Raw genomic sequence first — 209,502 nt, forward strand, 5'->3', positions numbered from 1 at the left:
AATTCCTTTTATGCCTTATTCCTATTTCATTTCTTTCCATAGGCGATGTCATTAAAAACCAGGGCAAGAAAATGACAAAACATTAATAGCCTGTGCCAGTTGTTGTAAAATGACAATCTATGTAGCCAATTCAGTTACTCTAATCACAGTCAAATAAATTTAAACAATAGAATCTCTGTCACTACCAATCATATGCAGTCAAGACGTCGACCAAAAGAAGACACGTAAACCCAATTTCCCAGCATGCCTCTGTGAAAGGTAGCGGCATCGGAGGCGGGACAAAAGTTATCCGTCCGAGTTTGTTGCTCGGAAACAGTTTTGCGCGCTGTGGTTCGTGTGTATGTGTACGTGTGTGTGTATGTGTGTGTGTTTTGAGCGCTGCAGCTCCAGTGAAACGGATTACAAGAGAGCTGCTGCTGTGTGATAATGCCTGCTAACGGGTTAGCCACGTCTACGGCCGATATATTATTCACCACGTAACCGAGTGGAGGGATGAAGAGCAGGAAGCAAAAGTCCGCCAAAGCTGGAATCTGCAAAAAGAAAGGTAAACTGCTGTTAGCTAAGCTAACTTAGCTTAGCATGACAGCTAAGGTTGTTTAGTAGCTTTCTTGTATCTGTTGGCTCTTTTGTTGTGTTACTGGTTAGTGTGTTTTTCGGTTAGCGCTACTGTCTTGACATATATTTTCGATCATTCAGAACCCCCCCAAGTATGTGAATCATGTTATGGTTTTGTCCATAGATGCTAACCGTGGTTAAGCTTGAAATAGCATCTGTTTCTGAAGTCAACTGTGAGATGAGCACATTGAATTTTTGTCCCCATTAATTAGCCCCCCTTTATATAAACTATCCATCAATGTATTTGGAGTGGTACCTTATTCCACTCAAGTGACATGTTGCTCTAATTACCCAAGTGACACAGATGGTTTTAGGTTGTAGTGAAGTTTTTTTTTATTTTTTTTTTAATGAAACCCCTTAATACCCGCGATATTATTATTTGAAATAAGCATTTTTGGTGTTGGTGTTTTCCCTTCTTGATCGTGCTGTCCCCCCTTCAGTCCCCAGTGACGTGTCCCCCTCCACCAGCCTGCCTCCACTGGTGGAGGGTCAGCTGAGGTGCTTCCTGCAGGTGACAGTAAGCCGGGTGTTATGGACAGTCCACAAGCCTCCACCTGCGACATTCGTCAGGCTGCGCTGGTGGGGAGAGTCATCCAATGGGACATACTTCTTTCCAAGAGATGGATCGCAACTGTCACAGAAAACCATCAAGACCACAGCTCGCTTCCCAATCTGCTGTGGCCCAAAACAGTTTACCTCATATCTCGCAGGTAACTGAGATGAGGGATTTTAATGTTATCATTGAGTTTGCTATTTTTTAATTAATGAGTGGTGTAATCTGCTGTTCTTGAACAGACATGGGCTCTTTGGTGTTGGAAGCTCTGACAAAATCGGACCATTTGCCGATTGCACGGGCTCAGGTTTCGTCAATCTCCCGTCTCACTCTGACACACCCCATCAGTGGATTTTACACCCTTCTGTCCCCAAAATCTGAAAAGGTTGGAGAGTTGCAGGTCGGTGGAAAATTTAATTTGCCATTTATTTTTCTTACAGTCTGATGTTTGTGCCACGCGGTTTTCTTCATCTAGAACGGCCACTAAGATTCACTCAAGTGTAGTGAATGTGTTGTCATCAGGGGCCTTTGCCGGCGAGCTTCAAAAACTTTTAGTGAGTGCAAAAGAGGGCAAAAATCATTTTATGTGAAGTATGTACTGTAAAGTTCAAGCCCGAAATGAGACACACAATAACGGTAATAGCAGCTGTAATACCACAGACATTAACAAAAGTGATATTTTCTATGATAAAGATATTCTAGCATTCCCAGTCACAGTTATATCAGTGGCTCAAGCTGTTTTCACAAGAGTTTAGTTTTGGGTGCAGTTGTGATTTTTGTAGAGCGCTGTGAGGAGGGCACGTGAATCAGCCTGACAGATTTCTCTGTTAACTCTTTAGGTTTCTCTAAATTTGGAGCCACTGGTTGAAGCCTATGACAGCAGCTCAGGTCCCAACGCAGATGTCACCTCAGGAGAACCAACAGTGACTACGCTGATGGTGCCACCCAAATCACCGGAGGTTGGCAGTGGGAAAAAGTCAGCTGGGAGAACTGATGGAAACACACCGAGGTTTACTACGGAAACTTCTGGAGTTTATTTGCCTTTCAACAATGGACGGACAAACTGAGTTTGAATTTCTAAATTTCTTTTTAGAGGGAAAGACCACTTATATTTCCGAACTGCCCAGAAAGACAAAGGCAAAGATGAGTCACTGGAGAATCAGATTCCGGCAACAAACAGATCTCAGAACAGGCAAACAGAAGGGAATCCTTCAATTCAGGAATCTCGGGGCCAATTAATCAATGATATCCTCCCAGGTGTGTTATAACAAGAGCATGCATCAGTTTTACATAACTACTCCTGAATGAATGCACATAATTGTCCCTCATCTCAGTCATTCTAGAGCGTGGGAACAAACTTAGGAACGCTATGGTGGTATCAGCGCTAAAATGTGACCTGGATTCTGTACAAACTCTGAAAGACATCCCTCTCCCTCTTCAAAAAGATAACGTCCGACCAATTTCCAAGTGAGTGTAAAAAAATGCTTGGAAAAAAATTGATTGAGTGATTCACAGTTTTTAGAACTTTGTTTTTGTGTCTTCAGGCTTCCTCCACCCCCCTCCGGGATGTTTCTCCAAAATATACTTGAGGCTGATTCAACTGTCAAACACTCAGGAGATGTTCCAGAGTGCAGACGTGACTGTCCTGCTGACATGGATCATAGAGTTTTAGAGCTTCTCCTTGGCCGGTACCTGTCTGCCTTTCAAGTCCAAATTTGATAGAAAATGTAAGTTGTGTGTTTTCCTGAAATGTGTTAACTCTTGTCTCTCTTTTCAGCTTAAATACATCTCCTCCACCTCTGTGGGATGGTGAGACTTCCCTTCCGGAGTCTCTGTCCAGTCATAGCAGCGTTGGTGTGGATAGTGAACTCAACGACCCACAATATGACAAAAGTTTACTGGAGAATTTGTTTTACAAAACCGCTGTAAGTAGGTGTTTTTCACTTGATTTTTTTTTTAAAGAAAAAAACTGTGTGTTTCTTGTGTAAAAGCTCTAAGTTTTCCCCTCATTTTCTCTCTTCTTTGTCAGATTTCAGACACCATACCAGATGACACAGAGGTGGATGTTCAGAAGAGGGAGAAACCACAAACTCATGCTCAAAAAAAATCTAGTGACAAGTAAGGGCTTTGCATGCAACTAAACCTGTGTTCCTTGACTGTTAATCAGTATAAAACTCCTTTCAGTAAAAGAACTGACAGCCTGACCTAAATTACTAGATATATGTATGAATGTATTGGAATATATCACCTGGAATTTGAGAAGTTTGAGAAAAGACCAAATGTAAAACACCTTCAGAACATTTAAACCCACCATTCTGTAACTTTGTCCAGTCCAGGTCCAGAGCCTCATCCAGGTGGGGGTATTCCTCTGAGTGAAGAGCAGCTGACCTTGCTGAGTTTGATCCGAGTAGCGAAAGTGACCATCGATTCGCTGACTGTGCCTCCAGGCAGCACAGCCTCCACACCTCGAACTACTGCTCGCAAGGGGAAACCCCCTCCTCCACCATTAACCAACAAGAAATGGTAGGTCAGATATGCAACACTTAACGGATTTTATTCATAAATAACATTTTCATGATAAATAACTAAAGTGTGATTAAAATGTGCTTTGTTTTAGTTGCACATTTTTTGTCGAGTACGTGTTCCCGATGGCTTCTGCTGCTAGCCGACCTGCTCGGAGTGCAGCTTCAGACGTGGAGGTGACCAGAGCAGTTTCCAATAAAGGCACAGGAGGAGGTATAACCTGGTTCAATCGGCCTTTGTGAAGTCCACCTCAATGGAAAACACACACATTTTTGAAACTATCCGACACTTGTGTGATTTTTTTTCAGTGGTGAAGTTCCATCAGCACTCTGTGTTTCCTGTCCACTTAAGTAAACCAAGAGTTGAACAGTGGTGGGGAACTGACCTCATTTTCAAGATTCACTCTCGAAAACATGACCAAAAGAAGGTAGGTGTAATTCTACAATTAATAGTCGTTATTTTATTACCTTACTGACATGGCTACAAATGTTTCTTCTTCTAAATACCCGGATTTAAGTCCTGAGATGACCTAGACTTCTCTGATTGCAGCCTGTTCTCATCGGCAAAGCGGTTCACCCACTGCGCTGTCTGCTGCAGAGCAAGCAGCTGAGTCAGTGTGTCGCCTTACCAGTGCACAGTGTGGAAGGGAACAAAGACAGGCAAGAAATCGGGCCCCTCAAGGTAAAACGTTGCTTTCAACGAAGCACTGCGGTTTCCAAGCCCCCTGTTAATCATCCAGATGGCTGTCATATATTTATCTTTTTACCTTTAGGTGTCGCTAGAGCTCGCTGCAGACAACAAAGACCCCTATCCTAAAAAAAGCAAAAGCAAGGTGGCTTGGAGAGACGTTTCATTTTCACACACTCTCCCCAGTCCTGACAGAGAGCCCAGCTCCATATGTCATCAGGTTGACACTGGGAGGGAGGAAACACCATATCACTCCTTAGAGGACACCAGATTGAACAGCTCTAGCCCCCAGAAATCTTTAAAAGTATCCTCACCTCCTCATCCCAGCCTCCACACAATTCATCATAAATCACAGCACCAAGTGGAGGAAGACCCAGAAATCTTGTTGCATATGTTACTCATGGTGCCAGATGGGAAGAACTTCACCTATGGGCCCATGCAGGCTCCAAACATCTACTTGAACTGTAAGCTCTTTTGGTGTGATGACATGGCGAGATCTGTCGTCAGCTGGGGTCAGGCAAACCCTTCGTTTAACTTTGTTCAGGTAAATTCAAGAGAGCCTGTCAACCATAATGTATTTTGATTTAATCATGCAGTAGAATGCTGATTTCTGTCAGGTCAAATTGTTTTCTTCCCATCCTGTGTCTCAGGTAACTCCTGTGGCTTTAACAAGGAAGCTGCTGGAGCGGATGAAGAATAACATGATGGTGATTGAAGTGTGGCAGAAAATGGGAAGCTCAGGGCAGGATCGACTCGTCGGCCTTGTTAAATTACCTCTTCACCAGTTTTACATGTCATTTAGGCAAGTTACAACTTTTATTTGTCTTTTTTGAAAGAGATGTGAAAAACACGCACACACAGCAAAGAACATATTAATGAATTTTTTTAATCCTACACACACTTTTAACTCTTTTCTCTTCTTCATCTCTAGGGATTCCAAGATAGCCCACCTTCTCCTCCAGGCGCAGTTCCCTGTTTTAGGGGTGGACTGCTACATACCAGTCGTTGATGTATTCTCAGGTAGTTGCAAAGGAAACCTCAGGGTTGTTTTGGCTATGGGCCGACCAGAGCAGATACTTGCCCTGCAGCGGACAAGAGATGAGGAGGCTGATTCTTGGTGTCATCCCGTGCGACCAGTTCATCTGCTTGATCACCAGCCACACACACAGACAAAGGTCAGAGTTGGCTACAGCTATGTAGTGTATTTCTTGTGATATTTTGTATATTATGTCAAACAGATACTTATAGGTGGTGAATGGTCCCCTTTTGGAGTTTTAAGAGACAATCTTTTATCTCCACCATTGATTTCAGTCAAAGAATCTTGTGCATAATGTCAGTGCTGACACCTCCTTTCACCATGATGTCTCTTCCCCAGGGGAGTGCAGCACAAGAGCAATCCTTTAGAGAGCATCTCTTTATAATAAGGGTTGAGAAGATCAGTGGGCTGACACCACTGCAGTCTACAGTGTGGGGTGAAGCGGACTGCTACGTCCAGTACAGTTTCCCCTGCCAGGAAGGTGACTCAGCTGCCGAACTTGATGCAACCCTCTACGAGAGCAGTGAGGACACTTAAGTGTACAAATGTGTCAACCCAAGAAGTTTTTCCTTCTCTGTTTATCACTTAAACCTGTACCTCGTGTCACTGTAGGCATGAACCTGAAGCCTTTTCGCACCACCACCACTCTCTGTGTTCCTGATCCGTTATTTGGCCATACAGAGACTCATGTGCTTTTGGCACCCGAAGGAGTGCCTGTCCAGCAGCTGCTGCTCAGCTCTTTCTCAAGTCAAGGCCCAAGCAGCAGAGGTGGTGTCACATTTGAAGTGTGGTGCAGGTTTGTGTTTTTTTTGTTGTCTAACCTATCTAAAACAATGTTACTTGACAAATCTTACATCTTAAACCTTAATTATAAGCCTGGAGTTGAGAAACCTGACTTCCTCAGAAACATAACTCAGCCATTAGACATACGCGTCTCTGCAAGTAAGAAATACTACATGTACAAAATGACAGGTTCAATCCGTGTAACTTTATGGGGCTTGAATGTTAAGTGTTTGTGTCTCTGCAGATATTATTATCCGAATGTCCGTGATCAGCTTGTGGCCAAAGGCTTGCTCCCGTTGTCCAAGCTGTGTGCCATGGTCACCATGCAGAAACAGCATCCTGATGAAGCCCAAATGTTCTCCCTGTCTCTGGTCCCAAGGACAGACAGTCCCTCGGGACATCAGCCTCAGCCCTCAGGTACACACACACAACTGGGGTAATGGTAATATGTTACCGCGTGGACACCAGTGTAGTAGCTATGATTTTGTGACTCTTTTGTTTTTCTCAGGCCTGCTAGATGTATGCATTCGTTACAAACACCGACCTGTGAGACCTGAAGGACAGACTGGCAGAGGAGCTGCCTCTCGTATCGTGACACTTGTGGCTCAAGTGCACAGGGCGTGTGGTCTGCAGGCAGCAGCGAGGTACATTACTCCCTTTGTCCACTTGATGGAGCTGCAATTGCCTTAATATGTTGCTGGAAAAATACAAGCCTCAATCAGTCAGGATTGATGATGGATGATGGATTCGGGGACGACTACTCTATCACTCTTGCAGTGACTAGTGGCAAATGCACAGCATTCAATAAATAAGCCAAGAACAATCCTTGTTGTCTTGGCTGTCTGTCGTGTGGCTGAGAAGACTACTGGTTCCTCTTTTACATATTTACAGACGATGTTACTGGTTTGCCTTCTGTTCCAGGTCCTTATCTGAACAAGATGAAAGGTTCAGCTACTTTGCTGAAGTTGGAGTCAACACGTATATCACAGTCCAGTTTTCGTTTTTGCCTGAGAATGAGAAGCGATGCACCCGTGTTGTTGCCAGGACCTTTTGCCCGGAGTTTGACCACCATATGGAGGTGCCCTGTGATATGCTGGTTCAGAGAAGCAGTGGAGAGAGCTGCAGTCTGGCTGAGCAGCTGGAGGAGGCCTCTGTTGTCTTCACAGTCTGGAACAGAGACAATCGGAAAGGTTCATCAGAGCAGATCATTTTGTGCTGTCTTATTATTTACAAAAAATGTTTTATGTGCATAAATGCCTAATAATTAGTGATGTTGTTTTCAATAGGTAGTGTTACTGTTCTACCCTTTTATTTTTCAATATGAACAGTAATCAGTCTAGGGGTGGTTTATTATGAACAGAGTTAATGCAAAGATCTGTTTTCTGTCGCAAAAAATATTAAATTGCAGAAGCTTTCTTGAGAATTTCTAGTTTTGTCTCTATTATCTGTTTGTATTTGCCTATATTTTTCATAATTTTTTTCTTTTTCTTTTGGCAGCAAGTGCTTCCAAGCCAAAGGATGTGATTTTGGGCACAGTGAAAATTAGACTGGCTGATCTCACGCGTAAAAGAACAGGTATGCTCCACTATACGGCTGCAGTAGATATCAGTAGATATTCTGACGATCAACAAAATCATTGTTTCTTTGTCTGCCTCAAGGTATTTATGGCTGGTTTGGAATCCGTGCATCTCAGGACCAGCTCATCTTGGTTGGGGGTCTTGAGATCTCTGTCAGTTTCACCCACCCCTCAGACAGAGAAAGAGTCATTAAAGCTGCTCAGGGCTTGGGTTGGGAAATGCCGTACGTTGACTGTGAAAGGCTAAATTATGAAGAGGAGGACGTGTGGAAAATGCTCCTGACCTTGTCCATGCCCAGAGCTTGGATGCCTGTTCACTGCTTGCTTCTTCCGGGACATACTGAGCTCCAGCGCTCCACCTACTGCTATTTGAGATACAAATTCTACGACCAGGATGCTTTCTGCTCTCAGCTGAAACACCCCTCAGTCATTGAGAGTGGGGAGGAAAGCCAGGCTGTAGTGAGTTTTGAAGGTAGTAGGACTGTTGAGCTGATGAGCACCCAACCTTTAATGTGGTACCTTCTAGAAGAACGGCTGGAGGTTCAGGTGTGGGTTGCTTTTAAGAAAGATAAAACCCAAAGGCCCAGTGACACCGACCGCTTGGTGGGCTCTGCGTTCATTGATCTGTCCTCTCTTGCAAAGACAGAAGACCAGAAGTTGACTCTCAGTGGTACGGAATATTTAAATTTGCTATACTTAAGCAAACATTTTATTCCTTACTGACGTTTTAAGTTGTTTTTTTTTGTGGGTGCAATAACAGATTTGTTGTTTGACAGGAGTGTACCCGCTGTTCAGACGCTCGGCAACAAACCTGCAGGGGGCTGCTCTCCGAGTGCACATCACCCTGACCTCCAGTTGTGTCCCCAGGAATACAGCTACTGTCCACCACAATGAGGTGGACTCTGACAGCCAGGGGGAGCAGTTTTTAGAAGCGATAGAAGCCGCAGATGAAGCCCCTTCACCCACTCCACCTGCAAAATCCCTCACACAAAGCCTGCACCAGGAGACGTCACCAAGAGCACCTCAGGACACCACATCCTCGCAGCACACAGAAACAAGTGCAGATGAATCCTTCCCTGTGACCATCACCGTGGACAGAGCTATGCACCTGAATCTGAAAGGTGAGCCTGCGACCAGGAATAATTTTGTCTGAATTAAAAAAAAAAAATTATTTATGTTTTTTTTTTCAAACAACAATAATGTGCGTTATCCTTTCCTGGCAGGTTGCCCATTAGCTGAGCGCAATGACGGGACACCATGCTGCTGTGTGTCGTACGTCACCGCTGATGCTGCTGAACCAGTATCCACAGCTATAGTAGCCAATGCTAACTGCCCTGTGTGGGACCATCAACATGAATGCAGGTTAAAGCCATATTGCGGACGTCATGGCACATGAAATCACTATTAACAGATATGAGACTGATATATTCTGTCAAATTAACAGGCTTTCCAGGGAACTACTGGTTGACCCACAGCAATCTCTTGTGTTCAAAGTGTGGCACAAAGGAGGTAGAGTGAAAACGTTCTCTTAACGACATGTGTCACATTGATCTTTAAGATAAATAGATTCAGCCTTGGTTTTGTTTACCCCCCATAGAAATGGAGCGGGTGATTGGATTTGCCTCTGTAGATCTTTCCCCCTTGCTCTGTGGGTTCCAGTCAGTGTGTGGTTGGTATAACATCACGGACTTCAGCGGGCAGTGTCACGGTCAGCTCAAAGTGTCCATCACTCCTCTAAAATGGGTTCAAGACCTCCGCGGGCAGAGAAAAACTGTCAGTGAAGAAGCTGTCAGCAACTCATCAGTAAGACAAATCTGACACCCTATGCTGTGTTTTCCTGTTCTCATTTGGAACAAAGGACATCTTCAGACTAATAACTACAAATGTGTGTCACTAACAGACGTTATTCCAAGCCTTCCCTCTCAGCTACCACACCACGGCCACATACAGCACCTTCCCGTCCCACATCAGTCGATACCCTGAGCAAAAGATCTCATCCCCTGCCCGTATGAATATGCTGTTTTCTGAAAGGTTTGTACAATGTTTCTCAAATATCTTCATTTAAAATGTATCCATACGTGCTTAAATAATCCTCTCACTCTTTTACATCTTCACAACTGTCCCTGGTCCAGTGAGAGTGGTCGTCATAATGAGCACATGGACAAAGTGCGCCATTACCACCAGAGTCTGCAAGAGCAAACAGCATCTCAGTCTGTCTGTAGCAGCATTGCTGATGACATCAGTCCCTCCAGCTCTGTGCTGTTCTCAGCACTCAGGTAGCCGTCCACATATTGGCAGTCCTGCTTTGTAGATTGAGTTCTTTCAGACATTAAACTGAGATGCTTCTTCCAGGAAAAAGCTGAGCGAGCTGGACAACATCCAGAGATATTTCAACTGTAAGCTTTCAGCTCCCATATTCCCAGCTATGAGTGAGCAGGAGTGTCATAATAAGCAAGAGGAACATCAGCAGGAGTCAGAAACAGACACTTGCCAGCTTTTTCTCAAATCCAACCAGTTAGTTGGAGAAGTCAACAATATTATTAGTGGTGAGTTGGAATTTCCAAATGTAGAAATACAGAATAATGTTGCACTTGTGTTGAAACAAAAAAACCCAAAATGTTACTGCTCTCCTCTTCTAGGTCTACGGGGTCAACACCTAGAAACAATTCCCTCAAACTCAGGCAGCAGCACAACAAGTCCCCCTGTTGGAGACGACAAACCTCCCACTGTCCCTGGGAGTGTCTCCAGTCTACACATACCTTCAGTTCCTTACCAAGAAGACGCATCTCATCCAGACTCACCACCTCCACAAATGTCTGAAGAACATACTGACTCAGAAGCTGACGAAGAACAGGGCAGTCAGCATGACCCGGCCACCGGGATCGAGGATGAAAATCCAGAAGGAACAGACGATGATGAAGATCGACAGATATGTGGAAGTGAGGAGGAGACAGATGATGATGAAGATTATGAAGAGGTGGTGGTGAAGCCAAGGGCTTTAAATGAGGTGACCTCTTTAACTGACAAAACTAGTCCTTGGACCAGCATCCTGTCAGATCCTGATCTGGTTTCTCTGGAGAGTCAGGAGGTCCAAGAGGAGCTGGAGCTGGACAGGAACCAGAATGAGGAGAACAGGAGTCCCCTAACATTAAAGACTAAAAAGCTGCATACTCTGGACTCTAGTGTGAAACATGAATGCACCACGAGAGAGGCGAGTCATCAACATCAAACTGACAGTTTTAATGGATCATCAGATGACTCTTCAGACAGAGAGGGTGATGGTGATGGGACGTTGCGCGATGTAAATGAGGAACACGGAGAAGAGCCCACAAACGCAGAGCCTGAGGATACATCCACATCCGCTGATGATACTTCATATTCCGAGGAGACTCAAAACCCAAAACCTCCACTGTATCCTTGATCATTTCTCATTGTTACCTTTCCAAGCAGGTAAATGCTAGCATACGCCAAAGATTCATGGTGCAGCTTCTTGCCGAGTCTCTACCATTCTGAAGCTTATGTGCTTTACACTGCTGCAAGGAGACTAGACGTTGTATTGTTGCTGTGACAACAACTCTTAGCATTTTCCAATGCATGAATTCCAACAGCGATTAATCAGTTACTTGCTTGCAGCTGCAGCTGTAGCAGTGGCAAGAACATGAAAAAAGAGGGTCATAAATTTGGAGCAGTTCTTGGGTGCTTGGGTGAAACAGCTGGTGATAAGTTTGAGGTAATTAGCATCAGGTCAACGGCAGCATGTAGACACTAAAAACCACGATTCACTTTAACACTTCATTTAGCCTGAAACGACTTTAGCAGCTGAGTCACAGGTGATGCTGACGGTACGAGTCAGCCTGAGAGGCGCCACTTTACAGCACTGCCACTGATATTGGTATTTCAGAACAGAATGCCACTTGGAGCTCCCTGCAATGCAAACCTGCTCACGGGAGAGCTTGTGGACTGATTTTAATTGGTAGCTTTGAAAAAACAACTTCAAATTCATTTGCCGGATCAGCTGTTGTTATTGTTGTTGTTGCCCTCTTCAAAATTTGACAGTCAAGTCAGAGTCGATGATTGTTACAAATTGCCGCAACATAATTCCAGCCTGTTAATTACATACATTTATTTATTTTCCCTCCATTTGCTTCTCCAAAAAAAAATCAACTGGTTTTGTGTTGGATATCCACTCATCATGACATGAACAGCTGCAGGAAGCCCTGTACAGTCAGTAACTCAAAAGAACAGTGTCAGCTCTGGGCCCCCAGCTCGTCATGACAACTGCCCACTTGTGTGAGTGTCAGTGGTTTGATTTATCAGCTCCTCATTTTTGTATTAGGTATTTGTCAGATTCAAGGCATCTGGTGAATATTTGATCATCACTCGTGTGTTTTTTTTCTTTAACCCTCCTCGTCAAGCTCGGTCCCTAATTTTTTCCTCCCCTCTCACAAACTGGAGGCGTCTTTGAGGGCCATACGTTTAGCTCCATCTTTCTCCCAGCTGTCCAGTGACGCAGTGAGTATTTCTACTCATTCAAGCTCTTTCCAGCGAGTTCATTGTGTGTCTTTATTGTGTACATAAACAGAAATAATTCTTAATGCTAAGCAAATGACTTTGGGATAAAGCAGTTATTAATGCAGACCCAGAGCACAACCAGACTTTACTCTAGTTCAGCTTTTGCAACGCATAAGTTAGCATGCAACAAGCTGTGTCCCTACCAAACAGTGAACTGATATCCAAAAACCATCGCCATAGAAAGACTCTTTAAGAAGAGAAGGCATCGAGTTTGACTCATTGACTGCCATTTGACTTGTGTCTCGTGGGAGAAAGAAAAAGAAAGAACATGTCTACACGGATTTTAAGTCCAGTTTTACACCCACTATCATATGATCCACCTAGTATTACAAAGACCTCAAAGAGACGTGCACACGGCTTTGCCGTCACACAAATGATCAGTTTACACTGTGAGATGAAGTCACGCCGCAGTCATCCGTCATATTTGTTGACTGCACAGAGGAGAGCAGCTCATCTATCCATGTCCCAGAGGTTTGTAAAAGGTGTGACGAAATAGTTTAAACAGATCAAAGGGGCAGCATTTATTTGTATCCCATCTGTCACCGTCTGCGAACTATTTATGAGAAACGGGTATGCACTGAAAACACTCCTTTCCCCCGACCCTGACCACTGTGGGTCTCATCTGGAGCTTTTTAAAGAATGTAACAGGCTGGGTTTTTTTTTGTCTTGTTTTTTTACTTGAATATGTGAGTTTTGGGAAAGTTTCATTGCTCTCCATTGTTTCACATTGGTTTATTGAATTTAAAGTGATTCAGGTAGCTTCAGTGAACCATCAGGCTTTGTTTGTAGTTACCTGATTATAAAATAATTCTAATGTGTGACTAAAGTAAGACTCATTTCTGCGTTCTTCAAACATTCATGACATTATCTGCTTTATACTGTGATGAAACGGCACATCTTACAGAGGTAAGGAAGCACACGTATTGGGAGCTCACACACACACACACACAAATGGAAAAGTATGTGGTCATCACACCAATGTTGACGGGCCCAATTTCGATGAGTGTGTGGAGATTAGAGATGGTAATCTGCAGTTCAGGTGAGGTTCCAGAGGTCAGAGTTGATGCGCTGCTGTCACCAGGAAGGACATTGCAAAGAATCAATCCTGTTTCACTGCTGGCACGACAGCACTGATCCGTGAGACTGGCCTGTTGACATCGTTGACATTTGTAGACATGAAACAAAAACTGGTTAGATCTGTTTGAGTGGTTATTCATCTGACTGCACACTGCAGAGTATTCAGGACGTCATTGTTGGTGTTAATTTGCCTGTTTGTCTTGAATCTTAACCATGCTACAAGGGATTCCATTTTTATTTCCGCAGATTTGATACCACAGTTGTAATTGTTTTGATCTTGTAGGAGCAGAGCGCTCCAGTTCACAGTGTTCCTGGCAGAGGTCCTCGGCCGCGTCCCAACATGTCGCCATCATCCATGAAGAAAGAGACTGAAAGAATAGCAAAGATATTTGCTGCTCAGTTTGATGACGATCGCTAGTGTATCGTAGTTTAGGTTGGATAAATGTTCAAGGGTAATAACTCCTCTCTTTAATTCCCCTTGTGTAGCAGTTATAAACAGAATGCCTAAACAAAGACAAGTCAGAACTCTCCAGGTATGGACACCTGCTGGAACAGTTGCATTTCTGGCAAAGACATGAATAAACATAAATCCTCCAGCATTATATGTGAAGAAGCATTTTAAATGCACTGCTTGTATACTCTGCTAGGGGAATAAGGAGTCACTTATTCCGGGTAAACTCTACTTCTGAAAAGACCATGTAAATTAGTGTAAAATGCATTTTTATAAATAAATATTTTTATGTTTTTAATTTTTTTCAGCGTTGTCTTTTTACTACTTTGTCTCTACCTGGAACTGCATTCCTCTCTCATGTGTGACTACAGGTGGAATCATTACGCAGCAGTTGTGCAAGTGTGTGTTTGTTTGTGTGTGTGTGTGTGTGTGTGTGTGTGTGTGTGTGTGTGTGTGTCTCCCCCAGGTGTGTGTTTGTATTCCAGGTGTGCCGAAGGCGCAGCTCTGCTCTACCGCGTCTGCTACAGTCAGGCGTCATCGTTACATTTCAAGAACGAATCAACAGTTGTTTTTGTTTTTCTTGGTTTTTGGGTGTGTGTTTTTTTTTTTGGTGCTTTGTTTGGTGCAGATGGGGCAAGAAAAAGACTTTCAAAACTTTCCATTACCTGAAACTTGACGGAGCGAGTCTGCCGGTGAAGTCGTGATGGGGCGATCCAGACGTTTGTACCAGTCTTAACCGGGAGAGCACGCGGCTTTTGTCTCTGTCCTCTCTCTTTTTGTGTACCTGTTCTCTATAGTAGTTCCTCAAACCCCACCCCGCTTTTGACTCAATCATGGTCGGTGGAGGAACAGCTGATTTGGCCATTGCTGTTCCCGTCAAGCTCTTCTCAGCGGGAACAGCTGGCTGCGTGGCCGACTTGGTCACCTTTCCTCTGGACACAGCTAAAGTCAGACTGCAGGTGAGGAGCGTTGACTGTCAGGTTCATAGTCTGGAAGCAGGTACTTAGTGGAATAATAAGATTCCGATATGTGTAGTGTAGAATATGGTTACTACTTATTTACTTTATTATCTATTTAAATATGCTGAAGCACCAATCAGACTTTTAAATGTAATCATATTTTACTCTTAAGTATATCCAGGCAATAATTCTGATCGTCTGCACAGACACCCTGGAGAGAAACTGTTGTGCCGTGTTTACTGTGACCTCTCAGTTTGCTGACCAAATGTGATGTGGATGACATCAGAATTTTTTTCTGCTCATTACTGGGACACCAGTCTCAGTCCTAGATCTGGTTTTGTTGGGCTCTTCTGTCATTTCCATGTCATTGAAGGCATCCTCAACATAATTTGTTGTGCGTTCATGTTTACTTTAGATCCAAGGTGAATCCAAGCCACCAGTGGAGGGCCAGCGGCCCAAATACAGAGGTGTGTTCAATACCATCCTCACCATGGTCAAGACTGAGGGGCCGAGGAGCCTGTACAGAGGACTGGTGGCTGGTCTGCAGAGACAGATGAGCTTCGCCTCAGTCCGGGTCGGCCTGTATGACACCATGAAGCAGTTCTACTCCAGGGGGTCAGAGAGTATGTGTCCAAAATGTTTGGTCAGACTTTCAAAAGTGTTTAGCCGAGAGTTGACTTATTCTTCAGTAATTTACTACTTCATCCTCCAGTTGTATGTCAACAAACATATGCTAAATACATGGGATCATATGGTCTCTTTACATTGCAAACATAAGGAATGACAAACGTGTGAAATGCCTGAAAGCGTCAGTCTAACCAAACACACAAGCAAGCTGGAATCAGTGGGGCCTAAACACACACGTCCTGAAGACCAGGCTCAGATAACATGACGATGCGTCCACTGCAGCCGGAGTTTGACTGTTGCTGAGACAGAGTTACTTTATCAACATTGCAATGACTGTTCTAGACATGTTTCTCAAAGCTAATGTGAAATCTTTATCCAAAAGAACCAACGACAGTATTGTTTCTCCAGATAGTAGTATGTGTGCCTTGTAGCGCCTCCTGCTGCCCAGCGCTTGCTGAACCTCTAAAAATACCTGATTCATCTTAATGTATCCATCAATCATCTACTACTGCGTTCATTCAAGACTCCCACAACTGTGTTCAAACATAAATACCATGAATATTACAGGGAGACTTGATCTAATGGGGTGGACTGAAAATGCACAGAAAGCCTGACATCAAACTGCAAGATGTGCATTCTTTGAACTCATTGCTGGAAAGCAGCTCTGGGATGTAGGTCACAAGGTAGATTCCTCTCTCTGCATGCATGCTGGAGGCAAGAAGCTCTTTACCGGATCGTCAGCGTTGACAGCTAGAGAGAATTTTTCCTTTCCAAACAGCAGCGTCAGTTTCATGGTGCTGCTTGTTTTTTTGTTTGTTTTTTGCTGTCTCGTTGTCTGTGGTACTGGAGGAGTTATTGTTAATGTCATGAGAAATATGTGGAGTTCCCTGCATGAAAAGTAGACGTGTCTGCTTGTTGACGCAGATGCTGGAATCGTGCCTCGGCTGCTGGCTGGCTGCACCACGGGCGCGATGGCAGTGGCCATCGCTCAGCCGACTGACGTGGTGAAAGTCAGGTTCCAGGCTCAGGTCTACCTGCCTGCAGGCGGGACCGTGAAGAGATACAGCAGCACTATTAATGCCTACAAGACCATTGCCAGGGATGAGGGGGTTAAAGGGCTCTGGAAAGGTCAAATATGATAAGAGGTTTTATTATTGCAATGTTATTTTAGTCCCATTTAGCTGAAATATTCCACATTTTGTCAGAGATGTTTTGTTTTTATCGGTTAAAATGAAACTTTTAGGTCTTTTTTAGGCTGTCTGCCAAATATAACTCGTAATGCCATCGTGAACTGCTCGGAGCTGGTGACCTATGACATCATCAAGGAGTTCATCCTGAAGTACAGACTGATGACAGGCAAGTACAAACACTTCAAATGGAAATCTTCAGCACTGCAGGCGCCTCCCTGCCCCTCAGTACTGTTTCCTGCCCGGTCCTTTAAGTAATGAGGAGAAGGGAGCTCAGCGCTGCCAGTTAAAGCGCAACCCAACTTCCTCATGAGGGCTTAGTTTACTGTTGTAAAGCAGCAAACGTAATCCAGTTCCTGTCTGTAATATTTAATAGCTGAGCTGATAAATGATGTGGTGTGTTTTTTGTGTTGTTACATTCACTGATTTTGCTGCTACTGGTAATCTGGTACTACTAGTACTCCCAGTTAACTTTAATCTTACTTCTACATGTTTAAATAAGGTAAGAAGTGAACGTGTCAGTGTTTTTCCTCCACAGACAACATGCCGTGCCACTTCACAGCGGCCTTCGCAGCAGGTTTCTGCACCACTGTCGTAGCTTCCCCGGTAGACGTGGTCAAAACTCGCTTCATGAACTCAGGGCGTGGGCAGTACAGCGGTGCTATTAACTGTGCCTTAACCATGCTAATGAAAGAGGGGCCCACGGCTTTCTATAAGGGGTGAGGATACGTGTCGGAATAAATATAGTGCAAATCTGTGACAAAGCATAAAGCTAATGTTCCTCAATTCATCTGATTCTTGTTTCAGATTCATGGCCTCGTTTCTGCGTCTTGGCTCCTGGAACATTGTGATGTTTGTGAGCTACGAGCAAATTAAAAGAGCTGTGATAAGATGTCAACGGCATTGGGAGTCTCCACTCTAATCTGGCACAGTCTGGCAGCAGGTTGGTGCCACGGTCAGGGAATGTTGCTGGTACAGCTACGCTGAGACAGTGATTCACAATCCTCCTGGAGACAGACACAAACTGGTTTTGACAGCCACTGGTCCAGACCTGCTCCTCAAGATTAAAAGTGCAGCTTAAAGAGGTGGTACCTCCAAGACAAACTGCTGGGATGACAAATGCTGGAGTTTTGTTTACAGGAGTAGGTGGTTTTCCAGAATAGCATCTTCCTGTGGGGATGAAGGTTTCTGTCATTAACGGAACAATTAATTTCTTTTCTTTTCTTTTTTTTTGGTATATCTGATGTCAGGGGACAGTCTGTCTTTTACGGGAAGCTTTAGGCATTTAGTGCAGCAGCTTATCAATTATCTGAAGGCTGTTTTACAGTCAATGAATTAGTCGTTTGTAGTTTTGAAAAAAAGCTTTCCTGAAGCACAGCGGTGATGTCATTAGAAGGCTTGCTTTGTCTCACCAACGTCACCTCAGAAGAAAAGCAATATGTTTTTGCAATTTTTGGATTGAGGGAATGTGTACCAAATAAAATTGAAATTTAAAGAAAACTTTTACAATTAATCAGTCGTCACAATATTTGTCGGATCTTTTCCAGTCAGTCCGATAATCAACTCGATTTTTTTTTTTTTTTTTTAATCTCTATAAGGAATCAGCCATAACAGCCAGGTACATTTTAAGGTGAAGAAAATCATTGTCGTCATGAGAGTTTAATTTATCTTTACGGTTTATATTGTGTTTTATATTTTCTCAACTTATGTGAGTAGTGAGGTGGAGAGTGTGGAACTGGAACTGTTGTCATTCAGGGGATATCTGGTTCTCAGTTATAATCCATATTGTTGTACTGTATGTTCATATCAGCATCAATACAGCGACATCCTTCAGTTGCATTGTTGTCATCCAACCTATGAATGTTTCCTGATGTCGAGATGTTTGAGTTGTTCATTTGCTCCGTCTCTGAGGTTTAAATCAAGCTCTGTAACTTAGCCCCTATTCGTGTTTCCCCACACTTTTCTCTTGTGAATTTTAAATTTTTTTTCTGTAACTTATCATATTCAATCAATTCAATTTAAGTCTTTTAATATATATTATATATTTCATTTTACTCTGATGCTGTTTTTTGTTTTTGGTGAGGAAGTTCCTTGTTGTTAAAAGGTGCTATACAATTAAATGTTCTATTCCTTGACTCAGTAGTGATTCATACACTGGATTCACGCCAGCAAGACATTCTCCAAACACATGAAAGTGTGAGGATTATAAACCGCCCGACTGCTGCAGTTAGACATGCAGGCTTATTGTGCGAACACGTCAGAGAGTGCAGATCTCCACAACAGATCAGGTACCTGTCAGCCTGCAGTGGCTTTGCTGTGGCATTTTGATAACTTCAAATTTGGAAGCCATTTGAAATGTAAATAATGTCCTGAACAACATGAAACTATGCAAAAATGACTACTTCTCTTTTAGATATTGCAAAAGGTGAAGCACAAAACAACGGAGAGGAACATTCATAGGTCTGTGGGTGTAATTAAATACTTGTTAACATGCTCCACCTTGCCTGTCCCGTAGAGCCAGAACAAGAGCATCTTGTCCGGGGCGAATCGGTGTAGCAGCCTTTATCGTGATTTGTGGTACTTTGGCTAACCCTAAAAAGAGGTTGGCTGAGTTGATGTTGAGCAAACTGGAGTTACCCTTCAGGAGGTTGCTCGGTTCGGCTTACCGAGTTTGTCCCGACTCATTAGACACTGGGTGTGGTGCAGACTATTAACAGGCATTACTGACATGATAGTCTACATGGTTTCACATTGACCTTTGACCTTTTGGGTATAAAAGGTCATCACTTCGTCATTTACAGCTTTTTCAGATATTTGTGTGAAGTGCTGATATAATTGTGAGTTTGCAAATTCTTCAATCATGGTGAGAAAAATTGTTTGTTTGACCTCTGACCTCTTTTGAGTTCATTCTTAAGTCCAGGTGGATCTTGGTGTGCAGAAATTCCCTCAAGAGGCTCCAGAGATTTCTTGTTAACAAGAATGACACAATCAAACAGCCCAGAAACATGATGTCTCCAGCAGGAAGCTCTGTCACAAGATATTATGACTGCACCGGACGAGCAAGACCAACGAATCAATACCAGATGTTAATACTCGACCGGGAAAAGAAGACACACCTCTTTTTTTATTGCATTGTATTTCTCTGTTGATTTTATATTTGAATGCAAAATTCAAGGTTTTCATATCAAGTGATCCAGAGACTCAAAATCAATACCAGATATTATTAGTGACTGAACTAAGAATGCACAGCTCTTTAAAAAGTCATATTTTTAAATTTTTTTTCATAAATGGATTGATTTCATCAAGCCTGTTTTCTTTGTGTGCCATCAAAATATTTGGTCACAAGATGGAAAAAAAAAGTCCGCAAGATTACATTTTGACTGCATTCAAAGAAGCTACTCATGATTCTTTCAAACCAGCTTCCTTGCGTGGTTGCTTATGTGGGTACTGCGATCATGAGCTCTGCAATGTGTAGAGAACTATTTCAAAATATAACCATGGCCCCTTTGTCACAGATTTATGAAAAAACATTCATATCCATACAGCGTAGACAGACTGATGAGCTGTCATTCCAGGATACCTGTAGTTTATTACACCTGTGGTGTTTGTGATGGTCCTGACCAGGGTGACGCTTGTCAGCACAGCCTACTCTTCTGATGCCCTCCGCCCTCGGGATAACGCTCCCTGGCTCGGCTATATGTGGCCTCAGATAATCCCTGAGGCGAGTGCTGCTGAGGTCCCTCCCAGCTCGCCAGTGAAAGTCCTGCGCTGAGACACAAAGGAGTGTCCCCCCACCCCCCGAGAGCAACATGCAGATTAACAACCCTAAACGCCGGACAACCCCCCTCTGTAAGTAAAGCAAACCATTTTTATTGTATTTGACCTTCATTCATGTCATTTGTAGCACTGGACATCAGGCTTGACCTGCATTCTAGTAAATCTGAAGAAATATAATATATCAGTTTCAATAATACCATTTTTTAATAGTTTTATGTTTTACACAGAAAGCACAGGCTTATTTTCATTTTACACTTACCTGCAAAAGTCTTAAAACAAGGTCTTGCGAATGTGCTTTGAATGTTCAAGCTCGTTACATAAGAAGCTTTTCAGTTCTGCATTTTCAGTAACAAGGTGTCCTGCAAGCCAGGTTTTCACTGGTAGCCACAGGCTAGCGTGATGTTATTGTCTAAGGCCGGTTTCATCCGTTGATTTATTGACAATCACTCATTTGCCTCAAAAGGAGTAAAATCCAACAGCTTTTCACTTTGGTTCGGCAGAAATGTGCTTAGGGTTTAATTAGAGGTGTGATTACATTGTTGTTGTTCAATAAAAGTATCTGAATTAATCACATGAAGTCAACAAATTGATTGGTGTAATGGAGACTTTAAATCTTTATAAATCTTTAAAACAAATTACTGCATGTATTTTCCTTTGTATCTTCCTTTTTTCCATTGCGGGCCGGGGGCGGAGTTACATTTTCTATCTCATTCTTGTTAACGCAATATCTTTGAGGGGATTTCTTCAAATTTGTCACTGAAATTCAAGAATGAATTACTTTGGAGGTCAAAGGTCGAGGGTCGCTTTGACAGGCGCACATGACGGGAGGCATGCAACTGTAAAGTGGTATTTCTAGTCATTCGTGTGGTCGGATGATCCACTTCAAATGATCAACACAAACATGACAACAGCTGTGTCTCTGCTGCTCCCCTCAGCGCAGTGATGCTTCCTCAGGGACGGTGAGTGATTGACAGCCAGCCATCATGAGCGCCGACACCGCCTGCAGGACCGAGCCGGACTCGGAACACCACATCGAGCTGGCCGACTTGGTGGCGGCCATGAATGTGGCCACCAACCGCTTGACCCCGCCTAATGGCTACAGGTCAGGGGCTTCGAGGGCCGTCAGCTCTCACAGAGCACGACTCTCTGACAGGAAGTTGTCGCTGCAGGAGAGAGGAAGCCGCATGACCCGCCAACCGACCATTGAGACCAAACGAGTGTCCATCACAGACGCTGAAGTGAGGAGTCTTTCTATGACACTGGAGACTTGAGCTAAATGATTATGTAGAGGACACTGAGTGAATTCTCCCTCTCCTGCAGGACTGTGTCCAGCTCAACCAGTACAAACTGAAGAACGAGATTGGAAAGGTAATCAGCATCAGCCAGTAAAAGCAACGTGATGATGACAACGCTATTTATATGATACACGTCTGGTGTTAAACTCACTAGGGTTCTTACGGAGTGGTGAAACTGGCCTATAATCAAGACTCGGAACAGTATTATGTAAGTTTAAACTCCTATTTTGTGCATTCACAGTTTTTGCCGTCCCATTAACTCCCGTTTTTCTAATGTATGCAGGCAATGAAAGTTGTTTCAAAGAAGAGACTGATGAAGCAGTGTGGATTCTTACGTGAGCGAACCCCCCCCCCCCCCCCCCAAAAAAACATTTAAATGACTTGTGTCCGTTCATTCGGTGGTGATATGTGTTTTGTGTGTGTGTGTGTGTGTGTGTGTGTGTGTGTGTGTGTGTGTTGGTGTGTGAATGCAGGCCGTCCGCAGCAGGATCAGTTCCCTAAAGCTGTTATGCCTCTTGAGAAAGTTTACAGGGAGATCGCCATACTGAAGAAGCTGTACCATCACAATGTTGTGAAATTAGTGGAGGTCAGTGAGACGATTTAAGACACACACACACACACACACACACACACACACACATTTGGGTTTGGGTTGACAAAATATGTTATTTGACAAAAGCTGAAAAACACAACTTACATGGATTTTTCTCCACAAACATGATGAACTCTTTTAGGTATTGGCCAGTTTGGCTTTAAAAATAAAGGTGTGTAAGATGTGGCTGAAAGTGGAAATGTGTCCGCAGGTGCTTGATGACCCTGATGAAGATGGACTTCACATGGGTACAGACTTATTTATTCTGTAGATTAAATGATCCCATATCAGTACAAATCGTCTTTAAATTCTGATGATTTTTCTTCAAGCTTTCGAACTGATGACAAAAGGGTGCGTAGTTTTCTTGTTATTCTGTTTTCTGTGGGGTTTTGTGTAGTAGATACTGGTCCTGTGACGCGTGCTCTGTGTGAACGTAATTCTCGCCTCTTTCCGCCTCTCAGGCCAGTGATGGAGGTGCCAACAGACCACCCTTTCACGGAAGAGCAGGCCCGGTTTTACTTCAGAGACGTCGTCCTGGGAATAGAATATTGTAAATCCACGCTGCTCATACTGATAACATTTATACAGAGTCAACACATTTCACAATCAATCCACTCACTGATTTGTGTAGAATTTAAGGATTCTTTGATGAATTGAACAGTCTAAACATCTCATGTAAGTCTTTTTGATTAAATAGTTAATTAAAATTGAACTAGTTGGCTTGTTTGATGATTTGTTTTGTTATTATTCGAAATAAACTGATCATATTCTACTCCTCGAAGTATAAATTTGATCGACAAACAAGGAGTAAGAATCAGCAGAGGCCCAGCGTGTTTGCATCTCTGTGTGTTTTTATCATCCAGTGCACTACCACAAGATCATCCACAGAGATATCAAACCATCCAACCTGCTGCTGGGAGACGACGGCCACGTCAAAATAGCCGACTTTGGTGTGAGCAACGAGTTCGAGGGAACGGACGCCCTCCTTTCGAGCTCGGCGGGGACGCCGGCTTTCATGGCCCCTGAGATGATGACTGAACATGAGCAGAGCTTCACGGGAAAGGTGAGAAGAAACATGAGCACAGAATTGTTTACTTAGATTCCAAAATCCATTTTATCAATCTGTTGAATTGCAACGCATTCTTAACAGATTCTGTCCAAACCCCTACTGTGAGCTTTTCATTAATCCTGATAATAACGGTGTTTGTTTGCAGGCATTAGACGTGTGGGCGATGGGAGTTACCCTCTACTGTTTTGTCTATGGGAAGGTACGCATGGTCTCAATGCTTTTCAAACCAACAGAAAAAAACCCTCAAACACGACATAGAGCTGCTGAATTCTCTGTTCCAGTGCCCCTTTTATGATGAATACATCGTATCTCTGCACAACAAGATCAAGAACAAACCAGTGGAATTTCCTGAAATGTAAGAAAACACACACACACACACACACACACACACATACAAATACATTTCACACACTGACATCAACTCTTAATGTTTGTTTTCGTGTTATTTCAGAATAGTGTCAACAATACTCTCAATCAAGGTCAAATATTTTGAATGATAATAATTGTATATTTGGTGTCAAACGGGGGGGGGAGGGGTGCAGCATATAATCAGTTTGAAAAATGAATCACGCTGTGGTCCAGCAGCCGGTTTTGAAAATGATTTATGCCCGCATCTACACAAAATATGCATGCGTCTAAATATTACTTATATTAAATGAAATTATAATTGCATATGAGTCATCCTTCCTGTTAAAGAATGATACCACCTCCTGTTCAGAGGAATAATTCTTCATCCATGCTGCCAGTAGACAGTCATTATTTTACTTTCTACCACATTTGAATGATAAAGGAAAGTGTCATTTGTTACTATTTGTCTTTTCCTTCTTCATGCAGGCCACTGATAAGTACCGAACTGAAGGAACTCGTTGAAATGATGTTGGATAAAAACCCAGAGACAAGAATCACCATCCCAGAAATTAAGGTGACGAAATCTCATTTTTTTTATAGAGGTGATGGATTACGCTGCGGAGGAAAACCTCCGGGGCGCACGGTCAATCCAGTAAATTCAATGGCTGACATTTGTGCGTGTTATCACAGCTTCACCCTTGGGTGACGGAGAACGGATCAAATCCTCTCCCTCTGGAGGAGGAGCACTGCACGGCGGTGGAGGTCACAGAGGAGGAGGTGCAGAACAGCGTCAAACTCATCACCAGCCTCTCCACCGTGGTGAGTGAACACACACGTAGAAGACCACCGCCTCTCTAATTAGCCGCCAGTTTGACATTTGTCACGAATATTTTCGAAGCAACATTGACATCGATGTAGCCTTAGAGTCGATGTTCCTCTGTAATTCTCTATTTTTCTCCACCTTGTTCGAAAATGTAGATGTTTAACATTCTGCTGTATTTTTTCATACAACTTTTTTTTTTCTTCTCATTGGGTTGAATTAAAGGGTGTGAAATCTCTTCCAGAGTTAGAAACCATCGTGTATCCATTCCTGGAAGCTAAATAATTGGATTGGAATTCAATTTTTGTCATAAAAGTCCAAACACTGCTGTGGAGAATGTCTGTTCTCATCAGTTTCTCTGTCTGATCTCTACTGTAGATTCTGGTAAAGTCGATGCTGAGGAAGCGGTCTTTCAGTAATCCCTTTGAGTGTCAGGCCAGACGGGCAGAGAGGTCCATGTCGGCCCCTGGAGGTCTTCTTACGTAAGTAGCCTACTCTGCAAATCCTGTGCGCTCGGCTCTGCCAAACTGCCAGCTCTGCGATTAGACTTCTAACAAAACAAAGCAGCGAGCAGATGCTTGGATAAAAATAGATTCATTTGGTTTAAAAATACGACCATTCTTATGTATCAGATAGCAGAAAATAAAACCCATCTAATCTACCAAAGAATTCATCTCTGAACACCGCAGTTCTTATTGAGCACTTGCACTGTTCTTGTCCATAAATTAGTCGATAAAAGCATTTGTCCTCTCCTGATGAGCTAGCGGCCCCTGCAGCAGTAATGGCTCAACTGTTTTTGTCTTCCATTAAGAAGTCAGTCCTGTCTGTGGGGTGCCGCTGGCACAGCTAATTACACCGAAGAGATGTGGAGCTGCAGTTATTTCCTCCTCCACACTTGCCCAGTCACCAGCAGGACTCCCACACACTGAGAGCTGGGGAGAGACAGTATGGAGCAGGCTGACTGTCCTCCTGTACGGAGGACGAAAGCTGCCGCGGTCATAAGATTCAGTTATCAAATGAATGTGCATGTAAGGATGGAAACGCAGTACAGAAATAAAAAAAAACAAACAAATATTTTTATGTATTTGACAAATTATGTGTTTCTGTTTTCTTGTCATATTCAATGAATTATTCCTCAATTCTTTGTTTGTCTTTTTAATACCATCAAAGAAATTGGTTAATTAATAAAAACAGAAATAAATCTAAAGAGAAACTAAAAAATTGGGGGTCGGATAACGCGATCAATAATGCCAAATAGATAAATCTATTTGAATACAAGTTATTATTCTATATTTTTGTGTATTCATTTGTTTTTAGATCAACCTTGAAATTAATTTGATAATTAAGTACCTTATTTTTTACATTCGTTGCTTTATTTATTTCTAATGGCTGTCCCCGGTGCTCCACATAAAGTTAAAGAGGATCGTGCTTCGGTTTTTGAAGGCTCTTCGGTGGACTTGAGGATGATCAGAACTCGTGGCGGGAGGTTGTTATAGCATGTATGATACTTGGTTTCTATTTTTTCAAAAAAACAACAGTTTTACAGGTTATAGCAAAGTTAATGTTTACTCTTAATTCAAGTTTGAACTCTGTTTAGACAGAAATTGGAGGAGGTTTTCCTCTCGTTCTTTCTATGAAAGCGACGTTGATCATCTCGCTCTCTCCCTCTCGAAATGTATTTGCTAAAATGACACTGTTATTTTAACCACGCATTTTATTTCACCGCGTCACCAGAAACTATTCTCTATCTCCAATTCCTTGCAGTGGTTCTTGGGACATTTTGAGGTCTTCGCCTCAAGTTCATCCTTCCTTGAGGTAAATATTTCATGAGCGTTTAGGTTGAGCTCGTATGCTTCATACTCAGCAAAGCTCATCAGTTGTTTGTTCATCCTTAAGAGGATTTAAGAGATGCAAGACAACGCAAAGCTCTCAACAACGAGCTGTACCTAAAATAAATGGACACACAGTCGTTGAGTGCCGGCTTCCCCATCTCCCCTGAGTCCTCTTGAGGCTGATGTGTATGTAAAGCGATGAGCAGTACTGTGGAGGACATGTACTCTTTCACTCCAGAGTTGACCCTTCCTCCACTCCCTCCCCTCCACTTTTTTTCAATCTTCAACGAGGTGATCCAACGTTTGTCTCCCCCAGGAACGTCAGCAACGACGGGAGCAGAGAAGGAGAGCTGGAGGACTTGTATGAGGACGAAGCATTCACAGAATACACCGATGAGGCAGAAAACATGAACGCAGGTTAAAGAAAGTGTTCATTTTGTACATACGTCTTTGTTCCATACTTGTACAGTCGTTTCTGAACGTAGAGACCGTAGTTTGTGGAACATCCTATAATGTCAGATTACGAAGCTCCCCGAGTACAACCAGGGATGAGAACAGGATCTTTTGTGATATTCTAAAATCTGAAAAGGATAGACGTGCGTTGAGTGAACTAAATCCTTTCATATCAAGTTAGATTTTATTCTTTTCATTCTTGACTGTAATGTACGATTACCTGGATTGTTAAAACTTTCAAATATGCTCTTTGCAGAAGATATTTTTACATTTTCCTACAGCTGTTGAAGATAATAAAAAAATGACGTTGACACATTAATTGTAATGGTTTCATGGTAGCAAAAGACATTTTTGTGTAAATGCAACCCCAAATTACATTCAGCGTCATAACGGTTTTCTTGTTTTGGAGTGAAACAACCATGGGCGATTGGTCATGAACACAAATTAAATCAAAATTTCAATCCTTTGATAAATAGATTAATTAAAAAAGGAACAAATGTTGAAAAAAGCCCTAGTTACCATATGTGCACACTGCAGGTCAATTTAAAAATAAATATACGCAAGAATAACAGTACTATGTATGTATATGTGAATATATATATATATATATATATATATACATATACGTGTATGTATACACATATTCACACTAATATGATTTCTGTTACCATATTTAGCAGTTTTCCCACGTGCTTTTGAACCCACCCGTCAAGAAGAATTCAAGAATTAATTAAAACAGAAACACAGAAATAGATGAGAAATGAATGCATAGGGAAATAAACACAAACAAAACATATATACGGATAGAAAAGAATAAATGAATACAGAATTGACCAAAACATACATATATTGTTCAATGATAAAATACTCATTTTTTCAAATTAAACATTTTTATGAGATTTTTTTTCTGAGTCCCTCATTTAGGCATTTTTTGTTGTTGTTGTTTTCAAAAAAGTGTGATATTTTCGACCTCCGTAAGGCTTACATTCTTACAAGCACATTAACAGCATTAACAGCTTAATGGTTTTTGAATCATAACATTTTGAAATGTCCTCAAGTCAAATCTAATGCTATGCAGCCACTGTAGCCCGAAATCACTTCACGGCTCTTATCAATGTCGAAGCAATTTGTTCTCCGGACCACCAGAGGGCAGCATGTTGTTGTAATTGAATAAGAAGCAAGCCGTTCGTCTGAGCTCATGTGAAAGCAGTCAGCAGCTCTGAAAACTTGGTTACGTTGTCAGAGCAGAGAGTTGTTCGACATTTAGGTCATTTTCTTCACATTTAGCTAATTTTCACACACATTTAAGGCATCTGTTTAAATAAAAATTCCCATGTGAGAGAGAATTAAATGTCAACTCTAAATGCTAGATTTAAATTGAATTTTCACTACGAATCTAAATGTTGACTGTAGATGTCGATGCTGAATCTAAATGCAGAATCCAAATATTAAATGTGAATGTGAATCTTCAATCTAAATGTTAAATGCACTGTGAATCTCAACTTTAAACTGAAATCTATATGGTCAATGTTAAATCTTAAAAATATGACAATGAAGATGTGAAACTGCACCAAAAGGAAACATTACAGTCCAAAAAAAATAAATAAATAAACAACCCAAAACAAAACAGCACCTTCCGGTCACTGCTATGCTATTTCAGTGCGAACTGAATGTATCCCAGCACTTCCCTCTTTCTCTCTTCTTCCTTTGATTGAGCTGCAAAAATACACCACTGAGTTCTGAGGAACTGAGGAGGCGACGTGATGTTGCACAATGTAAAATCCCTGCGCAGGAGCCCACTGCCAGTCACCATCATCACAGTTTACTGTCCATGAGGCGCCCAGATCAGCAAGGCGCGGTTGATTCGTGGACGGGGACCGCACCTTGACGGGTCTCTGGAGGTGTGTGTTTTAGGTGGAACTATGTGGAAAAGAAACAATGGCAGCCAGCAGGAAATCAGAATCCCAAATACTTCATTGATCCGCGGGTTGCAGTGCTTTTCCCATGTTTTCCTAATCAGATATGGAAATATTCAAGCATGAAAAATGATAATGAACATAACTTACACGTGTAAAAATATAAACATTGCACAACAGTACATAGCAAGAGCAATATACTCCAGAAATACTCCGAAAATCTCCAGTGATTTGCTGTTTGTTCTTAATAATTCCTATCTAAATCGAAAGGTAATTATTACAGAGGTTAAATTGTTCTGCTGGTGAGGACAGAAAATGAAATTGTGCTTACCAGATCCATCTAAAAGCAGGTTACAGTTAAACTGATGTACACGTGACTGAAACGGCGAATAAAAGATAAGATAAAATTGATAAAACAGGGCTGAGTAGCCCGCCCTGGTACCAGAATAAACAATCATATTCATCCAGGAACCCAGGAACAAGATTGTTCCAGCACCTGAATGGGCTCTTTGCTGGTATATTGTTCACCATGTTGCATGCTGACATCAGTCAGTCACTGATGACAGCGTTCAGCCGAGGCTGATGGGAAGGCAGTTGGGTCCGAAACCAAATAGCTGCCAGCACCACAGTTAGAAGGCTGATGTCACCTTTTGATTTTGAGGGGCTGTGAGTGTCCATCCAATCTTTAAACGCTATTTTTCATGGCCATTTTCAACGAAAGGACTGTGCAAAAACCCTCTATGAATTACATGAAACACAAAAACACTCGATCCACTCTATCCCAAAATGTCAAAATAGAGCAAGAAAGCCCTCATAATACCGTTTGTATTCCTGCAGTCAGCCCATTTTTCTGCCGCTGCAGTTATGTGATGGCCAAAGAGGAGTGTTTCTGAGCAAAGATTTCTGTGGAAACTGTTGCCATGCAACAGCACAATACTGCACTCGTGCACTGTAGTAACTTCACTGTATGACTGCTCTTTTTCCTGAGCTCTCTGCCTCAGTCGTAATGCAATGCAGTATTCTGTCCAATTCTGCTGTATTCATAATCATGGTTCCACACCCAGACTGCTGCGTTTCCACACCCAGAGCCAGCTCCAGTTCGGCCTCAACTAAACCCTTGGATCACTATTAACCTTCTATTCCTGTTACCACGCCACGTTTCACTCCTCCGGCTTCAGCCAGATCCACGTCAGCGGCCCCTCTCTCTGTCTGTGCTTGATACTCAGCCATGACTGACCCCACTGGCCCACTGTCAGCTCAGCTGTACAGTACATCCCCCTGCAAAGTAGAGAATGTTTTTTTCTTTCTTTATTTATTTTTTGCCTCTCCTTGTCTGCACTGTTGGGAATCCCCTGTGCCCACATACATAATGACTCACCAGCACAGACCTACAAACACTTCAAGGTAGAATTTTTCAACCAGTTGGAGGAGCTAATTGTATCACGGTGGAGTAGTGGAGGTAAAAGAAGACACTGACCCCTCACAGCGAGGAGCAGCCTTGGCACTAAAGGAAAGAGATCATCAACCTTTTATTCCTGAATACAAATTCATGATAATAATAATTCAAAATAACTAAACTGAATGCTAAAACTTGTTGTGTTATTTATCACTGGCTACTTTATGTCAAGGTTTTATATTGAAACTGTTGCAATGAGCCATGTTCATCGGATGAGAGTCTTTGTGCTTGGAGTTGTTCTCGCACCTCCTCACGACCAGGCAAAAACAATGATTTTGTCTTCAGATGCCCTACTTGAACAGCATCAAGGGTCCTTGGGAAAACCAGAGCAAATCAATTTAAGGAGGGGGGAAAAAAAAGTTCTGATTCAAATGATTAAAAACCACACCCTCGTCCCCTCAATAATTTTTGGTGAGATCATGATGTCAAGCTCCCACCAACGCGCCGCCATTCCTGTTGCTTACCATTTACAGCGTGGTTGAAAAATGGGATTCATCTGTGTGGAGAGCGGTTCTCCAAGAGCCAATGTGCAAGAGCCCAGCGACGGCTGTTTGTGTACCGGACAGAACTCAGGTTGAGGACTCTGTCGGGATTATGATGTTTTAGCTTGTTTCTGTGGGCGCAGAGACCCAAACCAGGCACGGTCCCATTGTTGTTGTCCTCCTCATGATAAAGAACAATCTCATTTTCTGCCACATGTGTTTTTCAACACTGGATTTTTTTTTTCAGAGCCTGTAGCTGGATGCTGGGTATCAATAACAAGAGCTGACGCGAAGGGAACGGTGGGACGTTCCTACAGCTTGAACACGTACAGCGGGATATGTATAGCAGTCAAGTGTGCAGTTGTTGTTTCGTTTCACGCAACATTAGGTGTTTCACCGTGTGTGGCCTTGTTGCAAAGGTCAGAGGTCAGCAATCCGTTTGACCTCCACTGAAAGTGAGCGGACGATGGAGGATCCTTCGACTGCGGCGCCGTCTAGGGAGGAGTCTGACACAGGAGGTCACCACCCCGCCATCGGTGAATCCTGTCAGTATCAAAGCAGCATGCTCACATTCAAACTGAAAGAAAAGAATTCATCTGTTTATAATTGCGCCCACTTATTTTGCCTCACGCGCTGCTTTGAGGGGAAAAAATAGAAACAGAAGAGAATCGCACAACGTGTTTGGAAGGAAAAGAACTGCCAGAATCCAAAAATTAGGGAGGATAAATTGACATATCATATACTGCACTAAAGATGCTGTCAGAACAAATATGGGCATTGATGAGTTTTTGTTACATTAATATTTCTCTTCTGCTTAATTTTATACTGTGTTAATTAACCTTGGTTTAAAATTCCCCATTCACTTCTAAATTCGTTATTTTATTTTATCATGTATTTGGTTTTTATTTGTGCTCTTTTCTTTCTTTCTACGTAAAGGCTACTGATTATTCATCTGCCTAAATTCAGCCAATTTCTTGTGTTTATTTTCAATGTTTTTGATGCATTTTTATTGCATTTCATCAAATTTACGGAGTCATTTGAGAATTAATATTTATTTTTAACTGTGGCAGTTCTGATCCTCCATAAGGAAGGGCCATTGTAATTAATACAGGCTGCATGTTGCACCAGTTGTCATCTAAATGTCATGCTACCAATCATTTATTTTCCTTTTAAAAATCCACCCTGATGCTTCTTCATTGAGCTGCAAAAAAAGTTATTTTTATATTCACTCATACTTTCAGTCAAGAGGTGTTTTTATTATTTTATAGGTTTAAGATCACGCCGGCACTTTTAGGCAATGTTCAGTTTTGTAAAGAGGAGCACCAGGCAGCTGAGGAAAGAATCTCCCGTGGCTCCGGAGGAGAAAGTCTTGAGAGAATAACCCCGCTGATGTTGTCAAGGTTGCTGTTAGAGACAAAAGAAGACCTGAGCTTTAAGCTTGGTTTGTCATTATGAAATTGAAGGGTTTGAGAAACCAAACGTCAGGACATCTTTCTGCTACACTGAGCATTTTTTTTCAGCCTCATCTAATTTTCATAAAAATGCAACACTAAATCACTGCACATCCTTGCCATAGGCAGTTATTCCAGGATATTAATGGCTTCGTAACTGTGACACAGAACCGTTTCTTTTCCAGCACACTCTGGGTTTCAGGTTGTCTTCTTGGCAGTTTCATTGTAGTGTCGATGGCGTAATGGGCCAAAAAACAATATTTCAAGCATTGAGAGTAATTTTGAGACTCTCAGTGAGCATCTGTTTGAATAATAGGTGTGAGCTTAGGTGTTTTTCAGATAATGATATTATTTTACCAGGGAACATGGTGTCGCTCTGATTCTCCTGATTCGCCTTGAAAAATCATGCAGAGTGACGTAGATGTGAGGGAGGCGGGGGGGAGGGGGGGTGCAGGGAGAAGGACGGTGGGGTAATTTTAGACTCACTTTTTACAAACTTCTCTCCGTCAGACAAGTCTCTGTAGTTATGAATAATCACTTATTCTGTGATCGTCAAAAATGGCAAATGACAGCGGCGTTGTGTGTTGCAGGAGGCCAGATGGAGAACATTTGTGTGTGTGTGTGTGTGGGGGGGGGGGGGCAGACTCTCCAATGTGATGACACATTCCCAACGCCTATCAGATGCAATGTATCCTGGAATGTTTTGGGACAAGTGCTCCCTAAAATAGTCTCTTAAAACCTTCAGTGGAACATTGTGGCACTTCTTGATAAATAATACAAAGTTTAAATGTGAGCTTGAATAATTCATGTGGCAGCAGCCATGCATAACAGCTGTCTCTGTGCCTAAAAGAGTTCACGGCGATCTTTGTCTCATCATAACTTTATGCAGTGGGGAAAAAAAACAGCCTACAAACGTGCCTGGTTGCGCTTTTAAGAAAATGGCTGATTCTTGACTTGATTAATTGCATTGTCCACATAATTTCACGTGTTTGCTCAGCTGGCGGTAAAACTGATGAATCACAAACTCTTTAACCAATATGAAGACATGAGTTCTCGCCAGCCATACAGAGACTGGTCTCTATAGTGGCGAGGCTGTCACATTGATGTCTTTGGTCTACTTACTGTCTACTCACAGGCTGCAGGGAGGCCTATTTATAGATCTGTCTGTTCTCTACTTCTACAGCAGTCCCTTTCTTCCCTCCATCTCTCTTTTCTTCCTCAATCCCTCCCTCTAATGGGTTGATATTTCTGGAGTTGTACACCTATTTTCTCCTTTGCATCTTTGAGGCACAGATCACGTTGTACCACATCATAGACTTTTCAAAATCCAACGTGTCTCGTTTTATCTCAGCTGCGTTGAACAATCATCTTATCATGACCGGTATCAGTTCTGATTACAACAGATTTGAGCATGTTTTATTCCTGTCATTATGATGTGTAACGGTAGGTCGCAGACAAGGCGATCGATTTCATTTGTTTTGGAATAAGACCAAATATTCTCTCTGGGAACACCTGAAATTTAGTTAAACTTCAGCCAGTTTGTTCTCATGCTGCTGCCATCCAGTGTCCAAGACAAAGAGCTGCCACCTCGGCCCCACAGCGCCCACATGAGCCACAGTGTGGGTGCTGTAGCCTGGTTGTGTTTTGCATGTTTTAAATGACTTAAACCCATTAAAATAAAAACCTTTGACTCTTTATATTACAACACAGCGATCGTTGTGTCGACAGGGAAAAAAAACACAGCACTACAAATATGGACCTTGCGTATAATAGCCGACCCAGATCACGAGAATGGTTATCTGATGTTTGATTTCTTTTTTTGAATGAACAATTGATGAGGCAAACCTTCATATTTTAAGTTTGCATTCAAAGTTTTCATCAGGCAAGAGGCCAACATGTCCAAGAAGGTCAAACTGTTGCCTTTCTTTAATTGTATAGTTATGTTTCAGAGTCTTAAATCAAGGATGGGAAGTCTCTGTTTCAACCCTCTTTGAAATTTAGCACATTCATCAATCGTCCACCACGAAGAGATGCTACAGTCTCTGGTGCCTGACACTCTTCATTAAAAAGATGGGATATTTTGATCTACGGTTGATCAAAATCTCATCCTTCATACTAAACCCAAATATTGTCAGGGTTCTTCGCTGTCTCTCTGTACGGCTCAGCGTTGGTTGCCAAGTCCTGCTCATCACAGCTTATATTAGGGGCTCAGTGCCTGGGGGCTCACTCGCTGTTTTCTAGTTTTTAAATTTTATGTCATTGTCAACATAATGCTGGTGAAAAGCATTGTCACTGCGACCCATCAGCCAACACTCGAGGGGAATTCGATCCAGTTATTTAGGGAATTTGCCTGCAGGGTGACAGTTACGCCGATCTCTCGTCTGGACGGCGGGCCTGAATGCCTCCCCTCAGGGAGGTGCTGCCTCACGTGATGAAGTCACCAGATAAAACAGTTACTGAGAAAGTGAACAATTTCCTGATTTGAACGTAGCCTGTAGATGTGACCTTTAAAACATCAATCTCCTCAGCAGGCCGACTGCATCAGCTAAATAACTGGTGTAATTAGAGATGAATGTTTCATGTAAGCGGCATAAATTACACATTAGGAAAGAAACACATTTTGTTTTTACTTTGATTTAACAGAAATGTGCCGTGTAAACTGCAAAATTGAATTTGTTATTGCTTGAGATTCAATTCCATGTCCATCAGGAGCCTCCCGTGTGTTTTGGGGTGTGTGATGGCACCGACGCTTATCAATAAAGACGACACCGGTGTCCCTGAAAGTGTAGCAGTGCATTAAAACACCGGCTAGAGGAGGCTTGTGCTGAATCCTAATGCCTCCCGTGTGCTTTCATTTTTTTTACAGGATGCAATAGGTGTCAGAGCAGTGCAGCATGGAGCCAGGCTAATAGGGGGGGATACTTATTATAGCCCTAGCAACAGGACTGGGATTGGTGGCTGCGGAGAGCTAGCCCATCAGCTATTGGCTGGCGAGGGCAACCGTTCAAAGCACAGAATTTCATCTCATGAAAGGTTCAGTGCAGCAAGCTGCAGCAAGAGGCTGCAGTCTGAGGGTGGGTGATCCAGCAGTTTGCCACCTCAGCGTATCAATCAGTGGGGAGGCTGAAGCACAGTTTGATAGAAAGAAAAAAGACATGCATCTGTTATTATTACAGATAAACCTTTTGGCCACAAATGGATTGCAAGCAGAGAGACAAGATTCACTGTGGACCGTGAGATGAAGGGTTCTATTTTATTGCAGTGCCCCGCTGCCACGATCATAAAATCTGTTGCCTTTCAAACAATATTCTTTGGTCTATACCCTAATTTGGTTAAAGATTAATAAAGTGGCCTTAAAGGGGCCTCATGTAAGACAGTGTGTGAGCTGATGGCATCTCTGCACTGCAGCTTACACCGACTCCATCTCACTCATTCACCCAACATTCAACAGATGCAATGATGCAGGCATATGATACACAACATCCCATTCAAATATGGTGTCACACACACACACACACACACACACACACACACACACACACACACACACACACAAACACAAACACACGCCATTTATGTTTCCCACGAAAGGTTACACGAGGTCACATTGACTCCTGGTCTGCTCCTGTGTGTTCTGTGCTGTAAAACTTACAGAATGAGGAATGAGCTGTAAATGGCTGCGTTACAAAGAGAAATGAAAATATAGAAAAAATACAGATAAACAAATAACTTTAATGGGCAACAGATGGCAACCAAAAAACTCCTCATAGCATACAGTTTTTATCCCATTTTCAACTATCGTCCCCTCCCTTCTTAATAATTCCCAGGTCAGCTTCTTTCGTCTAATTGAAAAAAAAAAATGTTTTTTTTTCTCCCCAGTTTGTATGTTCTCATGTCACAGAAACAATGATCAACATTCAAAAAAAAAAAAAAACATAGAGAAATAAACCAAAAAAAATCAAATCAAGACAATGCATGTATTTTTGACAATGAGTGAAAGTTTCCTGACATCTTTCCCCAAAAAATTTAAGAAAGTTCAGTCTCTGCTTGCTGAAACCTACACATACACACACACACACACACACACACACACACACACACACACACACACACACACACACACACACACACACACACACACCTTGAAAACAGAAGTGTAGGATTTGACTGGAGTACGTATAAGCTGTGTGAGCAGTCGCGCAGAATGGCATTAGGACTTCATGTGATTTTTCCTGGCGAACCTTCATAAACCATCAACTTTATACTACACTTAAAAATAAACCCAAGCAGCTGTGACATAAAGTGTGAGCACACGGAGGCTGAGTCATGATGGTGACATAATTGGCACGCGTGAACAAGGTTGACTGGCTGACCTTAAGGCTTTTGGTTTTCTATCTTTAAGCCATCAACATCTATAAATAAAAAGATAAATCTGTATGTACTGTATATATTAATTTAATAATCTATAGAACTAGCAGCATTATGAACCCATTCAGCAGCTTTCTGTGCTCTTAAGCAGCTTCCTAGTGTCTAAAATTTGTTCTGAAGATGTGCTGAACTGACTATGTTTTCCCTGTGACTCTATTTGTGCATTCTTAATATTGAAATATTTATGTGCTGTACAGAGAGCAGTACTGTCCCACACTTAAAATATTACATCTCGCACACATGCATTCAGGAACTTAAAATTCTGGCAGGTAAATCCCTTTTCTGTAAAGGTCAACTTGCAAATGAGGCATATTAAATCATACCACAGGCACAAAAAGAAAGCACATACTGTACTCAGGGCAGAAAACCAAAGTGGTAAAACATCTCTGTATGAAAATGACGTTTTCCTTAACTTGGGTGACGATACAACAATACACTAGACCACCACGGAAATGGTGTATTTATAATTTAGTCATATTCTTTTTTATTATCATAGCTATTATTTCGGTTCTTGTGCAACTGCTACATAATGACTCACATTCAAGATATTTTGTCACTCAGGAACAGCTAAAAGGTATAAAAACAAACAAACCCAAAAAAAAAAAAAAAAAAAAAGTATACTGTCAGAAATAAAATATGGTCCATGTTGTGAATTCATAACAGAAACATTGAGCCTGAAAACGTCACCATTAATAAAACTGGATAGCATGACAAAAATAAATACTGTTCAAAGAACAAAATATATCATACTTCAATGTGACAAACACCAGCTGGTAAGATTAAGTGATCACTGGTGGGTTTTTTTTTTATCTTCCATTTTTTTTTCTTTCATTAACAAATTAAATACACATATTGCATGTCACTATAGCAACGCCCATTACAGGTCAATTTTTACGATCACCATTTTGGTATAGCAAATCAAAAACCATATCAAAACGAAATAAATTAGAACTTAAAATCAGACAAAGCCTCTTTTTCTCAATCATAAGAATACTTAACACCCACAGTATAAGTTAATAAAGTCAAGCTACAGTATATAAATACATCACCAGCATGCACAATATTGAATAATTGATATTATTGTTGTCATCATCTTACACTGAAGAAACAGTATAGTAGGCAAGTGCATTTAATAAAACAAACACAGAAATAAACCACAAAATCTGAAGCTGCTTTATTTATTTTTTTGTCTTTTTTTTGTTTTTTTGTCATTTTATATTGTTAAGTTTCTGCCTTTAGTACTCTCCGCCGCCAAAAGAATCTATGGTTCCAGTGACATAGTCTGTGAAATGCCAAATACATTTTAGACAGAAGAAGGGGAGTCTTTATTTTCTCATCTAATCCTCATTTTTAACACCCATCTTTCAAATTCTTAAAAAAAAAATAATAATAAAAATTAAATAAATAAATAGAAAAATAAGGGAGAATTTTCCTCGTCGAGTTGAGTGAGATGAATGGCTTTCAGGGCCCGTTCTCATCTGGAGACTACTACTGGAACCAATGCAAACTAGTTTAGCGAGGCATTCCCATTCAAGCATTTTCTCTCTCAAGTGACTCAAATGCATCTCTATCACGCAAAAACCTAACTAAGCAGCTTATCTTGACAGAACAAGACCAGTTCCTATGCCAGTGTGAGGCTGCCATTTCAATCCAACAACAACCACTTCAGGCTGATTGACTGACATATCAGTGGTTTTGGCAAATGTCAAAGAGAAAATCAAGAAGACGGAGGCCCTTTCAACTGTATATATATTTCTATATATATTTAAACTAAGATTTAACCTCCTCTCTCACCTCTCTTTTGATTCTTTTCTTTTAACACATGGAAAAATAAAGAACTGCTGCTGCGGTAGTATCATCGGCAAAAGCGGCTGCCAAAGTCCACCGGCCCTTCATATTTTTTCGAAGTGTGGTATCTCTTTAATTGTTGCCCTCCCCTCCCTCGTCATCCTGCTGATCACTTGTCCACAGTGTCAAGTTGTCTCGGAGCAGCTGCATGATGAGAGTGGAGTCTTTGTAGGAGTCCTCGTTGAGGGTGTCCAGCTCGGCGATGGCGTCGTCGAAGGCGGTCTTGGCCAGATGACAGGCCTGCTCAGGGGCGTTCTGGATCTCGTAGTAGAACACGGAATAGTTGAGAGCTAAGCCCAGGCGGATGGGGTGGGTGGGCTGCATGTGCTCCTTGCTGATCTCGTGAGCCTCGTTGTAGGCCTTCTCCGACGACTCCACCACCGTGGCCCTCTTCTCCCCCGTGGCCACCTCGGCAAGGTACCGGTAGTAGTCGCCCTTCATCTTCAGGTAGAACACCTTGCTCTCGTGCTGTGTTTCGCTGCAGTTCTTGATCAGGAAGTTGTCCAGCAGGTTGAGCACGTCTTGGCACACGGCCTCCAGCTCCTTCTCAATCTTCTCCCGGTAGGCCCTGACCATCTCTATTTTCTTCTCATTGCCGTCGGCCGAGGTCTTCTGCTCAATGCTTGAGATGACCCTCCAGGAGGAGCGGCGGGCGCCAACCACATTCTTATAGGCCACAGACAAGAGGTTCCTCTCCTCGTTGGACAGGGCCTCGTTCAGCTCTGTTACCTGGAGGAGGAAGAGCAGGGAGGGAACGTTCATCCACCAGCATCAGCACTTGGTGAAATGGACCCAATCGTATCAACTTTAAATACAGAAAATCTAGCTTATTACATGAAGAATAATAAATAACAAAGCAGTCTACACCACAGGAGATGAGCCATATTTCATGTGTCATGTGCAATTCCTTGTTTCCATGGCAATCTATTAATTCAGTGCACCAGCAGCTCCAGCTGCCACGTGGACAGCTAATGCTAGTTAGTGAGAGACGATATTCAAGATAGTTGGCATGGGTGGGGGTTGGGAGAGGAGGCCCGGAGATGGCTAAAATGTTCCCACGAGCACCCCAGGCAGCTGCACTGTAAAGGAAAACCATCACTGCACAGCCGGTTCACATGTCCCAGTGACCTTCTCTCAGGCTTAAAGTGACCTTTTTACCTGGCTAAATCACCGGGCTGTGACATCACTCTGAGTTTGATCGTTAAATTTAGATTTTGACCGATCCGGGTGATTGCTCAGTCGGTATCAATGATACCGTCATGCGTTTAAAAAAAGGCCATTTTCCTTGTGTGAGTGTCGTTTTAATAACGGCACAATATACGGAGAAGCACTTCAATAAATCCAGCAACAAAATGATCGTTCATAATTGGCTCGTTTGCTCTAAAATGCTTCAAATTGAGGTGCTAGCATTTGTCAGGAGGTGTCTTGACATTCTCAGCTAAGGCAGAAGAGCACAAAGATGGCGCAGGATCGCCGAAGTCTCACACACACACACACACACACACACACACACACACACACACACACACACACACACACACACACAGGAGGATGGAGAAGAGGGCTCAACCTATACAGATGGAGGGCTTTCATTGTGCCTGTTCAAAATACGTACTGATCCAATTCAAATGCAAATGGCATTGTAAGAGAGAGCCAAATTCATTTCTATAGATCAAAAGACTCAATTGTATTTTTTTTAAGGAAACAGCTTGGTCACCTCCTTAAATACGTTTGGTGCCAACAAGAAACGGCCTAAATGCACCACATCCTACACATCTGGGGAAAAAAAAAAAACTCAAGCAATGTTATGATTAATAGGTAAAAATGACATTCATATTCATAAACACTCTGCCGAATTATGATTTATTCACAAGGAACACAGAGGTGATGAGTAGTCATTTGTCATTCCTGGCTACAATGGCAAGGGATTCCCTTTGATTAGAGAGTGTGAGAGCACACACCCCTGCAAAAGGGCCTAGTTTGGACTGCACTGACATGGCAGATTGTTTAAAGGGAAAGGAATCCCTCCCAGCACACACATCATCCCACCTCCTGCAACCAGAAACTCTTGGTGACAAACGATCCAAGGGGCCTCTCTCTCTCTCTCCCTCTCTCTCTCTCTCCCCCTCTCTTTCTCTCTTTATCCATCGTCTCTGTGGAATACAGGACGAAATGTTCCTTGTGTGTAAAGAAAGTGTGGTTCTAATCTTTAAAGGAGCTCTTACAGGCGTAGCTACCGGGACGCCATTCCAGTAAGAGCTGGTGTGACACAGCATTTTCTTACTGGTGAATCCACTTCCCAGAATTACTAATGGGAGCCAAAAAAAAAAAAAGGAGGGGGGGGGGGGGGGCAAAGGCTTTGTCCTTAACGCTGACCGATAATAGCTGAGAAAAATCCTGTGAGGCAGGTCATCCGCTCCTCAACCGCAGCAAATTTTACACTATTTAATCAGGTTCATTAGCAGGAAAAAAAAAAGATTTTACATTGATACTGGATGACATGCCTACATGAAGGCAGCACATGCCCAGACTGAGACGTGGGCATGAATGTGGAATAAGCAAGAGAATAGAAAGACTACTGTACAATCAAATCTGATCATATTGACTCACTGCAATATGACAAAGAATATTCTAGAGAGATTCTACTGCCTCCTACGTTTGTTTAGAGTAAAGAGCAATTCCAGGGCTCTTTGTGGAGTGTTTTTTTTTTTTTAAGCAACCATGCTTCCTAAAAAAAAAAAAAAAGTCTCTCAGTCGGTTATATTCATATAAAACAGCTTCTTCTAGGATTTTAATTAATGTGACAATGAGAGGAAAGAGATGGGGAGGAGGGGGAGGGAGCAACCTCACATGGCTCCCAGCAGCAGTAGCTTTTATAAATTCGGTCTAAAGGAGGGAGGGGAGGTGGGGTAGTAAAGGGAAGGGGGTAAAGGAAGCGGAAAATGCTCTGGAGCAGGGTTATTACATGATCTGAGCCTCTTAGTATCGAGAGATTCAGCTCAGGCCTGTGTGCTTTTCATTGTAATATCCCTTCATTGAACCGCACGGCCGACAGAAAGGCACCGCCCAAGGACCACATCATTTGGAAACATCTCAGGAAAAAAGAATAAGCCATTGAGATGCCTGTCAGCCGGCGAAAATACAATTAACACATTTATTTCAATAAATTCTAATGAAACTACACCAATATTTCCGTGCTGGCCCTGATTTACTACCCTGAATCAAACAGTCGAGACTGCGGGCCGCGCCTTTACGCAGACGGAGCTGCGATAGAGACATTATTCACACACATCTAAGTCATGATCATGATGTTTTTGAATTGACTTACCGATTTCATAGCAGCTGCCATATCATCATACCTCTCAGCCTGTTCAGCCAGCCTGGCTTTCTGCACCAGCTGCTCGCGATCGACCATTTTTAAAAATGATATTTAGTTGCTTTGTCGAGCTGCTCTACTTGAGTTTTTTGGGGGAGATGAAATGATCGATATTTTAAATCGCAATGCAGTGAAATCCTACGCGAACCTGCTGCAGCTGTTCCCTGCTGTCTGTCTGTGCTCGGTGCAGACGGGACACCCTCTCCTCTCCTCTCTCCCTCCCTTCCTCCCCCTCCTCACACACTCTCCCTCGGCTGCGTCATCACACAGAAAGGTGGGTGTCTGTGCCAATGATGTAACACTCCTTACATGGGAGCCAGAGGCCTAGGCATAGAGGGATGAATCCCTGGGCTAAAAGCCTTGTGGGAAATGGAGTCCACTGTATGGCAACGCTGGAGCCAGGGGCGTGTCAAGGCTCATTTTTCATCGAGGGGCCCAGATGTGACACAGCATCCCACTGCAGGGGCAACTGATGGTGCAGGAGGTTAAATGAAGTTAACGGCTCCATTCGTAATGGACGGTTGCTGCCATGTTGACTCACTCATAGGCACAGTTGCAGTGGAGCTGTAGTTTCAGCTATACTAAGTCATTTAATCGCACTACAGCTCTTGTTTCGTTACTGATGAAGAATCAATTCATCAAAGATGGGTACAGACGATGGTTGCGGTCAGATTTGCATCCGGTTCACCTTCTTGTTACATATCAAACAAGTCGGCAAGTTGAGTTTGTGTCAAATAGCGAACCTAAATAAAAGTCTTTTAAAGAAAAAAAAACAGACATTAGCAGCATAACACAGCATAAAACTTGTTTTTTTCATGTCAAGATTCAACTCACACCTCAAAATTCCACAGAAGAACAATTCAATTAAATATTTCAAGGATCGTGGTGATGGGTGGTGCTTAATTTTGGATATTTTCAGATTTGGATATTTATTCTACTCTTGTTTTGTGTGAAGCTGTTACCCTCCACTGTTTCAACATTATAATGTGATGATATTGTATTATTCATCAGTTTTTCACAACTAGAAAACTGGGAGCTAAGCTGTGTTGTTACTGGCAGGGTCCTTCCTTCCCACCGAGCTTCCACCAGTCAATTCTGTACTTGCACTTCCCTCTCACAGTGGAAAGAAAGCAGGAAGCAGCTCAGATATGACTTCCTCTCTGCTGGAGATCCACAAGTTCTGCCAGAATTTGAAGGTTCTCCATGCCAAAACACTAAATAGTGGTTGTAGATTCCTCTTCAGTGTGTGTGTGTGTGTGTGTGTGTGTGTGTGTGTGTGTGTGTGTGTGTGTGTGTGTGTGTGTGTGTGTGTGTGTCTCATTCATCATGTAAGACTAGACAATTATCTTCTCTTTCCTAAATCAATTTTAATGATTGCACAAATCTATAAAGTTCAAAACTTTCTAATAAGTTGTCGCTTGTGTTGTGAGAAGTTCCAGAGCCCAAATCTGAGAAATGTATGTTCATAGGAGGGTGAATTACCCAAAGGTTTGCCTGAAGCTGCTGAACCAAATCTAACCACTAGATGTCACTAGATCCTCCACACAGGGGCTGTAATGTTAGCAAGCTACCGTAATTAGCTTAGCTAAACAAGTACAAACCAAACTTTGACATCTGGTTGTTGTTGTTGTTTTTTTTAATTATTATTTCTTTCATGGCTTTGTTCCTAAAGCAAAATGTGGTTGGATGACTTTCATAGTTTGAGGTTTACAAATAGACTATTTTATTTTATTGTAATACCACAGAGAATTTGATATTTCAAATGACACATTCTGTAGGCTCTTGTGTTCTCATCTTTCCAGCCCTTATTTTGACTTTGGGCTTCATATGTTCACATTAGTACTCATGACCTAATCGTTTTGGGAAGGCAGCTAACAGGGCGTCCCTGAAGTGTAATCGGAGATCCCAGCGTTTCCTGTTCAAGGCCGTATGATGAATGAAGCAAAGGGCAAACCGCTGCTGAGGTTGGATTAGTGCTCTATTCGGTGAGCAAACTCAAGGCAGAACAATCTCATTAGATCACATTTGAACTCTTGGAAAATTGCAAAACAAGACAACAGGTTAAAGTGTGTGAATCATTTTATCCTAGTGTCGGTTTGTTGACATTTCAGAAGGTTATGACTAAAACAAAAAACAAAACAAAAAACATGACGTATTTGCAGTAATCCTTCCTTCTGAAGGGAGAAATCCAGTCCCTCAAATTAGGCTATGAGGGGCTGACAATGGAACCTAAGAGGAGGTTCTGGTTGTTCGAACCACAGGCTCCCACACTCCCTCAGAGGCTCTCGGCATTACCATCAACACAACTTGAACGACTGAATTAAAAAACAGAATCAGCTGTATCTAAATAAGCCTACTTATTGTTGAATTCTAATAAAGATTTAGGATTTTTCCTTATTCTTATGACTTCCTGACAGAGTATTCAAGCAGTTTCTTGGTGTTTTGAAATGATTTTTTTTTTCAGTCCAGTCGTTCCCGTCTTGCAGTCGGTTGACCTCTAGCCAAAAGGTCACAATATAAATCTCAGGTGTAGCATGAACAATGGGGAAGGAAACAGGAGCAATTGTGAAATATAGGATAATATATCTTTATGAGGTTGTGAAAACATTCCCGGCAAATACAATTGCAGAGGCTGGTTATTATAGAACAGTGGTGTGTAACATTTGAGCAGCTGCTGACACCAGTAAAACTGTCCTTTAAGACCCCTGAAACACCTCATCCAGAACAGCGATGACCTGGATGGTTAAGGGGTCGTTCAAGTTCATGTGGACTGAACTCTCCACGTCCTACTCTCTGCTCAGAGTTCCTGTCCCTGTAGGAGCTATCAAGCTAGCATCCTAGAATTAGCTGCTCTATCACACCCCCTGTGGTTCTGATTGGAACTGTCTTTATCCAAATCCTTGTTTCATGTCATGATGCCCGGAGCTCCGCAAAGCTGGTCTGCATCCAGGCGCCTCTCTCTGACAGATCCAGTAAGAAATGAACATTATAAAGCTCATGAATGGAGGATGCGCATGTGTTTAGGGGAGGATTGTTGCATTGCAATGATGCTGGTGCATCTACTGAGTTGTTAACTAGATGTTTAGTGGTAAATACCTCGTTATATTGGTCATATCATAATCTTTAACCTGCCAGACAGGGGTTAACCATTAAGCCTGTACTGGTCTCTTGGTGGATGCCACACATAAACAAGTTGTGAATGTGACTGCATCACATATTTTTTCTCCACATCTCTATAGAACAGAGCCAATGCTTTTCACTGATTCTCAAATGTGCATTCATCTTTGAAATGAGTTTTTTTTTTTGTTTTTTTAGTACTGTAGCTCAACAGTAACAGCTCTTTATATGTGATTGGTGACAAAATGTTCTTGTAGAGGGAACCACATAACATCCTGTGTTCAGGGGGACCTGTCTGAACCGAACGTCAGGAGGAGCTGATCTTACATGTTCCTGCACATGTTTATGGTGGAGTCACTGTTCCTGTTGAAGCTCAAACCAGCTGAGCATCTTTGTAACTGAGGCTCCAGCGAACGCTAGAAGCACTGTAGCATGACTGGATGTTGATGGCTACATTGTCTAATACAGTACATTCACATGAAGGCATCTTCATTTATGACTGTACACGACTGCATTCATTTACTCAGGTTATTTTCTCCAACCTGTCACCATCTCTATCCAAGCAATACAAGCTGCTTGGAGCACTCAGGTTGAATTCAATATCTGCTCCACAGCTCCACCCTCTGGCCAATCCTTTTATAGATTGTGTCAATTAAAGGAAATAGGTCTGTTGTTCTCTCAAGTCCTGGACAAATTATACTATTTTCAGGCTTCCACGTCAAACATTCTGTCTATAAGGGATGATATTTCAGTTTTAAATGAAGGACTAAAGTACAATAAACATTAATTTCATGTCGTATCTTTTACAGACACTGCTTTGTATGTTATCAAAATGAGTCTTTGTGTGAATATATTTGTTATGTAAATGGCTGTTTAGAAGAGTGCAAATGAAATCCACAAGAAGACGAACATATGCAACTTGCATACAGTTTCTTAAGAAAATGATTCATGATAACCTCGACCCCCCACCTTTGAATAAATGCAATCATAATGTATATGTTAGATTTGTGTATGTCTCACCACAATTCTCACTCTTACTGCTTTGTTCTCTCTCATTCTTAGACACACTCTCACACAAACACACACACACACACAGGCATACGCACAAACACACACACACATACACACAGAATAACTGGTCCTTTCGTCCACAGCAGGAGATTATCGCCTGCTGTCCTGGCAAGAGGTCAAAAAGGAAACGATGACTTACAGCAACATGTAAACTGGGTCACGTCATGATAGGATAAGGAGTCATGCCAACTATTAAGGAAAAAGGGGCCAAGATGTTCTTGGTGTACCAAGATGTAACGTTTCAAATAATACAAGTTTTGTCCCTAAGGGTGGTTAAATTATCAAATGTGCAGATTGCTTTCTTCTACATGTGGTCTTAAAAGGCTTTTCTTAATTTTAAAGTGTAGGTGGATGCCAAGGACTCATTTTTCAGACAAAGAACTATTTTCCTGTTATACTTCCACTCAAGCGTTTAAAGAATAATACTAGAGAAGGCAGTTTTTCACAAAATAGACTGACTTCATACTAATGTCTAAAAAACTAGGTTGTTTTGCTTGTGGAGACAGGATGGGTCTTTTTCTGAGTACATACATTATGCACCTGTAAAAAAAAATAAATAAATAAAATTCAATAATAGAATATCACAGGTGTCCAAATGTAAGCTACATCCAGCCTTAGGAAACCCTCATAACATAGTTTGGAAATAAAAAAGTAAAATCCAAATACTTTGCATGGTGCATTCCCACAGTGCAACAGGCTGTGCTGAAGCATTGCATCTATCCAATTCCTCCAAAGAGGATTACTGTACCTGCTGCTTGGCTTAGTTACCTCAAATTAGGATAAGGGTGAGGAGAGCTCTGCTGTCTGCAGCAGCCATCTGTCTGCCGAGTGGACAGTTGAGCACTCACACTGCTGTAAATGGAGACAAGTCTGGAGGTGGATGTTTTAATATACCCAAATGAAGTGAGGCTTGCTACTCCAGAAGACTTCGAGGAATGGGAGCTCGAGACCGCAAGCCAAGTGTCAATACCCACCGTACGACTCTTTGTGGCACTTTACCCGTATAACCCGGCTGCAATGTCACCCAACCACGACACAGCTGCAGAGGAGCTGCCGTTCGTCCCGGGTCAGATAATCAAGGTAAAACCTGCTAGTCTCTTCAATTTGTCACTCCGTAAAAGTGTTCCTATGATCATGATGTACAGTTACGCTGCTTTCTGAGTGCACCGGTGTGCAATACCCTTTTGTCTTCTTCAAAAAGGTGTGGTGGGATGTTTCCTGTTTACACCACAGCTGAGAGAGAGCAAAAATAAGTGTGTGGGATTTTTCTTTATTTCCTTTTTAACATTTTCAACTGATTGATGTGATTTTACCTCACTGAACCTGCAAAACAACACATTTTAGCTAGTTTGGTATCAATGTGCATTCTTTAAACTAGAAAAACACTTACAGTGTACTTTTAATGTACTTACTATAGTAACTGACAGAATTATACTGCGTGACTGTTTGGCTTATATGTGCACTTAAGGTTTTGATTAAAATATAATGAAGAAAATACAATACACTCATCTTATAATGAAAGTGTGTAAATTTTGAGTATCATATTGTATAAATCCATGCTTGATAGAACTGCATTTGCTCCATAAAAGTATATTTTCATGAACAAATAATTTTGTATAAAAGTAACAATATAAGGTCACTTACAGTGTACTTCACATCATGGGTTCAATTGTAAACAGGTAAACTAGTTGTGTACTCAAAATGTAGACGCAAAAAAAATCTTCAAACATGGAGACGTATTACATAATTAGTTAAGTTACTGTAGGGGACCATGCTGTATACCTTAAAGTTCCATGAAAAAGTGAGATAGAAGTAGACTGCAAACTAAATGTGTAAGTTCACTTGTATTATTTGCAGTACAAAGTACAACATATGATGTAAATTAGTTTTAATTCGTTTCTGACATGCTTCAAACAATCTAGTGATATTCTTTGTGTGCGTGTGTGTGTGTATGTGTGTGTGCGTGTGTGTGTGTGTGTGTGTGTGTATGTGTGTGTGTGTGTGTGTGTGTGTGTGTGTGCGTGTGTGTGTGGGGGGGGTGGGAGTGGGTGGGTTAGGGTTGGGGGTGGGAACATTGTGCATGAAAAATATCTGATCTTATATCATTTTAACAACAGTATCATAGGAGAGTGTCATATAAAAACTAATTAGTTTAATTTAAATTAACTTTACAATACATTTTATTATCACACAATGCGCGTGTGTGTGTGTGTGTGTGTGTGTGTGTGTGTTTGTGTATGTGTGTAGTGGGCCGTTTTCCCAAGATAATTGTATTTGTACACTTGTATTTAGGTACTAGTACTGTATTGATTTCACACTGGGCATACAGTACAGTTGTAAGTATAACTAATACTTAAGTTTGCTTCATTGAATTACTTGAAGATGTCCTTAGATAAATAATAAACTTAAATTAGGTGCTGCTGAGCGCAAATGTACACATGCATTTATTAATTTATTCCTAAACCACCTGGCCGACTCTGCTCCTGTTAGGTGTTTGGAGACAAAGACGCAGACGGGTTCTATCACGGCGAATCTGGTGGCCTCTCAGGTTATGTGCCAAGTAACATGGTGGCTGAAATTCCGGTGGACGACGAGTACTTGAAGCATCTGCTCATGCAGCAGGGATTCCTCCCTGTTGACCACAGAGGTAGGAACGACCCTGGAGCAAGGCACTGATGTATCAGACAGGAACAAGTAAAATGCACAAGCCTGTTGGTTGTCTATTTGAAAATTACCAATGATCTCTTACACTTGAATGACTCGGTATCTTACTACTGTGTACTTAGCATCAGCCTTTTTCATTTATTACTGCTTCTTATGCTGCGGTATCACGTGTGCAGTTGTAACGTTTGCATTTGGGCCCTCAGGTATGTCAGTAACGCCAGAGCCGAGTGATACCGGCAGTATCCCTGAGGATGTGGTGGTTCGAAGAATGGTGGCCTTATTTGACTACGACCCCTGGGAAAGTTCACCCAACATCGACAGTGAAGTGAGCACCGTGCCAACGACACTAAACACCGTCTGGCTCCCAAAATTAATCTGTGGTTTAAAAAAGTGTTTTGTCTTCCAGGTTGAACTCGGCTTTCGGTCAGGAGACGTCATATATGTTCTGGGAGACATGGATCAAGACGGGTTCTACTATGTGAGCGTCTACTGAACATCTCCATTTATGTCCACTTTCTTCTTACTTGTTGACTCACAAACTTTCATTTCAGGGGGATCTGAAAGGACGACGAGGTTTGGTCCCATCAAACTATCTGCAGCCGTTACCATGGGATTAGAAAAGAAAAAAAAACCCACCATGTTAGGATGTTTGCTGCCAAAGTCAGTTTATGAACATTTAAATGTGTTACAAAGATGTTTCTCTGTTTTTATATTGTAGTTCAGCACTGCAACACGCTCTCGGTAGCAAATTAGATGATCTGTGGAGGCTGATCAGTGTGTGATCAGCACGCCGCAAAGTGAGAACAATTCTTGGTCAGATGTTCAATGCTTTATTGACAACATGAATCACAATATTTTTGGTATTCCCCCACAAAAAAAATGGAACAAATTACAATTTTTTTTTAAAAATCTGGAAAACAAGAAAAAAAAACAAAAACAAAACACCAGGCCTCATTACGATCGCTGTCAGTGAGCTCGTCTGGACAGTAAAATCACTATTCACATACCTGATATGAATAAATGGTAATTCACCTAAAATCAAGCTTGTCAAAACCTAAAATAAATAAGAAATAAAGTAAACCTCATGGCAAAGGATAGAGTATCTTAGCCTTAAGAGAACACTTCTGGAGTACCAGAGTGTATCACTCTAGTATGTCCATATTTGCCTTATTCCCTCTTGCTGAATGTTCCTCTAGTCGTATCATATGTGGTTATTAAGGTAAATAGTTAATCTTGTTGAGTTTGGGTCTCATTTTTACGTGATTTAAAAAAAAATTAAATAACTTGTTCAGATCAGGGCTGAGTATGATTGTATCAACAGTTCCTTTGCAAAAACAGGTAAAGGCCATTCCAAAAATGGACAAAGAGAATAAAGAATATAAATACACTAAATTAGATTTTATAGATATTTTACGCTTTCATTTATTTGTATTTTACATTGATTTCTGTATTGAAATTAAGTTTTTACTGCTTTCAGTGACTGCTCCTCTCCGTTTTTGCCAATAAGCTGTTTGTGTTTACTGGTATTTGATTTAACCACATTGAATAAAACTACTTTCAAAAAAGTGCTTCATTTTTTTTCCCCCTGTTTGCTAAATATATTTGTAATAAATGAAGAATTTCACAAAAACACATATGTATGCACAAAAGCAGCAGAATAATTCCTCCGGTTTTCAGGACGCACTTGAAGGTTTGAGTCTGTTGGCTTCGTCCGATGGATTCCTCTGCAGCCAACAGTATACTCATCCATAAAGTAGGAAACACTACACTGTGTATTGACGTTTAGTAGTGCTTTCTACTTTATGGGTGACAACACTGTACATCAGAAGCTCCTGGTCGCTCCACCGCTGACGTGTTGACTGAAGTATTCACATATTACACAAGAAACATTTGTGTTCTCTAAAAATATTTCATAACTGAGAAACGTGGAGGGAAAAAAAAACAGATTATTTTTTTTTTTGTTCAAATTTCATGGCATCTGACAATCGATTTTCACTAATCAAGTTCAAACGAAGAAAGATACAGCAGATCAACGGTTTTGAAACTTTGAAACAGTGTCGCTTGCTGTCAGGTTCTTACCGGTGTTTGGAGTCGTCAGAAGAAAGAAACCCAGAAGTGAACGAGATCTTTTTATTAACCCTGTCTGAGCCACGTGGTTCACACAGGAAAAGCTCTAACAGTCACACACACTCACACACACACACACACACACACACACACACACACACGCGCGCGCGCGCACACACACACACATGCATAGTGTGATCATGAAATTTATCAGAAAACTTAATTTAAATTAGACTATCCAGGTTTTTGTACGATGCTCTTCTGTGATTGTTAAAATAATAAGATCATATATTTTTCATGCATAATATTTCAATATTACTGCTAGGAACTGGAAGCATTGTATAAAGATATACGTGGAAAACAAACGACTCACAATTTTAACATTTGCCGGTTTCATCGAATATTTTATTTCTGAATAGAAGTTAGCACAAGTACATGCGTTTTTAGGAAGTGTACCAAACCCCGTCTGCACACACACACACAAACACACACATGCAAATTCAGAGCCTCCACCCATGAAGCACCACTGCCACCAAATGTGAGCTCATCCCTTTTAAGGACATACAAGTTCAGAGATGACTCTTGCTTCTACAAAAGCAGGAAGATATTGATCCCAATAACTGATCCCACCTCTGATGTGAACCACTTAGCAGTATTTCAGGATGTTTTCTGACGCAACACAGAAGTAGGATGTGACTTATAATTAAGATAAGATAAGAAATGTAACGTAAAATCACGTCCCAACGGACTGTCAGGTTGAGTGAGCACACTTCACAATTGAGAAGCTGTGAGAGCTGAGTTTTGTTTTGTTTTTTAAAAACGGCAGTCCTGAACGCTGCCGTTAAATATGTCATTTTATTTATCTTCAATCAAAAAGGAAATTGTTGTCATACTCAAAAGTAACTGCACGGTTAGCGTTCATTAGACCTTAAGAAATGTCTGAAGAAACAGTCGAAGAGTTTAAGACACTGAGGCCTAAGACACAGAGACACAGCTCAGTGTGCAGTGTCGGCTGTGGTTGAAACATCAGATTGCTAGTAAATTCGTAAATAGAAACAGAAAAAAAAAAAAACAACAAAACACTTCCACATAGATTACAGATTGCAACAAGCCAAAACTCATAAAGTATATTGGTCTTTTTAGTTTAAGGATCTAATTACACTTAATGTAAGACAAAAGTACTTAAGTAGCATTTCAGTTTAAGAAGCTTTAATAAATGACCCCCCCCCCCCATCTTAAATGCTTGTTTCATTCGCGGATTGTTTTACTCGCTACAAGAAAGAAAATATAATTTTTTTTACTTCGCATCTTACATTTGACATCTGGTTCTTGTTTCTGAGAACTCATGTACGCCCATATGTTTGTGACAAGGTGTGGGTGGGGGATGGTGCAAGGCCTTCCCTATCCCAGCAGCAAATGTGCAATATGCTTGCAACAACAGAAACTTTGCAAATAGAGGAGAGAAAGGCCTGTGTCCTCCGTTGTCACGGCAACCAAACCTCAGAGTCACACCAAGAGAAATAAGAGGAAGTGGGGGAAGGGCCGGTGTGCACAAGCTGAGAAAAGGCATCACGGGGGGGGGGACACATACAGTAATGTACCAAATGAAAAATGAAAACAGAGGAATCAACTAAATGCAGATATTAAAACTTCTTTCTGTAAGAAGCCGCGTGAGATCCAAGTAGAAATATTAGCACTTCAATCACGATTACGTATTTTTGGCCTAAAATAAGGAACAAAGCACTGCAGCAGGCAAGCATGAGTGTGCATCCTGCAGATTATCTCAGCACTGTTGCACTGTTGCACTAGAGACTGCGCTTGCATCAGACGTCTATTCCTGTGCAACATGGGATTATATCCTGAGTGATCTCCTCCAGTACTTAGTGATATAGATAGCCTTCAGGTGCCAAAAACAAGCGCGGTATCTAATGACAAAAGTAGGTATTATCCTCTAGGACACTGCTTAGGACTGATTAAATTATGTTTTACCTTTGATAATTGAGCTCATCATTGGCAGTGGTGGCTGAGAATGTGCCTGCTCTCTCAGAAATAGTTGTTAAAACTTTTCTTGTGAGGGTAAATTTAAGCCTCCAAGCTTTGCAAAAATGCAAAGTTGGTTGGTTTTAACTGATAAAACGGTTAAACGGAGGCTCCTAAAGATGGAAAAGAAACCTGTGAGGACTCATACGCAGCTGTTACGCTGAATTTAATTGAAGCAAAGCCGATTGAACCTGGTGATCCACAGTGATCGAGTGCTGCCAACCAGTGGAGGTTAGTGGAACCAACATTGCCAGCTTAAGAGGACCCAGGCTTATTTCCATCCATCCATCCATCCATTTTCTACCACTTATCCTGTTAAGGGTCAAGGGGGGGGGGGTTGCTGGAGCCTATCCTAGCAGCCTTCGGGCGAGAGGCAGGGTTCCTACTGGACGGGTCACCAGTACAGACAATTCAGAGTACCAGTCAGCCTAGTCAGGTTTATTTCCTGTCTACCATAGTGTATCATGTCTTTGGAGGCTCTTGAACAACCTGCTCGAAGAGGTCAAGTCACATGAGTGGGCGGAGTCATTCAAATCCCTTCATAAAACATTGATTTTGTTGTCTTTAACCTCTGAACATCATGGTTCCAGTGGTGTTTATCTGGCTCTTTGGCTGTCAAAAAGATTTCTCAAAAACTTGACTACAAATTAAGTGTGACGACACCTTGAAGTAATTTTCTTGTTTTTGGTCAGAAACACCCGTAAGACTTGGTGATGTGTTAGTTAGTTCATCGTTACGAGTGCACCGTGGTGAGGCAGGTGCTTTTCATATTTCATCATAGAAAAGGAAACAGTGGCAACTGGAATCCACGTGGTCAGATCTTTCCTAAACTTCACAAGTTTGATGAGCCCTGGCTTCATATTCCGGAATCCATATTCATGCCACAGCCAAGTGGTTACAGGAAGTAGGCTTGAGGGCAAGGTAATATGGGTTCTCTAGTGCCATCTAGTGGATCAGTCCGTTCCTTCATCCAAAGAGGTGAGGGGGAGAAGGAGGAGGACAGAGGAGTAGAGGCGGATGAGACGAGAAAAGTGCGTCGTCATCGTGGCTCCTAACTGAACGAGCTGCAAGGGTGGGAGTCACTATGGCGACGTCACAGCTGTCACTCATATCATTAATGAAGATTCCATCATCCCTGAATGATGACATAACCTGCGTATCTGCAGAGAGGCGCTCAAGGATTAACTCCCAAGATTTTGATGGTTAAGGTCAAAGGTCACTGTCACCCTCTGAGAGGGCAATATCTCAGGAAACCCTTGAGGGAATTTCATCAAATTTGAAGCAAACATCTAGTGACACTCAAGGATAAGCTGAGAAGATTTTGAAAGGTCAAGGTCAACTCACACAAGCGCAATATCGCAGGAAGTCCTTGAGGAACTCCCTTCAAATTTGAAACAAAGGTCCTGGGAGTGGAGGCTTATATCATACTTTTTTTTTTAGATTCATTCAACCTTTCAGTCCCTTTCATTCTAACTCGAATATTCCCCACTTTTCCAAATCGTCCCTTTTTTAGTCCAATTTAAAATATTGAATTTTTCAAGTGTTTTTAAGGTCTCATTTTTAAACACTATTCACACATTGAGGCGTGAAATGTATTTCAAACTTTCCACTCAGCAGGAAACCAAAAAGAAATGATCTCACACTTTATTTTTTATTCACTGGATGAAGAAGTTTTGAAAACAGAGCAAACTCCGACTCTGAATGAATGATCGGATATCAAACAACCTTAAACCGGAAAACAAGCAGGTCGTACAAATGTTTCTGGGGCAGGAAGGAAAAGCTTCAGTATCACGAGCAAATTAATCGTGATAAGGTATTATACAAGACATCATATAACAGACATCATACAATCATATTTTAAATCATACTGGGTTATGCTATTGTAGCTTTGAATTTAAGGCTTTAAAATAAATGTTTAATACTGACCGCAAACCTCATAGCAATCATTCTGGAGATCAAAAACCGTTCAAACTCTAAATTGTTGGCATGTTAATCTGCTAGAGCATAAATATACAATTTATAGTTGATGCACTGGTGGGAGAGAGCTCATGCACACGAAATCACACAAAATGCATTGTGGATTCAAATCGACTCTTTTATTCCACAAGTCTAATCTATTGTATAAATTATATATCAAGTATTAACAGAACTGACCAACTCTGTGCTGTATATATATATATTTATATATATATATATATATATATATATATATATATATATATATATATATATATATATATATATATATATATATAAAACAAATCAGGACAAGACTTGACAGGAAACCAGCAGTGACGTGATGAGCACGGCAGCGCTGACAGCAGCAAGGTGACTTCCGGAGTAGAACACCTGCCTTCCGTTCAGCGGCTGCACTGGTCTGTAGGTTTTTACCATTTGCTTCCCGTTAGGAAACTGAAGCTGGGAAAACGCAGCGAGCTGAGGAAGAGATGAAAACACAAGCAGACAGGTCAACGAGGTTATAACGCCGCACGTTCAGTTTGGATGCACTTTGATAGAGGAAGATTTAATTTGTTTAATCTGAGTATGATGCTATATTTTATATTTTCTTTATTGTCCAAAAAAAACAACAACAACAACAACAACTGAGTCAAATAGTTTGTTGTCTTTCAGTCCCATCTGCACTCGTCTGGCACTGTGAATACTCACTAACGCACCAAATGAGAGGCAATGAACGAAGAACGTCATCAATTAAACGAAAAACAAATCAAAGCTTATAGGCAGATAAACTTCGGAAGTGTGATTTGTTGGTTTTGAGGGGTTTCAATTAATTTGTTGCTGTTGCTCTTTTTATATTTGCATAGTAATATGTTTGTCTTGAAAAAATATGCATAACAAACATGCAACTTCAAAACTGTAGACTTGAAAAACTTGGTATCTCCAGCGTTGAGGCTCTCAAACACGATGAGATGATTTTAATCAAGATGATGTTTGTCTGAAACAACCTGTCAGAGTTTTGACTCCTCCCCTCTTTTACATATTAAATATAAAATAGATTATCTTCTACTTTGACTATAATAGCTACTGTTTATGCAAGAAAAAAACAATCACCTACTTGTTCGGTTCTTCCACTTATAATATTACCTGTTTCCTGCTGAGGGCGATGGGGTTTTCAAACAGGCTCCAGACGACCGCTTCAGCACACGCGGGTGTCGTGAGGGAACCATCATAGCGGAAATACCTGGTCATGTTCTCCTGAGGCAGGATGAACATCTCCAGGGACACGCCTCCCAGCGTTGTGGCGCTGGCTGTTGATTTTTATGAAATATTAACACGTCAACATCTATTGTTAAATAACAGAGAGGGTCAAGGTGACAAATTCATTAGATTTATTGCAGGCATGTATCAAAACATGTTTTATGACAGTGTCTAATCTCATGACAGTTGTACTTTAGTCGAACACTGCAACATCAGTAAGATAATTAAGCGTATTTACGCTTTTTCAGGGTCAGCGGATTGAACTCACTTGGTTCGGTGATGTTTTTCAGGGCTTTTATAAGAGGGGCAAACTTCTTGTTTGTGGAACTTGATTCCTGAAGGAAAGAGGAGGAAGTTCCAGTGTCTCAACAAGATGAAATCACATTTAATTTTGTTCCACTCCAAACAGAGGGATGCTGAAATTGTGCTGAGCTTTTCATGGTGCCACAGCTGAGGTCACGGGAAATGTGACGCCTCACTGATAATTCCTGTTGTAAGAAACGATTCTTTGGAATATACAGAGATGATAAAACTAATCAAAGATTCCTTTTGCGAAGGTTTTATAGCTGTCTGTTACTTTTAGGGAAGAGGTTTGTCAATTCCCCAGAAACGAAAAATAGATTACAGCAAATGTTTTGTTTGACCTGTGGTTGTTTTTGTTAATGTCAAAGTTTCACTCAAGTATTTATGTAATCTCTCAACAAATTCAGTTCTATGTCGCTTTCCTCCATTCGTCAATCAGCATCTCTCTTGAAGTTTTGATGCATATGCGCAAGCTTAACTACAATTCTTCTTCTTCTCATTTTATTATTATTAATTTGCTGTCTCAAAGAAGCAATAACAGAATCACCTGAAAGAAAAATCCCAGAACAGCCACTCCTGCAGGGTCCCTCAGAGCCTGCGATAAAGAACTGTACGGCTCTTTTATGTGGACGACGTGCATCTGTCGAGGGTGTGAGGAGAGTAATTTTACAGTATTATACATTCGTTATTCTTAATTTACCTAGATGAAGAGAGTAGATCGGCCCTTTGTGATGATTATAACTCACAGAGACAAACATCAGGGTCTATATTTCATACCTCCATAGGAAATCGCTCCCCATCAATCGTGTGCTCAGACCCCGGCCCTCCATCTTTGCCCCAGTGTAAGTGGAGTTGGATTGCCTTGTATGAGCTGGCCAGATTACCATCGTTGATCTTCATACCGGCGGGTAAATCTAGTTGGACTACCAATAAATCATAGTTCACACATTTGTGCAGAGAGGCACCACACCTCTGCACAGCGTCCACTAGAAACTGTGGGAAAGTGGTTGTTTGTTTTGTGTGTGTGTGTGTGTGTGTGTGCATCTCATCATTCCTTTCTTTTTTGTTTGAGAGGAATTCACAAAAGGATGCATGCCAGATTAAAAACGGAAGCAACTATTTCATGACCAGAAACACAAGGCTGCAACACTATAAGATGAACGCTCTTGTAACCAGTTTAGATACATTAATTGTTCAGGCACACTGCATTTGTTCTGAATCACTTGGTGAATTTTACTGCATGTAAAGCAGGTTTCAAGGGCATACCAGTGTGGCCATTGTTTAAGAGGCGACCGTGAAAAGTCTCTTGATAGCCGGTGAAGTGGAACGGAGTGAGACGTTCATCCGGTAACATTCTCCTTGTCACGATGTTAACTGGGGACTGAGATCTGCTGCTGCAGTGATTGGAAATCATTCCCCATTCATCGGGACCTGGAAAATCAAGAATATCTAATCAAATGATGTCCCGCTACTACAGCACTGGAATCTACAGGGTGGTGTTGTTTCGTTTTTTTTAAAGTCTGTGGTTGTTGAGTTTCACCTGAGCAGAAGTGATTGCATGTAATTTCTGACTGGTAGCACCAATCTAGAACAAATAGTTGAAAATAAATTGTTCAATGGCGCATGATAAAACAGAAAAAAAAAACAAAGAAATGCACTTCATTTCTATTGTGTCGTTTAAGCTGATGGGAAAGACCGTTAGACATCAGGCAACTCATTCACAGCCTTCTAGAACATTTGCCTTGGTAAATTTGATATCATAAAATATGACAAAATGTGGAGTTTTTGGTTTGGTGTTGTTGAGTGAACTTTACCTGCTCCAGACACAATCTTAATCAAGGATGCAAACAAAACCCAAACAGGCCTGAGTGGCATTTTAAATCCATCCTGGTCGGCTTGTCAGGCGTCACCCAGCTGGTTAGAGGTTATAAAGGCCAGGTAAGCCCACCTATCAGTCACGCCCACACCACATTCTGTTTTTATGGCGCCTGATTGCACTGATATGAATGCCAATATCTGGAGACTGATTCTTTAATGAATTAATCCATATTTAAAGAGTTTATCCTCAGGAGAAAAAAAAAGTATATTCTTTCCTTGTCTGAGAAATCACTACATTACTGTATGAAATTTTGTCTATTTCTGATTTTTCCAAACAGTTTTCATCTTTTTTTTTTAAAAAGGTTTTTTTTGGGGGGGTTTTGTTTTGTTCATTCTTTTAGATTAATTCTTTTGTTGTTGCTACTATCCACTAAACCTCTTCAAATTTGAACGATACCTCTACATTCTATTCTTTATTCTTTCTTACAGTCTGATTCTATTTAATGTTATTCATTGATTTAAATAATTCTATTCCAACTTGTCTTTTGTTCCTTTTAATATAGCAATCAAAGGCAATCACAACCTAAATTTCTTTTAAAAATGGCATCACTTTTGAAGAATTTTGAAGAAATTCAGGCTGTTTTCATGTGGTGTAACACGGTGTGTGAGTTTATGATGAAATTGCTTTTTTGTTTGTATTTTTATTGCCTTTTCTTTTATTGTTCCTTTTGCTTTTATTGCCTTTGCTTTTATTGCTTGTATGCTTTTATTGCCTTTGCTTTTATTGTTGAATTTTTTATGGTCTTATCTTTTAACTTATCAAGTTACAAGGCACATTTCGAGTTTTATTTCTGTGAAAAATGCTACAGTAAATACATGTAACTTTGTCTTTTAATGATATGCAGCTGCTCACTCGTTGCTTGTTTTCCTTTGCTCTTATCGCGCTTGTTGTAGCAGAAGAAAAACTTAAAAGTGGTTGGTCAGCGCCATCTAGTGGACTGAATAAGACCCTCCCATACTTGGAATCCTTTTTTATTTTAGTTTTTCTGTTGAAAATCGAATCCTTAAATGCCATTGAGTTTTATTTCTGAAAAACTAAATACCGTCACGGAAATTTCTTGAACACACACACACACACACCGGTTACTGGATGTTAGTAAGATGCATATGTGTTGAAGTTTTAATATTATGGTACTATAATATTAATGATTGATGAATGTTATCTAGTAAATACCACGCTACGAGCATGGAAATGTGTGAGACTGGAGGCTGAGAAACTAACTCTAACGGATCGTAGTTGTCCTGAATGCAGCCCCGCGGCGTGCGGAAGTGGGCGGGGCTTAGCTTGCGACCCTGCAGGATCTCTGTCGGACCTCGGAAGTTGACAGAGACAAAAACTTCCTTGCAAACTTCCGCCAGGAATTTTAGTTTTGAGTTGAAGATACTGTGGAGGATGGAGCGCTGGAAGGGCAGAGTAGCTCTGGTCACCGGAGCCTCGGTCGGTATCGGGGCGGCTGTTGCTAAAGAGCTGGTCCGCTACGGGATGACAGTGGTGGGCTGCGCCAGGGACCTGGAGAAAATACAGGTTGGCTGAGATCCATGATAGTAATTCACTAAAACAAACAAACAAACAAAAACAAACACAAGATATTGACATCTGCATATGTGACTTTCTGCTGCTGGAAACGTGAATGTGCTGTATCATTGTTACATAACTTGAGTGAGCGCTACTGTTGAGTTGACCTTTGACCCGGTCGTGTGGCGCGTTCTGGAGGACCAAAATCTGCACGATAATAAAAAGGAAGTAAAGAGATAAAAGCCTCAACTTTCAAGTAAATGCACTTTGTTGAATACTGTTTATTTACATGAGTAATGAATTGTGATTGTTGATTTTCATTTTATTAAACATGAATTTGAAGGCATCTTGTTTTGAACCCAGGTGCTGTGCAGAGTCTTTGTCCTGGTGTGCTGTAAAGCAGCACGGAGCTCTGGATTTTGTTGCCTTAAAATTATAACTCCTTCCGTCAAATCTGATTAATTCATAACCAACAGATGTAACGCGTTGCCTTATTTCAATCATTTCATGACCACGAGATATAACTTTTCTCTCCCTAAAATATGAAATTTGTATTTTGTTACCACAAATTAAGAAAAGCACTAGAACAGGATATAAGTTATAATTCATTTCCAGTCGGAGAACAAATCCATCTCAATTGATTACATCGAGGGAAAAAGTTATTTTTACACTTTGATGATGTGTAGCATGAAACGCGAGAAAAAAAGCAGAACTCAGCGGTGACTTTTTCAGCCTGGATGAACGTCAACAGTTATATAAACAGTAGATATAAATGGAACTATGTATTTCTTGGCTCTGTCCTGTAGTTTTGGTTGGAGGACACACTTTTGCCAGTCTGCAGCTGAGAGGCTTGACATCTTTTGTGTTTCTCCGACAGAAACTCTCGTCTCAGTGCCAAAGCATCGGTCACAGCGGCGTCTTGGTGCCGTTCAAATGTGACTTGACCGTTGAGGAGGAGATTGTGACCATGTTCTCTGCCATCAAAGCCCAGCACAAGGGAGTGGATGTGTGCATCAACAACGCTGGCCTGGCTCATCCCGACCCTCTGCTAAGCGGTAAAACCAGCGGCTGGAGGAACATGTTGGATGTGAGAGAAGCTTCTTATTGTGGTGAAGTGTCTGAATTTAATCAAATGCGTCCTAGTTTTAAAGACGCTTCCGACCAGTAAGTGTATATGAAGGGTAATGTTGCTAATAATCGTCTAAAATCCTCCTGCAGGTGAACATCCTTGCGTTATCTTTATGCACTCGTGAAGCCTATCAGTCCATGAAAGAAAGAAATATTGATGATGGACACATCATAAACATAAACAGGTACTGTAAACTTTACTAATGCTCCTGATATTCCCGCTTTTCTCTAATTAAGATCTTCATTTGACTGTGTGGACCGGTATCTTCTCTGTTGCAGCATGAGCGGACATCGTGTGGCTCCCTACTCTGATGCGCACTTCTACAGCGCCACCAAGTACGCCGTGACGGCCCTGACTGAGGGCCTGAGGCAGGAGCTACGGGAGGCCAAAACCCACATAAGAGCCACAGTAAGACTTGATCAGCCCTCATTTGAAAATTATTATTATTAACTGTGCTTTGATGCCCTAATTTTTGTCACTTCAGAGCCTCCATACACAAACCTTTACAATAAGGAAGTGAGAATGATAAGTCCTTTGTTTCTGCAGTGTATATCTCCCGGTGTGGTGGAGACAGAATTTGCTTCGCGGATGTACCAGAGCACCGATAAAGCTGCTGCACTGTACACTAGTTTCAAAGTAAGACCATGACTTTGACACTCTAAGTATTATTGATATGATCAGCAACTGTAAATGAGCATCACTCTCACGACCCCTGCAGCCTCTGGAAGCCATCGATGTTGCGAACGCCGTCACCTACGTGCTCAGTGCTCCTCCCCACGTGCAGGTACGTGATCGCCCTTCTTACGAATGTGTTGAAGTCCAACGAGATGCATTTCACGGATCTTTTCCTTCAGATCGGAGACGTGCACATGCGACCCGTGGAGCAGGTGTCATAGCGGTGCGCTGTGTGAGCGACTGAATGAGTGTACTGAGGAATCCTGCATCTGGCTGGCAAATTAAAATGGTGACACTTGGATGATGTTCTCACTTTGAAGCATTTAACCCACAGACCATATTTCAGGCATTTAACCAAAAAAACAAATCAAAAATCCAACCGACTTTGAGATTAAAGAGCAATACTCATTTATTTTGGAGTTTTGGACAGAAATTTCCTTTCCTCCAAGTACAGGACATCAGTCTGAGTGAATTCGATAAGGCAACTCCCGACTGGGGAATAAGGGAACAGTTTTTCCTGGAGGACTGAATTGTATATGAGATGGAATCTGATTGGTTCTGTTTTTGTGCAAATGCAGCGCTGAACACAGACCTGTAACATCTGCACTTCCCTCTAATCTGTGTTTTTGCGGCTGCAGCTGCTGTTGTGTACGTCCATGTTTTCGTAAATGATTATTATTGATTGTTAAACAAAATCATATGTAAAGCTATGCTATAACAATGCAGACCATCAGATTTCATTTCAACCTCTTAAAAGAAGCTTTAATGTGTGTGTTTACCTCAGATGTTCTGAAGCGCCAGTATTGGTATTTGGGACGGCAGTAATTTTGCCTTTAAACACTAAATCTCTTATAAATATCCCTGCATATATTCATATTGATGTCAGGAAACAGCAATGACAATTAAAAATACATTAATAAGTGCAACAGCTAATGTTTTGTAAAGCATTTAGCGTTTCTTGGCCATTAGCTGAAGGTCCAAAGCTTCACAGTACTTTCCCCTGATAATCTTGTCATGGTTTAAAATAACCATAAAATAAACTGTCCAGTCTTACTTTTCTAGTTCTTAAGATTTCCTATTTTGTGTAATCAACTGAGTTAGAAGTTTTAGCGTGTGTGCAGTCTAGAGTTCAATCAGATAAATTTCATATAAAGTAATTTCATCAACCTTGCCGAAATATTTGTAATCACAACAGTGTTCCTTCTAGTGTATGAACTGTCCTTAGATGTCCACTAGGTGTCACCTAGGCAGCTGCATGCAAGTCTCAGCGGCATAATCTGATTTACTAAAAGTAAAATGTTTGTGTTTGAAATAAAGTCACTTGATGCAGCACATCTCTGTAAGCGCAGGTTTAACCCACAGATTTAAAGTTAAACTTGAGATTTAACAATTCATGTTCTCTCACCCATGAAGGTATTTGAGATCATTTATGTCCATTGTAAGTACATGTACATGTCACTTGAAAAAGCGTAGTGACATTTTTACATTGGCAGCCTGTGCTTTTGGTCGTCACTGGGTTCTTTTCTGGGAAACTGACTTAAAAGACTGTTGCAGTGATTTATTTTAAATTCCCTTGCAGTAACCAGCTGTTCAATCAAAGGACGCACACACACGCACTTTAGCCCCTTTTATGTCTCTGCTGTTAAAGAACTACCAAGTCCCTGCTCAGGCTCTGGTCCAGAGACCAGCCGGGGCCACCGTGGACAGCGAATCACCAGCTACTCCCTCTCTGATGGTGGCTCTCATTTACAAAGAGTCCACATTTGGCTCAGTGGTTTTGGCTTCTGTGTATCACAAAGGATCTGCTCTTGTGCCAGGCAGCAGCCCCTAAACCCAAACAGAAAATGTGTGTCAAGAGAAGAGGGGGCGGGACTTGGTGTTACACAGGCTGAATCCATATGTCATTGACTTGTATTATGAAACATCGCAAATGAGGCTTATTACCTTTGTTTAAGCGCTTCACATGGAAATACAGTATATTAAACATGCTTTTACTGACTGCAAGAACTGGATATTTCTAGTTCAATATTTATTCATGAATTAATTTGTCGCTTGCAAATGTTTTAATTGTCCTTGATGCTAACTCACCCTGCATGTTTCATTTATTGACAACTGCAAACAGACAGATGTGCAAACAGACAGATGTGCAAACATCCCTCAACAAGAGTGCGTACATGCAGTGCAGATTTCTCCTGGCACAAACAGTCAGGTCAACAAGAAGTAATTCAACACTCTTAGTCATCAGAATCATGGTCATTTTGTAGAGGAACAGTAGAATTGAGCAGCTAATCCCGGAGTGTTCGTATGGTTCACTATTTCAGTTTGAAGGTGAGAGAGTATGACTTAAGAACCTAAACAAAACAATGTAGGGTAAATAAAGGCTGTCTTTCAGAAACCAGAGCAGCTGCAGAACCTGCGCCTCCTCATCCATCAGTGCACGACAGCCAATTCAAACCATTCTGGGTCCTTCTTCTCAATCAATACGTAGTGTGGTGTGGATGAGTTTAATGGATTATTGGATTCTTGCCCTAATAGGAAGTCACAGAGCGTGATGACCCTAACGGTGGAGTGTGTATCCGCCGATCCTCAAAGCCATCGTTACAGACTGATTTCAGAACACCATCAACCTATCGACTGAATTTGTGTGTACAAACATGAACGCACATGAGCAGAAGTCAGTGTGTATTTGATTTGTCCAGTTCTCTTTTTTTGGCTTAATGTTGTACATGTATGTATGAATAACACGTACAAAAAGAAAACACATGATGAAAATGGAAAATTCCTGCTCCCTTCTCTCTTCAGTGGCTCCATCACAGCTGGGTTACTCACTCCCTTTGAATGCCTTCCAAAAATGACCAAACTTGAGCTGCGTCACGCAGATCTGCTCTTTTAACATCTTTCCCACCGTCACCGACTATACCGAAATTCTTCAAAGAATTCTTCTGCAAAGTGCTGCTTCCAATAACAAATGTCCGTTGTGATGGACACCTCATTTGGATCTCTCACCCTTCCAGAATCTCCAGATAAGTGCTTCTTATGAGAGCATGTGAGAGTCAGCTGACCTGGAGCATTTCAGCCTCCGTGCAGGATGTTACAACCCTCACTGGTGAGAGGTGAAAGTAATGTGCAAATTGAGCACCTAATCTGTTTAGAGAATGTGACCCTGCCTTAAATCACACCAGGGGCGCCAACTACAAGGCTAAAGTCCGCCTCGAACAAAAGAGCTCAGTGCATGAAACTTTCTTGGCTTGGTTCCTGAGCATGCTGCATGGAAAGAAAGAGTCCAAAAACTTCAGGATAAGCAGGTTAGAGTTAAGCCACAGAGTTTTCATTATTTCCATTAAATATTTTCGGCTGAGATAGCAAAGGTTAGGTGTAATTTTCATCAGTCATCTGATCTATTCTGATAGATTTTGCCACACCTGAAGCTGATGGAGAAAATTGCCTGGGAACTTCGTCTACCATGTGTGCACCTCGTTATTTTGCCTCGTTTAAACATTTGACATTGTGCGAATCCACTTTTAAAATAATGAATGGACATTATATCAGTGAATGCTCTTGTGCCAACGTTGTATCACGTTCTCTTTCTTTATACCTCACAAAACCCTGCATCTGCAGTATTTGGATTCCAGGAAGATGAGTCATAAAACACATACATATTTAGTTTTGATTTTCTGTAGGAGTTTCAAACATGTCTCGTTTAATCAATCGACAGTCCAGCTGACCATGTGAAGGGTGAGTGTCATCACTCCAGCTTGTTTCTGATTGGAGAAATTAAAGGTGTACAAATATCCCATGTCACAACTGACCTTTGCCTCCCCTACACAAGCTGCATGTAACGACAGGTTGCAGCAAGAATCACCATCCTCACTCATACTGTAACTCCCAGTCCCGCCCTTTTACTACTGTTTTCACTGGACTGCAGAGCGAATGTCACCACTGTCTTCCTCCTATCCCTGAAACTTGTACGCTATCTCAGCCTGAAGCTAATCACTCTCCCATACCTGACAGATCTTTGCAGTGGAGTTATGTTTTTAATTCAGTATGTTGCGTTCATAACCACCTGGGCCGCTCCTCTCACTATCATCACACAGATTTTTCCAGCAGCACGGATCACTTGTGTTGATATTTCTGAGGGCGGAATCAGCGGGCTCAGCGAGGGTTGTTCACCTAACCCTGCACCAGCTCAGTGCTTTTTGGTTTCAACAGGCTGTGAGACTGTTGAATTTCTGATTTAAACAGTGCCGTGCGAAAAGATGGTGTTAAATGAGGCGTGAAAAGTGAGCTTTGTGCTGCCGGGTTGATTTTTATTGAGCTCAGTTTGCCTCATTTCCAACTCCCATGCTAAGTTTACTCGCCACAGGCTGCACATCTTTACATACAGAGCGACATCGGTCCTGCTGTATCAAGCTTGATCTCTTCCAAAGAAATGGATACACATTTTCATTCACCCGTTTTATTACAGACATGCAGAGTAAAGCCCTACAAGACATAATCCTCACATTGCAATCATATAGAATTTCTGTCCATTTATGTGATTTAAATGTTGAATCTGAAGAGAAAAAAAAAAACCCATCAAGCATCAGATTTTACTGGAGCATTGAATCAGTTGTGAAGCAAGCATATCTCCCCGTCAGGGGTTAGCCTAGCCAGCTAAGTTTCAACCCACCCTGCTACGTTTGCAGCACACGGCTCACTGCTGCCTGATACTAAGTGCTGCCTTCCTTCTCTTCTTACGGGAGAGCTGCTCTTTTACTTTCGCGATGGTTAATTGCATCGGGCTCATGTGGCGAGTTGTTGAGGTGCAGGGTTGTGTGGTCTCAGATGTCTGTGGATTCAGATCTTCGGTTGTGGCAGCTTTGGCTGGCGTGGTTGTAAATGTCATTGTTTTATGTTCAGTGAGTTTGGGGATTGAAACGGCTGCAGCAGTTTTATTTCTTTGTCTCCTCTGCTGTCTGATTGTCGACCAGTGTCTTTTCGTGACAATAGTGGGGAGAGCTGTTGTAAAGGGCCGCCATTCACTTTCAGATCCTATTTCCTTGGTAGGCCTGCTCGTTGTAGAAGGATCTCTTAAGTCTGGAATCTGAAGCACATATTCAGAACTGTTCAGAAAAGGCTGATTTTCTCTCGAAAGAAGTGCACCGGTTTTCCTTCTTTTGTTTCTCAGTCCTCTCTCCTTTGACCTTTGCCTTTTCAAAACACTAAGTGAAGGGTTCAGGGTTGTATTGTGGACAGACATTGTCACTCTAGAAAAGTCTGGCCTGTGAGAAACCTGCTGCTCTGTTTTTGGCACGGATGTTACGGTGGGAGCTGAGGTAAGAGGGATCACTCCTAAATTGTCAAAAGAGGAATTTTTGTGGTCAGTGGCCACAATAGAAGAATCTGAGCTGACTTTCCTCCTCTTTTTCCTCCCTTCTCTGTCTCTTCTCTCCTTTGACCTGTTTCTTTTGACTTTGGGGATGACAATGGGGGAACTGGCAGTGCTGATGACGGGGCGTTTTTCAGTCAATCTTTGTAGCTCGGACTGTGTTGTTAGGGGTGTGGAAGTGATGGTGTTGACAGAAATAATATTGTCTGTTGGGTTCATCACAGGCTGAGCAACATGTGATTCAACCTCCTCAGTGGAAGGAGGAGGTGTTTTTGTCTTGGTCCTCCCCTTTCTCAACTGGCGTTTCTTTGTTTTGTGCCGAGAGGGAGTGGTTTCTTCAGCGGCGTTGGTCAGTGTAACAAACTCTTTCTTCTGGACTGTCACAGGTGACGTGAAGGAGACCGTCTCCTTATCTATCGCTGGTTCATCTCTCATGACTTCATTGGAGGGTTCGTCTTTTCCAGCGAGCTCGTATTCACTGTCATTGACTTTGTCTCTATTTGACAGGTCTTGTTTGCGTGACTCACTGATGAAGTTACTCAGCGCGATGGCATCTTCTGATTTCCTGCCAGAGGGCGAAACTGTTGCTCCCCCCTCTAATCTAACAACCGCCTCAACTTTCTGCTTTCTCTTTCTACCTTTTCCTTTTCGCTTTTTGGTGGTTTTCTTCTTCTTCTTCCCCGTGTTCTTCCTCTTCTTCTTCTCTGAGCCGTCTGATACGCCTTTTTCAGACTCGGTAGCGGAGCTCTGAGAGGTGGAGACGGTGGCGAGAACCTTGATGAAGTCCTCAGCAGCTGTGACCACGTTTCTGAGCGAAGGCTCCTCCGTGCCTGACATTGTAGACTGTGTTGTGCTCTCTGGTTTCTCTTCTGCATCGTTTCCCTTGTGGGAGGGTGTTACTTTTGTGTTGGGAGGAGCTATGGTCAGCTCATCGATGACAGCAATACCACCAAAGTCATATGGAACAGCCTCTTTCAGCACAGCGATTGGGAGCTTCTCATGTCGTTTACACCTGCGAGAGAGCAAAGGAACGTTTGTAATACGGCTCAAATGAGGCAGAGCTACTTACAGGCAGAGATACTTACACGCCATACCAGTAGCGCTCAACACACTGCTCCTCATAGACAAACTCAAAGCAAGGAACGCTGATAACATTGAAAAACGCCTGTCCAACAATTCTGGAAGATGTGTCGTTGACTTCCCTCAGGCAACTTTTCAAGCTGCAGACGGTGAAAGAGAGAAATTGTTTACATACGAATGGAGACGATGACAGACTTTGACAAATAAAAGTAATTATACAACCCTCTTGGACAGTAACACACAGGTATTGAGGAGATTTGTTTCCTAAATTCAATATCTCAAGATGAGAGCGTCAGATGATCTTTGGAAGAATGGGCCTCAGTCATGAAATATGCATAAATTTGTTCCTACACATAGGAACTTTTTTTTAAACTCTCAATTTACGGACAGGAAGTAAGACCAGCTGCTCTTAGTAACCCCTGATATCTGTCGTGCACATCTGGTAACGGACAATTACCCAGGCTTACAGAGACTTGTTGCAACTGGTACACACTTGATAGAAGGAGGAAGGGCTTAGCATCAGGCTTTGCTTTCTGTCCACAAAACAAAACCGGGGGTCAAATATTCCTACAATTGTGTTTAACAATAATTCATGAATGAGACCCAGTGTTCTGATCTTCCACGCTTTTGTAATCTAACCATGGCACAGTGACGGTGCAGATTTGTTTGTTCGGTTTGCCCCCCAACCTCCCCCCCCACACACACACACACACACCTACACTCCCACTCCTCTGTTCCCATGAAATGACTCCACCACACCCTTCCTGTCACAAGAAATCATAAATCATGCGAGGGAAGTACCTCACGTGGGCAGGTTGGCATGACTTTTTTTTTTTTTTTTTTAACCTGCCACACCAGCTCAGTTGGTTCTGCTCCAAACCTGTTAGTTTTGATGAGTTTTGCAGTGCAAGAAAACTCTGGAAAGTTTGGTTTCTTCCACCTTTTCTATCAACTTAACTCTGTGTGTGTGTGTGTGTGTGTGTGTGTGTGTGTGTGTGTGTGTGTTGATCATTTTAAGTACTGAGCGCTTAATAATACACAATGATCTAAGTTATTTACTTGATTGTGTAAAGAAAAAAGCATTGCTTCTTGTACAATGAGGTCTATTTTCATCTTTTTTGAACACCTTGATGTCTTCACTCATGGGTTTGGGGGGCTGTGTTATCCTTCTCTCCCACCACAACAACCCAGGGGTGGAGGCAGAGGAGTGTCCAGGGTGGCTCGGGCTGCCCCTGATAGCTGAACCTCTCATTCACTGGTGTCTTTGAGCCCCAGTGCTCCCAGACTGGGTGCTTCAGCCTTGGGCAAGTCAATAATTTCACATGTATTATAGATTTGGTTTTTAATTGGCTTATTTTTTTTATTAATTGATTTTCTGATATATGTTTTGATAAAGCCCAAGTCTCCCCTGAAGTAGCCTTGACCACCCACCAAATGTAAAACTCGCCACTGCGCCTGCCTTTACTTTTGTCTTTTACACAAGCAGTTTCCTATCACTGGCATCGACATCAATTGTATTGGACACATTAACAATAACTTGAGCCTGTATGAAAGAGCAACATTGTCCAGCAAGTTAGAGCTCAGAAGAAGGCTTGTACTCACGCATTATCACAGTCGCAGTGACAGATGGAGTGCCACTTGAAGTTCGTGTGTCCATATTTGGAGGAGAAGGCGTGAATGACATGGGGGCAGTGGTCATGCGTGCGGCAGCAGCTGTCCGTCTCTACAAACTGACCTAATGACGACAAATAAGAATTATTACACCTTGTAACATTTGCAAAAAATGCAAAACAACTGTCTGATTTCCAAACTTACCAAGCTGGTCATAGTGATCAGCCATGTTACCAGCGCCACACCAGAGGGTCCCAGGATAGGTGAAGCCTCTCTTGGTTCTTTTTGCTGCCTTGTCCCGGAGGGCAGAGTGATCCCTACCCCCCTTCTCCCGCCAACCGGAGCGCTCGGATGGGTCTTTAAACCCTTGGCACAGCAGCTTCGCCTCATCCATGCGCGTAAAGCGCGCATTCGAATGCTGCTCGGCTCTCTGTTCTTTCATCCCCAATTGGCACTCATGTATGAAGGATTTCACCCCCATTTGGTTCACTATCACAGAGCAGTTCACGAGTTTCCCGGCGGGGCTGACCACAGAGCGCACCACCTCGGCTCCGTCCGACACCTGGTAGAGCAGGTTCTCCCCTACCGTGGACATTTTTACGCAAAAAGTGCCATTGATCAGAGAGAACATCTCTTTGCTCTCCTTCTCCGCGTCCAGAGCGCGGCTCAGGAAGTCTCCCATGACGAAGTTTCTGTCCAGGTAAGACAGAAAGACAAAAAAGACGGACCACATGATGCTGCGAGTGCTTCAGCACCACGCGTAACGCAGACAGCTCCTCTCGGTTTTCGGGCGCTCACGGAAAGCCCTCCTACTTTTATGGCGAAGCTGAAGTGGTACGATTATTAATACGATAAATGACATCGCAGGGAGGAGTCAGGCGTATTAACATTCTTAGATTTTCGGCCTGGTTGCGCGAATCCTTAAAACCAGGCTGCTGAGCGCTGATACACACTGAGCACTACCGTTTCGCCTCACTCGCTAACCTACAGGAGGAGAGAGGAGGCTAATATGAGGGTGAGTAGAGATTAAACCTCCATCACCCTTCAGTGCGGAGAGAAAATGACCGCGAGTAACCTCCCAACCCCCCCCCCCCCCCCCCCCCCGGCTAAGCCCCCCAGAAGAGAAAGTGGAGATTTACTTTGGGAACACGCATGGAGGAGGTTCTTCCTTTCCGCGCGCTTTCCATGGCAACGGGCATGGGGTGATTGTGCCAACCCGGGAGATTGGACATCATTCAACTGCCACCAAAAAAAAAAAAAAAGGCAAGCGAATCGTTGATGACCTAAATCACAAAGCAGGAACAAAAGTTTTTCATTGTGGGATGTGGCACGCAAACACTCGGAGAGTCCGAACTGATGAATCGCTACAGAGAGAAAAAACAACGCATCCACACAAAAGGAGAAACTGACTGAAAGGCATCCAAGTATCTCTGGTAGTTGGCGTCAACTAACTACCAGCTGGTCCAGATACGCTAGAAGTTGCTGTGACGTTTTATTGTTATTATTATTATTATCATCATCATTATTATTATTATTATTATTATTATTATTAAAGCGAGCTGAAGCAAGCTTGTGCTTTTATTTGATTTCATCCTATTAAAAGTAATAATTGACCTCTCATGGGAGGAAATCTGAACCCCGCATTCAAAAACCATGACCGACCCAGGATCAAAATACACAGGAGCGAAGTGATTCCTCAGCCTCCAAGCCGTGAGGACGTACGGATGATCTGAGCTGCCTGGTTTGTAAAATGTGTTTTACCTAAAACATTTGAGTGTTCATTGAGATTTTCAGATGTATTTCAAACACCCCGACAGTAAAGTCATGCCTTCTTTTTTTTTTTTAAATTTATTCTGATGTCTTCTGTTCTTCACCTTTTTAGATTTACAATTTATAATGGACCAGATATGGAAATGTATGAATTCGCTTTATTTAGATTAATGAATGATTGTTTCACTTATTCATCCCTCCGCAACATCTGAGACGTGTGATTCTTTTTTTTTTGTGGGGGGGGGGGGTAATTAACTTTCATTTTAAATAGAAATACAGACCAAACTCGTCTGCATCCCTGCACAAGTAACTGACCCCGAAGCAAAGGCTCTCTAATCAGCCCAGAGTTTCGTCACATGGCTGGTCTTACCAGAAGCTCTGGAGGCGGAGATCCAGCCTCCTCAAGGCACTGGAATCGGATTGTTGGAAGGCGGAGATAAATGATGTAAAATCACCAGATGCAACATTCGACCAAATCTTGAGGGGAGGGGGAGTGATCTGTGACGGAGGAATTTGGCGCTGATGACCCGGCTGTTCATCAGAAAAGATTTGGAGTCTATGGGGAGTCAGCTTGGACCACCCAGTGACACAGAAAAGGCCACTTCATGAAATATATATTGTATCGATTCCCACTGGCTCCTTCTGGTGCTCCTCAAGACTGACCGGCTGCACTGCAGCGCCCCCTGGAGGAGTCAGTCTGTACGAGCTGAGTCTCATGTCCTGTGACTATAACGAATCCTTCAAGAAAGTATCTGGAACAAGAGTATACAACGAGTTGTTGCAGATAATAAGGCCTAAATTATATATATATATAAAAAAAAACTCTGCATGAATTTTCATTAAATCATTCATCCAATTCTCTGTTAATTTTCCATCATTCAAGTCTGCTCTTGCTGCAGTATAACTGTATTTATATTCGTATATTAGACAGTGTTTCATTTCAGCATGATATTGCCTTTCATTTTGCTATTCTTATGGGTGTTTAAACCATAAAACTAGTGAGACATCTCAGTAGTACAAAAAAAAAAACTGCTGAGGAAATAAACTTGAAGCTCTGGTGGGTTATAAAAATGTTTTTGTTTCTATTTTAAGTTGGGACTTGAGGAGTTCATCAATAACACAAAAACTCCAAGTTAATAATTCTCACGTTACTGTCTGGTTGTATTTGCTTCTGTGGAGAGTTTAGCTTTCATTTGTCTAGATTCTATTTTAAAATGTATCTTTTTAAAATATTAATATTATAAAAAAAAATACATACTTAAAAGTAAGTAAGATAATGTGTTTTTCCGATGGATTCATGGAAGTTCTGTGTAACGTATTCATTCCATCTTCTCATATAGCATTCATGAGGATTTTAAGTGAAAACGGCGTTCAGGTGCAGGGTTCGTGGTAGGTTCATGATACACCTAAAACAAAGACTGTGGGAACGCACAGTCACTGCTGGAGGAAAGATGAACATTTAGTCTCCAGCTCAGCTTGAATTCTGTTGCATAAAATAAGGATGAAATTCCAGATCCATGTTTGTTTCATCGGTTTAATAATCTGTCCAGTCTGCTACGTGAAAGACACACTGGAATCTCCTGTTGACATCTTGGATTTTGTTTCTCCAACATTGAACCTAATCGCTACATGAGCTTATTTGGACACTGATCCTCCAGCAGCTCCAAACGTCTTAAGGTGAAAGCTTGATGACATCAGCTCCGAGAGGCCGCGCTCGCCTGAGGCATGCGCGAGAAACACATGCTTACAGGAACTTTAGTCCCGTTCCAACTGTCGCTACAGCTTGACCTCAGACATATTTGGTTGGAGCACAGACTGAGCTATAAAAAAAAGGATGTTGAACAAGCTAGTTTTAACAGCTGAGCCTGTTGTTAGAGGGAATGTTGAGGATGTCGCATTTCAGTGACCCGTAATGTCCTGTGCACAGCCAGAAGCTGATCAGTGTCTTCATGTCATGTGACCCGGGGCTCCAAACCAGTGCTAGACATTAGCACTGGACTGGAAATACAATACACGCCTGACTGTAATTGCATTTATTGCTTCCTGTATGTTTTATTAATATTGCACTCAAAATGTTTTTCTTCCTGTGTCAATATCAGGTGCCCTACGGACGCCAAACAAGTACCAAATATAAGTAGCAGTCTGGAGAATTAGACCACATCTCTTTTTATTGCAGTAAATTATTAATTTATATGAATTCAAATTCCTTGTTGCATCCATCTTTTTTTCTTTCAGAACCTTCCATGTCCGCCACTGCACAGGAAATAGAATACACCTCTGACTGATATTGTCCAGTCTACAAATGATTATGTGACCGGCTGGTTGCGGGGGGAATATGTAACCAAGTTCAGCGTTACAAACAGGCCCCTCCCACCCACCGCTCACCCCAGTGGAAGCTGATAGGGGCCCACTTGGCTCATTCATGGCCCAGTACTTTCACACCGGTTTCTCCCTCTGACAATACAGACAAGAGCAACGTTTTTCAAATGGACGTGTTTGCCATTCCTGCAGACAGGCATAAAGGATGGTACCTTTCTCTGACGGCACCCAACACAAAAGGACCAAAGTTTGCCTGGCTGGACCCGTCTAGGCTCTACTGCAACTCCCAGGTAGGATTTGTGGGACGACACTGTTGCTTTGCAGGATGTTTCTGCTGCCTTGCTTAAAATGTTGCCTGTAATTTACATTCGAGGGTGGTATTTTGCTCTTTTACTGTCTTGCCTTTGATTTAGGCTCTTACAGACTGTGTCAGAGACCTTCTCAGCCCATTCCACAATGACACCATTGATCTTGTTGCTGGGATAGATGCGATGGGATTCATCCTGGGTAACAAGGAAAATCCTTTTCTCTTTCTTATGAGGTGAATTCAGTTTCAGCTGCATTGGTTTTTTTTTTAAAACACAAGATTACTTTCTTCTTTATTCCCTCAACTACAAAAACCTCGGTGTTGTATTCATTGAGAAATGTTGGCACTGAATTTGTACACAGTAGTGATGTCAGTCCATTTAAGCCTTCCATATCGGCTCTGTGTGTTTCTGCATTCAGATGAACGTGCTTGGATCCTACATGCACAACTGAAGTATAATCTATCTATCTATTCTTCTCTCTGCTCTTGGTGATCCCAGTCATGAGTTGCTTGGCACTCATGTTACCCACAGCTTCTCTTTGCTGCGTACATGTTTGAATGCATTATTGCAGCGTGGAGCGTAAGAAACAGTAAAAAAAAAGCAAAAATGCGAGCAATGCAGGAGTGGCAAGAGTTGCCTTTGCATAGTGCTGACACTGTGGGCCTCTTGAGGGAAGTTATTAGCCTGTTGTTGAGTGTATTTAGGCAGTCAATTTTAAGAGCAATCTCAGGAAAGAAAAGCATAATAAAAAGCTTTTACTTTGAAAGATATTTCAGGGTTTGATGCATGTAGACACGAGGCTTCTTTATATTTCTTTTTGTCGGACATATGGTGTCTCAATGTAAACTTAGACTCATTTACCCTTTTAACATGTGAGGAAACCCGAGCCACTACCAATGATGCTAAATTTAAATTTGGCTGTAAATTTGGAGTCCTCATCATGTGGTCATTTTGGAGTTTGTCCTCTCAGAAAAGACTCAGCCATCTGCTGAAATATGTGGAAGGATTTTGATTATACAAATGTTGTCGCCTTAAGAGTTATTTGTGACTTCTGAATGCGGCTGAATGTGTCGTCATGTGTTTTGCAGGGGCCTCTGTTGCTACAACAATCGGAAAAGGTTTTCTGGCTATCCGTAAAGCAGGACACCTGTGTGTCACAACCCAAAACCAAAGTTACACCGACTACACAGGCAGAGAAAAGACCATGGAAGTAAGGCTGGATGTACTACAACCAGGTTAATGTTTTTTCCACCTTCAACTTTGATCGTTTAACTACCTGGGAATGTTCGGACACTTTGAGTTTGTGCAGCTGTCCTTCACGATTAAAAGGACCATCACTGAGTCTGAACGTTTCCACTGCAGTAAGAAGACATTCAGTCATATTCCTTATTTTTAGGTGTTGCGAAGATCATATGGCACCAAAACTGAGGCCGACACGTAAAACCACACGTCTCCATGGTTTAATGTCTTTTTAAGCCCTGTGAAACAGCGCCCCCCAGTGTTGAATGAAGCAAGTTACACCAAGCTCGCTGGGCAAATGACTCTTGATCTCTTGATTTAGCAAGACGCAGCCCAGTTCAGTCTGCAGCTGCATTCAAACTCTGCAAACATTTTTCACTGCAGCCACTTAGGCAGTAAGAAACAAGTGTTGTGGGATTCTTCTCATGTTCTCCTGCAATCGGACACAAGACCAACCGCAATTTTCCATTTCAAAACCTCCATCTATTTTTGTCCTTTTCTTATTTATATGAGCAATAATAATTCATCTGCCGTGTTTTCTTTTAAACAAGTTTACGTGACATCCTGCAGGTGTGAGGGTGCTCCTAGTCGACCAGTGGATCGAGACGGGAGGCACTATGAGGGCTGCCATACAGCTGGTGGAGAGACTTGGCGCCACCGTTGTAGGTCTGTCGGAATATTTAAGGTTAAGTTGAACTTTTAGCATCTTTTAACATGCATTCTAATAACACCTTACCCCGTCTCTTGCAGGTGTAGCCGCCATGGCCATTGAGAACACAGAAGGGGGGAAGTGGATTAAAGAAAATTACAAATTCTCTCACTGCATCCCCGAAGAGCTCCAGAGCCAAATTGATCAGAAATATCTTGATTCATTCAAGAGCTTCAGTAACTGAAAAAGAAGGATTTATAAAAGAAAAAGGGAAAAGGAGATATTTTTCAAAAAATATTGACCTGTACTGATAGATGTTTACAATACTACATATTTTTTAAAATAAAATACAAAGATTGCAAATAGACTTACTACTATTGGACATTCCTTTAAATGACATATTTTATTTTAAAAACACTTTCCATTTGATAACGGGAAAATTAAAAGAAATTCTACAACACTGATTAACACTTTTAACACTTAGGTTCAAGTTCAGTCTCACTGAATGAGCTGAAGAGGACCTCTGAAGATCTGATTGGAGGTGAAAATGTCCCATGATGCATCTACAGAATGACAGTTTTTAACATGCAGGTCACGGCCACCAGAGGGCGCTGTAGAGTAAATTTGTGGGAGCTGAAAACATAATTGGAGAATTGATATTTCTGCCACAAAAAGCTGTGCAGGTTTTTTTTTTTTCATACTTTCTACATGCTTTTTATGTAATTTACTGCACAAAAGTATCAGGTTTAGGACTGTAAAACAGACCAACTAAATTATGGTCCCTACTGGTAGGTACTGATACTACATATTGATGTATTTAAAGAAGTAAAAATCCAAAACAGCTGAAAATTTCTGACCTACAGAAGAGAAAGTACAATATAAAAAGTACCCTTTGAAACTAAACAAGTAAAGTGAGCGTTAAAGTGAAGAAAAATCTTAATTCCAAAAATAAACTGAAGCAGCAAATCTGAGTACCAGAATTACAGGAAGCATCCACGCATCCATTACATGTTAAAACCATCCGAGTCGTTCTTTGGCGTTGTGGCGGCACCGCGACGGTCGTGTCTGTGTAACGGCTGTGTCACACAGCGACTCCAGACAAGTTAAACAGAGCAACACCACAAGAATCCACATCCACATGGAGGAAAATTCATTGCAGGCCAGGAAAAACTGAACTCAATCAAGTGGGCGTCCCTCCTCCCGCTCTAACCACAGCATCCCTCCCATGTGCAGCCACAGTCATTTCCCACCGAGCAGAAGCTTGATTTCAGTCCGTACCTTCCACTTCTCACCATCCCGCTACTGACAGCAGTTTTGCTGTTTCTTCTTGGAAGTTGCGTACACATTGTTGGTGTTGCTGTTAATTCCTGAAACATAACGGCCGGGCGTCAAACCCTGGAGTCGCCTGATGATTTTTCGAGATCCCTCATGTTGTTTAGATACTCACTGACAACGTCTCCGATCTGCCTCGATCCGCTTTTCTCCAACTCGGCGAGAACGTTGGTCTCAAATGCCAGAGAAGCCACCCGGAAGAAAAACTCTCTCACGTTTTCTCCTGCATCACGACAGAAAACAGTTAAATGACAGAGGGATCGGCGGCGCTGGTCATCACCTTCCTTAAGCTACGGTTTATCAGAGCGCTCACCTGTCAGGGATGAGACCGCCCAGTACTCCGCCCTCATCTCCTGCGCTATCTTCATGGCGTCTTTTTCGATCTGACAGTACTGAGCCGGAGACTGAGACAGAAGACAGACATGGCAGTGTCACTCACCTCAACACAAGACTTGACGCGGGTTAATGTTTCAAACCAAGAATTTGCTGACTTAACAGTAAGATACAAATCACTTTTATTCCACTTTCTGTAGTGTGACAAAGGTTTTTTTTTAATGTTTTGAGGAAAAGTTACTTCAACTTACAAGAGAAGTTCTTTAAATATGTGGACAGTAGGAAAGTATCAGTTTGTCTCATGTCTTACATCTGGGAGTCGCGGGTTACTCATCACTAACTGCTGAAGAGAAAAGTAGCTCAAGAATGAATGAGTAAGCTGCTGCTTCTTCCCCTGCACTGCAGCTGTCGACCAATCGAAAGCTCCTGCTGAGGGAGGAGAAACTACATTCCTGAGGTTTCAGCCGGCGTTCAAACAACGGCAGCGATCCAAACATTTGACTGTGTCTCCAGTTAGAGACTCAGAAAGGTTGAAACATTTCAGAGACGTACGCTCAGGTCTTTCTTTGTACCAACGAGGAAGAGCTGAACACTGGTGGGGTCGTTTTCTTTCAGGGCGTCTTCCAGCCACTGCCTGGAGAAAGACAACTTTTACCGCTGGGACACGAAAGCGTGAGAGCGTGAAGGATATTCTCAGTGTTCATGAAGGTGCTGACCTCGTGTGTCCCAAGGAGGCAACATCGTTTACATCGAACACGATGATCACAACTGCAAGACAAGAAGTCGTTAAAACATTTTTGGGGTTTTTGTCACATTTTATTCATTTCTGACTGCAATTTAAACTCCGGCAGCTTCACCGCAACAGCGCTATCATACCATCAATAACCCTTTCTTTAATATTCTATCTAAAAAAGAAATGGAATGAGCAACATCTTTCCATTATCAAAGATTATATCATGATAAAACATTTCCAAATGTTAAGACAGGTTCATCACGCGCTGCGTCCTGCTGTTCATTTTGTCCTTGTTCCCAGGTGCATTCAGCAGCACAGAATTTTAGACACGAAAAACAAAAGTGATTTTTGATGGAGTGTAACAACTGGAAGCTTTGATTTTGTTTTAGGTTTTTTTGAGTCAGAAAAACCGATCCGTCAGAAGATCAATCATTGGAGAGATGGGAGAAAATTGTAAATCTGATGATACTTGTTACAGTTTTGGGCCTCTTTTTTTAAAGAATAAAACCCACTGACCTGTTTGGGAAACACAAAATCCACTGATATTTGGGTTTTTTGTTAACGAATACATGCATGTTTTGATAGCGGAGAACATTTACTAGACTTTCTACTCGTCTGCTTGCTTGCTGCTGAGGGACTCACCCTGGGCTCCTCTGTAGTATGTTGAAGCGATACACTTGAACCTCTCTTGGCCTGCGGTGTCCCACCTTCAACCCAGACACCGACACTTAGTGCATCACATCCATTTTACATATTTGGGCATCAGATAAAAGTAGATAAAAGACTTACAGCTGCAGGCTGAAAGGAACGCCCAGCACTTCAAACCGCTCCATCTCAAAGTCGACACCGATGGTCGCTTTATAGTTCTTGTCAAAGGCATCCTTGCAAAATCTGAAAACAAACAGATTCGTAACATCTATCGGCAGGTGTCTCCATATTATTGGTATCTTTTAATTCATCGGGAGGATTTCAAATGGGAAACGACAATCCAAGCCATGAAAAGCTGGAATTGTTGTGAATCTTTTGAAAGAGGTTGCTGTCTTAAATATTTGTTCGTGAACAGCTGAGGCAGAAGAACCCGCTGCATACATCCTCATCTCTGCTGTGAATAAACCTTGTGTGACATTTCAAAAAAATAACTTTAATGTATTTGAATGAAGAAAAAAGAGCTTCTTGCATGTATTAACATGTATTCCAAATGTGTCGTGGACCGATGTGTTTTTTTGTTTCTCTTTGGTGAAAGTAACATGTTTCCCAGACCTGTGACTCGCCCTGCTTACCTGTTAATCAGGCAGGTTTTGCCCACAGCCAAGTCCCCCACCACGATGACCTTGGAGATTTTAAATCTGCTGAGAAAAATAAAAGGAAGCACATAAGGATTGTCCATTGTCCTGCTGGGAGACTTCAACGCTCACGTGGGCAATGACAGCGTGACCTGAAAGGGCGTGACTGGGAGGAACGGCAGACCCGACCTGAACCCGAGTGGTGTTCAGTTATTGGACTTCTGTGCAAGTCGCAGTTTGTCCATAACGAACACCATGTTCGAACATAAGGATGCCCACCGGTGCACGTGGCACCAGGACATCCTAGGCCGCAGGTCTATGATAGATTTTATAGTCGAATCATTTGACCTGCGACCGCATGTTCTGGACACTCGGGTGAAGAGAGGAGCTGAGCTGTCAACTGATCACCATCTGGTGGTGAGTTGGATCAGATGGCAGGGGAAGACGCCGCACAGACCTGGCAGGCCCAAACCAGTAGTGAGGGTTTGTTGGGAACGCCTGGCGGAAGAACCAGTCAGAACGATCTGTAACTCCCACCTCCGGCAGAGCTTTGACCACATCCCCGGGGCGGTGGGTGACATTGAGTCCGAATGGGCCATGTTCCACTCTGCCATTGTCGAGGTGGCTGCTGTGAGCTGTGGCCGCAAGGCTTCTGGGGCTGGTCGCGGCGGTAATCCTCAACCCGCTGGTGGACACCAGAGGTGAGGGGAGCCGTCAGGCTGAAGAAGGAGGCTTACAGGGCATGGCTGGCCTGTGGGTCTCCAGAGGCAGCCGACCGGTACCGGCAGGCCAAACGGTGTGCAGCTATGGCGGTCGCCAAGGCAAAAACTCGGGCGTGGGGGGAGTTCGGTGAGGCCATGGAGGACAACTATCGGTCGGCTCCGAAAAGTTTCTGGCACACCGTCCGTCGCCTCGGGGGGGGGAAGGTGGCAACTTGCCCACACTGTTTAAAGTGGGGGCGGGAGGCTGCTGACGTCAATTGGGGAGATAATTGGGCAGTGGAAGGAGTCATTTGAGGAACTCCTCAATCCCACAAACACGTACTCAATGGAGTAGGCAGAGTTTGGGGAGTGCTTGGGGGGGGGGGGGGGGGGGGGGGGTCGTCCAATCTCCGGGGCAGAAGTCGCCGAGGCAGTTAAGCAACTCCTCAGGTGGAGGAGTTTAAGTATCTCATGGTCTTGTTCACGAGTGAGGGTAGGATGGAGCGGGAGATTGACAGGCAGATTGGGGCGGCATCTGCAGTGATGCGGGTGCTAAACCAGTCTGTTGTGGTGCACAGGGAGCTTAGCCAGAAGGCGAAGCTCTCAATTTACTGGTCAATCTACGTTCCAACCCTCACCTGTGGTCATGAGCTTTGGGTAATGACCGAAAGAACAAGATTGCGAATACAAGCGGCCGAAATGAGTTTCCTCCGCAGGATGGCTGGGCTCTCCCTTAGAGACAGGGTGAGAAGCTCAGTCATTCGGGAGGGACTCAGAGTAGAACCGCTGCTCCTCCATGTCGAGAGGAGCCAGTTGAGGTGGTTCGGGCATCTGGTGAAGATGCCTCCTGGACGCCTCCCTCGGGAGGTTTTCCAGGCATGCCCAACTGGGAGGAGGTCCCGAGGCCGACCCAGGACACGCTGGAGGGATTATATCTCTCGAGTGGCCTGGGAACGCCTCGGGATTCCCCCAGAAGAGCCGGTCGAAGTGGCTGGGGAGACGGCAGTCTTGGCTTCCTTGCTGAGGCTGCTACCCCCGCAACCTGGACCCACCGGGTAAAGCGGAGGAGGAGGACGACGACATAAGGAAGTGGGATCGAGTAGCGACATCAGCTGCAACACTCCTGGTTGATTTCCTGCTCACCCGACTGTGCCGGTGCGCTGCTGCTGGCATGCCGTCTTCACTTTATTGTTGAAATCCTGGTCGGTGTGGAGCGCCGCATCTTTCCTGAAGTACTACAAGAGACGTGGGGGCTTGTGAGGTGCTGCTGTGTTTTTACAGACCACTGAGCGCTTTAATAGTCAATGTTTCACCTGAGGGAGCTGCGCAATGATCCGGTCCTTTCTGACGGGTGGAAGAACGCTCATGGCTGGAACCCTGACTGACATCAAGCCTCCAGGTGAAGAGGGGCACCTGATGAGCAGAGCAGAGAGGCAGCAACGTTGCTACCATGCACTGGCTATCATTTAACCCACGTTCCTCACTTTAGAACTGGAACTGTGTCTGATGTATGCTGTGTTGATGCTGTTCCATCTACATCCACATCCTTCCTCACCCGATTAATAAAGTTCCTATCTACTAATATACCATTTTTATGAGGTTCTCTGGGTGCAGCATGCATCCTTATAATCAAGCCTGTTGTAATATTTGTTTCCTGCTGACAGAATAAACTTCCTGTACGGAGAAACTTTAATAATCCTGCATGTAACACATTAGTGTGGATGATTTACAGTCAAGAACGTTGAACGTTTGGAGTGTTTGTGATAGCTTGTACGACCCATCAAGTCAACTAAGATTATTCTTGTTTTCTTTCGAGACCGCCGATGAGTTGTTCATGCACACTGACAGATGAGTCAGTGATGGAAATGAACATGTAATAAGTATCATTCTACTGCCCCTGTTCATCTGCTTTCCTATTAAAATAATCCACCAATTACAAATGGTTTTTAGTCGTTACATTCACGTTAGATTGAGGACAATATAGTGATTAACCGATTGGTCAAAAAACAGAAACATCAGAAATTATTTCCACAATATATATATTTTAATATAGAGAATTTTAATTGTAATTATTATCAATGCAAATGGTTGTGCTGGTGTGACAGGGGCCCTCAGACGTTATAATTACATGACATTAGGTCACTGATGGAGCCCTGTACTATTTGCTTTCTTGGGGCCCAACGTGTTCGGCTGCACTCCTGACTGATTTACTTCCTTCTCTGCGTTTTCAAATGAAATATTTTCGGAGTTTCATCAGTTGAATGGTTCCTTCCAAATAGTTCTTTTACAGATTTTCACCTATTTTCTGACCTTTCGCAGCAGAATCTCTCAAAAAGCACCCTGTGACTCTGCTGACCGGTTTGATGGAGGAAACTAGAAGCACATTTGTCCCGAGTTGAACTCAAACTTGATCCGGTTTGACATGCATGTGTGTCCTCATACTCCAGAACATAGACTGAATCCCAGACGTGAGACTGACCAGACCTTTCTCCTGTGTCTCAGCTCCCTGGCAGGAAAGAAAGAGGAGGAGGGGGAAAAAAACAAAAAAGAGAGAAAGAGAGAGAGAGAGAGAGAGAGAGAGAGAGAGAGAGAGAGAGAACATTAATCATCCAGACAACAGACCAGACAACTGTTGATCTGTTTTAATCCTATTGTTCATCAAAGCTGCTTGAAAACGAAGTAGAATTTACTAGATCAGGTTTGATCGTCACGAACTAAAAACCAAAGCAGAGCTACACCGGTTGACGAATGCAAACTACTAGTTTCTACATGAGGTCAAGCGGTAAGAAAGAAGGAGGTAATGACGCAAATGAACTTTAGGAAGAAAACAACAATAAAAACCAGCGTGTTGAGCTTCAAAAAACTGTGGAGATGTTACTACCTTGACGAGGCAGGATGTTCCGCTCAAGTTTGCGCCACTCTCCTCTCTGTTCGTTGTCCTCTCAGCTGTAACTCACAAATCTAACGAAGGGGGGAAAAAAAAAACTTTTAAAGTGCGTTTCTGAGCGTTGAGTCTAAAGCGAGCGGAGCAGAAGTTGATCCACGGAAGTTGAGGGGGAGAAGCAGAACTCTCCTGCTGCTCCTGCTGCTGCTTTCCCGGATCCCTGTTATTCCTTCTTTCCACTGCGCCGGTCGCCCCCTGCTGGAGAACATGAAAACGATCTCTGGCAGAATCCATCTATGTATCTACGTATGTATGTATGTATGTATGTATGTATGTATGTATGTATCTTTCTATCTATCTATCTATCTATCTATCTATCTATCTATCTATCTATCTATCTATCTATCTATCTAATCATACTTCATCCATCTTGTTAAGGATCTTTCATTTGCAACTTTAGCTTTGCCTTTGTTTTACTTATCTTTATCAATTTACCTGTTTTTTTAATTTAAAGAAACAACCACAGTAAGGACTGATAAGAATATTACACATACCTAAAATAATACGCGCAGTGGCAGAAAATGAATAGTTTCACCTTCTTCAGTTCAATATGGTGACAGTAGAGGGCGCCATGAGGCTGCTTTGATTAAAGCGTAACTGGCCTGATACAAACCTTTCTTCCCCTCATTAACTTTCTAATTTCAAAGCGCTTTGGTCATAAAATAGACAAAGATATGCTGTTGTAATTCTCCTGAGCTAAAAGTTATACCATCTATTTATATTCTATCATCACTCTAAAACCAAAGTTTACTCTCATCTGTCTCATCATAAGCTGTAATAAGCAAATATGACATCTTTGCTTGAAAAATGAATATGTAAATAACTGATTTGCAACAAAAAACACTGTCTTTGAATCACTTTTTTTTTTATTATAATGTATCACTCAGCAAACCAAAACACAAGGCTCCAAACAAAATGTCACTACAAAACACATCAATGTGGTCGAGGTTAAATGAATTTGTCTTGAAAAATCTCTCAGTGTGGCAACAACAAAATCTCTCACTGTGGCAACAACGTACTCAGTGTTTACAAAAGTATACATACCTTTTTGCATTATGTCAATACTTTCTGACGTGGTATTCATGTTTTATTTATTTACTTATTTTGAAAAGGCACTGTGGTAAAGGCACTGCAGCACAGGTCAGACACATCGAAACTATCCAAGCGCGTTTGGGTTTTCTTGGCTACGACAGAGTGAAATGTACGAATTATCTGATCTCTAAACGATGCTCAGCTCTTGTGATTTAAGGCGTGATGTGGAAATATGCATCTCAAGCCTCTTCTGAAATCAAAAAGCAATGCACATTTGACGACATCGATTATAAAAGCTACACATCCGCTTAACAAAACATAACACATATTCATACCCAAGGTTATTGATCAATAAAGTTTAAGAAAGTGATCTATTTTGGTAAAAGTACAATTATTTTGCAAACAAGGTACACATTCCTCTAATATGCCACATCAATCTAACTACTGGTGAAGCAACGTTTTAGTGATTGTGCTGCTGTTGCTCATTATTTCTATTCATCTCTCGGGGTTCCCACTTCCCGATGTGTTAAATAATCAGTGGGTGAGAGGTTCCAGCTTCAGCTGGGTGGAATACAAACAGAATGGAAATTGTAACGAGAGAACAGATCCATTGTCCTGCGCTGATGCGTGTTACCAGTTAAATGGTCCTTGGAAGCATGTTGCTAAGTACCAGTTCAGTCACAGCACAGTATCTCTTCAGCCAATAATGACATCATCGAGACGAGGGGAAGGAGGAGACATATTGAATGTGCACTTTCTTAAAAATATGAGCCCGCTGCAGCTAAAAGTTGAAATGAGGCCGTCCCTACCCCCAGGGATAAGAAATCTGGTTTAGAATGAATTTCCGCCACATTAACAATGTTCTCCATACGACAATCACAACAAACAGCAGCATACGTTATTGCCAGACTTTCCACCAAGAATGTTAGCAACTGCAGAATGCGTTTTCACATTTCCAGCTGAGTTTACTCTCTGCCCCTGGCTTTATGCTAAGCTAAGCTAAACTAAACTACAACCCCAGACACTATTTCTTCATATTTACCATACAGACATGAGAGAGGCACAGGTGCTTGCTTACTCCATTTCCACCAACAAGAAATGGAATATCAGTCATACTACAGTTCAGCGGAGTGTTGTGCAATGACCGTGATCCATCCTGAACGACACTGACTGAAATCAGAGGTGAGTGGCGCAAACGCAGGCTGGGGGCTGGAACTGGTTCAAGAAACTGTTTCCTGTTGGTGGAAAAATGAAGGAATTTTGTCTTTGCTAAAATGTTTTAACTCTTGCCTTTATGGATACATTATTTAAAGTAAATTTAAATGTGTTAAAAGTGGTTACATCTAGAGGATTTAAGTAATTTTACCACACAAGAATTTTGGCTTGACTTTAAGAGTTGTGGCAACGACAACCATGAGAAGCCAAATTCAGACTCTGCAGAATCTCTAGAAATCATTCCCAAGGAAGCAGCACTTTAACGTTCCGGATTGAAGTCTTTGGCAGTGAGACATGATACAAAAACGGAACCGGTTGTCATGAGGAATGCTGTCAGTTATGATTTGTAAAAGACAAAATGTATAACATCAACCCCAATAAAAGAATAAAAACACAAACTTGGTGCTCTCAGTCCTGTAAACTTTCCCCTCTCATTCACTGAGAAAGCGTTTGGAGTTGTTGTTATGCGTCCCGTTTTGTCCCACATGGCTCTTACTCCGAGAGAAGAAGTCAGCCCGGAGCAAACGGTAAAAATATATCAGGATCATGATATTCATCACCATCATTGTGGAAAGAAAGTATCCACCGTGATCCAGCCTGGAGTAGTTGTGGAAGATGTACCATGTGAGGTACAACTGGGTGCAGAGACGGAAAATGACGTATGTGAAGAGGTTGGTGAATTTGTTGATGTAGTACATGGAGGAGGACTGAGCGCCTGCTAGCTTCAGCATTAGCCTCAGGTGCAGGGTGACACTGTTGACCTCCACAAAGAGAGCGATCACAGCGCCGGCGACGTACAGCTGAGTGTAGAGGGAGTACAGGAAACACCACATCACCTGCGGAGGAGACAGGAGGAGATGTTCACACACTTCTTTTGTGTTCCTTGTGTCTGTAATAGAATTATTAAAGTTAATTTATCCATAAAAATGTATTCCTTCCGTTAAATTTCTCCTTGTAAGACTTTTGTTTATGGAGGTGTGAATGAAATTACAGTAGCATCGTATAACAACATAAAAAGGTGCTATTTCTTTAGTTAAAATTGCAGTTGTTTTCAGTTGCAAAGACAGAATAATATATATCTTGATCACAACACACATGTACAATGAACAACTTGTCAAAAAAGTGAAACATTTATAACCTCAGCTTCAAGGGGAAGTATCATGATATATTCAAGGATCGATACTTTTGTACGACCCTGCATATTCCTGACAAATCCTGCATTTGCCGCATTGTCTGGTCCTCCTCCTCATCATCATCATCATGCTCAGCAAAGAAGAGACTTGAGCAAATATGGTCCGATATTTTCCTCAGAAGTTGCAGAATCTCTGATGATGTATTAATAAAGCTCAACGCTGACAGTCGAGGGTGTTTAATCATCAACATCGGAAAACGAAATGGGTCTTAGATGCAGAGTACACAGGGAGCATTTAAATTCATTAATGTTTACAGTTTAGTCTGACTTGATTAACATGCAACAACAACCAAAATTAAAGTTACACAGTGAGGAGCCACTGGTGGCCTGATAGAGCATATATTTACAACACTGGAATAATCTCTAACATGCGTGTTAAATATGATTTAATTGTGTAAACGTATTCTCAAAAAGCTCCACATATCATTTTCACTCTTGCTTGTTTGAGTATTGTTTCAAATTGTAAAAAAAAATGCTTGAATTCCCAAAAGACACCAAACACGTCAGTTGAAATGTGGGAAAACGTTTTTGAAGCGAGTCGCATCCACATTTCCATCCGATGGAATGTTTCTCTCATGACGACATGGATTCATTTCGAGACTATTTAGACACGATCAAGCTTCAATAAAGAACTGGAGCGAGCTGGTAAACAATTATACCCTCAGATCGATAGTTTCAACGTTAAGGAGGAAGTGAAATGAAACTGTCACAAGAATAACAAAAATAAAACAGATGCTGTACAGAAAAAAAATCAGATGACGCAAATCTGTGAGTTGATTTAATGGCTTTGATTTCCGTTCAGGGGAAACTGACTGCCTGCGTCCTTCCAGTGTAATAATCAAGCAATTTCTCTGGTTCTTTTTATTCACGATAAACTGCCAAGCAATATTCAAGTTCTGACATACGATACTGAATGAAAAATGGGTAACACATCTTATTATACAACCAAATCTGCAATATTTCATGATACAGTTTTTATTTACAGCTCATATTTACAGTTGCCTCTGAGGCTGGATAAAGGAATCTTATCTATCGTGAGCTTTGGTCTTGGAATTCAACTTTAAGTAAACTCCTTCATCCGTCTAACCAGCTTTAAAAATCATGAAGCAGAAGCATTTAGCATGAGTTCTTTGTGCTGCATTACTGAATAATTCTGATTTGTCTTGGTGCCCTCTTGGCTGTTTGTGTTGTACGTGATTTATGTAGTTGTATATATGTACTCCACATGTACATGACGTTTAATTTTCCTGCCTATTTTTGGTCTGGTCACCATTGCAAAAGAGACTCTTTTTCTTGCCACTGGGTGTCTTGGTTTCTTTTTAACCTGTTATCTTGAATAAAAGTTAATTAAAATATATACAACATGTTATAACTTTGCATGAAATTCTGAAAGAAACCTGTCATATTCTCCTCACCTCCCCTACATGTGCCGATCATCTTGTTGTTACCTTCAACCTCTCAAAAACAGGAGTAGTTGTCACATGAAAACCAGAAATACTACTTCAGTCGAGTTAAAAAGGTAAAAAAAAAAGAAAAAAGAAGAAAGAACAGGCATGTAGTCTTACGAGTGCATGATGAAGGAGGAATTCCCATGATCCTCTTGCATGTCCCGTCAGGATAATATCACCTGCATCGTGCATAAAATATCCTGACAGGAAAGAGAAAGAAGTCTCTGTTAGTCATTAAGACGAGGCGCATCAGCGCAGACATATATCTGTACACTGCCATTTCATTTGTTTTGGCACCAGTCCATAATTGTGGTGAAACGCTGGCTAATTTTGTGGCCAACAAAAAAGAAAACATGATGAAGCGATGGATTCATCCCAACTTTGTCATTGGTTTTCAAAGTGTGCGATGTATGTGATCGAAGCGAAGTAAAATCTGGTCAACTGGACGTAAGTTTATCTTGAAGACGTTTCACCTCTCATCCGAGAGGCTTCTTCAGTTCTAGTGAAGAGTGTGGAAACTCCAGCTTATAAACCTATGTGGGAGTGGTCAGTGCTATTGTGGTGGAAACGACCCTCCCGAGACTCACCTGGCCTCCCCAAACGACAGTCGTTGTGCGGTGTCAGGGAGTTTCAGGGGTGGTCGTTAGGGAGTTTCACCGACCACTCAGATGCTAATGGGCTGTGCTGGCATCAGCCGTTCCACATGGGTCTTTCAGCTGAGCTCTTTGGGGAAGTTTTGAAAGGACTTGGTTGTAAATAGGTGAAAGGAAATGTCGCAGTCCACCTCCTCTGTTCAAAGATGGTTTCTCTATCCTGACGTGGATGGCTTCTTTAACTCCTCTTTCAAACCATCTGTCCTCTCTGTCGAGGATTTGGACACGATCGTCCTGGAAGAGGTGGCTTTCCTCCTTGAGGTGGAGGAAAACCGCTGAGTCCTGTCCTCCAGAGTTGGCTCTTCTATGTTGGGCCATGCGCTTGTTGAGGGGCTGTTTGGTTTCCCCTATGTACCGTCCATCAACTCATAAAACAATGACCCTATACAGGCATCCAGAAACAGAACTAAAAGTGATTTAAGGCTGGATAAAGGGGGGGGGGACCATGTAGGACCAGCTAGAATATAGTATAATATAGTATAATCCAAGGTGCAAGTTCAAGTTCTTGAAAACCACTTTAAAAGTTTTGTACAAGACTGATTAGCATGTTCATTGGGAGTGTTTATGGCACTAAACTGGCAGCAAACTTGCCCATTAGTCATTTTTTTAAATATTTTTTTTTTGGTATAAACAATTCATAACATCTCCATGGTTATCAAACTGTGTCGACCATTTTAGCTGGAGGTATTCAAGCAACCAAGAGTCCTTTTGTGGCTGGGAATGACTGGCACACTGTGGGAAGTGAGACACACAAGCAGTCACTATCTTAAAGAACATGACCTCCAGTATAAAGCGTCTTCAGTGGCCTCAGTGGAACCAAGAGCTGCTTGTGGTTGTTATGGCAGATCTCCAAAGACTTGTTTTCATGGTTACACAATGATACTCATAAGACCTGATCACACAGATCAAACTACACAGTCCTTAGCGGATTAGCTTTGGCTGTGGACATGGTGATTGAGAGTAAGTTTGCCTGGTTCTGGGGAACAGTTGAGAGGGGCGGAGCTTGTTGTTGCTGTTTCTCGATAGACCAGCACTTGGGTCTTTTCACGCCTCAGGGTTGAAGAGACTGATTCACCAAATAAACACTTGACTAAGATTGTGTCCCAGCTGACTGCAGGTTAAACATGTAAAATCCAAAAAAAGGTTAACCGTTTAGAGTGGAGTGCAGCATCTGCATTACTTCTTAGTGACTTCACAAAGTGCCAGCCATATAATTATGGCTTCGTAGACGTGTTTGAGTTGGTTGTTTTTAAGACAAATCAAAGGTTTTATGGAGTGTGGAGCATGCGACTGGGTAAAAGAGATATTTATTGGATGAGGCAATTTAGAGTTTTCAAACTCTTTTGCTATCTTTAGCTTCCATCTGTCATTTTTCTGAACTCTGGAGTCACCAAGAAGTCATGCAGGAAGGAAAAACATCTGCTCACTGACACTAGATGGTGAGTCATTCAAAGAGCGAATGACACTTTTCTGGGTGAAGTAACACTTTAATTCCCATTCATATACGTGAGGCGTTCACTGACCTGTTGAGACGCAGACGAGCAGGTAGGATAGTGGCGTGTGGTAAGAGTGGATGTTGCTCAGTGTCTCCGGCCAAACCACCACACTGGAGAGGGACACATGTTATGGATAGGTGGGTCTGTAATGGCCTCACTCAGACATACATGGGCTCACTCCTGGAGAGAAAAGCCTGGCTAAGCAAGGACATTAATATCAGGTGTTGTGGACTTGCTGTCCTCCCTTCTTTTCCAATGATAATCCATGATCATTTTGGATCTTGTGGTTTCTAGCTTTGTGCACTGTTTCCCACAGTACACAGACAAGTTTTTCCTTGTCACTTCTTTTACAAACGGCACACCTCATATTTGTCTGTTTGTCCCCTCCCTACATAAATACACCACAAGCGATCTATTGTTAATAAATGACCAAGTCCTCATCGTGTAAAGCAGTGCGGGGGAACCTTCCACATATTTCTTTGAGCACACAACTTTGACGACACAGGTAGAAGAAAAACAACCTCCTGTTCCATTTGAAAACTTCCCTGAGAGCTCATAACTACTGCGCTGTCATATTAAGCACCAAAATGTGACCTTCATCTCACTTGTTAAAGTTAAAAGATGAGTCATGATCATAGTCCCCGCCCCCCCCAAATAGTTTCATTTGCTGCTCTGAAAGGAATACTTAAGCCAGCAGGTTTTTCCGGTTGATATCTGTTGTTTCTTGCCTGAGCAACCCTGAATATAAGATTTCTTTTCCAACAAAACTTGAGTTGCCCTCAACAATACATGCAACCAGAAAAAAAGAGGTTTTGTAGCTCTGAGGTATTTCCCTCCCCACTTGAAAATGCCATTGTCCCCCCCTGTCCCTCACCCTGTATGAACATGCCCCTTCTTCTCCTGGCCTGGTTGCCACTGATTGTCACTGATACACACACACACACACACACACACCCCTACACATTATGTGGAGTGTGAATAGACAATGCATCCCCAGTGTTTATGGATGGACAGACGGAGGAGGACTTACCAGGTCAAGGCCCATGTCCCAGTCAGTAAGGAATGCACCATGGACACAGAGAGGTTCCTCCACTTCCAGGAACGGAACCCATCCTGTCTTACCACTTTTGGCAAAGGCAGCCTTTGCAGCAACCTGTGGACCACCCTGAACAGCAGAGAGAACAGCAGCACTGATGGGCCTGGGTGACTCTTCAGCACAGGAAGCAGGGCCTCCATCCTCCCCCCCCCCCCACCCCACCCCTGCTCTACTTTGTCTTTGGGTGTTAACTGCTAATTTTAACACCCCCCCTCTTTCTCTTCTGGTTCTCTCACCCTTCTGTCAATAACTCCTCGGTAAAGTAAAAGTAGGTTATGCAAGGTATGAGATGGGAGTGTTCTCCAGGAGCTGCAAAGAGTGGAGACGCTGCAAAATCGGGAGCTCCTCCAGGTTTTTTTTCTCTTTCTAATTAGCCGTTTCCCGCAGACCTGATGCTGCCTCGCTCGTCTCACGTCCCAGCCCAAATATGAAGGCTCGCAGGGGATTCCCGTAACCGCTCATTCCACTACGACCGTGTTTGTCTCCTCGCAGCGCCTCGTCTGGAGCTGCTGCCCAGCCCGCCTGTCTGAGCTGAGCCGAGGGGGGAGTGGTGGAGGGGACCGGCGTGGGTGGTGCCGCTGCCGCTGCTGCTGCTGACATAAAGGAGAGAAACAAGGAGGGGCCGAACCTGATCACCCAAGACAACAACACCACCGAGCGTGTGAGTTTCACCCACGTTAACTTCATCAAAGTACGAAAAAGTTGCGGATTGAATATTGATTTCAGTCCGAATTTTGATTTTTTAAAAAATGTTGAGTCAATAATTGGAATTAGTCACACTTTTTAACTAAATACAGAATTTTGATTTTTTTTTTCTTATTCTGTCACAGTAGTTACTCAATTGGTGAACTGCTTTTTATCCTTGGGAAAATTATGAGACCAGGATATTTAAAGGACTGCAAATATATAATATGACATGATATAACACAATTATACTATGTTTGCAGAGAAATATAATCTCTCTTTTTCTCCTTCATGTCCATTTTAGAAATCTTTATCTTCTGCTTTCTATTTACAGCTGATGCACATTTTTGATCTTTTTTATATTAAATATCTGCCCCTATTTCATGTGGTGCAGCACTCCATCACTCTCCTTCTTGGTCAAATAGCCCTTACACAGCCTGGAGGTGTGTTTTGGGTGGTTGTCCTGTTGAAAAATAAATGATGGTCCAACTGAACGCAAACCTGATGGGATGGCGTGTTGCTGCAGGATGCTGTGGTTGCCATGCTGGTTCAGTGTGCCTTCAATTTTGAATAAATCCCCAACAGTGTCTCCAGCAAAGCCCCCCCCCCCCACCACCACACACACACACACACACCATCACACCTCCTCCTTCATGCTTCACGGTGGGAACCATGCATGTAGACACCATCCGTTCACCTTTTCTGTGTAACACAAAGACACGGCAGGTGGAACCAAAGATCTCAAATTTGGACTCATCAGACCGAAGCACAGATTTCCACTGGTCTGATGTTCATTCCTTGTGTTTTTTTGGACCAAACAAATCTCTTCTGCTTGTTGCTTTTCCTGAGTAGAGGTTTCTTAGCAGCCATTCGGCCATAAAGGCCTGATTGGCGCAGCCTCCTCTGAACAGATGATGCAGAGACGTGTCTGCTGTTAGAACTCTGTGTGGCATTTTTCTGGGCTCTAATCTGAGATGCTGTTAACTTGTGATTTGCGAGGCTGGTGACTCGGATGAACTTATCTTCAGCAGCAGAGGAGACTCTCGGTCTTCATGATCCTCATGTGAGCCAGTTTGGCCGTAGCTTTTGATGGCTTTTGTGACTGCACTTGGGGACACATTCAAAGTTTTTGCAGTTTTTTTAATGATGGACTGTCATTTTTCTTTACTTAGCTGATCGGTTCTTAAAATGTATGAATTCAGGTTGTGTACCAACTTGACTTCTGCACAACACAACTGAGGGTCCCAACCCCATTAAGAAGGAAATAAATTCCACAAATGAACCCTGAGAAGGAAAACCCGAGAAGTGAAAACCATTTCAGGTGACTACATCATGAAGCTTGTCGTCTATTTCTTGTGTTGAAAGATATGTCTGATCTTTTACTTTAGAAATGTCCCCTCAGAAAACACACAGAGGCTTCTTAAAGCTTCTCAGGTGGTCAAATCCTTAATTTAGTTTTGATTTTATAGGAATGCTCCTATATTCACCTTTATGTGCACATTTATCATCGTTATGAGTAGTGGTGTAGTTTAAGAGGGCACTGTAACTTGCCCGGGTAACAACCCATGGAGAGGTGTAGGGGTTCCTGAATTAAACGATAAATGTGTGTATCTGCTTTGTGTATATTTTCAATCTGTTAATCCACTTACAAAATAGAATAAAGAATATTAATAATGGATCACCAAAGGGAAAAATAAAATCCCTCTAAGGTACAGTGTAAAACACCACTGGATGGCAGCAAAACCTCATGTGGACAACAAACAGGTACGTTCTTTTGTTCTGCTCAGTGGCTCCCAGTTCTTCTGAAAACCACACAGAGGCACCTCTCTCCAAAAGCTTCAAGGAAGCCCATTGATTTGCTGATGTTGGTCAATAAATCTGCGGTAACAGAGATAAATGTTCATATACATGCTTATCTTACCGGAGTGATTTTATATGTCAGTGTGAGAGAGAAAAAATATAAAATAATTCCATCAGAGAAAAGCCAATCAATGGCTAAGCGTTTCATGACCAATCAATAGGTCTCATGGTCTGATCATATTGGGTTTTTTTTGTTTTTGTTTTTTGCTAAAATCTGCAATGTAAATATGATCGATTAAGTGATTAACTCTGCTATGAGTCGACTTCTGCTAGCTACGTAACACTCAAAGCAAAAACTGTGTAGAGAAATGTAACTTAATACCATGACTTGTGTATTCTGTTGCATCACCACGGTTATTTTGTCAGAAATTTTTCCTCTCACAGCTTCATCGCAGAATCCTGTAATTCCTCACGCCTCTACATCTCCAAAGAAACGTCTCAGGATTTTTGACAGCAGACGCAAAAGTGCTACAATACAATAGGTTTCATAGCAGCTGCTGCTGCTGTTGCTGTGCTTGCATGGAAGCAGACCTCCTGAAACCGTGTGAAGTGTTTGAGACATGAATCTTTGCAACCGGAACTGAGACTTATTGATCTCAGGGTGATTTTTCTTTCCCCCGAGGCCTCTTGAGAAACAGCAACAGTGGAGACTGTGAGCAACCAATAAAGTGGAAATCAAGACATTCATGGATTTTCTGCAAGTGCCTTGTAAATAGCCAAACAAATATTGCCCTGCCGGGAGGGGATTTAGTTTCATTCTTGGGGAGTAAAAAGACGCTTATGTAGCTATAGATTTATGGTGTTAATAACTCATTTGTTAATTCCTGCATTATCTATCAATGCATGACTGAATTACATATATTAATAACGTAAACATTGAACATACAAAAGTGAAAAAGAATGGCAAAAGAGGTGAAATGACCTCTGTGATGACAAAACCTCACTCATCATTTCTTGTCATGCTGAAATGTTGTTTTGTTTTTTAAAGATTCCTCAAGCACAGGTCCATTCCTGGGGTTTAACATCAGTTTCACTCTCCTACACGGTGCATTCCTGGACACTTACTGTTGCGGCTGGAGGCAGAAGTGCACAACTAAATATGTCACTAAGCTGGTCTTAAGGTGTGTCCCGTATGTTGCAGGTTTCCTTTCGCTGCTTCTTTGTTGAGACATTATATCCCTGAGAAAGCACCAACTATTATCAGCCAAACCACCTGATCAACAATCTTTCTTCCACATAGCTTCATTTAAAATACTGCAATTTTTAGAGAAAAGGTTCAGTTACGGGCAGATCACTGTTTGCGGTGATATATCATTATTTCAGATTGATGAAAACAGTGGAGGTATGTACTTCAACACAGCACAGAGCAGGCTTTGTCTCAGGACAAAGCATTTATTATCCCCGTCGTGGAAAAGAAGCAGTGCTCGTGCAGCCCCCTTCCTGCTTATCTCAGACAAGGGAAGGCGCTTTATAATCACAAGGCGTCTGGATGCAAGTCTACACTTTCTTAAGACCAAGTTCACTCATACATCAATGCACTAATCACATCTGGCTCACTGTTTCTGTAACCACTATTTGGTCTCCATTTCAGTCTTGTTTCCTTCACATAATTTATCTTGTATTTGTGATATATCATCTACCATCCCTGACCTCTGTTGACCTTTGTGAACCCCCCTCCCTTGAAAGCATTTTGAGACCTTTCATTATGATTATCATAATGATGATGATGATTATAAGTAGTACTATACCACTGATGCTGAAAAAAGTTTGATATTTAACAGGAGGAAAAGTCCAGGTGTATTGCAAACATACATTTTTATATCTACGATATCTACCTTTCTATGTCTGTACACTTCCTGTATGACTGGGAAAAAATATTGTTATTTTTTTTCTATTATGAATGAAACATTTCCCTGAACGTACTCTCTTCATTCTGACATAAGTCAGAAACTTTGTGTTTCGCCTTTTTTGTCCGTCGTTACTTCCTGTAGCACAGTGACGGGTTGCCTGGAGACGGCGGACACGTTTGTGTGCGCACTGCGATGGAGAAGTATGAGAAAATCAAAGTTGTCGGAAGAGGAGCATTTGGGTAAACTCCAAGTTAACGCAAACTTTATGCGTGTTATACAAATACATGTAGTACACATATATTTCTCTCAGCTTTATACTCATCAATACGGCGACGAAACGCTAAACGCAGAACGCTAAAAACACAGTGAGGCCTAAAGTCTCCTCTTAAAAATGGGTTGAGTTAAAGCTTTAAAACGTCGTCTACTCCTTGTGACATAAAAGCATTTACAGTACATTGTTTTCAATACTTAAAACCCACCGGAAGTGTGGTATTTTTTTGTAGGTTAGTATAAAAACTTAGTGACACGTTGGCTGCTTTTACGGGAAAGTTAGCAAAGTCAACTTATCAATACGTCACATCTGGAAGCAAGCGTTACATTCTGTACACAGGCATTCAAATTGTTACTGACATTAGAATTGTTTTGACATCGAAATAACAACTTCAATCATAACAAGGCACATGTCCGAGCTAGCTTTATTGTAAAAGCCTTTCTCTAAAAAGTCTTTCAAACCTCCACTCACTTTGTTCTTCCCATTTAGTCAGACTATAACCTTTAGAGGACAACTTAAATAGTCATTTTGTATTTACATGGAAGAATTATTGTCAAGGTTGTTACTTTGAACATAATGAGCATAAACATAACATGACCTTGCCTTTTGATGCTGCTCTGCCAAAATTGCTGCAATATCAGAATTCATTCTAGTGCACAATATGTTTAACATCATCTGCTCTAAACCATAAGAAGTCCTCCCTCCATACTGTTTCCACAATAAGATATACATCCAATTCTTCTTTGTATCTCCAGGATTGTTCACCTGTGCCGCAGGCGCAGCGACGGGGCCTTTGTCATTCTGAAGGAGATCCCAGTGGAGCAGATGTCACGAGATGAACGCCTGGCAGCTCAGAACGAGTGTCAGGTGCTGAAACTGCTCAACCACCCAAATATTATAGAGTACTATGAGAACTTCCTGGAAGACAAGGCCCTCATGATAGCTATGGAATACGCACCGGGTAAGCTCACTGTATATCTTATTACATGACATCCTTTTGTTCATTGTCTGAGACTTCGCTTTTCCCGTGGTTAAGTGCTGCAGGGCTCCTTATGGTTTTCACTCCCATGTCAGGGAGAAGAAGGGGAGGAAGGCATTGATATGAAAAATACCAAATTCTTGTCACTGTGATAGTGATTAGAGCGATGGTATGATGATTGTGATGATGATCACAATGCGTACAAAAGGTTTTAAATATAGTTTAAGTTGACTAAGAGAACGGACCATTTCTATGTATTTTATCGATGTGTTTGTTTGCAGGTGGAACCTTGGCTGACTACATACAGAAGCGTTGTAATTCATTGCTGGATGAAGACACCATCCTTCACTTCTTTGTACAGATCTTGCTGGCATTGTACCATGTGCACAACAAACTCATCCTGCACAGGGACCTTAAGACACAGAATATTCTTCTAGACAAACACCAGATGATTGTCAAAATTGGTGACTTTGGCATCTCTAAAATCCTTGTCAGCAAAAGCAAAGCTTATACAGTGAGTTCCCGTCTTCTAAATAACCTCAGTTGTCATATGTCCTGGATTGTTGCAATCTCGCATGTTCTAGCACATGTCAATATCTTCCCCTTTTCACTCAACAGGTGGTTGGGACTCCATGCTATATCTCACCAGAGCTTTGTGAGGGGAAGCCGTATAACCAGAAGAGTGACATCTGGGCTCTGGGCTGTGTGCTCTATGAGCTAGCTAGCCTAAAGAGAGCTTTCGAGGCTGCTGTAATGAAACATTTTCTTTCATATTCTTATGTAATTTAATCTTGTGACTGAAATAATACCATTTTCATGTAAGCTTTAAAAGTTTGAATGTGCTTATTGATATATGATACAGGAAAAAATCACTTAAGTGTTAGATTCAAGGCAACATAACTACACAAAAAAGCATCAAGGCTTCATAGTCACCACCACTGGACACAGATTCTGAAAATTTCTCAGAATATTTGATCTGTTAACCCCAGTTGACAGATTAAAATCTGATCAATAATCAAGAATTCAATCAGAACAACTAGAATTTGTCTTCACTTCCAAACCCTCAATTGTGAGCCAATATGAAAGCCTTAAAATATTAACTTCATTAAATTAGGAATTGTTCATATCTATTTTGTTGGATTTGCAACTCGACTCAACAGAACTTTTTTATTTTTACTTTAAGAATCTACCTGCCCTGGTTCTGAAGATCATGAGCGGCACATTTGCTCCAATTTCAGACCGATACAGCCCAGAACTCCGACAGCTCATCCTCAACATGCTCAATCTGGATCCATCCAAACGGCCTCAACTTAATGAAATAATGGCTCTTCCTATATGCATCAGGCCTTTGCTTAATCTCTACACAGATATAGGCAATGTCAAGATGCGCAGGTAAAGTCTTAAATGTGTAATGTGAATTTGTGATTTTAATTTTATAAAATATATGTATCATGAATGAAAATCCTATCCGCTGCCTTTTTCCAGGATTGAGAAACCACTGTCCACTGTGCAGGCAGGTCCACAAGGTAGACCAGGAGGGAGAGTACCTACCAGCAGGTCCAGAGGTCAGGCACATCATAGCATTCGTCCACAAGCTTGAAGAAGTTGTTCATAGACCTTAAGTTCCAAAACTTGTGTTTTCTTTGGCTGAAACAGATGGATTAAGTACTTCAACAACAGGGAAGGTGCATTCTCTTCCTCTGTCCTCAGTGTACACATGGGGAAGTGGCATCTCCACACCTCTCCGTCTGCCCATGCTCAACACTGAGGTGCTCCAGGTGTCCCTGGGCCGCACCCAGAAGATGGGGGTGACCAAATCAGGCCGGCTGATCACTTGGGAGGTCTGAAATCTAGTTTTTACTGTTTTTTGTTTACCTAAAACACCAAACTATAAAAGAAAATACATTCCCCCTTGTAATTCTGAAACATCTACGATTCAGTGTCTCTATATTCAGCTATTTAAAGTATCAGCTGTAAATATGGGGTTTGACGTCAGCCTCACACAGAGTACCTTCACGTTTTTGCCAATTCCACACCAGCAGCAGCTTCAGTAGTCCACAGTGCACTACTGCCACCGGCAATGCTCTTCTATCAATTATTTTGATTCCATGAAATGTAAGAAAAAGCATACAAAAAATATATAAAGATGATCTCAGTTCAGAAATGTAGAAAGTCACCAAGGGGGGGAAATTACAAGATTGTGAAATGCTTATATGGATACATTAAAAAACAAACAAAAAAAACTAGAATGCACTGAAAATCATAGTTTGATGGCATCCAATGATGTATCTAAGAATGTTCTTATCTCGAAGATTTGCACTTATGGTTTCCCTACTGTCGTGATGTAATTTTCCCTGACACGTACCAAAGACGAATCACCATTTATTGTCACAGGCTCCATCAGTGGGGTCTGCTGAGGCCAGCCTGCCTGGTGGGGTGGAGCAGATGCAGCCTCAGTTCATTTCACGTTTCCTAGAGGGTCAGTCTGGAGTCACCATCAAGTCTGTATCCTGTGGCGACCTCTTTACCACCTGCATGACAGGTTGGTGGGCCATCTCTCTTTGGATCGTAGATCACATCCATACCCAGACAGCCCGGAAGGGACCTCCACTAAAGGAAATCAATGTTTATTATCTTCTTCCCGCACCGCATGGATATAAAACACCGAGACCATATTCCAGTGTATGTAATGAAGCATGGATGCATGAATGCAGAAAGCTTTTTCACTGAACTTCATAAAATAGTGCTTCCTGTCACGTTGGAAGGCTATTTATTATGAGACTGTTAGTCAGTGCACTACAGGAGGCTGCTGTTGTTCGCCTGGCTTTGAAAAACAGATAACACAGGATTAAGAACCCATCTCAGCTCAGTTGCCTCTCTTTAATCACCTTTCACTGTAGTGACGCAAATAAATGTTTCCTAGGCATGTAATAGACACAGTCTGTTGGCTCTCATAAGGATACGGCTACTCTCACCAGCTAATCCCTTCTCTTTATTTTGTTTTTGCAGACAGGGGCATTATCATGACTTTTGGAAGTGGGAGCAATGGCTGTTTAGGACATGGAAACTACAATGATGTAACTCAGGTAAATGTTCCGCATCAGAGGAAAATACTTCAATATCACATAAACATAGTTGCAGTTTATTAGGTACAAGTTTTCCACGTCAAAACCAGTCAAAAAAGGTGGCTCTGCAACATATCTTTTCTTTATTTCAATTTTGATTTCTTGTTGAAAGATATTGATTTGTAGTTTGTTTGTTTTTTTGCTGTTTCAACAGATATGTCCATGTGCTCATCACTTACAATGCTTTATCATACTGCACGATTCAAAATATTCAAATCGTCAACATATTTAATTTATTTCAGCAAAATGTACATTAGTTACTTTTTACTTTCAGGATTATGAAGAAGATACTGTAAATAAATATATCAGTTTCTGTTTTTTTAATGTCCTGTATTATATATTTTCTGTCATATATGCACCCAAACCACATCATATCACTTACAGAATTTGTAAAACAAACATTCATTATTTTAAAAAAGAAACAGAAATTTCAATGTCAACTCTGTTTTGTTTTGTTTTTTTTTGTCTAGCCCAAGATAGTAGAGGCTCTCTTGGGCTATGAGCTGATTCAGGTGTCATGTGGTGCTTCCCATGTGCTTGCGGTGACAAATGAAAGAGAAGTATTTGCCTGGGGAAGAGGAGACAATGGTATAGTAGATTAACTGTTTGTTATCAAACTCCTTCAGTCCACCTTAGTATCTTCCTTTTGGTATTTGTTTGCATGCGTGTGACTGATTTATGACTGCAGAATTTCAGCCCACAGATTCATTATTTGGTCCTTTTCTTGTCTATAAGGTCGCCTTGGGCTGGGTACTCAGGACACCCACAACTCTCCACAGCAGGTGTGTTTACCTGTGGAATTTGAGGCCCAGAGGGTGGTGTGTGGAGTTGACTGCTCCATGATCATCAGTACTCAGCACAGTATTATGGCATGTGGAAGCAACAGGTAATTGTATATATTTTCACCCAAAATATGGCAGTTAGTCTGGGAAAACATTTCTTTGACTGAGCTAATCGGTCGCAGAAATACCTCTTCACATCTAAGTAAGTAATAAAGAGCACCTTTCAAGAGCAGACGTGAATAAAAGCAGGCAGCCAGATAAACACATGAAGCAGGACAAAAACAAAATAACACAGAATTTTTTTTAAAACTTTCCAGGTCAGAGGCTTGGCAGCAGCAGCATTCTGGAACACATTCAAGCAGTTCAAGGATAAATTACCAAGACAGGAGCAAATAAATACATGTACTGTATAAGAAGAATTTTTTTGTTAGTATTTATTTGTTAATTGGCTTGAGACACTTCAATAAATAAGACAGCAGAGGCCAGCATGAACAGGGAAAAGTGACCTCAAAATGACAGTATTTTCACTAAAGGAAAGAAGTGTCATGCAAACAGCATTGGGCTGAGGACTGAACCGTGGGGGACACCAAAGGACTGAGATTTACATGAGAAGCATAACTAGAACAAGGATGAGAAGAGAGAGGCAGTTTACGCTCTCTCCTTAGGACACATTTTTATGCACAGGCTGCTTTCTACTAATTAATCTCACAGACATTTTTGGTGACATTGCTTAATGACTGGCAGTTTGAAATAGGGTTAGATCCAATTTGCTGTTCGACGTCTGTGTTTTTAGACCCGTTTCTAGTCCCGCATGTTACAGTGTTCACAAATAACTAATCTTTGTGCTTTAAAACCTCCTCCGCTTTTCTTCACCCCGTGGACTGCAGAGTTGTTTAATAGCAAGTTATCCATTTAAATCTTTTCACATACTTTGGTTTGGGGTGGATTAAAGGAGATGTCATGGTACAGAAATCACTTCTTTTTAGGCAACCTGTGCAACAACATTCTCCTAAAATGACAAATACTTTGTTCTCCCTCATTGTTAATCTAAATCTCAAAGAGGTGTTGGACAGGATGTAGAGTTTCTTAAGGTTCATTGTAGGCTTGACTTGAGGCAGCATTGTTCAGATAGTTGTGACTCAGCTGCTACCTGTGACAGTCTTACTGACAAGGAAATAATAAAAACAAATATGTATTTCAACGCAGAGTTGTCCCCTTCCTTAATGCTTGTTTTTATTGTTTTTGGTGGTTAGGTTCAACAAGCTTGGGCTGGATAGAATAACAGCTGGAGATGAACCAAATCCCTTAAATCAGGTGGAAGAAGTCCATTCTTACACTCCTGTCCAATCAGCCCCACTCAACAGTGAGAAGATTGTTTACATTGACATTGGTACTGCACATTCAGTTGCTGTTACAGGTAAAATATTCAGTGTATTAATACTATTGCTGGTTTCATATGAAACTGTCGGGTAGTGATGCTTCTCTGTGTGATTTCCTTAATATTAGTAAGAGTAGAGGGTTTTTAAGTCTAAAAGCACAGCGTCAGTGTCTACTACTGATACAAGATTTCAGAGCGTGTGAAAGAATGATGAAATGAGGCTGCGCATAATCATTGTATTTTAATTGTGCTGAAGTTTTAACAGTGACGTTGAATTTTTTTTTTTTTTTTTTGAACACCATTTACATAATTCTTGTTTCTTTCTCCAGAGAGGGGTCAGTGTTTTACTTTTGGTAGCAACCAGCATGGCCAGATGGGCTGTAGTTCCCGTCGTAGCAGCCGCGTGCCTTACCTGCTGCCCGGCCTGCAGAGTATCACCATGGCTGCCTGTGGAGATGCTTTCACATTAGCCATTGGTTCTGGTGAGTAGAAGGTTTGATTTGATCTTCCCTGTTTTTTTAAAAAGTTTTATTTTAACAGCATGGTAATATCATTATATTCAGGGAAAGACTGGAAAGGAAACTTTGTTTGAGCTGTTCAAAAGTGTACTAATAGAAAAAATCTCTTATCCAGTATGCTAAACATTATTCACCAAATGATTTCAGATGTCTTCCCATCATTCATTGAGGTGATTAAGGGTAGTTAAGTGGAGCAAAATTGTTTTATGGATTTTGTTTGCTCACAGGTCTGCACCTCTCACTGTTTGTTCTTATAATTAGACATTTAAAAGGTGGGGATTGGAAGACAAATGTTAACTACACACATATTCAGACAAGGTTTGATCGAGTGGATTTGAATTAAAAATGTGTGTGACAGAGAAGGATTTTCAAACAGGACAAACACTTTTCAACAATTTTCTCCTATTGTTAATGCCTCCTTTCACTGTTTGAGCATGAGTCGCTCAAGTAAACACAGCAGGGTTCATCTAAGCTCTGAATGAGCCTGCCTCACTCGTGCTGTATATATGTTGTTCTACTGGTTTGGAAGAAAAGAGGTGGATTCAGGGATCCAGTGTATCTCAATGAGACTTAACTATAACTCAAAAACAAAGCTGACTCAAGAGTTGTTATTTTTTTGTCCTTATAAAGAAACTTTGAGTTGAAATGAACTACGCTTATTTGTCATCCTCCACGGGAAAAAAAAGGAAGAGAGAGATTCCCATTCTACCTCCGGATACCATTCTCTCCTTTGTTTGTGCATTAGCAAGATGAGACCCACAGATTTTGGCAGAGTGCTACTTAGCTGAGTGCAATGGATGGTAGTAGGTGTTAAGGGTTGGCATAACTCTGTCAAAAGTCTTGTGCAAAAAAAAATGAATAGAGGTTCTCAGCTCCCTCATCCACGCAGAGGCGAGGGTATCTACTAACTCGTTAAAATCGTTGGATTTGATTGACTGCAGTTATTAGGCTCAAACATGCAAAACTATTGGTACGGTCCTTTGAACATGCTATTAACAGCGACGTAACAGATGTGTGTGTGTGTGTCTGTCGTCATGGGTCTGTAAGTGTGTGTGTTCATTTTGTTCTTATAGCTAAGGGCAAAATGGTAAACTTTCATACTGCACCCGTGATTGGCTCCCCCGGGTAGAAAACCAGCAGTGCCAGCCATGCCTGTAGGTGTTCTTTGTCAAGGAAAGTCTTTGTTCAACAAATAGAGCCTTTGTGCTGCCACGGCAGGAGAGACTGAGCTGTCAGTTAAAGGTTTGTATTTTAAAGCATCCTCGGGGTGGACTGTGAATGTGGAGCAACACTGACCAGCTTCTTCTACTTCTCTCTTTTTTTTTTTTTTCTTTTTTATGGCTACAGATGGGGAGGTGTACACCTGGGGAAAGGGGGCCCGTGGACGCCTCGGAAGAAAAGAGGAGGATTCTGGGATACCAAAGGCGGTGCAGCTTGATGAGAACCACCTGTTCACAGTGACATCGGTGGCTTGTTGTCATGGCAACACTTTGCTGGCGGTGAAACGTAATATTTCGCTTATTAGCCTTTGTTAACAAACAGTGAGAGATGTAAGGATGTGGTGAAAACTAACAGAGGCCTTATTCCCCAGTGAAAGACGTGACAAGCTTCCCTCAATAGTGTCAACACAGATGCTCGTGTAAACCTGAAAGGACTCATCTGTAACTTTGAAGGCTCGCACGAAAGAGAAGAGTGATTTGTTTCAAACGGCCATCTTTTTATTCCTTCAAACTGACGACTTCCCATCGAGATATTTAAGTTGTCTCTTTTTACATTAACAAATAGATTTCTTTCAATCGTCCTGTGTAGAATTTGTACATCAGAAGTACCATCGTCCAATTCTTCCAGGAGGCTGAGAGAACTTCATGATGTGGCTCGAGACATCATATGATAAGAGACAGAGGACACACAAGCGGCCGTTTGTGCCTCTTTTGCTATCAGTTGCGGCACAAAAGCAAGAGATTTTGTTAGAAAGTGAAAAACAGTGAAGGTAGGATTAAATCCACAATCCAAATTGAAAATAGATGCAGATTTAGAGAAGATTAAAGTGCACCACAGCTTAATAAGTGACAGAGATGTAGGTAATCCTTGCTAGAGGGCTGCTGTTGAAACATTCCTTTGACCAATGCCATGTGATAAGGACATGAAGCCTAAGATGGACCACCAATGTGGGTTAAAGAAAAATAGAATGAAACCAAACTGCCTCTAGCCACGTTTTTAGTGTAGCCAATTAATCAGTGCAGGTGAGCTGAATGGTCCTGATAACTCTTCTCCAGCCATCTATGAGAGAGAAAGTTGTAGCCTATGCATGCTGATTTGTGTTGTTGGCAGTGAGCAAAAGGATATAAAAGGTCTTTTCGGCACCTATTCGAAGACAGGTGACGCATCATGTTGGTAGTTGTACCTGTTGTCCTAATCTGCTTCATGACTGTCAGATTGATTTAGCAGTACACCATGTGCTGATGTTTTCCTCTTGTTCCTTGCTCTCTCTTGTTTCAGCTTTGTTTGACGAACCTGTCCCGAGATGATTTTATCCTGATCAGTAACCCGCACCCTGTCCGAGCTTGTCATGAAGCCTGGCGGCGGGACATGAGGTGAAAGGACAGTTTCCTCTGAATAACTCCTCCCAGAGGCCCATCTGTGCCGCAGTTGAAAGATTCTCTTTCACACTGCAGCTGCTTGCTCTTCCTCTCAACTCTGATTTTTCCTCTGGGAAAGAAACTGCGTTTGTTTCACTGGCCGGCTTGATACTATGAAGCAAACCCCAGACAAGGCCAACAGGTGTATCTCACCATCAGGTTGGTTAGAGGAATTCTGTAACACTGTTACGAAAGCTGGGCGACAGGAAGTCATTAGGCTGCTTTCATGTGGTGAACTATTGTTCTCCCTCCTGTGCATGATGAACCATGAAAGGCCAGTAAAAGTCAAACTGGTTTGAGTCCTCTTGAGCAACTGCTGAATGAGGCGACGCAATGCGTAGAAGCCAAAAGAATGAAAGACACTTCAGTGTTGAGAAACTCATCAGTCAAATGAACCTAACAGATTGATGTTGATCCCATCGTCACCGGTCACATTGTGCTTTATTGGATTACCGCTCTAATACCTTTCTGAGTTTTGGAACCAGAAAACGAGGCATCGTTAAGTGTTGGGTACTTAACGGTCACAAAGAAACAGTGTATTTTTGGAAGAATCTGTTGCGTGAAAGGCGTGCTTTTTCCGTAATCAGATGGTGCTTTGTGAAGAATCCGGCTGACAAGGAAACAAAATGACCAAAACAGTTCCCCCAGGCATCTAATATTCACAGTTTTCTAACATATTATGTATGACTTTGATAGATATGTAAAAGAAAGAAAAGATTATAATCTTTAGGATTGAAATCCTATGAGTAAATAAACGTCACTTTAGAACGTTTGCCTAAGAACAGCTCTCCAGAAAGAGATGCTAATGAGTGTGTTATTAGTTCTCTGCTTTACTCCATCTAACATGACTTTAGTGGCAGTTAATGGAATCAGGAAATCTGATGGGACAGATCACAAATTTAAAGCATGCAAGGGGTGATAGAAAAAAAACTGTTTAATGCTTTTTATATAAATATATGTGTGTGTGTGTGTATATATATACATACACACACACACTACAGTACACACATATAGATATAATTTCCATGCTGTCATTAAATACTAATCTAACAGTAATCCTGATTTAATTTTTTTTTAATGATTTAATACCATTTCTGTGGACGTGGCTCGACTACTATTGTCTCCTTGTATGATGATGTAATGATGATGTAATTCAGTAGCAATACATCAGGTGAAAACTGATCTAGGTGTGTGTGTATGTGTGTGTGTGAGTTGGTGTAGTTGCCTCACTGTCAAAAAAAGGGCGCTCACTTTGTTGTTTCTCTCCCGTGTGTAATAAGTGATATTTTACATGCTTAACTATAAACTGCCAATATTTGATTTAAAACAGAAAGAGAAAATACAAAAAATGATCTTGGTCTGATTTTGTGCTCCACCAGCAGAGGGCGTGTGTCACCTCTGACTGGACTGAATGCTCCTATATTAGATCAATGACATAGTTTTTGATTTATTTCTTTTTAATTTCCTCAATAGCAAAGGTCCAGAAACCTCTTAATGCGTCAATTTGGTATTTATGTTTGTATTATTTAATTAATTACCAGTTAATTTAAGTAATGGTGCATATGCTTTTACTTAGAAATATAAAATGGGAGATATAAGCCCAGGAAAAACAGACAATAGATGTCGTTACAGGCCACTGATGCCAGACAAAAGGCCAATTAAAGATCCATAAAGGAGATCGGAGGGATAAAATGGTGTGAACAGTCTTGCAGCTTCTTGACTCCTCCTGCGTGGAGGAGGAGGAGGAGGAGGCGGGACTCGGTGCACCTAAACAGACGGAGGGGTTATGCGTTGTGCTCTGTCAGTATTCGCTTTCTCACAAGGAGAAGAAGAGGGCCACACAGCAGCACTGCTGGACTGAAGAAACTGAGCCGCAAAACCTGCACGCAAGCCTTCCAGGACGCGATCGCGTCTGCAGCGTCTACCGGACGTCTCGCTCCTTTGTTGCCATCAGTCGCCGGGCTGCAGGCGGGGGAAGCTGGGGAGAACTCGCCTCCTTAATCGCCCGATCGGTCGGTGGCGGAAGGGACGTGATATGAACCCCTCATCGGCTTAAACGGCAGTGCAGCTGAATAGCCCCATTTTCCGGGGGGTGGTGGTGGCGAGGATCAAGAGGACATTTATACCTGTAACCTGAAGGCCCAGAGACACCGACAGAACCTGCAGCGATGCCCGGGTTTGATTACAAGTTTCTGGAAAAGCCAAAGAGACGCTTCCAGTGTCCGCTCTGCAGCAAGGCGATGCGGGAGCCGGTCCAAGTGTCCACCTGCGGACACCGCTTCTGTGACACCTGTCTGCAAGAATTCCTAAGGTATGTTTATGCATCCACCTCTGGCGTGGACGATACTGGAGACTGTGCACTTTCAGTCGAGCAACAGTAAATAAAGGGTGTGTAGGTGTGTCCTCCTCACCTTTCCTCAGCAGGTTGTTGCATTAATTTGAGGCTTTTTTATGGCGCCTCTGCACAGTCACGAGGCGTGATAAACATCTGAACTGTCCTCCTTGAAGGTCCTGGACTTTAAACCCCAGAATGTCCCCTCCACATATGCACCCATGACTCATTACGTCGACATGAAAACATGAACAACTAGCTCTATTGTGAGTCAGTCAAGCGTGTAGGTTATTTTTGTCAGGACAGGTAGGACGAAGGTTGATAACTGGCCCGGCAAACAAGGCTCAAATTAAGTGGTTATTGTTATGGATATATGGTTTATGTGCTTCTGCATATATTTTAATTATTGTCAAATATGTTTTTACTTAAAAAAAATATGTATTTCTGTGTTTGTGTGTGTCCTGAAGAGGGCCCACGACTTCCCATCCTGTCTGTGTTTTTACCCTGAGGGGTTAGAGCTTGCATGGGTTGCTGGGTAGGGGGGGTGATGGGTTTAAGACTCTGTGTGTGTGTGTGTGTGTGTGTGTGTGTGTGTGTGTTGGGGAGAGTCTGGGGGGTCAGTCTGGAGCAGTGCAGTGGAGTCTTGCCTCCAGTCCAGGATTAGACAGATTCTTTCATTGGTGTCAGTCAGGGCATTGACGGACCTTTCACACAGAGGTCAGACACAGCACATAATCTGCTCAACTCTGATGTCTGAGTTAAGACGTATAGAAAGAAACTCTTTGTCTCCTGTTTCTGTACACGGTATTGTACAAATATCAAATATTAGGTTCAATACTGCACACACACACACACAAAGAAGCCATTATGACTTCATATCACTGCACTAACGTACGTCTTTATGAGGAGTGGGGGGGTATATGATGCCATTTATCACAATACTTCCTCTTGTGATAAGTGATACATAACTGGTGCTACACTGATATTTCTAACAGCTGTCATTCTGTCCACCATGTTGATGAACTGGTTAGTGCACGTGTGCTGAAGAGGCGCTGAGCTACCCCTGTGGATTTTGTCGTCAAGTTGCTTGAAGGGTGGCGATGTATCCAAGCGGTAGCACAATATATTGATCACAGTATCATGATACGATTACCGCGATAGGTTTGGCTGCAGGTTAATATCAGCACGTCATCGCTATTGCCTGATATTGGTGATTTCTGTATAATATTGGTGTCAGACTGAAGTCCAAGGATGTCTTGTAAGTTGCACAGTGCTGATGTACAGGCAATTACTATTTAATTCCCATCTGTCGTTTATTTTTTTTTTTAATGAATGACATTGTTATTTTGTGTATTTTTCCTGTGAACAAATCTCACACAACTACCTAAACGTAGTTCGCAAGATAATTAGATGTAAGATGGACATAAACACTGACACAGCACTTAAATCTGCGTTGTTTCATTTCAAATCCATACGTTTTCATTTTAAATTCATACAGATAAACACAAAATAGCCCAAAAGCTGTCAGTTCAAAATGGAACGTGGACCCATTCATGATTATTGTGGACGAGCACTTGTTGGAACAGCACCATTGATTAATACACGCAAAGCTACTGCCATCCAGCCTAAGGTCCCATCTCATTAGAAAAATACTTTTAACATTCTATTCTTTATTTAGTAGCAGTCGTAGAAATGTCTTCTTCTTCTTTTATATGGGAAAAAGAAGGCTCTTCCAGCTCTCCCACCCTTTCCTGTTCATCCTCCTTTTCTTTCACTTTGTCTTCAGACCACCTTTGTCTCTTTCCTCTGGCTGAGAAAAAGGAGGTCAGGAATGACTTGTAAAGAATGTAATTCATGGACCATAGTAGACTTCATCTAATGCCTTCTTTAAACATGAATACATGTTCAGGGTACGTTAATGAAATCATTCATCTCTTACCCGTCTTGTTTCGAGTCAAAAGTTCTGCTCGTCTTACCCTGTTCCGTGAGCTGGGCCCTGAATGTTCGGTCTTTGTCCCCCTGTTCTGGCCCATCACCTCCCCTGCAGAGTTAAGCTTAACTGCAGGTTCACCAGGTCACAGACAGCCAGAATCAGACAAATAATGCCAGTTTTACTCCATGCTGATTTTTTGCTTCATTGCACTGAAATGGATTTGTCATATTTTCATCCACATCTCCAAAATGAATCTTAATAGCTGAAGAGTACTTGATTGGCTAACATTAGCCGCTTACCTGGAAATGGAGAAATCTAGACTTCTACTGACTGCGAATCTCCTCCTAAGAACTTACATAGCACACAGAATAAAGAGACAAACCCAAGCTTGGAACAGGATAAGATTAAATAAATAGATAAAGTTAGGAGCCAGGAGTTAGCAACCTACTAACAATTGACAGGTGGGTCTTAAGTCTGGTCTTAAAAGTGTCCGCTGAGGAGGGACACTTGTGAAAGGTAGGCTGTTCTATAGCTTTGGACAGCAACAGTATATTTATATTGGCCCAGAGGTTGTCTGGTCTTTGCTCAGTATCGATGGAAACCTTAATACACTGTATATATGATTTATTGGCTCTAACCCCCTTTATATTAGAGAGGAAATGTACAACCAAGATTGCTAGTTGCCCTCAATTCAACCCTCCTGGCACATTTGTCACACAGCAGCCACAGTGATGTTTTTTATGGCCAACTGCTCATCACTAGATGATGCCGAAGAGCAGCTGCTGTGTTGTAAAAATCAATAATATTGGCATGCAGAGTCAAATCTGGGTGTCGTTAAAACTGGAACGCTACTTTAGGCTTGCTCATTTTTGTTTGAAATCAATAGTGGTTATAGCTGCCCACACTTTACAAAAATGTCTGGAATCACATTACTTCACTATAAAGCTTTACGGGCTCCAACATGACATGTCAACAGTCAAATTCAGTTTTGCAAGTCAAAAATCTGGTGGGTTACTTTAGTGTGCTTTATTTCTGGGGAGAATCCCAGTTCAGGGAAACTGGTCAGTGGTTGTTTTCAGTGACAAAAAAAAAAGACTTATTTAACTGTTACCACAGTAAAGGATCTTTAAAATGTTTCCAGTTTTCTTGGATGAAACTTGAGGACACTGATGGAAACTCAGAAATGTATAGATACTTCTGTAAGTACGTAGCAAAGCAACTCACTGGTGGACAGGAGACATGAAGTAACACTGTGAATACATTAGAAACACTGCGGTGAGTGTGCGCCTTCCGTCATCCAGCCTCCCGTTGCACTGAACTGCTGCAAATTGTATCTGTTTGGAAAGAAAAACTTCAGATGAACAAAGAGCGCGAGGGAGGAACAGTTTTCACTGCTGATCAATGAGTTTGGCCCGCTGCTTTGTCTGCCTCATCCTGCCTGCCTGCCTCCGTGTTTGTCCTCCAGTTTAAGCGCTTCTTACTCCTACAGACTGACAGAGTTTCACTGAAGTGATTCAACATGTTAAACTTTTTTTTTTCTTTTTTCTTTTTTTTTGCTTCGTAACTGTGCCTCTGCTGGGTCGGATGTCGGGGAAGGTCTAAACAGGATTTCCTCCACGTCTGCCCTGCATGACCTAAATATTTAATAGCTCAGTAACCTTCTTTTATCCATACACTGCAATTAGTTATAATGCACACATACGCTTTGATGAATGGCTGGTAAATCATTTATTAATGCTTTATAGATCCATTGTAACCAAGCAATTAATATGAAAAAACATAATGCAGAATTAAACAGAAGAAAAAAGAATTAAACAGTGAGAATACCATTCTTCTATTGAAGTAAAAGCCAAGGTGTGGCACGGAACGTCTCATGACGTAGAACACACGCTCGTGAGTTTCAGGGAAAGTTGCATCATTTTATGTCGAGCCTCTGGTTAGCTACCGTCGGCTACCCGTAGGCCCTTTATGCAGCCGCCATTTCCACGTCACAGCAGTCTAATGACTGATATAATTGATTATAGTCCTGTGCTGTTTAGTTAATTGCACCCATTGCAGTGAACCAGCATGACCAGTACCAGTGCACACACAGCTAAAGGGAACGCAGCCATAATTGAGGTTATGAATGACACCTGTGTTTATCCTCAAATGACGGCTGACCTGAGAAAATTTTCTAGTTTAAAGTTTAAATCAACTTAAGCAGCGGATGATATTTCAGGGGCTCCTCGGCCCTCCGCCCCTCCGCACAGCCGACTGGCTGCATTGTCACCTCTTTAATTAACCCAGCATGCCAGTGGAGGTCAGTTCAGCTCTCTTGGACAGATCTTTTTCTAAGGAAAGTTCAAACTGATTGAGGCTGACAGACAGTAGTTAGCTAATGTTTTGCCTATTGTGCAACTAGGTTGATCCTTTGTGTAATTATCGAAGGCTGTGAAACATCCAGTCCAGGCTTGCCAGCTCGGTCTGCCCACTTTCACACTGATGGCTCTGTCTTTCTCTCCAGAGGCTTCCGCTGTGTTGCAACAAGCCACTCAAGAATGCTACTGCATGGCATTACTTTAGTGTAAATCATACTTTCTGAATAAACAGTTGTCACTTCATTAAAGCGTTGAATTTCCAGCCACAATGAGAAAATGTTAAAAAGGTTTAATCCTGTATTTTCACTTCAAAGGATATGAAAATAAAGTAGAACTTCCCCGAGAGGTCACGCATGAATTGTTCTCGCTTTACCCTGTCTCAGTGCTGAGCAAAGCTGGTGTGTACCTCTATGTCTACAGGCATGTTTGCATTTGCTTCCAGTGAGCTGTGTTTCTGCTCTAGGAGTAATGAGCAAGTTCTCGACAACACAGCCGCAGTCCTGGAGGCTGCCCCAGCACCAAGGGAGAGTCATGGGGTAAAAGCAGTCCAGCCCTGAAGCTTCGCCGCAGTCAAATATGAGTCACATGCTTCAACAACTGGGTGCCTGCTGATTAAGGCGCGCCTTTGTTTTAGCAACTATAGGAACACTGCCCCTTTAATAAAGGAGCACAAATATTTAATGGTATGTAGCACAATTTCCTTGTGTGTGAGGGGCTAAGTAGGGCTGTGCCACACATGCCAGCCGCATGGCTCATCAGTCTTGGGTCTGCTGAGCCAACGTAATGCTTTGCAATGTGACAGTGTTGTCTCTGTGGGGATGATGCAGCGCTGTGCCACAGTCTTGACAAGGGTGTAATTGGTTTGTTGGGCTCTGGAGCTTCTTCCTACAAGCCTCCATGTAGTTGTGGGGAAACTGCTGACTTAGAGTCACGAGGAACGCCAAAGTGGACTAATAAGAGAAATTTTCATGGCTCAATTATTCCCTGTCCAAAAACAGGCGGAGTTTTTTTTTTTTTTTTTATGGGTTGGCCATGATTCACTTTATCTTGGCACATCCTCTGTGTGTAGTACACTTTTGTACTCTCATGTTTGGAGGTGATACTCCTTTTTTTTCTGCAGTGCTCTCCCACACTTTCATCGTCTGAGTGAATCAGTACTGTGGCCTCCCGCCTCTCACCTCTTCAGTCTTCTTCCACCAGCATTTGTATGTTCCAGGGTTTAGCGGAAGAACGAACGGTACTAAGGGTGTTGTCTTTTTTTAACATATGAAGGGCTGGAAGTTGTTACTGATTAATTCATTGCTAATATAGTTATCGTCATTAACCATTCAGAGAACCACAAGCTTCTGGTTGACAATCTTGAAAAATCTCTCTGGCTATTTAACCTTTCTGCTGTCACTGTAAGTTGCTAATAGTGGTCCAAAACCTCTTCTGGTTTTTCAGTTTCATGAAAACACTAGTTAAGCCCATTGAAAGAAATATTATTCAGCATTTTAGCTTTAACTGTTAAAACAACTGATTTTTCCATGTAAATCAGGCCAGCAGCACATGAACCTCTCACCAGCTTGTTGTGCTGCTTTCAGGTACTAGAAGTTAACTCTGAATTGTCACTACAGAACAGAACAGGACGCTCGTAGAAGAAGCTAAGATGAGAACAGTTGGAGCCTCACCTACTGCTAGTAGTTGTAGGTAAGGGTCCACTCAGCCGGTGTTATGTTGATTGTTAGCAACAACACTTATAAGCTTGAACGATGTCACAGCAGAGACGGATGTGTCACTTCAAATCATGTATCAGTGGTGCAGTACCCTGCAAATTCTCAAATTGAACAATTTTGAATGTCAGTGTCCTGTATTTTTATCGCTTTGGTCATCAGATGCTGCTGTTTGCATTCCCCAAACATGAAAAGACAGCATCAATCTCAGATGCGTTTGGCTCTGGTAGCATGTGGTGATTGAAGTTGCAACTTTAAATGTGATGAATCAACTTCTGTCCATTATGTGCGCAGCAGCGTGGTGGGATGTATGGAGAGGGCGTTTCTGGAAGACCTAAATGGAGCTGTGCTGCATTGGTGCCCAGTGTTGTGTGTCAAGTCTGGCACTTGAGGCAGCTGGGGCTTTGTGACTCAGTGGGTAGCTGTATCTGAATGGGACCGATGCCATGGATGGCTGATGAATGACTGTGTTTTTCATTACCATCCCCGTCCCATCACAGAGACATTCACTGTCCCCTGCAGGTGTCTGAACAGGCATCTGGGGTTCAGATCCGGAGACTTTTGGGGGACTCTGCTGTCCTGTCCTGTCCGTCTCTGACGACAACGGTGGTCAGTGATCTGCAAAGAGAGACATTCTGTTTGGCTAAGTGAAAGCCCCCAGGCCTCCGCTCTGTGCCCTGAAGGCCTCTTGGAGCTGAGCACTGAGGCTGCTGTCAGATGATGTCCTTGGGGTGACAGAGCAGGAAACGGCCCAGTAAACTCTTAACACATCAATGCATAGAAGGAGCCGCTCACTCACAGAATAGCGAAATGCGTAGAAGGATAAAACCTAGATGAGAGAACGGGGCCAGTATTTTCACATCGTGATACATCGAAAGCTCCGTGATGGGCAGTATCTATAAACTTAAGAAATATTAACTGCTGTTGCAAAGTTTTGCTGCCCACTTCTTCCTCCTAATTCAGCGGCAGAATATTCCTGAACTTCACACGTCATCATCCCACTGCTGAACTTTGAAATTAATGATTATATGAGTTCTGACTTATCTCTTAAACACAGGTACTTTCCACTGCTTTAAACATTTCCAACCAATTACTGCTTGAATTACAGATTAAAAAAAAAAAAAAGGAACCACTGCAAATTCTGTTTACACCACGGCAGTCTGGAGCAGTTCAAATTATGGACTCTGTTTTATACCCAGAGCACAAGGTGACATATTTGATTCACTTGGTTCAGTCTAATACTCAACAATTTTCAGTTCAACATAAAGAAAACAGGGAAATGTTTGACATTTTGGGATAAAAATGTTAAGTTAGCTAAAAAGTATCATTTGAATCTGGACGCGTATCAACTAGACCAAGTTGAAATTACACATCTGAGAATGTAATCCAAACCAACACAGGAAATCATCCCAAATCACAGTGTTTTATGGGTATAAGGAAATGTTTGTTGACATCCAATAGCCAGCAATTACCCATGTTTAGAAAGGCTAGCTTGAAGACATGAACGACAGCCCGTAACCTGCTCCTAAAATGTGTGTGTTCTTACTCAGTGTGATGAATTAACATCTCAAGTCCCTGACAAATCACATGTGAGCCCGTGTGACCCTTGTTTACATGCTCTGGTTCAGCTATTAACAGAAAAGTACACTTTCCCATACTCTAGAAAAAAACCAACTGTAAGTGGAGCAGAATAAGTACGGCCACTTTATCGAAACTGATGGGCTTTGATGATCGGGTTTGTAGATATTTTGCTCACTAACCTCCGTTCTCGTCATTTGTGAATTTGCGCTGAAACGTTTATGCTCTAAGTGTTTCCACAGAGCGCCGTCACTCCAGAGACTGAGGGATAGATGTTAGCTGGTCTGTTTCAGGATAAGGTAATTGTGGCAGGTCTCCCGGGTGGAAGCTGAGAGGCTTTAGAGATGCAGCTGTGATGATGACATCGCTGAGAGAAAGTGTCCCAACTATTTCACACAGCTGCAGAGGTCCCCCAGCTCACAGAAAAGTGAAGATGTTACGCGGGACTATGACACTATTGTTTAAGCTGTTTGCATGAATGTAAAGAGACGACCACCGGCTCTCGTGTCACACACACTCACACATACACACACACTTTTTTTCCTCAGATGATGAAGGGCACAATTGGTGGATTTTCTTAAAGCCTTTACACTCTCCAAACTGAGGAGCTTCAGGTCGCATCATCTGTTTACTGCGAGGGGGTTTATAAAGCTCATTGCTTTCGATAAACTCTCGAAGATTTTATCTGACTCATAAGCAAAACAGCCTTAAATATTCAAACAGACAAGAATACACCCTAAATACTCTGAGCTTTTCATTTCTGAGTACTTAAAACATCTCTAAGCCTCCACTTGACTTCCACGTGAGCCATGACTGCGTGTCCAAATCAGGCAGTAACCACACACATCGTCTTTTCACTCTCACCCCAATTATATGATTGAGTGGGATGTGAAGATGAAGGCCATGTGTGGTTCATGGTGGAAGTTGTGAAGCCGAACCTCCACACCTGAGTCACTGCAATTATTGTTTAACGTCAGAGTTACACGAAAGGGAGAAGTCATCATCACGGGTGGTTTGGTTGTGGTTTAGGGATCACTTTGTGCTTTAGCCTCGAGACAAGTTTACTGACAAGAAGTTAGTGGAAGTGCTTTGCCTTTTTGCAAATCTGTTCCAAAAAGTAATACGTTCTTTTTTGGCCCGTCCCACCAAGATTCAAGAAAACCGGTTCAATAATTGTTGCGAAGTTCTGCTAACAAACACATTGGAGAAGGTCCTGGGAAGAGTAAAATTTATTCAACATTTATGGAAATATCAGCACAAATATTAGAATTTGAAAAATAAGAAGGTTCAGTCTTCACTCACCCTGCACCGCAGCGTCATATCCAGCTGAGATGGCTTGATGGAACTTGACAAAAAAAAACAAAAAAACAAAAACCTTGCTGATGTCAGAACAGTCACCTTTTTAAGCCTGATCTTTAAGAGAGATTATGAACATAAAAGGCGCTGTGTTTGCACCAGATGACCCTTCACGTTTATGGAGGCTACAAACCACACACTTTAAAACAATAAAAACAAAACAATAATACTTAAAATATGAGGAATGTGGATCCAAAGTACAGGCCAGGAGGGAATGCTGGCAGACGTATTGTTGACTCTGAATGTGCACGTTAATAGACTTATCAGTATCACTCGCTGATTTTTAAAGCACAAGTATACAAGAGGTATTCTTAAGTCAATATTAGTATCATTCTTTCATCTGCAACCTTTGCCATGCCAAACGTAACGAGTGACGGGTAAATAGTAAAACAGAATTCAAACTTACACTTGGTTGCAATTCTTACAAGGTCGATAAGTACAAGACTTCATGGCTTTAATCAGTCTTTGTATTAGGCTTAAAAACAAAGGTCAGTGGGTCAGTTACCATGGTGATAAAATGTGACACTGACAACCGAGGGTCAAACCTTCAGGTATACCACAAATTCAAAATCCTGCTTCATAATGCAGCCCCCTGCACTTGGAGGCTTGGATTATTAGCTTCTTCCATTTATTTCGCATTTCTGTAGCCCTCATTTTAGTCTTACAGAAAGAAAGAAAAACCTTATTGCTATTTGGAACTCCGTGCCCTGCCATCAGGCTTTGCTTCCCTTCTGTAAGGCTAAATTGAGGGGAAAATTAACACATCTCTTCCCATTCTCAGTGACTGAACAGAATACACACAACTCCACCAAGTGCATTTTGGTGCTGGCTCCAGACTTAGAGTGGGCCAATTGGACCTTGATGAGCTGTTTGGCATCGTGCGTGGCAGCCGCCACTATCAGTGTGTGTGTGAATGTGTGTGCGTCAATGGATGAATGAGTCAACACTGTAAATCTGCTGCTAAGGTAGAAAAGGTGTCATAAAAATGAAGCTTGTTTACAGTTTGTGTTGAGCTGAAAAGAGAAGTCTGTTTATAGTGGAAGGTTTAGACGATAATTTAACAGTTCACATCTGTTTTTTATTTCAAATAAGTCAACCAGAGAGTGTCATTAACACCCGCGTGATCGTGTGACAAGGTTGGTTTCTTGGGCCTCTAATATTCTGTTGAGTGATCACCACATTCCCACATCTCAGAGGATTGATGGGAAAAACCTGTGGAATGATATTCATGTGATGGTGAACCGTGAAGTACATGTGGTTGGTGTGAACGTGTTTACTCTCCTGTGAGGTTCTTCCTCATCTGCTGTATTCACTTGATTTGGTTCTAAATGTCGTGTATCTGACACGACAGCTCAGTTGATTCTTGCTCGCAGCAGCGATGCGTCTGCAGCACCTATAGACGCCGGTCCTGGACAAGCCTCAACTTGCCCTCCTCTATCAGAGGCCCTTTAAAATAAATCTCAGGCTTTTGGGCCAAACAAAGATGGAAAACATTCCAGCTATGTTGCAGAGCACCTTACCCCTCACACTCCGAGCATGCTGAGACCAAGCCGCCAAACCCAGCCCTGCTGCTGGATCGCCGCCAGTTGGCCCAGATTTGAACAGCATGGCTAGTGCTCACACGTGCCCGGGTATGTATGCTATGTGAAACAGCCTGAGATGAAGGTGCATTTATCGTGTAGCTTACATGCTCTCAGCTTGTCCTACTTCTGCACCACAAAACCTGCCAGCCCCTTGTGATGGAAGATTGTAATTTTTCTGCTAATGACCTCTGTAGTCTTTCTAAGCAGATATTCTGACGTATGAACCTCAGTTTGAGCTCGACTCTCTGCCTGGCTACATCTGTGCTCTGCTCCCTATTGTACTAATTGAGCCCCCAGTCCCCCCACCCCCTCACCCCTTCAATCTGTTTGTCTTGTGCACAGGTCAATGAACAGGCTAGGAGCTGACAGACCCACCGCGTGTTTGCATACAGCGACGCACACATGCTCAAACTCCCAGAGAAATTATTCCAGCAGGATGCTTTAATTTTTCTGTGTCAGACGTCTCTGCTCGATTGGATCTCCAAACCGGGGTGTTAAATGGAATCACCTCAGATGCTTGTAGGACCACTGAGCTGGCAATTAGAGCTGAGCTGAAGCACTTTCCTATCACCAAAAAAAATTACATTTCAACTGTTTGGATAAGTGATTATTCTTGTGTTATTTTTCACGTGTTATCTATTTTCAGCTCATGGACTCTCTAACCTCTGTACCAACGGTATTTTTCAGTATTGTCAGCTTCAGTTTTTCGATGTATTTTGTGTAGTGACAAGCTGCTTCCTCAGGTTAGTTGTGTTGCCAGTGTGTATTTAAATATTAATTTGTCTGTTCTACATTGTGAATCATCTTGTCCCTGGGTCTGAGAAGACGGTAACTAACAAAGTACAAAGTTCCGTATTTATTAGTTTTATCTTTCACTGTCAGATTGAAAATACATTGTGGGATATGTTTCACAACATTCTCTGACAAACCAGTTTATTAGGTAACTAAATGGCAGCTTAGCGCCAGCCCTGTCCACTATTATAGGATTATTATAGGAAGGAAGTTAGATCAAGAACTGTTCTGACTTTGATGTCGCAGGAAGTTCTTGACTTCATCTGACTGGAATGTGAATTGAACTCATTGATTGTAACAATGGTAATTTCATGTTATTATTCATACATGAAGTGAAGTTCAGGCATAAAATGAGGAAGTGGGTGTATGTGCGGCCTTCTGATTTAACAATACACGCCTGCAGTGTTTCCATGGCCGCCCCACATGTGCGATGCTCCTGTGAAACGCTGGCGGAGAGCTCGTCCATGCTAGGGAGTTGTCTTTGAGGCCGGCAGCTGAGTGACCACTGCAGCAGCGGTTGCTGAGCTGACAGGCAGGCATGTGAGGAATCTGTGTCTGAGGTCTGAAAGGACAGCAGCTGGGAGCGAGGCAGAGAGCGCGGGGAAATGGGCGTCTTACTGCCAAGGCACCTGTCTTCAGTGAAAGGCCCCTCTGTAGGGCAGAGCAGGTGTCGGCAGAGCAGTTAAGCCCTTAAGTTGAAGCGCCCACACACTGAATTATAGCCATTTATCCATTGGACCTCATCAATGCTAAGGTCAATGCCCAGTTGCCCTCTGCCTTTCCGCTCTTTTTTAGTGAAGGCCTCCTTCCTGACAGGACTTCCCTCTTCCTCTCATCAGCTGGTCTGTTTACTATGGCGGTTCTTTAACCAAACAGCTCAATGACTCCATCCACTACAGTCGTTCCCTTGTGTTTTGTCTCAAGGTCTCACTCGCAGCTCATTTTCACGTGTGTCAACACAGCGCAATGCTGTGAAGCTCCTTCTTCCCCTGTCTGAACAAGCAAACTATTGATCCTGGGAAAGGAAGTGACTCTGTCAGGTGCTTGTCCAGATGGATCATTCAGCAGACTGAATCAGGGAGAAGGAGCACTTGTTTCCTCATGTGATTGGCTGATTTTGGAGGTAGATAAACAAGAGGGACACCTCACTTAAATGCTTGGTTTAATTTAAAACCAACAAATATCCAATATTGAGAGGCTGGAGCTGATGAATTTATGCCAATTTTATTCACAAATCAATCACTGTTGCAGATTATTCAAAACAACAATACAGTACATAGCAATGACAGCCCTACGGGAACACTTGTTGCAGAATGTCATTATAAAGAAGGAAGCAACAACCTGGTTTTCAAACAAACCTTCACTGAAAGGCTCATTATGGTGTGGGTGACGTCTTTATTTGTTGCCAATTCCTGCAAGTTTTTCCATGCTTTTTTGTTTATTCATCCCCCTTCTCTTTCATGCACCGATTTGAAAAATCATTTATCTCATTGTTGCTCCCAGCAAGAGTGGCAGGTTGAAACATTCATGCTCGACGAACAATGCAGCCAAGGCGTTTTGAAACAAAGGAGGCGATTTGACGTCAGCACCTCGCCTCGCTGAACAAAGAAATTGCATCCAAAAGGCAGACAAGTGGACAACTGCAGGAGGCTCAGCTCAGAGCTGGCTCAGACTCAGTCAGAGGAGGGCATGCACAGGGTAGGGGCGGCATCCTTTTGTTGTTCTGGATTTTATCTGCATGTATTCTACACAGATTTGGGATAATAAGAAGAGCAAGATCCGCAGCTTGTTCTAGATGCAATTGTAGCTTCTGATAATCGAGGCAGCGAGCGCTGATTTATTTATTTTTCAGAATTAGCGCATGTGCCTGTGTGTGTGCTGGTTGTCTGCCAAATGCGTCCTCTGTCTCCCTCTCACACACACACCTAAAAAGCACCTCCCCTCCCAGTTACCATGGACACAAAAGCACAGGACCTAAAATTGTCACTGCCACTGATGTGCACACCTCATAGACCTGAATCAGCTTACAGACAAATCAGGAAAGGAGCTTTTCCGCTCGCCGTTGAATAGAAATGCAGATGAGCCAGAAGCAGGAATTGATGTTATATAACCATGCTTTCTTGTTGGATAAAAGTGAAGGTAAGCAGCATTTAGGAGGAGAAGTTGAAGCAAGGACAAGAGGAAAGTTAGTCTTTTCCTGCATAAGCCAAAATGACACATCCACCTCGTGGCTTCCCACGCTGTTATATCAGTAAATCATGGAGACGAAGTTCCCGACCCGGACTTTGACTCAGTCAAATCCAAATCAACCTAATCATCCTATCGCAATTCTGCAGCATCATTAAGATGAAATGACCTCACGCCTGACAAGTGAAACCCTGATTTCCATATCAGTTTTACAGCATTTAAAACAAAGAGTGTGAGAGGCTGAGTCATCGTGTTGATGTTTTAATGATCCAGTGAAATTAGCCTCACTTTCATCCAAGTCCTGCTAATTAATGGATGTGTCGCTGAGCAATTGCACATTTCCCCAAAGGTTCTCGGTCTAAAATAACGCCCTTGCACAGTAAAGCTGATAATGTTTTACCAACACCTGCTATGCTATCTCACACACACACACATAGCAGGTCAGCTCGAGGTGTGTGTGTGCGTGTGTGTGTGGAGTGGAGCACTTATCTATGAAGGACAGGAAAGAAAAGGCAGCTGCTTACGGGAGTGATGGTGAAGTTGCTCTTTACAGGGTTACCAGCGATGTGAATTTGTGTTCAAAGCATGAATCCAGTATTACATTGACAGTGACATAACAAGGCCACTGAGGAACTATGGTGGACGATTCCGTACTCCAGACTGAAAAAAAGTACAGCACATAAAACACTTCACTCTGTATTCAGTAGTTCTGGGCGATGTGGAAAATAATGACTGTCACGATATCTATCTCTTCTCAGATTATCCAGTTGTATCGGTTGTCCATATTGTAAGAAGTATCACAGCTGGACTATATATACATATATATATACATATATATATATATATATATATATATATATATATATATATATATATATATATATATATATATATATATATATATATATACACATATATATATATATACACATATATATATATATATATATATACACATATATATATATATATATATACATACATACATATATATATATATATATATATATATATATATATATATACATATATATATATATATATATACACATATATATATATATACACATATATATATATATATATATATATACACATATATATATATATATACATACATATATATATATATATATATATATATATATATATATATATATATATATATATATATATATATATATATATATATATATATATATATATATATATATATATATATAGCCCACCAACTTTTTTGAAACTCAGACTCACAGGTTTTATGTAATCCTGCTGAGTTACTGAGGCACAAACAGTCCAGATCACGTACGCTTCTCAGTGGAGGTAGAAATATACAGTTGTTGTAGGCTTGATTATACATTTCCAGTGTGGAGGATGAACAGGTGCAGGTTAATTAAAAAATCTGTTGACTATAACATCTTGTTGTGGTGGGGGAGGGCGGGATTATCTGCACCGCCCACCTGCTGCTGCTGAGAGGTGATCAGAAATGACTGACGCCTCTTGCTCAGTTGCTTCCTGGACCTGGAGACGTTACCGTGACCTGCTGGTTTGTTTACAGCTCTCTTTTGCTCTACATGTTATAAAAGTTTTAACTGTAGGATGATGAGGGCTACGTCTTTGTCCTCCGAGGGCTTTAATCTGCATCAATTAAATAATATCTCCTCTGAATCTTGGCTCTGAAGTAGAGTGAAGTACTCGCTTCCTATAAAATGCAATTTATGATCTGGTGAGCTCATGTGTCCCAAACTGCCACACACCCTCCTCATGTGCAGGATCGTGAAATTTTACCTCTAAGTGGTCTCTGATTGATGTCTTTCTTCTGGTGGCTGAAATTCACTGTAAAGAGAAACAGTCACTCTCGGTTTCTAGGCGAAGCGGACTTCGACAGCTTTGTAAGTCATAAAATAACCCTCACAGAGAAAAAGAAGGTGGTCACACTGACCAAATGCCTGTTAGGACCGGCTAACAAGCCATATTCCTCTTTACTCGTCTGTTTCAAGTCAACTTTCAGTTACTTTTGGTGATGGCTTGTGAATATCTAATGAGATGGCCACAGTCATGGAGCATGAAACCTCTGGAAAAAATTGAAAATTTGAATGGGTTTGCAGCAAAAATGCCTTGTGGGATTTTGTGAGGAGTGATTTTGTTCTGACTGCGAGGGAGGATAAGCGATCAGTAGTTCCTTTTGTACTTTGGCTTGCTTATTTACACAGAACCAAACAAATCTTCCATTATGTCGGCCCGGCGTGTTTTTTTCTACATAATTATCCAGCATTCTGCAACAAGAGCGAGACTCCCTTTCAAATAAATGACCATTATTTCAGCGTTAGTACCTCTGCTGCCGGTTCAGAGCCTAATCGATCCGTTTCCCCCCGTCCATCTCTGTGGGTTTTTGAGTGGACCAGACAACCAACTCCTCCAAATGTACATTCCTAAATTGGAAAGGATGTGTTCCGATGGTTTCGTATTTCAAACGTGCACCTTTGACCTAAATAGTAGAAGGGAAACGTTTTCTATTATAATCATAAAAAGATAAAAACATAGAGGAAAAGTAAAATGTTTCATGGACTGATTCTCCGATGAATTTTTATCCCTGGATTTACGTGCCGTTTAGTACCTAACCTTCCATCAGCCATGTGTCTGATATTCCAGCCATCTACAATACATCAGCTCAGTCAGGAAAAATTAAAGTCAAGTAAAACTTTATTTATACAGCGTAAAATCACAAATCATTTTACCTCAGGGGGTTTTATAATCTGTACAACACCCTAAAAAACCCTTTTAAGAAATTGAGAAACCCTCATGGAGAACTATAGAAGAGGAGGATCCAAAAGAAATGTTTTGACATTTTAAGAAATCTCGTGCCGAGAGTTTGGAAAAGGGTAGATTCTACTTTCAAATCTGTTTGCTAATTAGGATTGTTTAACCAGCTCGCAAGGGACAAAGGGAACGGGTGGAGGAGCCTGAGTTGAGTTTTAACAAACAGCGTCTGCTGATGAAGAAATGTGGCTCTGAAAATCAGTGAGGAATTTGCGTAAATTCAGAGGCCCTTCAAGTACCATCAGCGCATTGAAAATACTTGCTATTTGACAAGCTGACAGAGAATGCATGACATCCGTTTTCTCCTATGTTGATACCATCTATCAGAAAAGGAGAAAATGCCACGAGCACATTGCTGCTTTCACACTTAATCTGTGTCAGCACTGCAATTTCATGCTGTGATTCTTGGCGATAGTTACTCCAAAAGCTGATTCATTAATGCCGTTTGAAGGAGAAATTAGGTGACTGTGTCTAGTCTGGTTTCAGTGCCATATGCATACAGTTGGCAGGCAGCTCTCATTTTAATAGGCCAGGCAATACTCTGGCAGTCTGTGTGCCGCTCCATCTAGTGAGAGCATTCCGCAGGATTAGTGTGGCACTGCCACAGCTCCTCGAAGCCTGTCGCCATCGCCGCAGATCACCTTTTTGAGCACAAATCTGGACGCTACGGTCAAGCCAAAATTAGATCAGCCATCTGTGATTAAAACGGCTAAAAACCACACACGTCTGGGGTACATTTTAACATGTTAACTGCTTCCATTTGAGCTCAGGCGCCAAGTAACAATTGTCTACGCTCCGGTTCTTTAGCAGAATCTTTGCAAACGAGTGACAGTGGGTAGTAAAAATGGAGAGTGGGGTGTTTCACACCTATTGCAACCTGGACAGCAGATTTTAACACTCTTTCACAGACCAGCAGGTCCTTCTCACATGTGTGACATGTTAAAGCTCAGGATTCTCATTGATCTCCAGAAGCAGTCCTCCACCCACCCTGCCCCTCCACAAACCGCCCTTCAACCAGATCAAACGCAAAGCTTTTCAAGCCCTGCTTTCCTTTCATGTACATAGTGCATGTGGGTACGGCTCCGTTGGTGGCGATGGTGGTCTCGCTCTTTTCTTTTTTTTTTCTTTTTTTTTTGGCTGCTCTGCCTCTGCAGCGTGGGTGAGGGTGGCTGCACTCATGCATGCATGAGCTCAGCTCCTGGTACAATTGATGGGACAGATTTCTCTCCTCAACCCCCACCCTGCGCCCAGATCAGCAGCAGTTAATGAAAGTGGATTGATTTTCCTGTATACCTCCTGCATACAGCGTATAATCTGGGGGATGAAATCGACCAGGAAAGCTAAGATGCTACAGCATTCTGTTGCGTTTGCTGCTCTTATTTATTTGATATTCTCCAAAGCACAGTGGGAAATAATCTGTGTAGGTATGGACATGCGTAAGTGGAACTGAAATCCATATAGCATTATGGGAAATGAACATCTCCCCTGCAGAGTTGGATGAAACGATTGACAGATACCACTTTCATTTTTGTGCAGAAGTAACAGCTGGTTAGCTTTTTTTTTTTTTTTAGCAACAAGGGGTGAAGCTCATCTAAAATCAGCTTTCAGAGCTAAATATCATATTGGTTTAATCTGTACAAAAATTAGATCAGCTTTAGTTTCACAGTGCTTTTTTTTATGTTCTTAAAAAGTAGTTTACATTTCTATTTTGGAGCAGGCTTTGGTTTGGATGGTATACTTATGGGGTTGGCCCAAACTACAGTACTACCAGAGCTCAAACCTACAGTATCCTCTTGCTACTGGTCACAAAGTTCAGCCTTTTTTTCTTTTTTTTTCTTTTTTGTTATGGTTGTAACGTGCAGATTAAACAAGTTAGATATGGGTGTAGAAGTGCTGATAGGCAGATCAGGATTCAGTTACCTTTGGAAAGCCACTCTACCCTCATATGAGGTCCTGACAAATACGCCAATGCAAGTTTTCTCATGTAGTTTAACTAAAAAGCAAATAATATCACAACTGCACCTTCAAGTTCCAGTTCACTGGTATGCTGGGAGGAAGTCCTTATAAGGTGTGTTTATAATGACTGTAAACTCTTAAAAATCTCTCGAAACAGTCATTATAATCAGCGTCCCTTAACTGATAAAGACTCCACGTCAAAGCCTGATCACACCAATGGAAGGAGACAGTGCAGGGGATTATAAATACTTATAAGCACCGTCTTGCCTCCTCACACACTTAAGGATGGATTATAGCATCTCGCAGGCTTGCGTTCAGCTTGCAGATGGCTTCTCCTCCTCCCCCTGACACTCCCTCTGCCTATTCATCCTTCCTTCCCTCCTTCCTTCCTCTTCCTTTCCCTCTGTTTTGGTAGCCAGCTTGTCCTCTGGCAGGTGGCTCCTTCCTTGACATGCTGCTCCCGTGGCAGCGTGTCTATAAGCGGCACCTCTGGCGATCAGATGAATCATCTCCCCGATTGCTCACAAATTCAAAGTGACTCTCTGATTTGTCCTCACAAGCATCTCCAAGATAGTTTCATGTTCATGCGAGTAAAAACTGTGTATCAGCCCAGGAACAAACATAGCAGTGCTAGTATTCTCTTTAAATTTTTATGCACGTTTGTACGACTGCATGATAAACTGGTGTAGCACGGTCATTTAAAACAGTTTTTTAAAATTATTGTAGCACTGATAAGTTGTTGTTTTGTTTTTTTTTAATGCAGAAGCTCTTCACCGATGTTTTCAGGAAAACAAATGGAGATCTGGCTAACCCTTGAATGTTTTGTTGCTGTGTGAACTCACTCACAGATGCCCTGTACTCAAATGTCGGCGTAGTGAGGTGAACTGCAAGGAGAAATGAATATCATTACATAAGTGATGACGGCATGAGCGAGACTACCCTCAAGCGTCCTCGTGCAGTCCACCACGGTTGTGAAATTATATCCGTGTATGAAAATGTCAAAAGAGTGGAAACAAAATTGCAGAAGCATCAAAATCTCATGCCTTTCTCTCTCTCTCTTTTTTTTTGAGGTAGTTGTACAGCTCGTAGTAAAAGCATCCTTTTCATGTGTTTTCTATCTTGGTCCACATTTGGTCCCAGTGAGTGTGTTACATGGATGCTGGAGATGAAGCCAGGGAAACAGGCCAGACATCCTCCCACACACTCACACTCTTGTAGTAGTGCCTTTCTTCCACTTGCATCATTTTTGGCAAAGCAACACAATAAAGAATATAGTTTTTTTTTGGAAGCATAAAATAGAGATTTTAACTAAATTTAAAAGTTTATCTTCATGTAATAAGCATTGGGCAATTCGATTTTCCACCCGTCATTTTAGGATAATTTATTTCTGTCTTGTTGATGACCATGACCTGTAGACTGTCAGCCATTGTTACCTCAAATGAAACAGCTGCCGCTGGCGGTTAGTGACCAGAAGAGGAAGTCAGATAGGATTTTACAGGTGTCATATTCTAGACATTTGTTCGCCTCACGCTGAACCCAACAAAGAGGCTTCAGAAATCTTTCAAAACCCAAGAATAACTGGGACAACGTGTGTACAGGAATATATTCTTTTTGTATGTGTGTGTGTGTGTGTGTCCCCTACTCAAATTTATGGACTTCCTGATGCGTGTAGCACCAAATCACTGACACGTTAAATCATACTGGAATAATATTCACCCCACGACCTCTGTGTTTGGTGAAATAGGGTCAGTAATTAATGGCTGCACAAATTAGGACCGAGCTAATTTGAACATGATTAACCCAAAGAGTCAATGTCCGTAAATTACAGAAAGGGGACAAGATTAGACCCATGAAACAGAAGCAAGGGAGCTTTTTTTTCAGCCTCTAATTCAGCTGAACTTGATATGTAGTGAGCTAAAATATCCAAAAGGATTCAGAATAACAAAATGATAACAATAGTAAATGTTTGGATTTGGTCAAATTCATCTTTAAATGTGTCGATTATGTGTTCTATCTCTTTTTTTTGTCAGATAAATTACATTAAAATATCACTGTTATTGTCAATACTGGTATATCTAGACATAGCATAGCAACAGCATATAACCTGCTTTTATATTAATAGAAGGTAAGGCTAATATTACATTTGAAGTATTTTTTTTTAAATCAAACAACATATTTTATTATAACGCCGGTATTCCTCTTGTAAAATGATCTCCTGTATGGTCACCTAACGTACAGTGCGGCTCAGATTTAGCATTTATTACACACAAACGGCTTTAATCATTTTGTAATTCGATGCCCTGGCTTGTTTGTAGACATTATACTATTATCGTCTTATTAGACGTGTCAGAGGAGAAGGTCACTTCAAACGTCAGAGGGTTTATGCACAATTCTAATCTCTAGCAAACTGCTTATCTTGCAGGTATTAAATCCCACACAAGGAGCTGTCACGGTCTCATTGTGTGTGCGGATGTGCCACACAGACAGCCAGGCAAGGAGCTGTTGATCCACCTGTGGGTTGGTGTCATCAAACTGAGCTGAAAGCTAAACGAGCCGTGGGTGGAGGGAGGCAGCTCTGCTCTCACAGTGTGTCAGGTTGCACAGGTGGAAACACCACCCAGCTCCAGCCCCGACATTTGACCTCATTTAGGGGCCACTTCAGTCAGTGTGGCCCGCTCACATGAGGAGGTTAATCCAGTTAGTCATTAAGATGAGAGGTAGAGCTTCTGCAGGCAAACACAATCCTTCAGCTCCAAGAGTCTTGGAAAGGGTGGCCCAAAGTGGGACCCGCAGGCCAAAATGGTTCAACTGAAACATAGAAATATCAAAATAATAATAAAAATAACAGACCTAATGACTAAAAATTGAAAAAAAAAATTCTAATTGCTCTTTAAATGTAGAATCCCCTGTTTATTAATGATCTCATATCCTGATCAGATGGCAGAATAACACCTGACCTGTAATATAATGTAAGCACCTTAACAAAACACATTTTATGATCAGTAAAACATGTCGCGTGAATTTGTTCTTCTAAGTGAAAGTTTAAATAATTCTAATGAAGAGAACTTGGCCCAGTCTGAGTCTTGGCCCGCCAACAGACAAACAGTTTTTAAGGACCGTTAGAAGTGCAGAGGAGCAGCTGCAGAGGGCTTTATACCTTTATTAAATAACTGTTGGAGTGACATAATTAAGTACAAATTGCAGCATATAAACTACAGATCTGTGGATGCTCACTGTTATCCCGCAATATCATACACGGTAGAAACAGAGAAGCGACTCCCAGGCAGCTCCTCCATTTTCATTCAGAGGAATTCGAAACAAATTGTGGATTGTGGTGAGACGGCTCCAGAGACATTCTAAAAACATGAATGCAAACTGTTCAATCTGTGGGAAGAAAAAAAAAACCTTTCAGATTTCTCTTTGTGAGGTTTCCAAAGTGAAAGCGGCGGTAGATGTTCAAAGTAACCGCTCGATTGATGAATGTCCGCACATGTCAGACATTATTTTATATGGGTGCAAAAACCAAATGTAACCTTTTGTACATTCCCAGCGTACTTGGAGTACACTGAAAGTGGGACACATTTTGTACTTAAATCAGCTCAGATTCATGATAAAATCTTTACTTTGTACATTCTAGCTCCATGATGCTCTTTAAGAAGACAGTTGATTTAAAATGTTGGTCAGTTTCATTTCCCGTCAGCGGTTTTGTTGATATACCTCCCATGTTTTGGTCAGTTTTTGGTTTGTGCTGAAGGCAGATGGTCAATTGAAATACTTCCACAGAGGCCACAGAGTAAGAAAAAACACAAACAGAACTCCTGGAGCATTGAACACACGAGACTGATGGTACCCGGAGTTGCAAACTCTATTTGATTCAGGTTGGCTTAGAAGAAGGAAGTCACAACTACACACAGTCTTTACACAAACCAGATGGATTTGGGGGATTATAGGAACTCGGAGTTAAAACAAAATCACTGTTTTCTCTCGACTTCCTGCGAGGAGAGGCAGGGAATTCAGTTTCAGCTGTGAGACTGAAAGCCGGCAGAGAGGGCACTGGTGGAATTTTAGGTTTTGTTTGTGTATGTAGACGTTAATCCCAGTCATAGCTTGAAAAGACAAAAAGGGTTTAGCACAGAGATGAACATAAAAGCTTGTAGCGAGCCCCATCAGGAGATAAACAGGCAGTTCAGCGGAGGTTCCTGGGGGTTTAGGGTTAGTCAATGATGTTCTCATAGACTCCGATGGCATTGGGAGGCTCCAAGAGGTCTGTTTGAGAGTGTTAATGTGCGAGAGCCTTTTCCTTTAGTTTCTTTAGTGTGTTTCTACAACTCTGCCTGCCACACACAGAGGGAGGCTTGTTCAGGAGGCTTCAAGGTTATTCCAGAAGCGCTGGATTGTGAGGCTGCCACCGGTATGTCCTCTCCGTGTGGCCTGCAGGCTGGTCTCTGTTGCTTGAAAAACACACTTCCCCCTCCCCTGCACCGGTGAGATTAAACCTGGGGGATTTGTACTCCTCACCGTCTGGCTGTCAGGAGCCGTGCACGGTGTGATGAAGCATGTTGTGACGGCTGTCCTTGTGGTATCAGCTGGATGAATGAATGGCGGTTTAATCCGTGCATGAGACGAACGAAGATTTAAGGTCAGGGAGGAGAGGGTGTGATCGAGGGTCCAAGGCAAGAGGAGAGTTTTTGGTCTCTGCAACCAAGCAGCTGTGGAGCCATGGCTGCCCTCACTGTACGAGCAGACAGAAGCTCTGAAATTTTAATGAGGTGATTGTATTATCGTGCACGCTGTCCAGGCTTCAGCTGCTCCCCTGTGACGCCCCAACGTGATGCTGGAACACTTGTTTATCATGCTCATCTTCATTGACGGGACAGGCTCTCACGTTGCAGGCTAACATTCGTGAAACTTTTTTTTTTAAAGTGTTGGTAGGTGCAAGTTCCCACTTGCCAGGGGTGTACACACAGAGCAGTTTTCCTTTGGGCTTTCGTGACAGGTTTATTTATGTTTGATAACTGCAACGAGGCAGCATGATTTATTTTTTATTTGTTGCTTAACTGTTGTTAGTCCATGAAATGTCATGATGTTAAGGTACAATAATCCCTTAAACGCCCCACAAAGGGGAATTTTCCTGTGTTACAGTGGATAGCAATAATAGAACATTTGGAATGAACATGCTAAAGTGCTAATTTTGGGCAATTATTTTCTGACTTTTTACAGCTGAATTAAATTAATCAATCGTCTCATTGAAACAAGTCATTATTGGAAGCCCCGTCAGTCATAAGCAGTTATATATTGTCATCTGTAAAAAGCCCTTAACTAGTCAGCGGAAACTGTCAGTGAGGGAAGATGGATGGAGTAGAAGTGGAGCTGCGTTACATCGTTGCTACCTTCCACTGCTAATGTGCTGTCACATAGAAGCACCCACTTCAGCTCACGAGCAGCCCAGAGAGAGTCATGTGGTATTATCAGCAGTGGGCCCTGCAACATGAATGCGTGGCTGCGGGTCCTCCTCTGTGACCGGGGGAGGAATTATCCTGACAGTCTGTGACTAGGCTCTTTTCGCCTGTCTGCCTCTCTGTGCGTCAGATGCGGGGCCCAAGCCGGACGGGGCCTCTGGCTGTTACCCTGCCTGCGCCTGCATCACCCCTGTCCTGAGCTGAGAGCCTGTCGCGTCTCATTTCTTCTTACCGCGTGGTTGTGGGACTGGCAGCGCTTTCTAAACTCTGTCCTTCCTCAGGAGGAGATGATTCCTGTGTGATGGCGATGAGTACTGTAAATGATTTCACACTACACATGAGATGCTGACTGGGCTCTAATCGATTGACCCTCTTTTTACAGTACTTTGTGGCTTGTTAATTGGTCTCCAGCTCCCTGCTGACACAATGACCTTAATGGAAGAGAATTACTGCTGTCTCGTCATGCATTAACCCCCCCCCACCCCCACCCCCACCTCTTCTCCCCTTCCCCCCACTTCAGCACTCTCCCCAGTTTCATAGCAGCTGGGTTAACAGGGCTCTCGTCCTGTCACATGTCCCTGCGCCTCTGAGAGCTGTAGTCAGGTGACACTGCGCACAAACAAATTAAAGCACCAAGAGGCATTCACACACTGTTTTGCTTAATTAGTTTAAACATGATTTCGGCACGGTGGGGGTGGTGAGAGCTTTCTCTGCTCAGGAGGTCAGATCATGCCTCAGGGCCTGAACTTTTTGTAGGGAACAAAGGAAAAATGGTGAACCCTCAGACCTTAATATGAGGACAGTTTGAGAGCGTATCTGATGCAGAACAGCAAGGGGGTCTGCAGATAATCAAGACGTCTCGGGAGATCAGCCGTCAATGGCCTGTTCATTTTTTGTTAGTTACCTTTGTGTCTGTGTGCAGCCTTGATTCAGTAGCAGCTCACCCCGACTGGCTGCTGCCTCTTTTATTTACAAGCGTGAATATTTCATGATTGCATCAGGGTTGGGATTTTTGGAGAGGTCTGCCCTAATCAACTGTGGCATCCCCGGCTCTTCTAGCCCTGAAATAGGCCACGACTCAGAAACTGTGTGGGAGACTGTAGTAATACAAGAGTGCCAACTGGGTTTTTGGGTTAAGTTGCTATAGGAGAAAAGTTCTGAAAATAACAAAAAGCAAATCAGCAAATTACAATTTGTTCGGAGAAGCCTCCAGCATGAACACATTCACACTAACCTGTTAGAAAGTAAAATAAGTCTTCAATCATCCTTTTATGAATTATTGATAAACAGATCAGGCTCCAACTTGTAGTTTTGTTCGCTGTACTAATAAAAAATCTTTTTCAGACATATCCTCGGAAGGGGAGAGGATGGAAGGGCCAATGTCATTACTCCCAGTAGCAAAAAGATCTGAATACCGTGCAGTGTGTGTGTGTGTGTGTGTGTGTGTGTGTGTGTGTGTGTGTGTGTGTGTGTGTGTGTGTTTGGAGAGTGTGAGGAGTCTGAGTAGTTTAGAGAGTAAGATTCCATTTGAACAGACAGAGAAGGACGATGCAGCTCGGCTCTCTCAGCCTGCCAGTGAAGTGGCTTTTAGCTCGATGTGTTCTGACTCAGGGTCGGGGTCGTAATTTTGCTGAGTTTGATTGATTGTCCTTGTTGAGAAAAAGCGTGTTCGTCTGCAGTTTGGGTGATTCTAATAATAACCACACATTTCTGTTTTTTTTGTTGTTGTTTGTAATTACAGTGAGGGCGTCTTCAAGTGTCCGGAGGACCAGCTGCCGTTGGATTATGCCAAGGTACGACACAACATTCTGACATCCATAATCTTTTTATCTAAGATACATTTATTCATCTCTAAATCATCTTCTACAGTAGTAAAACAGAGAAAATGTGTAAATGCTTAATTATTTAGCTGAGCTTAAACAATTAATCAGCCAGAAAGCACTCAAAGAGCCCAAACCTCCACCATGGAGCCTATGTGGATACAGATTATCAACATAGAATCATCCAAACATGCTCATAATTCTTATTCCCAGCTGGAGTTTGGTGCTCCAGAACCAGAGTATGATCCATACCATCCCCAGAGGCTGGCTTCAACAAATTTCACACAAGTGTTGTATAAATGTACATAATCTGTGCACTGATCCGGCTAAAACAACATGCAAATCAGAGGCGAAACAATCCTGCTTCAGTAGATTTAAATGCAGCTGAGATATAAAATGCATATTTCAGTTCTGTTGTTCAGACCAAAGTTTATTAATACCACATTTTCCTCTACATGTCTTTTATTCGACACTAAAATTTCCCCTCTGTCTGACGAGCTTTTGTCATGGCCTCATTAGCGCTATCGGAGAGGAAGCCACTGTGTGGAATTCTGCCGTGCAGTTAGCTTTAGCCCCAACAAGCCGTTCAACCAGAGATGCAGCAGAGCTGATCTGCATGCTGTGCTGGATGCGATGATGGTGCCTGTAATAGCAGGGACTCCCCAAGGGAAGGATGTACTCATGGCACACCTGTCAGACGCTGTTATTTAGTGAGGCCCTCACCGGCTCTCGGTCACCTGCAAATTAGCCTGTGCTGGTGGTCCACTGTCAGGGTATTGTGATGCTAGGAGCACACTTCCCCTCCAAAACCTGCACAAACACAAGCTCGCTCTGACAGGGCAACAACAGCGCAGCAACTCCTGCCGCACTGTAGTACTAGCTGTAGCATGAGCAGCAGTGGTAGTACAAGTAGTAGTAGTAGTCATAGTAGTTGTAGTAGTATAATACTACAATAGCAAAAACATATAGAATAAACTCCCAAGTAGGAGCTTAACCTCACTTATCTGCCGGGGACAAGGTTATTAAAAGGTCAATATCGGCGTCCCCCTCGCAGCGTCTAAGACTGGCAAATGTGAGTGTGTGTTTGTTGGCGGGGGAGGATTTTTCCCTCTTTGCTCCTCCTCAAAGAGTGTGATGATGGTGGTGAAATCACGTCTGCTCCTACTGTTTAAGTGGGAAGCAGCAAGTCAAATTATTATTCATCACCCATGTTGGGAAATTATTTTTCACTGCACTTACTTGCTCTGACAAAGGCCTCGATGAAGCCTCGTACAGCAGCTAGAAATTCTGATTGTTGATGGTTTTCTAAATGAATGTTTCATTACAAGCGCCACGGTTGCCGTGTGTGATGGCGGAGGCACGTGAGCACAGTTGGGCCGTTACTGAGCTGTTATTTGTTTAGAGGGCTGTTGTGACATTTTGAGGAAGTCGCTTTTCTCGTTTGACCAGTGCTCCGCTCTTGTGGCAGCGTGGGGGATGGAGATGCAGGCAGAGCTGTAAATCCTCAGGACAACACACACTGTTGGGGAAGATTTGGAGTGTTTGGGCAGAAAACTGACTCATCCACATCGCTCAGTGGCCGAGGAAAAATAAATCTTGCCTTCTACTCTCTCTCTCTCTCTCTCTCTCTCTCTCTCTCTCTCTCTCTCTCCATATCAGCAGTTTGACTTGCCAGCGTGTGCATGAAGGATTTGTCCAATTCTCCTCCATCAAACAAACACAGTAAACAAGGCACAAAAACATGACAAAAAGTGAGAGAACGGCAGAGGGAAATGTGAGCTAGAGGGTAAGCTTGAGGGAAAGAAAGCTGAAAAGATAAATCCTGTATTTTCAAAATGAAGGAACTCCAGGAAAGTATTCAGTTTTATGTGTGAATGAATTACTGCGTTTAGTATTCAGTGGGGCAACACCTGAATTTAGTATGAATATGGGTGGTATGCCCTGAAACGCCAAGCTCATTGATTCCCTATTTAAGATTTAAGCCCTCAGCACCAAAATGTAATATTTTTTGAAGCTCAATAATTTCCAGTTAAAAGTTAAAAAGGGGGTCATCTCCTTTGGAATTAAAGTATTCAATATTTCTTGCGTATTTTTTATTTTTTTTTTTGAGAAATTTTTATCTGGTAAAACATTGAATTAGACAGCAGCGTTTAGATTTTATTAATTTACAGATATTTTTTCATTCCCTGTTTCTCTCTGGCATATTTATATGCATCTATGCTCATAGCCCCTAGTGGGATTAACAACGTTTTTATGTAAAAAGTAAAAAAGAAATGTCGGAGAACTATTTTCAGCGGAGGATTAATGTACATTTGGTGCTTCATTAGTCACGGTGAGCGTCACGAGAGCTGTCTTTACTCCGGAGGTCAGATCCAGCTGCAGGGCATGTGCTTTTGAACTTTCTGTAGCTTTCATGTGAAAAATAGAAAAAAGAAAGAAAGAAAGAAAGTGAAAAAAAACCCAACAGTGAACGTCGGTGAACACGACGGCAGTCTGAGAGCAATGGAATGAAGGAACTTTTCACAAAACTTTGGTTTTAATTGTTTTCTTGGGATGCAAACAGAAGTCTATGGATAAATTATATAAAGTGCATGGGGCGAGGATTCATGAGGTTTTGTATTTTTGAGGGATTTGTCGACTATAAATATACAACTGGGATTTGCTCATGTGGTATTTGTGCAGTGCCATTCTTGGAAAAGGGCGGTTGTAGTTTGGGGTTTTTGTGCCAAGTGCCAGTGATTAATCTTTATTTTTGGATGATCAGAATAAAGTTTTAAAAAAAAGCAGAACAATAAAAGCTTCACAGTACAATGAACGAAAAAAATAAAAGAGGCTGATTCTTTTGATTGTTCGGCCAACGTGAACAGGTCGGCTCCTGTGTCTTGTTTGTGGAGGTAGCTGCTGATGTTCCTGGTTCATCTGACCTCTTGATCCCCCCCCCCCCCCCGGCTTGTCTTCCTCAGATCTACCCTGACCCAGAGCTGGAACAGCAGATCTTGGCGCTGCCCATCCGCTGCATCCACAGTGAGGAGGGCTGCCGCTGGACCGGACAGATGAAGCAGCTACAGGTGAGCAGCAGACGCCCGTTTATCTCACATCCGTTGGCTCAGGAAACACATGACGTGACCCCTCCTGCTTGCTGGCTCTGGATGTGTGCCGCTCTTAATGACAAATCCCCTCTCTTTCACTCCCTCAGGGTCACTTCTCCACCTGCGCCTTCAACGTGATACCCTGCCCCAATCGCTGTTCTGTCAAGCTGACGCGCCGCGACTTGCCCGACCACCTGCAGCATGACTGCCCAAAACGCAAGGTCAAGTGCGAGTTCTGTGGCAGCGAGTTCACCGGTGAAGCATACGAGGTAAATACCTGTTTGTGTATCTTTCTTTTTGGGTACTACTCGGCAAGAGTACACAACCAGAGTGATGCCACATAAATTCCACGCCTATATGAAAGATGTCTTTGTGGAAAGCAGCAGGAAAGACTTAAGACACGTGGTTGGCTGCCTTCACAGAATGTTGGTCGACTCTGAAATAACATGTGTGCTGGCAGAGGGAAAGAACTTTGACTGGCTCTTTCATGCTGAATGTTTTTCTCCACCTGAAGTGCCTCAGCGTCTCCTTACTAGCACCTCTGTCGTTCTCTACCACACCGCCCCTCCCTTCTCTGTTTGCTCTGGCCCGTGTTGTCTCCCCTGAGCACACAGCAAAAGCAGCTTTAATCCACCTTTTGGCTTTCACATTGGAATTACTGTCATTTTTAGGATGGCCTTTTATTCCAAATAGCTTAATAGCTGCTCTCAGTGTCAGACTGTTATACCAATATCACAGCAAAACTTATCCAAATTCTACCAATGTATTTTTTTCATCTTCGATAAGTGTAAATCTTACACAATAATATGACTGACAACATGACCTGTAGTTCACACTGCACGGTTTTATCCCTGATTTGCCACTCTCCGGCAGATATCTGAGCTCACCAAGAAAAGCTACTGATCAGAGATAAATCCCGCTTGAGCGCTATGTGTGAACTCCTCAAAAGTCTCCAGCCAAGCCAGGCATCCAGGCGGCTAAATATCTGGATCCACTGGCAATGAGCTTCAGACACGGGGGTGAGGGGAAACCCTGCTGACTCATTACAGATGTCTTTATAGTCGTCTGCCCCAGACACAACACACCCATGAAGAAACAGGTCGCTTCCCCTCAGCAGGCTTCCAGGAGTTAGCCAATTACTGTGTAGGAAGGGGGGCTTTAAGGGGCGGGAGCTGAACAGAAGAGAGGGGCTGCTCTAAGAGTATGATTTAACTTTGAATCATGCAAAGCTACTGTAGCGGAGCCCAAGAATAAAGATGTAATGCTAGAAATTAGATGTGATCACACTGAGTATAAACAGACATCATCATCATCATCAATTTTAGAAAAAAAATCTGCATTAAAATTCAGTTTTGACCTAACATATCCATTATTCACATTTTGGTTACCAGTAATATCTAGTTTTAGTATTTATTTGTAGGAAAATGTAAGGATTTGTTCGCTTTCTATTGCAGAACCACCAGGGGGTTTGTCCCCAGGAGAGCGTTTACTGTGAGAACAAGTGCGGAGCGAGGATGATGCGTCGTCTGCTGTCCCAACACAGCATGGCGGAATGTCCGAAACGCACGCAGCCCTGCAAGTACTGCGGCAAGGAGTTTGTTTTCGACACAATCCAGGTCAGTTTTACACAAACTTTAAACTTAAAGTATCCCATTTTTCTTTACAGAAGTGAGTAAATCCCTTCTATACCAGTAAGGCAAAACCAGTACATTACTTAAAGCGTGATTTAGCCAGGTTAGCGCAAAAAAACCCATCAAGTCTCCTGGATAACAGGTGTCATTGGAACTGTCATCGGAGGCTCATTAGAGCAGGCCAAGCCCACGACGGCTACGGGATGCCGTCATTCATGGCGTCTCTGTGTGGTGGCGGCTGGTTTTTAGTCTGCATGCACCTGCTTCTGTGCACATCTGGCTTGAGACTGAGCACTCGGGCTCCCTGCCCCTGTACCGCGTTTTAGAAGAAGTATAATGTGTCAGTCCTGGACAGAGTGAACCAACTTTACATTAAATGTCACCAGTTTTATTTCACTCTTGAGTGTTTGAGAGCAGCTTGGGATTTTCCCACCTCACATAGTGTTTATGGATTTTCACCTAATAGTGGTATGAGGTAATAAATAAGAATAACGTGTTGGCGAATTAACAATTTATCACTAAGGCAGGTGCCATTTTTTCCTCACTTTCTCCTGCGGGTTACCCCTCAGTTGTTGAGGGTTTTATAACATTGATTACTGGTGTCGGTTGATGGAAATGTTTGTGTGGCTTCGCGTGTGTATTCAGCAGCATAGTATGAATAGTCTCTGTTGCCTCAGGCTGAATTCTTGATTGTTTTCCATGGATTCTGGTCTGATTTTAGTTAAAATAATCAACAAATCTCCCCAAACCATTAAATCCAACTGAACATTATAATCCCCAGGATTTAGTGCAGGACTGTTGTATTATACTCAATACAAAACCTGTCAGTGGTTTTAATGATTTGGCTGACCAGTGGAGGTATTCATTGAATTTTTCCCTCAGCAAACATTAAATTGTGAACTCGTCTATGAGCTTTTTACCTCGTTATCTCATCATCACTGTTAACATTTGTTCCTCAACAGAATCACCAGTACCACTGCCCTCGGTTTCCTGTCCAGTGCCCGAACCAGTGCGGCACACCCAATATCGCTCGAGAAGATCTGGCTAACCATGTGAAGGACAACTGCGGCAGCGCTCTTGTTCTTTGCCCCTTCAAAGATGCCGGCTGCAAACACAGAGTAAGACTGACCCACCTCATTTGACCCAAGGATTACTTCTATTCCGGTGTCATCATGCTACGGTGGTCGAGCTCCAAGCTTGTTTGGATGTGTTTGTTTACAGGTGTTTCCACCTCACACGTCCTTTATAGTCCTGCCAGCTATCATTCATTGCTAAACCTGTAGGGTTCAAAATGTCAAGACCTCTGGAAAACCTGTTGTAGATTATGTAAAGATGAAATAATGAAATAATCCTGCACCATCTTTTTTTTTTTTTTTTTGGAATCTGCAGAAACACCAGTATAACTGACCTCTTCCCTGTTTCTCTCAGTGTCCCAAGCTGGCTATCGGGCGTCACCTGGAGGACACCACCAAGTCTCACCTGACTATGATGTGCAACCTGGTGGGGCGTCAGCGGCAGGAGATTTTGGAGCTTCGGCGGGAAATGGAGGAGCTGTCCGTCAGCCACGATGGTGTTCTCATCTGGAAACTCAATGACTACTCCCGCAAACTCCAAGAGGCCAAACTCCGAAGCAATCACGAGTTCTTCAGTCCCCCCTTCTACACTCACCGCTACGGCTACAAGCTACAGGTCTCAGCCTTCCTGAACGGTAACGGCAGCGGCGAGGGCTCCCATCTCTCCGTTTACATCCGCGTGTTGCCTGGAGAATACGACAACCTGCTGGAGTGGCCCTTCTCCTACAAGGTGACTTTCTCCATCCTGGACCAGAGTGACCCGTCGCTTTCTAAACCCCAGCACATCACCGAGACCTTCAACCCCGACCCCAACTGGAAGAACTTCCAGAAACCCTGCAGCAGCCGCAACTCGCTGGACGAGAGCACCCTGGGCTTCGGCTACCCCAAGTTCATCTCTCACGAAGAGATCAAGAAGAGGAACTACATCCGAGACAACTGCATCTTCATCAAGGCATCTATAGAGATTCCCCAGAAGATTATGGCCTAAGATACAATCTTTGTTTTTCTTGTTATGAAGGAGAAAGAAAGGTTCATGACTGGAACTGACACTTAACCTTGAACACTTCTACACACTTACCCTTTAGAAACGCTCTGCCCTCGCAGCCTCTCCACCACGGAGCTTGAAGCAAGTCTGTTTAGCTGTGTGAGCTGACTCGGAAAACCTTGATATATCACAGAGGTGAAAGTGTTTGGTCTGCAGAACCATCACTCTCTGGTGTTTCCATTTTTTTTTTTTTTTTTTGTTTAGATTTTTCTATCTGTTTGCTGACCTTTATCACAGTCTACAACAAAACGCCTTGGAAAATCAAACAGTGCCTAGAGAGTTTATCTTAAGTTATATTTTTGTTGTAATTTACGCAGTACAGATGAAAAAGCTTATGGAAATGATATGAAATGAGGGCGAAGGGCTTCGCTAAGCCTCTGCACTTAGAGAGTGAGCCTGTTGAAAGACGTCCCGTTGTATCTGTGTTGAGAGGAGCGAGCGCCGCAGACTCAAGCTCAAGCCCAACTGCCTTTGGTTTACACACTCATACAGTATACTCCTATTGATCCCTTAATACCCACAGGACCCCTGAGAGTACGTGGTGTGTACAACTAATCAGTGCTTTCAGGTGAGAAATTTGCAGCTCCAATCTTGATGATTCTCGACTTTTATCCAAATTTTAAAAATGCAGGACAATTGAATCATTTTGCATTGAAGACTACTTGAACCCCACTGGAAAAGGGCAAACTATATTAAGCTTTCCTGGACAAAAAAAACAATATTTTCACCTGACAGCAGCGGTTTAGAGATGCATCTGTCCTTCTTTCTGTTCCAAACCCAATGCCGGTATAAATCTGCCAGTACCGATTCCAAAACCAGAGCTTTTCTTTATTGAATATTATCATGAATGTGTCGTTGGCATTATTTTAAGAAAAATATCGGTAAGGCTGTAGTAAACCATGCAGCATTTCATATCAAAGAGCAAAGACAATCGTCGCCTTCTTGAAATAATCGCTAAAGTCATTTGGAGAAGACTGGAGAAAAAAACATCACAAGCAAAAAAAAAAAAAAAAATCGTCCAAAATCGACCTAGGCAATTATTTTAAGAAGGTGACGATATGCACCATAACATCAGTATTGGCAGCCGAATCTGATATTCCCATTTTTAGTCTTTTTCCTAGTGAACTGATCCAGGATCTGTGTGTTTCTTGGTAGTTTGACCCCATCACAAATAGCTCCAGGAACACACCAAACACACCCTACACAGAGACGGATCGGTGTCCACTGCGGAATCCATTTAAAGAAGAGAAGGAAAAGCACCTTTGGTTGGTCTTTAGACGAGCAGACAAAGAGGCCAGTCAGACTTGTCGGAGAACACGTGCATTTACCAGTGAAGGAAAAGCCATGTGGCCTTTTTATACAGTATGTCCTTGCATGAGGGTTGGAGGGAGGGGGTTGGGGGGATGGGGGCAGGTAAACATAAACACATGCATGCTTCATGTGCTACCACCTGGACCACATTTTGTACTGTAACCTGTTTTCTTGAAATCCTCCCCATTGATGGACATTTTGTCTCTTTTTCTTGGACAGTTGGAGATTTGACAAATTGTCAGAAAGTTGTTTTTTTTTAAGTTTTTATGTTTGTTTGTTTTTGTATACAAAAAATGTGAACGCCGTTGGTAATCTAACCTATAAAGACGATGTTTTGAATCATCAGAACGCTTGGCTGTGAAGTGTATTGTTTTACATCGCCTGGGCACGAATGGAGGAAGATGTTTAATGACATGGTCTCTGCAAATATGAGGGTGTCTCTAAACTGACTACACCTTCGTTACCATGGTCACCGGTGTCTATCTTCAGCTCGGCGCATCATGGGAAGCGTTGGAAGGGAAGCAGCCCAGTGCGATACGCCTGTCTCAGCACCATCGGAGAGGCGGAGGACTTTGATTATACAATACACTCGTCATGTATGTGAATACTAATGTAAAAATGCAGAAGCACATTCTGTCTTTTATTATTATACATGGAAAATTCCTGATTTCTTGTCATAATACCAGCTGATATTTTACAGTGACTTAAAAAAAAAAGTGAAAAGATTTTTGTAAGATTCTGTATTTTTAAAAATACTTAGCTGTTTTATACAAACACCTTTCGTTGGAGAGTCGGGGTTGACTTTGGGAATTTTCAAACCCTTTTGTCTCTTGGACATTTGGATGATTTGTCTGTGTGTCCATGTTTGAGCCTCACATATTCTGTCCGTATTATTTCCTCTTAAAAGTATTTATTTTAAGGAGCCGTCGTGAGTTTGAACTGATGGCACAAATGTTTTAATATGTTGCTTGATGAGTGCTTGTCAATTTCTTAATTGAAATAAAATACCATATATTATAGCTGCTTCTCATGTTTGTGTTTTGGGCTCTTCAAGGATTGGCAGAGCTCTTCAACTGAGTCAGAGCTTTTGTTGCACCGACTGTCCCTGTGCTGCACACTGGATTGGATCATTCACTGCTCTAGGAATGCTTGTAAAAGAACCCATTTACAAGAAAAGAATCCGTACAGTATCAGAGAGCAGGACTCTGGTTCTGACCAAGTCCGGCAGCCCTGGTGGATCCTACCTCATGCTCCACATCTGCATCTTCTGCCTTCAGTTCTTGACCCTACTTCTAGCCATTTTCTCCCCCCCAAAAAGTTTATTGAGGAAAACAATACAAATAATGGGGCTGCTCGGTGGTGCAGTGGTCAGCACTGTGGCCTCACAGCAAGAAGGTTCCGGGTTCGAGTCCCTGCTCGGGCGCGGGATCTTTCTGTGTGGAGTTTGCATGTTCTCCCCGTGCCTGCGTGGGTTCTCTCCGGGTACTCTGGCTTCCTCCCACCGTCCAAAGACATGCAATTGAGGACGAGGCTGATTGATTCTCTAAATTGACCGTAGGTATGAATGTGAGTGTGAATGGTTGTTCGTCTCTCTATGTTGGCCCTGCGATGGACTGGCGACCTGTCCAGGGTGAACCCCGCCTCTCGCCCGTTGATGCTGGGATAGGCTCCAGCCCCCCCGCGACCCTTACTAGTAAGGAATAAGCGGAAGATGACGATGGAATACAAATAATGCAAAGATGTGCTCAACAACTGAAACCGTAATGTGGGCTCCAAATAAAAAGAATAATAATTAGAAGCTAAAGAAAAAGTGAAGTGATTAATAAGAATCTATGACTGAATGAAATATTCCTCTTTAAAGAGTTCACCTTATAGTTTCATACCATTTAGCGTCGTCCACAAGCTTGGGAGGTTTGACATCATCATGAAAGTCCCATAAATGTTTACTGAATTTATCAGTCATGAAGTTGGAGTGACCTCATCCCTCCTGTGACATCATACGAGTAAAGCGCTCAGCCCTGAGCTACCGAGGATGTAAAACTATTTCACAAGCAGTAGACCCATTGACAAGAACATTTCCTTAGTCATCTATATTTGTAATAAGCTGAAGAGAAAGACGCAAAATGTATCTGCAGAGGTTTTTTTCACCAAGATCCCATCTGAATTAGATCCTGGTATTCGGAGAATTAAAGCCAAGCTCAAAGAAAGGTTGTTAAAGTTTCATTTTTCCTGTACTTGACAGTTCAAACTACTGTCCAGAGGCTCGAGGGACTGCCCAGGCATACTGTTCAATGAATTATCAGTAGCTAATATATTTCACTGTTACGACGTCCTGGATAATCTACTTTTTGTCTATCGCATTTTCTGTTGCCACTTGAGATGGAGAGAAGCAGCAAAGCAGAGGAAAGAGAGCAGAGGATGTGAGGCAGACGCCAGCCTGCTTTGAAGCCATGCCAGCAGTTTGTATTAGCTTGCAGTTTGGATGATGTTCAGTGCAGCGGGATTTAGGGAAGAGAAAAATGAGCTTTTAATGTCAAAGTCACTGAGAGGTCCCCCAGGAGGACAGTCTTGTTTTCTACTTACTGTACAATAGCTGGTCAAAGTCTGCTGAAAATGTGTAATCTCAACTCTCAGCCCACTCGTTTCTCTACCGAAATGAAAACATCTGGTTTAGGAATAAAGGCTTTGAGGCCTCTTGGTTGAACTTTTTTCTTTAAATTCAGGATAGCTGTTTATCCTGTAAAATTCAAGTTTCCCCACTGTGAGAACTCATGTCAGGGAGGGGTCCTCTCTGGTCAGGATAGTCCCCTCTGTCTCTCTTCTTGTAAATACAGAGTTAATTGCTGAGAAGTCGTACTCAAAAACCATAGAGTCTCAAAGTTTCCTGGCATATGGTGAACAACCAGCAGCCCTGTGCTGCTTCAGGGCGATGCAGAATGAAAATAGTAACAGTTAATGACATGTTCGCGAGCTCCATGTTTCCCATGCAAAGCAGAGTCACGTGCAACTCAGAGTACAGCGCTACCCTTTGGCTGCGCCCGCTTTCAAATGACCCTCTGTTTGTGTGGTAAATGATTTGCAGGTAAAGTCACGTTCCCACAAACACCGTGCACACAACGTCACCCTTCCAGCTTGGTGAGCTCACCCAACCTTTGGTCAGCGTGCGCTGAAGCTCATATGCCAGTCGTGTTAAAGGAGGAGGAGGTGAAGGCAGAGAAGGGCTCGAAACCATCAGGCTCTCCTCGCCAATAAAAAACCACACATCAAAGGAGCTGTGGTTTATGATGCGGTGCCCTGCTGTCGTCTCCCATGCTGGGGTTAAAAAGTTCTGCCTCGGTGCAGGAACTGAACCGGGGTGGGATGTATGTGAGTTGGTGAACTGGTGTCCTACAGCCGTGAAAAACAGCTCCCTGGGGAGATAAACATCTGAGCTGCTCAGCAGGAGTTTCCTCACAAGGCCGAAACACCATTTGAAGGTTGAGAGTAAGAGTTAAAAAAAAAAAATCAAAGAGGCTGTGATTTAAATTTCTGAAACAAGATTTAAGCTCACTGGGCTTTCAACAACATGAACTCTGAGGAATTCTCAGAACTGTCAGTTAACTTTAGAATGCGGACCACAAATCACAGTGGAACCTCCCTTGTTCTTTACCTCATATCTACTAAAACACTATAAAAAAAAAAAAGTTTGACCTGAAAATTTGTGTGGATCAGAATCATCCTGTATTTGGGATGATCCTAAATATAATCTTTTTCTCGCAATGGGATGAAACCCATTTTTGCCAACTATGAGGCAGAAGATGCAAGTCCTTCACTGATTTGCAACAAAACTCTAGCAAGTGAGCTGAAAAGGAGGCCCTGGTCCACAGAGCCGCATATTCAAGAGGAAATGGGGAATGCAGCAGTTCTGGGGTTGTTGTTTTTTTTTGTAGTTCTGGAAAAGTCATACAACATATCCCGCTGGGTGTCTTGTGGGAGTTTGGGGTGCTGGACCCTTGTTAAAAGCTGTCCGGTCCTTATATTACTGCAATGAGAATTGTGTCCATATTCGTGGAAGGAAGTCAAATATGTTCCCAGTGGGCATGAGAGTGAATCAGGGCTCATTCCAAAATTTATGGACAGAATCTGAAGGCGCAGTTGACTGGGAGACAGAGTCCAATCTGGGGACCTCATAATTCTGTTTGTATGTATTGTGGTTTTGACAGACGGTGTCCCCAACAGGTGCTGTATGCAGACAAGTGTGAAGCAGTTGGATGGTCTCACAGGTGGTCGAGACTCTGAAGTTGCAAATTACTGGTTGAGTTAAATTCCAATCTTCATCTACGATCATGACGCAGCTGATACCAGCAGCTGCTCCTGAATCATCCAAGCTGATTCAGGCATTGTTGCCACCACTGCACCCCGAGGTGTGGTAGACCCAGAACACACAGGAGGGATTTGAAGGTACAACTCAACCACTCCTGGAATGCCTTGACCCCCCCAGGAGGATGAGGAATGTTTTGCTTGGGAGAAGACGTCTGGGTTACCTGGGTAAGTCTGTTCCACGAGGCTCAATAGGAGAAGTAAATGGGTGAATGGATTTTTGTGAGTATTTGGACACGTGCTGAGTGTATGTCTAACATAAGCCTCATACATAAATCATTAAAATTATGTCTGAAACATCCAGCTGGGACCCTGACCACATATGAGTCATGTAATTTGATGAGAGCACACGCTCACTGTACGGTGTGAGGTCTAATGAAGAACGATTCAGCAGACCACATATGAGGTTACTGGAGGCTTCATTTCTCTTATTTCTGAATATAATTCCAGAACACAGGAGTTGCCTGCTGTCGATGGTAGCCTGGATCCAGTTATCTTCTCAGCAGCAGCAGGAGTCGGATGGAGTGCCGAGATACGCCTGGATTATTCCCCACCCTCTCCTGCTATTGATTTATGCGTCCACTCTTATCTTCATCCATCCAAGTAGAGATTGATAGTTTTCATCTCTTTTAAAAGTGAGTCGAGTAAGACCAGAAGCAGTGACCCCGGGTCAAAGGTCATACAGAGCCACCTTGGCTACATGGAAGAGGCTGGATCGATTCTGTTCAGGATTACCAGGGGGTGTTCACCAGCTACATGTGCACCCACACACATCAATGAATCTCTGATATCTGGTTGTACAATTCACGGAAAAAGAGACGGCATTTGGTTTCTTGATGTCAATAACAAGACAAACTAATATGAGATTTGATATCATTGTGATCCTTTTGTTTGTATGAACACTCCCTGATTTTTGATGATGCGCAATTGTAAGTGCAAGATATTTGAATGAAACTCTTCAAAAGCATAACAGGTTGCAGGCTAATGTGACCTGAAATTTTTGGTTCCCTGTGATTGAAAAAAAAAAAAAATATACATACAAAACGCGTATCGTCGTCTTCTTAAAACTATCGCCTAAGTCATTTTTTTCAAGTTGATCAGAACAACACACAAAAAAACTGGAGACAAAAACATCAGAAAGAGTTGGTTTAGGGAAAAGAAAAGTTGTCAGAAAAAAACTTCAGTTATTTTAAGTTACTGTTCAGTTTGTTTTGACATCTCTGGCCGAAACCGGTGACTCAGAGATCTTATAAGCGTAGCTCAGGCTGGTTGGAGCGCAAGCATTAGTTTGAGTATGGTGAGCTCAGCAAGGTAGTAATCACTGTTGTCCTACCTTACATGCAAGGGTAACAGCTGGGCTTCTGTTAAATCTAATAGCCTCTTAAAAAAAATACATTTCTAATTCCTAGTTCCACAGTACGTGGCATTACAATCCATCCAGTAGTTTTTGAAAGATCCTGCTATCAAACAGACACATATTCTTAATCAAACGACATTCTTGGAGGAGGGAATTATCACACGCTTTTCCGCGAACAATCCTACATGGCTCACAACATGTTATTTGTGAAGAAAAATGCAGGGGAGAGGTTAAACATCGCATCAAATGACTTCAATGGAACTGTCAATTTCTTTTCAAGCCTTTTCTCAACAGTAAACTCCAGGGTTTGGCATTTTAATAAGCACCTTTTCAGATAAAGCTGTGCATGTTTAACTTTCATGGTCATGTGTGTGGTATGTGTGCAGTGGTTTGAGTCGGTGAACCTGAAAGGGCCTGCTGCTGACCGATGCTGTCATGAGTCAACATTCATGATGACAAATCACCCCAGAGGCGTGTGATCCTCCGAAGGCCTCCCGCTTGTCCACATCAGAACCTCCGCTGAGGCTTGTCACCGTGTCCCTTCATATCCCTCCACATTATTTTGGGAATTGCCCGGCGACATGGACTCGTCTTTCATTTGGACTGCATTGAAAATTAAAAGAAAGAGTCTTTTACGATTAAATCTAAACAAGTCAGATAGGAACAAGTGATCTGTCTGACAGTGATCGTATTAGGGAGGAAACAGTACGTTAAAAACGTCCATCGAGATCTGCGTTCGCCTCGTTTGCATTAGTCAGGATTAAACACGTGATTAAACTGCCAGACTGTAGCTGTCAGCTGCAAGAGCACAAGAGTGAGCTTTTCGTCAGGGATCTCAACTGTTCAGAGGGAAACAAAATCCCATCTTCAGGTTATTTAGCCAAATGTGCCTGTGTGAGATAAGCGACAATTTGAGCTAAGCTACTTTAAATGACCCATTATTTGTGCATTTCCAGTGATTTTATTTTCTCCCTGTCTTTTCACCATGAATTCATTGACAAGCATGCTTTTTTGTATTTTGCTCAGTGTGAGTCTGAGTTAGACGAATCTAACTATGAGTCAGTTGAATCAGGCGACATCTGATGCAGTTTTTTTTCATGAAACTTCTTTATAAACTTCCTGAAAAACATTTCCCCCAAAATATACGTACCTGTATCAACTCCCCATATGTTTGTATCTGAATATACCTCTCTTGTCTCCTTGCTTTGTTTTATTACGTGTATGGGTCACTCAAAGTTTGTGGTTATGTAATTTGATCTCAGAAAAACGTATTAATTCATTACATTAAAATAAAACAAATGCATAAAGGTTGAACTGTGAAATTCCTTCACACATAGATTCATATTGTCCAATTTCTTTATTCATTTTACAAATGTTTCTTGTTTGTCATTTCTTTTTACTCCGAAAACCACAAGATTCCCAAAGAAATTCAGCTAAAATATTCATCAACCGAAGTAGCTCAAGCTTGGATTTAACCATTGCAGTGCCAGAGTCCTCTCCCTGCTTAACACACTGTTGTCTTGCGCTTGTCGATACAAATCTCTTTGGCCTGAAGTCTTGCTGATAATCTGAGCTCCAGCCTTTAGCCCCTAAGTAACGGCTTTCTGTGGCTCCCACCGTGCAACACATAATCTGACTGCACGGCAAACGATCACATGTAAAAAAAAAACATTAGCAGAGAAAAATAGCACATCATCGAAAACAGAAATGTTACGGCCCTTTTTTTTTTTTTATCCCTCTTGTTTTGCAAAATCAGCAAGTATTGTAAGCTCTGTTAAATCATTCAAGATGGAACAAAGTTGTTCCCCTCTCATCCAGTCACCTAATCTCTCTCACCCCACAGACGAGGCATTAATCTGATTAGACAATTAAACTCGTGAACTGTTTGTCCAGTAACTCGGAGGAGCGTTGCTGCTGCTTTCAGGTGTTTCAATGAGAAATCTCGTTCGCGTCAGATATTTATGTTTACCTCAATATAAAAGGGGATGTTCTTTTTAAGGTAGTATTTGTATCAATGACTTTAAAGAAGCACGTCATGATTTCGCACATTTTGATGGATGCAATGTGTTTTTTAATATTTATCTGCCATATCATATCATATTCAGTGATTCTTGATTTTTTTTTGAAAGTGGTTATAGAGTAATTTTAAGGATGTGATTTAAGTAAAGTGATTGAACTTTTTAATTTAACACCATATAAGGCAGAAATCTGTTCCCAAAGCTCATTTCCTTCTGGATTGAAACCTGTTTGGTGTAGAACTTTCACAAAGAAGCGTCTTTTAAAAGACTTTGAAAACTGAAGTGGATATTCTTTCCACTGTTGATCATTTTTGAAAAAGTTACTCTGTTTTTATGAAATAATGGCTGTCAGACTTTTCGAATCAAGGAGTGCATTAAACTTCTACTACAACAACAATGTCAGTCTGAGGAAATGATTAAATCACTGCGTGAATCACGGATGTACAGTGGAGCCCTGGCCAAGTGCATCAGTTTAGATCCAGAACTCTTTTAGTTTTGGAGGTTTTTTTTTAGTTCAAATCAAAGTATTAGCGGAATATTAAGCATACAACTGAATAATGAAGTCTTGGATTACACTGGATGATGCATTTTAGTTTGTAAATTGACGTTTGTGTAGTTTTGCGGTTGTTAAACTTTGGTCTCCATTCGTTTCCAGCAAACATGTATGCAGCTAGAGTTTTGGGATTTCTAGATTCAGAGTCGTGCATGAGGGAAAACTTAATCAATTCAAAACCTTTAATAATGAGTGTTGGATGAGGTATAACTTTAAGTTCATTATCAGAAAATTAGGTTGAAATTTGCCAATAAACAGGTTCTTACTGAGTGACAACAACAGCTATTTTCATGTTTAATTTTGGTAACTATTACTGCTATTTCTATTATATCAAAACTACTCATATTAAATATGAGTTCTACTCAGCAACAGGGAAAAATATCCTGCAAGTTACATCCTCTCAACAGCATAATCCAGTGTTAGACCCATGGAGTAATGCCCTGTAGTAGCGATGTCACACTCCTGTCAAAGTGACTTTAATCCTATTCCAACCACTTTCATCATCACCAAGATATCTAGATTAAATTCCCTGTGTCAACAGCGATTATACTGGGAGGGGAACGGGATTGTTGAAGCATCCAGATGGGCAGAAGCAACTGGAAGTGGTCAGTAATAGAATAAATATAGATTATATTGTTCATCACTGGTTGAGGACGCTACACACGCCGCACTTTCTTTACTGGTGGCTAAGATTGAGAGATAAATCAGATCATTGTAACTTTTCTTTTTTGTCACACAAAAAAAAAATGTTTCATTCTAAAGGTCAAAGATGAAAAAAATCAAAGGAAAGCAAGAAAATCTTGACCAGATGGTAAGATTATCCTCCGAACATGGTTTCCCTGCGTCTGTGAGCACCTAATGGTCTTTTCAAGCAGTGGGGGTCTGCATGGTTAGAGTGGTCATGTATGTTTATGTTTGCTAATCGGGGGGGGGGGGGGGGGGACCCAGCTGCAGTAAAAGCCTTACCTCTCTTCATCTGTTTCCACATCTGTACCATGTCTTCTCATCATTGCATCACTGCTCCCCTGCCAAGCGTCCACAGCTTGGACCAGCATTTACTCCCAGACTTCTTCATTTCTAGTCGCCACTTGACCTCTGAGATAACCTCACTTCCTGATGTGAAATGTAGACTTTTTAATGAATGCCCCTCCCCAAAATGGAGGTTAGCATTTTCCTGTGTTGCAGGTAGAGCGAGTTTTTTTTTTTTTCTAAATTCTTTGATTCTATTTTGGCCATGTGACAGAGACGGAGAGAGCGGTGAGAGGAGTGTCAGTAAGCAGAGGTAGAGTGGAGTGGTTGCCAGGGTGAACTTAATCCATTTGCACCAAGCTGGCCTCTGATAGGCCAACACCATGACAGAGGGAAGGAAATTCTGCCAATTGGAAACAATTGGTGTTTTGTTGCCGGGCCAAGCTGTCCTGACACAAAGCTGACATTTATTGGTAACAAGATTGCTCCTCAGGTTTGAAAAGGTGACACTTTAAAAAAAAAAAAGAGAGAAAACAAAAATGCTGTTGCTGTTGTGACCAGACAGATTTTTGTTTCTTCCAAATTAAAATAAAAGGATTAATACTACATTAAATTACATAAGCACCAGTGAAAGTCAATCAGAATTATTTATAACTGCAAAAGTACTATTTGCAAAACTACATGAATACATACAGTAAATGTCATGCTGCAGAATGTCACCTGTCATATTGGCAGCCTATTTCATGACATGGTAAACATTATCTGTAATCAATTTTATGAAAATCCCCCTTTGATCAGAATTTCTTTCTAATGGAGTTGTGTACAAAAGGCAAGGAATCAGAATAAAATGTAATGAAATTAAATTCTATTTCGCTTTGTCTCTTTGTTTAATGGTGCTACTCTTTATAGTATCCTGCCAGTATAGCAGTGTACATATTCACGTCACTCAGATTGTGTTGAAAAAATATCAATGCTGTCTTCATCTCGTAAAAAAGGAACTGATCCATCCATCCATCCATTTTCTACTGCTTATCCTGTTAAGGGTCGCGAGGGGGCTGGAGCCTATCCCAGCAGCTTTAGGGCGAGAGGTTCACCCTGAACAGGTCGCCAGTCCATTGCAGGGTACCCTGAGAGAACCCACACAGGCACAGGGAGAACATGCAGACTCCACACAGATAGACCCCGTGCTCGTGCCTTCTTGCTGTGAGGCGACAGTGCCAGCCACTGCACCACCGTGCCGCTGATACAAACAGATTCAAAATTGATGAGGATTTTATTTATGTGTGAGCTTTTTTCTTATCATGAAACCGTTATTTAAAAACCTCAGAACAGTAGAAAAATCTATAAAATGACTACAATTGCTCTCATTTGTAAAGGGACCAACAGTTGACCTTCTATGTCAATAACCAAATAGAAAACCACAGTATTGATTACTGTCACATAAATACATCTTCTTTCTCATGTGCACTTGATAGGCTGATACTTTAAGGCAGAAAAAACAAAAAGGTCTTTAATGATACTGGAGTTTTTTAAGGTGTTGTACTGTACAAAGAAAACATCCTCAAAGTTTTATATGTCCAACAAGACTTCACAGTTGTACAAGTTATTATGTGAGAGAACTATTTACATACTTTATGAAATCTGAAGAGTTCATCCAAACAGATCCGCCCTGTTTTTTAATAAAATCACGACCTTGTATGATTTCAAGCTGCAGCTCTGGGAGTTCTCAGAACTTTGTGCAAAAGATGAGAAACAGTGAGCTCAGTACTCTCTGGTGGGTTTGTTCCCCTTTTATTTGTTATTACTTTTTTTTTTATTGCATCCTTTGTTACTTGGGTCAGCAAGAAAAAACTTTATTGGTAATTCAAATCTGTTGAGAAAGTTAGAAACACTATTGCCTCTGCTCTTGTTTAGTGGATCATGTCTGCAGAGAATTATGAGCTCAACATCAAATAAAATGTGTATCTCTCAGGAAACCATTAATCAAAGAGCATTTTTGCCGATTGAACGAGACTTCTCCGTGTTCTAATGACAATTCAGGTGACAACTCTGGCGGCGAAGATGCAAGGTGGCAACGTGTCCTGATGCCACTCATTAGTCGTGCATCTCGAAAAGACAAAGAGTAACTGTCAGCTGCGCGAGTAATTGAATTGGGCGAGCATGTTTAAACAATCGCCTCTAATTGCATTACTCTTTCAGACCATGACAACTATTGTCAGGCTGAACATTTCCCCCAAAGCACTGCTAATTATATATGCAAATTAGCAATATTTGGCCCCTAACAAGAGGGGAGAGTTAATGCAATAAAGTCGTTCATCCACTGCGTTTGATCTGCAGCAGGCCTGGCAGACTTCTGCTCGTGCAGCCGGAAGGAGACAGCAGGCGTTGGGCCAACTTTGCACATTGTCATTCAAAATTAAATGATTTCATCAGCTCTGTATCTTTGGGAGTGTGTATGAGAATAACACAGGAGGGAGGGGGGGCCCTAAGAGAGACGGGGGACTCACATTATTCTTTTGGTGCATTAATCAATGTGCAAACAAAGATAAATATATAAAAGCATTGAGTATGGATATCAAAGAAGTAAATCTAAATATTAGTGTGCATTTTATTTATATGTTCCTTTCAGAAAAGCATGTCTGCATCAACCCAAGCAATTTTATGAGGACTCAGCAAGATAAGTGGACTTTGAAGGACGGAAGGACAGAGATTTCTTTATTTTGTTGCAAGATTTCAGTGTGTAAGCCAATAAACTGAATGTTCCTGTCCAAGTGAGAAAGCCCTCTATCAGCTGAAGTTGTTATAAAAGGTGGAAAGAAGGAAATCAGGTGGCACAAGCCAGATCATCGGTTTTGTTATTTTTCCATTCCCAAAAGCCTCTCATTTTTATTCATTTTTTTTTACCATGCACACAAACTTTCCCATGGCCATGACCACATACTTATTATTGTAACCAAGATCATTTCTGATGCAAACCGTGAGCTCTCTCTAAATCTAACTAAACTTTAACCAGATATATATAAAAAAACCCTGAAATATGTACTTTTCAACAGCAATTTGTACAGATTTTGAAAGGTGGATGATGCGCTTGAGTTTTGCTGTTGTTTGTAGTTGGTAGAAATATGGCACTATTAGCTTCAAGCTAAATATACGCAGCGGGCTTTTTCTGCACAAAGAAGTGATGCAGGGATGAAAAACGGTTGCAGGGAAAGGTTCCAGTAATGTTGCTGGGTGGGCCTTGCTGAAGTTTAACACCCTCCTTGAGTAACATTGATGATAATGTCCCTTGAAAGCTCAGACGTCTCAGAGCAACATGTCACACAGGTTGTTGGAAGGAGCGTTGAGGACGCTAGGACAAAGGAGGAGGTCACGTTTCAATTCCCCGCAGCAGTCCTCCCTCCTCCCTCTTATGCAGAGTTCTCATCCTCCACTTCTTTGGGTTGAGTTGAACAGAAAGAAAACTGAGAGAGACAGAGCACATCTGGAGCCGTAGCCATGGGGCCAAACATGGCGCCAGCCCACCACAAACACACATACAGAAGCACACACACTGGCGCTGCTGTTGAACGGTGGCAAATTTCTCACAGTCAAGTTGATATGCATACAAGGGTCTTGGAGGAAGATGTGTGTGTGTGTGTGTGTGTGTGTGTGTGAGTGTGTTTTTGTTGTTTTTTTACTTACAGACGGCCAAACAAAGCAGGAAAAAACACTTGATTTAAAAGAAAAAATAGAATCCCTTCCAATGAAGTACCCTTAAAAGCTTCTTAAATTAATCCTGAGAAAATTAACATAAGCAGATACCATTCCTTTCTCATCGAGGCAGGGCAGACCTCATGCATGTTAATTGTTCACAGCTTTTATAATCCAGTCTTCCTTGTGTGGGACCTGATCCAGTCTGCCTGTTTCTGATTAAGGCTCAGCCATGTGGGGCGAGAGATGCTGAGAGAGGAATCTGTGGGACATTTTTGGGGGTTTTGTGGGATTCAAAACTATTGTCTTGATTGGTCAACTGAAAATTCTCTGTTGTGCTCAGAGCTGTGATTATTGCTAATTTGCCAGGCTGAATGAAAATAATATAGGCCAAATACAGCTGGGTAATTACATCTGTGGAGCAGGCGGAAAACGGAGAATGCAAATGATGATGGGGTGGGGGGTATTTTGACCTGACACCATAAAACCAAAAAAGTTTCACGAGAATTCATTGTTTGGGAAGGATCTGTCCAAATTTGTGTCGTTCTGTGAGAACAAACATGAAAATGGGTAGAAGATGTCTTGCGTAATGGTTAACATATGCTTCTCACACTGACATTCACTTAGTGGGAAAAACAAAAAAGTACCCTCAGTCAGTAATACTGTCAAAACTACAGCTAGAATTGTTGAAAAACAGGATTATAAAAATGTACATAGAGTTTTTTCCTGTGTGAGTTACTGGCTTGTAAGACCAACTTTTTGGCTGAAGTCTGTATACAGAATATAAGATTATAGGGCACCAACTGATCTACGATCAGCTTGGGAGTAGTTTAAATTAGGTGATGTACAATTAGGAGTTAAAAAAAGGGGGGGGGGTTGAAAAATAAAGATTAAAAAAATAAGATGTAGTTTCCCCCAATAATTCCTTACTGAAATTAAAACTTGCACTGGGGTCAGACGGTAGCGGATTAGCTTGCTGCTTGCTTGACTGCTCTCATCACATGATCCTGTCCTTGCAGGTCAAAGCCCTCTGTTGAGAATCATCGAGACTGAAATATCGCAAGAAATATGGAACTGACGTATTTAACAAGGAGAAGACAAATGTAGAAGGTGAGACTGAAGGACCTGGAGCATGTAGACGTAGATCTAAAACATTCAGAAATGACACAAAACATAACTGAGACACCTTTGGGAAAAGAGAGGACAAGGAGACAAAGTTGGTGAAGACTAAAACCCCCTGAATCGATAACACGACAAAAAAATTAAATCAAACCCCAGACAGGGAGCAAGTCACGTTTCTCATATTCTCAATGAAATGGAAAGAAATGCAGTTACAGAAAATGTATGTTTTTTTCACTGGAACGGGACGAAAATGGACTTGTTCCTGAGAAGCTGAGTGATAAAGTCGGGTTATTGGTGCAGCAGTCAAGGATTAGAGTTTCCCATTAAATTATCTTATTAGTGGGTGTGTGGTTATCTGTTCCCAATCACACTCTAAAAATGAATGTTTACAATTGTTTCCTTTCAGTTGGTCTGGCATTTGTTTTTCAGTTGTCGTGACAGTTGAGATCTCCAGTCTGGAGTCCGTTAAAAGATCTCGTTCTCTTCTTTAAGCGAAGTAATCAAAAACATGACACACATCAGTCATCAGAAAATCAGATCAGCAGAGTTCTGCTGCAGACTTCCCCACAATGATATCACTCTCAAAGGTTTAATGTCACTCCTCTGGTCCAGACTCCCTTTAGAAAATCCCAGATTTTATGTGAAGCAGCATGCAATAAGGTTAAATGCAGATCTGTGGCTCCCGTCCAACAGTGCCGCCTCCAGGAAGCGGCTGATGAGCTCCAAGTTAGCTTCTCTCCGTCTGCCAGCAAGAGAAGTCGATGTACAACAGATGCAAGGGAATGTTCTTCTCCAACCACTATTTTAGGCATCAGTGCCATTTAATTGAGTTGTCAGAAGAATAAGACAATCCATATAACGGGGACCACTGTAGAAAATCTAGCATTTAATATCTTTCACTGACCACCTCTGTGACTAATCAGCCAAATTTTCAAATTCTGCCCAGTAAAAATCTCCCCTGTTTAACTACAAACTGAGACCTCTATGTCTCTGAGTTAACGGCGCTGTGGCTGTTTCCATTGTTGTTGATTTTACTGCCTTAACATTGATTTGAACAAGTTAAACTGCCCGGTATCATCTGATATTGCCAGTTCTGTACAGAATGTCGTGCTGGGAAATGAAAGTCGTTGTACCGAGGGCAACATTTAGCTCTAAAACTACTATTAGAAACCTTATCCATTAGCCAAATATTTTAGATTTCTTGTTTAGAATGAGCAGAATTGTGTGAAATTAAAAAATTAAAATCTTCCTTTTGAGAACCAGTCAGATGATGCAAGCAGAGTGGCCCAGCTGGCTTTTAAGGTCTGCAGCTGGAGCAGACTTGGGTGCAGTTCTTGAGGAACACAACGAGTAAGATCATCCAGCAGTGCTGCGCTGTATTGATGGGTCACCAGGGAGCCTTCCATCACCTCCAAGGCAGTCTGTCCTGTCGTGCCTCCACACCCGGTCAGCGTCTCAGGTTTCACGCACATGGACTAGATTAGCTATATGTGGCGCTTCACCAGGGCGACGTCCACCACACCCTGACTAAGCAGTGGCTGGTGTGTCAGGAGGTCCCATTTTGTTTTCTCTATAAACACAATGTACATTTAAGACTTGTTGTTGCAGCACGGTGCCCATTCACTGCAGCTGAGGCCACAGTTATAAAGCTGTCTGAGGAATGTTGCTGGAATTTGGCACCCATTGTAGCAGAGTTTAACTACATCTGGAGTAAACCGTGACTTATATGGGGAGCAGTTTCTCGAAAATCAATAGAGAAATGAGGTGCATACAGCAGTCTTAAAGCCATACTACACCCAAAAAGTGTTTTCTCTCTGTCAAGTACTTATGAATAGGTGTTGTGAGCTCACAAATATGACTTTTTTTCTGCATTACTTCCTTGATGCAGGCAGAATGTTGCACAACAGGAATGGTGAATGAGGACTAAGAACCAAAAGACAAATAAACGACAGCAAAACTGCTGAAAAGTGTTTGTTAACATAATCTTAAATGCATCATATAATCCATGGTCTTTCCTGAGCGTATAGCTGGATGAAGAGAAGGTGGATTATACCAGATAATGTGCTTGCTGTTAGTTGTCAGTCGCCTTTAGTGATGCAAGAGGGAGAAAATGCCTCACGTGCTCAAGACACACATTTGTGAGAACTTGAGAGGCAAAATACACTTTTTTTGGGTCAAGTATTGTTTTAATTGAGTGAGTTTTTTGGCTGCTCTCTGCACGGTACAAAGCTGAAAGTATGAAGTATATTGAATATACACCATATCAATATGAAATGTGCAATCAGCTGCAGATGTGCTTGTTATTTCTGATCAGCTCTGAACTGTTAAATGTTTTACTGGTTACAGTTTGTCAGCATGCTGTGTGGTGGTTGGTTTATGCAGCTGCAGCTGAAGTGACACAGATGAGTGCAGTGAACTGAAGTGCCCCCCTTTTCATATTGGATGTTTTCATTTTATCATTTGTTAATGTGAAACCATGTGCAACTTTAAAGCCTGGCACATGGCAAAGCGCTGAAATATGAGTGAGAGGATATGCAGCATCTGGTCAGTTTATGTTTCCTTGGCTACCACAGTAAGTTCAAAGTGCATGGTCATCTGAAAAGCAGCAGCCAAGGACTGTGCTTGTTTTTGCTCAAGGACACTTAAGAAATCCTGTGAGACCTCAGTGAGTTTGTGTGTGCTTTGACGTAATGCTTGGCTTTCATCGTCCAGTTTGGACTGCACTCAGCTTCCCTGCTTCTTTAATGCACTGTAGTGACTTCAGCCTATTTTATGTCATTGCCCGCGCTACTCTGAATGATTCACACATTCCATTTGTACAGACACAGACTTTTACAACCGCAAGAGAAGAGTAAAACATTAAACCATGTTCAACAACTCAGGGACTTTCAGCCTGCATCATAGGCCGCCACCGTGATACATCACCACGTGTTATCACCGCTTCAGTAAACTTCTCCTTCTGAAAGAATGCTTGTCTACGATCCCACAGTCAGAGCACAATGGAGCTGCATCTACAAGGTGCTCTGCACTCTCTGTTGCTCAAGTCTGAGGTAAATGGATGAGAAGAGACAAAGAAGAGAGGAGCGGTGTGTCTGGAGACAGTGAAACACTTAGTGTCCAATTTCAAGTTGCACTCAGAGCTTTTTGCCTGCTTGAATTAAAATCAGTGAGCTGTCCAACAAGGGTAAACAACAGGGGTTCCTCCTTGGACCAAATTATTAAACTGAAAACATCTCTAGTAGTTGTGCAATTCGATTTTCTTCGCCTCACTTTTTCTGTCAACACAAAATTAGGGACATTGTTTTTGGAAAGCAACAATTCCGGGGATGATTTTCGGCTTAAATTAAGCTGATCAACAATCCTTCCTTCTCATCAGCCGGCGAGTGCTGCAGCACTGCTCTCTTTAATCACTGATTGAATTTTACTTAACAGGGGTGACAGTTTAACACAGTTCCAATACAAAGAATGCAACTGATTTGTCAGCCAGAAAGTTTATAGCTAGTAAGAATTTTACAAGCTGGTTCTGCATCTATAAAACTGATATGCATCCATTTTCTCCACATCTCCTTTCAATCAGATTCACCTGGACCTGAACTACTGCCTTGTGTGGTTTATGGGGATTGACTTTTGGAGTTTACAGCCTCAAGTGGCCATACAAGAAACTGCCATTTTTGGGGCTAGATGTTTCACTTCGACTTACACGTGCACCCCAGGAAAAAAAAAAAAGAAAAGAATTTCTTTAGACATTTTTAGTACATTCATTCAAAGAAAGATTGAAAAAAATATATGTAAACAAGAAAACAACACTAATCGCCACCCAAATAACACAATCAACTGAACAAGGTCATCAAAAGGCTTTGTGTGTTGCCACATCATGCAGTGTTAAGAGGTCATGGTCTTTACATGTGTATTCTGTGAAACTGGGCTGGATAATTTACATATTAAAAAACACAATAAAACACACTTTGTGAGGAACAAAAAGAGCAGAGCTGAATCCACATGACAAAAACAACCCCACTGTGACAAAAGAGCCAGACTATTAGTAGATCTGAGTAGGAGTTAGAACATTCTGTGTATTCACAATATGAAAATTTCGCCTGTGTCACGCTGATGTCTAACCTCTTTCCTCCACGTCTCCATGCTGCATACATAATGACAGCGTAGACTTGGTAAAAGGCAGCTGAAAATAGATAATGATGTGTTATCTCAGTCACTGAGGCTGTACAGCATGTAACATGCCTGCCTCCTGACGAGCACGTCAGAGAGGATGTCTCACTCCTCCATCATGTTCCTTTAGACACGGCTATGCTCGGCTGTGGGAATATTAGTGCTGTCTTTTCACGTCATATACGTCTGTGTCACACTGACAGGATGTACACGTGCGGGAGGGCACAGCTACTGCTGTTCTGGTGCGGCCTCTTTGAAACATGCTTGGGAGTGACTTAGAAGCAGGTTATCTTTAGTCTGTAAACATGAGCATGAAGAAATCTCAGACTTTCTCCCTTCTGCGGCAGTAAATCTTGCGTATCAGAAATACAGAGACAAACAGGATGTAAGACTACAGTTGCTGCATCAAACGCCTCATGAAGGCATGAATCAGATATATGAAATCTATAAAACTTTTATAGGCATTTTTAAGGAATACGATTGTCTCTCTGAAAGGTGTGTCAACATTTTCATTCTCTTTCTTTTTGTTCATGTTGACTTCCTTTGAGGTTTCAACACAAATTCAGGCAAACTGTCAGGTTTAATTTGCCTTTTTACAAAAGATGATAAGAATTCTGAGTCAGTCATACTTCTTCTATTTCTCCTTTTTCCTGCCTTTTTCATGTAATTGTTCATGTTAGCGTTTTGATCACATCTATTTGTTTACGATCTATATTTTCATGAAACCTAAATGTGTATCATTGACTGTTGGTCTGTTGATTGAGATCTTCTTCTGTTCCAGAGGAACAACAGATTTTTTGGGGCATCCTGGAAAGATCTGCAATCTCTGAGTCCTATAATTGTTTTTGATGGGTTTTTTTTTTGTTATTGTTGTTTTTTTTATTAAACGCAGCATCTTCTGTCCCCCATGTGACAGAACCAGATCAGCAGTGTCCTTTCCTGTTCTGCTGGGTCCAGTCTGGAACCAGTTAGACTGACAGTAATAAGTGAGAGTCAAGACTGATGATGAACTTGTCTGTGTCTATTACTTTTGCTGCTTTGTGATGGTGATTGATAATAACTGATGTTGCTTCATACTTTTCCTGTTAACAATTTCTTGCTCATTTTCAGGTCATTCCTAATGTGTCCCATGGTGTTTTCCCTGTGTTGTCTAAAGAAATCTAATACATTTGCGAGGAAATTACCGCATCAATTACTGACATTCACCAGGCAATTAGCAATAATAATATACTTGTTAATCAATCTATAATCTGAGCGTCGAATCAGCGATTCTGGATCAGAAGGCTCCTTCTTGAGCAAAATCCCTCTAAATGGGGTCTGCAGCTTCCTAAGAATAAACTCGAGGGTCTAGAGCATGAACATGTTTGAAAGCCCTGCTTATCAGCTGTCCTTACAAACCCAGCAACTAAAACCAGTAACTAATATGTCAAAACATGGTGAGAAATTAGGGTGATAAAATTGTAGCAGCCTTGGGTGCATATAACTCGTGGTCCACAGAGCCTTTGGGGACAGGAGGCGAGGATGAGCTGAGTTTGAAGGGTCATGAACTGGCCTCGTGAGCGCTGTGATGTCCGGTGAGATAAAGACTGATGGTAGGTAGAAAAGGTGACTGGTATTCAATCATTCTTCTGTCAGACATCCAAACACTCTGAGCTGTCGCTGCAGGAATTTCGCACAATCAAGTCAGGAAATCATTGTTTGGCAGAGATCAGGAAAAGAGCGGAAATATCTTAAAAAATAGGAAGTCTCACTGTAAACATGCACACATGCTTGAACAATAGAGACCACGGAGGGAGGATGAAGAGTCGTAACCTAAGCTGGCCGTTAGATTTCAGCTTGCAGATGGACAGACGGCTCCGTTAACAGCCCTCTCCTCTGACTGACAGGGAGGGTCCTCACCTTTGACCCCAGCTGCATGCCAATTCTAATAGAAGGGGGCTTCTCCCTGCTGCTGTTTGCTGGCTGCTTTGACAAAATTTGGGGAAAGACTTTCGTCAGGGGAAGCAGCCATATGTCTTGCATACGCCTCACCCCCCCACCCCACCCCCAAAATACCTCACTTCTTCATCTGCTCACTCAGGACGGTATTGATTCTCTCAGCCGAGATTTACGTGTCAGATGTGATTTATGTGACGGCCGTCCAGTGGCCGCTGACCTCTGCAGATGAAGACATTTTAATAAATTCACATGGGCCTTGTGTCCTCGTAATCTGCAGGTGAAATATTGAGCAACAGAGCTGGGATTGAGGAGATAATACCTCAGCCGTGTGTTGTAATCCCCACGTGCAATTTTGAAATTTAATCGATTCCATGTAATCCGCATTAAAACGTGCAGAGCTGCAGGTTCAGAAAGTAAACCACATAAAATATTGCTATTCTGTCGTGTAGCACAATTACTCTCCATTGTCATTGCAATGGTTAAAATGAATGAGTTCATTCTCGGAAACAAAACAATTGAAGCTCAATATTTATTTAACGCAGATCCTGTTCCTGCCACTGACATTGAGGTAACAAGATGTTTATTTGAATTATGATAAATTAGATAAGATATTCATCCCCCTTTTTCCAGACATGAATTTTAATCAAGAAATGAAAGCCCTATGTGGTCACACAGAAAAAAAAAAAATCACAACAACCAAGAGCTTTTTAGGACTAATTCACTTTTAGTTTTGTGATGCGTGAACATACATCAAAACAAAAACATTTTGTTAACATCATGGTTTGGGTTGAAGTTGGGAAACACAGTGTTGTAAGAGGGACTTGAAGAGGAGTTGGCTGGTGTGTGTTGGATCCAACCACCGTCCCGACCTACATGCTGATGCAAGCTTCCTTGTGTTCAAACAACAGTGAACACAAATGTTGCTTAACCAGGTATTCAGAACTTAGAAAGTTGGGTTATTTTCATGGAAAACAGCACAAGTGGGTGCATTTACACAAACAGATGTGTTACATTTTGTGACTTCTTAGCAACAAAGAATGTATATTTACATTTCAGTGGTGCCCTCTAGTTGCCACAGTAAATATGACAGAGAAAATCAGAGGCTGTCTGCACTACAAAGTTAATGTATGAGAGTTGTGGTTTAATATTGCTCAATAAAACACCAGACTTTGCAATTTCATTTTCAGTACTTTTGTAAAATTGAACCAGACCTTGAACATAGCATTTATCAATGAACGTCTTTAATGCCCAAAATTGTCGTATATTCAAGATTTTCAGTTCCACAAGTGTCATGCTGGATGACTAATAAATAATCCACAGATTCTCACATGAATTGATTACTTCTGTAATGTCTCAGTGAGTTTTATGAGGACGTGGAGCCATCTGTCAACCACTCTGCGTGAAGCACCTCTTCCACCTGAAGCACATTGCTGAACATCAGCAGGCGTGGACAGCACCGAGGACAAGCTTTCTCACAGAGCCTCACTACCTCCCGCTCTGCAGCTGTCAGCCTGTCTTGTTCTCTCTCTAAATGCACCTTTGCTCTCCATCCATGTCATCGACCTCCAGCGTTGAATAATTGAGGCAGACACATTTTGGCGTGTAGGAAGAGAGTTGCGTCTCTGCATCTGATACATTTAACGTGAGTGGTAAAACATCAGCAGGAGTCACGGCCTCTTTATGAATTAAACATCGTGCCCTCAAAGCCCAGAGGAAATGCTACCTTGTTTCTGCAACAGTAGAGACCAGCTAGGTTCCTCTGTACAAGAGTCTCACAACTTGAAATTTAGGGCTAGCACTGAGGTTGCATCATCTCGCCATCTGTAGTATTTATAACCCAGTGGTGTGCATCCTTAGGCTTATTTGAAACATGAAGCTTTATAAGCAGGCTCAGCACTTCCTCCCCTGATTTGCACATGGGATCAGCACTTTTATGCCACACACTAACTTTTGGCACACTTTCTTCATCTCTTTGTTCTCATATAGAGTTTTCCGGATAGAGTTTGTTGTGGCGGTGGTGACGCTGGTGGCCCTATAGACCCGCTGCAGCTTTCCCGATGGAGGCCCACACTGGGAGAGCTCCTCCAACGCTCTGGTAAAGTGTCCATGTCACTAGATCTAAGAGGTGGAGAGCAGCATCTTAGGACATGATAGAAAAGTTTAATATCCATCAGAAACAAGAACAAACCAAATCTTATGACTCATATCTGGTTCAGTACGTAATGGTTTTTTTAAGTGGTTCATGATTCACATGTGCATATTTTTTTAAATGTGTGTGTGTGTGTGTGTGCATGCGTGCGTGTGTGCGCGTGCACGTGTGTGTGTGTGCATGCGTGCGTGTGTGTGTGCGCACACGTGTGTGTGTGTGTGTGTGTGTGTGTGCACCAATGAATCTTGAGTCCTTATTTGAGTCATTGTGTGTGCAGCAGATAAGTTGGCTGTTGAAAGATTCCGTTCATCCAGAGGGTCATGAGGGAAGTCCCTTAGCCCATACAGGAAGCATGTAAACTGAGCCGCTCTACAAACAGGAAGTGAGTGATGGGTTGCAGCTGAGAGAGGAAAAGCTCGAGAGTTCTTCAATAACCCCAGCACATGGCCGGTTTGTTAGAAAACCTTTAAGCTGCTGCAATGCAGGAAAAGGAGTTCCTGTCTCAGTGGGCCTGTAAGGGTCACACAGCTTCTTTCTACTGATAAGATTTGATGCAGCAGTCGTGCCTCTTATTCATTATTTTACAGCAAGATAATCATAAACAATCTCTAGTCATATTTTTTAATAGCTTGGTTTTTGCAACAACAGTTTTTACAACCCTATAAACACATTCTCTTTACTCTTTCATCATGGATCCAATGATCCTTCATTCATATTGTATTTCCTGTTTAATTTTGTAAATAGTTCTCTTGTGTATCTTATCTTATTGAATTTCCTGTCTGTTAAATGTGTCCAGCATTCGTATGATAGTTAATCAAATCCTTGCCTGCCCTGGTGATTGTATTCTAATTCCATGATTTCTTGTCCCATCCTTTTTCTTCTCAGTCTGTCTTTGATTCAGTCTGACGGGTTGAACCATTTAGTTTGGTTTGTCTGTTGTCTTTATTTTTTTCGGTTTATTTTGGAGCATCAAAGTACCACATCTCGGTTCTGTACCTGCCTGCCAGCTGGATCTTTGGGTTCAGTGGCCTCCACAAACTGTAACACAGTTGTTGGTCTTTTTTGCTTTGCAAGAGGCACTTATGATACTATCAGAGTAAAAGGAATAAATGCAAGAGGAGGAATGGACTCTTACTGGAATTGTTTGTAGTTCTCGGTGGTCTTGGGGGTGAATGACCTTCTGTCCTGCAGCAGACAGGTGCTGCCAATTGATTCTGTCTTGCTGCATCTGCTGCAGACTCTCGGCCTAAACTTGAGGCAGTGTCCAGTGTGTGGCTTTGTTTCTGTGCATTCTAAGTCTTGCTGTGTGTTTCATTTGCTAGGACCAGAAGACAAAATCTACCAAATTCTTTTTTTTTTTTTTTTGCATAAATTCCGCCTTAAACAGAAGAGAGGTGAAAGGAAATATGAGATATAACTATTTGTTTGTAACAAATTAAGTACAACTTTTTAATCAGTATCATCAAGTCATTCAACTGCCCTTTGTGCCTTTTTCCTGGTCAAACAAATAATGCCATTTGTGTGTCAAACGGCTTCCTTTCACAGATTCAGGCAGTTGATTGTTCAGCATTTTAAAAGCGAGCAGGAGTCTGAATAGAGGGCTGATACCACCCTTTTTCACCGTGAGTTATCCAAATACGTTCAGGGATTCATGAGCTGTTTTTTTTCAGTGGATCAACTACTGAGCTACACGTGTTGATGAAACAAAGTAAAACCCCAGAGTGGCTCCTGGCTGTTGATAACAGAGGAGCTTTCATCTTCTTAAACATTGTATTTGTGTGATACTTGTGGTGATACTTTCACTCACCTCTTCTTGTGAGTAGGATTATGCAAAAACTACTGAAAACTTTCACCGGTGGGAGGTTTATAGCATTATTGAGGAAGCTATTGCATTTTGAGGTGGATTTTTTTTAACATAATGGAAAAGCTGCATTTATTTCAACTGGCATTGATGGAGTTGTGTACTCGGCAGAGCTCCCTTCTACTTCTATTTATGATTTTAACCTTTTGCACTTTTTGGAACACGTTGCACAGCCAAGTCGGTCTCAACAGCCTACAGGCAGACACCTGTGTGGGAACTGTCTTTATGTTTTAGCAGCGCATTTTCTTTACCCTAAAAAAGAGAGAGAGAGAGTTCATAGGTCAGATCCATACTTCTCTTTTGCTTGTCTGTTTCTAGTGTCAAATTTCATTGAAAGAGATATTCTGGGCACAAAAGATGGACTTACTTGCTTGTCACTTTTCTGCTACAGCTGCAGATTCAAAAATAGCAGTCATATTCACACACCGCAGAGAAAATCACTGACTCACTGACTCTTTGAAACATTCCTGAAATTCATTCATTCACCATATACTGTTTTATGGATTCAACTTAAAACTAAATTGAGATTCAGTTTTCAGAAGTCATGATCGCAAAGAGTTTGCGCAGTTATTTTTTGGAAAATCAGATTAAATTTGAATTAAGTAAATGAATAAACACTAAAATGCTATCACGCATCCAAAAGAAACTGGATAATACTTTAGAGGATATTTATGCTGGATATTTTAATATGCTGATCTGCCAGGAAAAACATCTGATGCCTGCTTGATACATCTGGTGAATTAAACTGATGCTGATTTATGGAGGGAAGTAATCAAAACTGAAATTTTGAAAGTTACAAAGAGGACTAATGTAGGATCAAGTGACATCCAGCAGGGAAGTTGTGTAATCTGTGTGCACAGGACTCACAACCTGAGTTGCGCATGCTCACAAGGAGGTTAACATTCCCAAGTGATAGCTGCCAACACATATTGAGCATCACCCTAAGTTCTACAAACTGGAGCGTTACATATTTGATGACGTGAAGATGAACGACACTACAAATGTAAAACAGCAGGGCTCAGAAATGGAGCAGTCATTTGGTTTTTGTGGAAACAAGTAGACAGTTACGTTATAAATGCTTTTCTTCCTCACCACATTCTACTTGTGCGAGGTAACAGAAATTAAAGTGGGTGAAACTATATAACTGCAGGAAATCCTGCTTTCAAAGGAAATACAACAGATAGTCATTCACCATGAGCTAAACATGGATTGATATGATTCTTGCAAATGTAAGCTATGATCTAGATATCTGAACTGCTCTCATCCCTGCTCAGATGTTGGTGACTTCAAGAGATTAATTCCAGATTCTGGGGATTTGAGCTGGTTGCTATCAAGATTTAGTGCTACAATGATACTGCTGATTGTATCAAATGTGGATGAAAACATCCAGTATGACCTGCATCAACCCTCTCAAACATCAGCCTGCTCTCATGACCCCCTGGAAGCAGTATGCACTGAACTGCAACAAGACTCTACCTGCCTCATTTTTATAGCGAGGCATAAAAATGACATTGAGCCTATCTGCTGCTGTGGAGGCAGATGCACAGCAGTGTTGTCTCTGACACAAAGCAGGATGTATGTGCATGCCTTTACAGTCTCCCTGTAATCAGAATCCTGGCTGTTCAAGATAAGGCACAGAGGCTCAGAGCGAGGCACAGGCTGGCTTCCTGCCAGGGGACGTGAGGGCAGCAACTAGCCAAACCAGCAACACCACTGTGGACATTTTTGCTGGCGCCTGTGACAGCTGCCCCACTTTGACTGCCCCAAAATCATTATCCAACACAACTCTGCTGTGTAAACCTGTATTCGTTTCTGTCAGACCTTGCAAAATGTATGTACAACTCACTGCAGCACTGAATGACTCATCGGCTCTGTTTGCATTTAAAGTTTTGGCTTCCTCACTGTATCTTGGGTGAGATATGGTTCAAATCTTATCCAGTTCAGTATAAATGCTAGAAATGGGAGAGTAAACTGACTGAAAGGGATGGAAGTAATGAATTTGCTATTCATGTAGTGTAACCAAATAAGACAATGGGTACTTTTACTCACACAAAGTAATCTACTCCAATACTTTAAAAAATTGCCACTCAGTAAGCCAACAATTTAGCCTAACATCGCCAAACTAAATAAAGCAGATACTTTTGGTTCCCTGGTTTCTTACAAGTTGACTCATCCAAAACTTTCATATCATTATTGTTGCCAATAAAGCTTTCAAGCAAAACCCTATAATGTAGGATGTGTGTGCCATGACTCAGTTGCTTGTTTGTGTTTTCCTGCTTTCCCTCTCGAGCCTTCTCCTCCAAAGCTGTCTCGGTATGTGCGTGCATGCGTGCATGCGTGTGTGTGTGTGTGTTTTGTGTGTGTGTGTGTGTGTGTGTGTGTGTGTGTGTGTGTGTGTGTGTGTGTGTGTGTGTGTGTGTGTGTGTGTGTGTGTGTGTGTGTGCGTGCATGCGGGAATGTGTTAGCGTGGGCATGGGTTCTTGGTTTCCTGGCACCTGGCTCACCTGCTGCCAGTCAGCCTATCAACTCCAGAAACAGCAGCAGCCTACGTGTACACCGGATGACCTCCACTAATGCTCAGGAGGTGGAGAGGCTGTCTAGTAATTGGAAGGTTACTGGTTCAGTCCCCCGGGTCTACACAGAAGACACAGAACTGAATCGATGATTGCTCTTCATGAGACGGGTTGGCACATGTTATGGCAGCCTCCACCATCAGAGTGAGAATGGCTAAATGAGCAAATAAAGCCCTTCACCATTGTTCCCCTGACGTTTTCCTGCTCTGCTCTCTTTCTGCCAAACTTCCAAGTTGCTCCACCTACACGCCACTCCACTTGTACCTGCTGCAACAGAGTGACCACAGCCACACCTGGAAGCTTGAATCCCTACCCTAAATGTAGGAGTTTAAGTGAGTCCCTGGTCTTGCGCGAGGGGACTGTGGAGCCCAGGGTGGGCCAGTGGACACAAGATTCGATGGAGTGGAAGTGGTTTTGCATTCACTTTACAGCATTGTTGTGATAAAAAGAGAGCTGAGCCAGAGGGCAAAGCTCTCCATCTACCTGCCAGTTCCCCTTCCCAGAACTGTCTATGGCCATGACCGAAAGAATAAGATTGCAAATCCAAGTGGCCAAAATGGGTTTCCTCAGGAGGCTGGCTGGTATCTCCCTTTAGGAGAGTCATCCGTGGAGGATGAGACACTAGAATGAGCCAATGTGGTTGGCATGCTACTCTTGCGCCTCACAAGGGAGCTGTTCCAGGCATGTGGAGGGGGGAAGAAGCTGCGAGGGAAGACCCTGGACCGGGTCTCCATATCTCCATGCTGGCCTGGGAACACTGAACGATCCCCCTGTCAGATCTGGTTGATGTGGCCGCAGGCGGGGAAAACAGCAACCATAACTTAACATCCTCACGAATGAATAATTAAATGTAATTAAGCTAATGCAGAGTGCAAGGAAACATCCGACAGTCACACAAATGCTAACTTGACCACACCAAACGGAATATTGACAGATTCGTAAAGAATAGTCCCATAATCCACTTTAGAATTCATGCTGTTAAATAATTTAAAATGAATTCAAAGAACACACATTTGTTGACTTGAAACAGTTTGTTTTCTAAACAAATTGCACCTACAAACAATCTTTTATTCTTCCTAAAGAGTTTTCTCTTATAGTTTGGGCCATAATTTACTTTTAATAAATTCCATTCTTCATTGATTGCTGCTGGAATATAAACTCAAGGAGGAATTTTACAAAAACAAATCTCCTCCAGAATCATTTCAACAACTGTACTGTACTATAAATCAGAACCCAAAGCCCTGAGTCAGGGAAAATTCACTTAATGTGGAAGCTGTACAATGTTGCATCAGCCAAGTGAGCAGAAAAAAAAAAATGTTTTAAACATGCAAGAGGGCCAGCTCGACAGCCAGAGCTCCATCTTTACAAGCCCACATACACAAACACACTGGAACATGTGGTTTAGATCGGCTCACGTGTGAGAGTGGAGGCCAGTTAAAGCACCAGTACACAATTATCGCTCTCTGGACTGAAGCAACCAGTAACTCACGCCACTTTAAACCCAAATGTCCTGATCTTTGTCCTTGTTTTCAGTCCTGTCCTGCCCCAGGGGAGCCTGATTCCCATGCTGGCAAACGTTGGCTCTGTATTCATTCAACTTTTCAAGCAGGCTACGAAGCTCCTCCCAGACCTGCTCTTTCATTTACCGGGGGTGATGGTTGCGATGTAGAGGAATCCTCTCATTCATCTGCCACGGTTTCACAATGTTTCTCAAACATCTCTACAGATTACTTCGAGAGGATTCTTCTTTCATGTTACTGAATGTTGCATCAGCACAAGTTTGCACTGAGCCCAAACCCCTCCTATGTTTTGGAGCAAATGTTTCATTCCGTAGCTGGAAAAAAAAATATTGTGTGTGCTTGTGTTACTTTTTTCATGCCGGCAAAGCCAAATTTATCATAGTAAATCTACAACCGTGCAACACACAGAGCTAAAACAAATACTCACTTTGTTGCAGCCAGCTGCTTGGCAGAAGCGTTGCTGAAATAATCACATTGATTAGATGAGGAGTCCACTGATCTGAGATGATTAAATGGTGGGACAGAAGAAATACACTGCACCGCCAGTCTTCAAGTGGTATGCTTTAATCTTTGCTTTAATCTTTTCTTTCCTCTGTTCTTACAGTAAATAATACTTACATATGTACATAAAACATATCGATTTTACTTCATCTGCCATCTCCTACCTAGAAAATCTGTTCAGAATATTAATAATGAAACTGTCATGACAGGTCAAAGTGGTCACTGCTGTGTTTTGAGAGATCTCAAGCTGGAATTATGTGATTTTCCAAGGAAATTTAATCATTCGGCTGGAATGTCTGATCATGCCTCAAGGATGCCAGATTCTTTGAATTAGTTGAAAGCTGAATTATAAACAGAATTGTTTGATTTTTTTTTTTAAAGAAATGCTTTAAGAAGCAACTCTCTTGTCCATTTTTCTAATAAAATTAATGTTACTTTATTTATTAGAAAAATGGCTGACAAAAACAAGTGGCATTTATTTATCTATTTACAGCTTTAGGGCTTTTTTAGATATGGGGAGTGCACTGTGAAAACTTAAGTTGCTCTTTAAGTTGATATCCACGAGGTTTTGGTACACTGGTCTGTGCTGGTTTATCACTGGTCCACTGGGATGTACTTGTGAATTGGCACCATTTGTCTCCAGTCTGTCTGGTCTTTGATGTATGTAACTTTGCAACAACATGTCGTAATTATCTCTCCTCTGATTGGTTTCATTACACTGCATTCACTGACCATGAGCAAAATGTTAATGGCCCACTTTGTGCTCAAAATGAACTTTTAACTGGAAGAAACCCCCTTCAAGTTCGCTACCCAACAGCTGGCTAATCCCCTCCACAGACCTGGACCCCCGGTCAGCCCACAGTGGTCATCCAAGCGGCGACAGCGAGACACATTTCTGCTGTGTGGTAGAAAGTGGCACGGGTCATAACCCTGAACTGGTGGTAGTGTGGGAAGACTATTGCTGTCTAGGTAACATTCAAACACTTTATCTGCCTTTCTCCTTCTTTGCGTGGCACTGCATTCCAGCTCTGACCCTGACAGCCACTCATGGCTCACTTGTGCTCTTCAGCACTCTTCTACGTTCACCTCTGAAGGGCAGGTGACAACCAAAAATACTTTCACTCCGTTGACAGGCTGCATGCCACCGTGAGAAGAGAATATAGCAATGACATGGCACATTTTAGCCACCTATATAGATTACTGTGAGGCTCCACAATGAGGTCACTGCTCTAAAGATATTATTCTTCTCACAAATCAGCAGGAGCAACAGCCTGCAGGCCCTTAATCATTCATGCTCCATCTACACTGGTTCAGCCGTCTATAAAAACTTTTTACATCGTCCCCCATGCCCCCGCGCTGTTATTTCTGTCCATTCTTTTAAACGCCATCATAGATAATGCATAATGCACGTCATCATTCTTCTCTCAGATTTAGCCAGGGGGGGATATTATGTTTGGGAGTCCTCACTAATGTGCTGGGACCCAAGAAGGCTGAATGGGCTGCTGGAAGCAGGACTAAAGCAACAGGCCTGTGGTGTCTCTCCAGGGCGGCCCCGGGAGAGCCAGAGTGTGGAAGCCATCAGGGCTCCGAGCGTTGATGTGTTCTGACAATGTTGTGGTAGATCCACTCTGCCGTAAGAGGTACATAGGAAACACGGTGTGGTTCACACGGGGAGCTCTTTTTCCATCCAGCGCCCAGCCTCAGTTTGTGTGTGTGTAACAGGTATACCTCATGTTGTGGGGACAGAAATCAGTTTATGTAGTCACTATGTGGGAACTTAGTCCCAATGACAAAAAAAAAATCCCTCATAAGATTTTAGGGTTCTTTTAAAGGTCAGGTTTGGAAAAAGTTGGAATAAGGGTAGTTCTAGTTCTGGATATGGTAATTCAGGGTTAGGGTTGGGGTGAGGAACCTCATGGAACTGCATTTTCTCTGCTGAGGCTTAACACATGTTTTGTCAGGGCTTGTATGTCGAGGAACGCCGTGTGGGAAACTCTTGCATTCCACACCCACTTGCTGACCTCCCTGAACTCTCACTGTGCTGATTCCTCGTTGTTACCTTGGCCGTGGGGAGAGGACGTCCACGGGGCTCAAAGGGAGGAAGAACACAAGTCAGGGGAACCTCTCACTGTGAAAATAAACCGATGACACAATTGTGTGGGAGTTGTCTGTTTTTATTCACTTATTCTATTCAAACAGTGCTTGTGTGCTTTGTAGACTCTGAGGGACGCCAGGTCATTTCAGCTCATTTTTTATATGATACTTATCTGAATTTCATTAAACCCCTCACAACCTGTCAGCTGCTCTACGTTACTTTGGCCAAAAGTCATTTGAATTCCACTCATAATTCCTCACAATGTGATCCTTATCTACCGTCTCGTCAACGCACATGGCCTCTCTGTTTAAAGAGATGTTCTGTCCCGAGCCACGTGAGGCTATGGTCACCTCTGTGTGAAGATTAACGTCACTGATACTTTTCGACCTTCTCTTTGAGGGTTTCCAGCACATTTTTAATCATACAAATTCTCTCGCAAAGCAAAGATTAGATTATAATTAACAACATAAGTAGTAAATCTTCTGTAATATAGAGGGTGAAAGAGTTTATTCTTGCCAGGTTTCATTGATTCACAGGCCGAAGAGATGATCCCGGTCAGCACTCTAGTTTGGCACTTCCTTCAATTCTGTGGCCGTGCAAATGAGAAATGAACTAAAGGATGGTCAATATCAGTTATTTTGACCTTTAACATGAAAAAGCTTCCAAAAACTCGGCATCCTTCAATTCCCATGATGCAACTCTGTAATGTTTTGGATTGACCCACCTCCCTGTCTGTTTTTAAACGTGTTCAGGTGGATTTTACTGCCGTTATTTGGGGAGTCGTCATTCCGTAATTTCTCAGCAAGATAATTTCGTTATTTCTTTGAGTGTTTTATCCTGTCCTGTGCTTTATTTCTGAAACTACATGCTTTTTCCTATGTTGTTTTCTTGATGAATGTGCAGAAATGTTCCTATAACTACCTGCAGGTAAAGCAATTTATAACTTCCTCTTTCTGAAGATTTAAAAATTATAAAAAAACATTAATAAATATCTTTTCCTTTTAAGCTTTTTTTTTGACTCCAGTAACAGAAATGGCCATTAAAACTGCTACCATCACTACTCAACACCATCTCTGTTCTCTGAAAATCTGAATAAAATCCAGTCACACTGCACATGTTATTAAAAACGTTCATTAAATATCTTTGTTCTGTACTGAGGTAGACACTGTAGTCGTTGATATGCTGTAACTGTATTTTACATATGTGCAGTGGATGTGGTTGTGTCATAAAATATGTTTAAAAATACCACAAAACACAACCAATACGCCTGGTGAAAATGTGTCCCTGGACATTCACTTTGAAGACAAACATGCAGCATGTTATTTTCATAGTGGAATTGATTCTTGCCGTCAGTAGCATGAGGGGAGAAAAACTGGACCTTTTACTGTTTGCACAGCAACTGTATGTTAATTAGCGGCCAGATGGAAGCGAGCAGCTCAATAAATCTGAGCTGAAAGCATCTTAAGAGAGTGATTAAACAATTAGAAAAGAAATATGATTTTCTATGCTGACCTTTACTTTCAAAACCAATTTGTAAAGCAAAGCTCTTAACTTGCATGTCCAGTCTGAGCACCAGATATTGAGGTCACCCAGGTGGCTCCTCATGTTACCTTTTGTCCAGACTTATTCAAGGTTTTGTGTCCATTTTACCTCATTGCTCTTTAGAAGTGCCTATAATCTTGTTTTAGAACACTTCCACAACAGAGGCAGTTTAAATGTTTTGTAAGCCTCTAAGGCGTGTGCCAGATGCCCTCTTTTCTTCTGAGAGGCCCACATATTCAAATCGCAGCAGCTGGGAAGTGCTTTGGTGAGAGGAAGAGGAGTGGGCAGAGACTGGGGGACTTTTTAAAGATGTAATGGGGTGGGGGTGTACATTTGTTTCGCCGGAGTATAATCTGGCACACTTCTATAACAGAGAAACCCCAGGGCTTCGGGTGTTTGATCCACACTCGCAGTGTGAGGCCTGCAGGCTGGGGGTTTGCATGCTCTTTCAGGCCTTTTACTCTGGATGTGGAAGCAAAGGCAGACAGAGTGGGTGGGGGTGGCATGTGGCTGGAAAGACAGCAGGTTGTCAGCCCATAGGCAGTGATGCCACAGCAGGGGCCATCATAGGGGAGCACACATGTCAGTCTGTGAGGCTGACATTATTTTCTTTGTTAGTCTCAGTGCAGATAATGAATTCTGCCCACATTTGCTGCCAAGATGTGATGTGATGCAGTATGCTGTCTCATATGCTGACCCTGGCATTTCAATTGGGCTCGCAGTGACAACTGCGCATTATTCGTCGTATCAAGCCCAGAGGTGTGCCAATACTGGCCCAAATCACCGGATCAGATATCAGACATATCTATACATAGCATCAGATACATAAGCTCAAATTCCCACATAAATGCTTGTCATTATTGTGCAACACGGAGAGAGAATAGTCAGGGGTAGACGAGCAGCATGTGTCAAGCGATGCATGTATTTCTTTCTTTGTGGAAGTATGGAAAATAGAGGAATATCTATTTCACATTTACATGTTTTTTAAATTGCATCAGCGTGGTATCAGCAGCGTGGTATTGTAAAAAGTGATATTGCTTGTGTTGTTACATGCAACACCATCAACACACAGTCATCTGTCAAGATGACACTTATATTTGCTCACGTATTTGTCTTGTTTTAGATTTGTCACTGTCTATAGTTGTCATCTTCAATGTCTGCTGTTTTCTGGCTCTATGTTGGGCCATCAATACAACAAGAAAAACAGAACCATGTGGATATGTGTCTCAACACACACACACACACACACACACACACACACACACACACACACACACACTGGGTTAGGTCTGGAGTTGTTTCAAGGTTTCTGCTTGGCCCCTTGATGTTCTTCCAGCTGACTCTGGGTTACTTTCTTAAGGAAGTTAGGTTTTTATTTCATGTATAATATTTTTACCCAAGTGTAGTTCTCATTAGAATTATTCTGCAAAATGTAAATGAGAAAATGAGAAGTTCCTCCAAATGTATCATAACATTCTCACAGGAGTGTTGAACCCTGTCCTGCAGGAAACTCCACTGCGAGGGTAAGTACAACTGTCCCTGTATTGTGTGCAGTCTGTGGAGAAGCCCTGTTGTAGTTACTCATGGATCTGGGCTGCTTTAGACTCTCATGTTGTCTGAGCCTCTCCCTCAGAGGTCTGAGACAAGCCCAGGGGGTCAGGGGACGGGACACACATGTCACTGTGGATTGTCCTCACAGAGATGGCCCAAGGAAACAAGAGGGAGAGGAGAACACTCAGTTTTAACCCAATGTGCACTTTATTTGCCGCCGTCCTCTCAGTGGTGCAGCTCTTACTAAATGTTGAGTGCATTTTAATCTCCAAAATAAGGCGACAACTTGGTGACGTCAACAGTGACAAAGTCATCAAGAGGTTTAGAATTTTCCCCCTAAACGTCAAGTTGTACCTGAGTTTGCATGTAACATGATAGACCCATTATTATTTCCCTTGTGTAATTCATTTAAATTCAAGTTTTATCTCGAGTGAACCACACGAGACACGCTTTCCTTACTTTTAAAAGGGCCTGTGGTGAGTGGAATTTGTATGTTTCCAGCTTATATTTGTTTTTCCAGGTCCCTAAATGTGCAGTAACAAGGGGAGACCTTGAGTTTTTTGAGCTATTTGATTCTGGAGCAAATGTTGGACTCTAGCACTGGAAAAAATGAGGAGTTTTTTGCATCGTAGTACTGTGTTCTAACCCATTCCAGAGGCCCCAAGCCAACATTTCGAGCAGCATCCCTCGGGGTGAATTTTATGTCTCGTATCCATCCCTGTTATCATACCAATAAACACTAGTCCTCAGGTCATGGTGTGTGCTGAGTGTTAGACAAAGAAAATCTTTTTCCTCAAGAAAGTGGTGTAACATCAGCACCATGTGGTAGAATGGAGAATGACCCATAATAATGTTTTTCTTTCAGTATCATTGACATGATGAGGGAATATTCAGACAATTTGATAAAATGCAATTTTCTTGTATTTAATGTAATCTTTTTTTGCACAATTTTCATATTTTTTTAATTTTCAAAAGCATTGGGTCAATAAAATAGAACAAATCCTATTTTGCATTGTGATTAAGCATGATCTAATGTCACTAAGTATTTCAAATAAACCTCTCACTTGGCTTACTAACGGACGGCTTCACCTGTTGGATGGGAAAGATGCGCATCCCCTAAATTTCTGCGTGTATATTTATTGATTAATTGCATACAAGTTATCATTAAGTCTTGCAATATAAATGTAGTCTACTTCGTTCAAACAAGTAATCTAACTAAAGTCACGAGTTTATAACGACAAGTTAAATAACAAACACAAATTACTTTTCTGGTTGAAAGAGACATGACAAAATACAACAGTATCTGGATCAGATCTGGAATTATGGAACTATTTTAAAATTCAGTTATTTTTTTCAAATGAACAGCGGAGCACTAATACACAGAGAGACTTGACAGTTCATCGTGACATCGACAATGAGATGGGATGCTGAAATCAGAGGAAAATGAAATAGAAAAAAAAAAACAACTCCGTTGGACCCCCGGTTTGAATCGATCGATTTGGGCTCGACTAGCTTTGACTGCCTGAACAGGTTGACTTGTTAATTTGGAAAAATAGATCGAGCCGTAATTCCATTATAATAAATTTTGCTTTTCGTGTGATTTAAAAATCGTCCGATGGACCGTCTGGCATCGTTTGCAAGTAAGTTTAAATTGTATCGAATCAATCCACAACCACTGACGTGACATTGAACTGTTTTTAGAGACAATAACCCCTTTATAGTTAGCTCTGCTTTGTTAGCATTAGCGTAGGGGGCTAGCGATAAGCTACATGTGTACCGTCAGGAGGAACATAAAATATTTCTGCGGCTCAAAATGACTCATCCTGTGGTCTCTGATGGAATTAATTTTAAATTTTCGAATTTAATCTTGGCTAGCTAATGCAACGTTAGCTTGCAGGGAGCAGTCGCTAGCTACCTTTGAGGAGAAATACCGTCAATGATTGCTTAGCGTTTGTATTTGGCTTAAAATCTATTGAACAGGCTACTTTGTCCGAGTACTGTGGCAGCTATTCATTCATCAATTTGTTTCGTGAATGGACTAACATAGCTACTTATTATCATTTCTGGTAGGGTGCTTTGTAAGTTATCATTAAGAGTGTAAACATGTCCACTTTAGACGACCCTTTCGACAAACCACCGTGCAGGGGATGCTCATCCTACTTAACGGAGCCCTACATCAAGTGTGCCGAATGTGGACCTTCACCCATCCTGCTCTGCCTCCAGGTTAGTAGGTGACAAATGTTCAAGCTTCTTCTGATTTCCACACCGCTGGAATTCACTGTTTCTCTTGCAGTGTTTCACCAGAGGATTTGAATATAAGAAGCACCAGAGTGATCACAAGTATGAAATCATGGTAAGTCAGGTAAAAAAAAAACTTTAATGGCAAACAGATTGATCCAGACCATATTAAAGTAACCTCATCTCTTCACACAGACATCGGACTTCCCTGTCCTGGAGCCTGGCTGGACAGCCCAGGAGGAGATGGCTCTGCTGGAGGCAGTTATGGACTGTGGCTTCGGGAACTGGTCAGTGGTTTTTTTAATCTTTTATTCCATTGGTCACAAGGGAAAAACCCAAAGGGTTTGGTTACGACTGTAGGTCAAAGCAATTATTTCTACTACAAGTGATAAAATATTTGAATAGATGCATTCAAGCCCTTGATTTTAGATATTGATCAGATCAGATTTTATTTACCCTTTGAGTTCTTTTAACTCTGTCCAGGAGGTTGAGTAGTACAGTTGCTAATACTCGGTTATCAACGTTTACTAATTTGGGTTGGGCTTCTGAAATGTCGTCATAACTTGTTTTGGTTCATTTGGTGTCATACACCTTCTTTTTTTTTTTGTTACACAAATAATTTTTTTAACTAAGTTTTCCCATGTGGACATTAAAGCACCTTACCTTAAAATCCTGATGTTAAATATGCTCATATGCCGTATGAGACTGATTCCCCTCATGGGTTGTTGCTGGTGCCCTGGCAGACATTTTATGGTGAAACCTTAATATTAATATTTTACCACTGTGATTCATTCTAGATTTTCCGACTCGCTCCAATTTGGTTGATTTGTCAGTTTATGATCTGGAAAGCAGTTCTCATCCAATTTGTTCTCAGAAAGTACTGTTCAGTTCTGGCCTTTTCTGACTTTTAAAATCTTTATAGGTCGTGTAGTGAAAAATGTTCTTTCTTCAAGTTTTCTTCTTCACAGCTTCTGAAAAGTTGCTCCATTGAAGGTTCCTTTATTTTTTTTTCTATTCCTGATTTTCTGAAGGTCACATCTGCGTTGTAGAAATGACTAATTCATGGATGAAATATATGTTCACCGTTTACTGGAATGTATACTTTCATGTGTCTTTCATAGCTACAGCCCACCCAGTCTTTGTCACTGAAACACCTTCGCATTAGCAGACTTGTGCATTAACAGGATGCTTGTGTGGTTTCTCCCCTGCAGGCAGGACGTGGCCTATCAAATGCGGACGAAAAGCAAAGAGGAATGCGAGAGCCACTACATGAAGAATTTCATCAATAACCCGCTCTTCTCCTCCACCTTGCTCAGTCTGCGGAAGTCAAAAGACTTTCGCTTCGCAGATGGCGCAATTCCTTTCAAACGTCAGTAGTCTAGTTAGCTGCGTATGAAAATCTTTTCTTTCACAAGTGCACGAACACTTAGAATGAGAACAAATGATTTTTTTTTTTTTCACTCTGTGGTCACATTTCCAAAAAAGTTTAGGATCACACAGCATCAGTTGAGATTTATGTGTTTTGCTAGCCATGAACCATTGGTATAATTAGTAATATTCCCCAAAACACTCTTTTTAATGCTATTATTGATTTATACAGGTCCAAATCTTGAAATTCTTCATGGCAAACTTTAAATTCTATGTTTTGTTCTATAAATATGTTTAAATACTTGGTGAAAACAAGCTATTGAATGCTGCTAATGGCTGCTCAAGTGGCAGATGATGTCATAGCGGCAGCTTTCGTGGCCGTCTGTGAACCCATGCCCAAACGTCCTCTGATTGAGACACACATTCACAGGAATTAGCTCTGCTAGCATTGGTCTTATAACGTTACGACGTATCGTGTCAAACAGACTGGAAAGTCAAACGTAACTCGGTGAGGCAGCAGCACATTAACTGGCTCAAACTGACACGCTGTCCATCAAGAGAGGGAAAGTTGTAGACTTCAAAAAGATAATTCAGTGTCACTTCCTGTTTATCTGGACACAGTAATGTCACTGATTGTCTCAGGCACACCACTACTTTCCTTCAGCAGCACCAAGACCACTTTTATAGCATTTTTCAGAATTTTGCTCAAAGCAGCAGGTGAAGTAACACTTGAAAGTTTAAAAAGATAAAGTTTTGAAATTTCTTGTAGCGTTGATTCTAGGCCCCCGAAGCAGCCAGCAGAGAGACTTCTGTAAAGAAATAGAAGTAAAATGTCACTTCAGGCCGAACAGTTGGACGGAAGCAGTTGGTGAATTAGGAACTCGTCTGAATTCCTTGCTGGCCTCAGTTCTCCATCTGTTGCACTGTCATGTTCACACTGTTGTTGGCAAAATGAAGGCAGGGACAGAATTTTCTCTTTATTTCTGAAACTGCTACTTATAAATTGTAGAAAGAGCCAGTCTTGGCAGAGGTCTGAAGGTATCACTTATGTCTCTATTTATCAACATTTCTCTTAATTATTCCCAGTTTCGAGAGGAAATGCATCTCGTTCTTTTCTAAGTATTTTTTCATTTGCCCTCAAATCACATCTTGATGCTCTTGCAAGACATAGAACAGTAGAATGCATGCTCATATTTCAGTTGACGTATATTCCTCTGACACCACAGCCACCGATGATCCCCCCCGGCCCACGTTTGACTCGGTGCTGTCCAGAGACATGGCTGGATACATGCCTGCCAGAGCAGACTTCATGGAGGTGAGGGGATATGCGTCCTATCCGTTAGTTCATCGGCTAACAGCCTGCCACATCTTATTCTACCAGCATGCCACTAGATAAAACCTAATGGCCACTAGATGGCTTGTAATTAAGTGTCATTGTGACTCATGTCCTTGTTGCTGTCTATCAGGGAATGACTCATCCCATTATTTGCTTTTACTCATAAGTTGTTTTTGAACATGAGCACTTATCTGGAATGATTCACTGGTAACTTGTGAACTTAAATCCAGCCGGCGGTTTAATAACATCTCTCACTGTGTTACCACAGGAGTTTGACAACTATGCAGAATGGGATCTAAAGGACATCGACTTTGTGGACGACGACTCAGATATCCTACGCGGTGGGTAGAGTCCTGTGCATGCTTTCATGATAGATAAAACTGCCAATCGCTCAACATCGAATTTTATCATGTTCTGTTTCAGCACTCAAGCTTGCAGTTGTTGATATATATCATTCAAGATTAAAGGAGAGGCAGCGGAGGAAAAAGTAGGTCTATTTGTGTTTGTTACATATGGAATGTACAGCAAGTATCCACTCATCACCCTGTAATGCCGTGTGCCAGACAGTAGATGGCATTCCAGCCATCTGCAGTTTCCCTTTTTCAGCTTCACTTCCCACAAATACTTATTTATACTTCCATGCTGAATAAATGAATTTAATGCTGAATTGAAACTTAGGGGATAAATGGTTTCAAACCCCTGCCTGCACCCGTTTAATATTAATGAATTCATATGCTAATTTATTTATAACTTCTAATCTGAACTCAAATGATTATTTTCTAAAAGTGCTGAAAAGACACAAGTCCTCAGAGACTGTGATTGTGAATTAGCAGCATGACTGTAATTGCATATTTAAGCTTTTTTTTCCAAGCGTTCATTACAAGCCACAGGAAGTCGTTCAGGTGCAGGAACGTCTATTCATACCTTGAATATTTTTGGAAATGAGGAAATATGTCTGTAGCCTGCTGAACGCTTTGCAAGCCCAACTGTTTTGACATTTTGCCCAGTTTTAGGCTGTTATCCTCGCTACAGGAGACTGAAGGTTTCAAAGTTTTTCAGCCATAAGGACACACACACACACACACGCTCCTCGTCACTTCATGAGATTCACAGCTCGGCTATAAATTCAGACTTGATAAATATAGATAATGGTGGGTTTTAATTGACACTGTCAGAAAGCTATTAATATAACATGTTTATTATTACAGACCTGTTGACCTGGACTGCACCCTCCCTGTAAAGCCATTACCACTGTGATTGCAGTTTAAACACAAAGTAGAATTTAATTTTTCTGACCAAGTCTACCACAATAATGAAAGATTAGAAGCTTCGTAAAATGGCAGAGATGTGTCAGATTGCTCAGGTGTCCCTAATAGAGTGTCAAGTTTTTTTTTCAGTGCTCATTTTGGTCTGGTAGACTCGAATTATTTCGAATTCTACCCACAAACTTGATCATTTCTTTAACTTTGCATTTTGTGTTCGAGTGAGTGTTTCTCTATTAATTATGGGTGTTGGAATTTGTAGCTGTTTGTCTCAGCAGACACCATGTAGAGATCCCTGTCACCCTAGCTGTCCTCCTTCAACCTGCACCGTCAACACTTGCTGTAATACAACCATCATTAAATCAGCTTTAACAAGCATGTGCACGCTGACTATGGCTGAATGCATGTCTGGCATTGGAGGTTTATGTATTTTCTGCCACCGAACATTTTAATGAGCTCCTTTTTTAGTCTGGGTTCGTGTGCAGCTTGTTGGAGAGCCTCACATGTTTGTGACACCTGAATTTGACCTCTGAACCCAATTGACACTGCGAAAAACTCACATCACACAAATGACACAAATTTCCTCTTTCTGCCCTTCGCTAAACACCATGGTAGAAAAAGTAATTAACTTTTTTTTTAACATAATAATGAAGCAAAATCTTTATTTTTTTCAGGATTATTCGAGACCACGGACTTATCAACTTGCGGAAATTCCAGAGTGAGTCCTCCTCTGAACTCTTCCTGAGCTTGACTTGCCAAAGTATTCATAGCAACTTGGGGAGGCATCTGATATCTACCAGCCAAATTGCTGATGAGGGTCTCTATGGATGCGTGCGAGCGACTCCAGTGTAATAACACAGTTACCCTCCGTGGCCTCATCGGGTAGCTAAAGTGTGGCAACTGACGGAGCTTGTATTTATGATAGAGGATGCGAACACTCCACAGTTGTTAGCATGTATCATTGCAAAACAGCTTTACTGGGAATAGATTCCCTGCTGCAATGATGACTGAAATTCAGGGAACTTGGTTGATTGATCCACCTGTCACAGAGTGCATTTCACCTCGCTCTCTAATGTAATTTCTTGCATCTCTCAGGTGGATGCATTAGAGGTCAGACAGATGGCCAGGGGCTGCTATGAATGGATTTATCCAATTAAACCTTCTGGTTTTTGTTGCTTCTTTTTTTTTCCCCTCTAACTAGCCCATCATCCTATCTCCACGTGTTGCTCTGTGAAATTGGCTGTGGTTTGGAAGTTGAAGAGTTCTCCGCTCATGATTTATTTATGTATCCTCCAGCCTCCAGTTAGCCCGACTCCCTCTCTCCCGCCTTTCCCTTATCTCTCCAGTCTTTCAAGACAAAAGGCAACGCAGAGTAGCTGTAGAGCTGCAGACTGGTTGTCATGGAGACTGTCAAAGATTGTGTGTCTCTCTTCTGTGTGTGTGTGTGTGTGTGTGTGTGTGTGTGTGTGTGTGTGTGTGTGTGTGTGTGTGTGTGTGTGTGTGTGTGTCACATGCAATAATGGAAGCAGTATCCTAGTCAGAGAGGCTCACAGTATCATGTGTCAGTAATGGCTGAAGGCAGATTGACCAGCGCTGTTGTTGCAGAGCAGTAGCCTGTCTGTAGTCATGTACGCGATTGTTCCACTAAATGATTCAAGTCATCAGTGTTTTTGCACTGCTATGAAACCACACACGGGTCCACTGTTGATGTCTCCATAGAGATATGGATTTAACACTTTTGTGTCAGTCTAATATCTCGTGTGACTTCAAGTTCTTTAAAATAGCAGCAGCTAATTAGCGGGCGCACACACAAACACACAGACGCAAGCATGATGGATGAACTTGAACCACACACACACACACACACACAAGCATGATGAAGGAACTTGAACGACACATACACACGCCACCGCTCCTCTCACGCCTCCTCAGCAGCTCCCTCCCTGGCTTTGACACTTGTGTGTTACTCAGCAACACGGGCGAAGCTTTGAGACAAACACAACAAGCTCTCTAGAGTCTGGATGGTTGTAGAGCGAGTTAAGTGGTGGTGAATATACATAGGTGCAGCGTTGCTGTGACCGGGGGGGTGGGTAGGTTTGGAATGCAGCACAGGTTCCTGATGGTTTATTACATTTCCACTTCCACTGTTGTGCTCTTCAACTGAATAAGCCGAACAGAAAAGAAAAATCTAAAAGCAAAACAGAATTCAGAGCCCCGTTGAACATGAAAATGTACTGTTTACTGTTGTGTCATTTCTGCTGAACGCTACTAGATGATGTCATGACAAAACATAAGCAGCGCATTACAGATATTTACACCTCCAGCTGTTCAGGTTTTTTTACATGGAGCTCCACAGACTCGGTCAGCAGTTGTTTGCTTTTATCTGTCAAGAACAATGTGGATGCAGGAAGTGTTTGTTAATGTTAATGTACATCTTGTAAGTACAGAGATGACGCAAGTAAATAAAACTGGTTGAGGTGAAGGAGTGCGCTAAACACCAGCGAGATGCCTAGTGATGACATTTTCTCTCTTATTTCGGTGTTATATTTGTTTATATCTACTGCCTTCTCACACGCTTCTCTCCCTCCCTCTCTGTTTCTCTCATCTGTCAGTGCTGGAGCGTTGCTACCCAAAGGAGGTGCAGGAGCTTTATGATGTCATGAGACGATTCGCCAGAGTGGCTGGACCGATTGAACATGACAAATTCATCGAAAGCCACGCATGTTAGTATTCATCTGAAGACGCGTGGAGATTCCACAGGGAGAGACTCTGAGAGTGTGGAAACAAAACAGCTCATTCATTTAGAACAGGCTTATAACCAGTGTTCATCTGGAACGTTCACTATTGCACATGTAGGTTTTATTTTTGCGGGCAATTTAACTTCATCATTTCTTGTCTTGGTAGCACATCCATGTCATGTGCAGATGCAGAGATTGGAGGAAAATTAAGGAAAAAAACTGTGTAACGATAAATTATTCAGAGCTTCAGAACAGCTTTAACATTCATGTAGGGATCCATTCATTTCATGTTTGACGGTGGGGTTTTGTTTTTGTTTTTTTGTCCATCGCATTGTTCCAAAAATCGGTTAAATACGAAGGTATTCACCCGTTTATGTTGCAGATAACATGCATACCCAGGTTAAACTACAGACATCAGTGGATTCATTTGAATTCAATAACAAATTTCATTTATTTTTATACAGGAAAATATAAGAAAAGAAAAGTGGGATTTAATTGTTGCTCTCGTGACCCAGTGAAAAACTGTTTTACGGCAGCTCCCTGTTCAGTGTAAGAAACCTCACGTTACAGAATATAAACAGACACAAAGTACACAGACAGAAATGTGTACGTGAGCACGACCAAACTGTCTGAGAGCTTCAGAATGCTGATTCACTGTGTTGAGTTGAGACTGGTGGGAATTGAGCTCCCGTTGTAAGAGGCAGAGTTCAGGTAACACTCTTTGTAACAGTGAATACGCATTTGCATTCATCTCCTTTCCCTTCCAGTGGAGTTCGAGCTGAGGAGAGAGATCCGCCGGCTGCAGGAGTACCGGAAGGCAGGGATCAAGTCTTTTTGCAGTGAGCCCCGCCTGATATTTCTGACTTCGCCACAGCTGCTGCAGGTCTAAGCAGGGAGATGGATTTATATTCAGGCTTGAGTAAAGCTGAGCAGTTTGGCATCGAACGATATGCAGCAGAGTCGAGCCTCTACTTCAATTAATTTGTCTGTTTTAATTAGGGTTGTTGCCCAGTTGATGCTCTATATTGTAAAACTTAAACCGCCGTTCAGGTCTAATATCACAGGTTGTTTTATGGGGCAGCATGGCCCGGAGCTTGAGTAGCCATCCAGTAACCAAAGGGTTGCTGGTTCAATCCTTACTCTCCTTGGTGACCATGTCAAACACACCGTGAGCAAGACACTGAACCCCTCATAGCCCCTGATGAGAAGGTTGGCGTCCGGCATGGCAGCTGTGACCATCAGTGGGTGAATGAGAGTGAGGGTGAATGGGATGACATTGTAATATACTGGATACATCCGAGGTAGATATGTTAAACCTCAGGAAATGAAGCTAGCTCACTATCCCGTGTTATCACCTCCTAAACAACTTTATTCCAAATATCAGGTGCTAAAGTTTACGAGCGGGTGAAGAGAATGCGGGAGGACGAGCGGAGGAAGAGGACCATGTTGGTGGATGTGCTACAGTACATCCAAGATGGCCGCGCCTGCCAGCAGTGGCTCAGCAAACAAGCTGCAATGTGAGACTCCAAGCATCCCCCTTTGTTACCCAGCATGTAGTAGAGGGCCCGGAATGAACAAAGCAGACGTTTGTATTGCTGCGTATCCCTCCTCCACCACCTCAGTATTTTTAGTCTTTTTCTTGTGTCGCTGGTGTTAGCTCTTCATCCAAGGCCCTCTCTCTGGGTGTTATCCAAGTACTCCTAATTATTCCTCCTCTTAAATGTGAGGATACATCTTTTTTTGGACCACAATCCTGGCTTGAGAATAGTGAACAAAGCCCATAAATGCTGCCTAAGTGGGATGTGTGTTTACGCTTGTAGTGGTGCTAACAGTTTATTTTTTTGTTGTTTTTTCTGCTGATTACAGAGATGCTGGCATCACTCCCGCTGTCACAACAATCACAGTCTCAGGTACCCAAGGTTTCCCTCGTTACCTGCTCCCCTGTCATCTTGGCGTGGCCCCAGTCCCATTAGTGAAGACAGTCCTCCATAAATATTGTCGAAAAACTGGCCCTGCATCTGTTGCTACATTTGATTTACCTTCTTTTGCTGAAGCTGCAGTTAACAGAACATAACGGGCATCTTTAAATATCTATATTTACACAATTCACATGCTGTAAATGTTTGTCGTTCCTTGTCTTCCAGTGACACGGCTGCATGTTGCTAGGCTACTATTATGTTATTCTAACTTTAGACCAGTGCTGCAGGTCTGTTTCATTGTTGTTAAATTCATGTTCCTCAGCAACAGGTAGACGCAGTGCCCCTCCCCTCAACCTCACCGGGCTGCCGGGAACAGAGAAGCTCAACGAGCGAGAGAGAGAGGTACAGTTTGAATAGAATTTGGTGTGTTGTCTGACCGTATCTGCCTGGTGGATTGTATTGATGTGTCACAGCTTCTTTCTTTGTGGAACGTAATATATGACTCCATCACAAACATCAGTTTCGTCACATAACTTCTTCAACTCTCCTTCACGGAAGTCCTTATGAAATCACATACTTCGAGGGACGCGACCTCAGAGACAACAAAAAAAGTGCAATAGGAAGAGATTCTTCTTCAGCTGTTAAATCTCCGTACATAAATATTTCACATCTTTCTGTAGCGTGCAATCGAAAAACGAGTTGTGCTCCTCCACCTAGCAACCTCTGTCCCCTGAGTGAAGCCGTCTACTGAGTGACCCAGAGCGCAACATGTACTGGAATAATAGGCTGCATGAATGAGTCCTAAAACCCAGAAATATATTGAATTTCAGGTTTCTCCATCTTAAAGTATTTTTTTTGTGTGTGTTAAATCCATAAAATAACACAAGCTGAAGATTCTATAAAGATAAAGTAGTTATGGCACAAAAATATATCAATAAATGGCACACTGGTGAATTTTGAAGCTTTTCAGGCAGTGGCAACAAGTGGCTAAACAAGACTGAAGTTGTGGAGGACGTCAATTCTTAGCTGTGACTACAGAAATCCCTCATCCCTCAGGTGCTCCGTTTGCGAGGCCTTAAGGGGAGAGTCCGTATGTCTCTTTATTAACATTCTTTTTGTTTTTCTGCTCATAGCTCTGCCAGGTGGTTCGTCTGGTGCCGGGGGCTTATCTGGAATATAAGCAGGCCTTGCTGAATGAGTGCAGACGGCAGGGCGGTCTGCGGCTGGCACAGGCTAGAGCGTTGATCAAGATCGATGTCAACAAGACTCGCAAAATCTATGATTTCCTAATCAAGGAAGGCTACATCACCAAGGCGTAGGAGCCTCTGACTGGCCTACAGAGGAGATGGATTGTGGTTAGTGGGTTATTTACTTCTGTCTTGTAACATTGTAAGCTTCCTGCTCTTTTAAGAATCTTGTTTGTAAGGTCTTGCTATGTTTTGGTCTTAAATGTATTAAATTGTCTTTGTATTGTCCTGTCAGAAGAACAGACACTCATTCAAATGAGGATGTATTTATTTCTCCTGTCATAAAATATTTGTGGGAAAACTCATGTTCGTCTTCATGTTGAGACTTTGACCTACAGGGACCGTTATTTCAAAGGGTCCCCTTATTTCTTTTAATTTCTATGAAATTAACTGAGTTGTAATTTTAAATGAATGGGATTGTACCAATTATAAGTGATAATTCAGTTGTAAAAGCTTTTAAATAATTTATTTTGAATTAATTACCTCTTCAAAGCAGGATATGATATCACCTGCAATGATCTAAAAACTCCTGAGCTGATATTAACCGAAGCCGGTGTAGAATTGGCCATGGAAAAACCCATTAACGTTTTCGGGCAGACAACAAAAAAACCCTATTTTCTCACCTAGGCAGAGGTGTGCGACAGAAAGCCCTTCTATTTAATAGCTTCACTAAGGAATAGTTTAATCATCGCTGAACTGAACTCAGAAAAATGCAAATACACATCGACAATAAACTTTCCGGTGAAGATTTACCCCATTTCACATGGAGCATTTTATAACGGCTTATAAACTAAACTCATTAAACCGATAACTGGAATGTCCCTGCCCCTACATGACGGACAAATAAGCTTTCTTTTGTGTGAAACTCCAGGCGGTAATGTAAAAACGTGAAGCTTCACCAATCTGATCTCACAGCAGCTGATAAGAGCGAGCAGGACAGTTGAGATGTATAAATATATAGATATAGATATATCTACATATATATATGTACGGTAGATAGATGGATGGATATGAGTCAGTACTCTGAGGTCTCAGTATATGGATGCAGTGTAGCTCCAATAATGACTCAGCAACAAGATGAAACGTGATCAAGAAAACCATTCACACCTCATCGCTGGATCCTATCGTTCAGCCTGATCAATGCTGAGCTGATTGTCTCATCAGCAATTTTTTTTTTTTTTTTTTTGCTTGCGACGCCGCCAGTTCAGGCGTCCCTGGCTCCATCATTTATGCCTCCATGCGTGAACACGTGGGCCCAGTGAGACTTAGGAAAACTGTGATGAATGTAACACATGAAGGCAGGAGGCCATCTGCCCCTGACAGGATTACTGGAGCGGAGTCGGCCTCGGTTAAACGGCAGATTACAACGGCAAAATTCAGGCTGCCGCGGACGAGGCTCTGAAGTGGAATCTGATCTTGATTTAATGTGAAAGAGATGACTCTCTCTTTTTGTTTTTTTCTTTCACACCTCCATGTGTCTTATTAAATCAGCGTTCCAAAGCAAACGAGAGGCAGCAGAGTGAAATAGCTGCTTTCACTTCCGCTCATTTTCATCGTGTCACATTTGGGATCTTCACCAAAGCGTCAGCTCCAGCCAGCTTCAACTAACCCGACTTTGATCTTGTCCTCCATCCCTTTTATTTCAGCTCTTGAAGATACTGGCATTTGGTGTTCAGTTGAAACTAAGACAAAAACTCCTCTCGGCCTGCCAGTTGAATGTAGCTGCCAGACAGTTTTACTGCAGTATTTGCTTCATTATCAATGTCAGCCCATTTATATTGGATCTGGAATCTTTGGCTCATCTTCACTTAATTATGCCTCCAGGCTGCTGAAAGCTATGGCCGGAGGCATTATCCTTCTCAGGGGTGTCTGTCTGTCCGTCACATCCATTTCAGAAGACAGACGTGCTGCAGGACTGACGGTACATACTTAGATGTGTTGTCCCAGCTGAGACCAGCAAACAGCAGAGTTCACACTGCGAAATTTCACTTTTGCTTTGTTCTCCTTTTCATTGAAACGTCTAAATAATGAATGAACATTTTAAAAAAAAGATGAATTCCGAGTTTAATCACAACGATCACTTCTGAAAACTAAAATCAGTGGGTTTGATCCTCCTTCAACTTGTCAAAGCAGCCTCTACAGTCGACATCATCAGTGGGTACGTTTCTAAACGGGGACTTTCCCATCCTGGTTGGACCTGAACACCCATTTCTCATTCATCCCCTCAACAAATATCAGAATATGCTGAATTTCAGTTTCAGTTATCAACCATTATTTCCACAGTGTGTCAGCTGAAACATTTGTCCTTCAGCCATTTTACATTGACTCAAAGAACTTGGTAGAAATTCCCCTGGGAAATATCCAGAAAATACTGCTAATAAAAGTTTTAAAAAAGGCAATCACTCATTTCGGATACTATTATTAACTATCTTGCCATCAAATTTCATTCAAATCCGTCTGTTAGTTTTTGAGATAACCCACAAACACACATTACATGACCTCCTCGGCAGAGGCAACAGCGCGTTCAAATAAAAAGGCAAATCAATACAGACAACATGAATCGCATTAAGAGCTCGCGCAAATGATAAATCAATCAATGAATAAAAGGATTTCACGTGTGATGCTTAGGACGGCACGGTGGTGCAGTGGTCAGCACTGTGGCCTCACAGCAAGAAGGTTCTGGGTTCGAGTCCCGGCTCCAGCACAGGATCTTTCTGTGTGGAGTCTCCATGTTCTCCCTGTGCCTGCGTGGGTTCTCTCTGGTACTCCAGCTTCCTCCCACAGTCCAGTGACATCAAGAGAGGACGAGGCTGATTGATACTCTAAATGGACCGTAGGTGTGGCTGTGAGTGTGAATGGTTGTCTGTCTCTATGTGTTGGCCCTGAGATGGACTGGTGACCCATCCAGATTGAACCCTGCTCTCGCACGAAAGCCACTGGGATAGGCTCCACCCCCCTGCGACCCTTAACAGGATAAGCTTAAGGAAATGGATGGATGGTATGTAAACGAGTTGTGGGAGTGAATCCACCAAGAATGCAGTGATTGAAAATTATATAACAAAACCATGTTTATGCAAGATTTTATACTTCCGTTGAAAGATGCATATTCAGAATTCTGTCTTTTGGTCAAGTTGAGCTGACTGAATCTTTGATTCTTTCTCCAGAGAACTGTGTTTCTCCCACAATGACTCAGGAGGCAATAACCAGTAAAAAGTTATTCTTCTGAATAGGATCATCCGTTATAGGATGTCATGAGGTGAATGAGATTAGCCGTCTCTGGAGTCAGGGTAATAGTATTTGGCCCCCTTTTGTAATCCGGCATGTTGCTCAGACCAGATCTGAAGGAGGCTGGTGGCGTGGAGCCTATGGGTGGGACCAACTGGTGGCAGCAGGAGGAGGCGTGGAAATCGGTGAGACAAACTCAGGAAAGGGGGAGTGTGAATCAGAATCGGGAGCAACAAGTTCATAAATTGCAATGAAATAAAAGAAAGATCAAGTCGCAATTTTTTTTTTTCACGCCGCACTGCTCATGTTCTTCATACAAAAAATGTCTTGTGTCTCAGTGAGTCGTGTTCCTCCGTGGCCCTCCGTCACTGTCAGGTCTGTGCGGCGGTGGCAGGGGCAGCAGACGGAGCAGATGTTGGTGTCAACGCGCTGCATGTTTGCATTGATGCAGCATTTCTCAGCCCACACACTTGTCTTCCCCGACACACTATTTGCCTGCTGCTCTCGTCGCCTTCTCTCTGCTCCACGCAATTTTAAATTGATCTTCCTTCAGGTAGAAGAGGAGGTTGGTTTCATAAACATGAGCTTCTGAGATATTTTACAAGATATTTACCTTGAAACATTTCACCAGAAGGATGATCAGGTTTGTTTTAGTCTTCCTGTCATTGATAAAAAAGAAAGATGATGTGTTGATTTGCCTTTTATTGTATTTATATTATTTTAAACACAAGCTGTCCTCGAGTAATTTCTTTACAACAGTAAAAGCAGGCTAGCGTGAAAATTAAACTGCAAACACAACCCTCCTGAGATGAATCGACTCACTGGTCTTTAAGCTTCTCCTCTTCCTGAGTCTTATTGATTTTTAAGTTTGCTGCTATTCATAGAAAGTGGAAAAAGTGTCCTCCCACATCTTTTGCTCCACGTTGTAAAACCTTTCAAAGGACACACACAAGGGCCCCCCTTCCCCTCCTTTCCCTCAGCCAATATTGCCAGGTACTGATTAACACAGAGGTGAACTCATCAACACAAGGGGTTACCTTGGCAACCTGCTCTGAAGTCTGAAAGACGCAGTCGCTGTGGAGAGGAGGGGCAGGGGGGCAGCTCTGTGGAGACGCACACACATTCGCCCTGTTGCTCGTCTGCTGGGCTGAAGAGTCGTGACTAACCAGAGAGGAGCAGCTTCCCCTCATCCCCCATCCATCTGTCTACGTGCTTTCTCTCATTGACCCACAGTCATGAAGGAGAGTGTGTGCGTGTGTGAGTGCATGTGTGTGCATGCTTGCGTGCATGCCGCCAGTACTCAATAAAACATCATATCTGGAGGAAATGCAACACTGCTATTTACAAAAGTGTTTCCGTTCGCTGGCAGCAGAGCACGCGCCCTCTCCTCTGATTGTCGTCTGCTGAGGTATCTTGGGTCTTGTTCCGTTTGATGTCAGAGCAGCTGTGATCAGAGTGACAGGGAGGCTCCACGCTGAGCTCAGACATCTCGCTGCTCTCGCGTGTTGCCACAGCATAGACGTAGATCCCGTGTCTGTTTACCACCGTCACAGCTGGAGCGATGGAGCCGCCTGTGGGATCAGCAGCAACTTTATTTAGACACCCCCCCCCCTTCCCTGTGAGGCAGGACGAGCATCTACAAAACCCTTTCCATCATCCCCCTGTCCATTGGTCACACACTCAAATAGACATCTTTAATGGTACAAGCCAGCTGGGATCATCCTCTGAGATTCGCAGAGCGTCTTCACACGCGTTGCTGTACTTTCTCAGGAATGATCACCCATCGAGTTCTTAGCAGACGACGCGGACGCTCTGATAATACTCTGATAATCTGCTGAAGCTTTGATCGTTCACTCCTCAGGCTGAACTGGTCAAAGAATCCTCACAGGGTTCTCCTCCTGGTGTGAGGAGGAGGAAGTGCCTGAGAGAGAAATGCATTTGGTGGAGGATGTCTACACGCCAACACCACGCGTACACTTTTTTCTAGCACAATATCTGACTTTTCTTTGTGAGAAAGAACGTACACATTCACATATTTTTAGAGGTAGAGTGATAAAACACATTCCTCCGCTTCTCCCGTGAGTCTCTGTTTCAGCTTGCTGGGAAATAGCAACTTCTATAATTTTTTTGGCCGTTGGTTTCATTGCCGTGTTAAATAAATACATGTTGTGTTTATATGCATATGATTCATGACAGAGGGCTCTACAAGGGATGAAAAACTAAACCAAGGTTCAGTTTGTGTATGTGAACTGCAGTTTTTTTGGCTGTACAAGGAAGCAAAAGTTGGATTTGGTTTGAGGAGCGTCTGCTGCTCGATGCTGAGAGTTCAGGGAGGAGAACAGGCACTATTGACCGTAAATAACGGCAAATCCACTGCAACGAGTCCAGCATTATATATATATATATATATATATATATATATATATATATATATATATATATTTACCTCATTTATGAATTCATCTATGGTGTTCAGCTCAGTGTGAGTGTTTCAGTGTTTTACTGTCATTTGCAGAGGATGTTTTCCTTCTCCTTAATGAACAAGGAACTGGACAGAAACCAAAAAGGTGAGTTTGCTGAACCGTTGCTCCTCTAGTGTGACGAGAGAGGATGGTATCAGGCTCAGGTGCGCAGAAAAGAGGACCATGTGCCGGGATGTGGCAAGTGATTTTGTGTCGATTGGTGATGAATAAGATGTGCAGACAGGACACTTTTGTTTTAGCACAGCCTTTTATTTTAAATTTTACATTGACACACTATAAGCATGTAGCAAATATTGCACTTTCCTGCCACTTGGATGCTTCAGAATTCCATATTGTGATTTCATTTCATTCATTGTGCACCCTCACACCTGTCATTCAGAATCCTATGGAATCTTCTCGTTTCCCAAACTCTTGACTGTACAACTTTGAGGAAAAAAAAAAATTGAACACGCACCTTGCTGGATTGTTTTAGTTTTGAATCTTCCCAAAGTTGTATCCCTCCAGTGGCACAACCCTAAAATATTCCCGTCATCTTCAGCAGGCTGAATGGGATCACCATGCTCCTGATTCATGAATTGGATTGACTGATCTCCGCTGGAACCCAAGGAGACACAAGTAAGTCCCCATCACTGAACAACACAGGTTATAGAGCGTCCTCATGTTTGAGGGATGTGCAAGAAATTTTACAGTGAAATCAGCGCAGCGCCGTCGACGCCGTCAAACCCAACAGTTATCTTGTGTTACAGGCGGTCGGGGTTAATCAATGTCACTACCTGCTCATTCACAGCAGACAGCTCCTTCAGAATGTGGCTGCAGGTGCTTGTTATGATGGTGATGGTGTCATTGTAAATTTTCAGGCTGCATGACAGACTGTGGAGCCACATTAAACTAGAGCGTCTTCCCAGAATGCCTCTGACTCATCTGACATTTCAGTCTGAACCCCAGTGCCTGTCTCCGCAGCCTGCAGCTCTGTGTTTTTCCCTCCATCCCTCTCTCTCTCTCTCTCTCTCTCTCTCTCTCTCTCTCTCTCTCTCTCTCTCTCTCGCTCTCCATTTTCACTGTTCTAATTAAAGGGTGTCACTTCTTTAACATCTATCATCTTGTTTTACTTCTTGCTCATTCCATCCACCGACCTTTCCTGACGCCATTTCCTCTCTCTTTAAACATTCAAGTGAATTTCAATCAACATTGGTAACTAACATGGGTTTTCCTCCCTTATTATCCAATAAAATCATGCATAACATTTCAAGTAAAGGGTCAAAATCAGAGTCCACACCTCTCAGAAACACCCCTGCACCAGTTTTCGTGGTCCACTGCCTGGAACTGCTGCTGTTTGTTTCCACTTGATTGAATTTGGAATGTAATTAGGAGCGACACTGAGGCTGAGGCCAGGGGTTTATGGGTAGCAATAATATCTCCCCCAGGAGCCCTTTGAAATAGGATTGACTTTGGAAGACATTTGTAATTATTGTTTTGTACACGGATATATTCACTAAGGGCTGCACAGAAACCCCAGCAGATGCAGAGGAAGTGTCGCAAGTCTTGAGGCCGTGGATGACCAGAATATCCACCGTCTCGAGGAGCACGGCGAGGATATCAAGCTGTTTCTTCCAGGGGCCAGACATAATGAGATTTGAAATAACAGACCAACAGACAGGCACAATATTTGTTTTCCATTTATGCCGGTAGCCCACCATGTGAGGGCAGCATTTAAATTGGTAATATGTGCATTTTTTGTGTGTGTGTGTGTGTGTGTGTGTGTGCGTGTGTTAAATAAGTGCATCAAATTGAATTAAAGCAAACAGCAGGGTAGAACTGGAGCACATCGTCTGAGCTGGTGTGTGCTTTGATGCAACATTTCTTATTGCAACTCTCAGTTTGGGGTTCACAAGTTTCCAAGTTGAAACCTGATCACACAGTCCGTGTTGTACTTGGAGCTGCTGGATCAGGTGTTCCTCACTTGAATAGCACAGCTGTCTGAGAGCTGGACCTTTAGTTAGCATAATACGCTACCTAAAGGTCCAGCTTACACATTAAATAACCCACTCGAGTCCGAGAAGTCAAGCTTCTGGACACTAAAACACGTTTCTGGGTGGTGAAGAGCTCCGTGCAGCCTTAAATACAGATGTTTGTACTCAAGGTCTGCAGGGCAACATAGACCTGAACTCCTAATTATTAGACGCTGAGGTCTTGTCCACTGTAACAACTGTATGGGGTGGACAAAAGACTGATGGCTCATTCATTGTTATATGATTCAGATATTGATATTTTTCTTGATCAGGGAAATCATATTTCCCTGTCACGTTATGTCTGTTGAAGAGGCACTATGATAACAATGTACATTGCATTAAAATGCAACGAATAAACCCTTTTAGTCCCAAACTTTTCTTTTCTTCTTAAGTTCTGTAACCCCTGAAACATCCAGTCCACATCCTCAAGTATGCGTGCCACATTTGCTTAAGTTGTAACTTAAGGCTTAATTAGACATCTTCGTCAAAATCTGGTTAAATTTAGTTAAAGGGTGCAAGTTGAGGAGGGTTTAGACCACATCTACGCATATCTAGCCTTGATATATATATAAAAAAAAACACTTCAATTGTTCATTTAAAATATTTACATTTGTTATAAATGATCTAATAATGACTTAAACCGCTCAAGCCAAAAATGATCTACATGCAGCCAGACATATCCAGGCCATGAACATCTTAATAGAAGTGGGGAAAAAAACTTTCCCTCTTTGAATGTGAAAATGTCTTCCATCTGCATCATTTTGCAGAGTGACAAAAAATTAAATATCCAAATTAAATTAATAATTTTAGTGATATTTATTATTTGTAAAACTGTACGCCATGTATACACTCAAACAATCTGAACGAGGTTCATGAGTGACGTGTCAAGAAAAAGGATTTCGGTGTGATTATGTCGTTTCTTACCACAGTACCATTGTAATTATGTGTGTAGCAGAAATGGCTCCTTGTTGAGATTCGACAGATTGAATATCAGTGCCATGATTCTACTAATGGACAAGAGGTTTGTTTGTATCATTAGTTTCTAGCATTGTGCACCGGGGGAGGCGCTTGATCCTCCCACCACTTGTGTATGAGGGGTGTTTGATGCCACGATGGCCAATAGCTGGCAGAGAAGCCCAGACAAGCCTGCTGACTGTGGAAGCTGATTATTATCAATACATGTGCGTACAGAGACACATGCAATTACTTAATCACTAAAAAGCCTTCAATTAATGTTCTTATATGTATACATATATAAAGAAAATACAATTAGGGAGAGTTTAGTTCAAGAACACATTTAAACAAAAGCAGCATACAAATACAAAAAAAGGAGACAGAAGAAGATGTAAGGTAGAATATTTTTATTAAACAGTGTAAATATGAAATAAGAGCAAATACTTCCAATTTTAATAAAATACAATTTTTTCCTGTTTCCAATTTTCAATCATTTTTTAATGCCATGTTTATTTTTTGGAGGAACATAGATTGAACTCCATTCTTTCTGTCTTGATTTAATTTGACTATTATTTGACTCTATCAAACGTCATGGATGGTTCCATTTAGAGGGGTGTTCGGGGGGTGATGACAGTCAGTACCACTGCGTTTAACACTTTTGTAAATTTCAGGACATTGTTGCTAATACTATTCTAATATAAGTGGGCTGTAGCCAATGGTAGTGAGTTATTTTACTCTCCATTTTCCCCCAGTTTGCTAACCGTAGTAACCTCATGGCAACTCGGTGGTTCGGCCCATCTGATCTATGCTGGTCTTGCCAGTTTGTGAGTCTCAGCCTAACTGGGGTTGCATTTTGTGAGTCACTTTTTTCTTTTCTTTTCTTTTCTGTTTTTCTGGACAAACTTATAGATCCTGTACTGGAGGATGAAAAAGTCTTGCTTGTCATCGATTGGGAGGAGGGGGGGGGTTAATAAAACCTGGCATCCGGTAGTAGCACAGCATCTCCCACCGCCTCCTCTGCGTGGCACTGATCACCCCTCATACAGAGGCAGCAGCACGCCGCTCCTGCCATCGTAGACCAGTGGATGGACTGATGGCTCGTATTTCTCTTGACTTCCACGTTATGTTGTTGTGCGCCACGGTTTGTTCCCCATCACCTGGCCTTTCGCTACCCTCCAGCCGTCTGTATGACCGGGCAGACTGAAGGAACAAACCCTTAGTGTGAGAGACGCGGACCGGATGGATTCATCCGTGGGGGCGCTCTGAAAACCTCTATCTGTGGCTGAGTGAGACTCGACTGGTAAGTTGAGTTTTCTGTCTTGATGGAAGCAGTTTATCGGCTTCATTTTGACTGGTAGTAACTGACACACAGCGTTTAGATGTTCTTGAGTGTGCTGCGCAGGCGTTTCCCCTCAGTTTTTATCATGATGCAAGCGGAGTACCAAAGAAGAAACGAGCGCACCTGCCGCACTCAGTGATTCCTTCATGAGAGAAAAGAAAACCTGGAGACGTTAAGCTTCCTCCCTTTAACACACCAGACGTTGTCATACCCATTATTAAATAACCCCAATACACATTTACATGTAGCCTATACATATAATCTCCCACAGCCTAACTTGTTAACGCACGCAACATCCCGCGTCACGCACGCGTGGACGAGCAGCGCGTGCGCAGTGAACGAGACCTCATTCATCGCTCCCCATCATAAATTATTAAAAAAAACTTGGGGAGTCATTCACTTAAAGCACCGCTTGTGTCCTTGAACCACTCTGGGTGGCTGGAGACACACACATTCACACACACACACACACACACACACACACACACACACACACACACACACACACACACACACACACACACACACACTCAAAGTTTCTGAAGCACATGACCAAAAAAAGGTTAATGCGTGTTTGTGAAGAAATCTTGCAAATATTTGCTCTCCAGCTCTTTTAGAATCCTTGATAAAGCTGTTTTATTTGTAGAGCTCCTCACCCTTTATTGTTTAAAAGTATTTTAAAAATTCAGTAAATTAGCATAGTTTGATAAGGTAAGGATTCCTAATTTGGCTTGCAAATCAGATTTCTTTGTGGAGTATGAGTCATTAGTTGGCAGGGGCGGTGTAGCTCGGAGGTCGAGTGGCCGTCTAGCAACTGCAGGGTTGCTGGTTCGATCCCCGCTCCCCCAGTGACAAGTGTCCTTGAGCAAGATAGTGAACCCCTGATGGCCCTGTGACGGACTGGTGACCCGTCCAGGGTGAACCCCGCCTCTCGCCCAATGTCAGCTGGGATAGGCTCCAGCACCCCCTCCCCCCACCCACCCCCACGACCCTTAATGGATCAACAGTATAGTATATAGTATATATATATATATATAGTACATAGTGTATAGTTGTCACTTTCTGTTTGACTGTACTGACTCACTCCAACATAGGTGGCCTTGTCCAAGGCACGTGTGTGTGTGTGTGTGTGTGTGTGTGTGTGTGTGTGTGTGTGTGCTCCTCTATGCTGAGGTGTGATGTTGTTGACTTAGGGAGCGGCACCCCGTCACTGCTGATGCAGAAAGATGCAAACTTGGCCCTCCTCCTGAGAAATTCGTCCCACTGGGTTTGGATGCATATTGACCCGTCTGCAGCTGTCATGTTATGAGGCTGCACCCAGTTCTGTTTGGAGGAATTTGAGCAATCCTGTCAGACCGGCAAGAGCCTGTCCTTGTCATCCCGATTTTCTGCTGATGATTATCTAGACGGCAGGCTGCAGAGTCACTTTCAGGGATCCCTCAGACTGAATAAATGGATTGTCTTTGATTGAGAGTCGAGGCGTTCCTGGCTACTTCAGTGTTTCCACGTGTTTTATTCTGCTGTGTAAATCAGAGTCAGGCAGGAATTTGCTGTTAAGTTGACAGTGAGTTTCCACCTTCAGTGTTGGAGCGCAGCTTTAGTTTTCCTGCAGTTGGGTCACGTTTCCAATTTGTGTCAGCAGAGATGGAACCAGACCCCTGTGGAATCTTCCCACAGAGAGCGTAACGGAGACGTGCATGAGAAGACTGGGAGGAGGGACCACCTGTTGACGGCTGAATGATTGAGAGGGAGGTGGCTTTTTGTCACGTTAGGACAAGAATGATAGAAGAAGAAAAGGGAATCTGGGTGCAGTCGTTGGAGAGTGCTGAAGCGCTCATCACTCCAAGCGCCACTATGTCCCATCAGCTTGTGTTTTAGGGAATTAATCCTCAGAGCAAATTTGATTGACAGGTAGCTGCAGTATCCTTCTTCAGCATACAGTAGATTTGTCCGTAGTGACAGCCTCTGCATAATTCCTCCTCCGCTCGCTGCAACCTCACTCCTGCCCTGCCAGGGGTATAAATAACCATGTGGATGGAGCAAATCTCAGCAAAGCCCACTGCTGTGGTACATCAGCACTTTGGAGAGGGCCAAGGATTACTCTGTTCCCCTATCTCCCTCATCTCTCTTTTAAAATGGCTGCCACGGTCTTGTACTCTGGTCAGTAGGTTGCCGCAGGTACAGAGTTTCTACTTGTCTTTGCTAATGGTACATATTATCTCTCTCCTACCTCCCGTTAATGAACACAGCAACACTCCATTCCTGGAATATGAAATGTGACACAAGCGAGAAGTTTATTTGTACTTCTGTCTTGCAGTTTTCAATTTTGTTTTTGTTTTTACAAAAATGCCGCAGTGTTTGAGTGATTCATAAAGGTTTGATGTGTTCGCTGATGGCTGCCTTCCTAAACAAGTGAGCCAATCAGAGCTTTGATCGGAGCGAGATCGCCTTCTTGTACTAGAGACCAAAAAAAAAAGAAAAAAATGTCAGAAAAGTTGAAACAGATGTTGAGACGGACAGTGACATCTGAATATGTTCAGGCTGTTATAAATGAAATTGCAGAAGTAACAACGCTGACATGAAGGATGACATGAAATAATAAATGACGGAAAACATAGTCATTAGACTGCAGGAGAGGGGTTTTCTGATTCGATTTATGGTTTTATTTTGATGTCAAACATCAAATGAACTGCTCCGAGCAACGACGACTGTGGCCGCACAAAAAGGATGCAACAGTTCCGTGTGATTGGTTCTGTCAAAGTAATCCGACTTCAAAAAGCAGCTCAGATCAACAGGTGGCTGGGTTAGATTTTCTTCTTTAACCTCTATTAATTCAGGGGAACCTCACAGAGAGGGATGCTCAGTTACACGTACACCTGGAAGCTGCCCAGTACAACTAGAGCTGGAGCAGTCGGGGTTCAAGGCCTTGCTCAGGGGTGCCTCAGCGGTGGTGACAAAGGTGGGGCCAGCAATGCTTCTTCACTTCTCCTCCCAGATTTATCCTGCCAGTCCCGGTGATTGAACCAACGCCTCTGCTCACAAGTTTGCCTCTTTAAACTTAAGGCCACCTCTGCACCATCAAATCTACATATCTGACTACATTTGTTAGGTTTTTTTTTTTTGCAGTATTTTGTACTTTGACATGCTCATTTCACATCAGTGGTTGGGAGTACTGTAATTGTGAAGTAAGAAGATGGTGACGCAGGTTTGTCGGTGCTCTGATTCCTGAAAATAGAATCATTGTACAGCTCAGTGTGAGTATTTCTCTTTCTGATGTTTTACTTGTTGCATCAAACGTCTTCAGACAATGTGGACCACCTCCCGAAGCTGTCGGAGAGATTTCCAGAGTACCCTTGATGTCTATCACAGCATTTGTTGTTTTATCTGGCAGCAGCGTGGAGGAAGGTGGAATCAGCTGCGCCGCAGCACTATCATGGCAACCATTTCAGACACAAAGTGCAGAGTGATTGGCGATGGGGAACGAGCCAGAGAGGCAGGGAGGGGCGAGTGCGCTATTTTAGCCTTTGATCCTTCTTTTTCCACGCTAAGGTGGTTAAGCTGGTTATAGTGGGAGATGAATCAAATGAGATGAGCCAATTTCTTTGTTTTATTATACACTTACAATCCTTTTCAGTGAGGAATTTCTCTTTTTTTCACGATCTTTTTGTCTGTAAACTTTGAAATGTCATGTTTGGAACGTTTCACTTTCTTCCAATTTATTTGGCCTGTTGTGGTAAAACATTTAACTTATTAAGGTTGTGGAAGTGTCATTTATTATAATCACTGTAGACTGTGTCACAATATATTGTGATAATATCATATTATGACTCATTTATGTTATAGCAGCTACATTCAGTGTGGTAGATATCATTTGAATAAATTGAAATGAAAATGTTTGAGTGAAATGGTATCATTATCTTCCAGATGGTATGAGGAGTGGTATTTTCAGCTCTTAAACTTGAAATTTTCCGTAATTTATGTAATTATTGCAATACATCATATTGTATTATCGTGTATTGTGATAAAACCATGTCACGAGCCCCTTGCCAACACTCAGCCCCCTAATGTGAATTCATATACATGTCTTTCCGCTCATGTTTCCTCTGGTTAAAATTCAAGAGAAGAATTTGTCTCGGCGGTGAGTTTGCAGGTTTCTCGCGGTGATCAGGTGTTGTTGTTGTTGTTGTTGTTGTTGTTGTTTTCCTGCAAGGTGAATTCCCATTTTAAAGCAGTTGACCCATGTGTCTTGTTAACCAGACTGTAGCTGAAAATGAAAGAAAAAGACCTGCCAGGCAGGCCCGCGCACAAGGTGTGGATGACGCACGACAAGTGCATCAGTGTGTGAAGTAGCGCCTGGAGCTGTGGTTCTCTGCTGATAACACGAGTATAAACACACCTGGCAATTCCTGTCATATACAATACAGACAGACATGTCGCATCGGAGGGCCAGAGTGTCTTCTGTCTGATGGAAGAATGTTGTCAGCATCGTTTTTTTGGAAAGGCAACTGCAATAAGAAAAACAAATTTGAGATCATTTTGTAATTAAATGAAGTGTATTATCAGGTTTGGATCATACAGTGCGTGATTACTTTCCACCCTGCTGCTTTGTGCAATCCAAAGTGACATTAACAGTGGAAAGAGCCAGGGAGATGGGAGATGTTATCTGTTTGTGGGGGCTGTGGATGGATGAACATGAGATGAGGTGAGTGTCTACCTCCAGGGGGTCTGTGCTCACATGGCAGATGGAGGCACATCTCAGTGTGCAGCAGGTCCAAGCTGCAGCACGAAGGCCGTTTGACCTGAAAGCAGTGACGCCGAGCACACAGACATAAACACTCCATCTGTCTGAGGCTGCATGCAAACCTACGCGGCGTGTTTTTGAATTTGTCGGTTATGGTGACGGATCCTCAACAGTTGACTCAGAAGAAGAACATTTCCTCCAAACAACTGTCTCAGCACAGTGATGTACTAGGAAATGGTTTTAGCAACCTTGTTGAGATGTTACTCATCTTTGCTGAGTGTTTTGTGTGCTCAGCCTACACAGAAATAGAAGAGTGTTTAATTTGGATTGAAAGTGAAATGTGTTGTGTTTCAGGAGCTCTGCCTGGAGTCTGCCTGGTCCTGCTGCACTACTATGAGTCTGAGCTCTTGAAGATTTCTGTTTTTCAATTTCCACAACCTCTTCGACGCCCATTTGATTCTTCGATGGGTTCCCGCAGCCAAGGCTTCTTTCATCACCACCATCACCATCACCATCGTGGCTCCATGGTGCCTGCTGCGGTGCCGAGGCTGCTGCCAGAGAACGGTAGCCTGCTGGGGGGCATCGCACAAATCACCCCCAACCTTTTCCTCAGCAGAGGAAACGTGGCATCCAACCGCAGCCTGCTCCTCTCTAAAGGCATCACCTGTGTGGTCAACGCCACCATCGAGCTCCCCAACTTCAACTGGCCACACATGGAGTATGTGAAGGTCCCCCTGGCCGATATGCCTCACTCCCCCATCTCCCTGTACTTCGACAGCGTGGCTGACAAGATCCACAGTGTGGGACGGAAACGAGGAGCCGTGCTGGTGCACTGTGCAGCAGGAGTGAGCCGCTCAGCCTCTCTGTGCCTGGCCTACCTCATGAAGTACCATCGAGTGTCTCTGGCCGAGGCTCACGCCTGGGTTAAAGCCCGGCGCCCCGTCATCAGGCCTAATGGCGGCTTCTGGCGTCAGCTGATTGAGTACGAGAGAAAGCTGTTTGGTAGAAACTCTGTTAAGATGGTGCAGACGCCCTACGGGGTCATCCCTGATGTGTATGAGAGAGACCGCAGGAGTCTGGCTCCATACTGGGGACTGTGAGAGAGGCTGCCGATATCCACGTGAGGGATTGAGAAGCAGAGATGAGACCTTTTGACCTTCTGGACTTTAGGTTTCGTGCTTATTTTGAGAGGCGAATGAGATGTCTGTGTGAAGCTTTTTGATGAATCCCGGGAGTCTCTCTATATTGGATGTTAACGGTGCTGCTGCTCACCCAACAAGTTGTCCCCTTTTACCTCCTTGTAGTCTTTGAGTGGGGGCAAGACGACTTCAGAGCCCAGAATCCTTCAGACCAAGGGATCTATCGGGACCATGATGATGTCAGACACCAAAAACAAGTTTGAACGCTCAGTCAGTGCAGCGTTTCCCCTGGTCTCACTCTGGGAAGGTGTTAGCTGCACGCTGCAGCTCTGACAGCGGCTGAAGTCCTTTTCCTGTCATGATGTCATGTGGTGGTTTTGTGCCAGTTTCGCAGCTCTTTTGTGTGAGGGGCGGCAGCATGTTCTCAATTTATGGTAGCATCTAAAGATAAGTGTACAGAAAAAAATATGTATAGACAGTTAAGTTTATCGGAATGTACTGATAACGAGGAAAAAAATGATTATGGCACACATAAACAGAGCATTTAAATATGTTATATCTACTTTTTTTAAGGTGAAAATCTAAAAAGTTAGTCAAAGTTTAGAGGAAGTTCCTGTGTACCACAGGGTTGACTGTTCCATCCTGTCACCACACTATCTTATTGTAGTGCTATTTGATGCTGTATTTAAAAAAAAAAAAAAAAAAAAAAAGTCTGACGCCTCAAGGGAAGTGGTAGCTTTATAATAGATGCCAGGAGGATTTTCTATGCCGCTGATTTAACCTTGTGTCCATATTCAGTGAAGGTTCCGGAGAATTCCTTCAGGTTAATCAGGCTAAAGAGTGATGTCACACAGGGTGAAATCCTATTTTTGCTTCTGCCTAGTGGTTAAAACTTTGACTTTGACTTTCTAAACACCATGGAATTCCTGGTTACTGCTACAGTAGTAAAGGGTGGGTTACAAAATAATAACATTTGGCACCAGTGTCTTCAGAACTTAGAATGTTTGTGTACCTACATTTTAACATCAGCTGCAATTAATAAGTGATTATTTTCTTCATTGTTAATTATATGATCAGAGTGGAAGTATCCAAAGTGATGTGTTAGAAGTGCTTCATTTAAAAAAAAAAATCGTTATCTATCATGAATGACGATAAAAGCAGGAAACCCTTATATTTAAGAGTCTGGAACTGGTATAAGTATAAGTATTTGACATTTCTGATGAAAAAAAAGACAAAATCAAATAGAGGTTAATTTTCTCTCATTCGCAGTTGATTTTTGTAGCTCTCGTGGAAATCAAGTCGTTAGCTATCTTCAGATTTAATCAAAGGGTGAAAGGAAACAATCTGTCGTGACGTAGACTCACAGTCAGTCTGAACAAATCATAGAGTTGCCAAAAAATAGTGGGAACAAAGTTGTGTACCAGCTAATGTTGTCCTACCAGGAACAAGTGCAGTGTAGGACGGAGGAGACCTCCTTTAAAGTTCATGTGTGTTGCATTTTTGGCGAAACATATTGATAATTTAAAAACTAACAAATCTTTTATTATGACACTAATATCTGTCCATTCTGACTGTCAGTGCTGTTAAAGTTGTTTCACTATGGAGGGAAAGGGAAGTAAGCTTTGTTTCAGATGAGGCCGAATTCTAGGGGGCGTATTAGTGGCTGATCTCGCTGCCATTCATGAAACCTGACGCCCAGAATTCTCCAGACTTTTGCCAACCAGGAAAACAAAGATGAAAAGTATGAATACATTTAAATATAGATGGTTCAAATTTGTAAGGGTGAATTCATTCTACGTTATTAATGGCGATTACATTTTCTTCACATGAATTTTCTTTCACGACCGATTGACCTTGTTCGGTGAACTCTTTATGGAAAAAAATCTAAATTCACGTCAATACAAATGCACCCCAAGGCGTCCCATCTTGAAAGCCTTTGTTCTTGATAATTGCATCTTTGAATGTACTTCTATGTATTGTGATCATTTCTTCTTGTTTTTTTCTTGTCCTCCCCTTCCCTAAAGAGGAGTCTCACATCAGTTTTGAGTATGTCACACATCTTAATGGATTTATGGGTGCAGCAGAGGCAACAAGAGAGATCAACTATGCTTTCCTGTGTTAATATTTAAAAAAAATCCAGGGCTAAATGTTTGTAGAAGAAGAGCACAATCTGTAATCTGATTATACAAAGGATTTAATGCCCCAAGACAGTGATATTTAATAAAGCAAAAGAGCTACTGCAAGTAGTTGTGTTTTAATTTCTAAACCATCCAACTAATAATATTTCAGCCTCTTTTTTTTTTTTTTGCCAGAATTAAAAGTGCAATCTTTTTTTTTTTTTTCTATGTTCGGAAAACAAACTCGTCGTGACTGGCGACGTCTCAGAGATGTTTTCAAATGAAGCGACAGCAGCGTTGTCTCCTCTGAAGGCGTCTTGATGTTCATTCTGCTCCCGTCTTTTTCCCACCCGAGAGACGTCTTTGGATGTCAGATCAACATTCTGTCATTCATTTTCATTTGCTGTGGCCACAGAGCAGCAGGCAGATATTGATGAGCGCCATTCGTCTTGTGCACACACTTCTGAGGGACTTCCGCGGTGGTCGTCTCCACATTGGATTCCATTACCCGCAGAGACGAGGCACGACGGAGATGCACAAGCGATGGGGCCCAAATTACACACTGCGCTCAGTAGAAATGAATCTTTTCCTGCCCCCTCCCTGTGGTCGCTGTGCTAATGTGAGTCCATGCACATGGTTTCCAGAGTGAAGTCGAGCACTAAAAGTAAACACATCCCTCACCAGCAGCGGGATATTAACATTTGTCATTAAAGCAGTGAGCAGAACTGTTCGAATTGTCCTGAGCATCAGAGGCCACAAACAGCCAGCAGCCAAGACTCTGGTCAGCTTCCACAATTTACCAGTGTCATAACTCCAAATTAAAAACCTCTTTTTTGTCTTAAATTGCTTTGTAAAGTCAACACAGTTTCCTTCAATCTTCAGTCTTAATCCTGAACGTATTCAGTTTATCCAATCCAAGAAAAAAACCTGTATTTTGATGGCCTTTATGCACATTTTTGAGTTTAACATGAGAGAGCAGCAGTGACAAGTTCACACATGCGGTTGACTGGAGTCCAGTTAATGACTCCTTACGATGAAACAATCTGTTTAGATAATTACATGAGTTAAAATAGGCAGGCTATCAGCTGGTCTGAACCATCCAGAGGGTTGCAGCTGCAGCTAGAGGTTGCCATGGTGACGCTAACTGCTTAGCTTCCATTGAGTTTGACAAGGATCGGGCTGAGAAGCATGCCTCAAACTCTGGTTTATTATGAAGAAAAAACCCCCATAAAAGCTGTCAGCTAAGCCTTTATATAATGCGAGACAGAAGACGGCTGAACGTTACATTGTGTGAAAGAAGACATTTGTCTACATTCTAGGAAAAACAACCGTGAATAGTAAAAAACCATGACTGGGAGGACTGACATGTCTGCCACTCTGATGTGATGTCAGCCACTCCAGCCTCTGAGCTTTCAGTCAATCAGCCGGAAAGTGAAAAATAAATTGTGTATCTGCTCCACGATTTGAATCTGCACTAAAATATAATGGGTTCTTCTTTGGACCGTAGCTCTCCTCCTCCCAGTAAGTGCTACGGTCATTTTTGTCTAATGCTCCAAACGACGGAAAAAAAAAACAAAAAAAAAAACAACCCGTCTGCTGTCAACAAATCAAATATATTTCCGCTAAAAATATCTACTCTTAGGACTGCAAATAATATCAATAAAAAATGAATCATTGCCTATTAGGGGAAAGAGTAGAATGCTGCCTTGCTTCTATTAGTAGTCACCCTGTCACACCACTCAGTATTTGCATAACATAAACCTCTGGAGGCTGTGGTGTTTTCGCCCTGTTTACATGGCTCCGCTACATGGCTCCCCCTGCACAACTGTCCGCTCACTCAACACTCGTTTTTACAATCCTGCTCTCCAACATCCTTAATTTCATCTGCAGCAGGCAAATTAGAACATCTGCTATGATTCCTTCAATAAAGACCTCACAAATTACACAGCCCTGAATATTTCACTATCCTCAGCATGAGCTGCACTTCTGCTCACATATCAATAGTAAATCCAACATTTCCATTTTAACAAGCCCAGAAGCACAAGGCCATGCAGCTTTAACAAATTCAGCCTGGCCAGGCTCATTATGGCACAATTTGACAATCTGATTGAGTTACACTGCAAACAGCTGCAAATCTAAACAGAACCTAGAGGACGCTGGTTACAGTTGCCAACCGTCCTTCAGTAAAAGAGGTTTTTGAAATGCTGTTGGCACTTGTTGTACGTTGTGAAAATGTAATATTGAGTCGGTAATATGAAAAATAAAACACAGTCAGCCAGGGTATTTCGAAGCACAGCAGAAGACCTCGGCGGTAGCTGTTTGAGCCAATAGTGGGACAAGTCATTCTTTGTGAGCGAGCAGCTGAACGAGTGTGACTGTGTCGTCTTTGTGGCGTGTTTCTGACTCATCTGTCTGTCAACCCGAAAGCACCCGAGCTGATTGATGGGAGAGACAGAGAGGCTGAGGACTGGTTATTTAATTTGTGCTGAACATCTCAACAGCGAAATGACTATTATTTGTGTCCAGGCCATTAACGGTGAAATTGAGGCATCATAAATCTACTCAAGTGACACCTTTCAGTGCTTTGTTTCAATAACGATGACGGGTGTCTGTTAAAGAGAACAGGACGGTCAATGTGGTCCTTTTTTCTTACCACAGAGATAAAAAAATAAATAAATAAATACCAGGAACCAAAGTTATACATCCTACATTCATCTGCATTTTCAGATTCTGTTCAAAATGTTTGTATACGGAGGATTTTAGATGTCAAAAAGAAAGCAAACCACACGAAGAAATAAAATGTAACACCCATCTGTGGGCCATGATTTGCAGGTCAAACTTCTTTTTGTCATCGCTTTAAAAGAAAAAAAAAAAGAGTTGAATATTTCTTTCCAGAATGAAATTATTTTCCTGTTGACCTGTGTGAGGAGAGATCCTGTGGAAACCTCATATTTCGAGGTATTTCCAGAATTTACCGTCATTGAAGATTTGTGGAGAAAATATCCAGCAGAATGATGCAGCATGTTTCAAACTGCTGTTGGGTCTGAAAAGCTCTTCCGTTGCTTTAAACTCTTTTAGCTTCTGTAAATGAAACTCAGGAAGCAACTAATTTCATCGTTGAAGACGCAGCTGTTTTCAGTCAATAATGGGATTAACTATGACCATGAAATATGTATAACAGCAGCAGCCAATACAGCACAGCATCACTTCAATCTCACTTCTCTCCCACGGTGATCACGTCGGCTCGCCATCGCAAATGGCGTGAAGATGGCGAAGGACTCGGGACGGAGGGGGAGAGACAGTCTGCATTTCAAATTACACAGCCTTTTTTCCGTAATTGATTTTGTAATTCTTTGTAATCCCGGTGTTCACCGGGAGAGGAGAGGAATTCATTTTCTGCGGGAAATGAATTAGGGAATGTCTAGAGATAAAATGAGCGTTGGAGAACCCACCTGAACACGAGTGTGAGGACGATAATGAGACAGGTTTCACAGAGCCCCCGGACAGCTTGTCTGATTGGCTGAGCTCAACCACCAGCGCGGGCCCGGCAGGCTTGTGAAAGGAGAATATATTCCATTTTGTTGCAAAGGGATGGCGTGAAAGAAAATAGATTATTGAGAGAAATTACGGCGGGAAAATGTGTGGAGCAACATTCCTGCATTCGGAGGAGGAAACTACTGGAGAGCAGACAGAATAAGACCACGGGACACTTGAGATAAATGAGCGTCTGATTGAAGTTGTGCTCGGGCTGATGAGAAATTCCTTGAATCAATCCAGAAAAACGACACTGATGCACTTCACGACACAAAAAAAGATTACTGCTGATTTTCAAGTGTGGCTTAAGAATGGCGGGTAATTTTTTGGTGTCGTTGAGGAGCTGAAAACAGACGCTTTCAAATCTTATTATACATCTGGCAGGTATTAGTTTCGTGTCGCGTAAAGACTAGAAACAGTATGTCGAAGTATTTATTATCCACCAAATAGTACTTCTGCTCATTAAAGTCCTTGAACTCCAGTTGCAAGACAAAACTACGA

At 42.2% G+C, this 209,502-nt stretch overlaps 15 protein-coding genes across 22 annotated transcripts; 10 read left to right on the forward strand and 5 right to left on the reverse strand.

Annotated features, from left to right (window-relative positions):
- Positions 1-294: 294 nt before the first annotated feature.
- c2cd3 (C2 domain containing 3 centriole elongation regulator) lies at positions 295-14,135 on the forward strand. Of its 2 annotated transcripts, none has more exons than XM_086216582.1 (33): positions 295-544; positions 1,056-1,325; positions 1,411-1,568; positions 2,008-2,177; positions 2,262-2,425; positions 2,503-2,635; positions 2,713-2,856; positions 2,946-3,093; positions 3,198-3,286; positions 3,500-3,691; positions 3,786-3,904; positions 4,000-4,118; positions 4,241-4,372; positions 4,464-4,922; positions 5,029-5,180; positions 5,310-5,553; positions 5,754-5,937; positions 6,027-6,210; positions 6,442-6,614; positions 6,706-6,841; positions 7,119-7,387; positions 7,695-7,772; positions 7,856-8,443; positions 8,550-8,894; positions 8,997-9,135; positions 9,218-9,282; positions 9,371-9,576; positions 9,674-9,804; positions 9,906-10,049; positions 10,126-10,319; positions 10,413-11,184; positions 12,189-12,285; positions 13,706-14,135. In XM_086216582.1, exons 1-33 carry the CDS (start codon positions 493-495, stop codon positions 13,838-13,840), a joined length of 6,585 nt encoding a protein of 2,194 aa, XP_086072708.1. In that variant the 5' UTR covers positions 295-492; the 3' UTR covers positions 13,841-14,135. The 2 variants fall into 2 exon arrangements, with proteins under 2 accessions (XP_086072708.1, XP_086072709.1); XM_086216583.1 differs by having other exon boundaries at positions 5,754-5,895.
- A 206-nt stretch (positions 14,136-14,341) lies between these two features.
- On the forward strand, positions 14,342-19,527 carry LOC147254991 (dicarboxylate carrier UCP2-like). Its single transcript, XM_086216584.1, has 6 exons — positions 14,342-14,832; positions 15,248-15,455; positions 16,384-16,587; positions 16,714-16,815; positions 17,185-17,365; positions 17,454-19,527. The coding sequence occupies exons 1-6, from the start codon at positions 14,707-14,709 to the stop codon at positions 17,566-17,568; spliced, it is 936 nt and encodes a 311-aa protein (XP_086072710.1). The 5' UTR covers positions 14,342-14,706; the 3' UTR covers positions 17,569-19,527.
- An 833-nt stretch (positions 19,528-20,360) lies between these two features.
- camkk1b (calcium/calmodulin-dependent protein kinase kinase 1, alpha b) lies at positions 20,361-27,750 on the forward strand. The gene is made up of 17 exons (XM_086216585.1): positions 20,361-20,495; positions 21,359-21,661; positions 21,744-21,791; positions 21,873-21,926; positions 22,002-22,053; positions 22,192-22,304; positions 22,522-22,558; positions 22,640-22,661; positions 22,772-22,860; positions 23,174-23,373; positions 23,525-23,578; positions 23,661-23,734; positions 24,214-24,301; positions 24,418-24,546; positions 24,926-25,029; positions 26,312-26,362; positions 26,696-27,750. Exons 2-17 carry the CDS (start codon positions 21,407-21,409, stop codon positions 26,799-26,801), a joined length of 1,476 nt encoding a protein of 491 aa, XP_086072711.1. The 5' UTR covers positions 20,361-20,495; positions 21,359-21,406; the 3' UTR covers positions 26,802-27,750.
- An 8,099-nt stretch (positions 27,751-35,849) lies between these two features.
- On the reverse strand, positions 35,850-42,001 carry ywhag2 (3-monooxygenase/tryptophan 5-monooxygenase activation protein, gamma polypeptide 2). Its single transcript, XM_086216586.1, has 2 exons — positions 41,742-42,001; positions 35,850-39,142 (listed from the first exon to the last, which is right to left on the reverse strand). Exons 1-2 carry the CDS (start codon positions 41,826-41,828, stop codon positions 38,486-38,488), a joined length of 744 nt encoding a protein of 247 aa, XP_086072712.1. The 5' UTR covers positions 41,829-42,001; the 3' UTR covers positions 35,850-38,485.
- Positions 42,002-46,763: 4,762 nt separating this feature from the next.
- On the forward strand, positions 46,764-49,542 carry LOC147254994 (RIMS-binding protein 2). Its single transcript, XM_086216587.1, has 5 exons — positions 46,764-47,057; positions 48,468-48,624; positions 48,845-48,966; positions 49,048-49,119; positions 49,193-49,542. The coding sequence occupies exons 1-5, from the start codon at positions 46,836-46,838 to the stop codon at positions 49,256-49,258; spliced, it is 639 nt and encodes a 212-aa protein (XP_086072713.1). The 5' UTR covers positions 46,764-46,835; the 3' UTR covers positions 49,259-49,542.
- A 5,468-nt stretch (positions 49,543-55,010) lies between these two features.
- Positions 55,011-58,142, reverse strand: ca4b (carbonic anhydrase 4b). Its single transcript, XM_086215040.1, has 8 exons — positions 58,082-58,142; positions 57,808-57,852; positions 57,534-57,698; positions 57,045-57,190; positions 56,815-56,907; positions 56,233-56,299; positions 55,851-56,014; positions 55,011-55,184 (listed from the first exon to the last, which is right to left on the reverse strand). Exons 1-8 carry the CDS (start codon positions 58,140-58,142, stop codon positions 55,011-55,013), a joined length of 915 nt encoding a protein of 304 aa, XP_086071166.1.
- Positions 58,143-59,430: 1,288 nt separating this feature from the next.
- Positions 59,431-64,889, forward strand: LOC147254996 (dehydrogenase/reductase SDR family member 11-like). Its single transcript, XM_086215268.1, has 7 exons — positions 59,431-59,670; positions 60,539-60,748; positions 60,880-60,974; positions 61,069-61,198; positions 61,337-61,426; positions 61,509-61,574; positions 61,645-64,889. Exons 1-7 carry the CDS (start codon positions 59,539-59,541, stop codon positions 61,684-61,686), a joined length of 765 nt encoding a protein of 254 aa, XP_086071394.1. The 5' UTR covers positions 59,431-59,538; the 3' UTR covers positions 61,687-64,889.
- A 953-nt stretch (positions 64,890-65,842) lies between these two features.
- proca1 (protein interacting with cyclin A1) lies at positions 65,843-70,554 on the reverse strand. Its single transcript, XM_086216588.1, has 4 exons — positions 69,729-70,554; positions 69,516-69,648; positions 67,919-68,053; positions 65,843-67,845 (listed from the first exon to the last, which is right to left on the reverse strand). Exons 1-4 carry the CDS (start codon positions 70,255-70,257, stop codon positions 66,159-66,161), a joined length of 2,484 nt encoding a protein of 827 aa, XP_086072714.1. The 5' UTR covers positions 70,258-70,554; the 3' UTR covers positions 65,843-66,158.
- A 2,806-nt stretch (positions 70,555-73,360) lies between these two features.
- On the forward strand, positions 73,361-76,252 carry LOC147254998 (uncharacterized). The gene is made up of 5 exons (XM_086216594.1): positions 73,361-73,903; positions 74,027-74,120; positions 75,010-75,156; positions 75,731-75,826; positions 75,911-76,252. The coding sequence occupies exons 1-5, from the start codon at positions 73,781-73,783 to the stop codon at positions 76,051-76,053; spliced, it is 603 nt and encodes a 200-aa protein (XP_086072720.1). The 5' UTR covers positions 73,361-73,780; the 3' UTR covers positions 76,054-76,252.
- Positions 76,097-83,301, reverse strand: rab34a (RAB34, member RAS oncogene family a). 5 transcript variants are annotated; one of them, XM_086216592.1, is made up of 12 exons: positions 83,073-83,301; positions 82,676-82,697; positions 81,505-81,604; positions 81,335-81,426; positions 79,488-79,556; positions 78,997-79,098; positions 78,850-78,914; positions 78,191-78,242; positions 78,027-78,108; positions 77,455-77,545; positions 77,257-77,364; positions 76,097-77,176 (listed from the first exon to the last, which is right to left on the reverse strand). In XM_086216592.1, exons 3-12 carry the CDS (start codon positions 81,577-81,579, stop codon positions 77,109-77,111), a joined length of 804 nt encoding a protein of 267 aa, XP_086072718.1. In that variant the 5' UTR covers positions 81,580-81,604; positions 82,676-82,697; positions 83,073-83,301; the 3' UTR covers positions 76,097-77,108. The 5 variants fall into 5 exon arrangements, with proteins under 5 accessions (XP_086072718.1, XP_086072717.1, XP_086072719.1 ...); XM_086216591.1 differs by having other exon boundaries at positions 82,671-82,697; XM_086216593.1 differs by having other exon boundaries at positions 79,488-79,553; positions 82,502-82,697.
- Positions 83,302-83,967: 666 nt separating this feature from the next.
- Positions 83,968-91,423, reverse strand: tlcd1 (TLC domain containing 1). The gene is made up of 4 exons (XM_086216598.1): positions 91,202-91,423; positions 90,199-90,281; positions 88,140-88,222; positions 83,968-86,218 (listed from the first exon to the last, which is right to left on the reverse strand). Exons 1-4 carry the CDS (start codon positions 91,405-91,407, stop codon positions 85,814-85,816), a joined length of 777 nt encoding a protein of 258 aa, XP_086072724.1. The 5' UTR covers positions 91,408-91,423; the 3' UTR covers positions 83,968-85,813.
- nek8 (NIMA-related kinase 8) lies at positions 91,220-106,699 on the forward strand. 3 transcript variants are annotated; one of them, XM_086216595.1, is made up of 17 exons: positions 91,220-91,928; positions 92,286-94,932; positions 95,803-95,900; positions 96,688-96,893; positions 97,193-97,425; positions 97,530-97,661; positions 98,095-98,303; positions 98,397-98,476; positions 98,568-98,752; positions 99,306-99,453; positions 99,921-99,997; positions 100,507-100,624; positions 100,772-100,922; positions 102,072-102,235; positions 102,526-102,678; positions 104,062-104,220; positions 105,214-106,698. In XM_086216595.1, exons 3-17 carry the CDS (start codon positions 95,854-95,856, stop codon positions 105,240-105,242), a joined length of 2,091 nt encoding a protein of 696 aa, XP_086072721.1. In that variant the 5' UTR covers positions 91,220-91,928; positions 92,286-94,932; positions 95,803-95,853; the 3' UTR covers positions 105,243-106,698. The 3 variants fall into 3 exon arrangements, with proteins under 3 accessions (XP_086072721.1, XP_086072722.1, XP_086072723.1); XM_086216596.1 differs by having other exon boundaries at positions 92,346-94,932; XM_086216597.1 differs by having other exon boundaries at positions 91,220-94,932; positions 98,622-98,752; positions 105,214-106,699.
- Positions 106,700-107,114: 415 nt separating this feature from the next.
- traf4a (tnf receptor-associated factor 4a) lies at positions 107,115-142,392 on the forward strand. The gene is made up of 7 exons (XM_086216599.1): positions 107,115-107,664; positions 133,160-133,211; positions 136,202-136,306; positions 136,435-136,596; positions 137,782-137,943; positions 138,921-139,076; positions 139,387-142,392. Exons 1-7 carry the CDS (start codon positions 107,522-107,524, stop codon positions 140,017-140,019), a joined length of 1,413 nt encoding a protein of 470 aa, XP_086072725.1. The 5' UTR covers positions 107,115-107,521; the 3' UTR covers positions 140,020-142,392.
- Positions 142,393-176,833: 34,441 nt separating this feature from the next.
- Positions 176,834-187,772, forward strand: tada2a (transcriptional adaptor 2A). The gene is made up of 15 exons (XM_086215269.1): positions 176,834-176,992; positions 177,469-177,575; positions 177,646-177,705; positions 177,786-177,877; positions 178,802-178,959; positions 180,185-180,273; positions 180,563-180,635; positions 180,718-180,781; positions 182,231-182,274; positions 184,169-184,279; positions 185,062-185,133; positions 185,679-185,811; positions 186,161-186,204; positions 186,536-186,615; positions 187,347-187,772. Exons 1-15 carry the CDS (start codon positions 176,968-176,970, stop codon positions 187,530-187,532), a joined length of 1,338 nt encoding a protein of 445 aa, XP_086071395.1. The 5' UTR covers positions 176,834-176,967; the 3' UTR covers positions 187,533-187,772.
- An 8,951-nt stretch (positions 187,773-196,723) lies between these two features.
- Positions 196,724-205,997, forward strand: dusp14 (dual specificity phosphatase 14). Its single transcript, XM_086215270.1, has 2 exons — positions 196,724-197,431; positions 202,566-205,997. The coding sequence occupies exon 2, from the start codon at positions 202,676-202,678 to the stop codon at positions 203,309-203,311; it is 636 nt and encodes a 211-aa protein (XP_086071396.1). The 5' UTR covers positions 196,724-197,431; positions 202,566-202,675; the 3' UTR covers positions 203,312-205,997.
- The last annotated feature ends 3,505 nt before the right edge of the window (positions 205,998-209,502 follow it).

This window comes from Aulostomus chinensis, chromosome 10 (assembly GCF_037954235.1).
Source record: "Aulostomus chinensis isolate RoL2024-O1b breed Wild chromosome 10, RoL_Achi_v1.0, whole genome shotgun sequence".
NCBI classification, from domain to species: Eukaryota; Metazoa; Chordata; class Actinopteri; order Syngnathiformes; family Aulostomidae; genus Aulostomus; species Aulostomus chinensis.

What these genes read in the sequence shown, in the direction of transcription:
- dusp14 (XM_086215270.1), top strand. Translation starts at nt 202,676, where the DNA reads ATGGGTTCCCGCAGCCAAGGCTTCTTTCATCACCACCATCACCATCAC.
- ca4b (XM_086215040.1), bottom strand. Translation starts at nt 58,142, where the DNA reads ATGCCACTCAGGCCTGTTTGGGTTTTGTTTGCATCCTTGATTAAGATT. An exon ending in GAAAAACATCACCGAACCAA is followed by an intron (nt 56,015 to 56,232) that starts GTGAGTTCAATC and finishes AAAAATCAACAG; the next exon opens with CCAGCGCCACAACGCTGGGA. An exon ending in TCGCCCTCAGCAGGAAACAG is followed by an intron (nt 55,185 to 55,850) that starts GTAATATTATAA and finishes TCTCTTCCTCAG; the next exon opens with CTCGCTGCGTTTTCCCAGCT.
- c2cd3 (XM_086216582.1), top strand. Translation starts at nt 493, where the DNA reads ATGAAGAGCAGGAAGCAAAAGTCCGCCAAAGCTGGAATCTGCAAAAAG. An exon ending in AGCCACACACACAGACAAAG is followed by an intron (nt 5,554 to 5,753) that starts GTCAGAGTTGGC and finishes TCTCTTCCCCAG; the next exon opens with GGGAGTGCAGCACAAGAGCA. An exon ending in GGTCTGCAGGCAGCAGCGAG is followed by an intron (nt 6,842 to 7,118) that starts GTACATTACTCC and finishes CTTCTGTTCCAG; the next exon opens with GTCCTTATCTGAACAAGATG.
- LOC147254994 (XM_086216587.1), top strand. Translation starts at nt 46,836, where the DNA reads ATGGAGACAAGTCTGGAGGTGGATGTTTTAATATACCCAAATGAAGTG. An exon ending in TCCCGGGTCAGATAATCAAG is followed by an intron (nt 47,058 to 48,467) that starts GTAAAACCTGCT and finishes TGCTCCTGTTAG; the next exon opens with GTGTTTGGAGACAAAGACGC. An exon ending in ATCAAGACGGGTTCTACTAT is followed by an intron (nt 49,120 to 49,192) that starts GTGAGCGTCTAC and finishes CTTTCATTTCAG; the next exon opens with GGGGATCTGAAAGGACGACG.
- LOC147254991 (XM_086216584.1), top strand. Translation starts at nt 14,707, where the DNA reads ATGGTCGGTGGAGGAACAGCTGATTTGGCCATTGCTGTTCCCGTCAAG. An exon ending in CAGCTAAAGTCAGACTGCAG is followed by an intron (nt 14,833 to 15,247) that starts GTGAGGAGCGTT and finishes TGTTTACTTTAG; the next exon opens with ATCCAAGGTGAATCCAAGCC. An exon ending in GAAGTACAGACTGATGACAG is followed by an intron (nt 16,816 to 17,184) that starts GCAAGTACAAAC and finishes TTTCCTCCACAG; the next exon opens with ACAACATGCCGTGCCACTTC.
- tada2a (XM_086215269.1), top strand. Translation starts at nt 176,968, where the DNA reads ATGGACCGTCTGGCATCGTTTGCAA. An exon ending in CCAGAGCAGACTTCATGGAG is followed by an intron (nt 180,274 to 180,562) that starts GTGAGGGGATAT and finishes GTGTTACCACAG; the next exon opens with GAGTTTGACAACTATGCAGA. An exon ending in CGACTCAGATATCCTACGCG is followed by an intron (nt 180,636 to 180,717) that starts GTGGGTAGAGTC and finishes GTTCTGTTTCAG; the next exon opens with CACTCAAGCTTGCAGTTGTT.
- rab34a (XM_086216592.1), bottom strand. Translation starts at nt 81,579, where the DNA reads ATGTCAGTCAGGGTTCCAGCCATGAGCGTTCTTCCACCCGTCAGAAAG. An exon ending in GTTCCTTTCAGCCTGCAGCT is followed by an intron (nt 78,915 to 78,996) that starts GTAAGTCTTTTA and finishes TCTGGGTTGAAG; the next exon opens with GTGGGACACCGCAGGCCAAG. An exon ending in GCAGATCGGAGACGTTGTCA is followed by an intron (nt 77,177 to 77,256) that starts GTGAGTATCTAA and finishes GTTATGTTTCAG; the next exon opens with GAATTAACAGCAACACCAAC.
- proca1 (XM_086216588.1), bottom strand. Translation starts at nt 70,257, where the DNA reads ATGTGGTCCGTCTTTTTTGTCTTTCTGTCTTACCTGGACAGAAACTTC. An exon ending in TGATCACTATGACCAGCTTG is followed by an intron (nt 69,649 to 69,728) that starts GTAAGTTTGGAA and finishes TGTCGTCATTAG; the next exon opens with GTCAGTTTGTAGAGACGGAC. An exon ending in CACTGCGACTGTGATAATGC is followed by an intron (nt 68,054 to 69,515) that starts GTGAGTACAAGC and finishes CACCGTCTGCAG; the next exon opens with CTTGAAAAGTTGCCTGAGGG.
- LOC147254998 (XM_086216594.1), top strand. Translation starts at nt 73,781, where the DNA reads ATGGACGTGTTTGCCATTCCTGCAGACAGGCATAAAGGATGGTACCTT. An exon ending in GGCTCTACTGCAACTCCCAG is followed by an intron (nt 73,904 to 74,026) that starts GTAGGATTTGTG and finishes CCTTTGATTTAG; the next exon opens with GCTCTTACAGACTGTGTCAG. An exon ending in TGCGATGGGATTCATCCTGG is followed by an intron (nt 74,121 to 75,009) that starts GTAACAAGGAAA and finishes TGTGTTTTGCAG; the next exon opens with GGGCCTCTGTTGCTACAACA.
- traf4a (XM_086216599.1), top strand. Translation starts at nt 107,522, where the DNA reads ATGCCCGGGTTTGATTACAAGTTTCTGGAAAAGCCAAAGAGACGCTTC. An exon ending in TCACCGGTGAAGCATACGAG is followed by an intron (nt 136,597 to 137,781) that starts GTAAATACCTGT and finishes TTTCTATTGCAG; the next exon opens with AACCACCAGGGGGTTTGTCC. An exon ending in ATGCCGGCTGCAAACACAGA is followed by an intron (nt 139,077 to 139,386) that starts GTAAGACTGACC and finishes TGTTTCTCTCAG; the next exon opens with TGTCCCAAGCTGGCTATCGG.
- nek8 (XM_086216595.1), top strand. Translation starts at nt 95,854, where the DNA reads ATGGAGAAGTATGAGAAAATCAAAGTTGTCGGAAGAGGAGCATTTGG. An exon ending in CTGGGGAAGAGGAGACAATG is followed by an intron (nt 100,625 to 100,771) that starts GTATAGTAGATT and finishes CTTGTCTATAAG; the next exon opens with GTCGCCTTGGGCTGGGTACT. An exon ending in ACATTCAGTTGCTGTTACAG is followed by an intron (nt 102,236 to 102,525) that starts GTAAAATATTCA and finishes TTCTTTCTCCAG; the next exon opens with AGAGGGGTCAGTGTTTTACT.
- ywhag2 (XM_086216586.1), bottom strand. Translation starts at nt 41,828, where the DNA reads ATGGTCGATCGCGAGCAGCTGGTGCAGAAAGCCAGGCTGGCTGAACAG. An exon ending in TGGCAGCTGCTATGAAATCG is followed by an intron (nt 39,143 to 41,741) that starts GTAAGTCAATTC and finishes TTCCTCCTCCAG; the next exon opens with GTAACAGAGCTGAACGAGGC.
- camkk1b (XM_086216585.1), top strand. Translation starts at nt 21,407, where the DNA reads ATGAGCGCCGACACCGCCTGCAGGACCGAGCCGGACTCGGAACACCAC. An exon ending in TGAAGATGGACTTCACATGG is followed by an intron (nt 22,559 to 22,639) that starts GTACAGACTTAT and finishes TTTTTCTTCAAG; the next exon opens with CTTTCGAACTGATGACAAAA. An exon ending in CCAGTGGAATTTCCTGAAAT is followed by an intron (nt 23,735 to 24,213) that starts GTAAGAAAACAC and finishes TTCTTCATGCAG; the next exon opens with GCCACTGATAAGTACCGAAC.
- LOC147254996 (XM_086215268.1), top strand. Translation starts at nt 59,539, where the DNA reads ATGGAGCGCTGGAAGGGCAGAGTAGCTCTGGTCACCGGAGCCTCGGTC. An exon ending in AAACCCACATAAGAGCCACA is followed by an intron (nt 61,199 to 61,336) that starts GTAAGACTTGAT and finishes TTGTTTCTGCAG; the next exon opens with TGTATATCTCCCGGTGTGGT. An exon ending in CACTGTACACTAGTTTCAAA is followed by an intron (nt 61,427 to 61,508) that starts GTAAGACCATGA and finishes CGACCCCTGCAG; the next exon opens with CCTCTGGAAGCCATCGATGT.
- tlcd1 (XM_086216598.1), bottom strand. Translation starts at nt 91,407, where the DNA reads ATGGAGGCCCTGCTTCCTGTGCTGAAGAGTCACCCAGGCCCATCAGTG. An exon ending in GGGACATGGGCCTTGACCTG is followed by an intron (nt 90,282 to 91,201) that starts GTAAGTCCTCCT and finishes GTCCCTCTCCAG; the next exon opens with TGTGGTGGTTTGGCCGGAGA. An exon ending in TCCTCCTTCATCATGCACTC is followed by an intron (nt 86,219 to 88,139) that starts GTAAGACTACAT and finishes TCTCCTCCGCAG; the next exon opens with GTGATGTGGTGTTTCCTGTA.